Source organism: Hyla sarda, chromosome 1 (assembly GCF_029499605.1).
Source record: "Hyla sarda isolate aHylSar1 chromosome 1, aHylSar1.hap1, whole genome shotgun sequence".
NCBI classification, from domain to species: domain Eukaryota; kingdom Metazoa; phylum Chordata; class Amphibia; order Anura; family Hylidae; genus Hyla; species Hyla sarda.
This window is the reverse complement of record NC_079189.1, coordinates 446,288,968-446,577,325: the sequence shown is the minus strand read 5'-3', so window position 1 is coordinate 446,577,325 and position 288,358 is coordinate 446,288,968. Positions and strand designations below refer to the sequence as shown.

The 288,358-nt window shown below is 43.6% G+C and overlaps 1 protein-coding gene across 3 annotated transcripts; it reads left to right on the top strand.

Annotated features, from left to right (window-relative positions):
• Positions 1-112,670: 112,670 nt before the first annotated feature.
• SFSWAP (splicing factor SWAP) lies at positions 112,671-256,920 on the top strand. Of its 3 annotated transcripts, XM_056533197.1 has the most exons (19): positions 112,925-113,063; positions 120,535-120,671; positions 121,087-121,256; positions 121,748-121,888; positions 132,666-132,742; positions 134,643-134,868; positions 136,653-136,777; positions 140,035-140,167; positions 152,927-153,128; positions 156,272-156,403; positions 156,497-156,590; positions 193,065-193,218; positions 195,500-195,739; positions 204,308-204,495; positions 227,124-227,374; positions 233,422-233,556; positions 248,869-249,030; positions 254,125-254,197; positions 256,482-256,920. In XM_056533197.1, the coding sequence occupies exons 2-19, from the start codon at positions 120,616-120,618 to the stop codon at positions 256,545-256,547; spliced, it is 2,625 nt and encodes an 874-aa protein (XP_056389172.1). In that variant the 5' UTR covers positions 112,925-113,063; positions 120,535-120,615; the 3' UTR covers positions 256,548-256,920. The 3 variants fall into 3 exon arrangements, with proteins under 3 accessions (XP_056389163.1, XP_056389172.1, XP_056389179.1); XM_056533188.1 differs by lacking the exon at positions 120,535-120,671 and having other exon boundaries at positions 112,671-113,063; XM_056533204.1 differs by lacking the exon at positions 112,925-113,063 and having other exon boundaries at positions 119,510-120,671.
• Positions 256,921-288,358: the final 31,438 nt, after the last annotated feature.

Below are 288,358 nucleotides of genomic sequence, written 5' to 3'. Positions count from 1 at the left end.
GGGGAACTGTACTGCCAACCTAATGTGGGGGAACTGTACTGCCAACCTAATGTGCGGGGACTTATACTGCCAACCTAATGTGGGGGAACTATACTGCACCTAATGTGGCGGGACTTATACTGCACCTAATGTGGGGGGGACTATACTGCACCTAATGTGGGGGAACTATACTAACTGTGTGTATGTGTGCGTATATATACATATATGCACGCGCGCGGCGTGAGTTTGTGCTTTAGGGTGCACACCCTAATGCAATAGGCTGCGCACGCCTATGGTTTTAACCCCTTAAGGACCAAGGACGTACTGGTACGTCCTTGGTCCTGCTCCCCTGATATAACGCGGGGTTACACGGTAACCCCGCATCATATCACGGCGGGCCCGGCGTCATAGTGAAGCCGGGACCCGCCGCTAATAGCGCGCAGTGCCGATCGCGGCGCCGCGCGCTATTAACCCTTTATCCGCGAGCTCAGAGCTGAGCCGCGCGGCTAAAACCGAAAGTGAAAGCTGCCGGTTAACTCAGTGGGCTGTTCGGGGATAGCCGCGGCGAAATCGCGGCATCCCGAACAGCTTACAGGACAGCGGGAGGGCCCCTACCTGCTTCCTCACTGTCTGATCGCCAAATGACTGCTCAGTGCCTGATATTCAGGCATGAGCAGTCATGCGGCAGAATCGTCGATCACTGGTTTCCTATGAGAAACCAGTGATCAATGATGAAGATCAGTGTGTGCAGTGTTATAGGTCCCTATGGGAGCTATAACACTGCAAAAAAAAAGTGAAAAAAAAAGTGAATGAATATCATTTAACCCCTCCCCTATTAAAAGTTTGAATCACCCCCCTTTTCCCATAAAAAAAAAAAACACAGTGTAAATAAAAATAAACATATGTGGTATCACCGCGTGCGGAAATGTCCGAATTATAAAAATATATCATTAATTAAACCGCTCGGTCAATGGCGTGCGCGCAAAAAAATTCCAAAGTCCTAAATAGTGCATTTTTGGTCAATAATTCCTATCAAGGCAAAAATGGTACCGTTAAAAATTTCAGATCACGGCGCAAAAAATTAGCCCTCATACCGCCCCATACACGGAAAAATAAAAAAGTTATAGGGGTCAGAAGATGACAATTTTAAACGTATGAATTTTCCTGCATGTAGTTATGATTTTTTCCAGAAGTATGACAAAATCAAACCTATAAAAGTAGGGTATCATTTTAATCGTATGGACCTACAGAATAAAGATAAGGTGTCATTTTTACCGAAAAATGTACTACGTAGAAACGGAAGCCCCCAAAAGTTACAAAACGGCGTTTTTTTTTCAATTTTGTCGCACAATGATTTTTTTTTCCGTTTCACAGTAGATTTTTGGGCAAAATGACTGACGTCATTACAAAGTAGAATTGGTGGCGCAAAAATTAAGCCATCATATGGATTTTTAGGTGCAAAATTGAAAGAGTTATGATTTTTTAAAGGCAAGGAGCAAAAAACGAAAATGCAAAAACGGAAAAAAAAACGTTCCTTAAGGGGTTAAAGACATCAGCCATTTAAAGGGTTTATTCAGCATTAGATGAATATAGCTGCAATGTTTTTTTTTTTTTTTTTTTTTACCAGAAACAGGGGCACTCCTGCACTCACTTTGTATGTGATATTGCAATGTAGTTTTTAATTGAGTTGAATGGAGCTAAGCTGGAATACTGGACACAACTTGAGGACAAGGGAATTTTTTTTTGTGTAAATCATGTTTAACCCCTTTAATCCAGACATTAGCAAGACTTGCAATCTCAGCTGACCATTTGTTTTGAAATAAGGACAGTCGGACTGTCCGCTTATGTCTGCTGTCAGGAAAAGTGATGCATAAGCATCTTGGATAGAATCATACTCCCCCTTCATTGCCCCCCAGGAGACAAGCAATGTCAGAGACTTATATCCCACTCCTTACTGAAAGAAACAAGGATGCTCTGACAGTGCTCCAAGCATTCATGTTCAGTGGTAAAACTATTATTTTTTCATGAATGCTTTCTCATGCGTATCATTAGATTTGTAATACTGTATTCCCCCCCCCCCCCCCCCCCCCCTTCTCCCACATCATTTGCTGCCACTGTTGAAGACATGTAATTCACAGCCAGGTAACTTTTTAAATTTTTTTCTTTTTTTTTCTTTTTTTATCTAACATTCAAGCATATTAAAGAGTACCTTCCACCATCTCTACTGCTTTATATTATGCTGCTGGTATGTTGCCCTCTTTATTACCTGCCTGCTACAGTTTTTCTTTTTTCTTTTCGACCAGTATTTCCTTCATAATTCTCTTTCAAAGCCTACTCACTGCCTGTCATCTTTCTTTTGCTAAAGGGGGCGTTACCCAGCAAGTGTGACTTCAGATGAAGCCTGCGAGTAACACTTCCCTTCCATGGTGTCATGTTATGATTGGGTAACCCCCCCCCCCTCTCCTCTCAGCACACACAAAGGATCCTGTAGATCCCCCAAACTGTCTCAGGTACACTCTCAAGACACCTCAACATGAAGTAAGGGGCTGCCTGCCACAGGGGCTCCCCTCACACTGTGCCCCAATTTCCTGTGCCTTCACCGGGGGCCACCTGGACCCTGAGCTGCAGTGATGGGCAGGTGACTGACTAGCTGAGCAGAGCCCACTGCGTATCCACCCCCTGCTCTTACTCACTGCCAGCGGCATGTCCATCCCCTGCCCATTCTCACTGCCAGCAGCATGTCCATCCCCTGCCCGTTCTCACTGCCGGCAGCGTGTCCATCCCCTTCCTGCTCTCACTGCCGGCGGCACGAGCTTACAAATTCCTGTCGGCGTGTCCATTCACCCCCCCCCCCCCGTACTTACCGGTGATCAGTATAGGGGTCCCTGAACTCATCTCCTCTGACGGGAGAACTCCTTTCCTCTGGCGGGGGAGCGAGCAGTAAGCCAATCAGTAAGCCCAGCAGCACACAGCGCTAGCTCCCATCTGTATGATTGACAGGCAGGGAGCAGCGCTGTGCTAGTCACGTGTCTGAGATTTCGGACTCATGCCAGGCCAGAGTCCGAAATCTATAAGGCCGTTTTATGTAGGGAAACCCCTAGTGGTGGGTTTTTCAAACTAAAATAACACATGGAAATAAACATTTTTTTAATCACATACATTTAGGAAGTTGTTAGGGATATATTAATGTACAATATATAAAAACTTTTTTTGATGACAGGTACTCTTTAATCCAACTACATTAAACATTAATCTTCTATCCTCTATGGGCCCAGCAGCAGAAACTGCCATTGTTATGAACTGAGTGCAAGCAAGACATGTAAAAAGATTGCCTGTAAAGTACGTTAACCCATGGAAGTCAGTTTATACACTGACCAATTATTGTAACAGTTCTCTAATTTCTATGCCACCAAAACTGACCTGTTTACAATCAGAAGAAAAGATTAACAACAAGCGATTATCATTATACAGTATGTATTAACTATACGCATCAGAATTGTTACATAAAAAATTGCCGGACTGCTAGAAATAAAAACAATTGCTTGTTTACAACTCTAAGGCATTTTGGCAGACAGCAGAGAGAGTAAAATCAAACTAATGTGTAAGCCTCAGGGTAGTCTCAGTCAGAAATCCTCATGCCATTGTGTCTTCACCGGACACTGCCTCTGGCAGCCAGCATCACAGCTTGGGCATATGCTTCCCCAACAGCTCCAGGACGTGAACAGCAATTGGACAGCTCATTTTCTTGACAGAAACTGTTTATCCACAAGACTCACAGCTGCTCGAGACTTCATTTACTCTAGAAAGCAAGTGGGGAGTGTGAATGTTTATAAGACCACTGGCGTAAGCAGCATACAAACTGCTATGGCAGATCCATAATCTTGACATTACAAAATAAAGTCTTATTTATAAGCAGAAGATCGGAGGCTTGTCATTCTGAGAAGAGTTTTTTTTTTGTTCAACCTCGTAAATGAGCTCATTAAATGGTAAATAATGGTTTATAATAAACAATTCAGTGATCATTTCTTTATGTAATACTATAACTTATTATCTACTCACGTGAGGCATCAGCTCAGTTGGCTTCATTACTTAGGGATTAGAGTACTGGTCTTTTAAACCAGGGGTCATGTGCATTTGATCTATTGAATGATTGTCGCTTGTAGGGATGCTGCTTGTTGCATGAGATAGGCATAAGGCTTAAAATAAGATAAGGACAGGGACTATTCATAGTATTCAGAATATTAGGCAGACTAGATGGGCCAAATTGTTCTCATCTGCCAACACATTGTATGTTTCTATAAGACTTGTATATTTTTAAATATTTGAGATCCAAAACAATAAACATTTATGGTGTTGTCACACATGTCTGGTGATCTCGCTTAGTACTGAGCAGGCTTACTGACCACATATGATGGCAAAGTGCATCAGCTGTGGCATGGTCCGGTGCAAGATGTGTTCCTGTTTTCGGAGATCCCGAGTCCTATTTGAAACACTGGATTAATCTGAACTGTCCCCTTGAAATTAATGGGATCAGTTAAATGATTAGTTTTCATCTGGTGCTTTTTTGGAGGGAAACTGAGCCAGACATCTAGACATATGTGATAGCACCCTTAGGGTCTATTCACGTGGCAGATTTTCAACTTGCGGAATTCCCCCTCAAATTAAAGCCCATAGACTTCTATGGGATTTCACAGTCCCATCCACACTTCTAAATTTCCTCTTGCCGGCCGCCTCCCCTAAATCAATGGGAAAGTCTGCCTTTCCCCTCCATTCTTCACTGTATTCCACTTTTCTATCACCATGGGAGGAGCTCAGGTTAATCTAATCTACACTGTGCTACCCCACACCCCCACCCAAAGGAATAGAGCTTGCTCAATTACATCCTGCAGGCCCTTTGAGCCGCCCTGAATATGCAGGAATGGCTAAGAATATGGACCATAAAACACACATTAAAGGAGCAATTGGGGCCATACAAAACCTGTATAGCACCCTGACTTCCATCTACCTATCCTCTGAATTACCACAGCCGTGAAACCGCCCTGAAGGCCTCAGTGGCTTGCCCAATCCTAAAAAAATGTGTCCCGTAGTCTGAATTGGGAGCCCTTGTAGTGCTTCTCAAAGGCAAAACTAAACTGAAATAGCTGGAGCAGAGAGCCAGAGGTATGAACCAAAAATTTCTTATCCTCAACTAACTAACTAACTAACTAACTAACGCTACCAGAAAAACAACATCACCAACCATAAAAAATGGCGACAAATACGCATATAAACATATAATCACATTAGCCAGAAAATGTTGTCCTGCAACAGGCCCCCCGGCACCTTAACTGAGACCGCAATTAAATCTCCCCACCCTATGCCCCGAAAAGGTTCAAACAAAAAGCCATCCAGTATAAATTCACCTCATAGGGAGAAGTACACCTCAGACCAATGATTCCAGTAACGTGTATGACACTGGTTGTCTGCCAGTGTTGGGCGCGAATATTCGCATTTCAAATTTTTATCCCGAATTTATATTCGCTATATATATTCGAAATTACGAATGTTAACTTTTTTGCGCATATGCACATATTCGCATATGTGATTATTCGCATATTCCTCCTTTTCACTTGTGGGCCAATTAGAATGATTCAAATACACTCGTCAGAGGTTATCAACAACATCCCTAGCAACCAATAGTAAAGTTGCTTACCCCCACACTGTTTTCTTCCTCAAATATGCAAATATGCAAATATAATGAATACGCTAAATTTTAGAAAAATTCGATTTGACCGATTCGCAGAATTTTCCGAAAAAAATCAGTTCATTTCAAATTTATTTGCAGCAAATCGCTATTAGAAAGGGCTATTTCCAGGCTACAGAGAGCCTAAATAGGGGTGTAGAACACTTTACTTGCCGTAATACGCATGGGGAGTGTACTGGGTTTGTAAAATAATACTGTTATTTAGTTTGACATGCAGATTACAGGCATCGCTATTAGAATCACTGCCGCAGAGAGTCTAGATGTGGCAGCAGGGTCGGGAGACCATATGTGTTAAAATTGAAGAGATTTGTTTACTGTAATTTTTGTTTAATTTAATGTAATTTTAATTTATTAAAACATTTTTAAATCCTTATTTGAGAACCACTCTCGTGAGTATCGAGCTGGCGGTTCACTGCGTGACGAGCTACCACCTGTTCCAGCCCCTGCCTCTCAGCCCCCCCCCCCCTGTAATATATGACGATGACCATAGGGCCTCACAATTGAAAAGAATTTAAATTGAAGATTTTGAATAGATTCACAAGTTTAATGTGCCAGCAGCACAATGGAGAGATCACATAGCGGCACAATGACAGAGCCTGGTAATTGGAATGACACTTGTAACACTTGCCTCCAAAACGTGGAAGGGAAAACTGCCCCTGTAAGGCCCTACTCTCGCCCTAATTCCCTTCTTAGCAAGTGTTACTCGCCCTAAAAAGGGCAGCCCCACACAGGAACCTCTCCCTATTTCCACCTAAAAACCCTGGTAAATAGCAGGGTTTTTAGGTGGAAGTAGGGAGAGGTTCCTGTGCGGGGCTGCCCTTTTTAGGGCGAGTAACACTTGCCAAGAAGATTATTAATTATGCGAGTGTAGGGCCTTACAGGGGAAGTTTTTACCCCCACTGATTACAATGGACCATACGTTGTTCCCTTCCACCTTTTAGATGTCTTTGCATCACATCAATATTTGGTGGTGTAGGTGGCACATGGTGTTTTTTGCACACCTTTCCTTTTGTTTTATTTTTAAAAAAAATTGGGGTCCATAGATTTCAATACTTACTTGTGGTCTGATGCGGAGGAATTTCTGTAACTGTGGAGCAGTGCCTGAAATATTTTTAGCTGTATCCATATTTGTAAAGTGTTGGTGTGGCATACCGGTTAATCTACTCTGATGAATCAGGCATTGGTGGGTGGAAATTCTGGCTGATCCATGCCTGATTCATCTTGACAATCACCTCTTATCACCCCCATAACACCCCCCTGCAACTCTTATCACCCCCATAACACCCCCCCCTTGCACGTCTTATCACCCCCATAACACCCCCCTGCACCTCTTATGACCCCCATAACACCCCCCCTGCACCTCTTATCCCCCCCATAACACCCCCCTGCATCTCTTATCACCCACATAATTCCCCCTGCACCTCTTATCACCCCCATAACCCCCTGCATATCTTATCACCCCCATAACACCCCCCCCCACACCTTTTATCACCCCCATAACCCCCCTGCACCTATCATCACCCCCATAACACCCCCCTGCCCCTATCATCACCCCTATTACACCCCCTGCACCTCTTATCACCCCCATAAAACCCCCCTGCAACTCTTATCCCCCCCATAACCCCCCTGCACCTTTTATCACCCCCATAACACCCCCCTGCACCTTTTATCACCCCCATAACACCCCTCTGCACCTATCATCACCCCCATAACACCCCCCTGCACCTATCATCACCCCATTACACCCCCCTGCACCTCTTATCACCCCCATAACACCCCCCTGCAACTCTTATCACCCCCATAACCCCCCTGCACCTTTTATCACCCCCACAACACCCCCTGCACCTTTTATCACCCACATAACACCCCCCGCCCCCCCGTGACGTCTCAACTCCCATCAGCCCCTGACCTGTCCAGTGTAATGGGAAATTCTGTGTCTTGACAAGTTCTGTCTCCTCATCACCCCCATAACCCCCCTGCATCTCTTATCACCCCCATAATTCCCCCTGCACCTCTTATCACCCCCATAACCCCCCTGCATCTCTTATCACCCCCATAACCCCCCCCCCGCACCTTTTATCACCCCCATAACCCCTCCGCACATTTTATCACCCCCATAACACCCACCTGCACCTATCATTACCCCCATAACACCCCCCTGCACCTCTCATCAACCCCATAACCCACCTGCACCTCTTATCACCCCCATAAACCCCCCTGCACCTCTCATCACCCCCATAAACCCCCCTGCACCTCTCATCACCCCCATAAACCCCCCTGCACCTCTCATCACCCCCCTGCACCTCTTATTATCCCCATAACCTCCCCCTACACCTCTCATCACCCCCATAACCCCCCTGCACCTCTTGTGACCCCCATAACACCCCCCTGCATCTCTTATCACCCCCATAACACCCCCCTGAACCTTTTATCACCCCCATACACCACCCTGCACCTTTTATCACCCCCATAACACCCCCCCCCGCACCTATCATCATCCCCATAACGCCCCCTGCACCTTTTATCCCCCCATTACACCCCCCCTGCACCTCTTATCACCCCCATAACACCCCCCTGCAACTCTTATCACCCCCATAACACCCCCCTGAAACTCTTATCACCCCAATAACACCCCCCTGCATCTCTTATCACCCCCATAACACCCCCCTGCACCTTTCATCACCCCCATACACCCCCCTGCACCTTTTATCACCCCCATAACACCCCCCCGCACCTATCATCATCATCATCCCCATAACCCCCCCTGCACCTTTTATCCCCCCCATTACACCCCCCCCAGCAACTCTTATCACCCCCATAACACCCCCCCTGCACCTCTTATCACCCCCATAACACCCCCCTGCAACTCTTATCACCCCCATAACACCCCCCGCACCTTTTATCACCCCCATAACCCCCCCGCACCTTTTATCACCCCCATAACACCCACCTGCACCTATCATCACCCCCATAACACCCCCCTGCACCTATCATCACCCCTATTACACCCCCCTGCACCTCTTATCACCCCCATAACACCCCCTGCAACTCTTATCACCCCCATAACACCCCCCTTGCACCTCTTATCACCCCCATAACACCCCCCCTGCACCTCTTATCACCCCCATAACACCCCCCCTGCATCTCTTATCACCCCCATAATTCCCCCTGCACCTCTTATCACCCCCATAATCCCCCTGCATCTCTTATCACCCCCATAATTCCCCCTGCACCTTTTATCACCCCATAACACCCACCTGCACCTATCATCAGCCCCCATAACACCCCCCTGCACCTATCATCACCCCTATTACACCCCCTGCACCTCTTATCACCCCATAACACCCCCCTGCAACTCTTATCACCCCCATAACCCCCCCTTCTCCTTTTATCACCCCCATAACACCCCCCTGCACCTTTTATCACCCCCATAACACCCCCCGCACCTATCATCATCCCCATAACCCCCCCTGCACCTTTTATCCCCCCCATTACACCCCCTGCACCTCTTATCACCCCTATAACACCCCCCTGCAACTCTTATCACCCCCATAACACCCCCCTTGCACTTCTTATCACCCCCATAACACCCCCCTGCACCTCTTATCACCCCCATAACACCCCCTGCACCTCTTATCACCCCCATAACACCCCCCTGCATCTCTTATCACCCCCATAATTCCCCCTGCACCTCTTATCACCCCCATAACCTCCCTGCATCTCTTATCACCCCCATAACACCCCCGCACCTTTTATCACCCCCATAACCCCCCCCCGCACCTTTTATCACCCCCATAACACCCACCTGCACCTATCATTACCCCCATAACACCCCCCTGCACCTATCATCACCCCTATTACACCCCCCTGCACCTCTTATCACCCCCATAACACCCCCCTGCAACTCTTATCACCCCCATAACACCCCCCTTGCACCTCTTATCACCCCCATAACACCCCCCTGCATCTCTTATCACCCCCATAATTCCCCCTGCACCTCTTATCACCCCCATAATCCCCCTGCATCTCTTATCACCCCCATTACACCCCCCTCACCTATCATCACCCCCATAACACCCCCCTGCACCTATCATCACCCCCATTACACCCCCCTGCACCTCTTATCACCCCCATAACACCCCCCCTGCACCTTTTATCACCCCCATAACCCCCCCTGCACCTTTTATCACCCCCATAACACCCCCTGCACCTTTTATCACCCCACAACACCCCCCTGCACCTTTTATCACCCCCACAACACCCCCCCTGCACCTTTTATTACCCCAACAACACCCCCCCTGCACCTTTTATCACCCCCACAACCCCCCCCCCTGCACCTTTTATCACCCACATAACCCCCCCCCCCCCCCCCCCGCTCCCCGTGCTCTGCGTGCTTTACTTACCATGCCGGGGATCATTGTAGCGGCGTGAGGCTGCAGCTGCTCCGAGCGCTGGACGGTGCAGGGACAGGTCAGGTGATTGGAGTGGAAGTGCGTGTCTGCGTGGGGCACGTGACGTCTCTACTCCCATCAGCCCCTGACCTGTCCAGTGTAATGGGAAATTCTGTGTCTTGACAAGTTCTGTGTCCCGGTGAGCAGACCCACCCTCCCATCAACCAATCACAGTGCAATCACAGTGTCTGTGCCGGAAGCTCTGCTGATCGGGACACAGAACTTGTCAAGACACAGAATTTCTCATTAGACCGGCCCTACTATGATTCTTAAGGGGCCCGTGCCCCAGAAATAAATAATTTCATGTGCGGGCACCCCGGACTATGAGGCCCGGTCATAATTCTGGCGGGCACCAAGCGGTCAGTGAGTGACAGTTGCAGTCAGGGATGTCTGGGCCCCCCTGAAGCTCCGGGCCCCATACAGGGGTATGGGTTGTACCCCCCTGATGGCGGCCCTGATAAAGTTACTCGTCAGCGACTGTAGACTCAGGCTGCTGCTGATGGAGCAGGTACTGCTTCTGCCACCCCACCCCTCCTCAGCAGCCATGGCAGTGGAAAGTGAGCGCAGAGGGCCCCCCGAGTCAGACCTGCGAGAGTATGGACGATGGCACAGATATGCATTGGCCAACTGACCACATAGTCAGTTAATAGGATGTCTCTTTAGTAGGTCAGTTTGTCCTCTCTCAGTGGGTGTAAAAAAGAGCCCCCATTTTGTGCTGATAGCGAGGGTCTAACAAGGTGGAGAGCCAGAAGTCTGAATGGTGACAATTCAGCAGTCACTACACAAGCAAGTGAGCATGCATTGTGACATTCATGCAAGTGACTCGGTGGGACTCCCTGTCTCCATCTCCACTGCATATTGCCACGGTGTGCCTGGGTCCTCTGTCACATCTTCCTCATCACCCTATAGCTCCTCTGGCTGCTCCTGCTCCTCCTCTCCTGTCAGAAGAGTATAAAAAGCACCCTTTTCGCTATACATTGCCTGTGCTCCACTGTCCCCCTCCTCCTCTTCCAGTTCAGCCCCCACAGGGCTCATGTGGCCATGAGATGTAGGCGCCACATCTCAAGTGCCCTGACCAGCCATTGTTTCCACCATCTGTTGTAGGAAATGAAGCAGTGAAATGATGTTGTTCATCCCGTAATCCTGTTGACTGACTAATAATGCTTCCTCAAAAGGCCTGAGCAAACAACAGGTGTCACGTATGAGCTGAGCAGTCCAACACATGAAGGGTGGAATTCCAACAGGTGGAAATGTTGCATATCAGACTATGTTGAGGGATGCTGTTCTGACACTGCAACTCAAGGAGGGTGTGCTTTGCGGTGAAGTGCATGCAAAGTTTCCTTGCCTTTGTTAGGATGTCTTGCAATTGTGTGGAAAATGCTTGACAACCAGATTAAACACGTGTGCCATGCAGGGCGCATGGCTCAGCCTTCCCAGTCGCAGCGCAGTCAAGATGTTCTTCCCGTTGTCGGTCACCATGGTTCCCATTTCCAGTTTCCGCAGAGAAAACCATGATTGGATTTCTTAACAAATCCCTTTCAGCAGTTCCTCCAAGGCAAACCAGTTGAAAAACAGTGTGACACCGCCGTGCCTTGCACACATGGAATGCTGGAGCGGCACTGAGACTTGTCCGTGCAGTGGAGGCTGAGGACATGGCGGAGGATGAGGAGGCAGAGTCAGACATTGTCGCAGGACCAACGGATTGAGAGTGTGGACACGAAAGCGGCGTGACCTGGCCAATTTGCTGGTGTGGCTGTGCAGGAACTGCATTCACCCAGTGGGCCGTAAAGGACACCCAGTGGGCCGTAAAGGACATGTATTGTCCCTGATCGAAGTTACAGCTCCACACGTCAGCGCTGCTGTTCACTTTGGTACACACCAACAGGCTCATGGACTGACCCACCTTATGTTCCACATATTTGTGCAGGGCTGGTACTGCCTTTTTAGAAAATAAATTATGGTTTGGGGCTCTCCACCTTGGCTCGGCACAAGCCATCAGTTCTCTGAAAGGTGCTGAGTCCACCACTTGAAAAGGGAGTGCTACGCCGAGGGCTTCGGGTCCCCGCTCCTCCCCGGAGCGCTCGCAGCATCCTCGCATTTGCAGCGCCCCGGTCAGACCTGCTGACCGGGTGCGCTGCAATATCCCTCTCAGCCGGGATGCGATTCGCGATGCGGGAGGCGCCCGCTCGCGATGCGCATCCCGGCTCCCGTACCTGACTCGTTCCCCGTCTGTCTTGTCCCGGCGCACGCGGCCCCGCTCCTTAGGGCGCGCGCGCACCGGGTCTCTGCAATTTAAAGGGCCACTGCGCCACTGATTGGCGCAGCAGGCTTAATCAGTGTGTTCACCTGTGCACTCCCTACTTATACCTCACTTCCCCTGCACTCCCTCGCCGGATCTTGTTGCCATTGTGCCAGTGAAAGCGTTTCCTTGTGTGTTCCTAGCCTGTGTTCCAGACCTCCTGCCGTTGCCCCTGACTACGATCCTTGCTGCCTGCCCTGACCTTCTGCTACGTCCGACCTTGCTCTTGTCTAATCCCTTGTACCGTGCCTATCTTCAGCAGTCAGAGAGGTTGAGCCGTTGCTGGTGGATACGACCTTGTTGCTACCGCCGCTGCAAGACCATCCCGCTTTGCGGCGGGCTCTGGTGAATACCAGTAGCAACTTAGAACCGGTCCACCAACACGGTCCACGCCAATCCCTCTCTGGCACAGAGGATCCACCTCCAGCCAGCCGAATCGTGACAGTAGATCCGGCCATGGATCCCGCTGAAGTCCCACTGCCAGTTGTCGCCGACCTCACCACGGTGGTCGCCCAGCAGTCGCAACAGATAGCGCAACAAGGCCACCAGCTGTCTCAACTGACCGTGATGCTACAGCAGCTATTACCTCAGCTCCAGCAACCATCTCCTCCGCCAGTTCCTGCACCTCCTCCGCAGCAAGTGGCCGCTTCCGGCCTACGATTATCCTTGCCGGATAAATTTGATGGGGACTCTAAGTTTTGCCGTGGTTTTCTTTCGCAATGTTCCCTGCACTTGGAGATGATGTCGGACCAGTTTCCTACTGAAAGGTCTAAGTTGGCTTTCGTAGTCAGCCTTCTGTCTGGGAAAGCTCTGTCATGGGCCACACCGCTCTGGGACCGCAATGACCCTGTCACTGCCTCTGTACACTCCTTCTTCACGGAGATCCGAAGTGTCTTTGAGGAACCTGCCCGAGCCTCTTCTGCTGAGACTGCCCTGCTGAACCTGGTCCAGGGTAATTCTTCTGTTGGCGAGTACGCCATCCAATTCCGTACTCTTGCCTCCGAATTATCCTGGAATAATGAGGCCCTCTGCGCGACCTTTAAAAAAGGCCTATCCAGCAACATTAAAGATGTGCTGGCCGCACGAGAAATTCCTGCTAACCTGCATGAACTTATTCATCTTGCCACCCGCATTGACATGCGTTTTTCCGAAAGGCGTCAGGAGCTCCGCCAGGATATGGACTTTGTTCGCACGAGGCGGTTTCTCTCCTCGGCTCCTCTCTCCTCTGGTCCTCTGCAATCCGTTCCTGTGCCTCCCGCCGTGGAGGCTATGCAAGTTGACCGGTCTCGCTTGACACCTCCAGAGAGGACACGACGCCGCATGGAGAATCTATGCCTGTACTGTGCCGGTACCGAACACTTCTTGAAAGATTGTCCTATCCGTCCTCCCCGCCTGGAAAGACGTATGCTGACTCCGCACAAAGGGGAGACAATTCTTGATGTCAACTCTGCTTCTCCACGCCTTACTGTGCCTGTGCGGATATCTTCCTAGACCTTCTCCTTCTCTGCTATGGCCTTCTTGGATTCCGGATCTGCAGGAAATTTTATTTTGGCCTCTCTCATCAACAGGTTCAACATTCCGGTGACCAGTCTCGCCAGACCCCTCTACATCAATTCTGTTAACAACGAAAGATTGGACTGTACCGTGCGTTACCGCACGGAACCTCTCCTAATGTGCATCGGACCTCATCACCAAAAAATTGAATTTTTGGTCCTCTCCAACTGCACTTCTGAAATTCTTCTTGGATCTTCAACGCCATTCCCCAACCCTTGATTGGTCCACAGGAGAAATCAAGAACTGGGGTACTTCTTGTCACAAGGACTGTCTTAAACCGGTTCCCAGTACTCCTTGCCGTGACCCTGTGGTTCCCCCTGTATCCGGTCTTCCTAAGGCTTATATGGACTATGCTGACGTTTTTTGCAAAAAGCAAGCTGAGACTTTACCTCCTCACAGGCCTTATGACTGTCCTATTGACCTCCTCCCGGGTACTACTCCACCCCGGGGCAGAATCTATCCTCTGTCTGCTCCAGAGACTCTTGCCATGTCGGAGTACATCCAGGAGAATTTAAAAAAGGGGTTTATCCGCAAGTCCTCCTCCCCTGCCGGAGCTGGATTTTTTTTTGTGTCCAAAAAAGATGGCTCCCTACGTCCTTGCATTGATTACCGCGGACTTAATAAAATCACGGTAAAAAAACGCTACCCCTTACCTCTTATCTCGGAACTCTTTGATCGCTTACAAGGTGCCCACATCTTTACCAAACTGGACTTAAGAGGTGCTTATAATCTCATCCGCATCAGGGAGGGGGACGAATGGAAGACTGCATTTAACACCAGAGATGGACACTTTGAGTATCTGGTCAAGCCCTTTGGCCTTTGCAACGCCCCTGCCGTCTTCCAAGACTTTGTTAATGAAATTTTTCGTGATCTCTTATATTCCTGTGTTGTGGTTTATCTGGACGATATTCAGATTTTTTCTGCCAACTTAGAAGAACACCGCCAGCATGTCCGCATGATTCTTCAGAGACTTCGGGACAATCAACTTTATGCCAAAATGGAGAAATGTCTCTTTGAATGTCAATCTCTTCCTTTCCTAGGATACTTGGTCTCTGGCCAGGGACTACAAATGGACCCAGATAAACTCTCTGCCGTCTTAGATTGGCCACGCCCCTCCGGACTCCGTGCTATCCAACGTTTTTTGGGGTTCGCCAATTATTACAGACAGTTTATTCCACACTTTTCCACTATTGTGGCTCCTATCGTGGCTTTAACCAAGAAAAATGCCAATCCTAAGTCCTGGTCTCCCCAAGCGGAAGACGCATTTAAACATCTCAAGTCTGCCTTTTCTTCTGCTCCCGTGCTCTCCAGACCTGACCCAGCTAAACCCTTCCTATTGGAGGTAGATGCCTCCTCAGTGGGAGCTGGAGCGGTCCTTCTACAAAAAAATTCTTCCGGGCATGCTGTGACTTGTGGTTTTTTTTCTAGGACCTTCTCCCCGGCGGAGAGAAATTACTCCATCGGGGATCGAGAACTACTAGCCATTAAATTGGCGCTTGAGGAATGGAGGCACCTGCTGGAGGGATCAAAATTTCCAGTTATCATATACACTGATCACAAGAATCTCTCCTATCTCCAGTCTGCCCAACGACTGAACCCTCGCCAGGCCAGGTGGTCGTTATTCTTTGCCCGTTTTGACTTTGAAATTCATTTTCGCCCTGCTGACAAGAACATTAGGGCCGATGCCCTCTCTCGTTCTTCTGATGCCTCTGAAGTAGAGGTCTCTCCGCAACACATCATTCCTCCTGACTGTCTGATCTCCACTTCTCCAGCCTCCATCAGGCAAACTCCTCCAGGGAAGACCTTTGTTTCTCCACGCCAGCGTCTCGGGATTCTCAAATGGGGACACTCCTCCCACCTCGCAGGCCATGCGGGCATCAAAAAATCCTTGCAACTCATCTCTCGTTTTTATTGGTGGCCGACTCTGGAGACTGATGTTGTTGATTTTGTGCGGGCCTGTACTGTCTGTGCCCGGGATAAGACTCCTCGCCAGAAGCCTGCTGGCCTCCTTCATCCTCTGCCTGTCCCCGAACAGCCTTGGTCACAGATTGGTATGGACTTTATTATGGACTTACCCTCATCCCGTGGCAACACAGTTGTTTGGGTGGTCGTTGATCGATTTTCCAAGATGGCACATTTTATTCCTCTTCCTGGTCTTCCTTCAGCGCCTCAGTTGGCAAAGCAATTTTTTGTACACATTTTTCGCCTTCACGGTTTGCCCATGCATATCGTCTCGGATAGAGGCGTCCAATTCGTGTCTAAATTCTGGAGGGCCCTCTGTAAACAGCTCAAGATCAAATTAAACTTCTCTTCTTCTTATCATCCCCAATCCAATGGGCAAGTAGAAAGAATTAATCAGGTCCTGGGTGACTATTTACGGCATTTTGTTTCCTCCCACCAGGATGACTGGGCAGATCTTCTACCATGGGCCGAATTCTCATACAACTTCAGAGTCTCCGAATCTTTTGCTAAATCCCCATTTTTCGTGGTGTACGGCCGTCACCCTCTTCCCCCCCTCCCTACTCCCTTGCCCTCTGGTTTGCCCGCTGTGGATGAAGTCACCATATGGAAAGAGACCCAAAATTCTCTTTTACAGGCTTCATCCCGGATGAAAAGATTTGCCGATAAGAAAAGAAGAACTCCCCCCATTTTTGCTCCCGGAGACAAGGTATGGCTCTCCGCTAAATATGTCCGCTTTCGTGTCCCCAGTTACAAACTGGGACCACGCTATCTAGGCCCTTTCAAAGTCTTGTGCCAGATTAACCCTGTCTCTTACAAACTCCTTCTTCCTCCTTCTCTTCGTATTCCCAATGCCTTCCATGTCTCTCTCCTTAAACCACTCGTCATTAACCGCTTCTCTCCCAAACTTGTTTCCCCCACTCCTGTTTCCGGTTCTTCTGACGTCTTCTCCGTGAAGGAGATTCTGGCCTCCAAGACTGTCAGAAAGAAAAACATTTTTTGGGTGGATTGGGAAGGCTGTGGCCCAGAAGAGAGATCCTGGGAACCTGAGGACAACATTCTAGACAAAAGTCTTATCCTCAGGTTCTCAGGCTCCAAGAAGAGGGGGAGACCCAAGGGGGGGGGGTACTGTTACGCCGAGCGCTCCGGGTCCCCGCTCCTCCCCGGAGCGCTCGCAGCATCCTCGCATTTGCAGCGCCCCGGTCAGACCTGCTGACCGGGTGCGCTGCAATATCCCTCTCAGCCGGGATGCGATTCGCGATGCGGGAGGCGCCCGCTCGCGATGCGCATCCCGGCTCCCGTACCTGACTCGTTCGCCGTCTGTCTTGTCCTGGCGCGCGCGGCCCTGCTCCTTAGGGCGCACGCGCGCCGGGTCTCTGCAATTTAAAGGGCCACTGTGCCACTGATTGGCGCAGCAGGCTTAATCAGTGTGTTCACCTGTGCACTCCCTACTTATACCTCACTTCCCCTGCACTCCCTCGCCGGATCTTGTTGCCATTGTGCCAGTGAAAGCGTTTCCTTGTGTGTTCCTAGCCTGTGTTCCAGACCTCCTGCCGTTGCCCCTGACTACGATCCTTGCTGCCTGCCCTGACCTTCTGCTACGTCCGACCTTGCTCTTGTCTACTCCCTTGTACCGCGCCTATCTTCAGCAGTCAGAGAGGTTGAGCCGTTGCTGGTGGATACGACCTGGTTGCTACCGCCGCTGCAAGACCATCCCGCTTTGCGGCGGGCTCTGGTGAATACCAGTAGCAACTTAGAACCGGTCCACCAACACGGTCCACGCCAATCCCTCTCTGGCACAGAGGATCCACCTCCAGCCAGCCGAATCGTGACAGGGAGGGACTGCAGCACCAGCAACTTGGACAGGAGTACATTGAGCTTCTGTGCCGTTGGATGAGTGGGCGCATAATGCTGTCTCTTGGACATCGCTTCGCAGATGGATTGCTGCCGAACTTGAAGTAGGAGGAGCAGGAGCCTCTGGACCGACAGAAGATCGTTATGTCAGACAGCTCCCTTCAGCTGAGGTGATGGAGCCTTGGCTGGCTGAAACAGGGAGCGGTGTGCCACTGGGTGATGCAGCAGTTGCTGCAGCAGGCTGGACCACCACATCGGAGCCATAGTTCTCCCAGGCCGCATTATGGTGATGTTGCATATGTTGATGCAGGGCCATGGTGCCAACATTGGGACCCTGGCCACGCATTACCTTCTGCCGACAAATCTTGCATGTGGCCATGTTAACATCCTCCGGATACTTGATGAAAAACTGCCACAATGCAGAATAGCTTATTTTCCCCTCAACAGTCCGCACCGACTGACTGCTACTGCCGTCGACTCCAGAAACCCCTGTTCCACTAGCTCCCGGGAAGGTAGGCTGCCACAAAGCAGGTGGTCTACCCCGGGCATGTTTGCTTCCAGACTTCCCACTGCTGCCACCATGCTGACTTCCAACCGTGCTATCACCTTGCTGGCCCACCTTCTACCTCACAGGCAACTCTCTTCTCCTAATAATGATGAAGCCCCTTCTGCACCCGGCTCCCAAGTGCAATCGGCATCATCATCATCATCGAGTTGTGTCTGCACTTCACTGATGTCCTCCTCAGGTTCCTCAACAGTGTCTTTTTCAGGAGCCTGAATGCTGACAACACCACCTCCCAAGCCACTCTGGTCATCACTACTTGCCCGCCTAGTGGAGGCAGCGGCAGATGTCTCCTCCAATTCTTGGCTGGGCAGTATCTACTGACTGTCCTCTAGTAGATCGTCCTCACTAAATAGTGGAGCTGAACCCACAGCATACAATACTTCTGTGGAGGAGGGAACAGCATAGGACAGAGGGGATTGGAGGACAAGGACTGCTCCCGGCCATGCCAAATGAGGGTTGTGTCTGAGAAACCCACCGACTGTTGGCTGGTGGTGTCAGATGTCACTTGGGATGAAGTGGATGACCGAGTTAACAAATCAATGACGAACGATTGGTTGCTGGTTGACACACGACCGCTAACTGATACCAGGAGCTCAGGCCTCTCTCTGTGACTCCTACTGCCACACGCCCCTAGTCTGCTGCAACCTCCGCCTGCGACTGATGAATTTAGGCCTCTGCTCACCTCTCTGACTGCTGAAGATAGGCGAGGTACAAGGGAGTAGGCAGAAGCAAAGTCGGACGTAGCAGAAGGTCGGGGGCAGGCGGCAAGGTTCGTAGTCAGGGGAGATAGCAGAAGTTCTGGTACACAGGCTTTTAAACACACAAAACGCTTTCACTAGGCACAAGGGCAACAAGATCCGGCAGGGGAGTGCAAGGGAGGAGACTAGATATAGCCAGGGAACAGGTGGGAACCAATTAAGCTAATTGGGCCAGGCACCAATCATTGGTGCACTGGCCCTTTAAGTCTCAGGGAGCTGGCGCGCGCGCGCCCTAGAGAGCGGAGCCGCGCGCGCCAGCACATGACCGCAGGAGACGGGAACGGGTAAGTGACCTGGGATGCGATTCGCGAGCGGGCGCGTCCCGCTGTGCGAATCGCATCCCCAACGGCCATGACAGAGCAGCGCTCCCGGTCAGCGGGACTGACCGGGAAGCTGCAGGGAGAAAGACGCCGTGAGCGCTCCGGGGAGGAGCGGGGACCCGGAGCGCTAGGCGTAACAGTACCCCCCCCCCTTAGGTCTCCCCTTTTTTTTGTCCGGTGACTGCCTCCCCTGGGATGAGGACACCGGGAAGGAATGGATGGTTTCCTCAATGGCAGGCAGTACAGCAGGAGTAGGAATGGGGAGGGAGGGCAGAGGGCGAGACCTGGCACGGGGCAGTGTGACACCAGGACGAGGGCCATGAGGGGACACAGAGGTTTGCCTGATGGGACTAGGAGGGGGGGAGAGGCATTTCCTGTGGCAGGCAGAGTCCTTAATGACCTTAGGGGGAGCGGATACAGGAGGAACCACAGGGTCACGGCAGGGATTACTGGGAACCGGTTGAAGGCAGTCCTTGGAACAAGAGGGACCCCAACTCTTGATCTCCCCAGTGGACCAATCCAGGGTTGGGGAATGGTGTTGAAGCCAGGGTAGTCCAAGGAGAATTTCGGAAGTGCAATTAGGAAGGACAAAAAATTTAATTTCCTCGTGATGAGGTCCGATGCACATTAGGAGGGGCTCCGTGCGGTAACGCACGGTGCAATCCAACCTGGCTCCGTTGACCGCGGAAATGTGGAGTGGCTTGACAAGACGGGTCACCGGAATGCGGAATTTATTCACTAAGGACTCCCGAATAAAATTCCCAGAAGCTCCAGAGTCCAGGCAGGCCACGGCTGAGAGGGGAGAGCTGGCTGAAGTAGAAATCCGAACAGGCACCGTGAGACGTGGAGAAGCCGACTTAGCATCAAGAGACGCCACACCCACGAGAGCTGAGTGCGAGCGTGCGTTTCCCAGGCGTGGAGGACGGATTGGGCAATCCACCAAAAAATGTTCAGTACTGGCACAGTACAGACAAAGATTCTCCTCCTTACGGCGATTCCTCTCTTCCAGGGTCAGGCGAGACCGATCCACTTGCATGGCCTCCTCGGCGGGAGGCCTAGGCGCAGATTGCAGTGGAGACTGTGGGAGAGGTGTCCAGAGATCTAAGTCTTTTTCCTGGCGGAGCTCTTGATGCCTCTCAGAAAAACGCATGTCAATGCGAGTGGCTAGATGAATGAGTTCATGCAGGCTAGCAGGAGTCTCTCGTGCGGCCAGAACATCTTTAATGTTGCTGGATAGGCCTTTTTTAAAGGTCGCGCAGAGAGCCTCATTATTCCAGGATAGTTCAGAAGCAAGAGTACGGAATTGTATGGCGTACTCGCCAACGGAGGAATTACCCTGGACCAGGTTCAGCAGGGCAGTCTCAGCAGAAGAGGCTCGGGCAGGTTCCTCAAAGACACTTCGAATTTCCGAGAAGAAGGAGTGTACAGAGGCAGTGACGGGGTCATTGCGGTCCCAGAGCGGTGTGGCCCATGACAGGGCTTTTCCAGACAGAAGGCTGACTACGAAAGCCACCTTAGACCTTTCAGTAGGAAACTGGTCCGACATCATCTCCAAGTGCAGAGAACATTGCGAAAGGAAGCCACGGCAAAACTTAGAGTCCCCATTAAATTTGTCCGGCAAAGACAGGCGGAGGCTAGGAGTGGCCACTCGCTGCGGAAGGGGTGCAGGAGCTGGCGGAGGAGATGGTTGTTGCTGCTGTAGCTGAGACTGAACTTGCTGTAGCTGTGACTGTTGCTGCTGTTGCTGTGACTGGAGCTGCTGTAGCTGCGACTGGAGTTGCTGTGTCATGGTGGTCAAGTACGACAGCTGGTGCTCTTGTCGGGCGACCAATGTAGGGAGGTCGGCGGCAGCTGGCAGAGGAACTTCAGCGGGATCCATGGCCGGATCTACTGTCACGATGCCGGCTGGCAGGTAGTGGATCCTCTGTGCCAGAGAGGGATGGCGAGGACCGCGCTAGTGGACCGGTTCTAAGCCACTACAGGTTTTCACCAGAGCCCGCCGCAAAGCGGGATGGTCTTGCTGCGGCGGTAGTGACCAGGTCGTATCCACTAGCAACGGCTCACCTCTCTGACTGCTGAAGATAGGCGAGGTACAAGGGAGTAGGCAGAAGCAAAGTCGGACGTAGCAGAAGGTCGGGGGCAGGCGGCAAGGTTCGTAGTCAGGGGAGATAGCAGAAGTTCTGGTACACAGGCTTTTAAACACACAAAACGCTTTCACTAGGCACAAGGGCAACAAGATCCGGCAGGGGAGTGCAAGGGAGGAGACTAGATATAGCCAGGGAACAGGTGGGAACCAATTAAGCTAATTGGGCCAGGCACCAATCATTGGTGCACTGGCCCTTTAAGTCTCAGGGAGCTGGCGCGCGCGCGCCCTAGAGAGCGGAGCCGCGCGCGCCAGCACATGACCGCAGGAGACGGGAACGGGTAAGTGACCTGGGATGCGATTCGCGAGCGGGCGCGTCCCGCTGTGCGAATCGCATCCCCAACGGCCATGACAGAGCAGCGCTCCCGGTCAGCGGGACTGACCGGGAAGCTGCAGGGAGAAAGACGCCGTGAGCGCTCCGGGGAGGAGCGGGGACCCGGAGCGCTAGGCGTAACAGTATATGTTATACTTATTAGAGGAAAATATGCCCCAGCACACTGACACCTGAATTAGGAGTTAAATGCAGGTGTGTAGGTATTCCTGGCCTTTAACAGTAACAGGCCCTTATGAGTTTAACAGGAAAAAAACGTACACCGAATATTCATAACACAAGTGAAAAAATGGCCCACCTAAGTGATATATAATATATAACATACACAAGGAAATGGTAAGGCCCAATAGTGACCTACAAAGGAGGGGCATAAGGATACAGGTGAGTACCCAACTTCTAAAAAACAATAAAAATAAAGGATTACGCGTTTCGGGAGGAGCCCTCCCTTCCTCAGATCACCCTGATCTGAGGAAGGGAGGGTTCCTCCCGAAACGCGTAATCCTTTATTTATTTTTATTTTTTTTATAAATGGTCCTGCTGTGGATCTTTACTATAACCTGGACTTCATTATTGCTTCTTCCATAACCTGGACTCCATTATTTCTACCTCTATAAGTCGCAGTGCCGGGTTAAAGGTTTTATTTTTTTGCCGCTTTTTCCTATTCACACATGCACATGACGACCTGGGCCGGTTCCTGCAACCCACTGGCTTGACAGCGACTTAAGATTAATGGTACCCCACGCTGCTGGGGTTACATGCCTATTACTACTATCCTGAGGTGAGTGGCCATCTATAAGCCCTGTGGGGTCATCCTCTTCTCCCCCCACCTCTAACACATATTTTGGGGTAATACACGAGGCGCCGCCCGTCGGTCCTTTATGTGGGACCTAAACCAGATGTCATGCTCTGAACACTGAAGGGCCAAATGCCGAAGCAAAGCCAGAACAGAGCGGGAGGAAGACAGGCCCATTGATACAATAAACCACACTGATATTGTCAGTCCAAAAACAAACCTTTTGATCTTGGAGCCTAGGACCCCATAACTCTACTGTCACCACAGAGGAAAAAAGCTCCAACAGCATAAGGTTACAACAGAGCATCCCCCTCTCACCATAGTGGAGGCCAAGTCTCTGCGCTCCATTCACATCAGTAAACAGTGCTAACTCCAGATTATTGATCCCCAGTGCTTGCAAACAAGTTCGGCCATTGTAGTGGTGCAAACATTCATGCCATATCAATAGGTACGCTTTCAAGGAGCAAGTCCAGCGGATCCGAAGCTCCGGCCTATTGACACCCTTTGTAGTCAGTGAGAGACGCCTAGAAAAAACATTGCTCATGGCTCATCCTGCATGCAAAAAAAAAAAAAACTGCTTTATCAAAGGAGATGTAGGCTTCCTAAAGGGTCACTCCACTGGAAAAAAAAGTTTTTTTTAATCAACTAGTGCCAGAATGTTAAACAGATTTGTAAATGACTTCTATTTAAAAATCTTAACCCTTCCAGTACTTATCAGCTGCTGTATATTCCAGTGGAAGTTCTTTTCTTTTTTTAATTTCATTTCTATCTGACCACAGTGCTCTCTGCTGACACCTCTGTCCATTTTAGGAACTGTCCAGTGTAGGAGCAAATCCCCATAGCAAACCTATCCTGCTCTGGAGTTCCTAAAATGGACAGAGGTGTCAGCAGAGAGCACTGTGGTCAGACAGAGAAGAAATTAAAAAAGAAAAGAACTTCCTGTAGAGCATGCAGCAGCTGATAAGTGCTGGAAGAATTAAGAATTTTAAATAGAAGTAATTTACAAATCGGTTTAACTTTGTGGCACCAGCTGATTAAAACATTTTTTTCCAGGGGAGTACCCCTTTAAGGCTTCTGCCATAAATATGCCATTGTTGACCAACATGCCCTTCGGATATGACATATGGTGAATAAAGCTAAATTTACAACTCTTCTTCTTGGGGTCTTCCCACAGTTGGAAAAATGGGGAGAAGAATATATATATATATATATATATATATATATATATATATATATATATATATATTTTATTTTTGGTAATATTTAAATCCCATGTACACAGTAGTAGTATTATTGATCCATATGGAACAAATACACAGCAAAATGATTTGACCATATAATTCTACACCCACACAGTGCATCTGTGAGAAACATGAATACTCCACACAATGGTATTCATCAAGAAATCAAGGCTTGTGAACAATCTGCAAAATATAACACATTTATTGTATTGTTTAATCAGTCAGCAAATCAGCTTAATAGGGCTCTACCGCTCAATGTCAATCTTGTACTTTATGGACCAGCAGCATATGTATGGGGTTCTTCAAATAATAATAAAACTTAATTGACTTATTCTCTCCATGTGCAGTTATGAGTATCAGGCTAGTATTCCACTGAGGTTTTTGCATTGCATTTTTCTAGGCTTAAAACCGCCAGAAAAACTGCCACTGCCTTTTTTGGCCCCTTTGGTGTTTTTTATTTTTAATTTGTTGGGTACCAAAACAATAATTAAATAAATAAAAGGATGCAGTAGGGATGGAAAAAATTTATTTAATGAAATTAGTTTATTTTACAATGACATTTTAATAAATTTTTAATAACGTGTGTGTTTCACTTCTTTTTCTCTATTTTTTAAAAATTTTTAGGTAGTACTTCTACTCCCAGACTGTTCCATGACGGGAGTAGTAGTACCTGTACTAATAGAGATATCACCCGGGTGTTACTCCTGATACCCGAGGTGATCGTCCTTAATATGGCAGAGATGCGGAGCGGCTCTATACAGCGCTCGCATCTCTGCACTATATTCCGGGCCGTCCAGTGATGTGAATAGAAATTCACATCACTCATTCATTTTTTTCCGCCCAGAGTGGGGATTGGCCGGATGGTGGCAGCCAATCACCGCTCTCAGCGGGAAATATGAATGGAAAGTGGCCGGCCACAATACAGAGCAGAGATGCGAGCATAGGAGAAAGCCGCTCTGCCTCTCAGGGATGAAGGATGATCGCAGCGGGTGTCAGGAGTGACATACGCTGTGATCTGTCCTTAACTGCACAATCTGCTCCATGCTGGGAGCTATATTACCTGCATCAAAAGACAGATCGCAGCAAGTATCACTCCAGACACCCGCTGTGATCCTCCTGTTTAAAGTGTAGATGCGGCTGGCCGCTCTTCTATGGTCCCCTGCACTGACGTATATATACACCTATTCATATTTCCCACAGAAAGTTGTGAGTGGCTGGAACCATCTGGCCAATTACATCTCTCTGCAAGAAATATGAATAGGTGTATATATACGGCAGTGAAGGGACCATAGAAGAGCAGCCAGCCACATCTATACATTATACAGAAGGATCGCAGCAGACCCAGGGCAATCTGTCAATTAGTACAGGTACTACTACTCCCATCATGGAACAGTGTGTTCCATGCTGGGAGTAGTAGTACCACCTAAAAATGTTTAAAAAAAGAAAGGAAAAAAAGTGGAAAACACACACTACATTTTTATTATTGTAGGCTTCATTTTTAGTGTCCTGCCGGCATACATAAATTGATCCCTATTTAAAAATTTATAAAAATTTCATATAAAAAGATACATTTTGTGAAATACAATTTTTTCCATCACTACTGTATCTTTTTTTATTATAATTTTTTTATGGTACTCTACGAAATTTTCTTAAAAAAAGATATCTCCATCACTTAAAAAAAGGTATCTCCATCACTTTTTTGGATTGCTAAAGTCCAAAAAAGAATAAAACCGCCAGCAAAAATGGCAAAGTTAAAACGCACATGGCATTTTTCTTGCCGTTTTTTCACTCCCATAGACTTCTATGGGAGAAAAACGCCAAGATTTTTGCGATAAAAATACCAAACTAGGATTTTGAGGATGTTTTTAAAAACCCTCCTCTGAGCCCAAAATAGCTGAAAAATGCCCAAAGGATTAAAAAAAACACCAAACTGAAAACGCCAAGTGGATCTGGCATTTTGCAGTTCACTATTGACTTGCAGCTAACATCTGGCTGCATCGTTTTTTTCACAGAAAAAAAACGCTGTGCGGCAAAATGAGCGTTTTTATCTACATTTTCACCTGAAAAACAAAAGTGGAATTCTAGCCTCACCCTATCGCAGTCATAAAAGCAAGTACCTTTGCTAGGATGTATTTCATTCAATAGAGATGTAGTAGAAAAATGAATTAAATGTGAGCACTAAAAGCTATGTAGGTATATCCCATAACACTGCGTGTAGAGGGGTGCGTACGGCACTGCGGCTTCTATGGAACGGTAATGCTGTGCGTGGTTGGACTTAGCTGTGGTGAAGCTTGTGTGGTGCTCAGATTTGTAATGATGTCCAGTATATTCAGCAGATGAAAGATAATGTAGAAAAAATCGGCACTCACCAGGGCTTCAGTTCTTCATGCTTTATTGCATAAAAAGCATACTCACAGATAAAGGAAGGGAGACATACAGTGGGGGGAATCAGGACGACAAAGCTCAGTTTCGTACAAGGATTGTACTTCCCCCAGCCATCTCCTCCGGCCATCATATCCCATAACACTGTATACAAATTTTAGACTGTAAAGAAAATGATGATCAATGGGTCAGTTTTAGATGAGATGTTATTATAAATGGCTTGGGTAAGGACTTAGTAGACTAGATAAATTAAAACAGTTCTTAAGATGATGTGAACTTGGACTAGACAGTCTAAAAATGTGCTAGATATATAACAGTGCCTTGGACTGTTTGAAATTCTATTGTATCTTTAGGATTTGCTCCCACACTGCTTTTAAGCCTCATTTTGCACAGTTAATAGCTGAAAAGTGTAACAAAAACTATTGTAAGTAAAAAAAAACTGTTTGAATAAATTACATGAAAAAACTTTTAAACATAAAGCTAAAAAACTGTTTGCCAATATAGTTTTACTGTACTAGTACTTTACTGTCTAGTCTGTTTCCTTAAAGGGGCCATCACGCCCCCTCCCATAGACATGAATGGAGGGGGCATGGCATGATGTCACGTCCCCAGTCCCGAAAACCCGAAGGGTTTTTGAAACTGAATGCGGGTGCTGCAGGGAGATCGCGGGGGGTCCCAGCAGCGAGCCCCCCCCCCCCGCGATCAAACATCTTTAACCTAGGGGATAAAATGTTTTTGCCCCAAATACCCCTTTAATTATTAAGTGGCCTACAATAACCCATTTATTAGGTGGCCCCTAAGTGTTGCTATATAAATAGATAAAGTAAATAAATATACTAGTACTGAAACATGTTCCTTGCTGCATGTTGTATTTATTACTGGTGTTTATGCTTTAATAGAAATCTGTTAGCAAATAAATAAATTTTCTGCTATTAACTTTAAGTTTCCCTCAGCTATTTCTCTAATCTAATCGTAAGGAAATCTTCATTTTGCAAGTGGGTAACAACCGAAAGGATTTGTAATTCTTTGCATCGGCACTGGCAGGATCATACACAGAGCACAGCCTGTATTCTCTCAAGATATTGCTGATACTTGTCCAGACATTGCTGTAGGTCTGTGTCCTTTAGTGATCCTGGCAGTTTTCTTATATTGGACCTCAATTTCAATTTGGAGGAAACTCTGGTTTGGCTAGTAAGAGACAGTTTTCTTCCTTCGCATCATTTTTTTCTTTGCCTGAAAAATAAGTCTCCATACCACCGATCTCTTCAATGAGCCAGTTATTCCCCCTCCCCCATATGTACACTTCTTTATACATCATGCATATCAGAATGGACAGATGGGCCAGTTGGACCTTGAAGAAACCTTGGCTGCACACAGAAAAAAAGTCAGAGGCACAGACAAGTGCAAATTTCCAAGTACATCAATTGCCGTCTCTTTGATTATCCTGCCATGCTGGGGATTTAGTCAATAAGGCCAAATAATCATAGACATCCTTGGTGAGAATATACCGTACATGTATATTTTGTTATTCAAACAAAGCAAAATTCAGGCAAGAAGGAAATAAATCATACATAATATAAAGTTCAATACTTTCAATACTGAATGCTGCGTAAACATATTTCTGTCTCTGAAAGGTGCATAAGGAAGATTTATGAGAGTGTCTCAGGTGCAAACACTCTTTCCTTTTCTGCAGCTACAAAAATACCCTTATTTAAAGGGGTACTTTTCCCCTATACATGTTATCCCCTATGCAAAGGATAAGGGATAATATGTCTAATTGCGTGGAGTCTGGACGCGGGGACTCCACACGATCTCCGAGCCGGTGCTGTGGCGATACGGTCACAGAAACCTGGGGCTTCCATGATCTTGATGTCATGCCATGCCCCCTCCATTCATGTCTATGGGAGTGGGCGTTATGGCTAATACACAACCGTCACGCCTCCTCCCATAGACAAGAATGGAGGGGGCGTGGTGACTGTGTTCGCTCCATGCATAGGATGACTGGGGTGCTGAGGCAGAGATCGCAGGGGTCCCCAGAAGCTGGACCCCTGCAATCAGACATGTTATCCCCTATCCAAAGGATAACATGTAAAGCAGCGGAGTACCCCTTTAAGGACAATCCATTCCGTTTACAAGTCAATGTCTCAATCACAGATTACACATCATTCTTTCAATATTTAGTGCTGTTTTTATGACTCTCACCAGACATATATATGGACATTTATCAACGGGTTTAGTCAGGTTTTCTTTACTATAATTGTCGCAAAATTGTCGCAACTGCGACTACGCGATTTTTCGTGCGACATTTTGACTGGAAAGCGAGAAAAGCAAGTTTTCCAAAAACTAACTACGTAGTAATACTTTTAAAATGGACTACAGGTAGTCAGGTATTCATTAACTGCGACAGTCGCAACTGCGCAAAAAAAAGTCGCAACAGGGTTAAAAATTTACTAAATTTACTCCATCTCAAACATGTAGCAGAAAAAGCTACTACCAAAGTAAAAAAGGAAAAATTGCTTACGTGAAAGAAAATTATCAACAGGCTGAAACCAGTTGATAAATAAGTCACACATAAGCAAAAAAAAAGTAAGGAAAAAATTACTAAAAAAAAGAATACATAAGCAAACATTGATAAATGTCCCTCATAGATCCTTTAAAAAAACAATCGGTTTGGCACTGTGTTTGATGGATGGTCTGGCAATTTTATTGTGATCTTTGCCTCAATGTTCATTTTTAGCAGCATACAAAATTAGTGTTTCCTCAGCTTTTCCAGGTTGCAGTGCGACCTGAGACATTTCATCACTAGCCAGGTGATGAAAGGGAGTCTATCTGCTTCAATGGATGGAGCCACTACTGGGTAGGAAGGTCATCCTCCACAGGGCTGCAGGGAATTGTAGTTTCATGAACAGCAAGCATATGTCAGGTGTGCTGCAATGAGGGGACTGATGTGTGGAAGGGAGAAAAGTTAACTCACACTTACAAATAAGGGATCCTGGGACTAGTAGTTGGAAGGAGGGAAACTCCATCAGGAAATAACCATTTAACAAAAAGAAAGCAGCAGCATTATGGTGGCCTCTAAACACAGCCATTTAGACCCAAGTCTAGCACAGATCCTACCTAAGCATGTACATTACTGTCTGGCACGTAAGTACTAAAATCGTCTAATGGTGGATAACCCCTTTAACCTGCAAAAGGGACAGGATGTATGTAAACCTTGCCCAAAGGTCGGCAATTTAGCAGCACTCCTGGCACTTGTATCAGGTTGTCAGATTTGGCTAAAGATAGGGGTTTCACAGTATATATGAGATATGACATCAAACCATTCCAATTGGTGAATTTCAAATAAATGCATACATTATGAGTTTATAATTATAAATTCATGAATATTTAAATACCTTAAACTGTGAGATTAGCATATTCAACTATGAAAGAGCTAATCATTTTGAAGTTAAAAAGAAGATGCATATCTGGAGACACAGAATATTACCTTGTTAGTAAAGTCATAAAATATCAAAAAGAATAGATTACATGGGAAAGTAGTAAGCACATACCAAGAGACAAAAATAACACATAAGTAAATTGTTCATGTAAAGTAATGATGGTGCCTAATTTAAAAGACTACAAATCATATAATATAGTTTTTTTGCAAAATGTATTAGGAACTTTTAATAATATAAACACAGTAAAGTAAGTTAAAGGTACAGTGATAAAGGACAGAGTAAGGCTGCTACAGCATGGAGCACTTTTTTACGATAACCTCCCCGCTCTGATACGAGAATATTTTTTAACATTTTTAGGTATGTGGCATTGACAACCTATTTAAACTATATATCCAAGAAAGAGGAAAATATTTGGATATATTGTATTTTATTTATGTGCATGAGCACCACCAATACACCACCTAAAGTGAACAAGCACTTAGCCTACTGACTGCTTAAAGGACTGAATCAGTCATCCCAGAGCGGTGCCAGGTGGTTTCTTTCTAAGTCTATTTAAACTATACCTCACAAAATAAAATTCTACGGAAGACCAGCCTATAACGGCCAGTCTTAAAGGAATTCCTGCTGCTGATCCTTTCTGCAGATTTATTAAGAGGTGCTGATCCCTTAATGAAAATGCCACTGTGCAGCAGCTGGCTGTGTATAAGACATGATGTAAAAATAGAACAGTGACTCCAGCTCTGGAAGTGACCCTAAGGCTAGGTTCACACTACTGAATTTCCACCTGCAATTCCGCTTTGAAATTGCAGACAATCATTGGCCTGAGCGGTTTCCTTCCTTAGTCAGTGATTGTCTGTTTGGGCAGGTCCTGTGGGGTCAGGATGTTACATAACCTGGAATAAACAGAGAACAGAGGGGAATGGGAACATCAGCAGAGCAGCTGTAGGAGAGGAGGTAGGTATAGCATTTGTATCATTTTTACAAAACCCCAAGCCATGGAGCAAATTTTATTTTTGACTGTGAGCAGGAAGACATTGCTGGAAGAATATAAAGAAAGTTGTTTTACTTTGAAACCAAATGTGGACGGCAACTGTAGATACACAGAATGCAGCAACAGCAGTGAGTTACAACAGGTTACAAAGAGAATATAGAAAGAAAAATGAGGGATTCTTACCATCTTGTTCCATTTGCCTCTGTAACGCTCAAGTTTCTGAAGACAGGCACTCAGATGTACGTGGATCTGCTGGACCTGTGTGGCAGATAACTTGGACCGTACTAGGGAGCGGAGTTTAAGGTGCCACTGGTTTCCACCAGAGCCCGCTGCAAAGCGGGATGGACTTGCTGCGGCAGGCAGCACCCAGGTCGTTACCCTAGGCACGGCTCGACCACACAGGCAGCTGAGGAGATGCGAGGCACAGGAGGGATGAGGCAACTCATAGTCTGGATAGCAGGTCAGGGCAGGCGGCACAGTAGCGTAGTCAGGAGGTAGCAGGAGTTCAGTAGGCAGGCGGCAGAGGGGCAAGGTCAAGTCACAAGAGCAAGAGATCTGGTACACGGCAAGGCAATACAGTGGAACGCTTTCTCAAAGGCACAAGGCAACAAAGATCCGGCAGAGAACTGAGGAGGGTGGAGGAATTTATAAATAAGCCACAGGTGGATTACACCCCGTCGGCAGCAGAAGGTAAGGGGACCATGCGCTCACGGCCAGCGTGTGTGGCCGGAGCGCCTAGCGTTACAGTCTCCTTGAGTCATCTACTCTTGCCTTGACCTAGCATGAATTCTACACTGACATCCACCCACAGCTTACTTACACAGATTAGGTTAGCTTTTAGAGGAGTATTCCCTGTAATGCTGCCATAATCCTGCATGCTCAGTAGATATAATGCAGGCAAGCACTTGCTAAATCAATTGCCTTATTAGAAGGATGATCCACTTGTATTTGCTGATGTTAGTCTAATACTCACAGAAAACACTGTCAAACATTGACATGATGATATGTATACAGAACTAAATGTCCCTGTTCCCAAGAAGCTGAAAAGCCTGACATGGTTTATACTATGTATCACAAGACATGTACTAGACACAATGTCAATCATTTAAATACCAGGCTTTGAAATGTATTCTGTACAATGTACAGATTACAAAGTTTCTAAGCTTCTACACTATATGAAAAGTTATGTTTTTTTCCTAAATAAACCAAAACATTCTAAATCATGAGTCTTGAAGTGATGGGTCATATTGTTTATCTGTTGTTTTTCTTATTCTGGTGTGCGTAAGAACCCAAGGATAACTGCACTGAGAGCTTTTGTTTATTCTGATTACTGTGGTTACACCTAGCTCTCTGGGAGGGTCAGCTGATCTTGTTAGCTTTCACCTGTGTATTCCCTTTATAATACTGCAGTCTGCTTTTAGGCCTTGCCTGTGAAAGAGCTTGCTCAAGTAACTAGCGTTTATTATCTGTATTCCTGATCTTCTGCTATTTTTGACTTTCTGGCTGGGCTTCCTGACTCTCCTCTGTATTTGCAACTTGGCACCTTTGACAACTTCTGGTATTGACTCGGCTAGTAGATATTGACTCGTGTGTGTGTGTGTGTGCTAGATATTATTTATGTTAGTATTTGTGCTCCCTTACTGAATCCTGACCTGTGTCTGTATTGTAAGTTTATTTTGTTGACAGTGACTTCCATTACATATTAAGGGAGGAACTATCACCGTGGTTGTTGATCCACTATTTAGGGCAGATAGGCAAGTAGGCAGGGGTAGAGGGAGTGGATGAGATTAGTACTGCACTCCTTCCCAGCCCATGCGTGACAGTGAGCTAGTCAAACCAAGATTTAAAGGAGTTTCATCCACCAAAATTATTTTTAATGTAAGCAGATCACTCAGTGGGCACTCAATGGTGCATGTGTCTGGGAGGAATCATCCAGTGGTGCATGTGTCTGGGCAGAATGTTCAAACAGTAATAAAACATAAAGGACAGTGACCATTTTGCTGAATAGTCCATAGGTATCAAACAATGTAATGCAGTTCATCTCTTGTTTTTTGGCTCTTTACTACGATTATAAACAACATGAATACTAGGGAAATGACACATAATCCATCTGTTAATAAATACCTCCCGTGGTTATTCAAAAATAATGGCTGTTATTAAAAGACTTTAGTATGTATTATCTATTTTGTTCCTCCTACAAAGAAGAAATTCACAATCCTCCTTTCATTTATCGAAAGTGGTGTAATCACATTAGGGGCAAGTTAGTGCTGACAGATGTGGGCAGAAACAAAAACAAATCAACATTTTTTATTAAATTGGCAGTGTTAGATTTATAAACATTTTATATGTAGTACATCTTGGCAAAACATTAACCTTTCTAATATACTTCATAAGAAGATTTTATTTCCTTTTTATAGAAAAAATGGCTTATAAAAAAAATTACCCCATACCATCCAGAACTGGCTGCAGCAGATGCACAGACATGGACAAAGTCCAGTAAGTGAGGGCCAGACTAGCACTTTGCCGTGCTCACTCCTGATCAGACTGCAGCATGCAATAAAAGGGAGTAGGGGATTACAGAGCAGCCTTCAGTGATGGGCTGAAGAGACCCAGCACTCAAGGAAGAAGCTGAGTCATGCAGAGTGAGAACATGCCCCCACCCAAAGCACAGAATGACAAAGTAAATAAGCAACAGATGGAAGGTATTTGTGAGAATATATAGGTGCTAGACACATAAAAGTTATACGTGCAGCATGATCAGGATTAGGTACTGAGTAACATATAACTTTTTATGTTGGATATAACAGGTATGCTTTAACCCCTTAAGGACTCAGCCCATTTTGGCCTTAAGGCCCCCTCCAATTTAATTTTAACGTTTTTGTTTTTTCCTCCTCGCCTTCTAAAAATCATAACTCTTTTATATTTTCATCCACAGACTAGTATGAGGGCTTGTTTTTTGCATGACCAGTTGTCCTTTGTAATGACATCACTCATTATATCATAAAATGTATGGCGCAACCAAAAAACGCTATTTTAAATTTAAAAAAAAAAACGCAATTTTGCTAATTTTGGAAGGTTTCGTTTTCACGCTGTACAATTTACGATAAAAATGACATTTGTTCTTTATTCTGAGGGTCAATAAGATTAAAATGATACCCATTATTACAAACTTTTATATTATTGTTGTGCTTAAAAAAAATCACAAACTTTTTAACCAAATTAGTACGTTTATAATCCCTTTATTTTGATGACCTATAACTTTTTCATTTTTCCGTATAAGCGGCGGTATGAGGGCTAATTTTTTGCGCCATGATCTGTACGTTTTTTTATACCACATTTGCATATAAAAAACTTTTTTATAATTTTTTTTAATAAAATGTATTAAAAAAGTAGCAATTTTGGACTTATTTTTTTTTTTACGTTCACGACGTTCACCGTACGGGATCATTAACATTTTATTTTAATAGTTCGGACATTTACGCACGCGCCGATACCAAATATGTCTATTAAATTTCTTTTTTACGCTTTTTGGGGGTAAATAGGAAAAAACTGACGTTTTACTTTTTTATTGGGGGAGGGGATTTTTCACTTTTTTTTTTACTTTTAATTTTAAAATTTTTTACATTTTTTTTTTACACTTGAATAGTCCCCATAGGGGACTATTCATAGCAATACCATGATTGCTAATACTGATCTGTTCTATGTTAAAGTTATATAACTTTGTAATAGCACATACCCTGTTTCACCTTTTCTTCCAGGCAGAAAGTCCAGTAGTTCTTAGCACACATGATGACCAGTTTGCTGGGTTCGACGGACATTTTGGGCCCAACACAACACTTTGCAACATCACATTCCCTTCTCGAGAGCACAGAGAGCAGAGAGCACTTTAGTGTGCAGTGTGTGATCATCCCTGATTGGCTGAGGCTCACAAACCTTCCTCATTTATGTTTACTGCTTCTTTAACCATGTGTATACCCAAAAGAACACCACATAGAGTATATGATTCTACCAAAATACAAATGTTATTGTTGTTAAAATATAATTAACACTTATTAAAATATTACAGGCAGGAAATACCGCTATGCGGGGCGACAAAGTGCAAACACTACTTCAATCTTATGAACACAATAATAACTTAAACAACATAGAGACCACTTTTGATAAACACTGCTTACTAATTCACCATCGCCTATAACTTAAAGGAGTACTCCCCTGGGCCAACATTATTGGCTGAGGCTCACAAACCTTCCTCATTTATGTTTACTGCTTCTTTAACCATGTGTATACCCAAAAGAACACCACATAGAGTATATGATTCTACCAAAATACAAATTTTATTGATGTTAAAATATAATTAACACTTATTAAAATAATACAGGCAGGGAATACCACTATGCGGGGTGACAAAGTGCAAACCCTACTTCATTCTTATGCACACAATAATAACTTAAACAACATAGAGACCACTTTTGATAAACTCTGCTTACTAATTCACCACCGCCTATAACTTAAAGGAGTACTCCCCTGGAAAACATTTTTTTTTTTTTGTGCCAGAAAGTTAAACAGATTTGTAAATTACTTCTATTTAAAATCTTAATCTTTCCAGTACTTATCAGCTGCTGTATGCTCTACAGGAAGTTCTTTTCTTTTTAAATTTCCTTTCTGTCTGACCACAGAGCTCTCTGCCTACACCTCTGTCTATTTTAGGAACTGGCCGGAGCAGGATAGGTTTGCTATGGGGATTTGCTTGTGGGGATTTGCTCTGGACAGTTCCTAAAATGGACAGAGGTGTCAGCAGAGAGCACTGTGGTCAGACAGAAAGGAAATTCAAAAATAAAAAGAACTTCCTCTGTAGTATACAGCAGCTGATAAGTACTGGAAGGGTTAAGATTTTTAAATAGAAGTAATTTACAAATATGTTTAACTTTCTGGCACCAGTTAATAAAAAAAAATGTTTTCCAGTGGAGTACCCCTTTAAAGATATTGCCAATATAATGGCTCAATGCCTCATTTAATCCCAGTTATTAGCCAGTAAGTCTTAGCAGTAAGCTAATCAATATATGGTCCTCTATATAATATTATCATATATTCAGATACCATGCATAAAAAGTGTCTTACCCATATTAGGTCTACACAGTGGCGCCTCGCTACCCCTACAGCTGTTTCAGTTCCTTCCTCAAGGGGCATACTATTTGTTTATCCGGAGACCGTTTTTATACTGCAATTTCCAGCTAGTAACTTCCAGGACGCCGCTGTGACTTCCGCCTGCCTCAGATTGATCACATGGCGCGATGCTCATCACGTGAGATGCCAGAGAATCACGCCCCGACCCGTCCGCGTCATCGCAATACCATGTGACCTGCTCAGCTCTCTCAAGGCAGCCCCTCCCTACAGCTCCCATAGGAAACAAGCGCAGAGACTGAAGGTATGCGTATTTTTTGCAGCTGTATTTTTAAAGGCTGTATATGGGTGAAATGGGGGTATGAATTTTAAACATTTTAGCATTGATGCCTTGTGGAGTCATGAATCCATAGACTACAAAGTCAGGAGCTAATGGATCTAAAGCGTAGTCAGCAAGGCAGAATCAAAACCAACAGAGCTCGCAGTATAGCGGGATAGTAAAGTCAGTAAGCCAAGTGTCAGTATACAAAGGATAAAACAATCTAGGAGCTAGTGCAGAACCTAACACAAGCAAATACTGAACAGATCAGCTAGGATTTATATTTACCTGATAAGGGTGTGGATGCTGCGGCCAGATATAACTGGCTCTAAGTTGAAATCCCCTGATCAGCTCAAGTGTCACCACAGAAAGGCAGAAAACATCAGCACACTGGAACCAGATCGAATCATTACCAAGGATTTATGAGTTTTATCTGAGATAAAGGCATGTTTTTAGTTATTTGACAGGTACAGACACTATATTATGAATTACTCTAACTTTACAGCCCCTGTAGCATAGTCAAAGAAAAGCAATTCCTGGAATACCCCTTTATATGTAATCTACAAGTTCATGGAAGTACAGTGGTACCTCAAGTTACAATATTAATTGGTTCCAGAATGACCATTGTATGTAGAAACCATTGTATGTTGAGACCATAAAAAATAAGTAGATAACTAATGTAGATAAACCAAGACCTTACATATAAAAGCAAGAAAGATCTGCTGGAAGCTGTAAATCACTGTCTATGTAGACGACAGGAGCTTCTTTAGAGTCTGTACAGTACACACAATGTCCTAAAAAACGTAAAATGGAGCAGCCCTCACCTGGTGTCTAAAGCAGCAGCTAACTGTGGCCAAGGTAAAGAGTAGTACAGAACATGTAGTACAGTGGAGATCAAAAGTTTTGGTAAAAATTTGTATTAAAGGGGTACTCCTGCGCTTAGACATCTTATCCCCTATCCAAAGGATAGGGGATAAGATGCCTGATCGCGGGGTCCGCCGCTGGGGACCCCCATGATCTTGCACGCCGCACCCCGTTTAAAATCAGTCCTCAGAGCGTGTTCGCTCCGGGTCTGATTACTGTCGATCACGGGGCCGGAGCATTGTGGCGTCAAGGCTCCGCCCCGTGTGATGTCGCGCTCCGCCCTCTCAATGCAGGCCTATGGGAGGGGATGTGAAAGCTGTCACAACGCTCTGGCCCCGTGATCGACAGTAATCAGACCTGGAGCGAACACGCTCCGGGACTGATTTTAAACGGGGTGCGGCATGCAAGATCCTGGGGGTCCCCAGCGGCAGGAACCCCGCGATCAGGCATCTTATCCCCTATCCTTTGGATAGGGGATACAATGTCTAAGCACCGGAGTACCCCTTTAATGTGCATACAGAAGCCAAGGAAAGATGGAAAAATCTCCAAAAGGCATCAAATTACAGATTAGACATTCTTATAATATGTCAACAAAAGTTAGATTTTATTTCCATCATTTACACTTTCAAAATAACAGAAAAAAAAAATGGCGTCAGCAAAAGTTTGGGCACCCTGCAGAGTTAATATCTTGTACTGCCCCCTTTGGCAAGTATCACAGCTTGTAAACGCTTTTTGTAGCCAGAGCCAAGAGTCTTTCATTCCTTGTTTGAGGTATCTTTGCCCATTCTTCCTTACAAAAGTCTTCCAGTTCTTTGAGATTTCTGGGCTGTCTGTCATGCACTGCTCTTTAAAGCTCTATCCATAGACTTTCAATTATGTTGAGGTCAGGAGATTGGGAAGGCCATGGCAAAACCTTCAGTTTACTCCTCTTGATGTAATCCCCGTGGATTTCGAGGTGTGTTTAGGATCATCATCCATTTTTAGAAGCCATCCTCTCTTTAACTTTAGCTTTTTCACAGATGGCATCAAGTTAGCATCCAAAATTTGCTGAAATTTTATTGAATCCATGAAATGTTCCCTGTGCCGCTGCCAGCAAAACAACCCCAAAGCATGATTGATCCACACCCATGCTTAACAGTTGGACAGAGGTTCTTTTCATTAAATTCTGTTCCCCTTCTTCTCCAAACGTACCTTTGCTCATTCCAGCCAAAAAGTTACATTTTAACCTCATCGGTCCACAGAACATGTTTCCAAAATGCATCAGGCTTGTCCATATCTTCATTTGCAAAGTTCATACGCTGATTTTTGTGGTGAGGACGTAGAAGAGGTTTTCTTCTGATGAGTCTTCCATGAAGACCATATTTGTACAAGTATCTCTTTATAGTGGAATAGTGTACCACACCTCCAGTGTCTGCCAGATCTTTCTGGGTTTTGAATTGTTTTTCTCACAATCCTGCGAGCTGTTCTGTCTGATATTTTTCTTGGTCTTCCAGATCTTGCTTTAACTTCCACTGTTCCTGATGGCTGCCATTTCTTAATTACATTCCGAACAGAGGATATTGACATCAGAAAACGTTTTGCTATCTTCTTATAGACTTCTCCAACTTTGCGAGCGTCAACTATTTTCAGTTTCAGATTTCTAGACAACTGCTTAGAAGAACCCATGGTGCTGATTGTTGGGGCAAGGTCAGATGAGTCTGGGCATTTAAAACCTTTGAGATTGACATCACCTGGTCTTCCCAGATGATGATTGAGAACAATCCAATCCAATCTCCCCCAATATATCAGGGAATTACCTTATGAAGAATCCTGTAATATACTGTACATTAAGGGTATCACTTCCATCGGGGTAAAGCCACATACAGCAGAAACCATGCCCTCATGCACTAGGCAATGGCCACACAATTTACATTGTGCATACTTTGGTCAAAACAAAAGGGCTTGATTTTGGCAACATTCTGTCACAGTATATTCAAATTTGTTATTGGTGCTTTCCTGGTGCTGCTGTTTATAGTGCCTGTATTCTGTCAGTGGAAAAGATGAAAGGGCCGCAGCAGTACCTATGGTTTCTCCATTCATAGTATTTATTGGGCAACAATGGCTTCTCTGCCATATTAACTTTGTGACTCAAATTGCTCCAAATGAAAGCAATTGCTCATACTTCGATATGCTGGTCTAGCTGTAAAGTGACTCCAAGGTGGAACTTCACTTTGAATTATGTAAAGTGTCAAATATGGCAATTACGGTTTCCTTAACAGAACTGTTTTATCAACCAGGCGATTGTAATTTTGGCTCCTTTATAGAACATAGTTGTGTTGTTTGGCCATAAAAGAAAGCAGGGTTGTTTTGTGTATGTTCTGAAAAATAATTTCAAACCTAAGAGCAAAACAATGAAGTTGTTCTTGAGTAGTTAACACTAGGGGACATTGCGATCTCCATTAATTAGTTGGTGCATTAGTGACAAGCTTTTCATGTTCCAGAACCTTCCCAGCTGTGTTGACAAGCAATTAATATTTCTGTATGCCGTGTTTTAAAGCTAAAATGCAAATAACACTTGAGTTGAGCTCTTTGTAGTTTTTAACCATTCAGTGCTGGAAGGCGGTAACAAAATACTGGCAAGACATGATTGGGGAAGTCATTTCCATGCTTCGAAAATTAGCATTGCAGAAAGTTGTAATGCTAGTTTATTGATGTTGTACTTACTTTATGTTGACAGTTTATGAGAGTTACATGCAGTAAACTGGCATGGCACATTAGTCTCTATTCTCTAAACCCTGAGGATACATTTTAAAACTGCAAGGACAAGACTAACTAGATGAAGCAGGAAAGGCAATTAACTGGACAAATAATAATACCAGTGATTGAACAAGGTGCTTAGGCATCAAACATAAGGATTTAAAGCTGCACTGTCTCCATCACTTTGCTCCAACAATGCATTTGCTGATGGCTTAAATAGACCTATGACACTGCAGATATAGCAAGTAGAATGTAATAAATAAGTCAACTTAAAAAACTTGAGTATATCTCTTATTTACATTAGCAGAAAGGAACAGTTATTTTACACTCAGGTACAAGTAATTGAGGCCTATAAAACATCAAAGGGGAACTGAGGTACTTTACAACTAATCCCCAATCCACAGGATAGGGAATAAGTGTCTAATTGCAGGGGGTCGAAATGCTGGGACCCCCCTGCGATTTCCAAGCACAGAGATGTGTCAACCACTAGAGATGAGCACATTTTTTAAAAATTTGATTTGGCCAATTCGCAGAATTTTCCGAAAAAATTTGGTTCGGTCCGAATTTATTCTCGGTGATTCTGTATTAAAAATGGCTATTTCTGGCCTACAGAGAGCCTCAATAGGGGTGTAGAACCCTTTGCCGTTCTGTAACACACATAGTGCTGTGTTAGTGAAATAATACTGTTATTCAGTATGGCATGCAGATTAGAGGCGTCGCTATTAGAATCACTGTCGCAGAGTGGCACAATGACAGAACCTGGAGGTGGCATCAGTAGGTGGAGACAATATAGTGGCTGAATGACACAGTGTGGAGGTGGTGGCAGCATGAGGAGACCATATAGTGCCTAAATGATACAGCCTGGAGGTGGCGGCAGCATGAGGAGACCATATGGTGGCTGAATGACACAGCGTGGAGGTGATAACATCCTGAAGAGACCATAGGGCCTCATAATTAAAAAGATGCAAGATATTTTTTAACATTTAAATCGAAGATTTCAAATAGATGAACCTAAAAAGTTTTATTTAATGTGCCAGCAGCATGAGGAGACCACATGGCGGTACAGTGACACAGGCTGTAGTTGGTGGCAGCATGAGGAGACCATATAGTGGTTGAATGACACAGCCTGGTGTGGGCGAAAGCATGAGGAGACCATATAGGGCAGTGATTCCCAACCGGGGTGCCGCGGCCTACTGGGGTGTCGTGGGACTTTGCTGTCAAATGTATTAATTTATTTTTTTTATTTCCCGACCCGGCCTTCCCCAACGCCGCAGGGGGGAAGAAAGTTTGTGTGCGCTGTGTGCGCTTTTCTGCGGCCCAGTGAGTGCCCTGCCAGAGAGGGGAAGAACGCGGATGCTGCTGCACCGGGCCGGTGTAGTGATCCTCCTCACCCCGGGGGCGCAAAGAATGAGTTCTCTGCCAGAGCCCTGAGTCGGTGCCCTGCCGGAGAGGGGAAGAACGGGGAAGAAAAATGGCTTTCTTAACCCCTTAAGGACCAAAGCCCTTTTTCACCTTCAGGACCAGAAAGTTTTTTTGCAAATCTGATCACTGTCACTTTAAGCATTAATAACTCTGGAATGCTTTTACTTTTTATTCTGATTCCGAGACAGTTTTTTCATGACATATTCTACTTTATGTCAGTGGTAAATTTCTGTCAATACTTGCATCATTTCTTGATGAAAAATTACAAAATTTGATGAAAAATTTGAAAATGTTTCATTTTTGAAACTCTCTGCTTATAAGGAAAATAGAAATACCAAATAAATGTTATATTGATTCACATATACAATATGTTAACTTTATATTTTCATCATAAAGTTGACATGATGGAAGACATCAGAGGGCTTCAAAGTTCAGCAGCAATTTTATATTTTTTCTAAAAATTTTCAAAATCTGAATTTTTCAGGGATCAGTTCAGTTTTGAAGTGGATTTGAAGGGCCTTCATATTAGAAATAACCCATAAATGACCCCATTATAAAAACTGCACCCCTCAAAGTATTCAAAATGACATTCAGAAAGTGTGTTAACCCTTTAGTTGTTTCAAAGGACTAGCAGCAAAGTGAAGGAGAAATTTTACAAGGGGTAAAAGGAGAAAAGCCCCCCAAAATGTGTAACCCAATTTCTCTCGAGTAAGGAAATATCTCATATGTGTATGTAAAGTGTTCGGCGGGTGCAGTAGAGGGCTCAGAAGGGAAGGAGCGACAATGGGATTTTGGAGAGTGAGTTTTTCTGAAAAGGTTTTTGGGGGGCATGTCACATTTAGGAAGCCCCTATGGTGCCAGAACAGCAAAAAAACAACAACTTGGCATACTATTTTGGAAACTACACCCCTCAAAGAACGTAACAAGGGGTCCAGTGAGCCCTAACACCCCACAGGTGTTTGACGACTTTTCATTAAAGTCGGATGTGTAAATGATTTTTTTTTTCCACTAAAATTATGGTTTTCCCCCAAATTTAAAAGGGGTAATAGGAGAAAATGCCCCCCAAAATTTGTAACCCCATTTCTTTTGAGTATGGAAATACTCCATGTGTGGACGTCAAGTGCACTGCGGGCGAACTACAATGCTCAGAAGAGAAGAAGTAACATTTGGCTTTTGGAAATGTCCTATGTACATCCCCCTTCACCCAAGTCCACCCTCCTGTCATCAATGTCCACCTTGTCCACCCCCCTATCCATCCCTGTGACCCATGCTCACTCCCAGTCTACCCCCTGTCCCCCATGTTCAGCCCCCCCCCATCCACACCCCAGTCTACCCCTTGTCACCCATGTCCACCCCCCTATTCACCCCTCTGTCCCTGTGTCACCCCTCTTTTATCCCCCCTTGTAAACCTTGTCCACCCTCCTGTCATCCCTTTTTACTCCCACATCTCCCATGTCCACCCTCCTGTCATCCATGTCCACCTTGGCCACCCCCCTGTCACCCCTGTCCATCCCCCTGTCCACCCCCAATGACCACCCCTCTGACCACCCCCAGTCTACACCTCTGTCACCTATGTCCACCCCCCCTATTCACCCCTTCGTCCCTTTGTCACCCCAGTCCACCCCTCTCTGTCACTCCTGTCCACCCATCTTTTAAACTCTTGTCACCCTTGTCCATCACTCTGACCTCCTGTATCCCATGTCCACCTTCCTGTCATCCATGTCCACCTTGGCCATCCCCCTATCCACCCCTCTGTCACCCCCGTCCATCTCCGTGTCACCTATCTTCACCCCCCATTGTCCACCCCTCTGACCACACCATTGTCACCCATGTTCACCCCTCTGTCCCTTTGTCATCCCTGTCCACCCATTATCACCTTGTCACTCCTGTCCACCTCTGTCCCTCCGAAGCCCCCTGTCACCCATGTACACTCTTATACACCCCTTCTTCACCCATGTACACCCTTCTGCCACCCATGTACACCCCTCTACACCCATCTGTTAACCATGTACACCCCTCTGCCACCCATGTACACCATTCTGTCACCCATGTACACTCCTCTACACCCCTCTGCCACCCAAGTACACTCCTCTACACCCCTCTGCCACCCATGTACCCTCTTGTACACCCATCTGTCACTCCTCTACACCCCTCTGTCACCCATGTACACCCATCTGTTACCCATGTACACTCCTCTACACTCCTCTGCCACTCATGTACACTCCTACACCCCTCTGACACCCATGTACACTCCTCTACACCCCTCTGCCCCCCATGTACACTCCTCTACACCCCTCTGCCAGCCATTTACACCCCTCTGTTACCAATGTACACTCTTCTACACCACTCTGCCACCCATGTACACCCCTGTGTCACCATGTACACCCCTCTGCCACCCATGTACACTCCTTCACACCCTTCTGCCACCCATGTACACTCCTCTGCCACCCATGCACACTCCTCTACATCCCTCTGCCACCCATGTGCACTCTTCTACACCCATCTGTCACTCCTCTACACCCCTCTGTCACCCATGTACACTCCTTTACACCCCTCTGCCCCCATGTACACTTCAACACCCGTCTGCCACCCATGTACACCCCTCTGCCACCCATGTACACTCTTCTACACCCCTCTGTCACCCATGTACACCCCTTTGTTTCCTATCTACACTCCTCTTCACCCCTCAGCCACCAATGTACACTCCTATTGAATTTGTAGAATTACAAAAGGAGGGAAATACTGAAAAAATAATATTTGGTGTAATCTACAGACCCCCTAATATCACTGAAGAGATAGAAGGTCGGCTGTATAAACAAATAGAGAGGGCCGCCCGGGCAGGTACAGTGGTAATAATGGGAGATTTTAACTATCCAGATATAGATTGGGGCCGGGGGTTGGCTAAAACTACAAAGGGGAGAAAATTCCTAAATTTATTGCAGGATAATTTTATGGGCCAGTTTGTGGAGGACCCAACAAGAAGTGATGCCTTGTTGGATCTGATCATTTCCAACAACGCAGAGCTGGTTGGTAATGTAACTGTGAGGGAAAACCTTGGTAATAGCGACCACAATATAGTTACTTTTGACTTAAAATGTAGAAAACACGGGGAAAGCAAAAACATATAACTTTAAAAAGGCAAACTTCCCTGGGCTGAGATCTGCACTACAGGACATAGACTGGGGGGAGGTGTTGTCAAATACTGATACAGAAGGTAAATGGGACATCTTTAAATCAACTCTAAATAACTATACAGCTAAATATATACCAAAGGGGAACAAATATAAACGATTAAAACTAAATCCTGCATGGCTGACAATTAAAAGAGGTTAAAAGAGCAATAAACAACAAAAAAATAGCCTTCAAAAAATACAAATCTGATGGGTCAGCTATAACATTTAAACAGTACAAGGAGCTTAATAAAATCTGTAAAAATGTAATAAAAACAGCAAAAATTCAAAATGAGAGACAGGTGGCCGAAGAAAGCAAAACTAATCCTAAATATTTTTTTAGATATATAAATACAAAAAAACCAAGGACAGAGCATGTAGGACCCCTTAATAATGATAATGGGGAGGTTGTCACGGGCGATCAAGAGAAGGCGGAGCTACTGAATGGGTTCTTTAGTTCTGTATATACTATGGAAGAAGGAGCTGACATTGGTCAGGTCAGTGCTGGTAACACATCATATAATGTATTGAACTGGCTTAATGTAGAGATGGTACAAGGTAAGTTAAGTAAAGTAAATGTAAGCAAATCTCCAGGGCCGGATGGACTACACCCAAGAGTTCTTAGAGAGGTAGGTTCAGCAATATCTGTACCCTTGTTCATGATATTTAGAGATTCTCTGGTGTCTGGTATTGTGCCAAGGGACTGGCGCAAGGCTAATGTGGTACCAATCTTCAAGAAGGGCTCTAGGTCTTCGCCAGGCAATTATAGACTGGTAAGTCTAACGTGCATTGTGGGTAAATTGTTTGAAGGACTTATAAGGGATTACATACAGGAATACATAGGGGATAATAGTATTATAAGTGATAACCAGCATGGGTTTACTAAGGATAGAAGTTGTCAAACCAATCTAATTTGCTTTTATGAAGAGGTGAGTAGAAGCCTTGACAGAGGAATGGCTGTGGATATAGTGTTTCTGGATTTTGCCAAAGCGTTTGATACTGTCCCTCACAGACATCTGACAGGTAAGTTAAGGTCCTTGGGCTTGGAAACTTTAGTTTGTAACTGGATCGAACACTGGCTCATGGATCGTACCCAGAGAGTGGTGGTAAATGATTCGTACTCTGATTGGTCCCCGGTTATTAGTGGTGTACCCCAAGGTTCAGTACTGGGCCCGCTGCTGTTTAATTTATTTATCAATGATATAGAGGATGGTATTAACAGCTCTGTTTCTATCTTTGCAGATGACACCAAGCTTTGTAGCACGGTACAGTTTATAGAGGATGTGCATAAGTTACAAGATGACTTGGATAGACTAAGTGTCTGGGCATCCACTTGGCAAATGAGGTTCAATGTGGATAAATGTAAAGTTATGCATCTGGGTACTAATAACCTGCATGCGTCGTATGTCTTAGGGGGGATTAAACTGGCAGAGTCACTGGTAGAGAAGGATCTGGGTGTACTTGTAGATCACAGACTACAGAATAGCATGCAATGTCAGGCTGCTGCTTCCAAAGCCGGCAGGATATTGTCATGTATAAAAAGAGGCATGGACTCGAGGGGCAGGGACATAATACTCCCCCTTTATAAAGCATTGGTACGGCCTCACCTGGAATATGCTGTTCAGTTTTGGTCGCCTGTTCATAAAAGGGACACTGCGGAGTTGGAAAGGGTGCAGAGACGCGCGACTAAACTAATATGGGGCATGGAACATCTTAGCTATGAGGAGCGATTAAAGGAGTTACAATTGTTTAGTCTTGAGAAGAGACGTTTAAGGGGGGATATGATAAACGTATATAAGTATATAAATGGCCCATACAAAAAATATGGAGAAAAACTGTTCCAGGTTAAACCCCCCCAAAGGACGAGGGGGCACTCCCTCCGTCTGGAGAAGAAAAGGTTTAGTCTAAAGGGGCGGCACGCCTTCTTTACCGTGAGGACTGTGAATTTATGGAACGGTCTACCTCAGGAACTGGTCACAGCAGGAACAATTAACAGCTTTAAAGCAGGGTTAGATACATTCATGGAACAAAATAACATTAATGCTTATGCAGAATTATAAAACTACATCCCTTCCCCTTATCCCCTTACACCCTTCCCTTCAATTCCCTGGTTGGACTTGATGGACGTATGTCTTTTTTCAACCATACTAACTATGTAACTATGTAACTATACCCCTCTGCCACCCATGTACATTCCTCTACACCCCTCTGCCACCAATGTACACTCCTCTACACCCCTCTGTCAGCCCTGTACACCCCTCTATCACCCCCTACACCCATCTGTCACCCATGTACAGCCCTCTGTCACCCATGTACACTCCTCTACACACCTGTCTCCCATGTACACCTTTCTGCACCCCTCTGTTACCCCTTTACACCTATACGCCCCTGTACTCCTCACTTGTAAAAGGGGAATCTGGAGGCTAATGCTGGTGCGGAGCCTAATAGATTTGTTTTGCAGGTTTAACGGTGAAGAGATGTGGCTGGAAGAAATGGTCAGGATGGGCCGGTCCAGACGGATCAACGACGCTGATCGGAGAAGACGTCATTTGTGAGTTGCTGTGTAAAGCAACACTTTAAATCCCATACTCACTGATAAATAGATATTGGATATTGTGCATTGCAGCCTTTTTTCTTTTTTTTTTTTGCATGTCAACTTTGGTAGGGGTGCCCCGCAATTTTTTTTTCTGCTGGGTGCCCTGTGCCAACAATGGTTGGGAAACACTGATATAGTGGCTGAATGAAACAGCCTGGAGTTGGCGGCAGCATGAGGAGACCATTTAGTGGCTGAATGACACAGCATGGAGGTGGCAACAGCCTGACAAGACCATAGGGCCTCACAATTGAAAAGATTAAAGGGGTACTCCGGTGAAAACCTTTTTTTTTTATTTTTTTTTTAAATCAACTGGTGCCAGAAAGTTAAACAGATTTGTAAATTACTTCTATTAAAAAATCTTAATCCTTCCTGTACTTATTAGCTGCTGAATACTACAGTGGAAATTATTTTCCGTTTGAAACACAGAGCTGTCTTCTGACATCATGAGCACAGTGCTCTCTGATGACTAAGAGCACTAGCTCGAAATGCGTCGGAGTTTCACTCGTTTTTAGAGTGACATGTCACTTGCCGCTTATGTGGCAACCAGTTTTTAACATGTGAATTCAGGAAGAAAACAGACATGGCGCACATCTACAATCTTGTATAATGATCTGATTGCTTCTCAGCATAATATCAAAAACTAACAGGTTGTTAGTATACATTTTTGATCAAAAAGTACAAGCCCACTCGCCACGTCAAGGCCACCTATTCAGAGTGGGTCCCTAACGTCCCTAGCATAAAATGGTGTAGCACTGGGCGGCGACCACCACCGCCGCGACACCAGCGTCCACGGGGGGGGGAACGACCCACTGGCAGAGCGGCCCCAATGCCACTCAAACCAGTCTATGGGCCGCACCCGCCCGCAGACACAGCACCACGGCAGCAACGGATGCCGCCCAGCACCACACCAGTGTGAACAAGGTGTAATGGCTCACTTACCATGCTCTCCCAGTCAGACTGGGAGGCTACTAGGAATGAAATGGCCCTTATGTAGCTAATTACTACCTATATAGGGTTGGACTGGGGGGGTGGGGAAGAGTGCAGCACATGTTCAAACAAAAAAAAAAGGGAAGAAAGAAACCACAATGTGAATTCAGGTAGAAAACAGACATGGCGCACATCTACAATCTTGTATAATGATCTGATTGCTTCTCAGCATAATATCAAAAACTAACAGGTTGTTAGTATACATTTTTGATCAAAAAGTACGAGCCCACTCGCCACGTCAAGGCCACCTATTCAGAGTGGGTCCCTAACGTCCCTAGCATAAAATGGCATAGCACTGGGCGGCGACCACCACCGCCGCGACACCAGCGTCCACGGGGGGGGAACGACCCACTGGCAGAGCGGCCCCAATGCCACTCAAACCAGTCTATGGGCCGCACCCGCCCGCAGACACAGCACCACGGCAGCAACGGACGCCGCCCAGCACCACACCAGTGTGAACATTGACGTGACGTTAGGGACCCACTCTGAATAGGTGGCCTTGACGTGGCGAGTGGGCTTGTACTTTTTGATCAAAAATGTATACTAACAACCTGTTAGTTTTTGATATTGTGCTGAGAAGCAATCAGATCATTATACAAGATTGTAGATGTGCGCTATGTCTGTATTCTACTCGAATTCATATTGTGATTTCTATCCTTTCCTTTTTTTTTTTTTTTTTTTTTGTTAACATGTGCTGCACTCTTCCCCACCCCCTCAGCCCAAACCTATATAGGTAGTAATTAGCCACACTAGGGCCATTTCACTCCTAGCAGCCTCCCAGTCTGACTGGGAGAGCAAGGTAAGTGAGCCATTACACCTTGTTCACACTGGTGTGGTGCGGGGCGGCGTCCGTTGCTGCCGTGACGCTGTGTCTGCGGGCGGGTGCGGCCTTTTAACTGGTTTGAGAGGCACTGGGGCCGCTCTGCCAGTGGGTCGCTCCCCCCTGTGGGCACCTGTGTCGCGGCGGTGGTGGTCGCTGCCCGGTGCTACGCCATTTTATGCTAGGGACGTTAGGGACCCACTCTGAATAGGTGGCCTTGACGTGGCGAGTGGGCTTGTACTTTTTGATCAAAAATGTATACTAACAACCTGTTAGTTTTTGATATTGTGCTGAGAAACAATCAGATCATTATACAAGATTGTAGATGTGCGCTATGTCTGTATTCTACTCTAATTCATATTGTGATTTCTATCCTTTCCTTTTTTTTTTTGTTAACATGTGCTGCACTCTTCCCCACCCCCTCAGCCCAAACCTATATAGGTGGTAATTAGCCACACTAGGGCCATTTCACACCTAGCAGCCTCCCAGTCTGACTGGGAGAGCAAGATAAGTGAGCCATTACACCTTGTTCACACTGGTGTGGTGCGGGGCGGCGTCCGTTGCTGCCGTGGTGCTGTGTCTGCGGGCGGGTGCGGCCTATTGACTGGTTTAAGAGGCATTGGGGCCGCTCTGCCAGTGGGTCGCTCCCCCCCCCGTGGGCACCTGTGTCGCGGCGGTGGTGGTCGCCGCCCAGTGCTACACCATTTTATGCTAGGGACGTTAGGGACCCACTCTGAATAGGTGGCCTTGACGTGGCGAGTGGGCTTGTACTTTTTGATTAAAAATGTATACTAACAACCTGTTAGTTTTTGATATTGTGCTGAGAAGCAATCAGATCATTATACAAGATTGTAGATGTGTGCTATGTCTGTATTCTACTCAAATTCAGTTTTTAACATGTGTTGAATTAAACATTAAGTTTTACTCCATTTCCTGGGAGCTGGATCCTACCTACTTTCTACATCAATTACCACGAGGAGAGGCGGCTCCTTCATCCGTGCTTCCAGCACTCATGCAGCGGTGTCTATACGTGAACTATACTGTGGTGAGCTGATCTTTTTTCTCTTTTTTCTTTGAACAGTGCTCTCTGCTGACATCTCTGTCCATCTTAGGAACTGTCCAGAATAGGAGAAAATCCCCATAGCAAACATATGCTGTTCTGGACAGTTCCTAAAATGGACAGAGATGTCAGCAGAGAGCACGGTGCGCATGATGTCAGCAGACAGCTCTGTGTTTCAAAAAGAAAAGAATTTCCGCTGTAGTATTCAGCAGCTAATAAGTACAGGAAGGATTAAGATTTTTTAATAGAAATCATTTCCAAATCTGTTTAACTTTCTGGCACCAGTTGATTAAAAAAAATAAAATAAAATAAAAAAAAAAGGTTTTCACCGGAGTACCCTTTTAACCCCTTAAGGACGCAGGACGTAAATGTACGTCCTGGTGAGGTGGTACTTAACGCACCAGGACGTACATTTACGTCCTAAACATAACCGCGGGCATCGGAGCGATGCCCGTGTCATGCGCGGCTGATCCCGGCTGCTGATCGCAGCCAGGGACCCGCCGGCAATGGCCGACGCCCGCGATCTCGCGGGCGTCCGCCATTAACCCCTCAGGTGCCGGGATCAATACAGATCCCGGCATCTGCGGGAGTTCGCGATTAAAATGAACGATCGGATCGCCCGCAGCGCTGCTGCGGGGATCCGATCATTCATAACGCCGCACGGAGGTCCCCTCACCTTCCTCCGTGCGGCTCCCGGCATCTCCTGCTCTGGTCTGTGATCGAGCAGACCAGAGAAGGAGATGACCGATAATACTGATCTGTTCTATGTCCTATACATAGAACAGATCAGTATTAGCAATCATGGTATTGCTATGAATAGTCCCCTATGGGGACTATTCAAGTGTAAAAAAAAATGTAAAAAAATGTAAAAGTAAAAGTAAAAAAAAAGTGAAAAATCCCCTCCCCCAATAAAAAAGTAAAACGTCCGTTTTTTCCTATTTTACCCCCAAAAAGCGTAAAAAACATTTTTTATAGACATATTTGGTATCGCCGCGTGCGTAAATGTCCGAACTATTAAAATAAAATGTTAATGATCCCGTACGGTGAACGGCGTGAACGAAAAAAAATTAAAAAAGTCCAAAATTCCTACTTTTTTAATACATTTTATTAAAAAAAATATATAAAAAATGTATTAAAAGTTTTTTATATACAAATGTGGTATCAAAAAAAAGTACAGATCATGGCGCAAAAAATGAGCCCCCATACCGCCGCTTATACGGAAAAATAAAAAAGTTATAGGTCAAAATAAAGGGATTATAAACGTACTAATTTGGTTAAAAAGTTTGTGATTTTTTTTAAGCGCAACAATAATATAAAAGTATATAATAATGGGTATCATTTTAATCGTATTGACCCTCAGAATAAAGAACACATGTCATTTTTACCAGAAATTGTACGGCGTGAAAACAAAACCTTCCAAAATTAGCAAAATTGCGTTTTTCGTTTTAATTTCCCCACAAAAATAGTGTTTTTTGGTTGCGCCATACATTTTATGATATAATGAGTGATGTCATTACAAAGGACAACTGGTCGCGCAAAAAACAAGCCCTCATACTAGTCTGTGGATGAAAATATAAAAGAGTTATGATTTTTAGAAGGCGAGGAGGAAAAAATGAAAACGTAAAAATGAAATTGTCTGAGTCCTTAAGGCCAAAATGGGCTGAGTCCTTAAGGGGTTAAAGAGTCAGACCTGCAAGAGGACGGACGATAGGGCAAATAGGCATCAGCCAACTGACTACGTAGGATGTCTCTGTAGTAGGTCAGTTTGTCCTCCCTCTCAGTGGGTGTAAAAAAGGCCCCCATTTTGTGCTGGTAGCAAGGGTCCAATAAGCGGGTCATCCCGCTGCCAAATGGTGACAATTCGGCGGTCACTACACAAGCAAGTGAGCATGCATCGTGCCATTTGTGCAAGTGACTCGGAGGGACTCCCTGCCTCCATCTCCACTGCATACTGCCACGGTGTGTCTGGGAATCTCTTGCCTTCCTCATAACCCTCTATCTCCTCTGGCTGCTGATTGACAACCAGATTGAACACGTGTGCCATGCAGGGCACATGCCTCAGGCTTCCTTGTCACAGCACAGACAAGATGTTCTTTCCGTTGTTGGTCATCATGGTTCCTATTGCCAGTTTTGGTGGAATAAGCCATAATTTGATTTCTTGATGAATGACTTTTAGCAGTTCCTCCCCTGTGTGACTCCATTCACCAAGGCAAACCATGTGACGAACAGCGTGACACCGCCATGCCCTGCACACATGGTATGCTGGAGGGGCACTGAGACTTCTCCGTGCAGTGGAGGTTGAGCACACGGTGGAGGATACGGAGGCGGAGTTGCACACTGTCACAGGACCAACGGCCTGAGAGCGTGGAGGCGGAAGCGGCGTGACCTGTCCAAGTTGCTGTTGTGGCTGTGCAGGAACCACATTCACCCAGTGGGCCGTAAAGGACATGTATTGTCCCTGACTGTAGTTACAGCTCCACACGTCGGCACTGCCGTGCACTTTGGTACACACCGACAGGTTCAAGGACTGGCCCAGCTTTTGTTCCACAAAATTGTGCAGGGTTGGTACTGCCTTCTTCGCAAAGAAATGATGGCTTGGGACTCTCCACCTCTGCTGGGCACAAGCCATCAGTTTTCTCAAAGGTGCAGAGTCCACCACTTGAAAAGGGAGGGACTGCAGCACCAGCAACTTGGACAGGAGCACATTCAGCTTCTGGATGAGTGGGAGCATACTGTTGTCTCTTGGACATGGCTTTGCCTATGGATTGCTGGCGGAATGACTGACTCGAAGTAGGAGGTGCAGGAGCATCTGGAGTGACAGAAGATGGGTATGACACACAGCTCCCTTCGGCTGAGGTGGTGGTGCCTTGGCAGGCTAAAACAGGGAGTGGCGTGCCACTGGGTGATGCAGCAGGCTGGACCACCACATGAAAGTCACGGTTCTCCCAGGCTGCTTTATGGTGACGCTGCATATGTTGATGCAGGGCTGTTGTGCCAACATTGGGACCCTGGCCAAGCTTCACCTTCTGCCGACACATATTGCATGTAGACAATGAAGACAAAAAGAAAACCACATGAGGCACCTAGTGCGTTATCCCAGTATTTCAAAGTAGTATAAAGCTAGTATTATGCTTACCTGGAGCGCAATACATTTTTGCATGTCACCCAAACAGTGTGGGTACAGAGGTCTGATGGATTCCTGGGAGTGTTTCGATGCCGTAGGGGTGTGGAGACAGGACTTGATCCGTTCACAAGTGCAGCAGAAACAATCCAAAAGAATCCCTAGGTGCTACTTCTCCAAATGGAATCACACAAAGGAAAATATTATGCAAAATTGTTCTTTATTTACCAATGACACATTTTGGGTACATAACTCCTCCTCTTTTTTCCTTCACCTGACAGATTCTTGGTGGGCTTTTTAGTGTATAAATATCCCACTTATATGTTTTATGTCATGCCAATCTGAGGAATAGTGAATACCCAAAACACGTCATTGGTAAATAAAGAACAATTTTGCTTTATATCTTCCATTGTGTGATTCCATTTGGAGAAGTAGCACCTAGAGAGGGATTCTTTTTTATCATTTCTACATCTTGCATTTGGCCATGATAACTAGTGTTGCTCGCGAATATTTGCAATTCGAATATTATTCGCGAATATCGCATATTCGCGAATTCGCGAATTTCGCGAATATAGCGCTATATATTTGTAATTACGAATATTCGTTTTTTTTTTCGTTTTTTTTTTTTTTTCTTCACAGTACACATCACAGTGATCACCCCTCTCTGCTTCCACCTTGTGTGGTGTAAAGAAGGCTGTAATGCTACTGTGTGAGACTGGCGTGCGAAAATTCGCATATGCGAAACTTAGCATATGCTAATTTTCGCATATGCGTATTTTCGCATATGCTAATTTTGTGTATGCTAATATTCACATATGTTAATTTTCGCTTACGTGAATATTCGCATATGCGAAAATAAAACGAGAATATAACGAATATGCGAATATTCGCGAATATATGACGAATATTCGCCCATATATTCGCGAATATTCGCAAATTCGAATATGGCCTATGCTGCTCAACACTAATGATAACCTCCTCCATATGCTTGATGAAAAACTGCCACACCGATGATTTTCCCACCAACAGTCCGCACTGACTGATTGCTACTGCCGCCAACTCCAGGATCCCCTGTTCCACTACCTCCCAGTAAGGTAAGCTGCCGCGAAGCAGGTGGTCTCCCCCGGGCACGTTTGGCTCCAGACTTTAACCCCTTCCCTACCCAAGACATACATGTACATCATGGGTAGAGTGGGCGGACATGACTGGGGCCCGCAGGTCGAGTCCGCGTCATGACCAGGAGATGTCCGCTGATATTAGCAGCTGACATCTGCCGGTAATGACGGACTTCGGCGATTGCACCGAGGTCCGTCATTTAAATGGTTAAATACCGTGATCTATACAGATCACAGCATTTAAACTCTTGATGCCGCTATTCCCTGGTGTCTAGTGGTCCCATAACCCCCACCCTCCCTGCACAATGTATTCATGTGCGGGGAAGGGGGCATTGGATTGCTAGGGAAGCCAGAGGTCTTACCTGCTCCTCGGCATCTTCCCTGGCTCTGAGATTGCTTAGGGCTCACTTAGGCAGCCCTTAGCAATCAAGCACAGATTTCATAGATCAATGTAATGCATAGTTTCATGTTAATATCTTTAGCCAATTGGACGTGATGCTGGAACATACATACATACACACATACACACACACGTACATACACACATTGAGTTTTATATATATAGATTAAAAAGCCAAATCCTTTAAAAAAAAAAAAAAAAGGTACAGTTCATTAACACATTATCTGTCAATCCGTGTCTGCAGCTTATAGCATGCAGATGGGCTGACTGATTCCCTTTAAAGTAAATTAAGGGCATGCAATGTACGGCTCATCAGAACTAATCATTCATTTCTATCGAAACCCTTATTTTCATAGCATACAGCTTTCTTTTCTACAAAAATAGTAGGGAAGATTGATACATTTATTACAGATATTTTATATTTAAATGTTCTTTATACTACCCAGTAACATTTATAAACCATTTATTACAGCTTTACAAAAATAGTGGTGCTGACCTTGGCAGGGTTGACATTTTGTCACTTATAAAAGGTTCACATCCTTAGGATGCATGCTGATGGCAATGCTTTTCATGTGTCTGTTCTGTCACTTATCCCAATAATGAAAGCTCTGCCTGTGTCAATTCTAGCCAATGAAAATGTCTTTCATGCAGCTTTTCTAATCTTAAAACACAACCTGTGTTAAAATTAACAAAGAATTACACTGTGGTTCAGGTTACAGGGACTATTTTTTATGTAATGGTTGAGTACATGAGTGACACGAAGAAAGCCTATCAGGCTGCATTTGTGGGAGGGGCTTAGTATATTTAATCATCCGCTGACCCCTCCCTTGGGGCGTATGCCTGGTTGGCGAACGTGACGTTTGAGGAAGGCGGTTGTCCAGCGTGCAGACTTCCCACGGTAACCCGGTTTATCCGGCCTCCAGTCTTTACCATGTTCCCACCCACGCTCCGGGTCCCCCGGGGGTCTGACTGGTCCTCCCCGCCACACTCCGTCGCACTGGGTCTCGGATCGGAACACCCGGTCCCCGGTTTCCACTGTCCCGGACTCTCCTCCGCTCTCTCCGTGGCGGCCTTCGCCCCCCCCCCCCCCCCCTCAGTGGTTATCTCTGCTGGACCCGGCGATGCATGGGGTGGGGGTGCTCAGCCGCGGCCGGCCTGCTGGAGCGGCGGAGGAGATCCTGGCTTCTCCCTCCCTGTGGCCGAGCGGCGTGATCAGTTCCTCCCCGCTCATCGCAGCGGTGCCGCCGGTCCGCGTGGCGTGCGGGGGACGGGGCCCACTGCTGTCACGGTGTCCGACCAGTCTCTTACCTGGTTCCTGCGCCGGGTCTCCTCCTCCTTGCTACCCGTTGCTCCGGTCAGCTTGAGCGCCGCCCTTGCCGGGTGGCACGGTGCGGGGGAGCCCACGGCCCTCACGGTGCCCGGCCTGGCCTGGCCCGCGCGCCGGGCTCTCCTCCTCCTCGCTCCCAGTGGTTCCGGACAAGAGATGTTGTAAATACCAGGGCAGCCGGGTTCTAAACAACGTCCCCCGACACATGCAAGGCGGGCCGCATGTATGCAAAAGGGGGAAGAGTTTCTCGTGCAATTCCTTCCCCCCCAGTTTTCTCACCCCAGGTTTCCCTGCCAGACTCAGGGCCACCACGGACCACGCCAGTGGTGGCAAACGTTCACATAGCGTCCATGCCGCACAGCCGGTCACAACGTTTGGGCCATGTAGTTACTAGTAACATTCATACCGTACAGTCATTCAGCAATCATACCGTGCAGTCACTCGCAGCATTCCTACCGTACAGACGCTCACAGCATTCATACCGGGCAGTCACTTATAGCATTCACACCGTACAGTCACTCATAGCGTTTTCACACATACAGTCACTCATAGCTTTTTTAAACCGTGCAGTCACTTATAGCATTCACAACGTACAGTCACTCATAGCGTTTTCACACGTACAGTCACTCATAGCTTTTTACACCGTGCAGTCACTTATAACATTCACGCCGTGCAGTCACTTGTTGTTCACTGTGCAGTCACTTCTAGTTCGTACCGTGCAATCACTCACAGCGTCCATACCGTGCAGTCACTCACAGCGTCCATACCGTGCAATCACTCATAGCATCCAAGCCGCACGTTGCTACACGGCCTACGCTCATATCTTCGCTCCACACGTAACACATACACGGTACCTACACTCATTTGCATACTGCTTTCACGACATATGGCAGTTTCCATACTGCACGTAGGTCACGGTGCGCGTAGTCACTCATAGCGTTTCTTACCGTGCAGTCACTCATAGCATTTCATGCAGTCGTTCATAGTTACATAGTTACATAGTTAGTATGGTCGAAAAAAGACATATGTCCATCAAGTTCAACCAGGGAATTAAGGGGTAGGGGTGTGGCGCGATATTGGGGAAGGGATGGGATTTTATATTTCTTCATAAGCATTAATGTTATTTTGTTCCAGGAATGTATCTAATCCTGTTTTAAAGCTGTTAATTTTTCCTGCTGTGACCAGTTCCTGAGGTAGACTGTTCCATAAGTTCACAGTTCTCATGGTAAAGAAGGCGTGTCGCCCCTTGAGACTAAACTTTTTCTTCTCCAGACGGAGGGAGTGCCCCCTCGTCCTTTGGGGGGGTTTAACCTGGAACAGTTTTTCTCCATATTTTTTGTATGGGCCATTAATATACTTATATACGTTTATCATATCCCCCCTTAAACGTCTCTTCTCAAGACTAAACAATTGTAACTCCTTTAATCGCTCCTCCTAGCTAAGATGTTCCATGCCCCATATTAGTTTAGTCGCGCGTCTCTGCACCCTTTCCAGCTCTGCAGTGTCCCTTTTATGTACAGGCGACCAAAACTGAACAGCATATTCCAGGTGAGGCCGTACCAATGCTTTATAAAGGGGGAGTATTATGTCCCTGTCCCTTGAGTCCATGCCTCTTTTGATACATGACCATACAGTCACTCAATAAAAAATAAAAAAAGATGCGTATATATATATATATATATATATATAGTACATACATGCATTGTAGCATTATATGCAGGAGGTGCAGTTACAGTGTTGTTTACAGTACACAAGGTTATAGTGGTATGCAGTAGGTTACAGGGTTAGGCATAGTACATACGCTCGTGGAGTATTTGCAGTGGGTACGTTGTAGTATCATATACAGTACATACGCTCACAGTGTTATATTGCAGTGGGTAGTTAGTATTGTATACAGTCCATGCGCTCGTAGTGTTGTTGCAGTGGGTATAGTTAGTTCGTATACCAGTGTACACGCTATAGTATTATTTGTAAGGGTCAGTCATAGCTGCTGTATACAGTAAATATGCTCATAGTATCACATGCAGTAGGTACAGTCAGGATAGTTTGCAGTACATATGGGCAGTGTCATATGCAGGGGTACAGTCACACTGGTAGGGTGTACAGCACACACGCTCATAGTGTTATAAGCGGTAGGCACAGTTAGGTGGCACAGTGCTTATGCTCAGTGTCAGACGCAGTAGGTACAGTTAGGGTAGTTTGCAATACATATGCGCAGTGTCATATGCAGTGGGTACAGTCACACTGGTATGGTACACAGTGCATACGCTCATAGTGTTATAGGCGGTAGGCACAGTTAGGTGGCATACAGTGTTTATGCTCAGTGTCATATGCCGCAGCTACAGTTAGTGTTTTTGTTACAGCACGTATACTCATAGTGTCATATGCAGAACCCACAGTTAGTGTTGCATACAGTACATGCACCCATAGTGTCTCATGCAGCAGGTACAGTTACTGTTGTGTTCGTTGTGTCACACGCTACATGTACAGACATAGGGTCATACACTCAGACCTTGGGCACTGTTCGTGTGCTTGTCGTGGTCATATTGCACTTACGTGTGCCGTCCTTTCCATACATACGCAGGTCGCTGTCCAGAACATATGCTCTTAACCATTGTCGTATCTACCTTTATACTGTCTTACCATACTCGCGCTCATAGTTTGCACTGTTCATACACCCATGGAGTTACACGGAATATACTATACATATGTTCGTACCTTCATACTTTACAGATGCTCATAGATTGTTCTCTACAATCATTAATAGTTACACTGAATATACCTCGGTGCCAGTATACTTAACATATGTTTAAGCTAGCACTGAACATACGTTTGTAGCATTCCATGGTGCGTACGTTGCAGTTTGTGGTCAGCATTAATCTATTTAATCCATTCAGGCAACATCACGCGAGCGTCCATCACGTCCGAAGCGTTATTCAAAGACATGTCACGTCTACAGGTATGAGGTTTGAGTTAGATTGTCTTGTTACAGGCAAGATGATTACGCAAAGACCTGTAACATCTACAGGCACGAGGATACACAGGACCTATCTAAACTACACGTACGATAGGCAAGCAGACACCGATCATGTCTACAGGACACAATGCTTGTATTAAATACAGCAGGTACAGTTAGTGTTTTGTTTACAGCACATACACTCATAAGTGTCACATGCAGGAGCCACAGTTAGTGCTGCATACAGTACTTGCACTCATAGTGTTCTTAGGCAGCAGGTACAGTTTCTGTTGTGTATATTTCATGCGCACGTTGTGCTATATGCAATGTGTACAGACAGTGTTAGACACTCAGGCATTGGGCACTGTTCGTGTGCTTGTCATGGTCATATTGCACTCACGTGTGCCATCCTTTCCATACATACGCGGGTTGCTATCCAGAACATATGCTCATAACTGTGGTCGTATCTAAATTCATTCTGTTTTACCATACACATAGCTCGCACTGTTCATGTGCACGTTGTGCTATATGCAATGTGTACAGACAGTGTTAGACACTCAGACCTTGAGCACTGTTCGTGTGCTTGTCGTGGTCATATTGCACTCACGTGTGCCATCCTTTCCATACATACGCGGATTGCTATCCAGAACATATGCTCATTACTGTTGTTGTATCTAGCTTCATATTGGCATACCATACACAAAGTGCGCACTGTTCATACGCTCATTGTGTTACTGTTACGCCGAGCACTCCGGGTCCCTGCTCCTCCCCGGAGCGCTCGCGGCGTTCTTCTGTGTGCAGCGCCCCGGTCGGACCCGCTGACCTGGAGCGCTGCACTGTTATCACCGGCGGGGATGCGATCCGCGTAGCGGGACCGCCCGCAGGTTGCATCCCAATCACCTCACCTGCTCCTGCTGTTCTGTCCCGGGCTTTCTAGGGCGCGCGCGCGCCGGCTCTCTGAAATTTAAAGGGCCAGTGCACCATAAATTGGTGCCTGGCCTAATCATTACCTACACCTTCAATACATTTAAAAACCCACTTCGCCTTTCTGTCCTTGCCGGATCTTGTTGCCTTGTGCCCTGAGAAAGCGTTTCTGTGTTTTCCATAGCCTGTGTATCCAGACCCTTGCCCCTGACTACGAACCATTGCTGCCTGCCCAGACCTTCTGCCCTGACCTTCTTCCCTGTGTACCGCGCCTGACTCAGCTGTCAGTGAGGTTGAGTCGCTATCGGGTGGAACGACCTGGGGGTTACCTGCCGCTGCAAGTCCATCCCGCTTTGCGGCGGGCTCTGGTGAAAATCAGTAACCCCTTAGATTCCGTTCCCCTGGTACAGCCCACGCCATCACCTCACTAACACAGAGGATCCACCACCTGTGTCCTCTCCGCATTCCAGTCCGGATCCTGACAGTTACATGCAATGTGCACAGATAGTGTTAGACACTCAGGCCTTGAGCACTGTTCGTGGGTTTGTCATGGTCACTTTGTACTCACGTGTGCCGTCCTTTCCATACATACGTGGGTCGCTATCCAGAACATATGCTTATAACTGTTGTCGTATCTAGCTTCATACTGTCTTACCATACACATAGCTTGCACTGTTCATATGCTCGTTGTGTTATATGTAATGGGTACAGACAGTGTTAAATACTAAGGCCTGGAGCACTGTTCGTGTTCTTGTCGTGGTCATATTGCACTCACGTGTGCCGTCTTTTCATACATACGCGGGTCGCTATCCAGAATACATTCTCATAACTGTTGTCGTATCTAGCTTCGTACTGTTTTACCTTACACTTAGCTCGCATTGGTCATACGCTCATGGTTGCAGACGGGGTACACTACACATACGTTTGTGGCTTTCATACTGTGCAGATGGTCATAGCTGGTACGCTACAATAACCAATAGTTACACCGCACATACCCTGTGCCAGTGTATTTCGCATACGTTAAACTTGCACTGAAGGCATATCACGCAGGAACATCACTTTCAGGTCTTATCTAACTCAACACAATAGTCCTTTCTCTTTGACAGTAATGTCATGCTATCTTTCATCGGGTTCTGCCACTCTTCTCTGCCCTTGTCTCATAGTACCATCAAATCTCATCTTTCAGGTATCCAGCACTTCATTTCTTTATCTCTCCCGGACAGGCTTTCTTTCATTTAATCTCAGGCTGTCAAGGCTGCGCTCAGAGGGGTCTTGGCCCGTAGCTCCAGTATTCCGGCTCTCAGGAGGCCTATCAGTGGTGAACTGTTAGGTCATTGTCTGACGTGTTGGACGGTAACCCTTTCGGTTTGAGAGGAGCCTGATACTGAAGTCGGCAGTGTACCTAGCGTACTAAGGTTTCCTCCGACCGGGAGAATTCTCGTGTGCCAGGCGGGGTACGGCACGCTTACAGATAGCTCACTTAAGGTAGCAGGGTTCTTGGTTTGAGATTTCACTTTCTGTCACCATAACTTCCTGGTGGGGGCTGTGGTCAGGTTCTTCACTTCAAGCAACAAGTGGTGCCTGGTGGCGGTGTTGTCGCAACTGGAAAACTTTCTCCGCGACAAGCCTTCGGAGCCGCCACTGTTGCCTTTCGGTGCGGGGGGCTCTAACCACCTCTTTATTCATATCACATGTCCGCACATTGCTTCGTATATTAGGCCACAACCCTAGGAATAAACAGGACACTCATTTCGGATAGGAGCTGCGTCAGAAGTTGGGCAGATGGTGCTCTGACACATACACCCCTTATGTCCCAGATCCCTCGAGGGAGATGGCAGATGTGTTTCACTATTTGGCGTTATAATAAACATTACTCAAATTACCCTATATGGGGTTGTCTTTTTGCCCTCTAAAGGCGGACCCTCAGCGTGGTTTTCAGGCACACCACAACCGCTGTTCTAGGAGCAGGTAGATGTTAGTTACAGTGATATTAATCATGTTTCTTTCAGGTTTCCTTGGTGGCTGTTACGCCGAGCGCTCCGGGTCCCCGCTCCTCCCCGGAGCGCTCGCTACACTCTCCTCACTGCAGCGCTCCGGTCAGATCCACTGACCCGGGGCGCTGCGATACCGCCTCCAGCCGGGATGCGATTCGCGATGCGGGTAGCGCCCGCTCGCGATGCGCACCCCGGCTCCCGTACCTGACTCGCTCTCCGTCGGTCCTGTCCCGGCGCGCGCGGCCCCGCTCCCTAGGGCGCGCGCGTGCCGGGTCTTTGCGATTTAAAGGGCCACTGCGCCGCTGATTGGCGCAGTGGTTCCAATTAGTGTGTTCACCTGTGCACTTCCCTATATCACCTCACTTCCCCTGCACTTCCTTGCCGGATCTTGTTGCCATCGTGCCAGTGAAAGCGTTTCCTTGTGTGTTCCTAGCCTGTGTTCCAGACCTCCTGCCGTTGCCCCTGACTACGATCCTTGCTGCCTGCCCCGACCTTCTGCTACGTCCGACCTTGCTTCTGTCTACTCCCTTGTACCGCGCCTATCTTCAGCAGCCAGAGAGGTTGAGCCGTTGCTAGTGGATACGACCTGGTCACTACCGCCGCAGCAAGACCATCCCGCTTTGCGGCGGGCTCTGGTGAAAACCAGTAGTGACTTAGAACCGATCCACTAGCACGGTCCACGCCAATCCCTCTCTGGCACAGAGGATCCACCTCCTGCCAGCCGGCACCGTGACAGTAGATTCGGCCATGGATCCCGCTGAAGTTCCTCTGCCAGTTGTCGCTGACCTCACCACGGTGGTCGCCCAGCAGTCACAACAGATAGCGCAACAAGGCCAACAGCTGTCTCAACTGACCGTGATGCTACAGCAGCTACTACCACAGCTTCAGCAATCATCTCCTCCGCCAGCTCCTGCACCTCCTCCGCAGCGAGTGGCCGCTTCTGGTCTACGACTATCCTTGCCGGATAAATTTGATGGGGACTCTAAGTTTTGCCGTGGCTTTCTTTCCCAATGTTCCCTGCACTTGGAGATGATGTCGGACCAGTTCCCCACTGAAAGGTCTAAGGTGGCTTTCGTAGTCAGCCTTCTGTCTGGAAAAGCCCTGTCTTGGGCCACACCGCTCTGGGACCGCAATGACCCCGTCACTGCCTCTGTACACTCCTTCTTCTCGGAAATTCGAAGTGTCTTTGAGGAACCTGCCCGAGCCTCTTCTGCTGAGACTGCCCTGTTGAACCTGGTCCAGGGTAATTCTTCCGTTGGCGAGTATGCCGTACAATTCCGTACTCTTGCTTCAGAATTATCCTGGAATAATGAGGCCCTCTGCGCGACCTTTAAAAAAGGCCTATCCAGCAACATTAAAGATGTTCTGGCCGCACGAGAAATCCCTGCTAACCTACATGAACTCATTCACCTAGCCACTCGCATTGACATGCGTTTTTCCGAAAGGCGTCAGGAGCTCCGCCAGGATATGGACTCTGTTCGCACAAGGTGTTTTTTCTCCCCGGCTCCTCTCTCCTCTGGTCCCCTGCAATCTGTTCCTGTGCCTCCCGCCGTGGAGGCTATGCAGGTCGACCGGTCTCGCCTGACACCTCAAGAGAGGACACGACGCCGCATGGAGAATCTCTGCCTGTACTGTGCCAGTACCGAACACTTCCTGAAGGATTGTCCTATCCGTCCTCCCCGCCTGGAAAGACGTACGCTGACTCCGCACAAAGAGGAGACAGTCCTTGATGTCTACTCTGCTTCTCCACGTCTTACTGTGCCTGTGCGGATATCTGCCTCTGCCTTCTCCTTCTCTACTATGGCCTTCTTGGACTCCGGATCTGCAGGAAATTTTATTTTGGCCTCTCTCGTCAACAGGTTCAACATCCCGGTGACCAGTCTCGCCAGACCCCTCTACATAAATTGTGTAAACAATGAAAGATTGGACTGTACCATACGTTTCCGCACGGAGCCCCTTCTAATGTGCATCGGATCTCATCACGAGAAGATTGAACTTTTGGTCCTCCCCAATTGCACTTCCGAAATTCTCCTTGGACTTCCCTGGCTTCAACTTCATTCCCCAACCCTGGATTGGTCCACTGGGGAGATCAAGAGTTGGGGGCCCTCTTGTTCCAAGGACTGCCTAAAACCGGTTCCCAGTAACCCTTGCCGTGACTCTGTGGTTCCTCCTGTAACCGGTCTCCCTAAGGCCTATATGGACTTTGCGGATGTTTTTTGCAAAAAACAAGCTGAGACTCTACCTCCTCACAGGCCTTATGATTGTCCTATCGACCTCCTCCCGGGCACTACTCCACCCCGGGGCAGAATTTATCCTCTGTCCGCCCCAGAGACTCTTGCCATGTCTGAATACGTCCAGGAAAATTTAAAAAAGGGCTTTATCCGTAAATCCTCCTCTCCTGCCGGAGCCGGATTTTTCTTTGTGTCCAAAAAAGATGGCTCTCTACGTCCTTGCATTGACTACCGCGGTCTTAATAAAATCACGGTTAAGAACCGCTACCCCCTACCCCTCATCTCTGAACTCTTTGATCGCCTCCAAGGTGCCCACATCTTTACCAAACTGGACTTAAGAGGTGCTTATAATCTCATCCGCATCAGAGAGGGGGATGAATGGAAAACGGCATTTAACACTAGAGATGGACACTTTGAGTATCTGGTCATGCCCTTTGGCCTGTGCAACGCCCCTGCCGTCTTCCAAGACTTTGTTAATGAAATTTTTCGTGATCTCTTATACTCCTGTGTTGTTGTATATCTGGACGATATCCTGATTTTTTCTGCCAATCTAGAAGAACACCGCCAGCATGTCCGTATGGTTCTTCAGAGACTTCGTGACAATCAACTCTATGCCAAAATAGAGAAATGTCTGTTTGAATGCCAATCTCTTCCTTTCCTAGGATACTTGGTCTCTGGCCAGGGACTACAAATGGATCCAGACAAACTCTCTGCCGTCTTAGATTGGCCACGCCCCTCCGGACTCCGTGCTATCCAACGTTTTTTGGGGTTCGCCAATTATTACAGGCAATTTATTCCACATTTTTCTACCGTTGTGGCTCCTATCGTGGCTTTAACAAAAAAAAATGCCGATCCCAAGTCATGGCCTCCTCAAGCGGAAGACGCCTTTAAACGGCTCAAGTCTGCCTTTTCTTCGGCTCCTGTGCTCTCCAGACCTGACCCATCTAAACCCTTCCTATTGGAGGTTGATGCCTCCTCAGTGGGAGCTGGAGCTGTCCTTCTACAAAAAAATTCTTCCGGGCATGCTGTTACTTGTGGTTTTTTTTCTAGGACCTTCTCTCCGGCGGAGAGGAACTACTCCATCGGGGATCGAGAGCTTCTAGCCATTAAATTAGCACTTGAGGAATGGAGGCATCTGCTGGAGGGATCAAGATTTCCAGTTATTATTTACACCGATCACAAGAACCTCTCCTACCTCCAGTCTGCCCAACGGCTGAATCCTCGCCAGGCCAGGTGGTCTCTGTTCTTTGCCCGATTTAATTTTGAAATTCACTTTCGGCCTGCCGATAAGAACATTAGGGCCGATGCTCTCTCTCGTTCCTCGGATGCTTCTGAAGTTGAACTCTCTCCGCAACACATCATTCCTCCTGACTGCCTGATTTCCACTTCTCCAGCCTCCATCAGGCAAACTCCTCCAGGAAAGACCTTCGTTTCTCCACGCCAACGCCTCGGAATCCTCAAATGGGGTCACTCCTCCCATCTCGCAGGTCATGCAGGCATCAAGAAATCTGTGCAACTCATCTCTCGCTTCTATTGGTGGCCGACTCTGGAGACGGATGTTGTGGACTTTGTGCGAGCCTGTACTATCTGTGCCCGGGATAAGACTCCTCGCCAGAAGCCCGCTGGTTTTCTTCATCCTCTGCCTGTCCCCGAACAGCCTTGGTCTCTGATTGGTATGGATTTTATTACTGACTTACCCCCTTCCCGTGGCAACACTGTTATTTGGGTGGTCGTTGATCGATTCTCCAAAATGGCACATTTCATCCCTCTTCCTGGTCTTCCTTCAGCGCCTCAGTTGGCTAAACAATTTTTTGTACACATTTTTCGTCTTCACGGGTTGCCTACGCAGATTGTCTCGGATAGAGGCGTCCAATTCGTGTCTAAATTCTGGAGGGCTCTCTGTAAACAACTCAAGATTAAATTAAACTTTTCTTCTGCATATCATCCTCAATCCAATGGACAAGTAGAAAGAATTAACCAGGTCTTGGGTGATTATTTACGACATTTTGTTTCCTCCCGCAAGGATGACTGGGCAGATCTTCTACCATGGGCCGAATTCTCGTATAACTTCAGAGTCTCTGAATCTTCCTCCAAATCCCCATTTTTCGTGGTGTACGGCCGTCACCCTCTTCCCCCACTCCCTACCGCCTTGCCCTCTGGTCTGCCCGCTGTGGATGAAATTTCTCGTGATCTTTCCATCATATGGAGAGAGACCCAAAATTCTCTCTTACAGGCTTCATCACGCATGAAGAAGTTCGCGGATAAGAAAAGAAGAGCTCCTCCCATTTTTTCTCCTGGAGACAAGGTATGGCTCTCCGCTAAATATGTCCGCTTCCGTGTCCCTAGCTACAAGTTGGGACCACGCTATCTTGGTCCTTTCAAAATTTTGTGCCAGATTAATCCTGTCTCTTACAAACTTCTTCTTCCTCCTTCTCTTCGTATTCCTAATGCCTTTCACGTTTCTCTTCTTAAACCACTTATCATCAACCGTTTCTCTCCCAAATCTGTTCCCCCCACTCCTGTTTCCGGCTCCTCGGACATCTTCTCCGTCAAAGAGATTCTGGCATCCAAAAAGGTCAGAGGGAAAACTTTTTTTTTAGTTGATTGGGAGGGTTGTGGTCCAGAAGAGAGATCCTGGGAACCTGAGGACAATATCCTAGACAAAAGTCTGCTCCTCAGGTTCTCAGGCTCTAAGAAGAGGGGGAGACCCAAGGGGGGGGGTACTGTTACGCCGAGCGCTCCGGGTCCCCGCTCCTCCCCGGAGCGCTCGCTACACTCTCCTCACTGCAGCGCTCCGGTCAGATCCACTGACCCGGGGCGCTGCGATACCGCCTCCAGCCGGGATGCGATTCGCGATGCGGGTAGCGCCCGCTCGCGATGCGCACCCCGGCTCCCGTACCTGATTCGCTCTCCGTCGGTCCTGTCCCGGCGCGCGCGGCCCCGCTCCCTAGGGCGCGCGCGCGCCGGGTCTTTGCGATTTAAAGGGCCACTGCGCCGCTGATTGGCGCAGTGGTTCCAATTAGTGTGTTCACCTGTGCACTTCCCTATATCACCTCACTTCCCCTGCACTTCCTTGCCGGATCTTGTTGCCATCGTGCCAGTGAAAGCGTTTCCTTGTGTGTTCCTAGCCTGTGTTCCAGACCTCCTGCCGTTGCCCCTGACTACGATCCTTGCTGCCTGCCCCGACCTTCTGCTACGTCCGACCTTGCTTCTGTCTACTCCCTTGTACCGCGCCTATCTTCAGCAGCCAGAGAGGTTGAGCCGTTGCTAGTGGATACGACCTGGTCACTACCGCCGCAGCAAGACCATCCCGCTTTGCGGCGGGCTCTGGTGAAAACCAGTAGTGACTTAGAACCGATCCACTAGCACGGTCCACGCCAATCCCTCTCTGGCACAGAGGATCCACCTCCTGCCAGCCGGCACCGTGACAGTGGCAGGTTACAGGTAAGACTACATACAGTAATAAGTCCTGACCACAAGTAGAAAGCCTATCAGGCTGCATTTGTGGGAGGGGCTTAGTATATTTAATCACCGCTGACCCCTCCCTCGGGGTGTATGCTGGGTTGGCGAAACCCACCCGCCTCACCCTTTCTTTCTTTCGTCAATATACATAAGGGGATGCCCTCTAAAGGTGGACCCTCAGCGCGTTTTTCAGGCACACCACAACCGCTGTTCTAGGGGCAGGTAGATGTTAGTTACAGTTATATTAATCATGTTTCTTTCAGGTTTCCCTGGTGACGGGTTACAGGTAAGACTACGTACAGTAATAAGTCCTGACCACAAATGTCACGATGCCGGCTGGCAGGTAGTGGATCCTCTGTGCCAGAGAGGGATTGGCGTGGACCGTGCTAGTGGATCGGTTCTAAGTCACTACTGGTTTTCACCAGAGCCCGCCGCAAAGCGGGATGGTCTTGCTGCGGCGGTAGTGACCAGGTCGTATCCACTAGCAACGGCTCAACCTCTCTGACTGCTGAAGATAGGCGCGGTACAAGGGAGTAGACAGAAGCAAGGTCGGACGTAGCAGAAGGTCGGGGCAGGCAGCAAGGATCGTAGTCAGGGGCAACGGCAGGAGGTCTGGAACACAGGCTAGGAACATACAAGGAAACGCTTTCACTGGCACAATGGCAACAAGATCCGGCAAGGGAGTGCAAGGGAAGTGAGGTATAAGTAGGGAGTGCACAGGTGGAAACTAATCAAGGTAATTGGGAAGATTGGGCCAGGCACCATCATTGGTGCACTGGCCCTTTAAATCGCAGAGACCCGGCGCGCGCGCGCCCTAGGGAGCGGGGCCGCGCGCGCCGGGACAGGACCGACGGAGAGCGAGTCAGGTACGGGAGCCGGGGTGCGCATCGCGAGCGGGCGCAACCCGCATCGCGAATCGCATCCCGGCTGGAGGCAGTATCGCAGCGCACCCGGTCAGTGGATCTGACCGGGGCGCTGCGGGAGCGAGAGTGTAGTGAGCGCTCCGGGGAGGAGCAGGGACCCGGAGCGCTCGGCATAACAGTACCCCCCCCCCCCCTTGGGTCTCCCCCTCTTCTTGGAGCCTGAGAACCTGAGGACCAGACTTTTATCCAAGATATTGTCCTCAGGTTCCCAGGATCTCTCTTCAGGACCACAGCCCTCCCAGTCAACCAAAAAGAAGGTTTTTCCTCTGACCTTTTTGGAGGCCAGTATCTCCTTTACAGGAAAGATGTCAGAAGAACCGGAGACAGGAGTGGGAGAGATAAGTTTAGGAGAGAAACGGTTGATGATGAGTGGTTTAAGAAGAGAAACGTGAAAGGCATTAGGAATACGAAGAGAAGGAGGGAGAAGAAGTTTATAAGAGACAGGATTGATCTGGCGCAAAATTTTGAAAGGACCAAGATAGCGTGGTCCCAATTTGTAGCTGGGAACACGGAAGCGGACATATTTAGCGGAGAGCCATACCTTGTCTCCAGGAGAAAAAATGGGGGGAGCTCTTCTTTTCTTATCAGCAAACTTCTTCATGCGTGATGAAGCCTGTAAGAGAGAATTTTGGGTCTCTTTCCATATGGTGGAAAGATCACGAGAAATTTCATCCACAGCGGGCAAACCAGAGGGCAAGGGGGTAGGGAGGGGGGGAAGAGGGTGACGGCCGTACACCACGAAAAATGGGGATTTGGAGGAAGATTCAGAGACTCTGAAGTTATACGAGAATTCGGCCCATGGTAGAAGATCTGCCCAATCATCCTGGCGGGAGGAAACAAAATGTCGTAAATAATCACCCAAGACCTGGTTAATTCTTTCTACTTGTCCATTGGATTGAGGATGATATGCAGAAGAAAAGTTTAATTTAATCTTGAGTTGTTTACAGAGAGCCCTCCAGAATTTTGACACGAATTGGACGCCTCTATCCGAGACGATCTGCGTGGGCAACCCGTGAAGACGAAAAATGTGTACAAAAAATTGTTTAGCCAACTGAGGCGCTGAAGGAAGACCAGGAAGAGGGATGAAATGTGCCATTTTGGAGAATCGATCAACGACCACCCAAACAACAGTGTTGCCACGGGATGGGGGCAAGTCTGTAATAAAATCCATACCAATCAGAGACCAAGGCTGTTCGGGGACAGGCAGGGGATGAAGAAAACCAGCGGGCTTCTGGCGAGGAGTCTTATCCCGGGCACAGACAGTGCAGGCTCGCACAAAGTCCACGACATCCGTCTCCAGAGTCGGCCACCAATAGAAGCGAGAGATGAGTTGCACAGATTTCTTGATGCCCGCATGACCTGCGAGATGGGAGGAGTGACCCCATTTGAGGATTCCGAGGCGTTGGCGTGGAGAGACGAAGGTCTTTCCTGGAGGAGTTTGCCTGATGGAGGCTGGAGAAGTGGAAATCAGGCAGTCAGGAGGAATGATGTGTTGCGGAGAGAGTTCAACTTCCGAGGCATCCGAGGAACGGGAAAGAGCATCGGCCCTAATGTTCTTATCGGCAGGCCGAAAGTGAATTTCAAAATTAAATCGGGCAAAGAACAGAGACCACCTGGCCTGGCGAGGATTCAGCCGTTGGGCAGACTGGAGATAGGAGAGGTTCTTGTGATCGGTGTAAATAATAACTGGAAATCTTGATCCCTCCAGCAGATGCCTCCATTCCTCAAGTGCTAATTTAATGGCTAGAAGCTCTCGATCCCCGATGGAGTAGTTCCTCTCCGCCGGAGAGAAGGTCCTAGAAAAAAAACCACAAGTAACAGCATGCCCGGAAGAATTTTTTTGTAGAAGGACCGCTCCAGCTCCTACTGAGGAGGCATCAACCTCCAATAGGAAGGGTTTAGATGGGTCAGGTCTGGAGAGCACGGGAGCCGAAGAAAAGGCAGACTTGAGCTGTTTAAAGGCGTCTTCCGCTTGAGGAGGCCATGACTTGGGATTGGCATTTTTTTTGGTTAAAGCCACGATAGGAGCCACAACGGTAGAAAAATGTGGAATAAATTGCCTGTAATAATTGGCGAACCCCAAAAAACGTTGGATAGCACGGAGTCCGGAGGGGCGTGGCCAATCTAAGACGGCAGAGAGTTTGTCTGGATCCATTTGTAGTCCCTGGCCAGAGACCAAGTATCCTAGGAAAGGAAGAGATTGGCATTCAAACAGACATTTCTCTATCTTGCCATAAAGTTGATTGTCACGAAGTCTCTGAAGAACCATACGGACATGCTGGCGGTGTTCTTCTAGATTGGCAGAAAAAATCAGGATATCGTCCAGATATACAACAACACAGGAGTATAAGAGATCACGAAAAATTTCATTAACAAAGTCTTGGAAGACGGCAGGGGCGTTGCACAGGCCAAAGGGCATGACCAGATACTCAAAGTGTCCATCTCTAGTGTTAAATGCCGTTTTCCATTCATCCCCCTCTCTGATGCGGATGAGATTATAAGCACCTCTTAAGTCCAGTTTGGTAAAGATGTGAGCACCTTGGAGGCGATCAAAGAGTTCAGAGATGAGAGGTAGGGGGTAGCGGTTCTTTACCGTGATTTTATTAAGACCGCGGTAGTCGATGCAAGGACGTAGAGAGCCATCTTTTTTGGACACAAAGAAAAATCCGGCTCCGGCAGGAGAGGAGGATTTACGGATAAAGCCCTTTTTAAAATTTTCCTGGATGTACTCAGACATAGCAAGAGTCTCTGGGGCGGACAGAGGATAAATTCTGCCCCGGGGTGGAGTAGTGCCCGGGAGGAGGTCAATAGGACAATCATAAGGCCTGTGAGGAGGTAGAGTCTCAGCTTGTTTTTTGCAAAAAACATCCGCAAAGTCCATATAGGCCTTAGGGAGACCGGTTACAGGGGGAACCACAGAGTCACGGCAAGGGGTACTGGGAACCGGCAGTCCTTGAAACAAGAGGGCCCCCAACTCTTGATCTCCCCAGTGGACCAATCCAGGGTTGGGGAATGGAGTTGAAGCCAGGGTAGTCCAAGGAGAATTTCGGAAGTGCAATTGGGGAGGACCAAAAATTCAATTTTCTCGTGATGAGGTCCGATGCACATTAGAAGGGGCTCCGTGCGGAAACGTATGGTACAGTCCAATCTTTCATTGTTTACACAATTGATGTAGAGGGGTCTGGCGAGACTGGTCACCGGGATGTTGAACCTGTTGACGAGAGAGGCCAAAATAAAATTTCCTGCAGATCCGGAATCCAAGAAGGCCATAGTAGAGAAGGAGAAGGCAGAGGCAGATATCCGCACAGGCACAGTAAGACGTGGAGAAGCAGAGTTGACATCAAGGCCTGTCTCACCTTTGTGCGGAGTCAGCGTACGTCTTTCCAGGCGGGGAGGACGGATAGTACAATTCTTCAGGAAGTGTTCGGTACTGGCACAGTACAGGCAGAGATTCTCCATGCGGCGTCGTGTCCTCTCTTGAGGTGTCAGGCGAGACCGGTCGACCTGCATAGCCTCCACGGCGGGAGGCACAGGAACGGATTGCAGGGGACCAGAGGAGAGAGGAGCCGGGGAGAAAAAACGCCTCGTGCGAACAAAGTCCATATCCTGGCGGAGCTCCTGACGCCTTTCGGAAAAACGCATGTCAATGCGAGTGGCTAGATGAATGAGTTCATGTAGGTTAGCAGGGATTTCTCGTGCGGCCAGAACATCTTTAATGTTGCTGGATAGGCCTTTTTTAAAGGTCGCGCAGAGGGCCTCATTATTCCAGGATAGTTCTGAAGCAAGAGTACGGAATTGTACAGCGTACTCGCCAACGGAAGAATTACCCTGGACCAGGTTCAACAGGGCAGTCTCAGCAGAAGAGGCTCGGGCAGGTTCCTCAAAGACACTTCGAATTTCCGAGAAGAAGGAGTGTATAGAGGCAGTGACGGGGTCATTGCGGTCCCAGAGCGGTGTGGCCCATGACAGAGCTTTTCCAGACAGAAGGCTGACTACGAAAGCCACCTTAGACCTTTCAGTAGGAAACTGGTCCGACATCATCTCCAAGTGCAGGGAACATTGGGAAAGAAAGCCACGGCAGAATTTAGAGTCCCCATCAAATTTATCCGGCAAGGATAGTCGTAGACCAGAAGCGGCCACTCGCTGCGGAGGAGGTGCAGGAGCTGGCGGAGGAGATGATTGCTGAAGCTGTGGTAGTAGCTGCTGTAGCATCACGGTCAGTTGAGACAGCTGTTGGCCTTGTTGCGCTATCTGTTGTGACTGCTGGGCGACCACCGTGGTGAGGTCGGCGACAACTGGCAGAGGAACTTCAGCGGGATCCATGGCCGGATCTACTGTCACGATGCCGGCTGGCAGGTAGTGGATCCTCTGTGCCAGAGAGGGATTGGCGTGGACCGTGCTAGTGGATCGGTTCTAAGTCACTACAGGTTTTCACCAGAGCCCGCCGCAAAGCGGGATGGTCTTGCTGCGGCGGTAGTGACCAGGTCGTATCCACTAGCAACGGCTCAACCTCTCTGACTGCTGAAGATAGGCGCGGTACAAGGGAGTAGACAGAAGCAAGGTCGGACGTAGCAGAAGGTCGGGGCAGGCAGCAAGGATCGTAGTCAGGGGCAACGGCAGGAGGTCTGGAACACAGGCTAGGAACATACAAGGAAACGCTTTCACTGGCACAATGGCAACAAGATCCGGCAAGGGAGTGCAAGGGAAGTGAGGTATAAGTAGGGAGTGCACAGGTGGAAACTAATCAAGGTAATTGGGAAGATTGGGCCAGGCACCATCATTGGTGCACTGGCCCTTTAAATCGCAGAGACCCGGCGCGCGCGCGCCCTAGGGAGCGGGGCCGCGCGCGCCGGGACAGGACCGACGGAGAGCGAGTCAGGTACGGGAGCCGGGGTGCGCATCGCGAGCGGGCGCAACCCGCATCGCGAATCGCATCCCGGCTGGAGGCAGTATCGCAGCGCACCCGGTCAGTGGATCTGACCGGGGCGCTGCGGGAGCGAGAGTGTAGTGAGCGCTCCGGGGAGGAGCAGGGACCCGGAGCGCTCGGCATAACAACAAATTATTTGATATGAATCTAAGAGTCAAAAATTTTTCATCCAGTACCACCATTGATGTTCAAAAGGGTTAGACAACCCCTTGTTATACATCCTAATAGCATATAAATTCTTTGTGTTATACACGCCTCAGGGAAGCAAAATATATAATAATGTAAGTCATTCATCCCCCTTTTTGCACTGTAATGGAAATGATATATAGTCTTATTTATAATATCAAAGAAATGAACACATAAGAACACTGGCAAAATAAAATGCACAAATCATAGACAATGAAAACCTCATAAATTAATAGGAGAATAATATTCCTTATTATTAGTAAAATAAGGAATTTCCTCTCTAATTTTGTAATAAAAGTTTGGCCCATGTAAGGGAGTGTGTAGTATAAGTCTATTGTGTGGGGAAGACTGTAAACCTAGAGGACATCTGTACTCAGTGGCATACCTACGCTTTGACAAATCTGGCCCCCACCAGGGGAGGGCAAACCAAGGGGGAAGGGGGGGGGGGGTTGGCAAACTTTGGAATGGCACTGCGTACACATCAGGTACATGCCGGCAAAGGCACTTGCTTGCTAATGGGGATTCAGGACACTTGCAATGGATCCCCAGGTGAGTGAATGCTACGTAGCTACCTACCGAGCTAACTACCTAGGTACCTGGCTACCTATCTAGTGCTCAATGATATTATATGAGCAGCAATGTAAGGCATAGAAGTCCTGTGTACTATTGAGCAACAGGAGGAGGAAAAAGAGGTTAGAAGTAGCAATAGCAGAGGTAAACTTTCTCACTATGGTGTGGTTGCTGCAGGCTGGCTGTGTGTATATGAGAGACATTTTAGTTATGTTCTCCTTTCACAGTTTAAACCTTTTCAAGCAGCTGTCCTATTGTCCTAGTCTAGCAGATTAAAGGGGTACGCTGGGAAACTAAACTTATAGCCCATCCTTTCCCTCTCATCAACCTATTTAATTGTCTAAATATTATTCATTAGCTATATAGAGCAGTTTCTCCTCTTTGGTTGTCACTTGCATGCATGAAGTGAGGGAATTACATCATCCAGCCATTCACTCTGTCTCTGTACAAATCCCTTTCTGAAAGCAGCCCAACCCTCCTGAGACACACAGACCATGTGGTTTCTGTCCTGCACTGATGAGTCCTGCTCTCTTTAGTAGTGAGAACTGGGAGGTGTGTGCAGCCATTCAGATACCGAATCTCTCTCTGCTGCTCAGAGCAGGAGGGTGGGGGCTGGCAGAGCAGAGCTGCAATGATATCTGGGAGATGTAGGCAACAAAGGCCACAGGAGCCATGAATATCATCCAGGATGGTTTACAGCAAACATTTCCAGGAAGTAAAGTATGGTGGCTTTGGAGCATATATACAGTATAAATATATACAGTGATCCCCCGACCTACGATGGCCCTGACTTATGATAATTTCAACATACGATGGTCTCTCAGAGGCCATCGCATGTTGAAGGCAGCATCAACATACAATACTTTTGTATGTCGGGGCCATCACATAAACGGCTATTCGCCAGCACAGACTGCTTCAGCTGCCACCGGATAGCCGTTTATGGTGCCCAGTGTGGCCCGCTGACGATCACTTACATGTCCTCGGGGCTCCGACACGTCCTCTTCGGGATCCCCTGCATTGTTGGCGCTCTCCATCGTTGTCATCACGTCGCTGCGCACGTCATCCCGTCATCCATTAGGAGCGGCATGTGTAGCGACGTGATGACAGCAACAGAGAGCAGCGATGGAGAGCGAGGATGCCGGGGAAGCAGAGGCCTTGACGGTGCGTCGGGGACACCCGGGGACGCGGCGACAGCGATGTAGGGCGACATCCAGGGCAGCGGTGACGAGCGGTGATGGTCCGGAGCGGCGGGGACAGGTGAGTACAACTTCCTATACCAGTGGTCTTCAACCTGCGAGCCTCCAGATGTTGCAAAACTACAACTCCTAGCATGCCCGAACAGCCATTGGCTTTATATTGCACGGATCCCTCAACATACGATGGTTTCAACAAACGATGGTCCATTTGGAATGGTTTACCATCGTATGTTGAGGGACCACTGTATATGTGTGTGGTGTCCCAGTACAGGATCTTGTCCTGTTCCTGTCTTAAGTCCCCTCAGGAAGAGTCCCTGCAGTCCATAGGGCTCTCCTGCAGGGCTTCACCCCTTGCTTATCAGTTACACCTCATATAATGCATTATAAATGTATTGTACATATTGTTCAGTATGTATATAGGTAGTATAAATGTATAGGACCTTGCTAGGTCATGTAATATACTGTCATGGTTGTACAAATGTATAAGACCTTCCTGGGTCATGTGATACTGCCATGTGATGTATCAAGAGTTCCCTGGGTACAGGACCTACAGGCTTTGCAACCAATGGGCTTTAGTCCAGCCTCCTTAGTATATAAGGGGCTGTAGTCTCTAAATTCACTCTCTTATCTCCTGGCTTCAAAGCAAGCACAATCAGCATATACTACTCAATTCATCTCATCTAGGCATCTAGGCCAAAGCCTAAGGAACCAGCAGCCACTACAGAATGTGAGTTATCAAGCTCTATCTACAATATCTAGTGACTGCTATTCAACTCAAACATATAATTAGTAGCACAGTGGCCTGCATAAATCTCAATACTACAAGTCCCAGCAAACCTGTGAGGTATCCTGCATCCCGGTTGCCTCTAGAGAAACTGCATAATTGTAAAGACTGTTCCATAAGAAGTTTAAGTAAAAGTTCCAGTTATCTCATAATATCTGCTGTGGACATTACATTATTTTCCTGCCGTTTTTGTGCCGGGTGTCGGCAGGGCCTTCTACAGAAAACAACCACACACTGGCATCACGACAAATCAGGGGTTAACAACACCTTACCCCACAGGGTTAATACCACCAGACCCTGCAACACCATTGCTACACCCCAGCTCACTACACACACACACACATATATATATATATATATATATATATATATATATATATATATATACACACCCTATGTTCTAGTCTAGCAGGTTAACCCTTTACAAGCAGCTGTGTCTTGCTATTCTGTGCACTTCCCCCATACATGCTAGGCTGGTTTAAAATAGAACCAACTTTAGCTTGATTCTTCTGCCCTGACAAAATTTTGTAGGCCTTGGTTCCAAGAAGTCGAAATTACTTCATGTATTCATTGTCCGAGTGTCTTAGCATTTCCAGAGTGCTGGTGTAATTTTTTGTGTTTTTTGCATAAAGTCCCCTTAAAGTCATGCTTAAAGGGGTACTCCGCCCCTAGACGTCTTATCCCCTATCCAAAGGATAGTGGTAAGATGTCTGATCATGGGGGTCCTGCCGTTGGAACCCCCACGATCTCTCCTGCAATTCTGTCACGATCCTCCGGCCTCTGTATTGTGTATCATCAGGCACGGAGCGAAGTTAGCTCCATGCAGCAGATGACTAGGGGTGGAGTACCCCATTAAAGGGGTTTTTCAGGAATAGAATAACAGAGCTAAATTCTTCCAAAACTAGCACCACACCTTTCCTTAGGCTGTTTGTGGTATTGTATGGTACTTATCTTTATTCACTTCAATTAAACAGAGCTGCAATACCACACACAACCGGAGGACAGATATGGTGCTGTTTTTGAAGAAATTAGCTCTGTTTTTCTAATCCTGGATAATCCCTGAGGTAATTATGGGCAACATCCTGTCTCTGGAGCCCTAGCTCAGTTAAACCATATCCAAATTAATACTACCATACTACATTAATCTCAGCAAAAAATACTCGAAGGCCAGGTTCACACGCACGGAAACTCTCTGTTTGGGCATTCTGCACACTGTGGGCTGGGCATAACATACTGGCACTAAAACCACTCTAAAATGTTTTTGCGGATAGCAGAATCAGGATTTTTGCACCAGAAACATCTGGTGTGGAAATTCTGCTGTCTGCAAGGTGCAGCGGAATCTAATTGAAATCATTGGGACTCTGCTGCAGCAGAATTTCTGTGCTGAATTCTTATGTGTAATTCTGCATGGAAATTCTGCCTAAGGGTTTATTTACACATACAGTATTTTTAAATCTGCAGATTTGATGCTATGTTCAATCATTTAGTTTGCATTGTAATCAGCAGCAAAAATCTGCAGCTTTAAATTTTTCAGTGAAGGCTTTATAGTGACTCAACCTGGCTAGAATACTTCCTTAGGATGACCAATAAAGGGATATTTCAAGAACACACATCTGTTGCCCAATATAACTGTCATCAAAACTATTTAAATTATCGATATATAATTCTATTTCTGAAAGTAAATGCTTTTGCTTTTAGTAAAAGTCAAATCCCTCCCACCAAAAGTTCTGTAATGCAGCGCTACGTTCTCCATTTATCCTTTCTGATGTCTCTCCGTCGACCCAAGATTTTCAGAGGGAGCCTGTCTTTGCTTCAATGGGGGGAGTGACCGCAGGGTAAGAGGAAGATCATTCTGCAGTAAATTAACAGCTGGAGGCATCCTGGGCAGAAAACACTGGTCTATTGCATTGAAGGGATCACAAGTGTGTTTCAATGGGTGGGGTGGTTAATGTATGGGAGGGAGAAGAGTGAAATTTTATGGCAAAGGCATTAGCCAGCAGTGCACCTTTTTGGTTAGATATTAGAAACATTTCAAGACAAAGTCTTGCATACTTTGTTAACTATTGAAAGGGGGTAAAAGCATGAAAATTTTAGCTGTAGTCCACAAAACACATAATCCAGTGCTGCTGGCAAAACCTTAATAATTTGTGTGTTAATTCAATAATTGTATTCAATAATTCTGCAGAATAACTTGAAATAACTTTATATCTTATAACATACAGTGATAATGATGGGTAATATAAGCCACGAAGTACACACATGAGCTGAGATTTAGACTGCAGAAAAATATTACTTGTCATACCCTGCGGCACAACAAGAGCAATACTCTTGGCCTATGGCAGTAAATAAAGAGATGAGCACTGTAATATAAAAATTATAAAAGATTTTGTTCTCTTTTATCAAAGCCTGAAGCATGGTAATGCTTAGAGAAAACTTCCAGATTTTAACTCTGTAGAATGGTTATTTTTTTTTACTTAAGAATGGGGATTTAATACAATTTATTGTGTTTTTCTCTCTGGTTTTCATATTAAAACCGGATATCCAGGGACTCAAGAGAAATAGAAGGATTAACCATTCGTCTTATACATAAATAATTAAAGGGGTTATCCAGGAAAAAACTTTTTTTATAAATCAACTGGCTCCAGAAAGTTAAACAGATTTGTAAATTACTTCTATTAAAAAATATTAATCCTTTCAGTACTTATGAGCTTCTGAAGTTAAGGTTGTTCTTTTCTGTCTAAGTGCTCTCTGATGGCAAGTGTCTCGGAACCGCCCAGTTTAGAAGAGGTTTGCTATGGGAATTTGCTTCTAAACTGGGCGGATCCCGAGACACGTGTCATCAGAGAGGACTTAGACAGAAAAGAACAACCTTAACTTCAGAAGCTCATAAGTACTGAAAGGATTAAGATTTTGTAATAGAAGTCATTTACAAATCTGTTTAACTTTCTGGAGCCAAATGATATATAAAAAAAAAGTTTTTTCCTGGATAACCACTTTAAAGGTTTTTGATAATGCTCAGATTTCAGGTCAGATTCACTTCCTTATGATAGTAATTAAAGATTCAACATATTATGGAGCAATTAAAAAAAAAAAAAAAAACAGAAAATCAGTCATAGTACAGCCCTTATTTCCCTAATGTCCCAAGTTTGCTGGGGTGGTCTTGAATTTTTAGTGTCAGTCCCAGTGAATTGGGGAGTGTAATAAACCCTATGATTAAATTTCCAGAAAGACACTCAGGGATTCATATTAACTGATGACCTCCTGACCTTTTTAAAAACATCCTCCCATTCCTCATCAGTTATCCCACCTACATCCTCCTCCCACTTCTTTTTACATTTCAGTTTATCGGTATTCCCAATACTATTCACCACCTTTTTATACACTATCCCTAACAAATTCTTAACCTTCTGTCCTTTTACCCCCTTCAAAAACTCCACTATTTCCTGTGATTCTCCTTATCCCTCCACCATGCTTCTTTAACTTGAATATAACCAAATTTCTTCTCTTCCTCTAACCCAAACTCATTACAAATTTGTTTCCACCCCTTCAATTTCCCAGCTTCAATAAATGGTGTATCCTATCGATACCCTTCTCTCTCCAATTTATAAATTTCATGATTTTCAAAAATTCTTTCATGTGAATTTTATCCCATATTGGTGTAAACTCAAAACTCCCTTTTACACCCAAAAGTCTTCTAAAGTTTTGCCACCATAGATCTAGTGTTTGTATAATCAACTCTTTTCTAAACTATCTCTTCCCTAATTTCCCACACTCTAACACCTCCCAAATGTCTGTCCCTTTAATTCCTTTTTTTCTAAGAAACTCACTCAAAAATTCGCCTTCTTGTGTGATATATATTAATTGTGTTACTACATAGTAGTAATAAAAATTTGGAACACCCAGACCCCCTTTCTCCATTAAAGGGTGTAAATAACAACTCTTAAAGGGGTTATCCAGGAAAAAAAAATCTTAATCCTTTCACTTTTCTATCTAAGTGCTCTCTGATGACATGTGTCTCGGGAACTGCCCAGTTTAGAAGCAAATCCCCATAGCAAACCACTTCTAAACTGGGCGGTTCCCGATACACGTGTCATCAGAGAGCACTTAGACAGAAAAGAACAACTTTAACTTCAGAAGCTCATAATTACTGAAAGGATTAAGATTTTTTAATAGAATAATTTACAAATCTGTTTAACTTTCTGGAGCCAGTTGACATATAAAAAAAGTTTTTTCCTGGATAAACCCTTAAACCTAACTTTTCCCCACCCCATATGAACTCACTTATCTTCCTGTCTATCTCCTCAAAGAATTTGTTTCTAATCCCAGTTGGGGTCGCCCTGAAATAATGCAGCACTATTGGTAAGAGTACCATTTTTACCATGGCGATTTTATCAGCCATGTATAATTCTGGATTTTCCTAGTATCATGACGGAAAATTTAGATTATATGAAGACAGGAGGCGAGTATCATTTGCATTTCCTTCTTTAATTTTGCTCAATAGCAGAAAGAAAGATGTATTAACAATAACTTTAAAAGAAAAAGGGGTGTAATATCACCTAGCAACCATCTGCAACTCCCCCCCTTACACTCCACCAATCACATCCCAGACTGTCCCATAAAAGCTGCTTGCAACTCCGCCTCCCCCTCTTTCTTGATGACTCGCAGCACACGGAACAGTCTTAACCAGAAAACTCGTAGATCCAAACCTCCGGCATAACCAGAGGACACTTCATCCAGAGAATCTTCAGAAACCACTGAACAGAAACGTCTGCCGACATTCACTCCAACCGGGAGCTCACCAATGTGATGAGATCAACATATCTCCAACCAAAGACCCAGCGACACTTCAATAACCTGAAATAAGAAAAAACACGAAATAATAACAGGGTGGGAACACAGGGAGGGATGATACTCGCCTCCTGTCTTCATAAAATCTAAATTTTCTGTCATGATACTAGGAAAATCCTGAATTATATTTTAGACAGGAGGCTCATATCATTTGCAAGTTCAAAGCACAAAAGAACATAATCAAACTTAAGGTTCTATAACACAGACATAGAGACATGGCGTTCAGGTCTAAAGTAGAAATTCCTAAAAACCTCTTCCGACGACCAGTCAGCTGCCTTCAAAATGTCTGACAGCGAACCTCCCGTCTGAAAAGCCTTAGTAGACACTGCACTCCTTGTAGAGTGCGCTTTAAATACATCCTTATTTACACCTGCTAAGGACATGGTTTGTTTCACCCAATGCGCTAACGTAGGTGACGAGACTGGTAAATGTAAAAGAAATGAGAAGTTGCGCACACTGATCAGACCGCCAAGAGGCCGTCCTTTGTTCGTATGATTTCAAACAACGGACCACGCACAATTTCGGATGAGAGGTGAAACACGGATAAAAAACCATATGGAGATGAGTCTTAGTGCGTCGAAAAATCGAGAACTGGACACCCTGAGGAGTAAATTGCCTCCTGGAGATATCCAGAGCGTGCACGTCCGAAACGCATTTAATAGAAATCAAGCAACGCAACATAGTCAGTTTGTAAGACAATAATTTGATGGGCAAAACATCATTGTCCTCCCACGAGGAGAACATGCTCAGAACATGAGAGACATCCCAAGTGACGAGACGTAGGCGGTTTCTTAAAACGAATACCTCTCATAAGTCTACACACCAAGGGATGCTGCCCGCTGATAAACCATCTATGTACACATGATGAGCCGAGATGGCAGATCTATAAACGTTGATCGTACGATATGCTTTACCCTCATCAAACGCTTCAGACAAAAAATGTATTATGTCCACTACAGGTGCATGAATGGAATCCACACTCCGTTGTAAGCACCAATGAACCCAAAGGCCCCAGTCTGATCGGTAATCAGATCTGGTACCAGGTGCCAAAGCTTCTCGGATGAGGTCACTAGCCGATTGCGAAATACCACACCCAATTCGCGTCGGCCCGAAATCAACCACACTATCAGGGTAACACCTGGGTAACTGTTCGGCCAAAACCAACGGGTGAAGCTCCCCCGTCAGACCCCGCAGAAGAGCAGGGAACTGAGGACACAACCTGGCGTAATCTATGGCCATCCCCAGAATCTGAGGAAACCAAGCCTGGGTCGGCCACCACGGTGAGACCAACACCAGAGTAGCTCTTTGGGTCTCTGCTTGCCAAAGCAATTGCGGAATCATCGCGAATGGCGGGAAAGCGTACAGGGTAACCTGAGGCCACTGTTGAAGAAACACATCCGTAGCCAAGGCTCCCGGATCCAGCCTCCAACTGAAATATAGGTCTAATTGATGATTGAGACGAAATGCGAACAAGTCGATACTCAGATCTAATGTGAACAGAGGGGAGACACTTATCTGGGTCCTAGATGCTGCTACTGAGCAGAAAGAAAGAGGGGGAGGCGGAGTTGCAAGCAGCTTTTATGGGACAGTCTGGCATGTGACTGGTGGAGTGTAAAGGGGGGAGTTGCAGATGGTTGCTAGGTGATATTACACCCCTTTTTTCTTTTAAAGTTATTAATACATCTTTCTTTCTTCTATTGAGCAAAATTAAAGAAGGAAATGCAAATGATATGAGCCTCCTGTCTGAAATATAATCCTAGTTTACTCCATATCTGACATTTATTTACAATTCTTTCTTTCAACGTGTAGATGTTCAATTTTTCAAATTCTTGAATATTATGTGAGACAAATACTCCGAGATATTCAAAATTCTCATTTAACTTCAATATTTTAATATTACCTATTGGTCTATCTATGGCTTTATCCAATGGGAGGAGTGCGGATTTCTTCCAATTTATTCTAAACCCTGATTTCTTACTGAATTCTTCTACTTCCCTCATTACTCCTATACCACTGCTTTCTGGGTTGCAAACAAACAATACCTTGTCATCCACATATAAGAGGATTTTTTCCTCCCTTTCCTTCACTCCAAATCCTTCAAAGCTATCGGTGCTACGTATCTTTAAGGCCAACGGCTCTACAAACAACGCAAAGAGCAGAGGTGACAAAGGGAACCCCTGTCTTGTAACTCGACTAAGGTTAAAACTTGAAGATAATTCCCCATTAATTTGAATCCTAGCAGTAGGTTCACTATAAATTATTCGCACTCCTCTAATAAAGTTTTCCCCTAAACCAAACTCACCTAATACCTTAAACAGAAAGCTGCATTCCACCCTGTCAAAAGCCTTATTGGCATCCAGGGACAGGATGGAATGGGGCTCCCCACACTCCCTCTGTATATTCCAAAACAACCTTCTAACATTCCCAAACAAACACCTACCTTGAACAAATCCCTTCCCACACAATCTGATTAATTACCTTGGCCAACCTCATTTATCAGTACTGAGCAACGAGAAAGGCATCTATCTCCCTGCTGGCTTTCCCTCTTTTCGTTATTATAATAATAACCGCGTCAAGCATAGACAGGGACAACTTCCCCACTTTCAAGGATTCATGGAATACCTCTAAGAGGAAACACAACAGTGGATCTCCTAATCTCCTATACACTTTCCTGCCATTTTCTTGAGTGCTTCTTGCATTTCCGTTACTGTAATTTCTTCATTCAGTCCTTTCAACCATTCACTCCACACCTTTGGAATTTTTTCAAATACTCCTCTTTTTTGGCCTCGTCTTCCAAGTCTTCACTCTGATAAAGTTTACTATATTAATTTGTTGATATTTCCTCCATCTGCTGTTTCCCAAACACCATCCTACCCTGTTCATCTAAAATTCCTTTAATACTCATACTCTCCCATTGGTTTTTCACAATTCCAGCTAGCCATTTACTAGTTTTACCCCTTTCCATACATTTTTTGACCCTAAAATAGAAGTCTATGCTGTAAATTTTCCCTCAAAAATGCCTGATATTTTTTCCTGGATTTCGCTAATTTTTCGATTACCTTGGGATCTCTTACCTTACTTTAGGCTCGCTCGGCTTCCTCCACTTGTTTAATTAAGTTCTTCTCTTTTTCCTTCGCTTTTTTCTTTACTCTACTTATGTTTTTATACAAGCAACCCCTTAAAAAGGCTTCCAGAGTGTCCCATACAATCAGCAGACTGGCCGTATCTTTATTATTTTGTCAATATTCCAATAATTCCTCTTTTATTCCCCTTGTCACCTCTTCTTTCTCCAGCCAATGGGGATGAATGTTGAATTTCCTACCCTGGTTCTTTTTTTGCCCTATATGCTTAACCCAACCGCACAATACTGAGTGATCTGAAACTACCCCAGGTTCATATCTATTTTATTAATTTTGGTTAATGCATTGTCATTTGTCAACACCATGTCGATTCTAGAGGCTGTATTATGTGTCTTAATGAAACATGAAAAGGAAAAGGTATCTCTTTCTGGATTCATACATCTCCACACATCATTCAACCCTAGTTCTCTGCTATAATTAGCTAGCTCCGTTGACCTGCTACTTCTCTGAACCCTTCTTCTATCCCTTACATTATCCATTACACAGTTAAAATCTCGCTCCTGCGAGCCCTCATATGGGTCTGGGAATGGAAATATAAAAGAGTTATGAATTTTAGAAGGCGAAGAAGAAAAAACAAAAATGCAAAAATAAAATTGGCTGCGTCCTTAAGGTGAAAATGGGCCGAGTCCTTAAAGGGGTACTCCAGTGGAAAACTTTTTTTTTTAATTAACTCGTGCCAGAAAGTTAAACAGATTTGTAAATTACTTCTATTAAAAAATCTTTACCCTTCCAGTACTTATTAGCAGCTGTATGCTACACAGGAAATTATTTTCTTTTGTGAATTTATTTTTTGTCTTGTCCACAGTGCTCTCTGCTGACACCTCTGTCCGTGTCAGAAACTGTCCAGAGTAGCATATGTTTGCAATGGGGATTTTCTCCTGCTCTGGACAGTTCCTGATACGGGCATCAGGTGTCAGCAGAGAGCACTGTGAACAAGACAAAAAAGAAGTAGTATACAGCTGCTTAAAAGTACTGGAAGGGTAAAGATTTTTTCAATAGATGGCATTTACAAATCTGTTTAACTTTCTGGCACCAGTTGATATAAAAAAAAATGTTTTCCACCGGAGAACCCCTTTAAATACAATTATAACCACATTCTTAGGGGTTGAGGTAGGGGCTCTGTGTGGGCCCAATGTGTTCTTCCACACTACAGTCATGCTGAAACAGAAAAGGATCTTTTTCAAACTCCTCTTACAGTTAGAAGCATATTGTTGTCCAAAATGTCTCAGTATGCTGAAGCAATACAACTTCTTCTTACTGAAAGTAAGAGGCCTACGCCAGCCCCTGAAAACAACCCCATAGCATTATCCCACCTTGACTAAACTTTACAGTATATAACACTGGCAGTTTGCTCCTATCAGCTTAGTTTTTGTATTGGTGAGCACAGCCTCAGCGCGGTCAACGCTCTTTCTTGTTGACATGCAGTTTTGCTATTGTTGGCTAGAGTGTAAGCATACTCCCTTCTAGTTCCCTATGAAGCCAGTATCTTAACCTAAATCATTGCCCAGCAAATCTCTATCTAACACCAAGTATATTAGGCAGATTTACCAGCTACAACCTACCTTCAACCAAAAAGGGGATTTTAGTACGTACCTGCCAGACAGTAATGGACATGCTTAGGAAGGATCCATGCTTGTCTTGGGGATAACTGGCTATGTGGCAAGATAACCATAATGCTGAGGCAATCTTTTTATGAACTGGGTATTTCCCTCAAACTACAAGTTCTCTCTATGAATTACCATGCTTCAGGCCTACAAGTCCTAAGATTCCTTGTTTGTAAGTGTGAGGTCACTTTTCTCCCTCCCACACATCAGCCACCCGAACCATTAAAAATACATCTGTGACTCTTTTCATGCAATAGACTAGTGTTTTCTGATGAGGGTGCCTCCAGCTGTTGCAAAATTACAATTCTTGCAGAATGATCTCCCTCCCATCCAGTGGTCGATCCACCCATTGAAGAACACCTGACAAGTGATGTAATGTCTAGGGTCACACTGCAACCTGGGAAAACCTGAGATGACAGTAATTTTGTATTCTGTTAAAAATATACATTGGAGCAAATTGTGAGACCACCATACAACACAAGTACATACACCATATTATGAACACAGTCATATAAAATAAAAAAAAATCCTTGAATATCCCTTTAACCATTATGTAATATGATCAGGGAGGCATCTGATTGTCTACAAATTTATTCAGCCGCAGGACAAAAACCACAACATACAGCCATTACTATTAAGAACTTTGTTTGGCATGAAGAACAAGTAGTCCTGGAAGTGATGATATGTCCCCACAGTCCTGATATCAACATCATTGAGCCTGTTTGAAATAAATTAAGTAACAGAACAAGCCTACATCCACAGAAGATCTATGCTTATTCTCCAAGATGTTTAAGTGTATTTAGAAAAATTGTTGCTGTTTTGAAGGTAACGGGTGGTCACCCCAAATATTTTATAGATTTATATTTCTCTTCCCTTCATTCATTTAACATTTTGTTAATTGATAAAAATAAATCATTAACACTTAAAAAAAAAACAAAAAACAACACATTCTTGCATATCTTCCACACTGACCATAAATTTCCCTTAAAGCGCAACTGTCATGAAATCTTGGTGCAATAACCTGCACATAGCCTTTGTACTGTGTGCAGGTGGTGTGTATAGCAATGTTTTTACCTGATATTTGCAGGTTTTCATGATGCCAAAAAATGCTTTTAATCAAAGCAACTGACGGTCGGATAGGCGTGGTGCGAGGAACACAATGCCACCCCGCTGCCACGCCAACCCCCACGCCTACCCAGTATGTCAGCATTGGGACCACTGTGTGATTGACACACAGGTCCCAGCGCATGCGCCCTTCAGCTAATCTAACATGCGCGACACTGTGTGTCATCCAGCAAGCGCTCACTCCCCCAGCGAGCGCTCGCTCCCACCGCTGTCTTTCTCCTCAGTGTGCCTGTTCTAGTATTGAGAACTAACCTGATTGCGCGCTGCTCTGCGCAGGCGCACTGAGGAGGTGGAAGGCGGTGATCCCAATGCTGAAATACTGGGTAGGCCTGGGGGCGGGCTTGGCAGCGACGGAGCATCACGTACCTCGCACCACGCCTATCCGACCGTCAGTGGCTTTGATTAAAAGCATTTTTTGGGTGTCATGCAAATATCAGGTAAAAACATTGCTATACACACCACCTGCACACAGTACAAAGGCTATGTGCAGGTTATTGCACCAAGATTTCATGACAGTTGTGCTTCAATTCCCAGGATAGCTCTGGATTTTTATAATCTAGCTGACTTTTTGACTGCATTTTTTATTATAGTAAAGTTCACTGTTTAGCTCCATTTAATCAGGCTACACAGCATCCCAAATTTCTTGCACACATTCCTAAGAAAAAAGCGTGGAATAAGAGACATGTCACTTATTCTGGTTTGACACACACAATCCCCCAAAAATGTGCCATAGTTGTGAACTGTGGTACCTATGCTGGCATCACGGTGCAATGATTAAAGGGAAACTGTCAGGTACCTTAACTTCAATTATCTGCCCTCAGTACCTGGCAGTTCCAGGACTATCTTCGGACACAGTGCCCATAACTTTCCTGTGATGCTGCTTTTCCATAAAACATGGTAGCAGAGCTACATGGGAGTAAAGCCACAATGCATACTCCTTTTAGCCACTCTTGATTGACATCCTGAGTGCTGGCAACTTCATGCAAAGCTCAGGCCTCAGGGTGTCAATCAATTCACACATAAGTGAGAGAGCGCTGAAATAAAGTGATCGCTTCTTTTTAATCCCTTAAGGACAATGGACTTGAATTTCAGTTCAAGCAGCAGCCGCAGCTCAATGATTTAAAGTGGCCTGTGCTGCAGATCCTGAACAGGCTGCTGAGACAGTGGCTATTTGAAATCAGTGGTGGCACTAAATTTGCGGCCTATCATAGAGGGTGGGTCTACGGTGCTGGAGTGTGCGGGATTTGTAGGACCCACAGGCATAGCACCTAACAGCAGTCTTATTCCCACCTGTGGCATCACAATCCCAATGAAGGGCTCTATTACAAAGTAAAATGCCTTCATATGGGTTTGGGGATGGAAAAATAAAAGGCCTTTAGAAGGGGAGGGGAAAAAACAAAATTGCAAAAATAAACCTGGCTGTTTCCGGTCACTGTCCTTTCAACAAACTTTGCACAAATCAATTATCCTCCCTAAAAAAATATGGAATAGGCACTTGCAACTTATTGTAAGCCGCTTACTTGGCAATTGGTACAAAAGGCTATGAAGGCAATAAAAAAAACATAATACAAAGAAGAGAAAAAACATTTGTGTCCCAGTAGTACACTAGTGGGTTTACACAGCATATGTGTTTATGTTTAACATATACATTTTAAGAGGATAAAAATGTACACATAAATGGATGCTGAAAACAGGGGCTGCTTTATGCCATACAGCAGAATCCGTTTTGCCTAAACGCTGCAATTTTATTGTAGGGGCTTCAGAAAACTGGGGAAATTGCATTGATAAATATTTCCCGACATGAACAATAAATTCTGAAGAAGCTTTTACCATAAAAAAAATCGACTTTCAAATAATATTTTGGAATCCTTTATAAATCCACAAATAATTAATATTTAATAGGATCTGGTTAGTAGTTTGGGACCTATTTTCTGTTTACTTACATGTCTGTTTCCATTGGTTTGAATGGGAGGATGTTGAAAAGAACAATCTGTTTATTTTACAAGGACAAAACACATAAGCTACTTAGACGTAATTTTTGTTTAAATACCTATGGCCCATTAGATTTCTAGCATCCAATCCATCATCATTTGCAGGATGGGCTTTTATCTCCTTCAATTATCCATATAATGGATAGTAATTATAAATCCATCAGACCAGTGGACTCCAGTATTTGCTTTCTATAACTTCTTTGAATACAGACTAATGTTTTACCAGTCTCTTTGGTAAGATGTTTCTTTTTCCTCATTAGAAACTATATAGTTCCTCATGCACCAGTTAGTCTAACAGGTCTAGTGGAAGAGTCTAGGTTACATTGACATTAACAATCATCAAAGTGTACCTTTCCCAATATTAGCTCCAGTGATGTTATAAAAATGAAAAATGTTTACTATATTAACTTACAGGGGTAAAATGTTTTAATATTAACTGGTGCCAGAAAGTTAAACAGATTTGTAAATGACGTCCGTTATAAAATCTTAATCCTTCTAGTACTTGTTAGCTGCTGTATGCTCTAAAGAAAGCTATGTAGTTCTTTCCAGTTTCACCACTGTGCTCTCTGCTGCCACCTCTGTCCATGTCAGGAACTGAGCAGGAAAAGTTTGCTATAGGGATTTGCTCTTGCTCTTGACAGTTTCTGACATGAGCAGAGGTGGCAGCAAAGAGTTCTATGGTCAGACTGGAGAGAGCTACACAACTTCCTCTGGAGCAGACAGCAGCTGATAAGCACTGGAAGGCAAAAAATTTTCAAAGAGAAGTCATTTTCTAATCTGTTTAACTTTCTGGCACTATTTTAATTGAAAGCATTTGTTTTCCACTGGAGTACCATTTTAAATGAAGTAGAAATGGAGTACAGGATAACGCTCTACTCTAAGACTATAAGCAGGCCTGCAAATATTAAATATATCATAAAAGTAAAAGAACAGGAGATCGCACTCACCCATATGCGTCAGCTTCTTTACTTAATGTTCCATGAGCCCGATGTTATGGCAGGGAGTAGCGGTCAGCATTAAGCTGCTGAACGGCAGAGACGAGGCAGCGCTCCTTTCGGGGTCTTGCCCACTTTCTCAAACCTGCTGGATGTCATCTGAGTGTGCCGTTATACCTGGCGCCTTCTGTCATGTCAGAACAACTGTAGTTCATGAATACTTTAACGTGCACTAAATAACTAAGCAGAAAGAATACGTGTTATGTGACATCAAAACAAACACTAGTTCCGGACCGGAAGAAGCGTCATTTAGACGAGAAACAGTTCTGTTGTCTGCTATTCCTCCCCTGCACTCCCTCCCATCCTCCCCGCTGTATTCCTTGTCTAGCAGCTGAAGTTGTATATCGTATCAAGCCGGGACTTCAATAAAGAGACCAGCGTTATACAGCAAACCTCTGGGTGTGGTGAGTGCATTTCTCAAATCTATCTGACATAGTATCCTATATTTTAAATGGACATATAAGTAACATGTTACCAAGTATTATCAAAATATCTCCAGCTGTTTGGAAGTTATGCAGTAACATATATTTCCCATAGACTTGTATGGGACTTTAAACATAAACCCCGCCCCTGGCAAATGGGGGTGAGTAAGGGTTAAATCACCTATCCTATATTTGTTGTTGACATATAAGTAACATGTGTGCCAAGTTTCATGTTAATATCTTCAGCCATTTGGACGTTTTTGTGGAACATACACACATACATACATACATACATACACACACACGTTGAGTTTTATATATATATATATATATATATATATATATATATATATATATACTAGCTGAGTACCCGGCGTTGCCCAGTTTTTCCTTCCTAATCCTTGTTGGGAAGGAAAATAAACAAAGGAGGAAGCTTTTGATTTCATATCCAGTCCTCATATATTGTTGTCATATCTGTTACAGTGTGCGCTCCGGTCCCCGCTCCTGGACCGGAGCGCTCACTGCCCCTGTCCAGGTCCGCTACGTCCCTGCGCCTTCCGGTCAGACACGCTGACCGGGAGTGCAGAGTGATTCCCGACAGAGATGCGGTTAGCGTGGCGGGAGGTCCCCGCTCACGCGCCGCATCCTGACACTGTCCCCTACCTTCTCCGGCTCCCCGACTCCCCTCTGTGTCCCGACGCGCGCGGCTTCATGAAATTTAAAGGGCCAGCGCACCATTAATTGGTGCCTGGCCCAAAGTCCCCTATAAATGGTTCCTGCCCCTTCCTGCCCTTGCCGGATCATTGTTATTAAAGTGTTCCCTGCCTGTTGCCGACCCTTGCCCGTGACCTCCGCCTCTGAACCCGTGCTGCCTGCCTAGACCTGTTGCTAGTGACTACCGCTTCTGATCCTGTGCCTCCTGCACCTGACCTTTGCTACGTCTGACTACACTTCTGCCTGTTCCTCCTGTACCGCGCCTATCTCAGCAACCAGAGGGGTTGAGTCGCTATCTGGTGGAAGGACCTGGGGGCTACCTGCCGCAGCAAGACCATCCCGCTTTGCGGCGGGCTCTGGTGAAGACCAGTAGCTCCTTAGATTCCGTTCCCTGGGTACGGCCCACGCTATCACTCCTCTGGTCCAGTGGATCCACCTCCAGTCCTCTGTCTGGGCCGTTACAATATCCCAACCCCATATCCTGACCTCCTATCCTGTCCTCCTATCTCGACCTCCTATCCTGAGCTCCTGTCCCGACCTCCTATACCATCCTCCTATCCCGTCCACCTATCCCGACCTCCTATCCTGACCTCCTATCCCGTCCTCCTATCCCGACCTCCTATCTCGACCTCCTATCCCGTCCTCCTATCTCAACCTCCTATACCGTCCTCCTATCCCATCCTGACCTCCTATACTGTCCTCCTATCCCGACCTCCTATCCCGTCCTCCTATCCCATCCTCCTATCCCGACCTCCTATCCCGTCCTCCTATCCCGTCCTCCTATCTCAACCTCCTATCCCGACCTCCTATCCCGTCCTCCAATCTCGAGCTCCTATCCCGACCTCCTATCCCGACCTCCTAGCCTGTCCTCCTTTCCCATCCTCCTATCTCGACCTCCTATCCCTCCTCCTATCCCGACCTCCTATCCGTCCTCCTTTCCCGTCCTCATATCTCGACCTCCTATCTCGACCTCCTATCCCATCCTCCTTTCTTGACCTCCTATCCCGACCTCCTATCCAGACCTCCTATCCTGACCTACTTTCCCATCCTCATATCTTGACCTCCTATCTTGACCTCCTATCCCGACCTCATATCTAGTCCTCATATCCGGACCTCCTATCTTGAACTCCTATCCCGACCTCCCATCCCGTCCTCATATCCCGACCCGTAATATGTGTACCAGGTATTGAAATATCTCCAGCCATTTGGAAGTTAAATGGGGACATACATTTCCCATTGATTTGCAAGGGACTTTAAACAAAAACCCCGACCCTCACAAATGGGGGTAGTTAAGGGTTAAATTAACTATCATATAAGTAACATGTGACCTCCTGTCCCGACTTCCTGTCCCAACCTCCTATACCGACCTCCTATCCCGTCCTCCTTTCCCATCCTCCTATCCCATCCTCCTATCCCGACCTCCTATCCCATCTTCCTATCCCGTCCTCCTATCCTGTCCTCCTATCCCGACCTCCTATACCGACCTCCTATCCCGTCCTCCTATCCCGTCCTCCTATCCCGTCCTCCTATCCTGACCTCCTATCCCGACCTCCTATCCCGTCCTCCTTTCCCGTCCTCATATCTCGACCTCCTATCTCGAACTTCTATCCCATCCTCCTATCTCGACCTCCTATCCCAACCTCCTATCCCGACCTCCTTTCCCGTCCTCATATCTCGACCTCCTATCTGGACCTCCTATCCCATCCTCCTATCTCGACCTCCTATCCCAACCTCCTATCCAGATGTCCTATCCTGTCCTCACATCTCATCCTCCTATCCCGTCCTCCTATCCCGACCTCCTATCCCGACCTCCTATCCCGACCTCCTATCCTGTCCTCATATCCCGACCTCCCATCCTGTCCTCATATCCCGACCCGTAATATGTGTACCAGGTATTGAAATAGCTCCAGCCGTACGGAAATTATATGGGAACATACATTTCCCATTCATTTGCATGGGACTTTAAACAAAAACCCGACCCTCACAAATGGGGGTAGTTAAGGGTTAAATTAACTATCCTATATTTTAAGTGGACATATAAGTAACATGTGACCAAGTATTATCGAAATATCTCGAGCCGTTTGGAAGTTATGCAGTAACATATATTTCCCATAGACTTGCATGGGACTTTAAACATAAGCCCCGCCCCTGGCAAATGGGGGTGAGTAAGGGTTAAATCACCTATCCTATGTTTGTTGTTGACATATAAGTAACATGTGCGCCAAGTTTCATGTTAATATCTTTAGCCGTTTGAAAGTTTTTGTGGAACATACACACATACATACATACACACACACACATTGAGTTACGGTATATATACATAGATTGGGCTATAAAACGGTCTGCTTTTTTTCTTTTTCTCTTATGTTTGTAGTCACCTGTCAAAAGTCCTTGTCTTTGTACTTTGTCTACTTGACGAAGACTTTCATGTAGTAACTTCTTTGGATACCCTCTTATACTCAGCTGGGTTATTAGCTCTTCTGCTTTTTCTCTGAATACTTCATTACTACTATTTATTTTCTTCAGATATAACAGTTGACCATAGGGAATTGCTTCCTTTACGTGGCGGAGGTGGTAGCTGCCATAATGTAAGAACATGTTGGATGCCGTTGGTTTTTTAAAACTTTTTGTGAGCACCTCTTATTCTTTTTTAACCAGTTCCACAACCAGAAACTCTATTTTTTCATTATCGTACCTGGATGTAAATAACATATTCACGTTATTCTCCTCATTCAGGTACCTCACAAAATTGGAGAAGTCTTCTTTTGTCCCTCTCCATGCCATAAAGACATCATCCACATACCTTGCATAGAGGGATATGAATCTGGAAAAGGGATTTCTTTCATTAAAGATGATGTCCTGTTCCATGGCTGCTAGAAAGATGTTTGCAAAACTGCATGCCATTGGTGTACCCACTGCAGTGCCCGAGCATTGAATATACCAATCAGAGCCGAACTTGAAGCAGTTATTACTTAAAACCAGATCCAGAGCATCACACACAAAATTGTGTGAGAAACCTTCTAACTGTCTGTATCCCAGTTTTATGCGGTATAGTATACAGACTCTCTACATCAATGGTGGCAAATGCAACGTCCGGTTCCCAGGAGTGGCCTTCTATTAGATGCAGAAAAAAATTTGTATCTTAAGATACGATGGGAAATCCACCAGCATGGGGCGGAGCAACCAATCTAGATACTGGGACAATAGCTCTGTCATTTTCCCTATACCTGCTATGATGGGCCTCCCGGGGGGGCTGGGGGATTGCGGAGATTTATGGGCTTTTGGCACAAAGTACCATTGTGGCACTTTAGGATTCTGAGTGATTAATTTTTCCGCTCTTTTTTTGCATAACATCCCGGTTTCCATGCTTCTTCTCAGAGAACTTCTCAATTTATTAGTGATGCTATGTGTTGTATCTTGTTGCAGAGGTAAGTAGAAGTCTGTATTATTAAGTTGTCTTTCGGCTTCTTTAGTATAATAATCTGTTGACATTATCACAACATTGTTGCCTTTGTCAGATTTCTTGATAAATATGTCCTTTCTGGACTTTAGCCACTTCATCGCTCTCTTTTCCCTTTCGAATAGATTGCTCGGTGACTGAGTGTAGATCAATGCTCTTACTTCTTTTTGCACCAGCTTAGTGAATACATCCAGGCTGCTTCCAGCTTGAATTGGAGGTGAAAATGTGAACTGCGTCCCTCCCCTAAAAACTTTCACCTCCTGTGGATTATCATATGTTGGTTCAAAGTCCACTTCTCCAGGAGCAGATTCCTCCAGATTCACCAGAATGAACATTCTCAAAAGCTCTTTTTTGCATATAAGGTTCTGCAAAGAAGCCTTATGGCAGGGATGTGGAATTCCTATCGCCCGACGCCCGGGACATGCAGTTCTGGGCACCGGGCAGGTGCATTTTTCCGGCCCATAGCCCGGCTTCGGGCAAGCAGGGCTGAACCTGACTCGGCAGTCTGTATGGAGCGGCTCCCGACTCCTGCCCGCTCCGTACTCTGCAGCCCCCGCCGGAAAAAACTTGCGTCCTCTGAAGGCAGTGCAGGGGGAGGGGAGATGAGAAGCTGTGTACGTCATCTCTCCCCTGCTCTGCCGCCTTTCTGCCATGCAGACCTGCGGGGGGAGATGAGGGGGGCGTAGCTTCTTTCTCCCCGTGCAGACCTGCGTCCTCTGCCTTCGCTCCCCCCAGCTCTAGTTTCGGAAACCTTCGGAGAGCTGAGGGGAGGAGTGGACGCAAGTCTGCACGGGGCGCAAGTTTTCACCTCACACTGCCGCTGATAGCCAGCATGCGGCGCTCAGCAGTCTGTATGGAGCGTGCTCAGGACTTGTGCCTTCTCCATAATCTGCAGCCCCTGGCTGTTTACAGTAGCCGGGGCAGCCGCTAATAGCCAGCATGTGGTGGTCGCCACGGCTGGCTATTAACCCTTTAGATCGCTGCTGTTGAAGCTGGTGTCTAAAGGGACATGAGAATGGTGGGATAGTGGTGGGCTAGTGGGGTTGATGGCCCATCCGCAGCGTGATCGCAGGGGGGCGATCCACTATAGAGGTAGCCGGAGGACTTACCTCTGTTCCCTGCAGTCCCGTGGCTCTGTCTGTCACGATGCCGGCTGGCAGGTAGTGGATCCTCTGTGCCAGAGAGGGATGGAGAGGACCGCGCTAGTGGACCGGTTCTAAGCCACTACAGGTTTTCACCAGAGCCCGCCGCAAAGCGGGATGGTCTTGCTGCGGCGGTAGTGACCAGGTCGTATCCACTAGCAACGGCTTACCTCTCTGGCTGCTGAAGATGCTGAAGATAGGCGAGGTACAAGGGAGTAGGCAGAAGCAAGGTCGGACGTAGCAGAAGGTCGGGGGCAGGCGGCAAGGATCGTAGTCAGGGGCAATGGCAGGAGGTCAGGAACACGGACTAGGAACAGACAAGGGAACGCTTTCACTAGGCACTAAGGCAACAAGATCCGGCCAGGGAGTGCAGGGGAAGTGAGGTGATATAGGGAAGTGCACGAGTGAACACACTAATTGGAACCACTGCGCCAATCAGCGGCGCAGTGGCCCTTTAAATCGCAGAGACCCGGCGCGCGCGCGCCCTAGGGAGCGGGGCCGCGCGCGCCGGGACAGAACAGACGGAGAGCGAGTCAGGTAGGGGAGCCGGGGTGCGCATCGCGAGCGGGCGCTACCCGCATCGCGAATCGCATCCCGGCTGGCAGCGGAATCGCAGCGCCCCGGGTCAGAGGACGTGACCGGAGCGCTGCCGCAGGGAGAGTGAAGCGAGCGCTCCGGGGAGGAGCGGGGACCCGGAGCGCTCGGCGTAACAGTACCCCCCCCCTTGGGTCTCCCCCTCTTCTTGGGGCCAAAGAACCTGAGGAAAAAAAAGTCAATTTTTCCGTGATGAGGTCCGATGCACATTAGGAGGGGTTCTGTGCGGAAACGCATGAGACAGTCCAATCTTTTATTGTAAAAACAATAGATGTAGAGGGGTCTGGCGAGACTGGTCACAGGAACGTAGAACCTGTTGATGAGAGAGGCCAAAAAAAATTTTCCTGCAGATCCGGAATCCAAGAAGAGCATAGTAGAGAAGGAGAAGGTAGAGGCAGATATCCGCACAGGCACAGTAAGGCGTGGAGAAGCAGAGTTGACATCAAGAACTGTGTCACCTTTGTGCGGAGTCAGCGTACGTCTTTCCAGGCGGGGAGGACAGATAGGACAATCCTTCAGGAAGTGTTCGGTACCGGCATAGTACAGGCAAAGATTCTCCATGCGGCGTCGTGTCCTCTCTTGAGGTGTCAAGCGAGACCGGTCAACTTGCATAGCCTCCGCGGCGGGAAGCACAGGAACAGATTGCAGAGGACCAGAGGAGAGAGGAGCCGGGGAGAAAAAACGCTTCGTGCGAACAAAGTCCATATCCAGGCGGAGCTCCAGACGCCATCCGGAAGAACGCATGTCAATGCGAGTGGCAAGGTGAATGAGTTCATGTAGGTCAGCAGGAGTCTCTCGTGCGGCCAGAACATCTTTAATGTTGCTGGATAGGCCTTTTTTAAAGGTCGCGCAGAGAACCTCACTATTCCAGGACAACTCGTAAGCAAGAGCACGGAACTGAATGGCGTACTCGCCAACGGAAGAAACACCCTGGGCCAGGTTCAGCAGGGCAATCTCGGCTGAAGAAGCTCGGGCAGGTTCCTCAAAGACACTTCGAATTTCCGAGAAGAAGGAGTGTACAGAGGCAGTGACGGGGTCATTGCGGTCCCAGAGCGGTGCGGCCCATGACAGGGCTTTTCCAGACAGAAGGCAGACTACGAAAGCCACCTTAGACCTTTCAGTAGGAAACTGGTCCGACATCATCTCCAAGTGCTGGGAACATTGCGAAAGAAAGCCACGGCAATACTTAGAGTCCCCATTAAATTTGTCCGGCAAGGACAGGCAGAGGCTAGGAGTGGCCACTCGCTGCGGAGGAGGTGCAGGAGCTGGCGGAGGAGAAGATTGCTGGAGAAGTTGCGACTGAAGTTGGTGCGAAATGGTGGACATTTCCGACAGCTGACGGGTTAGAAGGGCGATCTGTCGGGCTTGCTGGGCGGCCACCGTGGTGAGGTCAGCGATAACTGACAGAGGAACTTCAGCGGGATCCATGGCCGGATCTACTGTCACGATGCCGGCTGGCAGGTAGTGGATCCTCTGTGCCAGAGAGGGATGGCGAGGACCGCGCCAGTGGACCGGTTCTAAGCCACTACAGGTTTTCACCAGAGCCCGCCGCAAAGCGGGATGGTCTTGCTGCGGCGGTAGTGACCAGGTCGTATCCACTAGCAACGGCTCACCTCTCTGGCTGCTGAAGATGCTGAAGATAGGCGAGGTACAAGGGAGTAGGCAGAAGCAAGGTCGGACGTAGCAGAAGGTCGGGGGCAGGCGGCAAGGATCGTAGTCAGGGGCAACGGCAGGAGGTCAGGAACACGGACTAGGAACAGACAAGGGAACGCTTTCACTAGGCACTAAGGCAACAAGATCCGGCCAGGGAGTGCAGGGGAAGTGAGGTGATATAGGGAAGTGCACAGGTGAACACACTAATTGGAACCACTGCGCCAATCAGCGGCGCAGTGGCCCTTTAAATCGCAGAGACCCGGCGCGCGCGCGCCCTAGGGAGCGGGGCCGCGCGCGCCGGGACAGAACAGACGGAGAGCGAGTCAGGTAGGGGAGCCGGGGTGCGCATCGCGAGCGGGCGCTACCCGCATCGCGAATCGCATCCCGGCTGGCAGCGGAATCGCAGCGCCCCGGGTCAGAGGACGTGACCGGAGCGCTGCCGCAGGGAGAGTGAAGCGAGCGCTCCGGGGAGGAGCGGGGACCCGGAGCGCTCGGCGTAACACTGTCATTGATAGAGCCTGGCTTGACTATCAATAGAACTGGTCTGTATGAAGAATCTAATGATTCCTCCTAAAAGTCTAAAAAAAAAAAAAAGTTTTCATAAAAAAGTTTAAAAGACAGACACACCTTAACCCCTTCCATGTTAAAAGTTCAAATCACCCCCTTTTCCTATATAAAACCATGCAAACATAATAAAAATAAACATATTTAGTATCGCTGCGTGCGTAATTGTACGACCTATTAAAATATAACATTATGTATTCTGTACGGTAAATTTAAAAAAAATACCAAACCACAGAATTGCAATTTTTATAATATCCCAGAAAAAAAAGTAAAAAAGCGATTAAAAAGTCAGATCAATACCAAAATGGTACTGATACAGAAAACAGATTATGGCGCAAAAAATGAGCTCTCATACAGCCTGGTATGCGGGGGGAAAAAAGGCTACAGGGGTCAAAAAATGGCAATTAAAAAAATTCGAAAAAGTTCAGATTTTGTTTTTAAATTAGTAAAACATGACATAAACTATACAAATCTGGTATTACTGTAATCAGGCCAGCTTAAAGTATGAAACTAACATGTTATCTCAACCACAAGGTAAATGGCATAGAAAAGAAAACCACCAAATCTGCAAAATTATCTTTTACTATTTCAATTTCACTTCACCGATTTTTTATATATATATATATATATATATATATATATATATATATATATATATATATATTTATTTTATTTATTTTTTTATTCAGAGAATGTTATTGAAAAATTAAAAGGTATCATTATAGTAGTTAGAAGCGAAAATTGGCCCGGACAAGTAGATCTTGCTCCATTTTTGTCCTGTGGACAAGTAGTTTTTTATAAAATTTCCACACCCCTGCTTACGGTCCTATGGCTGTGGGTAATTTGCCTTCAAAGACTTCTCTGGATGTGGAACTGGTTTGTTCATTATTAAAGAACTTTTTCAAATAGATTTTTCTTACTCCTTTATACAGTTCGCACTGGGTCAAATCTCTCAGGAATGCAGAAGTTTTGACCTCTAGACAGGAGACTAATGCAATCTTCATTCAGATCTACATTTGAGAGATTTAAGGGGTATTCCAGGCAAAAACTTTTTTTTATATATCAACTGGCTCCGGAAAGTTAAACAGATTTGTAAATTACTTCTATTAAAAAATCTTAATCCTTCCAATAGTTATTAGCTTCTGAAGTTGAGTTGCTGTTTTCTGTCTAACTGCTTTCTGATGACTCACATCCCAGGAGCTGTGCAGCTCCTATGGGGATATTTTCCCATCATGCACAGCTCCCGGGACATGACATCATCATTGAGCAGTTAGACAGAAAACCTCAGAAGCTAATAACTATTGGAAGGATTAAGATTTTTTAATAGAAGTAATTTACAAATCTGTTTAACTTTCCGGAGCCAGTTGATATATAAAAAAGTTTTTGCCTGGAATACCCCTTTAATTACTGAAAGGTTGTTTATTGGTCCCATGTCACTTGTTTGTGACGTGCTCCGTATTTCTATTTCCTGCCTTTGTTTCACCTTTGCATGTCCTCCTCCTAAAGGGACATGGCTTCTTACTAAAGGTTGTGTTGTATCGTTGATGGGGGCAGATTTTTCTGCAGAGCTTGTCATCGTATCTTAAAGGTACAAATTCTTTTCTGCATCTAGTAAAAGACCACACCTGGGAACCGGACGTTGCATTTGCCACCATTGATGTAGAGAGTTTGTATACTCGTATACCGCATAAAAGTGGGATACATGCAGTTAGAAGGATTCTCAAGTTAGCAGGCAAGACAGAAAGACATGCCAATTTTGTGTGTGATGCTCTTGATCTTGTTTCAGGTAATAACTGCTTCAAGTTTGGCTCTGATTGGTATATTCAATGCTCGGGCACTGCAGTGGGTACACCAATGGCATGCAGTTTTGCAAACATCTTTCTAGCAGCCATGGAACAGGACATCATCTTTAATGAAAGAAATCCCTTTTCCAGATTCATATCCCTCTATGCAAGGTATGTGGATGATGTCTTTATGACATGGAGAGGGACAAAAGAAGACTTCTCCAATTTTGTGAGGTACCTGAATGAGGAGAATAACGTGAATATGTTATTTACATCCAGGTACGATAATGAAAAAATAGAGTTTCTGGTTGTGGAACTGGTTAAAAAAGAATAAGAGGTGCTCACAAAAAGTTTTAAAAAACCAACGGCATCCAACATGTTCTTACATTATGGCAGCTACCACCTCCGCCACGTAAAGGAAGCAATTCCCTATGGTCAACTGTTATATCTGAAGAAAATAAATAGTAGTAATGAAGTATTCAGAGAAAAAGCAGAAGAGCTAATAACCCAGCTGAGTATAAGAGGGTATCCAAAGAAGTTACTACATGAACGTCTTCGTCAAGTAGACAAAGTACAAAGACAAGGACTTTTGACAGGTGACTACAAACATAAGAGAAAAAGAAAAAAAGCAGACCGTTTTATTTTTTGCTTCAAGTATAGCCCTATGTCTGATAAAATAAAAGAAACAATCTACAAATATTGGGATATAATAGCAGATGATGCAGATATACCTGCTGAAGGACAGAATAAACCCATTATTGCCTTCAGACGTAAGAAAAATCTTAAAAATGAACTAGTCAAAAGCGCCTTCAGTCCCCAAGTGACAATGAAGAACCCCAATTGGCTGAACAATATCCCAATTGCAGGAAACTTTCCGTGTGGCCATTGTACATATTGGGGGAGATTTATCAAAACCTGTGCAGAGGAAAACTTGCCCAGTTGCCCATAGCAACCAATCAGATCGCTTCTTTCATTTTTCACAGGCCTTCATAAAAGAAGAAGAAAAAAGAAGCAAGCTGATTGGTTGCTATGGGCAACTGGGCAAGTTTTCCTCTGCACAGGTTTTGATAAATCTCCCCCATTGTTCACAAACTACCAAGAACAGTTTTTTTCCGCATTGGAGGATGCAAAATAAAAATAAAAGAATTTATATGTTGCAGGTCCTAAATTGTAGTATACTGTCTCTACTGTACCTGTGGGCGCTTTTATATAGGTTCCATGATTTGATGTTTGTTTAACAGATTCCGGGAGCACTTGCGCTCTTTGACAACAGGCATCGGGGCCAGTAGACTCATTGTCCATATGAAAAGTGAACGTATGAATGATAGGAACGATTTGAAATTGATAGGACTGGAACGGATCACAGAAGGCAATGACAATGCAGGCAATGAGTTAATAGCCTGCGCAGGCGTGAAGCAGCTTGAATAGTGTGCACAAACGTGCTAGGCGGACTAGGCTTAAATGAAAGAAATGAGCTAAATGCCTTTCTGACTGTTCCCTGAACTAGTGTTTGCTTTGATGTCACATAACACGTATTCTTTTTGCTTATTTAGTGCATGTTAAAGTATTCACGAACGACAGGTGTTCTGATGTCACAAAAGGTGCCAGGTATAACGGCGTGCTCAGATGACGTCCAGCAGGTTTGAGAAGACCGCGAAAGGAGCGCTGCTTCGTCTCTGCTGTTCAGCGGCTTAATGCTGACCGCTACTCCCTGCCGTGACATTGGGCTCATGGAACATTAAAGAAACTGACACAAAGGGTGAGTGCGATCTCCTGTTCTTTTATTTTAATGTTACTGATCGTACTTAGTGATCCGCACCCCTGGCATCCACATAATTGTCCACGGATCTAATTGCTCAGAACCACGACCGCTCCTGTTAGTACCTACCGTTAATGCCGCAACAGTGCCAACCCTAGCTTTCTCAGCCTAATTAAATATATAATGTGGCTATAATTAGAAAGAACATTGTAGCCTTAGTTTAATGTGCCTTAGCGTTGTATGCAGTACAATTAAATCATACAAGTAGGTTGTGACAGAATTGAGTGTTGTATTTGCTGTGGCAGAGGTGATAAAATACTTTGGTTAACATACACTTATTTGATTCAGACGGTGTCAAGTGTGTGTGGTGGCAACCAGGTGAGGAATACAAAGACAAGTGTGTGTTGCCTACAGTCAAGCATGATGGTGGAATTGTCATGGTCTGGGATTGCATGAGTAATGCTGGCACTGGGGAGCTATTGAGCAATTAGCTAAAAAAAAAATATGTCACCACTCTACAACCATAATACTCAGATGTAACGTGTACCCGTTAGTTGGAATATTTAATCATTAGCCAATCAATAACCAATTTCAAATCCCTTCCAAAAGCCTTTCCCTGCTAGTTTATTATATAGAACGGTTAAAAAGATGCGATGCAACACCAGTCTTTGCTCAAAAAGACAAAATGCGGAGCAATTTAAATGGTACCTGTCATTTGTAATAAAAATGTATATGTTATAGATAAGCCTATTTGAATTACTTTTCTAATTTACTTCTTAATAAAACTTTATAACTTTATGTGTTAAAGAAGTACTCCGCTAGAATGTTTTATCAATCCATTGTGCTCAGGCTGAAAAACATAAAACAACAAACATTAACTCACCTTCCTCTGCTCCCCCGATGTGCCAATATGTGTCTTCTACAGCATTTTGGAGCCTGAGACATCACACTGTGATCAGCTTATTGCCGGCAGAAGCGATGCCTCGCCTCGGCCTGTGATACGCTGAGTGCAGTGTCATGTCATGGGCCCAGGCCCTGTCTTCTCCCTGCTGTCTGGACCTGTACATGACACTGCCCTCAGCATATCACTGGCCAAGGCGGGACATCGATGTAGGCTACGATAAGCTTATTGCATTGTGACGCATAGGCCTCCAAGATTTTAGTCTGTGGAGCTCACGGAGACAAAGCAGAAGATACAGAACAATATCAAGGCAGATAACACAATAATGATAAAAGACAGGCAGTGTTTAACATGATGGGGGGAAGATAACTGGGGGGATTACAAAATTTATCAAGATCATGACAAGTAGCCAAACAATATCTGTTAAAAGTATGTTCAGAAGCTCCCAAGGAGTAGCGCATTGCTGCTCCCTAAATCATTTTTTACTGACTTTGTAATACATTTTATGGTAAAATAAAGGGTATGAGTGAAAAAGTACAACTTGCCCTGCAAAAAATAAGCCCTCATATGACTGCAACTAGAAAAATAATAACATTATGTGTCTTTAACCTCTAGAGGACACAGGGTGTACAGGTACGCCCTGGACTTAGCGCATGTAAATGTAGGTCCTGTGTTCAGCTGCAGTAATGAAGCGAGTGCAGAAGCTGTGCTGGCATCATAGACCGTGGGTCCCAGCTGCTATCAGCAGTCAGAGACCCGCCGCTAATGGCAGAAATCAGCAATCGTGCTGATGTCCGCCATTAGCCCCTCAGATCTGTGGCGATTCCATTGGCTGATCTCATCGCCCGAGGCACAGCCGGGGGGATCAGATCAGTCAAGATGGCGGCCGGAGGTCTCCTTACCTTCCTCCAGCTGCCATCCTGGGGTCTTCTTCTCTGGTCTGCCATCGAGGAGACCTGAGAAGTAGATCGCAGACAATACTGATCAGTGATATGCATAGCACTGATCAGTATCTGCTATCTAAAGATTGCACAAAATAGTCCTCTGTGGGGACTAAAAAAGTGTAAAAAAAAAAAAAAAGAAAAGTTTTAATAAAAGCGAATAAGCCCTTCCATCAATAAAAAAAGTACAAAAAAACCCAAAAAACAACATACTTGGTATTGCCTCTTGTTGAAATGTCTGATCTATTAAAATATGATGTTAATGATCCCGAACAGTGAACAGCATAAACTGAACAAAATACCAAAGTCCAAAAAAAACATAGCTTTTTAATCACTTCATATACCATAGAAAAAAATTATAAAAAGTGATTAAAACATTCCATAAAAACATGAATGGTACCGATAAAAACTACAGATCACAGCACAAGAAATAAGACCTCATTCTTCCCTGTATATGGAAAAATAAAAAAGTTATAGGGGTCAGAAGAGGACATTTTTAAATATACTGATTTTGTTAACAAAAAAGTTTGTCTTCTCATTAAAGTAGTACAATAATATAAAAACTATATAAGTATAAAGCCTGATGGGCTGTATTTGTGCTAGGGGCGGAAGTAATTATCGCTCCCTGCACTTCCAGGTGGAGCTTATTGGGAACAGGTAGGGGCGTGTGTATATAACTTCCCCCTCTCCTACAGGGGCGGAGCACGTGTCGTTTGTGGATCAGGGATTGAATCGTGGTTGCTGCTGTCTCATTTCAGTGCAATTGATTTTGACATGGTTATGTAGGTAATCTGACACCTTTCAGATAGCATACAATCTTAATATGGCATTTCACACTTACGTATTTGAAAAAAAAAAGTGGTTTACAAAGACCTGTGACGTTTACAGGCACGACGATTTCACAAAGACCTGTCATGTCTACAGGCTCGATGGTTTCGCGGGGACCTGTGACGGGTTCAGGCACGATGGTGTCACAAAGACCTGTCAGGTCTGCAGGCATGATGGTTCACCTAAACACTGGTCACGTCTACAGGTACGTTGCTCACGCAGGGAGCTGTCATCTGCAATGGGTCATCACTTCCAAGTCCAGTTGGGTCAGTACAGTGGCTAGTTAGGTATGTCTGTTGTTACAGTCTCAATCAGGTAAGGTGCCTTTGTGAACCTTGTCAGGCGACATGACCCACATGGTCTATCAGGTAGATAGGTATTTCTTGTCATTTACCTGTCAGTTTAGTTTTTGCCTCTTAAATAGCAGGGGATTGGTGCTTGTCAGACCTGCCATGAAGTTAGCCTTTCCGTGTCCATTTAAAGTAATGTCACAAGTAGGGATGGTAATAGGTATAGTTCAGTTAGTATATTTGGCAGGGAATGTTATTCTCAGGTTGATTCTTTACAGATGGACGTTACTACCAGTTTCCAAGGTATGGTTACCACCTCTAGTAGTCACTAGTTGGTCAGGGCTACTCTTTCAGCACACTAGGTATAGTCTACTTCGGGTATGTGAAGATTGATGCTAGATGTAGGATGTGTTATTTCAGGAATTGAATTCATCCTAGCATGGTTGCTTTTTGCCCTCTATAGGCGTGCCCTCATTGCGCGGTTATGGCACAACTCAGACCGCTATGCTAGGGTAAGATCTTGTATAGGTATGTAGGCAATCTTTCCTGTCACTAGTACACGTATGGAGCCCCGAACACAAGTATAAAGCCTGATGGGCTGTATTTGTGCTAGGGGCGGAAGTAATTATCGCTCTCTGCACTTCCAGGTGGGGCTTATTGGGAACAGGTGGGGGCGTGTGTATATAACTTCCCCCTCTCCTACAGGGGCGGAGCACGTGTCGTTTGTGGAACCCTCCCAAATCTTATTCCTTCACTATAGTGCATGCCCTCTATAGGCGTGCCCTCATTGTGCGGTTATGGCACAACTCAGACCGCTATGCTAGGGTAAGATCTTGTATAGGTATGTAGGCAATCTTTCCTGTCACTAGTACACGTATGAAGCCCCGAACACAAATTATAGTTTAGAAAAACTATATAAATTATGTATTGTTTTAATCGCATTGAGCTACAGAATAAAGAGAACATACCATTGTTACCATAAAGTACACTGTGTAAAACAAAACCCCACAAAATTTGCAAAGTTGTGGTTTTCTCTTCAATTTTCCCCCACAAATAATACTTTTCTCGTTTTGCTGTACATTTTTTTTTCCAAAGTAGAAATTTATTGAAGTATTCAACACAAGGTACAAAAATAGTAAACTGCACAATACAGTAAATGTCGACACTGGATAGACAGCGAAGCCGACAAGGTACAAGCGGACAAGGCGTTAAAGGCAATCAGTGAAAGCAATCATGGCAACATTCCGGACCATATATCGCATAAGCACTCTAGCAAATAGGGACATTAAGTGTCCCATCAGGTCCAGATTCACCTATATTTCAAACTATAACAAACCAAGAATCAACATCACCATCAGTATAGCAGAGAACCAGTGAAGACAGAGGGGATACAAGATAGGCAAGGGGAGACTAAAGGGGGGAGGGTGAGAAAAAGAATAGAAAAGAAAAGGGAAGAAAGGGGGAAAAAAAGAAAAGAAGGGGGTCCGGGGGGGGGGGGGGGAGCCAAGAGAGGGAAACTTGGTAGCAGCAGACTTAGTGTAGGGTGTCATGGAGCCTTACCTGAACGGACGGAGCCACTCCACCAGTCCATGCAGCAGACGGCAACTGAAGCCGAGCTATTGTGGGGTTGGACAGGGGGAATTTAGCGTGCTAATGGGCTGATCCAGGTTGTCACTAATGAACTCCTGGGAATCAACATAGGATAGCAAAGGTGACCAAATCGCATGGAATTTATCGAACTGCCGGGCAGAGTCATCCCGGAGTTCTTCCATCTTGCAAGTGTAAGTGACTTCCTTCAACCATGAGGAGTAGGTCGGGGGAAGTGGAGATTTCCAAAGATGGGGTATTACTGCTCTAGCTGAGATGAGTAAATGGTGAGCTAAAGTGGCCGACAGCCGGGGGCATGCCGGAAAGAAGGGAGTATGGAAAGAAGGAGAGGTTAAGGGTCTTTGTCAATGGAGAGGGAAGTCAGTCTATTGACGGTGGACAACCTGCGACCAAAACGTACTCAGTGTCGGGCATGTCACCCAGATATGTCCCTTTCGAGCATCTGCACCTCCAGCATGCGTCGGAAACCTGTGGGAACATCTGAGCCAAAAGAGATGGTACTCTATACCATCGCCTGATGAGCTTAGAGTTAGTTTCCTGTGCCTTGCACGAGATATTAGATTTGTGGCAGTGTAGCAGGGCCCGAGACCACTCATCGTCCGGGACAGAGCACTGTAATTCCCTTTCCCACGATGCTCGGTAAGGTAAAGGGGTACCAGAGTTTTCTTCAATGATCAGAGCATAGAGGGTTCTGACCGCATGAGAAACAGGAGCGGAGGCCGAACAAAGAGTTTTGAAGGGGGTCAGTTGTCTGTGAAGGCGCAGGGAGACCTTGTCAGTATTATAAAAATGTAGGAGTTGGTTGTAACCTATGCAAGATGGAAGGCTGTATGTCACCTAATAGTTTGGGGAGGGACTTCAAGCCTGTGGGTGTCAGTACAGAGGCAAAAAGGACATAATCAGACTTCGTATGTGCCAGGAAAAAGACAGTGGTCAGAGCAGGCGGGAAGTGCACATTACCAAATAGGGGCAGCAGGAGGCCGTCTGGGAAGTAATAATGTGTGTTCTTCAGGTAGGTCTGATGTGCACGTAGAATAGAAAGTGTCACTGGCGGGAGACAGTCAACTGGGCGCAAGAGAACGGATGACCTTCCGGTCCACAGTGTAGACCTGACGTCCACCGCACAAGTATTCCTTTCAAAAGCGATCCCTTGCTTAGTGGACTGACTGTGGTAACAGTCTAGTATCCTAGCCAGTATCACCGCCGTGTAATACGAGACACAGTCCGGCAGTGCAAGTCCACCCGCTCTCTTGCGTAGGTAGAGAACAGCCCTCGCCAGCCGGGGGTACTTCGCATTCCAGACATAGTCATGGCAGGGGATACAGGCAAATAAATAAAGTAATCGGGGCAGGACGTTCATTTTAAAAATATTCACTCTACCAATCCATGAAAAGTTTTTTTTTATCCCATTTCGATAAGTCAGTTCTCAGGGCGCGTAACAGAGGGGGAAAATTTAAGTGAAATGTGTTAGTCAGATCTCTAGGGACAAGGACACCAAGGTATTTCAGGGATGATGTCTGCCATTTGAAGGGTTAAATGGATGCGATGTGGGTGACCAGCTGGGAGGGCAGCGTGATATTTAAGGCTTTGCTCTTGGAAGGGTTTAGTTTATAGTTGCTGTAGTCCGAATATTGCGTGATGGGGGAGAGTAGAGAAGGAAGGGTGGTGAGTGGGGAGGATAGAAAGAGAAGGACATCATCAGCAAACGCAGAGCATTTGCAACCGCACGAGGAGGAGGAAAGGCCCCTGATATCTGGATTCGAGCGTATTGCATTGAGCAGATGTTCCATGCAGAGAACATACAGGAGCGGTGACAGCGGGCATTCCTGCCTCGTGCCGTTGCAAATGCGGAAAGGAGCCGATAGTTGTCCGTTGATTCTGATTCTAGCCCGGGGGGAGGAGGAAAGGGCCAAAATTCTGGCAAGCATTTGGGGGCCCAAACCTATTTGTCTCAAAGTCGATCCCATAAGCTCCCAGTCCACCCGGTCAAAGGCCTTCTCCGCGTCTAGAGAGAGCAAGAACAGAGGAGAGTTTTGCAGGTGTGCACAGTGCACAGCAGAGAATGCACGTAGAGTATTATCTATCGCCTCTCTTCCGCGGATGAAGCCCACTTGATCCGGATGGATAAGGGAGTACATAAGTGGTGCCAACCTATTCGCCATTAATTTCGCAAATAGCTTTGTGTCGGTGTTGAGGAGCGAGATTGGCCTGTAATTAGAACACTGCAGGGGGTCCTTTCCTTCTTTTGGAATGACTGTTATGTATGCGTCAAGGAAAGCCTGGGGGATGGAGGAATCAGAGGATACGTCATTGAATGCAATCAGGAGCGTGGAGGCTAGGTCATCCCCGAGTGCCTTATAGAATTTAGCAGTATAGCCGTCAGGCCCCGGGCTTTTGCCAGCGGGTAAGGCCGATATCGCATGATGGAGTTCCTCAGGGGTGAACGGAGCCTCCGAGACCGACTCAGCAGAGAGGGTGGGTAATGCCGTTTCAGTCAAATAATCTTGCAAGGAAGGTCGGGTACGAGTGTGAGAGGTGAGGGCAGTAGGTTTAGGGAGATTATATAGTTCCATATAGTAAGTCCGAAAAACATTCAATATATCCGGTGTGGGGTGAGTAAGGGTGCCCGATTGGGATTGCTGTACATTTTATGTTAAAATGAAAGGTGTCCTTACAAAGTGCAATTGATCACACAAAAGAAAACAAGCCCTCAAAGGGGGGAAAAATAAAAAAGTTAAGACAAGGAGGAAAAAAGCGAAAACATAAAAATGGAAATTTCCTATGTCCTTATAGCCAAAATGGTCTGAGTACTTAAATGGGCATTTTCAGATCCAAAAACTTTTTATGTTCTTACTGATAAAAACTAAAGTCCTTTTGTAATATGGATGTTTAATATGATTTGAATATTTAATAAAGAAAATGGCTCCTGAAAATCCTCATACCTACTGGGACACTAAACAGTTATGCAGCAGCATCAGCTGGTCCATGAGTCATGGACAAGAGATGACTCATGGACAAGGATGCAGAAGCACCAATCATCTCCCACCACCACAAGGAAGGGACCCCCCCCCCTTCCCCTGAGAGGATTTCTAACACTGTGAGCCAATAAAAAGGGGTATTTTTAGTATAAATATGGGTGATAGAGGGATAAAAATGAAACGTACATGGTCAGGATTGGGTACTGAGTAACATTAAAGGTGAGAAGTAAGAAAATTCAGGGGGACCCTAAAAAAAAGCTTATGAGAAAAATCAACATCACACTGCAAAAATATTTTGTACTGGTATGCATTTAATAATGCCCTATACACTTTAAAGGGATCCTAGGAAGTCAAAATGTATTACCATCCTGGCTCTTCATAACTCCACTACCGGGGACCTGCATTATGGTGCCCCAAACATTGCACAGCCATTGGCCACTGCTTGCAAGCATTGCTTTAACCTGCATAAGGTACATGCCACAGTGACTTGTGAGTAGAAAAATGTTGGGCCAAGTCTTCCTTATCCTTGGAATAGAGCACACTCTAGTAATACACTTTTACATCCCAGGTTATCTTCTCTAAAGTGTACCTGTCACTTTAAACAGTGTTTACAATCGAAAGATTGTATGTACAAAAAATTTGAAAGACTGCATGTGGATTTTTTTCAAGTATTCATAAATGTGACTTAGCCCCTCCCCTAATAAAAGTTTAAATGACCCCCTTTTTCCTATTTTTTTTTAAATAAAATAACAAACATATGTGGTATCACCACGTGTGAAAATGTCCGAACTGACCGGTGAATGGTGTAAACATAAAAAAATACCAGAATTGTTGATTTTTGGTCACTTCATATATTAGAAAAAACTAATAAAAAAAACATCAAAAAAGTCTCATCTAAACAAAAATGGTATAAGTAAAAACTACAGATCACGGCACATAAAAATTTACCTTCAAAGAGCCCATATTTGAAAAAAAATTTAAGTTATAGGGGTCAGAAGAAAACAATTTTAAGCATTCTTATTTTCTTACAAAAATGCATAATTTTTTTAAAGTAGTATGGACCTACAGAATAAAGATACCATGTCAATATTACGGTGAAGTGCACTGCGTAGAAACTAAACCCTCCTAAAATTTGCTAGATTGCGTGCTTTCTTTTTTAGTTTGGCACAACAAATATTTTTGGTTTTTTTAGCTTCACTGTAGATTTTGTGGTAAAATGACAGATGTCATGACAAAGTACAATTTGTCCCTCATAAACAATTGGTCCATCATATGGGCCAGTAGGTGAAAAATTGAAGTCATGGCTATTAAAAGGCAAGGCGGAAAAATTGTAAACACAGAATTGAAAAATCGCTGCATCCTTATGGGGTTAAAAACATTTCGGCATGATATAAAGACATGTGGAATGTTTTATTCGGTCAGTCAGAGAGTTTACACCAATCACTAAGTGTAGGTTTACACTACTAAGGAAGTCATCAGTGCTCCCGTAAGTGCGATCACTGCCGAAAAAAAGATGTCAAGGACCCCACTGATTTCTATGGCCTCACGGCTCTGTCCGGACATATGCACTATTTTCTATGGATTAAAGGAGTAGTCTAGTGCAGGTTATTCCTCCTCTGTTGTTCCTGGGTTGAAAAAAAAATTTAAATAAACTTTCACTCACCTTCCTGCGTTCCCCGGAGCGCCGCTACAGCTGATAGGTCCTCCGGTCCCATCTTCTTCCTGTGCATGGATCATCACAGTGCACTCAGCTTTTCACAGGACAAGGCGAGACATTGCTGCGGCCAATGATAGGCTGAGCGCCACGTGACAATCCATGCACAGGAAGAAGACGGGACCGGAGGACCGATCAACCGTAGCGGCGCTCCGGGGGAACGCAGGAAGGTGAGTGAAAGTTTATTTACATTTTTTCCCTGCCCGGGCACAACAGAGGGGGAATAGTCTGCACTAGACTACTCTTTTAAAAAAAAACATGGCCAACTGCACTTTAGAAATAGCTCATATGTCTTGAATAAGTCACTCGGTGACTCCGTGCGGCCATAGAAGGCAATGAGATCCACTGTTTACAGTATACAACTCACTTTCAGTGGGATGTCAATGGACATGACTTATGGGTGCAGTAATGTGGCGTGATCTAGTCTAAGGCTAGGTTCACATAGCCGTACTCTCTCATCCCGCTATTCTCCCATCATTGCTGCTAAACGGACCATACTAAATACAGATGCATATTGATGCAAAGGTATACAATTTAAGTGGCATCCTTTTGCATCAGTCATTAATCCTTTTATATCCTTTATTGTCCGTTTTTATTTTTGTCTGTCTACTTCCTGGTTGCTCACACCTCTTCTGAGCATGCTCAAGAGTAATAAGGGATCAAAAACGGAACGACAATAAATGCTCATACGTTTCCCATTGACTCAAATGTTTAATTTATTGTATCCATTTCTCTTCCATTTTTATTTTTTTTTTTGACGGGGAAAAAAATACTACATGCATCGTCTTTTTTTCCTGTCAAATAAACGGAATAGAAACAAAACGGGTGCAAACGGATGACAATGGATTGTAAAAGAATCCTATTGACATAAATGGAATCCATTTCCAACCGTTTTCAAAAGGCTTTAAGAACAGGCATAAAATAACGGAGACAGATGTCAATGTGATGAGCCCTAAGATGAGAGAAGTGTGCAGCTGAGCGCTTCTCTTCTCGCTCTCTGTGTGCAGGACTGAGACGGTCCTATAGATTTACATTGAGGGTCACATGGCACAGATCTGGGAGAGAACACGCTTGGCGCACACTTCTTCTGGAATGTTCTAGCGATCTGTCTGAACACCCAAAAAGTACCCATTTAATATATCTATGTATAAAAACACTGGAAAAAACACATTTAAAACACTACAAAACACTGTATAAAACCCCAGCTACACCTGCAATTCTTCAGATTTTTCAGCCAATTCCAGGAGTGGATCCACAAAGAAAGGAGAGTACAAACCAGTGTTTCCAAACCAGTATGCCTCCAGCTGTTGCAAAACTACAACTCCCAGCATGCCCGGACAGCCTTAGGCTGTCCGGGCATGCTGGGAGTTGTTGTTTTGCAACAGCTGAAGGCACCCTGGTTAGAAAACACTTAGAATAGGAAGATTGTTACTTCTCCTGTACTTTGTACCCACTCCTGCCTCAGGCTCCAAAAAGACATTTAAAAAAAATGCCCTAAAGCTGATACACAGAAGCTGCCTGCAGAACAGATAGAACCTTTAGTTAACGTGAAGCACTTTCGCGCTTACTGAAAGAAAAAAAAAAGAAAAAAAAATGATAAGTTTGCTTTGCACTGGACACAACCTGGAGTAGATATGTCTGTATGTAATAGATTTACATATGCATTTATGTCTCCTACTGCAGAGCGCAGAGAAGCCGTGACGAGAATGACGAATCTGCCACTAGGCAGAAGCGGAAGTGCGCGGCTCTCCATCTTGTGCGGGCGCAGCAGTCACCGAGGCCTGTGCAGTTGTCCTTTAGGCCGAAAGCCTTGAGGGTCCCATCATGTTCTCCGGTACCGCACGGAAGAAGAGCAGCGGGAAGACGCCGGCGGCGGAGCTCCTGGTGTTCGGCTATGCCTGCAAGCTGTTCCGGGACGATGAGAAGGCCTCATACCACGAGCAGGGGCGGCAGCTCATCCCGTGGATGGGAGATAAAAACATTCTAATCGATAGGTCGGTTGGACGCTTATGACGATTGCATAACGTAACTAATCTGAACGGGATTGTGTTTACAGTGGCCGCTGTGACTCCTCCGCTGCTAGACTGGCCTGGGGAACCGCATGCTGTGTGAATGGCGCCCTGTCTGTCATACCGCACATAGCTGTGTGTAGACTGATGCCAGAGTGGGCTCTGTGCTGTGTACAGCCACACCATATCCCTCTGCATGTCCTTACATTGTAGACAGGTCTGCCAAAGAGATGTGCTGTGTCAGGCTTACATCTCCCATTATCTGTAATACAGTGGATGTGGACCCCATAGCTTATGTCCTACATACTCAGGGGATGTGGACCCCATAGCTTATCAATATGACCTATATACACAGTGGATGAGGACCCCATAGCTTATCAATATGTCCTATATACTCAGGGGATGTGGACCCCATAGCTTATCAATATGACCTATATACACAGTGGATGAGGACCCCATAAGCTTATCAATATGACCTATATACACAGTGGATGAGGACCCCATAAGCTTATCAATATGTCCTACATACACAGGGGATGTGGACCCCATAGCTTATCAGTATGTCCTATATACACAGTGGATGAGGACCCCATAAGCTTATCAATATGTCCTACATACACAGGGGATGTGGACCCCATAGCTTATCAATATGTCCTATATACAGAGTGGATGAGGACCCCATAGCTTATCAATATGTCCTATATACACAGTGGATGAGGACCCCATAGCTTATCAATATGTCCTATATACAGAGTGGATGAGGACCCCATAGCTTATCAATATATCCTATATACACAGGGGATGAGGACCCCATAAGCTTATTATGTCCTACATACTCAGGGGATGTGGACCCCATAGCTTATCAATATGACCTATATACACAGTGGATGAGGACCCAATAGCTTATGTCCTACATACTCAGGGGATGTGGACCCCATAGCTTATCAATATGACCTATATACACAGTGGATGAGGACCCAATAGCTTATCAATATATCCCATATACACAGTGGATGAGGACCCCATAAGCTTATGTCCTACATACTCAGGGGATGTGGACCCCATAGCTTATCAATATGACCTATATACACAGTGGATGAGGACCCAATATCTTATCAATATATCCTATATACACAGGGGATGTGGACCCCATAAGCTTATCAATATGACCTATATACACAGTGGATGAGGACCCCATAAGCTTATCAATATGTCCTACATACACAGGGGATGTGGACCCCATAGCTTATCAGTATGTCCTATATACACAGTGGATGAGGACCCCATAAGCTTATCAATATGTCCTACATACACAGGGGATGTGGACCCCATAGCTTATCAATATGTCCTATATACAGAGTGGATGAGGACCCCATAGCTTATCAATATGTCCTATATACACAGTGGATGAGGACCCCATAGCTTATCAATATGTCCTATATACAGAGTGGATGAGGACCCCATAGCTTATCAATATATCCTATATACACAGGGGATGAGGACCCCATAAGCTTATTATGTCCTACATACTCAGGGGATGTGGACCCCATAGCTTATCAATATGACCTATATACACAGTGGATGAGGACCCAATAGCTTATCAATATGTCCTATATACACAGTGGATGAGGACCCCATAGCTTATCAATATGTCCTATATACAGAGTGGATGAGGAACCCATAAACTTATCAATATGTCCTATATACTCAGGGGATGTGGACCCCATAGCTTATCAGTATGTCCTATATACACAGTGGATGAGGACCCCATAAGCTTATCAATATGTCCTATATACTCAGGGGATGTGGACCCCATAGCTTATCAGTATGTCCTATATACACAGTGGATGAGGACCCCATAAGCTTATCAATATGTCCTATATACTCAGGGGATGTGGACCCCATAGCTTATCAGTATGTCCTATATACACAGTGGATGAGGACCCCATAAGCTTATCAATATGTCCTACATACACAGGGGATGTGGACCCCATAGCTTATCAATATGTCCTATATACACAGTGGATGAGGACCCCATAGCTTATCAATGTCCTATATACACAGTGGATGAGGACCCCATAAGCTTATCAGTATGTCCTATATACACAGTGGATGAGGACGCCATAGCTTATCAGTATGTCCTATATACACAGTGGATGAGGACCCCATAGCTTATCAATATGTCCTATATACAGAGTGGATGAGGACCCCATAGCTTATCAATATGTCCTACATACTCAGGGGATGTGGACCCCATAAGCTTATTAATAGGACCTACATACACAGGGGATGTGGACCCCATAGCTTATCAATATGTCCTATATACAGAGTGGATGAGTACCCAATAGCTTATCAATATGACCTACATACACAGGGGATGAGGACCCCATAAGCTTATCAATATGACCTACATACACAGGGGATGTGGACCCCATAAGCTTATTAATAGGACCTACATACACAGGGGATGTGGACCCCATAAGCTTATTAATAGGACCTACATACACAGGGGATGTGGACCCCATAAGCTTATTAATGGGACCTACGTACACAGGAGATGTGGATCCCATAGCTTAACAATGTCATACATACATGGGATGAGGACCTCATAGTTTATCAGTATACCCTACATACACAGGTGATGAGGACCCCATAGCTTATCAGTATGTCCTATATACACAGGCGATGTAACCCCATAGCTTATGAATATGACCTACATACACAGGGGATGAGAACCCCATAGCTTATCATTATGTCCTATATACACAGGCGATGTAACCCCATGTCTTATTAATATGTTCTACATACACAAGGGATATAACCCAATAGCTTATCAATGTCATACATGTACAGTAGATTAGGACCCCATAGCTTATTATGACTTACATACAAAGGACCCCACAGCTTATAAATATGTCATACATACTCAGGGGACGGAATCCCATTGCTTATCAATACCCCCAGCAATCTTCTGCCCGGCACCCCGACACTTTCCATGCCCGGAGCGACCTCCGCCGACCTCCTACGTATCTCTGTGCTTGTGTATTTCGGGCACTCCCATAGAGATTCATGGAGGAGGCGTGTTGACCACTACTTAGTACCATGGTTGAAAGTAATCCGTACATGGAAAGAGCTGGGGTACTGGGCAGGAGATCGTGTGGGGTCCTGACGCTCGGATCGTCACACCTGGCTTTATCATTTGCTTTGAAGCTGAGCTGCAATACCACACTCAAACTCAGGTCATCAGTGGCACTGTTTATGTAAGAAATTGACTGTTTTTTTTTATATCCCGGATAACCCCTTGTAATCTGTAAAGGGTTAATGTAGGCTCCGCGACACCTATGTGTAATACTGTATACCCCCCATTGTCTCTTTATGCAGTATGTAGTGCTCCTTGTAAGCGTATGTATGTGCTTGAGGTGGGTGCAGGCCTTTCTACTAGTGAACTGGGTAGACAGCAGAGTACATTATAGGAGGAGTCTTGCTGTGAAACGGATTACTGACTTGTTGGGTGGGTAGGGTTAGATGTGTGTTCAGTGGGAGCCATGCCAAGTATCTCTGTAGTTTTCCAAAAATAAGCCTGAAGAAGGTGTAACTTATCTGCATCACATTGGCCACGACCAATAGGCTGTGCCTTGCAGCCCTTGTATCCAGATACTTATAACCCTGTGGATGACAGGTGTTCCATTGTGACCTGGCTATGCATTATACACAGCCATTGCATAGTGTGGCCTTGTCCCAAGAAATCTCATGAATCTGATATCCTGTTTAGTTATCTGCAATCATAAGCACCTTTATGAAATTTTACATCACAAGCATTAAAGGAGTTGTCTAGTAATTCTTTAGAAATTACCTACAGGCTAGGGCAGTGGTCGGCAAGCTGCGGCTCGCGAGCCACATGCGGCTCTTCACACACTTTAATGCGGCTCCATGGTGGAGCGGGAGATGTCAGCTGTCCCGCTCCACCACTCCGTCACCTTTCACACACGCTGCGGCTGCTCCGTTCTTGAAGTGTCAGTGACAGCCGCAGGGACGCCATCCACGGCAGGCCGGCGCGATGACATCACATTATTGTGGAAATCGCATCCCTGCGGCTGTTACTGACACTTCAAGAACGGAGTAGCCGCAGCCCGCAGCGTGTGAGAAAGGTGACGGGTGTGAGAAGGGGGGAAGCAAATAAGTGAGGGGCACATGTCAGGGGGCATTATAAGTGAGGGGCACATGTCAGGGGGCATTATAAGTGAGGGGCACATGTCAGGGGGCATTATAAGTGAGGGGCACATGTCAAGGGGGCATTATATTGTGAGGGGCACAGGACATGGGGTATTATATATAAGGGGCACATGTCAGGGGGGCATTATATATGAGGGGCACATGGCAGGGGGGCATTATATTTGGGGGCAAATGACAGGACCCCCTCTGTCATGTGCCATATATATATATATATATATATATATTGCACTCTGTCCTGTGCCCCTCAGATATAATGCCCCATGTCCTGTGCCCCTCGCATATAATTCACCCTGAGGGGCACATGACGGGGGCATTATATGTGAGGGGCACATGACGGGGGCATTATATGTGAGGGGCACATGTCAGGGGGGCATTATATCTGGAGCACAGGGCATGGGGTATTATATATAAGGGGCACATGTCAGGGGGGCATTATATGTGGGGGCAAAAGACAGGACCCCCCCCCTCGTCATGTGCCCATATAATGCCCCCCTGACATGTGCCCCTCACTTATAATGCCCACTGTCATGTGCCCCTCAATAAAAACTTATTGAAACTAAAAACAGTGTACCATCCTATGTATTTTCGGTTTTAAAAATGTGGCTCTCAAAATAAATTTCAATTGTGGTTTTGGCGAGATTTGGCTCAGTTAAATAAAAGGTTGCCCACCCTGGGCTAGGGTGACAACAGAAACCCCTGCCCACCCCTCAGGGTGCAGTGCTCCAGTGTCCCCTGCTGAAAATGCCCCAGTGACTTCCTGTACACCTGACACTGCTGCCAATCACTGACCATGTATTGGGGACCTTCTGGTTATCCCATAAATGGCAGTTGTATAGGGACAGAAGGCTCAGACATGCTGAATTTCATCTGATGGATAGGACAGTGTATGATATATAGACTCGGGAGGGTTATATTTTGGAGAAGTGAACAGTTATTTCCTGTATGTTCTCTTCAGTCTTCATGTTTCCCATCTCATTAGATATAATTTGCTGGATCGGTCATTGATGTGCTTGCGTAGACTAACCTCTGAAGCTGTGTAGCCATTTCAGTTGAAATGTAACGTGATACTCAGGGAAACCTCTTTTATCTATATTTGGTTACAATATTGTTGCCAAACCTGATAGCTGAAGTTGTTTTCCATTGATGCCATGAAAAGTTTTTTGTTTGGGAAACACTAGGATGGTTTTGTAGCATTACCTTAAGCCAATCTACAGTTGCCCCACTTTCTTTGTACATGAAGCTAAAAGTCCATGTCTGTGACCTAGATTTATGAACAATGTCTGATTTGCCCATAACAACCAATCACAGCTCAGCTTTCACTTTACCAGAGCGTGTTAAGATAAGAAAGCTGAGCTGTGATTGGTTGTTTTGCACAAATCAGACCTAGTTGAATCAGGACCATTGTGGGATTCCCTACCAGTCTGGCATTGACAGTACAGTGGCGGAATAGCAGGAACTTTTGAATGGTCCAGTGATAAAAGAAAGGAGTACCTGCGGAAGTCTGACTTTTGGAAATAAGCAGGCTTACTTGGCACTGGCTACCATTTATAGCTTAGAACATCCAGATGTAGGTTTCCTTTAACCTTTTCCATGCAGGACTCTTCACTATATTGAGCTCAATATTGCACTGCTTTTATTTTCAGTATTGTGTAGAAGGAAGCTCTTCGTCGATGGATTCTCCCATTGTCCTGGGAATGGCACCAGTTTTTGTCTTTAGTGGGTTGGAGGGAGTTCTAATAATGAAATCTTTTTCCTATGAAAATGTCTTTTACTCTTTGCTAGGGATCGACCGATATAGATTTTTTAAGGGCCGATACCGATATGTTAATTTTGAGGCCGATAATTTATACCGATATTCCAGTATGTTATCGGCTATTACCCCCCCCCCCCACCCCCCGGTCCCACAGAGGCCGCTGCAGAACAATGATTTAAAACGGGCGCTTTAAATCAATGAACTGCAGCGGCTTTTGCTGGGCAAGAGACCGCCGCCACCCGTTACTCTCCCTCTGCCTGTCCTCGGGTTCTCCCTAGTCCAGCCACCGCCGCTGCCCCATTGCCTCCCCCATCCCTGGTTTTATAATTACCTGTTCCCAGGGTCCGCGCTACTTCTGGCTCCAGCGGCGTCCTGAGCTGTCACTGTGCGCACTGACGGTGGCCTTGCGTTGAGGACGTCGCAGAAGCCTGAAGTAGCACGGACCCTGGGAACAGGTAATTATAAAACTGGCGATGGTGGAGGCAATAGGGCGGCGGCCTCGGGGTGGGGCCTTATCGGCATATCGGCAAGGTAATTGCCGATACCAATAATGTCAAAAATCGTGAATATCGGCCGATAATATCAGCCAAACCAATAATCGGTCGATCCCTACTCTTTGCCTTAAAGGAGAGAAATTTACTGCAGTTGCTTTACTGTAGTTTTTTTTTCTTCATTTGAAAAAGATTTGGGGTGCTTTATTAAAGAATACGTCTATTACTTAAAGTGTGCCATTTATTTATGTTCATCTTAACTAAAGGCAGATGTTTCCTAGTGGGTCAAGTCTATGTTATAGACCTGGATTCAGAGAATGCAAAAATCCTAAGAGCAGCTTCAGTGTCTGAGCTGGCATGCAGCTTACCTCTTCAGGTTAACAGATGTCTGTCGCAGGCTGAGTATACAGGGAATACTTACTAGATGTGCAAGAAGCTCTAAGGATTTTTCAAGAGCATGTCTGCTATTTAATACACAGAGGTTAGCACTAACTGGATTGTGTATAGAATAGTTCCACTGACTGTGATGGAAATGATTGCCTAGTTTGGCTATATCTACTGGATTTAAATGGTGAACTTAAATAAAAGGGCACTTTAAATGTATTTGTTACATGGTATAAGCACTATTAAGTGGCAGAACCTGCTTAATAGTTCTGTGGCATGTTTTAGTGACTGCACTAAAGCAAGCCTCCAATTGAGCTGATCACCTTGTAAGTTAAGGAGGCTTTTTATTCACTATTGTGTCGACTCCACATAAGATATTCTTGATCTTTCTTGAGCGGCTTCATTTATGTTCTGTGCCTAGTTACTTACACATTTTCAGATGTGTATTCACGACGCTGTCATGTTGGTAGACTATCTACATCAAAAATGCTTTGTTGGTTTCTATATTTTTCGAAGCCTCCTTAAACTACATATGTATGTTCTGTTGCCATGTATGTGTGTCTCTCTACTACATAACAAGAACTTATTTCCTCAGCCATTTGGCTAAGGGTCGAGCCTAGCCATGATTTTACCACCAAGAGATCCACACTTCTGCGGTGAAGATTTCTGCTGAGAGATGCGGACTAGCAGAAAGAAGCGAGAAAATGTCCAGCCTTTGAGTCTTACGGATAGGTATTTATGTGTTCGGGTTCGTGTGAATGTAAATTAGAAGTCTCCAGATTCCCCCCCAAAACAAATAAGTAAAAAGTTTTATTACATAAAACATTTTATTACATAAATGGTTGGCAAATGATACGGTAAGAGCTATGTATAGACTGCCAGCTAGGCATTCTGATCTGTTTTAAAAGAAGCCAGACCTCTACAAGTTAGACATACTAAGTTTTACATTGATAGAGCAATCTACACAATGTACAGCTGAATGTCCAGACTTTAAAGAGTTAAATTGGAGAAATGTATGTTTGCAGAATAATTGAGAGACCTACGTTGTAGGTCACCTTTATGGCAGGGCAGATTAGACAGGTAAGTTCTTCTACTGAAGTGTTAAAGTTTAAGGTAGGTTGTAGTGACCATGTCCTTCATGTTGCAGGTATGATGGACGTGGTCACCTGCATGACCTCTCTGAATATGACGCAGAGCACAACTCGTGGAATAGAAACTATAATTTATCAGAGGAGGAGGCTCGAATAGAAGCTTTATGTGATGAAGAGAGGTATTTAGCGTTGCATACGGACTTACTTGAAATGGAAGCAAGGCAAGGTACATAAACACTCCCTAACCCGTCCTGTAAAATAACGCCAACCTTTTCTTTTGAGTTAAATGATACCATATATAAACTTGACTGGAATCTTGATGATTTTATACTCACTCTTTCTGATATTATCTATTTGACAGTACCCATTGGAATGGAAAACAGCTCTCTGAATATGGACCGCAGGATAGTTTTATTTGTAGAGACTTTCCCCAGCTTATCTATTCACTGGAATATTTTCACTTTTTACTAAATTATTTTAGGGGGAAAAAAAAGCAACAAGTCGCAGACAAATCTTCAGAAACCTGAACTTTGTCATGCACATGTGCTATCATATACTCTTTGCCAGGAAAAGTAGTTTTTCCTTTTATTTTTTTATTTTTTTTCTCCCTGATCATTAATGTTATACATACCTGTTGGCATGGGACACTGAAGCATGTATTACTGTATATTAGTTATGTCTATTATTATTAATATATGTTGTATATTTTCCTTCAAGAGGAAGAATACAAGCGGCTAAGTGAGGCCCTGGCGGAGGATGGCATGTACAATTCTGTGGGTTTCCAATACAAAAGTGATTATTATGATCCTTCACAACCCACTGAGGAGGAGGATCCACAAAAAGACAAAGATGACAAAGGTACTAAAGAATGAGTGTCTTAATGTAATAATGTCATCTCAATCCATTAAAGGGATATGCCATCTTAAATTATCCTCTATTTACAGGATAGGGGATAGCATGCTGATCAGTCATTCTGACTGCTGGAACCCCCAAGGAATCAGCAGGATAGGGCATAACTATTTATGAAAGGGGGGGATTTCCAGCTAACCCATAATAATTTCACCCAGCCAACCCAGATACTTTCGATCCCTGGGTTCTCTCCACTTGGTCCCCTACAAGGGAGGAGAAGGCTTCCATTATTCCTTACTAAGACATGCACAGCAGCTGAACATGTACTGCATGAAGCTGAGCACACTCACAGATCTCATTGTTGTGCGCCCCTGTAGCAAATGTTTGTTAAAGGTTTTCAGCTTAAGATATCAATTAGCCATCCTTGTAAACTGATTTTATGTTATAAACTTCAATTAAAATGTTATATTTTGTGTCATGAAGAGGATGTATGTGTAATCAGTAAGATTAGTGCTCTGTTCCATGGTTGGGAGTCCAAGTGCAAAACTAGTTACAAAAAAAACTAAAACTTTATCTGATATTGCATTGCATTTATGTAGGTGTCACCACTTTGGAGCCTAATTTTGGTGCAAGATATCTTCAAAGCTTGAAGGGGTACCCCTATGGAAAACATTTTTTTTAATCAACTGGGGCCAGAAAGTTAATCTGTTTAACTATCTGGCACCAATGGATTTAAACAATTTTTTTCCCACATATTTAAAGGGGTTGTACGGGATTAGAAAAACACTGCTTCTTTCTTGCAAAAACAGTAGCACTCCTCCTGTGCCTGGTATTGCAGATTGGCTCCATTGAAGTGAAGGGGACTGAAGTCCAGTAGTACACACAACTTGTGGGCAACCTGTGGACCTGTGCTGTTTTTGAAAAAAAAAGCAGCATTTTTTCAATATAAGAAACCCCTTAAGTGCAAACTTTACAGCTTTCAATAGAGTATTCTGATCTTGTCAAGCAGTGGTATGTTGGATATGCTGTCATTTTATGATTGGTAGAGGGTCCTACCAATCATATATACAATGCTAATAGGGTTTCCATTCCCCGTTCCATTTTGTGTAACTTTCTGAAACATGACATGTTTTGGTAAATTTCCTTTCTTTTTTCTGTATTGTACACACAATCTTAATAAAACACTTTAGAAATTATAAGGTGATTCAGCTTTTTATGTAGAATAGTTCTAAACTCTGTAATGCTTTCTAAGGGTGAACATTCCCTTTTAAGCTAATGAGTTTCGGTCAAATTAAACATTAAAGGGGTACTCCCCTGGAAGTAATCACCTGGTTCCAGCATTTTATACAGATTTGCAAATTACTTCTGTTTACAAATCTTAATCCTTCCAGTACTTATCAGCTGCTGTATGCTCCACAGGAATTTCTTTTCTTTTTGAATTCCTTTTCTGTCTGACCACAGTGCTCTCTGCTGACACCTCTGTCCATTTTAGGAACTGTCCAGAGCAGGATAGGTTTGCTATGGGGGTTTGCTCCTACTCTGGACAGTTCCTAAAATGGACAGAGGTGTCAGCAGAGAGAGGTCTATGGTCAGACAGAAAGGAAAAAAAAAAAAAAAAACAGAACTACCTCTGGAGCATACAGCAGCTAAGTACTGGAATGATTAACATTTTGTTAATAGAAGTAACTTACAAATCTGTTTTAACTTTGACACCAGTTGATTAAAAATAATATATAAAGAAAAAAAATAATCATTCCAGTGGAGTACCCCTTTAAGCTGATCGGTCAACTTTATATCCTGCTCTGAGCTCCAGACATGGACAGATAGCTGTTTGAAAGGTAAAGCACATGAAAGCTGTTTCTGAGCTGATGGCTGTTAAAGTGGTAAAATGATGTGATATATAGGCAGTGCTAAGTTTAACATGATTGCCTCATCCCTGTCTTGCTTGTTTGATCTACACTGGAGATCAAAGTTAGAGAACAACACACAATTTCCTAAATGTCAAGGTCATAAGGGGAGATTTATCAAAACCTGTCCAGAGGAAAAGTTGCTAAGTTGCCCATAGCAACCAATCAGATCCCTACCTTCATTTTGCAGAGGCCTTGTTAAAAATGAAAGAAGTGATCTGGTTGGTTGCTATGGGCAACTCAGCAACTTTTCCTCTGGACAGGTTTTGATAAATCTCCCCCATAGTGTAGTCCTATGTGAATATATCCTAACATGAGTAAAATAGCAGTATTTTAAGCTTATTTCATAAATTGAATTTATTCTAAAGCACAGAATAAAAATGTAAATGAGAGAATTCAAAAAGAACACTGATCAAAATTAGAGAACACTTTCAGATTCCTGCAAGTTATTGGTGTTAATCCTGCAACTGGTGCTAATTTCCTTAATGATCTGCAAACCCTATTTAACTGGCAGCCTAACATTCCAGTTTCACTGACTTTGTAAAAATGGTGTGCCGTCCCAAAATGACTGAAACCCTTCAGCAGCAGGTTGTCCAGATAAAGGCCAAAGGGGTTACCCTATCAGCAATAGCAAGAGAAGTTGGTCGTTCCAAGTCTGTGATTTCTAGAATCTTGCATCTATACAACATCACAAACTCATTCAAGTCCCCAAGAAGGCTGGTTGCCCTCGAAAGACAAATGCAAGAGAGGATAGGATAATGCGGAAAATCTCCATGGGTTTCAACACTGAAGCTGGAATTGCTCACCAGTTCAGCACTGAACAGGGTAACGATCTGTCTCGTCATACAGTGTCTCGATGTTTAACCCCTTAAAGGGGTACTCCGCCCCTAGACATCTTATCCCCTATTCAAAAGATGTCAGATCGCCGGGGTCCCGCTGCTGGGGACCCCCGGGATCACCGCTGCGGCACCCCGCTATCATTATTGCACACAGCGAGTTCGCTCTGTGCGTAATGACGAACGATACAGGGGACGGAGCAGCGTGACGTCGGCTCCGCCCCTCGTGACATTACGGCCTGCCCTCTTAAGGCAAGTCTATGGCAGGGGATGTGACGACCGCCACGCCCCCTCCCATAGACTTGTATTGAGGGGGGCGGGCCGTGACGTCACGATGCTCCAGCCCCTGTATTGCCCGTCATTATGCGCAGAAGAAACAAAATCTACGAGGAGAAAAAAAAAATCTACGAGGAAACAAAAAAAATCATTGTGCGACAAAATTGAAAAGAAAAAGCCCACCATTTTGTAATTTTTGGGGGCTTCCGTTTCTATGCAGTAAATTTTTCTGTAAAAATTACACCTTATGTTTATTCTGTAGGTCCATACAGTTAAAATGATACCCTACTTATATAGGTTTGATTTTGTATTGAAAAAAATCATAACTACATGCACGAAAATTAATACATTTAAAAATGTCCTCTTCTGACCCCTGATCCGCATATGGGGATGTGAGGGCTCTTTCTTTGTGCTGTGATCTGAAGTTTTTATTGATACCATTTTTGTTTTGATCAGACTTTTTGATCAGACTTTTTGATCGCTTTTTTATAAATTTTTTAATGGTTTAAAAAGTGACCAAAAATACGCTATTTTGGACTTTGGAATTTCTTTTGCGTACGCCATTGACTGCGGTTTAATTAACAATATATTTTTTATAGGTCGAACATATACGCACACGGCGATACCACATGTTTATTTTTATTTATAGTTTTTTCTTTTTTTTTTTTATGGGAAAAGGGGGGCTATTTATATGAGGGAAGGGGTTAAATCACATTTATTAACACTTTATTTTCATTTATTTATTTATTTTTTTGCAATTTTATAGCCCCTATAGGGGACTATAACATTTCACACACTGATTTCTTAAACTGATCTCTGCCATGCAATAGCATGGCATTGATCAGTGTTATCGCCGCTCGATTGCTCCTGCCTGAATCTCAGGCACAGAGCAGTCATTCGACGAACTGACACGCAGGAGGCAGGTAGGGATTCTCCTCACGTCCTGTAAGCTGTTCAGGACACACTGATTTCATCTCGATTGTTCCGAACAGCACCACTGAGCTGATGGGAAGCTTTCACTTTCACTTCAAACGCAGCAATCAACTTTGATCGCCGCATCTGAAGGGTTAATACTCGGCATCACCGCGATCAGTGATGTCCGGTATTAGCCATGGGTCCCAGCCGTTGATGGCCGCCAGTACCGACCTGATATGTGACGCTGCGGGAGTCGGCGCAGTATGTAAATATACGTCCTGCGTCGTTAAGGAGTTAAGAGCTTTTGGACTGAAGGCCCACTCTGCAGTGACCAAAGCCTCTCATTAGCAGAAAGAATCAAAAGGCTAGATTTGCTGACTAGTATGTTGCGTGGACAGAGAAGTGCTCCAGAGTTCATTTTAGTGATGAAAGTAAGTGTAATTTATTTGGGTCTGATGGGAGACAAGTTAGTCGACAAACTGGGGAAAGACTGAACCCAAAGTGAGTAAATAAGTCAGTGAAAGGTGGAGGAGGAAGTGTCATGGTTTGGGGAATGTTTTCTGCAGCAGGAGTTGGACCTCTCATACAGCTACATGGCAGAGTGAATGCAAGTGTGTATCAGAACCTTCAACAAAACATGGTTCCTTGGGTTCATCCCTCAATCAGCAGCAATTTTCATTCAGGACAATGCCCCCTGTCACACAGCAAAACGGGTAAAGCAGTTTCTTGAAACTGAAACAATGAAACGGCCAGCCCAGAGTCCTCATCTAAACCCAATAGAAAACCTCTGGAAAATCCTTGGTGACAAAGTTATGGGCAAGAAAACCACAACAGTCACAGAACTGAGACTGGAAGAAGAGTGGAGCACAATCACACCAGAGCAGTGTGAGAGACTAGTGATGTCCTGTGGGGGGCGCTGATGTGCTTGTCATTCAAAGCAAAGGCCTGTACACTTCCTACTGATTGGTGACTGTTGGTACCTTCTGAAAATTGACTTACAAGCTTTCTCTGTGCTACAGTCATTGCTGTTCTCTAATTATGATCGTCACATTTTTGAAACATAAGGATTTTATGTTGATATATTTTGGTTCTTTTATAAAACCCATGTTCTAATGGCATGGTGTACCCCTTACAAAAAATCCTTCAAATGATGATCAAATGTAGATGACATTATTTCTGAAATCGTGTTCATAAATTGTTCTCTAATTTTGATTTCCAGTGTACATGGATAGATAAGTGCTGAAAGCCAACCCCTGTATATCAATCATGCAGGACAGGACGTGCTGCAGCCCAGCATTGCCTCTATGACACTTGAGCTTAGAAAAACATCATTTTATTACTTTAGCGCCATGTCTGCAGTTCTGAGCATGACACAAAGCTTACAGATTTCTTTCAAGAAATGTAACACTTTTTTAATCTTGCCATAGAAATAATTAATGTCCTTTAGCTGTATAATGCTTTTTATAAATGGGTTGAACGATTCTTTTCATCTCGCCTTATTAGTATTCATTGGGAACAATTGTTGTATTGACCCTGGGTAAATACATTTTTTTTCTCTGGTCTCGTAGGTTTTTTTTTTTCTTCCTCTTTTCGCAGAGATTTGATATTGAAAATTGTCCTAATGTAATCCATTTTTATTTATTTTTTAAGTAATAAGGCAGAGAGAGGAAAATAATTGAAGGGATTGCCAATTTTTCTTATGGTTGAATCAGTAGCGGTTCATTCTGCCTCTTCAAACCACATTATTCATATCAACAAATACTTTTCCAATTTGATTTTGACATTTACAGAGGACTGTAAACAATGCACTTTTTTTTCCACTCCTAAACCTGCAACATTTCCTAATAACGGTTTTAACGGCTGCAATCTCCATTGCCTCCTGTAAAGGCCTGCTTCTCCTATCACATCTCATTGGAAATGTCACGTCTTTGTACTGCAGTCACTTTCACTGTCCAATTAGTCATTGTTAAGAACAAAACAAATTCTGCCTCAGATGACATCCTGAGCGGTTTACTCCGCTGTGTATGCTAATGTCTCTGGTGCTCAGGATTTCTTCTAGGCGAGTGGGAACGGGGGCATTTCTAGGAAGTACTTTTAGGATTGGTTCTTTCTGCTTCTGCTCTTTTTTAGCACTGTAGATAATGTGCTGTATCTATGTATATCAGTGTTTCTCAACCAGGGTGCCTCCAGGTGTTTCAAAACTACAACTCCCAGTATGCCTGGACAGCCTTCGGCTGTCCAGGCATTCTGGGAGTTGTAGTTTTGCAACACCCTGGAGGCAACCTGGTTTTGATACACTGCTTTATACAGTCACTAATTTGTATAATAGTAATAATAATGCTTTTTATAAGCATTTTAGGGGAAACGAATCAACAAGAGATGAGCAAACTTACAGTAAATTCGATTCGTCACGAACTTCTCGGCTCGGCAGTTGAGGACTTTTCCTGCATAAATTAGTTCAGCTTTCAGGTGCTCTGGTGGGCTGGAAAAGGTGGATACAGTCCTAGGAAAGAGTCTCCTAGGACTGTATCCACCTTTTCCAGCCCACGGGAGCACCTGAAAGCTGAACTAATTTATGCAGGATAAATCGTCAACAAATCGTCAGTTGATATATATCAAAAAGTTTTTGCCTGGAATACCCCTAAGTACACAACTTTAGTTAAAGTGGTGTAAGAAGAGTGCTGAGCCTTCCAAGTGAGCTGTTTAGAGGGGCCTATGCTACTACTCAATAGCTCCATGCTTTTATACTACAGACTATAATGGCAAAGTGTTTTCCTAAAAGTGATCTGGATGTCCCTCTACCTCAAGTGCTGCAGAGGCGTTGTTACATTCCACAACGCGTGAGCAAGGCAGATTGGTCTGTTTAGGTGGGGATTCTGAGCTGGAGGCAACATCTGATGGATAGGGATAAGTTTAGTTCCCTTTAAATGTTGTTGCTGCTGCTATTTAATCCTTTTTCAAACCTTCACTGTGGGCAGCCATTTTGGAGACAGAGATATCCTTGTACTGTGGAGCAGCTTTTATGTACTTTCTGGCAGTTAGAATGAGCCACTTGGCATGGAAATCTCAGATTTTACCGTTTTTCTGACTGTGAATATGTTACAAACATGAATACAGAACCTCATCTGTGAGCATAGTAGAGGTATCCTACCTTATCTAGTCTTATCTGGGGATGGGATTCCATAATCTATTGCCAGGGTGTATTATACAGACACGTCAGCCCCCCTGCTCTGGCAAAAGTTTATGGTATCCCATCCTTAGAACCAGCTATAATCACATGATGGCCATCGCCGAATGCATGTTCACTTGATAGCGGTTTTTCCCCGCTTTCTAAAAGCTGTAACTTTCATTTTGCATCTACAGAGCCAGATCTGCAGAGCTTTTTGCAGAACCAATTGTGCTTTCTAATTACATTTTATTTTACCATAAAATGTAAAGCGAAACAGAAGAAATATTTTGAACTTACTGTAAAATTGACTGGGAAGTTTTCATGGAGGCAAGATGTTTTAAAAAAAAAAAAAAAAAAATTCACCAAACCTATTTTTTATTAATGGAATGAGATTTCTGTGTACACACTGACTGCTAAGCCTTTTGTACCTGCCTGATGTAATCCTGTATTAGAAATGACTGGGAAAATGTAATTTTTCCTTCAGGCAGTCATCTTTGTTTTATTAGAACAGCATCAGACAACAGTCCCAGCATCATCTCTTTGGCCAGTGCAGACGATTGGCGATTCTTCACTGAACATCACTTTCATGTAATCCTTTATGCTCCATGATTACTTCTGTGTAGCCTACGGTAGCCTTCTTTTCTTATGTTTAGGTGTTAGTTCATTTGTTTGGCTTTTCTATGTGTAAATCCGAATTTGTTCATCCATTGAATCCTATTTCCACCAACTTTGTGACCTCTTCCTTTGTCTAACTTTTTGTATTTTCCTTTTTAAAATCTTATCATAAATGCCCAGGGGAAGTGCTCTAAAATAAAACCTTTGTTTGCTTAAAATTACACCACAATCAAGTGACCCATAAAAGTCCAATTAAATCATGAAACATATTGTACCAAATATTATGGCCCAACGTGTTTCCGCTGCAATCCACAGCTTCCTCAGGGGAATAGCAATGGTACATACAATACACTGGTTATTATATTGTGTGTAACCATAGTAGTATTGTGCCCAATAGGTTAGTACAGAGTTATGTTTAGACTAACTGCCTTAGTACATTTTTCATGGCAGAAAGATATACAGGTGTGTGTATGAAAGTCATTATGTGAAATACGATACAGAGTACAATACCGGACCAATATGTTTCTGGTTTCTTTTTCTTTTACAGGGCTCACCAGAAACATATTGGTGGGCTTATATACCTCGCCTGTGAAAGAAGTAACTTCTATAGCTAGCGTTATGTTATATCCTACTCTGTTGTTCTGACAGTTTTCTGGATTAACCCTTCGCTTTCTGAGGTGGCATCTCTCTGTTTCTCTTGGTTCTGATTTCGGCTTGTTGACTCTGATTTATCTGTTGGTTTGTTTGTCTCGCTCTGTATTGTTAGTGTGTTTTTTACATTTTGTATTTTTCACAATTCCCTGACCTGTGACTGAGTATTTTGTAGTTTATCTTGACTGGACATCCCAGCACGTAGAGAGGGAGAGTCTTAGTGGTTGTGGATCCGTCATTTAGGGCGGATACGCATTATAAGAGGGACGGGCTTCCCCTTAGTGCTTCACTTCACTTTTGCTCTGCCCATGCGTGACATTTAATAGAAAATAGTTCATTTTGTGTTTGAGGCATGCTTTATAAAGATACCTGTTTTATTTATTCAAGAATTGATTTATAAACATTGTGTAACTAGCCATTCTATAGGGGTTGTATGCAGCAAAGCAAACCGGAAATGCATAATATCTGCTTATAGAGACTAGGTGACAGATGTGAAAACTGTATGGTCACCTAGTCTATTTCATAACATCCAATCAGATTGCTTCTCTTATTTTTCCAATGCCATCTTGAAAATGAAAGCAATCTGGTTTCTATGGGCAACTGCTCCATTTTTTTGAATTTTTTTTATTTTTTGCACAAGCTTTCATAAATCTCCCCTATTGTTATTGGGAAGTGAACTATTTCTTTTAAACATAATCTGTAAGACTGCTTTGTGACTTCATTTCTTTTTTCTGTGTATGTGTATATTTTAGAATCCTGAATTTTAATGTCTAAAAGGCTGAGAGCACTTTTCAACAGTCTCCTTCCTATCACAGGCATTATTACAGCGAAAGGTGACACCAATATATAAATTCACACAGGATCGGCCATTTACAATATTAGATGGTCAGAGCTCAGCTTCCCCCCCCCCCTCCCCCCTCTTTCTGCACAATGAGCTCTGCACTGGTAACACACACTGCCTTGAAAACTTTCATAGAAGTCAATAACATCAACTCTATTCTATTGTTTCCTATTTCCATAGGGGTTGCTGTAAAGTATATTTCTATGGCCACATTCACCACAAACATAGTCAATATTGACTATGTTTAGGTACCTTTTGCAAGTGTGTGTGTGTTTGGCCTCAGACTCAAGTGTGGCAAGTGCATTTCCACGTGTGTGTCCCCCAATCTACAGTTGTGGCATCAACACATATGTTTGTTGTACTTAAAGGGGTATTCCGGGTTTAGACATTGTATCCCCTATCCAAAGTATAGTGGATAAGATGTCTGATTGCCTGGACCCCCGCGATATCCTTGCAGCACCCGCATTATGTGCGAAGCTGTGTCTCCAGGCTCGGAAACCGTACGTTTTCAGGACTGGAGACGTGACTTAATGCTATGCCCCCTTGTGTCGTCATGTCCCCTCCCTTCAGGTCTATGGGAGGGGGCGTAACGTCACGTCTCTAGTCCCGAAAACTTCAGGTTTCCGAGACGCAGCTCTGCGCATAATGCGGGTGCTGCAGGGAGATCGCGGGGGGTCCCAGCGGCAGGCCCCCCGCGATCATACAAATAGGGGATAAAATGTCTAAAGCCGGAATACCCCTTTAACAAATGTAATTTGACCTCCGGTACCAACTCCTATTCCAGCCTGTGTCCTGGACTCTCCTGTTTTGTGGATCTGAAGGAATTACCTCTTCGGTCTTGCCTGGTAGTGAGTGGGATGCTAGTCTTTTATTGACTTTACAAACTGCATTGTGTTCCCTATTACTTCCATACAGTAGAACTGCACAGGCCAATTTCTGTATGAATATCCCCCTGCAATGATGGATGGGAACCATTGCAGTCATTACAACCGCAATGCAAATTTCTGTAATTTTCAGAATTGTCAGTGATACATCTTGAAAGGGTGAGGGAATATAAAGTATGGAAACTCAAGTAGATCTTTGTGAGTTTTTAAGCCATGTTCTTTAGAACATGTTAGCTAAATAAGGTCAATGTCTGTAACACACTTGTTTTTTATTTTTTTTTATAAAAAGCTCTGAATGTGATATTTGAATAGTTTGGACAATAGTTTTAATAGTTTTGAATAGTTTGGATAGATGAAAAGATCAATGGGCTTCCTGTGGGTTTGCCAATGTGTATGTTGGAATGACTTTTACTGGTATCTTGATGTATACAAGTGACTTACAACTCAAACCTAGTGTGATCCCAGCCATATGACACATAAAAGATGCAGAAGACAGTCTAAAATCACTTGTGACTGTTTTAATAAAATATCCACAGTGCAATATAAATCTGTTAAGGTGTCCATATCATTTATAACATGATTTAGTAATAGTGTGTGTGTGTGTGTGTGTATATGTATATAGAGAGAGAGAGAGAGAGAGCTAAATACCTTTTGACTTATTCTTTTTTTAATTTAACTTTTTAACTTTTTAGATTCAAGTGATGTTGAAGATAATGAAGAACCTTTTATTGCACCTGAAGGGTTAAATGTTCCATCTGATGTTGAACTGGTAAGCAGAGAGTTATAGATTTTCTTTTTTTGGCAGTAGTAATACCCCTATATCTCTGAGCACACCAGTATTGCAATAATCTATATTATGTGTGTCTTACAAGAATATAACAGTATTACATATTAACTTATTCCAAGAAAATGTTTGACACCCCTCTTATTTTCTGTTGCAATTACCACCAGATTGCAATTATGGAAAACTGATTAAATAAAGTCTGTCTGTTGTGCTATTCTGTCTAGGTAAAAAAAAAAAAAAAAAAAAAAGCATGTTAAAGTCCATTAGAATCCAAAGCCCTGACACACATGTAAAAAACTGTATTTTTTGAGCCCCTTGTGGTCAGTGTAAATGTCTGGTGGTCAGTACATTATTTAGCATCTGTCACTCTTTGGGGGTCTATTAGCCTGAAATTCAGTAAGATAAGTGTGTATTACAATGCTATGTCATTTGTACCAGAAAATGCATTTAAAATGTACCTGTCACCAAATAATCTTTTCTAAACTAACTCAGGCTATGTTCCCTAACTACTCCTAACACTCCTCCTACCCTTAAAAAAGTCAGAGCTTTAAAGGGGAACTCCGGTGGAAAGAAGTGGAAAACAAACGTTTTTAAATTAACTGGAGCCAGAAAGTTAAACAGATTTATCAATTACTTCTATTTCAAAATCTGAAGCCTTCCAGTACTTATCAGCTGCTGTATACTACAGAGAAAATTGTGGAATTCTTTCCAGTCGGACAACAGTGCTCTCTTCTGACACCTCTGTCCATGTCAGGAACTGCCCAGATTAGAATCATATCCCCATAGCAAACCTCTCCTGCTATGGACAGAGGTGTCAGCAGAGAGCACTGTGGTCAGACTGGAAAGAACACAAATTTTTCTTTAGTATATCTGTAGTATACAGCAGCTGAGAAGTACTGTAAGGGTTAAGATTTTTAAATAGAAGTAATTTACAACATTACATTTTTTTTCAATCGAAATTCCCCTTTAAAAAGTTCTGTATCATACCTTTTTATTCTTGCTCACAAAGTGCAGGAGAAAGTGGGCGTTTCCTAGCAGACATGACATCACTGAAGCCTGCTGGGGGACCACTTCCGCCCTCACATGCTTGCAGTGCTGTGATGAATAGAAGACCTCAGGCTCTGTGCAGCTTTCAGTGAGGCTCTGTGCAGCTTTCAGTGAGGCTCTGCAGCTTTCAGTGAGGCTCTGTGCAGCTTTCAGTGAGGCTCTGTGCAGCTTTCAGTGAGGCTCTGTGCAGCTTTCAGTGAGGCTCTGTGCAGCTTTCAGTGAGGCTCTGTGCAGCTTTCAGTGAGGCTCTGTGCAGCTTTCAGTGAGGCTCTGTGCAGCTTTCAGTGAGGCTCTGTGCAGCTTTCAGTGAGGCTCTGTGCAGCTTTCAGTGAGGCTCTGTGCAGCTTTCAGTGAGGCTCTGTGCAGCTTTCAGTGAGGCTCTGTGCAGCTTTCAGTGAGGCTCTGTGCAGCTTTCAGTGAGGCTCTGTGCAGCTTTCAGTGAGGCTCTGTGCAGCTTTCAGTGAGGCTCTGTGCAGCTTTCAGTGAGGCTCTGTGCAGCTTTCAGTGAGGCTCTGTGGCAGAGAAGCACTTCCTGAGTTGGGTCTCCTGCCAAGACGGGGGGAGATTAAACTCACTGTATAAATTTTTGCAGGAAACAGAACAGTACCACCTAGTGGCCGTTTTTTATATTACGTGTTAAGCATATTTATGTTGATAATTTTGAAAGCAAGTGAATGAGAAAAGTGTCTGTTAATTACACAAGGAACAATATATTAAAAGTTTTATTTGGTGACAGGTACTCTTTAAGAAAATGTTTGGAACCTTTGAAAATTTCAGTGACTTTGTAAAATTTTGTTTTATGTGATTCAGAAATAATTTTAGTTTTTTCTTTTATCAGCCACCCACTGCAAAAATGCACGCTATTATAGAACGCACAGCAAATTTTGTCTGCAAGCAGGGTACTCAGTTTGAGATCATGTTGAAAGCCAAACAAGCCCGAAACTCCCAGTTCGACTTTTTACGTTTTGATCACTACCTCAATCCTTATTACAAGCACATCCAGAAAGCCATGAAGGAGGGACGCTATATCTCACATACAGAGAAACAGAATGAGGCGCAAAAAAGTATGAACTATTTTTAATTTGATTTCTTTAATGCTTAAACGTCTTATGCTCTTTAGAGAAACCTCCTTCATCAAAGTATTCCCAGACCATGTTGCTTAGTTTTTCTTCAGATCACTTAAAGGGGTTATCCAGGCACTTAAAACAGTTTCTAATATGGCTGTGGCCCCCTCCCATAGACTTGCATTGAGGGGGCGGGCGTGACGTCACACAGGGCGGAGTCGTGACGTCACGATCTTCCGTTCCTGTGGTCGGGACCCAGACCCTCCAGTGCTTCCGGAGCAGAAACAGGTGGGTGCCGCATGCTATATTGCGGGGGTCCCCAGCGATCAGACATCTTATCCCCTATCCTTTGGATAGGGGATAAGATGTCTAGGGGTGGAGTACCCCTTTAAAGAGAAAAAATTAAAAACTACTTCCCTACCTCTGTCTCCCACAGTTAACGTGGTGATATCGTTTGGACAGATTTGTCTCAGCACTGACTGCCTTCTCACTGACTGAAGCGTGACTCTGGTGCAGTCACAGTCAGTGGTTAAGCTGAGCAGGCTGTCATTGCTGAGTAAGTAGGTAGGAAGCAGCAGGACAATGGTGGGTCAAGGGAAGTCTGAACTAAGCAGAGCCTGAGATGAATAACACCTTCTAAGAATAAAGGTGCAGGATGTGCAGAGTTTATACATGCTGCTTATGCCAGAAGAAACCTAAAAACTCTGAAATGTGTATATTTTACTTCACCTCTTCTACTATACAGACAGAGCTAGGATTTAAAACTTTTCTTGTTGCTTTGAATCCCTTATTACTGCTGCACCTTGAATATTGCAGCTTTTATCCTGGTTTAGATACAGAAATTTCAGAAATAAAATTTATGTCCTTGGTAGTTTAAAGGGTAAAGAAGAAGAAAATAAAAATTAAAAAGAATAGCATTTTTTTCCCCTCAAAAATTAAAGGGGTATTCCAGGCAAAAACTTTTTTTATATATATCAACTGGCTCCGGAAAGTTAAACAGATTTGTAAATTACTTCTATTAAAAAATCTTAATCCTTCCAATAGTTATTAGCTTCTGAAGTTGAGTTGCTGTTTTCTGTCTAACTGCTTTCTGATGACTCACGTCCCAGGAGCTGTGCAGGATGGGATATTTTCCCATCATGCACAGCTCCCGGGACGTGACATCATCATTGAGCAGTTAGAAAGAAAACCTCAGAAGCTAATAACTATTGGAAGGATTAAGATTTTTTAATAGAAGTAATTTACAAATCTGTTTAACTTTCCGGAGCCAGTTGATATATATAAAAAAAAGTTTTTGCCTGGAATACCCCTTTAATCATTCTTAGGCTGGCTTCCCACAGTGTTTTGTGTTATCTAGAATAGAATAGAGTAATCGGCACTAACGTTACCAGCAAAAATACATATACAACCTCCCCCTCTTGCAGTTGCCATCTGGGCTCTCCCAGGCTCTGCCACTCACCACTGTTTAATGGTTTCTTTGACTGTCACTTACAAAAGTGGCTCACTGAATTGCTAAGCAGACCGTTCCTGTGGGGTGCACAGGAACCAGGAAGTAGCGGTGAGTAGCAGGGACTGGGAGCGTAAAAACAGCTGTGGGGGATTGGGGCAGGTAAATATGACTTTTTATTTTTGTCACACTGAGCCAGTTGTTGTTTTTGGACAGCGCCTTTAATTTTAAAAGCTGTGCTTTTAAACAATTTTAAACAAGATTATCTAGTAAGAAAAATACTATATAGACAGTTTGCTTTGTTGTGCGTAATAGGGATTTTGTTAAATTCTTTTAGAATCTTTGGCCAATGCAAACAACAACAGCAGTGATGATGATGACGACGATGACGAAGATAGTGATTACCTACACCCCAGTCTTTTTGCCTCGAAGCGTTGCAGTAGACTGGAAGAGATTACCAAGGTACGTGAGTGCCATGCTTCTTTTACTAGTTTATTTTCAAGACTTGCTTGTATGACTTTACTTTTCTGGATTGGAGCAATAAGAGAGGCTATCCAGGATGTCTTTTGGGTGTGTGTGGTATTGCAGCCCAGTTCCATTGAATTGAATGGAGCCAAGTTGTAATACCACATACAACCTTATGACAGGTATGGTGCTGTTTTTTAACCCCTTAAGGGACGCAGCCCATTTTCACCTCTAGCCCTTTTTTGCAATTCTGACCACTGTCACTTTAAACATTAATAACTCTGGAATGCTTTTAGTTATCATTCTGATTCCAAGATTGTTTTTTCGTGACATATTCTACTTTAACATATTGGTAACATTTTTTGGTAACTTGCATCCTTTCTTGGTGAAAAATCCCCAAATTTTATGAAAAAAATGAAAATTTTGCATTTTTCTAACTTTGAAGCTTTCTGCTTGTAAGGAAAATGGATATTCAAAATAATTTTTTTTATTCACATATACAATATGTCTACTTTATGATTGCATCCTAAAATTGACGTGTTTTTACTTTTGGAAGACACCAGAGGGCTTCAAAGTTCAGCAGCAATTTTCCAATTTTTCACAAAATTTTCAAACTCACTATTTTTCAGTGACCAGTTCAGTTTTGAAGTGGATTTGAAGGGTCTTCATATTAGAAATACCCCACAAATGACCCCATTATAAAAACTGCACCCCCAAAGTATTCAGTCAGTGTTTTAACCCTTTAGGTGTTTCACAGGAATAGCAACAAAGTGAAGGAGAAAATTCAAAATCTTCATTTTTTACACTCGCATGTTCTTGTAGACCCAATTTTTTAATTTTTGCAAGTGGTAAAAGGAGAAAACTTTTCCTTGTATTTGTAGCCCAATTTCTCTCGTAAGCACATACCTTATATGTCTATGTAAAGTGTTCGGCGGGCACAGTAGAGGACTCAGAAGGGAAGGAGCGACAAGGGGATTTTGGAGAGAACATTTTTCTGAAATGGTTTTTGGGGGGCATGTCACCTTTAGGAAGCCCCTAGGGTGTAAAAAAAAAAAAAAAAACACATCGCATACCATTTTGGAAACTAGACCCCTCGGGGAATGTAACATGGGATAAAGTGAGCCTTTATACCCCACAGATGTTTCACGACTTTTGCAAATGTAAAAAAAAAATTTTTTTTACCTACAATGCTTGTTTTCCCAAAAATGTTACATTTTTTAAAAGGGTAATAGCAGAAAATACCCCCCAAAATTTGAAGCCCAATTTCTCCCGATTGCCAAAGTGCTCTGCTGGCGCACTACAGGTCTCAGAAGAGAAGGAGTCACATTTGGCTTTTTGGAAGCAAATTTTGCTCTGGGGGCATGCCGCATTTAGGAAGCCCCCATGGTGCCAGGACAGCAAAAAAAAAAAACACATGGCATACCATTTTGCAAACTAGACCCCTCGGGGAACGTAACAAGGGGTTAAGTGAACCTTTATGCCCCAGAGGTGTTTCACGACTTGCATATGTAAAACATTTTTTTATTTTTTTACCTAAAATGCTTGTTTTCCCAAAAATTTTACATTTTTTAAAAGGGTAAAAGCAGAAAATACCCCCCAAAATTTGTAACACAATTTCTCCCGAGTACGGCGATACCCCATATGTGACCCTAAACTGTTGCCTTGAAATACGACAGGGCTCCAAAATGAGAGCGCTATGCGCATTTGAGGCCTAAATTAGGGACTTGCATAGGCGTGGACATAGGGGAATTCTACGCCAGTGATTCCCAAACAGGGGGCCTCCAGCTGTTGTAAAACTCCCAGCATGCCTGGACAGTCAGTGGCTATCTGGTAATACTGGGAGTAGTTGTTTTGCAACAGCTGGAGGCTCTGTTTTGGAAACAGTGGTGTACCAGACGTTTTCATTTTTATTGGTGAGGGGGGCTGTGTAGGGTTATGTGTATATGTAGTGTTTTTTACTTTTTATCTTGTGTTAGTGTAGTGTTTTTAGGGTACAGTCGCACGGGCGGGGGTTCACAGTAGTTTCTCGCTAGCAGTTTGAGCTACGGCAGAAAATTTGCTGCAGCTCAAACTTGCAGCCGGATACTTACTGTAAACCTCCGCCCATCTGAGTGTACCCTGTACATTCACATTGGGGGAGGGGGAACATCCAGCTGTTGCAAAACTACAACTCCCAGCATGCGCTGACAGACTGTACATGCTGAGAGTTTTAGTTTTGCAACAGCTGTAGGCACACTGGTTATGTATCACTGAGTTTGTGACCTAACTCAGTATTTCACAACCAGTGTGCCTCCAGCTGTTGCAAAACTACAACTCTCAGCAGTCTCCGACAGCCAATGGGCATGCTGGGAGTTGTAGTTATGAAACCAGCAGATGCACCACTACAACTCCCAGCATGCACTTTAGCTGTTTTTGCAAGCTGGTAGTTATACAACAGCTGAAGGTACACTTTTCCATAGAAAAAATGTGCCTCCAGCCGTTGCAAAACTATAAGTCCCAGCGTTCCCATAAGGGAATGCTGGGAGTTGTGGTGGTCTGTCTCCTGCTGTTTCATAACTACAGCTCCCAGCATGCCCTTTTTGCATGCTGGGAGCTGTTGCAGGCTGTCACTCAGCTCCAACTGCTGATCCACGCCGCCGCTGCAGGTCAGTCCCTCGCCGCCGCTGCTCCTGGGGCCCCGATCCCAACAGGGATGCCGGGGATCGGGGTCCCCATCTGCCGGGGTCCTCTTCCCGCACCTGCTCACGTCCTCCGGAAGACGAATCAGGGCGATCGTGAGGTGGCACCAGTGCCACCTCACCCCTGCTGGCTATGGCTGGCCTGTAATTCCGGGTCACCGGAGACCCGATTGACCCGGAATCCGCCGCAGATCGCTGGGCTGAATTGTCCAGCGATCTGCGACCATCGCCGACATGGGGGGGTCATCATGACCTCCCTGGGCGATATGCCGCGATGCCTGCTGAACGATTTCAGCAGGCATCCGGCTCTGGTCCCCAACCGGCTAGCGGTAGGGACCGGATTTCCCACGGGCGTATGGATACGCCCTGTGTCCTTAAGGACTCGGAATGCAGGGCGTATCCATACGCCCTGTGTCCTGAAGAGGTTAAAGAAATCGGCTCTGTTTTTTTCTATTCCTGGTTAACCTTTTTAACGCTGTGTGCAGTGAGCAGCTTTGTGGCATCTGACTCTTACAATATTGTATTTAATTTTTTTCTCTTGATATTTTAAAATCCTTTACTGTCTTATTTTTACAGCCCCTAAAAGTGATCGATCCTGACCACCCACTTGCAGCTCTTGTCAGGAAGGCACAGAATGAGAAGATGGCCTCTCAGCAGGCTGTGAATGTTGCACCTGCTCCCACAGTTGAAACAAAAAGCACAACAGACAGTAAGTGAGATGTTTAGTCTATTTCTAGTCTTTGGAAACCTCTTTTTATATCTGCTGTTTGGGGGAGTGTTGGGGGTTGTCGTTTTCTTTTCTCATTTTATCTGGCCCATATCAGTGATGTATTCTGTTTGTTTGCAATCTATATATATATATATATATATATATATATATATATATATATATATATATATATATATATATATATATCTCTCAATGGGGGACATGTATCATTATTTGTGTATGGTAGAAGCAGTTTACCCCTTTTCCCGAATCCTAAATTATGTGCAGAAGCGCTAAATTTATCAATCAAGCGCAAGGAGCTTCATAAATTGCGGGTAAATATAGTAATCTCCTAAATCCACTCTTTGGAAAATAGAATCAATGATTTAGAGCATCTTGCTACGTTAAGTCCAAGATGGCTTATATTTGCGCAAAAATAAACAGCTCTTGCGGCAAAATTTTTGGTGTAAAGGAAAAGTATGCAATTAATAAATCCATGTGTACTATAGATGTCACTCCAAGGTACCCTGATTCAGCCACATCTGGAGGACATGCTCTGCCAAAACATGCGCAAAAAAATACAGACAAAACAGGGGTAAAATCTTTGATACATGTCCTCCAATGTGTGTATGTTCCTGCATCACTTCCAAACGGCTGAAGATATTTCGATAAAACTTGGTACACATGTTACTTATATGTAAACTACAAACATAGGATAGGTAAATTAACCCTTTCCCACCCCCATTTGCGAGGGTCGAGGTTTTTGTATTAAAGTCCCATACAAGTCTATGGGAAATGTATGTTACTGCTTAACTTCCACACACCTGGAGATATTTTGATGAAACTTAGTACACATGTTACTTTTGTGTCAAAAAAAATATTTGATAGTTAAATTAACCCTAACCTACCCCCTTATGTGAAGGATGGGATTTTTTTCTCTAGTCCCATGCAAGTATATAGGACTTCCAGTACTTTACTCCACGAGCTCCACATCTCCTGGTGAGTGCATCTGTCCTGCCACACCCCATCTCACAAACCACACCCACCATTTAACCCACACCCCTTTTATTTTCTTCCCTTTTTGTGCATTGGTCTGGCTTACAAGTCATGCCCTCTTCCACAAAACCACGCCTCCTTCTATTTTCGGCCTACAATCTCTTCATCACAACTCTGCCCCACCTGAGGTCGGGGATAGGAGGAGAAGTACTTACTCCTATGTTGCTTTTCCTCCCCCACATGGATTAGGTAGGAAAAACCTGGCAACGCCGGGTACTCAGCTAGTACTATCGAAACAAAAGATTTCTTTGGTAAGGTAGTAAAGTTGGCAATGAGGAAAATGCATATTGTTGAAAAAAATTAATCTTCAGAAGCATCAAAGCCAAATATTGTGGTATATTGGGAGTGTTGCATCTGACAATTGGGTCGGTTGCCAGATATGGTTGCCGTGAGCCTTGCTCATAAAATTGTTTGCTTTCATAACCGTAAAGCGCTTATCTAGGGTAAGAAAAATATAGCTGCTCATCAGTTGGACAGTAGTCAGGCAGCTAACTCTCCTGCCTCTTATACAAGTGTCAGTCACCAGGGTCATTCATTTTTTTTCACTTTCAGTTCAGCGTTTTATGCATCTGTATGTATATTTCTTTTCTCAGTAACTTCATCCTGTGATTTAACGGTGATTAAAAGGGAACTTGCCATCAGATTTTACGATTTATGGTAAAATCTTCTTTCTCACCTTCCCCTGGAGACATTCCTGCTGGCAGGGATAGTGGGGTTATGATGTTTGAAAAGTGTCCCCAGTCGACCACGCAAGTAGACATTGCCCGTGTCATTGCCCTGCTGCTTAGGAAGCAGAACAGGGATTTAGGTCTATAAATCACGATGAGGAGTACAGCTCTATGCCGAGGGGACTATTTACATGACCGGTGGGGACACTTTTTAAACACCATATCCTCACTATCCCTGCCAGCTGGAAGGCCTCCTGAGGATGGTGAGAGAACATTTTACCATATGTAACACGTTGCCACACATTACATATGGTAAAATCTGATGACCGGTTCCCTTTTAAAAGGAGTATTCACACAATGTAAAGTTATACCCTAGCCATAGGATAGAGGAATACCTAGGTGATTGGTGGAAGTCCCACTGATTCCCAGAAGGGGGAGAAATGTCACTGGTGCCATAAAGTATGTATTTTAATACTGTTAAAAACAGATCAGACAGGATTTCTGCCCCCATTATGTACTAAAAATAAAATAAAAATATATGATCAGAAAATAGAAAACAGAATGTTCTGTAGCTGGCTCTAATCGCTAAAAAAAGATCTAGGAAATACATTATTCCCTTTTTAAATGTGTTTCATTCAGAGAACTCAAAGAAACCACATGCTGTTTGTTACTGAAGACAGACAACTGCTCTGTAAAGAACCATGGCCAGAGTCTTTGAGCATGGACCTGCACTTTTATATATGGCAGAGAAAGTGGACGTCCTGCCTTTTAACCATTTCTGGAGCCTCTTACCTCCCAAAAGTGTTGCACTTCTGTCGCTGCACTGCTTGCACTTTCAGTAGCTCTCATCATCCCAAAGCGCACACAATGTTACTAGCTAGGGTGCCTGGCATGCTGCTCTGACTCTCTGTAAGCCAGGTTCACTAGCCATGTCGTTACTGCAAGCCCAGCCTGTTTTGCTACAGATGTGATTTTGCGCACATCAGTTGGAGCGAGGATGTGGCAGCCAATAGCTGGCAGTCGGCAGTAACATTAGACCTGTATTCTTCAGCAATGGAATGGGCAGAACAAACCAATGGGGCAAAGAAAAAAGGGCCAGGAACGATGCAAGGGGCATCACAAACATCTTAATAATTTAGGCTTTTTATTTCCCCCCTTCATACGTAGCCAGATAACTGTATTAGCTGCTAAGAGCTGCAGACAGTGTAGAATAGCTGTGAGGGTAGAAAAACAAAATGTACCTTTCTTCGAGTTCGTGTGGTTTGCCAAACATATAAATTTAACTTTTTATTTCTCAGCGTCAAAGAGGTGGGGCTAGCTGCTAAGGTCCTCCAAGCTCCTCCTTAATAAATATTTTTTTTGAGTCCTGTAAGTCAGTCAAAGAGGGGTTTGGAGGTGTACCAGAGTGTGGCACTTAAGCAGCTAAAACTCTGCCTCCTTGGCGTTTGACTGAGATTTAAGGAGTTTTTTTTATATATTTTTGCCAGTTTGCTTTTTATATCCTCACAACTATCCATTGGTGTCTGCAACTTCTAGCAGTAAATATAGGGGACGGATTCCCTTTAACGCCATAGATTTGGGTTTGATCATAAACCAGGTAGCTGGATGTTGCAAAACATGCCTTAAAATGCAGGAAGAACATTAGACATTTAACCCCTTCATGACCCAGCCCATTTTCACCTTCATGACCTGGGCATTTTTTGAAAATCTGATCACTGTCACTTTAAACATTAATAACTTTGGAATGCTTTTACTTATCATTCTGATTCCGAGATTGTTTTTTCGTGACATATTCTACTTTATTTTATCGGTAAAATTTCACTGATATTTGTATCCTTTCTTGGTAAAAAATCTAAAAATTTCATGAAAATTTTGAAAATTTTGCATTTTTCGAACTTTGAAAGTCTCTGCTTGAAAGGAAAATGGATATTCCAAATAAATTACATATTGATTCACATATAAAATATGTCTACTTTGTGTTTGCATTAAAAAATTGACAAGTTTTTACTTTTGGAAGACATCAGAGGGCTTCAAAGTTCCGCAGCAATTTTCCAATTTTTCTCAAGATTTTCAAAATCTTAATTTTTCAGGGCCCAGTTCAGGTTGGAAGTGGATTTTAAGGATCTTCATATTAGAAATACCCCATAAATGACCCCATTATAAAAACTGCACCCCCCAAAGTATTCAAAATGACATTCAGTAAGTGTTTTAACCCTTTAGGTGTTTCACAGGAATAGCAGCAAAGTGAAGGAGAAAATTCTAAATCTTCATTTTTTACACTCGCATTTTCTTGTAGACCCAATTTTTTTATTTTTACAAGGGGTAAAAGGAGAGAAATCACCCTAAAATTTGTAACCCAATTTCTCTCGAGTAAGGAAATACCTCATATGCGTATGTAAAGTGTTCGGCGGGCGCAGTAGAGGGCTCAGAAGGGAAGGAGCGACAATGGGATTTTGGAGAGTGAGTTTTTCTGAAAGGGTTTTTGGGGGGCATGTCCCATTTAGGAAGCCCCTATGGTGCCAGAACAGTGGACCCCCCCACATGTGACCCCATTTTGGAAACTATACCCCTCATGGAATGTAATAAGGGGTGCAGTGAGCATTTACACCCCACTGGCGTTTGACAGATATTTGAAACGGTGGACTGTGCAAATCAAAAATTTTATTTTTCATTTTCACAGACCACTGTTCCAAAAATCTGTCATACGCCAGTGGGGTGTAAATGCTCACTGCACCCCTTATTACATTCCGTGAGGGGTGTAGTTTCCAAAATGGGGTCACATATGGATATTTATTGTTTTGCGTTTGTCAGAACTGCTGTAACAATCAGCCACCCCTGTGCAAATCGCCTCAAATGCACATGGTGCACTCTCCCTTCTGGGCCTTGTTGTGCGCCCCCAGAGCACTTTGCGCCCACATATGGGGTATCTCCGTAGTCGGGAGAAATTGCGTTACAAATTTAGAGGGTCTTTTTTCCCTTTTACCTCTTGTGAAAATGAAAAGTATAGGGCAACACCAGCATGTCAGTGTAAAAAATTTATTTTTTTACACTAACATGCTGGTGTAGACCCCAACTTCACCTTTTCATAAGGGGTTAAAGAAGAAAATACCCCCCAAAATTTGTAAGGCAATTTCTCCCGAGTACGGCGATACCCCATATGTGTCCCAAAACTGTTGCCCTGAAATACGACAGGGCTCCAAAGTGAGAGAGCGCCATGCGCATTTGAGGCCTGAATTAGGGATTTGCATAGGGGTGGACATAGGGGTATTCTACGCCAGTGATTCCCAAACAGGGTGCCTCCAGCTGTTGCAAAACTCCCAACATGCCTGGACAGTCAATGGCTGTCCGGCAATACTGGGAGTTATTATTTTGCAACAGCTGGAGGCTCAGTTTTGGAAACAGTAGCGTACCAGACGTTTTTCATTTTTTGGGGGGAGGGGGGCTGTGTAGGGGTATGTGTATATGTAGTGTTTTTTACTTTTTATTTTAGGTTAGTGTCAGTGTAGTGTAGTGTTTTTAGGGTACAGTCACATGGGCAGAGGTTCACAGCAAGTTTGCCGCTGGAAGTTTGAGCTGCAGCGCAAAATTTGCGCCATCTCAAACTTGCAGCACTCACTGTAAACCTCCGCTCATGTGAGTGTACCCTGTACATTCACATTGGGGGGAGGGGGCAAACATCCAGCTGTTGCAAACTCCGAGCATGCCCTTTGGCTGTCCGTGCATGCTGGGAGTTGTAGTTTTGCAACAGCTGGAGGAACACTGGTTTGGAAACACTAAGTTAAGTAATAAACTTTCAAGTGTTTTGCAACCAAACTTAGTGTTTCCAAACCAGTGTGCCTCCAGCTGTTGCAAAACTACAACTCCCAGCATGCATGGTCTGTCAGTGCATGCTGGGAGTTATAGTTTTGCAACAATTGCAACAGCTGGAGGCACTGAGGTAGGAAACGGACAATGTTTCCCAACTAGTGTGCCTCCAGTTGTTGCAAAACTACAACTCCCAGCATGCCCAGACTGCCAAGGCATGCTGGAAGTTGTAGTTCGGCAATATCTGAAGGATCAGATGTTGCCGAACTACAACTTCCAGCATGCCTGGGCAGTCTGGGCATGCTGGGAGTTGTAGTTTTGCAACATCTGGAGGTCCACAGTTTGGAGACCACTGTATAATGGTCTCCAATCTGTGCTCTTCCAGATGTTAGAGAACTACAACTCCCAGCATGCCTGGACAGACTGAGCATGCTGAGATTTGTAGTTTTGCAACATCTGGAAGAGCACAGATTGGAGACCATTATACAGTGGTCTCCAAACTGTGGACCTCCAGATGTTGCAAAACTACAACTCCCAGCATGCCCAGAAAGCCAAAGGCTGTCTGGGCATGCTGGGAGTTGCAGTTTTGAAACTCTCAGAGGCAGCAGTGAGATCGCTTTACGGCGATCTCACTGCTGCCAATGAAGATGCTGCACTGCTGCCGGAAACTCACCTCCGGGACGCAGCGCAGCCAGGACCGCACGGAGGGCGTCGGGACCGCACGGAGGACGCCGGGACCGCTCGGGACACCGCTCCGACGGGTAAGTGATGCCGGGGGACGGGACAGGGACACTTAGCAGAGCGGTGTGTGTCCCGATCCCCGTGATCGGGACTCACACACCGCGCTGCTAAGTATTCTGATAGCGAAACGCTGCTATCAGCTAGTCAGATTTGACCAGCTGATAGCAGCGATCGCTGGGGGGGGTGGGGGACGAAACCCCCCGTGGTCGCACGGTAAGATGGCTGGCTATCAGTGATAGCCACCATCTTTCCGGGCGCTGCGGGATGCCGCGAGTAGCGGCAGTAATGTCCATGACGTACCTGTATGTCATGGGTCGGGAACACCTTGCCACCCATGACGTACAGGTATGTCATAGGTCGGGAAGGGGTTAAAGGGGTACTCCGGTGAAAACCTTTTTTCTTTTAAATCAACTGGTGGCAGAAAGTTAAACATATTTGTAAATTACTTCTATTAAAAAATCTTAATCCTTCCTGTACTTATTAGCTGCTGAATACTACAGAGGAAATTCTTTTCTTTTTGGAACGCTCTCTGATGACATCACGAGCACAGTTCTCTCTGCTGACGTTATTATAATAATAACGCTTTATTTATTGTTGTCCTTAGTGGGATTTGAACCCAAGTCTCCAGCACTGCAGCAGTGCTAACCACTGAGCCACCATGCTATGCATCTGCTATGCACCTGCTATGTATGGTTGCTAAAATGGACAGAGATGTCAGCAGAGAGCACTGTGTTCGTGATGTCATCAGTGTTCCAAAAAGAAAGGAATTTCCTCTGTAGCATTCAGCAGCAAAAAAGTACTGGAAGGATTAAGATTTTTTTAATAGAAGTAATTTACAAATATGTTTAACTTTCTGCCACCAGTTGATTTAAAAGAAAAAAGGTTTTCACCGGAGTACCCCTTTAAGTCACAATAGGGAATTGATCCTGTGAAGAAACCTGAATGAGTTGTCAAAGGTTGTCAAATGAAAGTACCTGAATTAATAAACACACTGTTAAATCCAGTGCCCATGGTGACTTGTCATTTAACCACTGCAGCCAATTACTGACTTCAGCATGTGACCACTTAGGCCAGTGATTGGCTGTACATGACATTATCACTGCAGACCAAGTAAATGGAGACCACCAGAACATTGGCACGGGAGCTGTGATGGAATGGGCGGTTGGTTCTTTCCTGCTGCCACTTTCACTTTTCCTTTTTACCTATAGTTTTGCTCATGGTAAAATGGATAGATGACAGAAAAGTTCCTGCTTATTCCGGTGCCTTTATCCATACTTTCTTGGGTGAAATGTGTTACTGGTAATACTTTGCTTTCCTTTGTGAATTTTCATTTTAGCCTCCCTTGTCCTGTGCAGGTTAATATTGCTTTACTGCTGCACTACACAGGTGGTAATGATGTATTCTTTCAGATATGCATGGAACAAACGCCTATTACGACTGAGTGACACACAATGTCTGAATGTCACAGTGTTTCTATTGGTTATCTGTATAGTGTGAGCTGCTCACGAATAGACGTAATGGTATAGATGACTTTGTAATCTCCCCCTGCTTGCTGCAGTGGCTATTAGTCTTTTCTGAGCAGCACCCACCCTAATCCTTTTTATTTGGCCAGTAATGTCACACTTGCAGTCTCCTGCTTCCTCTTAATAGTTTTTCACCAGGCGAAATAATAAATGGCCATTTCCCAGACATCTTATTTGTGTTTCTGTCGCGTAGAGACTGCTTTTACTTAGATTTTTATTATGCCTCGGCACTGGAAGGAGTCATACAGATGTCTGACTGTAATGAATAGTACAGATTTTACTGGATTTTACAGATTTTACGCTACATGCTTAAGCTATACATCTGCATCATTGTAAAAGCAGTTTTGCTCTTTTCTTTTGTTAGACAATACTATTCATCCGAATGAATATCATGTAAATAGTCTGTGGCATTTACAGCTGTACCAAGATGATTTTCTACTCCAGCTCTAAATGAAATGCCAATAACTGATACACACAGAAAGCTACATGCAGGATAAAGCCGATTCCGGAGAAATAAGAATTGGTGAAAGCTCTTGAAATGGTGTTTGCCATGGATGTACAGCTTGCCGTTCAATTGGATGCAAGATTCTGATTGATCATTGTTTTATTATTTAGTCACATACATACAGAACTACTATCAGTTTGTTGTTGTATACTTGCAGTCTTTGTGGGTTCATGCATTATATAACAGTGGTGCAGTAAGGCGCCACACAAACTACACACATTTTCTATTAACTACCATAGGCAGTTACTAATGCCCCTTCTTGCCACTCACTACTAGGATAAAAAAAATCCCACAAGCTTTATTTAAATATTAGCAAAATAACTTATTGAACTTAAACACACACTATTAAAGGGGTACTCTGCTGCTCAGTGTCTGGAACAAACTGTTCCGAACGCTGGAGCCAGTGCCGGGAGCTCGTGACTTCATAGCCCTGCCCCCTCTTGATGTCTTGCCCTGCCCCATTAATGCAAGTCTATAGGAGGGGGCGTGGTGGTTGTCACGCCCCCTCCCATAAACTTGCATTGAGGGGGAGGGGCGTAACATCATTAGGGGTGGGGCTATGATGTCATGAGCTCCCAGCTCCAGTGTTCAGAACAGTTTGTTCCAGACACTGAGCAGTAGAGTACCCCTTTAAATCTATCTTATGTGTGCCCTTTGTCTCTCAAGCAGCTTACTGTATACATGCCATCCGGCCAGTTTTGCACATCAGTCATATGGATTAGCTGCAGCCTAATCCTAAACTCCAAATGACATACACATTGTTTTAAAATGTTAGATCTGTGCCCCCCTCGACATGTTTCGTCACGCCTCGTGTCTTTGTCTAGAGGTAGCGGGCAACTCATAAACACAATATAATATACCACATCTAAAACTTCAGGGAAAATTTGACCTTAAAGCTACACCTGGGACATTTTTTTTTGTACCCGCGGGAGAGAAAGAAACAGTGTATACCTTTTGATATTATGTCACCTAATAGCACCTATAGCTCCAAATATTTTGACTAGATGGGATAAGAACATAATGAGCCTCTGTGTATCTAAAGCCTATCTGTCACAAGGAGCGGTACAGCAATAATGCTTGTTTCACCCATGTCTGTACACGGCTATACACATGGAGGTATGTGCATAGCATAGTAGGGTGTAGGGATGTCCCGATACCATTTTTAATTTATTTATTTTTAAGACCATGTACGAGTACCAATACTTGAAATTTTTAAGTACTCGCTGATACCAATTGCCGATAGTTTTTTCAGTGTCACGTGACGTTTTTTTTATTATTTTTTTCTTTATTGGGAAAAAGAGGTGATTTTATTTTTTTATTGGAAGAGAAGGGCTTTTTTTTTTTTATATAAAAAAATATTTTTTATTTCAACTTTTTGAAAAGGGGTTATTCTACTTTTTACTAGGGAAGGGGTTAATTCACATGTATAGTTATTTATTACGCATTTTTTCACAAATCTGTAGATTGCATACACTAATCAATGCTATGCCATAGCATATCATTGATCAGTGTGCTCCCTTACTACTGCCTGTCATGGCTGGCTGCAGTAAAGGAGCGATGATCAGATGGCACGGAGCACGGTAAGGAACCTTAACTACTTTACCTAGTTTATCGTTCTTTATGGAATATCAGTTCATATATAGAAATTCAGTATGTTGATGTAAAATGATGGAATTTAAATGTTACTTTGCCAAGCCCGTCAGAAGGTGAGGACTTTCCAGGTAGGCTTCAGAAGTTTTATCAAATTAATTTTTTTGTATATACACGGCCTCAGCGGAAATCTGCTAAGACACATTGGATTATTTTCTTTTGTGATGTCGAATATGTCACACTCTGTAAAACTAGTGTTTTTACTGTCTCAACAGTTATTGAAAAGTTTTATTTGCACATCACAGCCATTTTTTCCCCCAAATGTACCTTAAGCTAGAAGCTTCAGATGGGAATAGCTTTTAGCTCATGTTAGTAGTAATTGATTAAACTGTCCCAGTTTGAGGAAATTTATATTGCATTACCATATGTAGAGCTTAGGAAAATATAGTCAATAGTTTACAGCATTGGGATATTTTCATTGGGCATTCGCAGTGCCTATTTATTATTCATAGATGTTGGGAAAGCTCACAGTATATACGGTAAATGCATTCGTGGACTCCTGTTACCCAATAGGGTCTAAGAGTTTGTTCTGTTAAGGTAGTATACACCAGGGTTTTCTGTATGGAGAAGTACAGAGAGCTGCACTATTCCTTAGAGCAGAATGCAGTAATAATGTAAAATACATTTTAAACATCCTTAGTACTATTATTTTACAGTGTTCCTGCACTCCCACCCTTCATTGTACATATTCAATAGCTCAAATTTCCCAGGAGTGAAATGAATCAATATATTATAAATAAACCCAACAAACAAAGGAGACTAAATCTCTATGAATCAATAGTTTGCAGAGATGTTAAACAGTGTTTCTGCACAAAGAAAGAAAAAAAATGCAGATGCAATACAGTGCACTGCACACTCTTTAAGAAAGTGACATAAAATACATACCAAGAGTATAGGGGGAGAGTTTTCAAAACCTGTCCAGAGGAAAAGTTGCTGAGTTACCCATAGCAACCAATCAGATTGCTTCTTTCATTTTTCAGAGGCCTTTTCAAAAATGAAAGAAGCCATCTGGTTGCTATGGGCAACTCAGCAACTTTCCTCTGGATAGGTTTTGATAAATCTCCCCCATAGTCTTTATTAATACACATGCAAAAAATATACAGACAAAAATGTGCTGATACCCAAACAACATCCTACAACATCCTACAAAACAGATTCCAAATCCCTGTATATTGGATTGGAATCTGTGGATAGGGAAGTCTAGCGGAATTGTACCTTTTTTATGTGGATTAGATTTATGATAATCCTTGACTTGTTGCTTTATTAAGCGGGATACAGCAGCATCTGGCATATAAGGGTTATTTTCTGCCTATACTACTTTATTTCACTACAGGACAGGTTGCCCCTGTTCCTGCAACCTCCATGCACAGTAGCTACTTCCCCATCTCACACCCTTGTGGTTAAAGGACAACTGCAGTGGTAAACATTTCTATATGCCCGTGCCCGGGCCTCAAAAATAAACAAAATAAACTCGTACATACCTTCCTACGAGCCCCCGTTGGTCCGGCACAGGCCTCACGGTCTGGCAGTGCTGACATCATTCCACTTCCTGGGGATGGGGACGCCACAGAGCTGTCGGCGTATCACTGGTCGTAGCGCTGTCCCGCCCCAGTCGGTGATAGCCCACTGTCATGTAAGAAGCCGCCCAGAACTCCTTACATGACAGTGGGCTCAGCCTATCACAGGCCGGGGCGGGACATCGCTACGACCGGTGATACGCCGACGGCTCTGCGGCGTCCCCGTCCCCAGGAAGTGGAATGACGTCAGCACTGCCGGACCGTGAGGCCTGTGCCGGACCAACGGGGGCTCGTAGGAAGGTATATACGAGTTTATTTTGTTTTGTTTTTGAGGCACGGGCATATAGAAATGTTTACCACTACAGTTGTCCTTTAAGAGGAATTAGGCGGTATAATCTGTATCGTGTGAGCGGCTATCTTTAAGAGGCGCTATTAGCCCGTGGGATCCCATTCAATGGTCCATTAAACACCTGGTTAATACAGTGCAGCTTTTCCGGTCTCCTTTTTTACTTTTCTGACAGATCTCATGTTATAGGCTGCAGGCATGCAATGACATCCATCATTGTTTGTGTCCTGCAGGAAGAGAAGCTTTCTGCCTCTAGTGGCCTCAGGTAGTGTTACTAGAAGTCAGGAGCCCTACACATTTCAGTTCCTAGGACGTGCGAGACACCTGTGGGAATGTTAAGCCAAGGTTGTTCTTGCGTGTTCTGTAGCCATTTTTCCCACCAAAATGCTACTGTTCCCCTGGCGGATTCTCATGGCACTCCGGTTGGGAACCACTGAAGGGGGGCCCTGACAAAATTTTATTGTGGACCTTATACGGACGAAGGGCCGGATGTTCCCCCACTCCTGCTGTATCCAAAATATCAAATTTTTTGCTTTTGTGTTAGATTCCATTCAAGGAACCAGTCTGTGGAACTCCAAAGCATACCATTAGGAATTGATGGCAGTCAGATGAAACAAATCTTTGTATTTTTTTTAGTAAGGAAAATGTAAAATTAATCTCAAAACCTACAGCTAGGATTGGATAGGGATAGTGATTACTGTAAATTATGTCTAATGTGATCATCATTCTCCTCTTATTTCCGTAAGAATTACTAAAATGATGATACATTAATTCTGCACCAGTTCTGTCTCACCTATTCAGCATACCAAATGGGGCTATTTATAGCTACTGTAGTCCTTTGCACTTATTTTGATTCAATTCTCTGAATTATTTGCTCAATGGCAAGTTTTTAATTCTATTTTATTAAATGACCATTTCTAATTTTTCTTTTTCTTTTTTATTTCTGTAGCTTCTGTGACTTCTACATATTACAATTATTACATGTTGCCAGATGGAACTTACTGTCTTGCACCTCCACCGTCAGGCGTGGATTCTAATGCTTACAACTCATTGCCAGCAGAAGATGTTGCTACTACGTCACAGTCCAGCATCTCCCCATCTCTAAATAATGGTGAAACAAACAGAATATCCCAAGAAATGTCTGCACCAAGGTAATGTTAGGACACCGTGGAAGGAATTTTGCTTAAATGTGTTAGTTTGTGATTTCCTATATACTTTTGCAGTCATCCTGTTTATTAGGACTTAGGCTAGGCTTACATCTGTGTCAATGACTCCGTCTGGGGGCTTAATCACAGATTCAGTTAAGCAACTGCAAATTAAGTCTACCAATTCACTTCATGAACCAAATACAGCAGTAGCATGTACAGGGCTACCTTTTCAGTGGGAGGAAGAGAGTGCAAGACTATCTCGAATGTATACCCATTATATGAATATACAACTATATGTCTAGTAATTTATGTACCATATATATCTCTACAATAATAGTGATAATGATGGGAACCTCCAAATTCATGAAAAAATATATATAGCCAATGTAGACTCCTATTGCATATATACACCAAAAAAAATTGGAGCTACTCATAAAATATTAAACAGTGACAATGGCCCTGATTTACTATTGTAAACCCTACATGTTTTGTTGGCTTGTGTGCGAGATTCTGGCGCATTGCACTAGAAATTCTGTCTGCGCCGGAATTTGCATCAGAATTCTGTCTGCGCCAGAAACGAAAAACCCAACCAGCTCTCCATTTTACTGAGAGAACCCGAAAAAGGGGTGTGGTCTCAGAAAAGTGGATTTCAGCTGAGGTAAACCCTACAGATCAGAGCATGTACTAGAAATACTGTGATATAGGATACCTTCCCAGCAGAAATATCAAAATAAATGGGGGAATATGAAACCCATGGGAAGTGCTTTTTTAAGACGTAACTTTTAATAGATATCTCAATAAATACACCAGTAGTGTGACCCATAGGATTAAATATGTATACCAATAATGAAATGCCCAACGCATTTCCACTGCATACAGCAGCTTCCTCAGGGTGAAAGCATTGCCACAATTGATTATCAACAGTATAGTGGATAAGATAATCAAATATGCATAGCATCAGTCGGGTCACGACAGGTAACTTTCGGACTATGAGCATATTGGCTCTGCAAAAACAATGACTCTGTAAATATTGCTTCTGTTCTTTTGTTACAGGTTACCTACAGGAAACGGGCCAGTCCGGTACTTTCTTTGTATTATGTTTTTCACACCCCTATCTTCAACAATGCGCTATGAGGGACATATATGATGGCTTATGCTTGTACCTGCTTGTCCATGTTTAATGGTGCACATCTGCAACCTAGGGCATTTAGATGTTGGAGATAGTGATAGATGACCCGACTGATGCTATGCATATTTGATTATCTTATCCACTATACTGTTGATGATCAATTGTGCCAATGCTTTCCCCCTGAGGAAGCTGCTGTATGCAGTGTAAACACGTGTGGAATTTCATTATTGGTACAATTGGTACACATATGTAATCCTATTTTATTGGGTCACACTACTGGTGTATTTAAAAGTTACGTCTTAAAAAAGCACTTCCTATGGGCTTTATATTCCCCCATTTATTTTGAGATCAGAGCATGTGTAAAAAAAAAAAAAAAAAAAATAAAGTAGGGAAACCTTAGTAAATACTGAGGAAAAAGAATTTTAGGGAATTAAAACCCAGAGAGAAACCTACTCTCCACTCTTAGGAAATCAGGGCCAATGTCTTTATTAGAATTACAACATACATATAAAAATTACATTAAAAAAGAGGAAATAGGCACCAGAAAATGGGCGCATACCCGGGACTAATGTATATAGCAGCAATGCAAATACTATACGGGTCTGATGGCGATATATAACAATTTAGCTAATATTTGAATATATTTGTGTTTGTGTATATTAATGGAGAACTTCCCCACCACCTGTATAAAAGACTTCCAGGTTTGGAAGGTATATTCGGGTATCAGACAGGAAGTCCCGGCTGTCTTAATAGGGAGAATAATGCTGTGCTGTTTTTCCTGTCAAAATTCCAGCCCTTCAAGTAGCAAGCAAGTCAGTATGGTTGGTTGGACATTGGTCATATCCATTGCTTGATGTACCTGGCAGTACTTCTTAAAAGAAAACCATGACATAAGTGTGAGCACAGCCTGCAAGGAATGCAAGTTTTCTATTGAGAGACTGTAATATAACTTTATTGATGTTGGACATAAGCAGGTTAAAACAAATGTTCTACTTGAAACAAAGCAAAAACAAATATATTTTTCTCTAGTTTGTCCTTCTTTTAGTATTTGAAGATTTGACTTGCCTTTTTGGAGGCTCTTGCTGTTCTTCTATCAGGGCGGAATGCAATCTATTCATAGTCATTTTAATTACATTTCCCATTTTCCCCTTTTTAAATGAGATTTTCAGTGTCTATAGCACATCAAGTAGGTTACTATGACTTAATTCCACTTTTTCTGCTGACCAGATAGTGTGCTGACTGAACTGAAGTTCTATTCAGTAGCACATACAGAAGGGCCCTTCTCTGCCATTGTGCACTCCCCATCATACACAGTTACATTTTATTAGTTTTTGGAGTGAATGCAGACCTTGATTGAAATACAGTCTGTTTCCTCTACCTCTTATTCAGCATAGATAGATTGTATTCTATTTAAGTAGATCAAGCTGGCAGAACATGTTAGATGCTGACTGTAACAGAAAATATTTAATTCAGCTTTAAAAGCAATAAGTCGTATGCAGGGGTGGACTGACCACTCATGAGGCCCTCGGGCAATAGAGGATCATGGGGCCCACCATGCACCACCTACCCACGTGTAAGCCCCACCCACGTACAATATAATTGGTAATACGGGCCTGTGCTGAGGAAAAGTTGACCAGTTACCCATAGCAACCAATCAAATTGCTGCTTCTATTTATCAGAGGCCTTTTTAAAAATGAAAGAAGTGATCTGGTTGCTATGGGCAACTGGTTGACTTTTCTTCTGCACAAGTTTTGATGAATCTCCCCATGAGTTTGAATTTGTTTAATTCTGAACAGAGCCGCATCCTCAGTTATAAGTGGGTGTTCACACTTATGCAACCAGGTTATAGTGTGTGATTTTTTTTTTTGTTCTTGTATTTTCTTTCCTCCTCAAAGATTTGTTTGTTTATTGAATTGTTCATTCTTTAAAAGTATAAGAGCTTTGCATTTTTAAAAGGGTGTGTAGATTTTTATGTCCACTATAATCTTGCTTTATCCAGCTTTGTTCTTTTTTTCAGCCCATTGGCCCCAGTGGTTGCCATTATTCCTCCACCACCTGATATTCAACCAGTCATTGATAAACTAGCACAGTATGTGGCTCGTAATGGACTTAAATTTGAAACCAGTGTCCGGGCAAAGAATGACTCAAGGTTAGTAATATGTTCTGATGTTTGTGTGACATTGGACAGTGTCTGTATTGTGGAGCTTTGCTAAACCTTTTCTCTTTTTTTCTTTTTTCTTAGGTTTGATTTTCTTCAGCCTTGGCATCAATATAATCCTTACTATGAATTTAAGAAGAACTTTTTCATGCAAAAAGAAGGCACTTTAATTTCTCAGGTATGGACAGTCAAAAATAAATGACATCTGATTTTTATTGTCTAATATACGGTTGTATACCCTTGGAGAATTGGTAATGAATGTAGTATTTGTAAAGCAAACATGAGTGAACAGGCAAAACACATTTCTTTTCTTTCTGATGCAACGCATATTCAACTGTAGTATATAACAAAATGGCACAATCCTAAAATAAAACATGGCAAACATGACCGCTGTTCAACAGCATGGGGGCAGATTTATCAAAACCTGTGCAGAGGAAATGTTGCCCAGTTGCCCATAGCAACCAATCAGATCACTTCTTTCATTTTTAACAAGGCCTCTGCAAAATGAAAGAAGTGATCTGATTGGTTGCTATGGGCAACTGGACAACGTTTCCTCTGCACAGGTTTTGATAAATCTCCCCCATGGTCTGTTTTAATAGTTGTCTGAGGCCCCGTATTCTTGCAGGTGGTAGAGCTGCCTATTCATCTTGGCAAAATGCCTTCAGGTCATACAAGTCTTTGGTCATCTTGCATGAAGTGCCTATTTGAGATCTCCCCAATATAGCTCGATGATTTTAACCCCTTAACGTCCACGGACGTATATTTACGTCCGTGCCCGGCTCCCGGAATGTGAAGTGGGCTCAGAAGCTGAGCGTGCTACGTATCTGCACGGTCCTGGTTGCTATCAGCAACCAGGATCCGTGGCGAATACCGGACATCGGGCTGATGTCCGGTATCAACCCTTTAGACGCCGCAATCAAAGTTGATTGCGTCGTCTAAAATGGGAGAAATCAATGCTTATTAACTCAGCAAAGCTGTACGGGACTGTCGCGGTGAAATTGCTGTCCGATCGTCGTTTGGGTGCTCCAAGCACCAAAAAGTGTAAAAACAGTAAAAAGAAGTGAATAAATGTTATTTAACCCCTTCCTAAATAAGTTTGAATCACCCCCCTTTTTCCATTAAAAAATGTGAACAAAAATAAACATGTGGTATCGCCGCGTGCGTAAATGTCCAAACTATAAACATATAATGTTAATTAAACCTCACATTCAATGGCGTACACGTAAGAATATTCCATAGTCCAAAATTGCAAATTTTTGGTCACTTTGTATACCCTAAAAAAATGTGATCAAAACAATCATGGTAATAATAAAAAATTTATAAGGAAAAACCTATATAAATCGGGTATCACTGTAAGCGTATGGACCTACAGAATAAACATATGGTGTCATTTTTACAAAATTATAAAATTGCAGGCTTTTTTCCCCAATCTTGCCCCGCAATTTTTTTTTTCCTGAGTGCTCCGTAAATTGTGGTGAAATGATTGATGTCATTAGAACAATTGGTGGAACAAAAAAATGCCCTCATATGAGTCTGTAGGTGCAAAATTGTAAGTGTTATGATTTTTAGAAGGTGATGAGGAAAAAACGAAAGTGCAAAAAACGGAAAAACCCTGCGTCGTTAAGGTCCGGAGACTGATGGTCGCTCCTGAACATTCACCTTTTTCCTCTGTAACCATCAGAGGGTCATCTTGGCCTTCTGCTTAGGGTCATTGCATTCTTTTGTAGGAAAGCTGTGCATGGGAAGCTTTTTGACAGTATTTTCTGATAACATGCTGCATTAAAGGGGTGAAAACCTTTTTTCTTTTAAATCAACTGGTGGCAGAAAGTTAAACATATTTGTAAATTACTTCTATAAAAAAAATCTTAATCTTTCCAGTACTTATTAGCTGCTGAATGCTACAGAGGAAATTCCTTTCTTTTTGGAACACTGATGACATCATGAGCACAGTGCTCTCTGCTGACATCTCTGTCCATTTTAGCAACCATGCATAGAAGCTTTATGCTAAGGGCAGCATGGTGGCTCAGTGGTTAGCACTGCTGCCTTGCAGTGCTGGGGACTTGGGTTCAAATCCCACTAAGGACAACAATAAATAAAGCGTTATTATTATTATTATTATAATAATGTCAGCAGAGAGAACTGTGCTCGTGATGTCATCAGAGAGCATTCCAAAAAGAAAAGAATTTCCTCTGTAGTATTCAGTAGCTAATAAGTACAGGAAGGATTAAGATTTTTTAATAGAAGTAATTTACAAATATGTTTAACTTTCTGCCACCAGTTGATTTAAAAGAAAAAAGGTTTTCACCGGAGTACCCCTTTAATCTTGCCATTAATTTTCACATTGTAACTGGGCTTTTTTGTGGCATTAGCGCAGTAAAAGCTTCTTTCACGTAGTAGTTTAGAACAATTCTTCTGGCACTTGTGGCCAACTCCTTTCTTGGTTTTACCTGATCTTGACTTGGCTTCAGGAAATAACCATATTTTCGTTTCTTAACGGAAAAAAACGAAAAAAAAATTGGCATTTTCAGGGCTTTGGACATTTTTTTTTATATCCTTTCCCATCTTTTCCCACCTTTTCCTTCCCATTACTTTGTTACACAGGTCTTTTGCACTAGCCTTCTCATTGCATCCATGTGAGAGCTAACAAACTCATTAACTATTTGTACACAATTTTAAAAGCCACAGGTTTGGGTAATTAACCTCTTAATAAGGCCAAACATTGATGGGTATGTGAACATTTTTGATGATGTTTTGAGTGATTTAAAAAGGAGCCAGATAACTAGGTAATAATAATTGGCTTCATATGATCATTATGGTGAGAATATGATGTATAATCACTATGGCTCTGTAAGTAGTTTCCTGGATGGGGAGCTATACTACTCACCTAGTTCCGCTGATTTGGATGTAGTCATGCCCCCTCTGCGTAATTGACGGACCTAGTCACCGTTTTGCTTCCTAAGCCGACAGAGCAGAGTGACTCATGCCGCACCTGGCCTGTCAGTCACACTGAGTGGGTGAGACTACAACCGAAGCAGCAGAACTAGGCAAGGATATCTCCCCCCGCCAAGGGGACTACGTATGGTGCTGAAGGGTGACACTTTCAAACATCATATCCTGTACATCCCTGCCAGCAGGAACATCTCCCGGGGATGTTGAGGATAAAGCTTCTCCTATACACTGGGGATCAAAAGTTTGGGCACCCCAGGTAAAAATTTGTATTAATGTGCATAAAGAAGCCAAGGAAAGATGGACAAATCTCCAAAAGGCATCAAATTACAGATTAGACATTCTTATAATATGTCAACAAAAGTTAGATTTTATTTCCATCATAAACTTTCAAAATAACAGAAAACAAAAAAATGACGTCTGCAAAAGTTTGGGCACCCTCCAGAATTTATAGCATGCACTGCCCCCTTTGCAAAGTGGAGACCTGCCAGTGTCATGGATTGTTCTCAATCATCATCTGGGAAGACCAGGTGATGTCAATCTCAAAGGTTTTAAATGCCCAGACTCATCTGATCTTGCCCCAACAATCAGCACCATGGGTTCTTCTAAGCAGTTGGCTAGAAATCTGAAACTGAAAATAGTTGATGCTCACAAAGCTGGAGAAGGCTATAAGAAGATAGCAAAACATTTTCAGATGTCAATATCCTCTGTTCGGAATGTAATTAAGAAATGGCAGTCATCAGGAACAGTGGAAGTTAAAGCAAGATCTGGAAGACCAAGAAAAATATCAGACAGAACAGCTTGCAGGATTGTGAGGGAAACAATTCAAAACCCATGTTTTACTGCACAATCCCTCCAGAAAGATCTGTCAGACACTGGAGTTGTGGTACACTATTCCACTATAAAGAGATACTTGTACAAAAATGGTCTTCATGGAAGAGTCATCAGAGGAAAAACCTCTTCTACGTCCTCACCACAAAAATCAGCGTTTGAACTTTGAAAATGAACATATAGACAAGCCTGATACGTTTTGGAAATAAATTCTTTGGACCGATTAGGTTAAAATTGAACTTTTTGGCCGGAATGAGCAAAGGTGCGTTTGGAGAAGAAGGGGAACAGAATTTAATGAAAAGAACCTCTGTCCAACTGTTAAGCATAGGGGTGGATCAATCATGCTTTGGGGTTGTATTGCAGCCAGTGACACAGGGAACATCTCGTGAGTAGAAGGAAAAATTGATTCAATAAAATTTCAGCCAATTTTGGATGCTAACTTGATGCAATCTGTGAAAAAGCTGAAGTTAAAGAGAGGATGGCTTCTACAAATGGATAATGATCCTAAACACACCTCAAAATCCACGGGGGATTACATCAAGAGGCGTAAACTGAAGGTTTTGCCATGGCCTTCACAATCTCCTGACCTCAACATAATTGAAAATCTATGGATAGACCATAAAGGGGTACTCCTCCCCTAGACATCTTATCCCCTATCCAAAGGATAGGGGATAAGATGTCAGATCGCCGCAGCCCGCTGCTGGGGATCCCCGCTGCGGCACTGCGCTATCATTACAGCACAGAGCGAGTTTGCTCTGTGCGTAATGACGGACGATACAGGGGACGGAGCCGCGTGACGTCATGGCTCCGCCCCCTCGTGACATCACGGCCCGTCCCCTTAATGGAAGTCTATTTCAGGGGGCGTGACAACCGCCGCGCCCCCTCCCATAGACTTGTATTGAAAGGGGCGGGCTGTGACGTAACAATGCTCCGGCCCCTGTATTGCGCGTCATTACGTGCAGAGCGAACTCGCTCTGTGCTGTAATGATAGCGCAGTGCCGCAGCGGGGATCCCGGGGCTCCCCAGCAGCGGGACCGCGGCGATCTGACATCTTATCCCCTATCCTTTGGATAGGGAATAAGATGTCTAGGGGCGGAGTACCCCTTTAAAAGAGCAGAGCGTAACAGACAGCCCAGAAATCTCAAAGAACTGGAAGACTTTTGTAAGGAAGAATGGGCAAAGATACCTCAAACAAGAATTGAAAGACTCTTGACTGACTACAAAAAGCGTTTACAAGCTGTGATACTTGCCAAAGGGGGCAGTACAAGGCATTAACTCTGCAGGGTGCCTAAACTTTTGCATTTTTTTTGTTTTCTGTTATTTTGAAAGTGTAAATGATGGAAATAAAATCTAACTTTTGTTGACATATTATAAGAATGTCTAATCTGTAATTTGATGCCTTTTGGAGATTATTCCATCTTGGCTTCTTTATGCACATTAATGCAAATTTTTAACTGGGGTGCCCAAACTTTTGAGCCCCACTGTATGTAATGCATTGCTGCCACACATTATATATGGTAAAATCTGATGACAGGTTCCCTTTAACCTCTTAAGGATTCAGGGAGTACCTGTACGATCAAGCCGTGGCCCCGCGTTATAGATCGGGAGCGGACACATGACGTTCCAGTACGTCATGTGTCCTTAAGGGGTTAAACGTATAAATTTTCCTGCATGTAGTTATGTTTTTTTTTTCAGAAGTGCGACAAAATCAAACCTAGATAAGTAGGGGATCATTTTAACCGTATGGACCTACAGAATAAAGATAAGGTGTAATTTTGACCAAAAAATGCACTGCGTAGAAACAGAAGCCCCCAAAAGTTACAAAATGAAATTTTTTCTTCTATTTTGTGGCACAATTATTTTTTTTTCCGTCTCGCCGTGGATTTTTTGGTATAATGACTCACTGCAAAGTAGAATTGGTGCAAAAAATACGCCATCATATGGATTTTTAGGTGCAAAATTGAAAGCGTTATGATTTTTAAAACGCTGAGTCCTTAAGTTAAATAATAGTTTTTGTATTTTGCATGATCTGTCATGTTTCTAAATCAGTACCAAAATTGTAAAAATTTTTTGCCAGTGTATGTAAACTTTTGATTAAAAGTATTAGTTTTTTAGAGGAATAAGAAGTAAAAAATCGGAAAAAGCAATTGCTACATAAATGGGCAGAGAATATTTGATTATAAAAAAGTAATGGCTGAATAGTTCTTTTATGAAGCCCCTTGTGAAGACTTGTACTTTTTATGGAAGGAAACCTGCTTTTCATCCTAGGATTTTGGAATTAGCAATCTTCCTATAATGCAATATGATAAAATATAAATTGCCGTCACTGAGGTTATGTGAATCAGCATCTTTCACTTTTACATTGGCTGTGCTTGAGCTAATTTTTGCAACAGATCGTTTAGTTTAATTTCCAGAATTGATATTTATTTAAATTGGCCATTGAAAGAAAGGCCTTTCCCAACCCTTTCACTCCTAGCTGAGTGCGTTGCATAGCATATAGATATATAAACTGATGTGTTTATTTCTCAAATACTACATATTAACTATTCATGTCAATTTTACCAAAACATTTTTTTAAACATTTACCCTGCCTTATTTTTACAGAAGTATGAAGTACCATATTTTTCGCCCTATAGGACGAACCGGCGTATAAGACGCACCCAATTTATAGGTGCAAAATCTAAAAAAAATAAAGATTTTGAACCCAATAGTGGTCTTCAACCTGCGGACCTCCACATGTTGGCTGTCCGGGCATGCTGGGAGTTGTAGTTGTGCAACATCTGGAGGTCCGCAGATTGAAGACCACTGCATAGGAGGTAATACTCGCGTATCCCCGCCGCTCCGGACCCGTCACCACTGCCCTGGATGTTGCACAATCGCCGTGTCCCTGACGTCTCTGCTGCCGGCCGGGTATCCTCGCTCTCCGTCGCCGCCATCACGTTGTTACGCACGCCGACGCACGTACGCGACGACGTGATGACGAGAAAGGAGAGCGCCGGCCATACAGGGGATCCCTGAATGGAGAAGACACCGAGGAGGCAGGTAAGGTCCCCCCCCGGTGTCCTGTAAGCACTAACCCGGCTATTCAGTCAGGCTGTTCGGGACCGCCGCGGTGAAATCGCAGAGGTCCAGAACAGCCCGACTAAACAGTCGGGTTAGTGTCACTTTCCCTTCAGACGCGGCGGTCAGCTTTGATCGCCGCGTCTGAAGGGTTAATACAGGGCATCACCGCGATCGGTGAGGTCCTGTATTAGCCGCGGGTCCAGGCCGTTGATGGCCGCAGGGACCGCCACGATAGGGGTGTATTCGCCGTATAAGACGCACGCAAAGTTAATTAGACATAAACTAGTCAGTAAATGGGTAACAATAGTTGACATGAGGTTCTCCATGACTAAAACTTTGATGCCCTCTCCTTTTGGGAAAGCCACCAGTGCTTGATTGTTAGGGGTCCAGCTTCTGGGACCCATGTAGATCAGCAAAATTAGCCAAAGGTACATTCATATCATTGTGCTGGTACAATGGGATTCAGTTAAACATTGTTTTCCCTGAGCCTCAGCTACAGCATGGGCGAAGATAAGCTGCTATAATGTCTCCCTTGTACAGAATATGTAGGGAAGCATCAGCAGCTTGTTGGCCTTCTACAGCAGTAATGAGCAATACAGCTCTGAGACGATAAAACCTACTATATGATACAGCTATGTATTTGTCTCTTCAGCAGCTCACTCATGTTCTGTCCATAGACTACTTTGGTCAGTATTTAACTTAAAGGAGAAGTATCATGTAAAAAAAAAAAGTATCCCCTGTCCAAAGGACACCCCCTCTATATAGAATATGGGAGAGCTGAATATTGCCGAACGGCTCGCCCGTAGAGCTATATGGAGGGGGCGGGGGTTGTGACGTGCCACTGTATAGGAGAGCCTGGGGTCCTCAGCGCTCGCACCACCCATTGGCCATCTTGTGTCTTAGTGCATTTTCTCACACTTTCTTCTGAGACTGACTTTAGCTGCAAATTGAAAGTGAATGACCAGTACGTAAGGTAGGTGAAGGTGAAATTGCAATTTTTTTTCTGATGCAAACCCTATTCAAATGAATAGAACAGTGGCAAACCTTGGCAACAGATCTGCTGTGTGTGAATTTACCTTTTGGTTATGCATTGGCCAGTTTTCCTCAGAGATGAGGGCTGCAGCAAAGGCATCTCTGCCAGCCAGTATCCTGTTATGTACTGTTCAAGGGCAAGTACCTCAACACTGCAGTCTACAGAGAAGTTCTGCCATTAAACATCCCTGGTCATGTTGCAAAGCTTGTTGAAGTCAAACCTTGACATACAGAACAGTTACTGCCAATAGGTGACACTAGAGAGAGTTTTCTTTCTTCTAGAAGGGAGCTTATTTGCATAGTCTTTCCCCGTTGAGCTGGTTATAATTAGATGCGTAACTAATGGGTTGAAGAGAATCCTGCATCTTTTGAGTTCAAGACCTGAATCTATTTAGTTCAACTTTTTTATTTTTTATTTTTTTTACATTTACAATTCGCAGTTGACCCAGGAAAGCAAAAACAACCTTGAACGGCAAAGACTAATTTGCCATAAAGGGGGAAATTCCTGCCCAGCACTGTCAGTCATACAGATATCAGGATTAACATATTAAATTACTGGTACTGATATTTTAGAAATGTCTGTCCAGTTTTTAAATGAGTCTATGCCTCGTGGCAATACCAATATCTCAACATCAGAAAACATAAGTCTTTAATAATCCCATACCATGAGTGGGGTTTAGTTTAACAATGTTTTTCTTCCATACACCTTATTAATGCAGTGGAAGTTTTAATCTCTAAGGCTGCATTCTTACTTCGTTTTTACATTACGGGTGCCGGATCCGGCTGGGGGAGGAGCAAACCGGGCTCTCCCGTACCCCAGCCAGACCAGTGCTGAACTCCATTTACTTTAACCCCTTAAGGACGCAGGACGTTTTTTTTATAGACATATTTGGTATCGCCGCGTGCGTAAATGTCCAAACTATTAAAATGTTAATGATCCCGTACAGTGAACGGCGTGAACGAAAAAAAAAAAAAAATAAATTCCTACTTTTTTAATACATTTTATTTTAAAAAATGTGGTATAAAAAAAAATGTGGTATAAAAAAAAAGTACAGATCATGGCGCAAAAAATGAGCCCCCATACCGCCGCTTATACGGAAAAATTTAAGTTAGAGGTCATCAAAATAAAGGGGTTATAAACGTACTAATTTGGTTAAAAAGTTTGTGATTTTTTTTAAGCGCAACAATAATAGAAAAGTACGTAATAATGGGTATCATTTTAATCGTATTGACCCTCAGAATAAAGAACACACGTCATTTTTACCATAAATTGTACGGCGTGAAAACGAAACCTTCCAAAATTAGCAAAATTGCGTTTTTCGTTTTAATTTCCCCACAAAAAGTATTTTTTGGTTGCGCCATACATTTTATGATATGAGTTATGTCATTACAAAGGACAACTGGTGGCGCAAAAAACAAGCCCTCATGCTAGTCTGTGGATGAAAATATAAAAGAGTTATGATTTTTAGAAGGCGAGGAGGAAAAAATGAAAACGTAAAAATTAAATTGTCTGAGTCCTTAAGGCCAAAATGGGCTGAGTCCTTAAGGGGTTAATGAGCCGACCGGAGTCAAACGTGACTGGACCTAAAACTGTAGAATACTACGGTTTTAGGTCCTGTCAGGAAACCGCATACGGGTCAAAAATGAGCCGACCGGAGTCACCGTCTGACTCCGGTTGGCTCATTAAAGTAAATGGAGTTCAGCGCTGGTCCGGCTGGGGTATGGGAGAGCCCGGTTTTCCCCTTCCCCAGCCGGATCCGGCACCCACAATGTAAAAACAAAGTGTGAATGCAACCTTAGAAATGTTTTTAAGAACTGGTGCACAAAAAACTGCTTTAAGAATAAGGCATAAGATTATAATCTATCCAGTGGATTATTATTGTTAGTGGGTATCTGAGTGCTGTGACCCCCACTGACTGGGGGTTGTTTTGTCCTCAAAATGGATGACGCTGTAGGACACGCTCTCGGCTGCTCCATTAATTTACTCCCCGTCTTCTGCAGTCCTATAACAAGTGTATGGAGTGCTGGCCAGTGATGTAGGCTGCTGCTCTTTTCTCATGGTGCACAGGGGTCCCCCATTCTCATGGATCATGAAGGCCCCATTGACTGGATCCCTACCTATAAGATAATCACCTGTCCTGTGTATAACAGATTAGTATTAATGACTGCACCAGTAGTAAAATACCACCTTGTGAGCAATGCCCTTTGTGATGAAAGGAAATGTCTTGTTTGCTTTGGATGTAGCGAATTGATAATAGTTGCTTTAATTTAGGTATGATCAGTAATGGCATCTAAACCATTTTAACCCCTTCATGATGGGATATTTCCACTGCCAACTGTTATTTCATGAGTTAGTGACCTAATCGGAATGGAACCTGTTACCTGATTACATTGATGGTGTGGTAGGTATTGACCAGTCTGATTCCCGACAACTGCTGCCTAGTGTTTGCTGTAATATACAGCTGAGCCTGCTTAATTTCACCCCATTGCACTTTCACCGTACGTGTGAAACTTGCAAACTTGGTTAAACTTGCAAATCCTTTATACTCAGAACAGACAATTGATCTGCAGTGCTTTCTATTTAAAGACGGACTTTCACCTCTCCTGACCGGTCTATTATAATAAAAGCTCTGCGATTCCTCCTAGAAATGAATAAATAAGCTAACAGGTTGTTGCCATTCCCTTTGTCTATGGCAGTGTTTCCCAACCAGGGTGCCTCCAGCTGTTGCAAAACTACAACTCCCAGCATGCCCAGACATGCTGAGAGTTGTAGTTTTGTAACAGCTGGAGTCACCCTGGTTGGGAAACACTGGTCTATAGGGTGTGACCCTATATTGCCTGACTGTTATCATTGTTCAGAATGTGTCACACTATGCAGCCGTGCCCCAAACTGGTAACTTTTAGTTGTCACTTTATTCATGGACCTTTAGAATGAATAGTACAGCACAAAGTTAAAAAAAGAATACCCAGAATTGTCATTTCAAATGGCATACAGCCATTTACTAAAACCAGCCCGACCGTTCCTCTTTAAAGCCGAGGTTTGCCTTTATACTATTAATAGCCATGTCACCAAAGCACTTAAGAAATAGTTCTAAACCCAATTGTCAGTAAATGGTGCATTCTGAAGTTTTTCACACCCTTTCACTTTTCTCATATTTCGTTATGTTGTAGACTTGTGCCAATACAGGAGACAGTTAGTGGACAGCCATTTTTAGGCCTCTCCAGAGATGTTTGAATAGGTTCAAGCCAGGTTTCTGACTGACCCATTTGAGGACATACGCAAAGTTGTCTTAAAGCCACTCCTCAGTTGCCTTGGCTGTGTGCTTAGGGTCATTGTTGAAAGGTAGACTTGAGGTCCAGAGTGCTCTGGATAGGCTTTTCATTAGGAATATATCTGTACTTTGGTCAGTCTTGAGGGAAAGCTAAATGGAGCAGTTTCCCTCCCCCAGTCATTGAAAGAATTCCCCTACAGCATGAAGCTGCCACCATTCTTCACTATAGAGCTGGTATTGGGCATGTGATAAGCAGCCTCTGGTTTCCTTCAGACATGACTCTTAGAGTTGATCCCAAAAGTTCAATCTTGGTTTCATCAAACCAGAACATTTTAGTTTTTTTTCTCTGCCATCTTTGGAACCCATTTGGTTCCTGGCCACTTTAAAGTGGTACTCCGCTGCTCAGCGTTTGGAACAAACTGTTCTGAACGCTGGAGCCGGCGCTGGGAGCTCGTGACATCATAGCACCGCCCCTTATGATGTCACGCCCCACCCCCTCAATGCAAGTCTATGGGAGGGGGTGTGACAACCGTCATGCCCCCTCCCATAGACTTACGTTGAGGGGGTGGGGCATCATGAGGGGGCAGGACTATGATGAGCTCCCGGCTCCAGCGTTTGCTGCTCAGCGTTTGGAAACAGTTCCGGAGTACCCCTTTAAGTAATCTGGGGAGAGGGGCCTTGGTAATAAATTTGGTGTGGAGGCCAGTTCTGGTTGTTCCAAACTTCAAGGAATTCTGCAGGCCACTGTGCTCTTAGCAAAGGGCCTGAGTAATTATGTCCATGCATTTTTTGTTTTTTCTTTTTAATAAATATGCTAAATATTTTAATTTGGTTTTCATTCTCCTTATGGAGTATTGAGTGCAAGATTATGGGGAAACTAATTATTTTTTTTTTATACACAAGGATGCATAACGACGTGAAAAAAGTGAGTTTCTGAATGCATTGTATTCTAGTATCCCTTTTACCCTGATAGTGTCATCCCGCCACAACACCAGACTCAATTTACAATATATTGCACTACAGTACAGTCTTCTGCTCATCATCCAAACACCAGATCTACTAAGAATCAGACTATTGTAATGGCAGATGCAGTAATATACAGTCATGGCCATAAATGTTGGCACCCCTGGAATTGTTCAAGAAAAGTATTTCTCACAGAACACATGTTTTGCTATACACAGGTTTATTCCCTTTGTTTGTATTGTAACTAAACAAGAAAAGCAAATTGAACATAATGTCACACCAAACTCCAAAAATGGGCTGGACAAAATTATTGGCGCACTTGCCTTAATATTTGGTTGCACACCCTTTGGAAAACATAACTGAAATCATTTGCTTCCTATAACCATCAATAAGCTTCTTACAGCTCTCAGACGGAATGCTGGACCACTCTTCCTTTGCAAACTGCTCCAGGTCTCTCTTATTGGAAGGGCACCTTTTCCCAACAGCAATTTTAAGGTCTCTCCACAGGTGTTCAATGGGATTTAGATCTGGACTCATTGCTGCCACTTCAGAACTCTCCAGCGCTTTGTTGCCATCTATTTCTGGGTGCTTTTTTGATGTATGTTTGGGGTCATTGTCCTGCTGGAAGACCCAAGATATCGGATGCAAACCCAGCTTTCTGACACTGGGCTGTACAGTGCGACCCAAAATCCGTTGGTAATCAACATTCAAGGCACCCAGTGCCAGAGGCAGCAGAACAACCCCAAAACATCATTGAACCTCCACCAAATTTCACTGTAGGTACTGTGTTCTTTTCTTTGTAGAAAACCTTTTTTTTTTTTTCCAGCAAAGTCGTTGAAGCTATGAAGTTGTAAAGCTCTTGGTCTCATCTGTCCACAAGATGTTTTCCCAGAAGGATTTTGGCTTACTCAAGTTCATTTTGGCAAAATTTAGTCCTTGCTTTTTATGTCTGTCAGCAGTGGGGGGTACTCCTGTGTCTCCTGCCATAGCGTTTTGTTTCATTTAAATGTCAATGGATAGTTCGTGCTGACAGATGTTCCCTGAGCCTGCAGGATAGCTTGAATATCTTTGGAACTTGTTTGGGGCTGCTTATCCACCATCCGAACTATCCTGTGTTGACACCTTTTGAACAATTTTTATCTTCCGTCCACAACCAGAAAGATTAGCCATGGGTTGCAAACTTCTTGATGATGTTGCGCAAATCTAGATCTCTGGAGATGGACTTGAGAACCAAAATTGTGGAAAAATATCAACAATCTCAAAGTTACAAGTCCTCATATAGTTCTCTTCTCCTCTCTGTTGTCCATGCTTAGTGTGGCACACAGAGTCACACAATGTAAAGACTAAGTGAACTTCTCTCCTTTTTATCTGCTTTCAGGTGTGATTTTTATATTGCCCACACCTGTTACTTGTCCCAGGTGAGTTTAAAGAAGCATCACATACTTAAAACAATCTTATTTTTCCACAATTTTGAAAAGGGGCCAATAATTTTGTCCAGCCCATTTTTTGGAGTTTGGTGTGACATTATGTTAAATTGGCTTTTTTCCTCCCTTTTTTGGTTTAGTTCCAATACACATAAAGGGAATAAACATGTGTATAGCAAAACATGTGTTACTGCAATCTTTTTCTGTGAGAAATACTGCATTTTCTTGAAAAATTTCAGGGATGCCAACATTCACGGCCATGACTGTAGAGTAAACATTTGTTCAGTAAACATTTCTGCATGTACCCTTCCAGGTTAAATGTTGACTTCCTATGTGGGTCAGTAAACCTTGCCGTTATTTACATCTAACTGGAGCTGATGCGTAAAACCTTGTTATATAAGGCTTGAGTTTATTTGTGCGTATAAAATAAAGATTTTGGCTCTCAATGATCAACAGGACATAAAGATGAAATGTTTAAAATTGTGACTCTTAAATACTGATATTACACAGATTAAACAAATGTATTACTGAACCTGGTAAGGCTGGGTTCACACTACGTTTTTGCCATACTGTTTTCAATCTGTTTTTCCTAAAGAAAACCGTATGGCAAAAAAACGGATGGAGCAGTATGGAAAATAGTAAGCCGTATGCGTTTTTAAACAGTATACTCTTTTTAAAAGTGCATACAGTTCCGTCAGTTTTTATTTAAAAAAAAACATACGTTTTTGAAAATGTTGTCCATTTTTAATGGGAGGGGTCTTGGGTGGGGTCTTTAGGATTCAAATGCGCATGTGCAAAGTAAAAACGTATATGTTTTTCCCGTATGGAACCGTATACATGTGCATTTCCCATTGACGTCCATGTTAAAAAAAAAAAAAAAATGTATGCAGTTGCACCACGGTTTTGACTCCGGTTTAAAAACCGTACTGCAACCGCATACTTTTTTTTTTTTAACATGGACGTCAATGGGAAAAGCACATGTGTACAGTTCCATACGGGAAAAACGAATACGTTTTTACTTTGCACATGCGCATTTGAATCCTAAAGTCCCCACCCAAGACCCCTCCCATTAAAAATGGACAACATTTTCAAAAACGTATGTTTTTTTTTTAAATAAAAACTGACGGAACTGTATGCACTTTTAAAAAGAGTATACTGTTTAAAAACGCATACGGTTTACTTTTTTCCATACTGTTCCATCCGTTTTTTTGCCATACGGTTTTCTTTAGAAAAACGTATTGAAAACAGTATGGCAAAAACTTAGTGTGAACCCAGCCTAAGCCACAGGGCCCTTATGGCTCACTTAGAATAGCGCATGATAAAATTATGCATAAAATTATGTATAAAAAGTTAGAATAAAAGTTATGTATACTTCAGTCACAACCTATAAATATAAAATAAAATAATGCTTGCTCAATAAAAATTATAGCTACCGTATATACTAGAGTATAAGCAGAGTTTTTCAGCACGATTTTTCGTGCTGAAAACACCCCCCCTCGGCTTATACTCGAGTGTACTCTCTGTCCTCAGTTGTCTTCAACCTGCGGACCTCCAGATGTTTCAAAACTACAACTCCCAGTATGCCCGGAGTAGTAGTAGTAGTTTTGAAACATCTGGAGGTCTGCAGGTTGAAGACCACTGCGGCCTTCGTCATCATCCAGTCTCCCCCCCCCCCCCCCCCTTTTGTTTTGTACTCTCCTCCCCTCGGTGGGAAGAAAGGGTGAGCTGGTCTGGGCCATCTGTGCAGCAGGGACTGTCTGGTGGGGAGGGATAGTTGTTCCGGGCTGTCCGTCCATCCATCTTCACCGCGGGGGGGGGGGGGCCCTCTTCTCCACGTTTCGGCCCCAGGAATAGTGACGTTGCCTTGACGACTATGCACAGGGACATTCATGCGCAAGGCGACATCACTATTGCGGGCCCGGAGCGCACCCCCCCCCCCCCCCCCCCCCCCCCCCCCCCCGGTGAAGATGGACAGCCCAGAACGACTATCCTCCCCACCGGACAGTCCCTGCTGCACAGATGGCCCAGACCAGCTCCCCCTTCCTCACCGCCGAGGGGAGGCGAGTACAAAACTAAAGGGGGTGGTGAGGTCTGGATGATGACAAAGGCCGCAGTGGTCTTCAACCTGCGGACCTCCAGATGTTTCAAAACTACAACTCCCACCATGCCGGACAGCCATCGGCATGCTGGGAGTTGTAGTTTTGAACATCTGGAGGTCTGCAGGTTGAAGACCACTGTTCAGACATTGACAGGCGGTGATGATGAAGGGGGGCGGGGTGTGGGATGATGATAGATGGTGATGATGAAGGGGGGTGTGGGATGACGACAGGGGAATGATGACAGGGTAATGATGAAGGGAGGGGGGATGACAGGGGGATGTTGAAGTGGGGGGGGATGATGTATTTCCCTCCCTAGGCTTATAGTCGAGTCAATAACGTTTCCTGGGTTTTTGGGGAGAGATTAGGGGCCTCGGCTTATATTCGGGTCAGCTTATACTTGAATATATACGATAGGTAAAAATTAGGAAGACCACAAGCAATAGTTTGCTAGTATAAATGTCCTTGTATGACCGTAATTGTATCATCCCATACTGCATTTTAAACTTTCACCATTCATGAACTGTGATAGGCAGACAGTTAATGTTTCTAGCAGTAATTATGTAAAAAAAAAAAATCCTTCTTTGCCATTCTTAGATCAAGCACCTCTTAGCGTTCTTAGAAGAGTTTATATGGAGTATTTGATATCTCGCTGAAATAAAGCAATTATATGGCAACACAGACAGTTCTCAAGAAGTTATTATCAATTGGAAATTTTTCTGGTGTCCTGTAGGGTAAAAAGAAATTCAGATACTGTATGCACTGCTGTAGGAACAAACTGCTTTATGGCCGGTTACACAGCACTGTGAAAAGACCACCTATGTATAAAATCGCCATATCCCATCCTTAGAATGTTCTCTGATGCAGAGGAAAGCGTAAAGAACAATTCCAACTTTTGCCTCAACAGTATTGAACATCGTTGCAGAGAATGCTCGCACACACTGTCTGCTTGATGGACAGATACTGCTTCCAGTAGCCACGCCCAATGCTTAAGCGAAACAGGGCCACAAGGGCCCTGTGCCTTACTGGGTTTAGCAGTATTTTAAATTTTTGCAATATTAGTGATCAATAAATCATATTATACATTTGATCTTTTATGTCCAGTTGAACTTTGAACACCGAACACCACTTTTCTTTTTCTTTATTGTGACCCCTAGGGTATTGGTGCCAGATTGACTAGCTCTGTCTGCAGGTGACCATATTTCGTGATTCTTCCCTCATTTTTTTTTTCTCTCTCGCCTTTGTGCCCTTCTTGTCCTCAGTGTACAGAGCCCTGCTTGTCATGCCCACACATTTTGTCCCAGCCGGGACACACAGAATATTATACTTGTCTTAAATGGGCTGTTAAAAAAAATAAAATAAAAAAAAAAGGTGCCTTTCAGCATTCCAAGTATTAACATTAATAAATAAATTACTAATAATGCAATTTATTACTTCAGAGTTTTTTCAAGAGCTGTGGAATCCAATTCTCAGACAACGGGACAAGTTTATTTTTGGGGACACGCCCGTCCTCACACATCAGAAGTGTTAGGGGTGTCCAAAAATCTCACTGAAGTGGCAGAATAAATGCATCCCATAACTTGTAACCCAGTTTTAATTTTGCATTGTTTAACATGCTTTGCAAGCGTGGCTCTGCTGCCTTGTTATCCCGCCATAATCATAAACATTTCAGGCCGTGGCTTTTAAATTCTACTGTCAGAAAATTTATGCAAACCCTTAAAAATGTCAGTGGTACTTTGTTTACTCTTTTAATCTTCCAGTCAGCTGTCTAGTAACAGTCTTTATTATGTTGTCCTGGCATGATTGGTTATACAGAAATCCTGTTAATGAGAAAAGTGTAATTGGATGTGAAGCCGACTAGTTAAAATGTCCTGGACTTCCTTTGTGTTATGATGAATAACTTCACTGATACATGCACCCCGTCAACTTGTTTAGACAGCAATGTGACTTCATGGTACAATTTTTTTTAGAAAGTATTAAATACTGTGGGGCACATAAAATATATAATACAGTTTTTAAAAAAAAAATTTATGTACAGCATGATATAAATTTGGTGGAACACATCACTAGTATTTCATCAAACTAAATAGTTTAAAGGAAAACTCACATATTTTCTCCCGCACTATCCACATGTGCTGGTGGATAGTGCGGGAGACGCTGATTAACCCCTTAAGGACACAGCCCATTTTCACCTCTAGGACGCAGCCCTTTTTTGCACATCTGACCACTGTCACTTTAAACATTAATAACTCTGGAATGCTTTTACTTATCAATCTGATTCCGAGATTGTTTTTTCGTGACATATTCTACTTTAACATAGTGGTAAATTTTTGTGGTAACTTGCATCCTTTCTTGGTGAAAAATCCCAAAATTTGATGAAAAAATTGAAATTTTGCATTTTTCTAACTTTGAAGCTCTCTGTTTGTAAGGAAAATTGATATTCCAAATATTATTATTTTTGGATTCACATATACAATATGTCTACTTTATATTTTAATCATAAAATTGACATGTTTTACTTTTGGAAGACACCAGAGGGCTTCAAAGTTCAGCAGCAATTTTACAATTTTTCACAAAATTTTCAAACTCGCTATTTTTCATGGACCAGTTCAGGTTTGAAGTGGATTTGAAGGTTCTTCATATTAGAAATACCCCATAAATGACCCCATTACAAAAACTGCACCCCCCCAAAGTATTCAAAATGACATTCAGTAAGTGTTTTTAACCCTTTAGGTGTTTCACGGTAAAAGCAGCAAAGTGAAGGAGAAAATTCAAAATCTTCATTTTTTACACTTGCATGTTCTTGTAGACCCAATTTTTGAATTTTTACAAGGGGTAAAAGGATAAATTTATACTTGAATTTGTAGCCCAATTTCTCTCGAGTAAGCACATACCTCATATGTCTATGTAAATTGTTCGGCGGGCGCAGTAGAGGGCTCAGAAGCGAAGGAGCGACAAGGGGATTTTGGAGAGTACGTTTTTCTGAAATGGTTTTTTGGGGGCATGTTGCATTTAGGAAGCCCCTATGGTGCCAAAACAGCAAATAAAAAAACATGGCATACCATTTTGGAAACTAGACCCCTTGAGGAACGTAAAAAGGAATTAAGTGAGCCTTAATACCCCACAGGTGTTTCATGACTTTTGCATATGTTAAAAAAAAAAAAAAAATTTCACTAAAATGTGTGTTTCCCCCCAAATTTCACATTTTTGCAAGGGTTAATAGCAGAAAATACCCCCCAAAATTTGTAACCCCATCTCTTCTGAGTATGGAGGTACCCCATAAGTTGACCTGAAGTGCATTACGGGCGAACTACAATGCTCAGAAGAGAAGGAGTCATATTTGGCTTTTGAGAGCAAATTTTGCTCGGGGGGCATGTCGCATTTAGGAAGCCCCTATGGTGCCAGGACAGCAAAAAAAAACGACATGGCATACCATTTTGGAAACTAGACTCCTTGAGGAATGTAACAAGGGATAAAGTGAACCTTAATACCCCACAGGTGTTTCACGACTTTTGCATATGTAAAAAAAATAATTTTTTTTTTACCAAAAATGCTTGGTTTAGCAAAAATTTAACATTTTAAAAAAGGTATAGCAGAAAATACCCCCCCAACATTTGAAGCCCAATTTCTCCCGATTCAGAAGACACCCAATATGGGGATGAAAAGTGCTCTGCTGGCGCACTACAGGTCTCAGAAGAGAAGGAGTCTCATTTGGCTTTTTGGAAGCAAATTTTGCTCTGGGGGCATGCCGCATTTAGGAAGCACCTATGGTGCCAGGACAGAAAAAAAAAAACACATGGCATACCATTTTGGAAACTAGACCCCTTGGGGAACGTAACAAGGGGTAAAGTGAACCTTAATACCCCACAGGTGTTTCACGACTTTTGCATATGTAAAAAAAAAAATATTTTTTTTACACTAAAATGCTTGTTTTCCCCAAATTTTACATTTTTACAAGGGATAATAGCAGAAAATACCCCCCAAAATTTGTAACCCCATCTCTTCTGAGTATGGAAATACCCAATAAGTGGACGTGAAGTGCACTGGGGGCGAACTACAATGCTCAGAAGAGAAGGAGCATCATTGAGCTTTTGGAGAGAGAATTTGGCCATGTGCATTTCCAAAGCCCCCCGTGGTGCCAGAACAGTGGACCCCCCACATGTGACCCCATTTTTAAAACTACACCCCTCACGGAAGGTAATAAGGGGTGCAGGGAGAATTTACACCCCACTGGCATTTGACGTATCTTTGGAACAGTGGGCTGTGTAAATTAAAAATTTTATTTTTCATTTTCACAGACCCCTGTTTCAAAGATCTGTCAGACACCTGTGGGGTGTAAATGCTCACTGTACCCCTTGTTACATTCCGTGAGGGGTGTAGTTTCCAAAATGGGGTCACATGTGGGTATTTATTGTTTTGCACTTATGTCAGAACCACTGTAAAATCAGCCACCCCTGTGCAAATCACCAATTTAGACCTCAAATTTACATGGTGCACTCTCCCTTCTGAGCCTTGTTGTGCGTCCCCAGAACACTTTGCGCCCACATATGGGGTATCTCCGTCCTCAGGAGAAAATGCGTTACAAACTTTGGAGGCTTTTTTTCTTTTACCGCTTGTGAAATTTTAAAGTATGGGGCAACACCAGTATGTTAGTGTACAAAAATGTTTTTTTTTTTACACTAACATGCTGGTGTAGACCCCAACTTTACCTTTTCATAAGGGGTAAAAGGAGAAAAAGCCCCCCAAAATTTGTTAGGCAATTTCTCCCGAGTACGGCGATACCCCATATGTGGCCCTAAACTGTTGCCTTGAAATACGCCAGGGCTCCAAAGTGAGAGCGCCATGTGCATTTGAGGCCCAAATTAGGGATTTGCATAGGGGTGGACATAGGGGTATTCTAAGCCAGTGATTCCCAAACAGGGTGCCTCCAGCTGTTGCTAAACTCCCAGCATGCTTGGACAGTCAATGGCTGTCCGGAAATGCTGGGAGTTTTTGTTTTGCAACAGCTGGAGGTTCCGTTTTGGAAACACTGCTGTAGGATACGTTTTTCATTTTTATTGGGGGGGAAGGGGTGGTGGTGGGGGGGGGGGGGGGCAGTGTACGTGTGTATATGTAGTGTTTTACTCTTTATTTTATGTTAGTGTAGTGTAGTGTTTTTAGGTTACATTCACACTGACGGCGGATTACACTGAGTCTCCCGCTAGGAGTTTGAGCTGCGGCTGCTGCAGCTCAAACCTGAAGCAGGGAATTCACTGTAATCCGCCGCCAGTGTGAATGTAACCTGTACATTCACATGGGAGGGGGGGGGGGCAAAACTACAACTCCCAGCATGCACTGACAGAACGTGCATGCTGGGAGTTGTAGTTTTGCAACAGCTGGAGGCACACTGGAAAATACTGAGTTGGGTAATAGAACCTATTACCTAACTCGGTATTTCCCAACCAGTGTGCCTCCAGCTGTTGCAGAACTACAACTCTCAGCATGTACTGATTGCCAAAGAGAATGCTGGGAGATGTAGTTATGCAACAGCTGGATGCACGCAAGTACAACTCCCAGCATGCCGAGACAGCCATTTGCTGTTCCTGAATGCTGGGAGTTGTAGTTTTGCAAGATTTAGAGGGGTTCAGGCTGGAGATCACTGACAGTGGTCTCTAAACTGTGGCCCTCCAGATGTTGCAAAACTACAAATCTCAGCATGCTAAGACAGCAAACTGCTGTCTGAGCATGCTGGGAGTTGTAGTTTTGTAATATCTGGAGGGCTACAGTTTAGAGACCACTGTCAGTGATCTCTAGCCTGAACCCCTCTAAATCTTGCAAAACTACAACTCCCAGCATGCCAACACAGCAAACAGCTGTCAAGGCATGGTGGGAGTTGTAGTTTTGCAACATCTGGAGGGCGACAGTTTAGAGACCACTCTCTAAACTGTCGCCCTGCAGATGTTGCTAGGCAACAGACTCTGCACACGCGGCGTCATACTTACCTCCACCGCCGCCGTGATCACAGCCGCCGCCGCCGCCGGGTAAGTGATCGCCGCCGCCGCCGCTACTGCACGGTTCCCCCCGCTGTGCCCGGACACCGATGGGCGGGCATAGCGCGGGGAACCGAACTTTAACCCCCCCGCCCCCAGTCTTCTATTGGTCGGCCGCTCCGCCGATCAATAGCAGGGATAGGAGGGGTGGCACCCCTGCCACCTCACTCCTATCTCTTCAAGGGGGATCGAGGGTGTCTTGGACACCCCCGATCCCCCTTATTTTATCGCGGCGCCGCGATTGATGGGCAGGGGGAGAGCGCTCCCCCTGCAAACACTATAGATGCCGTGATCAGACTGATGATTGACAGCTGAGTCCCACCCGCGATCTCCTGCGCTGCCCGCGGCAGAGCAGGAGATCGCTTGGACGTATGCATACGTCCATTTGCGCGAACGTGTAATTCGCCTGGACGTATGCATACGTCCAATAGCGGGAAGGGGTTAAAACGAGCCCTACCTTGGTCTGATCCGCGCCGCTGTTCGCCCGCATTTGTAGTTTTAATCTCTGTGTATATCCGGCTGTAAATGGCAAAGGCAGTGCTTCTGCAGGCTAACGGACACATATTCATCCCTCCCTCTGGTTAGGAGCGGCGAAGAGAGGGAGAGCAGGAGGGAGGAATATTCATGAGCGGCGCTGACGTCAGTGTCAGTTAGCCCGCAGAAGCACCGCCTCTGCCATTTACAGCCGGATATACACAGAGATTAAAACTACAAGTGCGGGCGAACGGCGGCGCGGATCAGACCAAGGTAGGGCTCGTTTTAATCAGTGTCTCCCGTACTATCCACCAATACCGGTGGATAGTGCGGGAGAAAATACGCGACAGTTTTCCTTTAAGTTTACATCAGTGGTCTCAAACTGTGGCCCTTCTAATGTTGCACACTGCAACTCCCAGCATGCCCGGACAACCGTTGGCTCATACAGCTCTATGGGACAGTTGAGTATGCATGAATGCTGCATCTCTGTCTCTCCCTTAGGGATACATGGAGGGGGCTTTTCGGCTGCAGTGTCATACAGCGGCTGACACATCTCCTGCATGGCAGAGCTGGGGCCCCGTACATTTGACTCCTGCGTTAGGGATACGTGTCTAGGGCTGCAGATCTCCTTTAACCCCAAAACTAGCTTTAAACTTTAATATGTGTGAACATATTCGACTCTGCTTTAAAAATGCTAAGTTTTTCTATTTTGACAAAGTGTTGAGCGTAGCACATTGGTTCTTTGTGGCCTAAATCCATAATACATTCGTCCAAACAGCATAGACGGGCGCATCTACAACAATAAACTTGTCCTGTTGTCTGAGAATTGGATTCCATAGCTCTTGAAAAAACTCTGAAGTAATAAATTGAATTAGTAATTTTATTTATTAATGTTAATACTTGGAATGCTGAAATGCACATTTTTTAACAGAATTTTATACTTGTCTTAAATGGGCTGTGTGTCGTGTCCTGGCTGGGACAAAATACAGGAAGTGTGGGCATGACAAGCAGGGCTCTGTGCGGTGAGGACAAGCAGGGCTCTGTGCGGTGAGGACAAGCAGGGCTCTGTGCGGTGAGGCGCTATGACATGCCCCTGGCTAACACATCAGGCTGATTGACAAGCCAGGAACCTGCACAGAGACACACAAGCAATAGCTGAAGAGACAAGACAGCATTTTTTCACTCAAAAATTTTCACATTTTTTTAACCATTGTGTATTACAAATATACATATGGCATTATCTGCATTACATAAGTTTTTTTTTTTTTCCCCCAATTGGCTGTTATGCTTTAAGAAAGTCATTCAGTTGACCAAAACGTTTCTGGGACCAGGTACTGGTTCATGCCATGGCATTTCAAACAAATGGGCTTTAAAAAAATATAGTCCAACAAGGCTCCAAATGTAACTCGCACTTGGTGAATTTTTCCAGATTGTTAAGGAGTCTCCTGAATTGGGAAGATCTTCCAGACTTCTAGCAGAGCTGGAAAGTGTCCTGCTGATAGGGCAGCTGTCCCCCAGCAGTGGCTCGGAAGCTACATGTGACTTGCACCTCCATGCTGTGTGGCTGGCCATAAGAGTCTTGAATTATTACCATATGCACTGAAAGTTGACATTATTGCAGACATATCCTGACCACTGAGTAGTTTGGATAGTCTAATACTAGTGTCAAATTAACCATTTAAATACTTTAATGGTAAATTGAATATAAGGCTTCTGCTTCATATGGATTTGTTTTGTTGATTTATAGTAGACACTGTAAAGTATGAATGCAGTGAGCCACTGGAGAGTGGTGGCAATAACTAACCATATTATCAATTATTTTTCGCTTTTACTTTTAGAATTGGTCGGGTTCACATCTATTAATTCTCTCTAGATTGAGCCTTACAAACAGATGTGTATGATATAGCAGCAGTCATTCAACCAGTAACAACCTGTTTCTGGTTATACTGGTATACAATACAAACTATATAGTTGTAGATGAAAGCCTTAAAATGAGCAGTTAGTGCTTATGCATGGCGAGCACACACTTAGAACACATCCACAATAAAATGTGTAGTTTGTAAGTCTCCTCATTTATGTGAACTAACATTATACTGCAGTAGTTTGCATGTCGAATCTGTAGGACCACAGTTAGGTACTTTTAGGGGGTCAGGGGTTCCGTCCTTATAAATGTAGAAAAGTGGACAATCAAAAAGATAATACGAAAATTGTTTAAAGTTTAAAAGATTTGTCTTATTTCCCCAATTTTGTAACTCCCATTGTCAATGGAAGTTACAAATATTGTGTAGCTTCCCCTCTGGCTGCTTTTGGCTCTCCGACCATCACTGGCTGCTGAAAACAGGCTGGAGGAGAGGGAAAAAGCTGACTGAGATGAGACAACCCCTTTTTAAGCTTTTTTTATTTATTTTTTTATTTCAAGAATTCTTGGCCACGTTTTTATCTTAAAATAATCTTAAAATCTTGCCACAAGGCCTAATATTACACTGAAACTGCCTCTTTTGTACAGATGACCTTTCAGCAGTCTCCTCCTTGTCATTACAGACGGAGTACAGTGAACGGTGGCCTCAGTAGATACATGAGACAATAGATGTTGATCACAACTTGGCCTTCCCCTCAATATGGAATGGTATCTGCAAAAGTCAGAGCATGCCCATAAACCTTTTTCCATTCATGTCGGTCGCACAGCTCCTGTCTATTGCGTCTATGTTCAGGGGGCTTGCATATCTCTAAATGCTGTTAAAAGCAGCTCAAGCAAGAAGGATGTCCCCATATTAAAACAAAACATTTAATTAAAAAAACTACAGTGAGAACATAGAAACAGATAAGAAAAAGAAAATATTTCGGTCATTGGCTCCGAGTAAAAAATAAAATCAGTGTATCTTAATTTTGCATTCAGTTTTTTTTTTTTAAATCCACTGGTGCCAGAATGTTAAACAGATTTGTAAATCCTTCCAGTACTTATCAGCTGCTGTATGCTCCAGAGTAAGTTCTTTTCTTTTTGAATTTCCTTTATGCCTGACCACAGTGCTCTCTGCTGACACCTCTGTACATGTCATAGTCTGTCCGGAGCAGGAGCAAATGCCCATAGCAAACCTATCCTGCTATGGACAGAGGTGTCAACCGAGAGCACTGTGGTCAGACAGAAAAGGAGTTCAAAAAGAAAAGAGCTTCCTCTGTAGTGAAGTACTGGAAGGATTAAGAATTTTAAATAGAAGTAATTTACAAATCTGTTAACTTTCTGGCACCAGTTGATTAAAAAAAAATATATATAAATTGTTTTCCACCGAAGTACCCTTTAAACGACGGTCTACTTTATACTTTATTTGATTCACTGCAATCTTAATAGTCCCATAGATTCACACAATGGCACAGGGTTATTAACCCCTTAACGACAATTGACGTAAATGTACATCACTGTGCCGTGGTACTTAATGCACCATGACGAAAATTTACGCTCTGCCATGACTGCAAGCACCGTACCGGTGTTCATGTCATGCACGGCAGGTCCCAGTTGCGATCGCCAATTTTCCCACATAAAAAAAATTTTTTTGGGTTGTGCCGTTCATTTTATGGTAAAATAAGTGATGTCATTACAAAGTAAAATTGGTGATGCAAAAACAAGCCCTCAAATGGGTCTGTGGATGGAAATATGAGAGTTATAATTTTTAGAAGGCGAGGAGGAAAAACGAAAAAGCAAAAATAAAATTGACCTGGTCTTAAGGCCAAAATGGGCCTGGTCCTAAAGGGGTTAAAGGCTAACTCCAGTACAGAATATTTTATCCCCTGTCCACAGGATAAAGGATAAGTGTCTGATTGCAAGGATGGGCAACTACTGGGACCCCCAACAACATCCTGCCTGGTGCCCCAGCTCTCCTTGTGCACAGTGATCTCTGCTCCTTGCAAGGAGACTGTCAACCACCACCACCACCACACAAAGCTGTGATCAACACACCCTTCCGTGCATCTCTGCAAGAGAGCTGGAGGTACACAAGCGCTGTATCTCTGGCTCTCCCATAGAGATGCAAGGAAAGGCCGTGTCGACCATGCCTGCTCCAACCAAGACGTGAGCCACTATTTTGAACACAAATGTTCAGAACACAGGGCGCATAAGAGAAAAAGTATGTCCAGCCTATAACACATGGGCAGCACACTGGGTCAGTTGTTATCACTGTTGCCTTGCAGCACCTGGGTTAAAGGGGTTATCCACCATAAGGTGATTTTAGTACATACCTGGCAGACAGTAATGGACATGCTTAGGAAGGATCTGTGCTTGTCTTGGGGCCAAATGGCTATGTTGTGAGATAACCATAACACTGGCTAGCTTTTTGTAAACTGGTATTTCCTGTGTGTTTTCTCTTTGACTACAAATCCCATCATTTTCCTCCCACCCATTGAAACATAAATGAGCTGCATCCATTCAAAAGACCTGTGGTTTTCAATCAGGGTGCCTACAGCTGTTGCATTAGTTGCAGATTGATCTCTCTCCCACCAAGCGATCCCTCCACCCATTGAAGCAGACAGGCTCCCTGTCATCAGCTGACTAGTGAGTCAGGTCTCGGCCGCATTGCAAGCTGGGAAAAATCTGAGACAACAGTCATTCTGTATGCTGTTAAAAATAAATATTGGGGTGAAAATCACAGAAGAATTGTGAGAAAACCGTCACACACAGGTACAGACACTATATTATGAACTACACTAACTTTACAACCCCTGTAGCATAGTCAAATAAAAAAAAATCCTGGAATACCCCTTTAAGTCAAACCAAAGACATCTAAATGGAGTTAGTATGTTCTCCTAGTGACTGCATGGGTTTTCTCTGGATACTCCAGAAAAAATACTGATCAGTATATTTGGGATTTAGATTGTGAGCCGTTGTGGGGATAGGGGCTGATGTGGTTGATGACCTTCTCTCTGTCCTGGCCTACAGAATATCTTGGTTCTATATAAACAAAGTCTTATGGTTGCAGGTTTTATTTATTTTCTACGTGCCTTATTATGTGCACCTGCACTAAGGAATTGTAAGTTGTATTTATGGCTGATAATAAAAAGAAAAATCATTTCATTTATAATACAATGTCTGGAAGATCACAGCATTTGTTGAAATAGTTGATCAAAGCTTTGTTGCAAAAACATAGGTCTACGTTATGCTGTGTAAATTATCCGTAGTGACAACAAAGGTGAGGATATTTACTACTTTGACACACCAGCCCTGCTTGGCTTGCTGGCGAGCATTAGACATTTTTCGCAGGATAAACTCCTTTTTTCCAGTACAGTAGCTTTTGAACATATGCATTTGTTCTGTTCTCAATGTTGGGTTATACTGCTGAGTCTTTTGTCTGAAACTGGTCAAGAGGAAGCTTATTTTACGCTATGGCTAGTCTGAAGTCATTAAGGCTGTGCAATAAAGTATTTTGAAAGGAGTTTAAAGTTTTATTTTTATTTAATTTTTTTTTAAAGATTTTGTCCTTATCCTTTCTGGTAAGAAATTCGACTGTAATTGTTCATCATATTTTCTTATCCGGCTCCATTGGGGGACACAGGAACCGTGGGTATATCTTTTTTGAAGCTAGACCTTAATAAAAATGTCTGCCCCTCCTGGCAGGATATACCCTCCCCACTGACTCTGAGTTAATCAGTTTTAGCTTAGTGCAGTATAGGCAGATGCAGGTCTTGAGCTCTCCAGACCTGGTCGTCTTTTAATTATTTTGTAGTGTAATTAGAGTTACTTTTTTTTCCCTCCTTTTTTATTATTTTTTCTAGGTTGGAGCGACAAGAGCATGGTTCTGCCAGGTCCCCCATTTGCGAGGAAAGGGCACGGTCCATAAAATATGCACCGTTAACCCTTTCTCGCCACCGAGATGTAAGGGATGTACCCCAGGTCCCATCTTGGCCCTTCTCACCCTGCTTTTTGCAGCCTGGTATGATGCAGGTGGTACCAGTCTGGTTGAAGACTTCAGAGGTGAGTATAATGGGACATCTTCTGGGTCAGTATCCCTATCCCCTCTCCTCTGTCTCCAACCCCCCTTGGGCTGCTGGGGATTCCTTATTTTATATTATTTATTTTTACTTCTGGGGGAGGGAGCCTTATTGGGAGCCCAGTCTCCCCACTTATACTTCATTCAGACTGCCGAGATTCCTCTCCGGAGTCTGCCCAGCGCCCCTCATTATTCTGGTATGACAGTCTTGCTGACTGTTGCACGGGCTGGCTCTCTGTTCAGCCGCTGTGTTTGTATGCGCACGTGGTCCCTGTTCCGGCCACTGCCGCTGCCCATTTATTTATTTATTTTTTACTTCAGAGACCGCAGCCGGTCTTTGTATTATTCCGGCTGCGCGTATGTCCGGGAGCGAGGGCCGCAACCGGCGGGCATATGGAAATTTAGTCCTGCTTCTCTGCGGTTAGCTCCGCCCCCTATTTTCGCACGTCATGTGCCTATCCAATCCCCTGCTAGCGCGGGTGGTCAGTGTTGGCCGCAGGGGGTCACAGGTGGTCTCCCTCTGGGTCCCTCTACATACGGAAGGCTATGCACTCCTGGGGGGGGGGGGGCGGGGGGGGGGTGCTGATCCCTTGATCCCTCACGGTCACAAGATTTCTCTGCAGCTGTTCCTGCACTCTGCCGCTGCTCCTGCATGCAGCTTCTGGAACAAGGGCTCTCCTTTTCAGGGACCTCCACCTCTTCAAGGGACCCTCCCTGCACTGCGGCTCTGCTGCTTCAGGACACAGGAACTTGGGTGAGCTTGTTCCTTGTTTCTCTGGGTTGGCTGACTTATCTGTTCCTTCCATGTCCGATTCCCAGCTCTGAACCCCCTTCCAGATGGGCGGTCGCTGCCTTAGTCACTTACTATGCTTGCTGAGTCCACCTGTTCTGCCTGCTCCGCTTCATGTTCCAACCCACCCGTGCCTTCCGCCCAGTATGGCTCCCTTGAGTGTGTGCTCTCTGACCATCACCTGGTTTGGTGTCTCTCTCTCTCTTTCTCTCTTTCTCTCTCTCTCTTTCTCTCTCTCTCTTTCTCTCTCTCTCTCTCTTTCTCTCTCTCTCTCTTTCTCTCTCTCTCTCTTTCTCTCTCTCTCTCTTTCTCTCTCTCTCTTTCTCTCTCTCTTTCTCTCTTTCTCTCTCTTTCTCTCTCTTTCCTCCCCCCCCCCCCCCCCTCAGAAGTGCTTCCAAGGGTCTAAACCGCTTAAGGCTGTTTCCATTTACCCAAGGCGTTTCATTCGGGGCTCCTCCAGATGATCTGACTAACTTAGCTTTCCAGATTTCCAATGCTGGTGATTATCTTTGCTCATCGTCCTTGGAATCCAGACGCTGTGCAGCCTTTGCTTCTGGTAACTTGGTAACTATCTGCCGTTCCATGTGGCTGAAGGCCTGCAATGCTGACACGGCCTCCAAGAAATCCCTCACCGAGATGCCCTTTTTGGCAAACACCTGGATGAAATCTCCGAGGCTACAGGTGGTAAGAGCTCTCTGCTCCCTCAGAATAAGGTGCATCGCTCCGATTCTCACCGTAAGTCCTCTGTTACAGTCCTTTCGGTGCTTTGGCTCAGGCCGCCAGGACAAATCAGCGTCCTCGCAGTCTCGGAAGGCCCCTGCCTTCAAAGCGCGCCCCTCCTGGAAGCAGGACAGCCGCTCTGGATGTTTCTCCGCCACATCAGGTCCTCGCAAGCCTACCTCTGCCTGAAGAGGCGCCCCCACCTGAGCCTTCCCCTCGGGTGGGCGGTCACCTGTCCTCTTTCGGGACGTTTGGTTGGCGCAGGTCCAGGATTCCTGGGTTCAGGACGTTGTTTCAGATGGCTACCAAATCGAGTTTCTTTTCCCCAGGATCGTTTTTTCCAGTCCTGGCCTCCCCGCTCTCTGGCCCTGGCTGCAGCCTTTCAGTCTGCTCTCCACACCCGCATTGTGCTGGTTCTGCCCCAGGAACGTTTTTTGGGCTTCTATTTGAATCTGTTAGTCGTACCCAAAAAAAGGGGAAGGGTTCGTCCGAATCTCGATCTGAAGCTCCCCAATCAGCATTTGCGCATGCGGCACTTCCGAATGGAATCTCTCCGTTCTGTTGTTGTGTCCATGGACCATGGCGAATTCCTGTATTCGGTGGAAATCCGGGATGCATACCTTCACATCCATATTTTTCTGTGGTTTGCCGTTCCTGCCGGTCCTTTTCAGTTTGTGGCCCTACCCTTCGGGCTGGCCACTGCCCCCAGGAACTTTATCAAGGTCCTGGCGGCAGTGATTGCCATCCTCTACTCACAGGGGGTGTCAGTGCTTCCTTATCTGGACGACCTGTTGATCAAAGCTCTGTCCTTGGCCCAAAATCGGGAGAGTCTCCATAACACTCTTCAAACCCTGACCAGTTTCGGGTGGTTGATCAACCGGGAAAAATCCAACCTTTCTCTCTCCCAGTCTCTGGTTTTCCTGGAGTTCGATTCGACACCAAAAAGGCTCTGGTTCTACTTCCACCGGACAAGCTGAGTGCTTTTCTATCCGGGATCCGCCTATTGCGCTGCCCGGAGTCTGTGTCCATCCGTTCGTGCATGGAAGTGTTTTGGGCAGGAAAGTGGTGGCCTTGGAAGCTGTCCCCTTTGCTCAGTTCCGGTGCCGCCCTCTTCAGTGGGCCATCCTGTCTCTGTGGGACAAATCTCCTCGGTCCCTCCACCGCCGGATTCGTCAGACCCAACGGCTCGCTGGTCGTTCCTTTAGTGGCACCGCTCTCCACTCCTTCAGGAGGGATGCTCGTTTCTCCCGCGGTTGCCAGGTCTTAATGACAGATGTGAGCCTCCTCTCCTTCACTGGGAGTTGTTTCTCCGGGGCCGTCCGGTTCGGATTCAAACAGACAACGCCACGGCCGTTGCTTATATCAATCACCAGGGGGACACTTGCAGCCTCGCTGCAATGGCAGAGGTGTCAACCATTCTTGTCTGGGCGAAACGCCAGGTTCCCTCCATATCAATGATCCACATTCTGTGGGTGGACAATTGGGATGCAGGTTTTCTAAGTCACTCCTCACCTGACCCCGAGGAGTGGTCTCTCCACCCGGAAGTGTTCACAGCAATTTGCAAATGTTGGGGGTCCTCAGACGTGGACCTTTTTTGCGTCCCGCTTAAACTGGCAGGGTTCTGCAATCCTCTGGCTGTGGACGTGTTGGTTGTTCCCTGGTCACAGTTCGCCCTTCCTTACCTTTTCCCTCCGCTACCCCTACTGCCCAGGGTGATGAGGAAGTGGAAGGTATTTCAGCAATTCTAGTGACGCCGGATTGGCCCCAAAGCTCTTGGTTCATCTCGTGGCGGACGTTACCATGCGGCTCCCGACCCGACCTTCTCTTTCAAGGTCCTCTCTGCCATCCCAATTCACTGCCGCTGCGTTTGACGGCGTGGCAGTTAAAACAGTGGTGCTGAGGGCTCATGGTTTCTCTCTCCGGGTCATTCGCACAATGCTTCGGGCGCTTAAACGTCCTCTGCCAGGATTTATCACAGGACCTGGCTTGCCTATTTTGGGTGGTGCAATGCCTGTTCCCTCTCCCTCCGTTGTTTTTTTTTTTTTTTTTTTCCTTGCCAAACCTACTATCTTTTCTGTAGTCGGGGCTGGAAAAGCATTTGGCACTTAGTTCGCTCAAGGGGCAGGTGTCAGCGCTTTCCACTCTTTTTCAGTGCCCCCTGGCTTCTGATCCTCATATTCGCATCTTCCTTCAGGGTGTGGGACACAAGACTTCTCCTTACAGATCTCCCTCTCCTCCCTGGGATCTGAATTTCGTTCTCAGCGATTTGCAAGTCGCCCCATTTGAACCCCTTCGGGAGATCTCTCTCCGATTCCTTTCTTGGAAGGTGTCCTTTCTCACTGCCATGACTTCCATTCGGCGGGTGTAGGAATTGGTGGCTCTATCCTGATGATTTCTCCCCCTTCTGGTCCTCCTCCAGGACAAGGCTGTGCTTCGGCCGGTACCTTCTTTTCTGCCGAAGGTGGGCTCCTCTTTTCATCTGAATGAGGATATCGTCCTTCCCTCCTTCTGTCCAGCTCCGTCCCACCCTAAGGAGCGTGCTCTCCACAATTTGGTCGTGGTTAGAGCTCTGCATCTTCACCTCTCGGCCACTTCTTCCTTTTGGCGGTCTGATTCGCTGTTCGTCATTCCCGAAGGCTGGCACAAGGCGCTTCCAGCTTCTAAGGCGACCATTCTCCATTGGATCCAGTCTGCCATATCGGAGGCCTATCGTTGTAAGAGAGAGGCTCCTCCTTTCCGGGTTACGGCTCACTCCGCTTGCTCTGTTGGGGCCTCTTGGGCGGTATTCAATAGGGCTTCGGCCCTGCAGGTGTGTAAAGCGACCACTTGGTCGTCCGTACAGAAATTAAACAAGTTCTACCAGGTGCACTCTTCTGCATCTGCTGACACCGGTTTTGGGCGTAAAGTGTTGCAGGCGGCGGTGGCATTGCCATCTGCTTGATTCTCTGGCTGGGTTCTGTTTTCCCACCCCTGTGTCCCCCAATGGAGCCGAAGGAGAAAATAATATATATTTTTTTTTTTCCTCTTTTTATACTTTCTGTAAAATCTTTCTTGGAGGATCCATTGGGGGATACAGCACCCACCTGTTGTTTAATAGTTTGTTGCCCTAAGAGTCGATTTTCTGTCTGTGGGCTGATTCGGTTGTTTTTTGTCTGGGCCTTCTTCGGAGACTCTGTAGTTATTTGTTGGTTTCCTCCTCCTGCTTTGGGATTAAACTGATAAGCTCAGAGTCAGTGGGTGGGGTATATCCTGCCAGTACGGTCAGACTTATTTTTTAAATTAAGGCCTAGTGGCAGCAAGATATACCCACGGTTCCTGTGTCCCCCAATGTATCCTCCAAGAAAGAGATTTTACAGTAAGTGTAAGAAATCTCCTTTTTGTTCTGTTACTGTTCATTCTAATACCGATTTTCAATCATAAATCTAAATATCATATAAAATTTTAGTTACCAATCAAATTCACAGCTAGCAATTATTGTAAAACACAAGATAAATATTACCCCTAACCATCCTTTCCCTCCCCTCGCTAGGGCAAGAAGCGGCATATGTATCTATTTATTTTCGTTACTTATTTAGCGCCACCATATGCTGCAGTACAATGTAAAGACTTCCCTAATGGAGCTTGCAATAGAATTTTCTTTATGTATTTAATGTATATTATTTTGTTTAATATATATGCTTATTTAATAAATGAGTGAATGAATTAATGTGTTTTGCAAGTCACATTCAACTATAGGGTCACATTTAACAAATTAGAAAATGAAAAACAATAAAGATGAAAAAGGGAAAAAAATGACTTTAGTTGAATTGATATTTTTTTCAGTTACTTTTTTTAGTCATCTCAAATCTATCACTTTTTGGTTGTAATTCATTGGTGGCTTACGTTTAACCCCTTATGGACCAAGCCCATTTTGACCTTATCCTCCTCGCCTTCTAAAAATTGTAACTCTCTTATATTTTCATCCACAGACTAGTATGAGGGCTTGTTTTTTGCGCGACCAGCTGTCCTTTGTAATGAAATCACTAATTTTACCATAAACTGTAAAAATACTATTTGTTTGGGGAAATTAAAATCAATATATCAATATGATTTAAAATTATACCCATGATTACATACTTTACTTTTATTGTTGCGCTTAAAAAAAGCTAACTTTTTAACCAAATTAGTAGGTTATAAATCCCACTATTTTTACAACCTATAACTTTCATTTTTCTATATAAGCGGTGGTATGAGGGCTCATTTTTTGAGCCGTGGTCTGTACTTTTTATTGATACCACATTTGTCTATATAACTTTTATACAGTTTTTAAATTTTTTTAAATTAAAATGTGACAAAAAAGCAGCAATTTTGGACTTTAAAAAAAAAAAAATTATTTACGTTCACGCCGTTCACCGTACAGGATCATTAACATTATTTTATTGTTTTGGACATTTACGCATGCAGTGATAACACATTTTTATAATTATTTTTTTTATTTTTTTACACTTTTTGGGGGTAAAATGGGGAAAAAGGGACATTTTACATTTTTATTGGGGGAGGGGATTTTTCACAATTTAATTTTTTATTTTTTTTTCCATTTTAAAAGTCCCTATAGGGGACTACTTATAGCAATCAGTTGATTGCTAATACTGTTCAGTGCTATGCATAGGGCATAGCACTGATCAGTGTTATCAGCTATCTTCTGCTCTGGTCTGCTCGATCTTACACCAGAGCAGAAGAAGCTGGGGAAGCAGGTGAGAGGATCTCCGTCCACCATGTTAGCTGATCTGATCCCTGCGGCTATGTAGCCGCGCTGCTACAGATGCCACAGATCTGTATTGATCATGGCATCTGAGGGCTTAATGACAAACATCCGCGCGATCTCGGATGTCTGCCATTACCGGTGGGTCCCTTGCTGCTATCAGCAACCAGGACCTGCCGCACATGACTCGATCATCACTCTGATGCTCGGGGTCATGTAGAGGACGTCCTGGTGCGCTAAGTACCGCCACACCAGGACGTACATTTACGTCCGTGGTCGTTAAGGGGTTAAATTATATAAACTGGCTCCAGAAAGTTACAGATTTGTATATGACTTCTATAAAAAAAAAAAAAACTTAATCCTTCCAGTACTTATCAGCTGCTGAAGTTGTTATAGGTGGTCAAGTTGGTGAGATTTTTTTAAGCGGTACAAAAATAGAAAAGTATCTAGCCATGGGTATCATTTAAATCATATTGACGCATAGAATAAAGAACACATGTCATTTTTATTAAAGTGTACAGTGTGAAAACGAAACCCTCCAAAATGTGCAAAATTGTGGTTTTCATTTACCGTATATCCCGGCGTATAAGACGACTTTTTAACCCCGAATTTTCTTCTGAAAAGTCGGGGGTCGTCTTATACGCCGGGTACTGAGGTCCGGGATAGGAAAACTTCTGATTATCTGCCCAGGCCGTCTCCCGTGTGTGGCTACAGGCGGGGGCCGGCCAGAGCAGGTAAAAACTAATACTGTATACTAAAAACCAGGGGGCCTCCAGCTGTTGTAAAACTACAACTCCCAGCATGCCTGGACAGCCTTTGCCGTGCTGGGAGTTGTAGTTTTACAACAGCTGGAGGCCCCGTGGTTTTTAGTATACAGTATTCGTTTTTACCTGCTCTGGCCGGCCCCCGCCTGCAGCCACACACGGGAGCCGGCCCAGGCAGATAATCATAGGTATTCCTATGCCGGACATCCCTGTGTCCCGAAAAATCTTTTCGGGACATAAGGATGTCCGCCGGTCACTTACCATTCCCCGGCGGCGCGTGTCCTCCTGCGATCCTCCTTCGGTCCTCCTTCGGTCCGGTCCTCCGTCTCTATGGTTGTACGCACGGGACGTCAGTGACGTCATGTGCCTACAACCATAGAGGCAGAGGAGCGCAGGACCAGGAGGACGCGTGCCGACCGGGGCCTGGTGAGCGACCGGCCGTGCTATCTTAAGTGATCCGGTCACCGCTCCCCGGTCCCGGCACCTACTGCTATGGTCCATAGGCCATAGCAGTAGATGGTGACCCGGGCCTGAGGAGCGGTGATCGGAACACTGTGGGGGCAGACCAGTACAGACATACAGCCTGCAGCCATACACTGTATATGGCTGGAAGCTGTATGTCTGTTGGAGGGAGCTGCCAATCTAATGTGGGGGGAGCTGCCTACAAATGTGGGGGGAGCTGCCTACAAATGTGTGGGGGGAGCTGCCTACAAATGTGTGGGGGGAGCTGCCTACAAATGTGTGGGGGGAGCTGCCTACAAATGTGTGGGGGGAGCTGCCTACAAATGTGTGGGGGGAGCTGCCTACAAATGTGTGGGGGGAGCTGCCTACAAATGTGTGGGGGGAGCTGCCTACAAATGTGTGGGGGGAGCTGCCTACAAATGTGTGGGGGGGAGCTGCCTACAAATGTGTGTGGGGAGCTGCCTACAAATGTGTGTGGGGAGCTGCCTACAATTGTATGGGGGGGTAGGGAGCTGCCTACATATGGGGGTAGGGAGCTGGCGGCCTACAAATGTGGGGGGAGCTGGCAACCTAATGTGGGGGGAACTACAAGGTACCGTACATCGCGGTAAGAGGGGTAGTCTTATATGTCGAGTATATCTCAAACTCTATATTTTAACTGTAAAAGTTGGGGGTCGTCTTATACGCCAAGTCGTCTTATACACCGGCATATACGGTAAATGTCCTCCCTAAACAAAATAATTTGGGTTAACCATAATTTATTTTTTTTGGTAAAATGAGAGGTTTCATTACAAAGTACAATTGATCACACACAAAACAAGCCCTTACATGGGTCTGTAGATGGAAATATAAAAGTTATTGATTTTAGAAAAACGTAAAAATTAAATTGGCCTGGTCCTTAAGGTCAAAAAGGGCTTGGTCCTTAAGGGGTGAATTCCTCCAGCTGGAGGATTTTGATCTTGTGGTTATATGAATAGCATAGAAAACCAAAAGAATAAAAGCACATTTGATACAATGCCACATGCCCTTTTTTGCTTATTTTAACTTCATACTTTGTATTTATAAAACAGTCTTCTACAATGTCAGAAGCTAACTGCGTATCCTTAGACGACACTGTGATATCTAGTAATACTGCTGCGAAAGATGGAAGCAGTGTTGATTCCAGTGATGCCCAAATGGATGGCGCCCTCAGTAAGCCTGCCAATGATGGGAAGCTCATGAAAGGTATTTTCAGACTGTCATATATATAGAATGTACAGATGCTGCTTGTAGGCCTGGGCGGTATACCGGTTCATACCGAATTTTTTGGGCTGCACGATATGAATTTTCCCCCATACCGCAATACCGGTTTGGCCCCTCCCCCTCGGGAATGTATTATCAGCCCAGCGCAGCGCTGTTCCCACATCGGGGGAACTAATTCTATGTTACCCGCCAGCACTGTTCTGCCCCCCCAATTAATTATCAGCCCAGCGGGGTACTACTCACATATGTCAAGCACTGCCCTCCTCCTCTTTTATACGGGCCGACACCTTTGTTGTGGGCACTGGAACTCTATACTGTACGCCAGTGGTCTCCAACCTGCAGACCTCCAGATGTTGCAAAACTACAACTCCCAGCATGCCAGGACAACCAACGGCTGTCCGGGCATGCTGGGAGTTGTAGTTTTGCAACAGCTGGAGGTCTGCAGGTTGGAGACCACTGCTGTACGCTGTATACCTATGCCCTGGCTGCAAAAGATACAGAAAATAAACTGTAACTCACCTACTTCGGCCACACGCTGGGAACGGGAACGTCGGACAGCCGTCCGCCTATCACCGGCCGGAGCGATGTCCCGCCCCGGCCAGTGATGGCCTGAGCCCACTGTCATGTAAGAAGCTCTGGCCGGCTTCTTACATGACAGTGCGCTCAGCCTGTCACTGGCCGGGGCGGGACATTGCTGCGGCCGGGGATAGGCTGATGGCTGTCCGACGTTACAGTCCCCAGCGTAAGGCCGACGTATCTTTTCTGTATCTTTCTGTATCTTTTGCAGCCTGGGCATAGGTATACAGCGTACAGCAGTGGTCTCCAACCTGCGGACCTCCAGCTGTTGCAAAACTACAACTCCCAGCATGCCCGGACAGCCGTTGGCTGTCCGGGCATGCTGGGAGTTGTAGTTTTGCAACAATTGGAGGTCCGCAGGTTGGAGACCACTGGCGTACAGGGAGTTCAATTGCCGGCTGCCCCCAACAAAGAGGAGGCTGATCATTAATTGGGGGGAGCAGAACAGTGCTGGCGGGTCACATGATTTGGGGGGGGGGGGGGGGGGTGTGGAAAGCCGAACACCGCACGTGTGTCACATGATTGGGGCGGGGGGGGGGGGGTTGAAAATACCGTTATATACCGTGGAACCGCTGTAAGTTAAAAAAAATATACTGTGATACACATATTTGGTCATACCGCCCAGCCCTAGCTGCTTGTGTTCTATCCTTACGTGAATAGATAAAGCTTTGTAATGTTGGAGAAAAGTGAGCTTTTCCAATTATAATTTTGTATTGCCAAATTTTTAAAATCAACATTACATAACAAAGCTTTTACACTAAACAGTGGGCTGACCGCCCTCAACATTTACTCCAGACTGTAGGCTTATTTATAGGGGTACTCCACTGCTAGACATCTTATCCCCTATCCAAAAGATAAGATGTCTGATTGCGGGGTCCGGCAGTGATCTCGTGCAGACACCTGGCATGATGACTATCACGCCTCCTCCCATAGACATGAATGGAGGGTGGTGTGGCGTGACATCACAACCACTTCTTCCTCAACCCAGTGTTCTTAGCATGATTATCAAAACGCTGGATGTCTGCCTTGAAATCGTGGGGTCCCAGTGGCCGGACCTTATCACCTATCCTTTGGATAGGGGATAAAATGTCTAGCAATGGAGTACCCCTTTAATGATCAATGTATTTCCAGAAAACTTTGCTGTCTGTTATGGCTATGCAGAGAAGCACTCTGTAGACTGTTGTACATTAAATGAGACCTTTCAGCAAGAAAACGGGTGTAAATAAGCCCATGGCTAGATAGGGATAAATGTGGATTTACATGTTAACAAGAAGGCTTATATTTTGGCACTGGAAATGACAAAGGAGACTATAAAAAAAAAAAAAGTGTACCTAGTATGATTATGCTTAGCCCTAGCTAGCCAGGGGCTGTTTACATCAATTTTCCTGTCAGCTTTGAAGTGTAACTATCATTTTGAGATGGCCTAGGCATAGGTCAGAAGTTTAAATTGGTGGGGGTCCATGTGCTGAGACTTCCACCAGTGGCTAAAGCAGAAGCTCTGAGCTTAGTGCTGTCCCTTTTGTTAGGCTCTCCTCAGAAAGCGGTGTGTGCGGTATATGGATTCATGGAAAGTTTCCTAAACTTATCTGTGAATGTGTACACCACTTGCTCTGCTCTCTAAGGCGAAAAGAAGGGAAAGGGGTTTTTTGTGTTTAGTTGATCGGTGATCTTATCTTTTTTTCTTCAGTTTCCTTTGCTCCAATAAGCTTTGCAATAAGGGTTAAGGAAACTGACCTTTTGCCTCTCGAGAAAAACAGAGTGAAATTGGATGATGACAGTGAGGAGGAGGAGGATGGCGTAAGCAAAGATGGCCAGCAAAGCAAGACCAGTGGCTGTTCTAATAGTAGCCAATTAGTTCATGCTGGGAGCTCTGCTGTGGAGGAGAAGAGACCGCAGTTAACTCCAGAGGAATTGGAAGCTAAACAAGGTATGCATTTTCCCTCGTAGGAAAAGGTAATGTTTGTTGCATTGTGTATTTTTTCACATGTTTCTCATGCAAAGTTTTATGGACACTTATTCCACATCTCTAGAGAAGATTTCTACTGTGTGTAACCTTTTTTTATGTAACTGTATGTAACCTCCGAGCGGAATTCAGTTTTTAAATCCCGCTCGGAAATTCTGGTGCAGCAGACAATGGGATTCCCATTAACAGATTTATAAATTACTTCTATTAAAAAATCTTAATCCTTCCAGTACTTATCAGCTGCTGTATGCTCCACAGGAAGTTATTTTCTTTAATTGCTTTTCTGTCTGACCACAGTGCTGTCTGCTGACACCTCTGTCCATTTTAGGAACTGTCCAGAGTAGGAGCAAATCCCCATAGCAAACCTATCCTGCTCTGGACAATTCATGACATAGACAGAGGTGTCAGCAGAGAGCACTGTGGTTAGACTTGAAAGGAAATTCAAAAAGAGAAGAACTTCCTGTGGATCATACAACAGCTAAGTACTGGAAGGATTAAGATTTTTAAATAGAAGTAATTTACAAATCTGTTTAACTTTCTGGCACCAGTTGATTTAAAAAAAATGTTTTTCCAGTTGCATACCCCTTTAACCCCTTAAGGACACATGACGTACTGGAACGTCATGTGTCCGCGTCATAGCGGGTTGGGCCCGGCCTCTAACAACGGCCGGGACCCGTGGCTAATAGCGCGCGGCATTGATCGCGCTGCCGCGCGCTATTAACCCTTTAGACGCGGCGTTCAAAGTTGAACTGAAACCATGCCGGTTAGCTCAGTGGGATGTTCGGGATAGCCGCGGTGAAATTGCGGCATCCCGAACAGCTTACAGGACAGCAGGAGGGTCCCTACCTGCCTCCTCGCTGTCCGATCGCCGAATGACTGCTCAGTGCCTAAGATCCAGACATGAGCAGTCAAGCGGCAGAATCATCGATCACTGGTTTCTTATGAGAAACCAGTGATCAATGTAAAAGATCAGTGTGTGCAGTGTTATAGGTCCCTATGGGTGCTATAACACTGCAAAAAAAAGTGAATAAATATCATTTAACCCCTATTAGTAGTCCCTATTAAAAGTTTGAATTTTAAACGTATAAATTTTCTCGCATGAAGTTATGATTTTTTCCAGAAGTACGACAAAATCAAGCCTATATAAGTAGGGTATCATTTTAACCATACGGACCTACAGAATAAATATCAGGTGTCATTTACCGAAAAATGTACTACATAGAAACGGAAGCCCCCAAAAGTTACAAAATGGCTTTTTTTTTTTTTTAATTTTGTCTCACAATAATTTTTTTTTCCGTTTCACCGTAGATTTTTGGGTAAAATGACTGACGTCATTACAAAGTAGAATTGGTGGCGCAAAGAGCCATCATATGGATTTTTAGGTGCAAAATTGAAAGAGTTGGGATTTTTTAAAGGCAAGGAGCAAAAAACGAAATTGCAAAAACGGAAAAACCCCTGGTCCTTAAGGGGTTAAGAAAGGGGAACTATGTCTGACCAGATCTGCAGCACCAGTAGCCATGTCATTGGTGAAATCCTGTATCACTGAAGTGCATGCACTCATTGCCTGTCCATTAACGCTTCTCTACAGTGCAGTGTTACATGTACTGTACTGATTTTTTACCTGTACCAGAATTAGCTGTATCCTTTGAACCAGGAGAGAGGGCCCCTCAAATTTTTTTTCCTGGTACACTGTTCTGTAGAGTACCTTTTAAGGACACTCTTGTTATCTACATTAAGTGATTTTAAACCTTTATCTGTATCAATTATCTGCTTATCTATCTTTAATCTTATTTATGTCTATTTTGGGCTGACACTTTTCGGTGTGTGTGTATGTATATGTATATATGTATATGTATATATGTATATATGTATATGTGTATATGTGTATATGTGTATATATATATATATATATATGTATATATATATATATATATATATACACACACACACACACACACATATACACACTTTTGGGTGTGTGTGTGTGTATATAATTGTTTTTTTTTTTTTTTTTAGCCTTATGGTCTCAAGATGTAATAGCTTCAACTTACATTTTATTCCAGAATGACCACTGTAAGTTGTTGGACCATTGTACAGTTGAGTTGTTAGTAATGACAGTCACACTTTAATGGGTTTATCCAGCGCTCTCCCACCCCTCTGTGGTGAATTAACAGAACTGTTTATATGTGAATGTCGTTTTCTGTTTGTTTTCAGCCAAGCACATCCCAAATTTTTGGTTTATTTCTGTGCATCCGTGGAGTTCCCTCGCCTCAGTCCTAGTGCACTGTGACATCTGGCCCGCGCATTTCAGGGTAACACCCTTTTTAATGTTCCTCTTCCTATTAACCCTCTCTTGTGAGCAGAGAAATCTCATGTACTGTTGGCTCACAGTGAGTTTTGCGCATGCACCACATACTGATGTACCTTCACAGCTGTGGCTATCTTTGTGGTGCATGCACGATTGTCCATTCATGTCAACAGTATGCCTGCTCTTGAGCAACATTTAACAGGGATAGTATTAAAGGGTGTTAACCTAGAAGATGCAGGCATGATGTCACAGTGCACTAGGGTGAAGGGAATGCGCTGAATGTACTAAGCCACTTAGTTTACTTCACATTTTTAAACACAACGGAGGCACAGATTACAACACGGTAAAGTCCATTGTAATCTGCATCACCTGCACTGTGAGCCTGTACCAGCAGGTTAGTGTGGGTGATGCTGATGACAGATTCTCTTTAAAAATGATGTTATGGCTAATAAAATGCAAGGCTTTTAAGAGAATCAGAGGATTTTTTGCATAAAATAAAAAGCTACATGCACCTGAATTTTTTTTTTCCTAGGGTAAATTTTTCAACGTACAGAATCTGCTGCATATTATCTTCAGCTGCATATTATCTTCAGCTGATTTTGCTACCTAAAAAGTCAATGGGTAGCAAAATCGTCAGCAGAAAATAAGATATTTTAGACTTACCGTAAAAACTCTCGGAGAACCAATGGGTGGGTGCTGTGTCCCACAATAGAAGCTCAGAGAAAGAGATTTTACAGTAAGTCTAAATAAACCTACTTTTCTCGAGCGCTTCATTGGGGGACACAGGACCATGGGATGTCCTAAAGTAGTCCCTGGGGTGGGAAAAACCAGCATTCCAGCCAGAAAAAACTCAGACAGACTGAACTGCCGCCAGCAAGACCCTGCGGCCCAGGCCTGCATCGGAGGAGGCACCGCCTTGCAAACCTGCAGAGCCGAAGCACCGTGGCTGACCCCCCAGGAAGCCCCCATCGTGCGGGTCTAGTGAGCAGTCACTCCAAAGGGGGGCACCTGACCCTTGCAACGATACGCCTACACAGCGGGAGATAATGGCCTTGGAAGACGGGAGCCCCTTGCGTCTACAATCAGGAAGAGTGAAGAGTCACACCTCCGGAAGGAGGAAGTGACTGACAAATAGGTCCAAACCGCCCGAACCAAGTCCAGCTTGTGAAGTCGGCGTTCCCACGGATGAGAAGGGGACAAGCAGAAAGAAGACAACACAATCTCCTCGTTCAAGTGAAATGATGTCACAACCTTGGGTTGAAAGAAGGGTACCGGCCGAAGGACCACCTTGTCTTGGTGAAGCACCAGAAAAGGGGAACAGCAAGAGAGGGCAGCCAACTTGGACACACGGCAAATGGACGTGATGACGACTAGGAAGGCCACCTTCCAGGAACCTTCACTTTTCTATACAGGTACCCACTATCTATATAAATGATAAAATGCCAAGTATATGTCATCTCAGCTATAAGTCTACCTAAAATACGGTATGTATATACCTTCAAGGGTCTTATTCAATATATCTTACATCCTTTTCCATCACTTACATCAACATCTTATACTATCATCACTCTATTTTCAGAGATATCTATATCCCTATGGACTGCCTGCATAAAGTGATGAACAAATGCATATGATTCCTCCCAATGAGGAGAGAACTCTGAAACACATACCTCCATGCTGTATATCTAGCTTTACACTAACGTGGGAGAAGATAGAGAGAGAGGCACTTACCTTTTGTGTACCCCCACTTCTCTAACTTGAATTCCCTGATGAGTTATGCCGCAGAGTAACGGACACAGCGAAACGCGTTGGATGATAATTATTTTATTGTTTTCATCAATTGGTCTTTATTACATGTATACTAATTGTGTTGTATGCACCTGACTCACGCAGTGATATCTGGAGGTACTGTCTAACAGATATCTGCCATAGCGCATCATTCCCCATACCTACCTCTATCCCATCCTTAAGCTATATGGTGAGATAGGAGGATCCGGATCTGGCTCTCTATAGGAAGGCCTCCCTGCATTAATAGGTAGGGGGTCTGTTGAATAGCAGGGTCAGCTACTTAGGCAAATAGAAGTGGACCATTATCTAGGATAACCACTACCACTTACTGTTTTTCTATTATAAATTGTTTATTTTCATTTTACTGTATCCTTAATAAAAGCTATGTCTTATGAAATCTGTGGACCTCCTATTACACCTTCCAGGAAAGGAAGCAAAGGGAAACCTGCCCAAGAGGCTCAAAAGGAGTGCCCTGCAGAGCATCCAAAATGAGGTCCCAATTGTGGTGGGGGACCGGAACGGAGGGCCCTCGTGAGCAAAAGCCCTGCAAAAAAGTGCACACTTGAAGGTCGTCAGCAAGGGGCGTTGGAAGAGAACAGAGAGTGCCGAAACCTGTCCCTTGATGGAACTGAGGGCAAGGCGCATTTCCAGGCCAGATTTCAAAAAGGCCAAGAGATTCGGCTAGGAAAAAGAGGTGGGGGGGGGGAGAGAGAACGAGCCTCACACAACGGAAATATGCCCGCCATGTACGGGGGGTATATCCTGGCGGACGAGGGTGTCCGGGCATGGAGCATGGTCCGGATCACATGGGTAGAGAATTCCACAAACCCTCAAAACCACGGTTTCAACCACCACGCCGTCAAACACAGCAGAAGTGAATTGGGGTGGCAGAGAGGACCTTGAGAGAGAAGGTTGGGACGATCCGGAAGACTGAAGGGAACTTCTGCCACGATACCGACCACGACTGTGTACCACACACAACGAGGCCAATCCGGAGCCACCAGAATCGCTGAGACGCCCTCCGCCTTAAGCTTCCAGATGACCCTGGGAAGAAGTGGAAGCGGAGGGAAGAGGTAGGGGAGAGTGAAGGGGTCCAAGGGACCACAAGAGCATCCACTGCCAGGGGATCCTGCGGCCTGGAGACGAAGCGAGGGACTTTAGTCCCGAAAGAACACACCCCCCAAGCCGAAGAGACTCGCATCCGTGGTCAGAACATGCCAATGGAGAGGCAGGAAGGAGTGGCCCGTCCGAGGAGACCTAAGCCACCGAAGGAGGCAGCGGCAAACGCTAAACGGAAACGCACCACGGATCCTGTGGTGGAGAGATAAGGGGGATTTGTCCCACTGAGAGAGGATGGCATACTGGAGAGGGCGGTACCAATATTGGGCTAAGGGAACTCCCTCCATGGGAGCCAACATCCTGCCCAGAACAGACATACAGGTACGGACAGGGACAGAGCCACCACTGCCTTCGTGGAAACTCGGAGCACAGTTGCCGGCCTGAAGGGCAGGGCGACAAACTGAAAATGACCCGCAGGAACCACAAACCTGAGAAAATGCTGGTGGTCCGGGAAGATAGGAATTTGCAAGTAGGCGTCCCGTATATCTAAGGAAGAGAGGAACTCCCACGGATCCATGGAGAAGACAACTGACCGCAGGGATTCCATCCGGAAATGTCGCAGCAGCCTGTGACCGTTTAGAAGCTTCAAGTCAAGAATGGGCCGGACAGTGCCGCCCTTCTTGGGAAATACGAAAAGATTGGAGTAGAACCCTGAAAAACGTTCCCAAGGAGAGACCAGCACGATCACTCACTGGGAACTCTTGCCCCGGAAGCCTCAGAGATGATTTCATCTAGGCACTTGCCAAAGAGATGAGGCCCCAGAAAGAGAAGCTCAGTAAGGGAATGCTTAGAGGCTCATCCGCATTCCAAATCTTAAGCCATATGGAGTGCCGAAAAACCGCTAGATTGCCCCCAGCGAGCTGACTCCAAGGAGGCCGAGTAGAGGTAGTCCCCTGCATTAGCGATTTGCTGAGCTAGGTCTGCCAAATCTCTGGGGAATGCACACGCTAAAATCCCCTGGCACAGTTCACCGGCCCAAAAGCCTTAATAAGAGACCAATGCGGGGGGGGGGGGGGGGGGGGGGGGGCAGGTCCATGCTGGTTCAGAAGTAGGAGGGGGTATGGGGGTGGTGACTGACCCCTGCAGCGTGCAAAAAACTATCTTGTCAGAGCCCAAACCCCCCAGAGCACGTGCTATAGCCTCATTGATGGGGTAGGGAGGGGGGAGGACAGAAGCAGCCCCCTACAGCGTGCGCTTCCATATGACGGGCTACAGGAGCGCACGCTGAGGAGAGAGGCCGGGGGCAGAAGAGGAGAGGAGTGCGCATGATCCTGGCACGCGATACGGCGCCTAAGAAAAGGGGGCAGAGCTATAGTTAGGCCCAAGCCACGGGCTCAATTAAAAAGCCGTCCGCATTCACATGTACAGTATCCTGCACATATGAGGCGCAAGATTTAAAGTTGCAGATTTCAATGTAAACTAAATGACTAACAGCTTCACATGCTGCGTATCAAATATGTGAATACACCCTGTCATTTCCTTCTAAGAAAACCCCTATTCATACTTCCTATTCACTTAGGAAGTATGACGTGTCCACACGTCATCATTAAGAATAAATTGTAACAATATGTTGAGAGAAAACGTTTAGATGATTTGGCAATGACTGGGTGCAGTGTACAATATTACATGTTTGTCTTCCTTGTCTTTACAAGCCCGTTCAGATTGTGCATCCTGACTGGTGAAGTGTGAGCGCTTGAATCTCAAACTTGAATTAGCGTGTAGCATGTCAGGACGTGTCCCAGATGTTCAGAAAAGTTTATTTGTATGCAAATGTGATGTTCTCCCAAATATACAATTTCTCTCACGTAGCTCGGATGAACATTTTCTGTCTTTAGTACGATTAGTAGAATAACCAAATTTCCAGGAGCCCCGCTTTCTGCAAAAAAGGAAAGTAAAAATTACAAATATTCTATTCTACACCTTTAAAGGGGTACTCTGCCGCACACATCTTATCCCCTATCCAAAGGACCCCCGCGATCTCCGGGCCAACAGCAGCGGTGTGCGGGACATGGAAGCTTGCAGCTTCTGCGTTCACTACGCCCCCCTTCATTCATGTCTATTGGAGGGGGCGTGACGGCTAGTACAGAGCCATCCCACCTCCTCCCATAGACTTGAATGGAGGGGTTGTTGTGGCCTCTATTGCCAGTCATCAGGCACGGAGCGAAGTTCACTCCGTGACCTGAATGAAACTGGTACGGGCCTGGAGATTGCGGGGGTCCAGTGATCTAACACTTTATCCCCTATCCTTTTGGATTTATATAATTAAAAAAATTCATAATGGGGAGAAAGGGGGATTGTGTTTAAAATTTTTTTAATTTATGTATATTAGGGATCGACCGATATAGATTTTTTTTTTAGGGCCGATAGCCGATAACTTATACCGATATTCTGGTATAAGTAATCAGCTAATTCAGCATCCCCCGACCCAACCCCCACTTCTCTCCTCCTGCCGATCCTTAGTCCAACCACCGCACCGCCCTGGCCAGAGACCGCCGCTCCCCCATCCCCGGTTTTATGATGACCTGTTCCCGGGTTCCGTGCTATTTCTGGCTCCAGTGGCGTCCTGAGCTGTCACTGTGCGCACTGATGGTGACGTTGCGTTGAAGAAGTCACTCGTCATTGCGCAACTCACAGCATAACGCAGGACGCATCAGGAACCAGAAGTAGCGCGGGCCGCGGGAACAGGTAATTATAAAATTGGGGATGGGGGAGGCAATGGGGCAGCGGCGGTGGTCTCTGGCCGAGGGGGGGGGGGGCGGCGGGAAATTATCGGCAAGGTAAATGCCGATACTGATAACGTCCAAAATCGTGAATATCGTCCGATAATATCGGCCAAACCGATAATCGGTTGATCCCTAATTTATATTTACTTTATTTATTGATTTTATTTTTTCACATCGCAGCATAGATATGTCAGTCTGTCTGAGACCAATCACAGCTCAGTTTTTATTAATGAGCTCTGGTAAAATGAAAGCTGAGCTGTGATTGGTTGTGCAAATCAGACAGATTGCAAATAGTCTAGTCCAGATTTACCAAAGTTTTTTTTTTTTTTGCTTTGATTGTAGTGGAACAAGCAAATTTTAATTTGGTTGCAAAAACATACATAACCTTTTGGGTAGGGCTGCACACAGCGCATATGTAGTCTATTTCATGCTATGAGAAATCTACCAGACATAGAGACATCAATGATTACAGCGATTATTTGTCAGTCGTGAAAATCACTTGCCCTCGTGTATAGAGGAAATAACCATATGTCTTACAAGTTTTTCATTTTTTAAATGAGGCCATAAGTATAAAATGTTGTTTTTGTCTTTCAGCAAAGCAAAGGCTTGAGGATAGGCTGGCAGCAGCTGCTAGGGAAAAACTGGCACAGGCAGCAAAGGAATCAAAAGAGAAACAACTGCAAGCAGAACGCAAACGGAAAGCTGCACTTTTCCTGCAGACACTAAAGAATCCACTGGAAATGGAGATGGGAAGAATGGAAGACAGTACCTTTAATTCAGAGGTTGGTTGACCTTGATGATTTTTTGTCAATTGAAAAAAAACAAAGTAACGGAGCTATTCAAAATATTGTGAATTATCAATTAATAACTTAAGGAATTATCTTATTAAGCATAAAGTTAAAAATACATGATTAAAACAGGAGGAAATCGACAAGACAGGCGGCATACCTGGGACATAGATAGATAGATATATCTATCTATGTATAAAATAATCTCTCTCTCGGGCATAAATAAAGTGCTAGCACTGAGAGAGGTGGTGTTTGTGACTGCTGGGTAAATAGAACTACTACAAGCTCAAGTCTTATCAAAGAGACAAGGAGCAGATGTGCAAGTGTTATATAACAGTAAGTTTAAAGGTGAAGACTTCAGAGCAATGAACAATAATCAAGATGGATACATATCACAGTGCAATAGAAGTACTAGAAGTCCCAGGATGCTGCCATCCCTACACGTTTTGGTCTGCTGAACTTCGGGGGTCGTAGGGGTGGCGGGACGTGTAGGAGCGGCGGCATCCTGGGACTTATAGTACTTCTATTGTACTATGATATGTATCCATCTTGATTATTGTTCATTGCTCTGAAGTCTTCACCTTTAAACTTCCTGTTATATTGCACTTTTCAATCTGCTCTGTCTCTTTGATAAGACTTGAGCTATTTATACAGCAGTCACAAACACAATCTCTTTGTGCTAGCATGTTCTGCACTTTATTTATGCCCATATATATATATATATATATATATATATATATATATATATATATCTCTATATATCACTTTATGCTTAATAAAGATTCATTATTAATTTGCAATATTTTAAGTAGCTCAGTTTTATCAATTTTGGGGTCTATTATTTAGGCTTATTTTACTAGTTATTTTACTAGTTTACTATGTTTTGTCTAGTCTATAATTTTCCTGACTGGCTGGATCAAACAGATATCTTGGATTCAGTGCCTAGGAAGGGATTGCGACTATCAGCTGAACCAATTTCATTGTGATCTATCTCTCCAACTTCTTGTGCTGTCCTGGGCTGAAATTATGTTATTAAAAAAAAGTCCCTTTGGTTTTAACTAGAGATGAGCGAACTTACAGTAAATTCGATTCGTCACAAACTTCTCGGCTCGGCGGTTGCTGACTTTTCCTGCATAAATTAGATCATCTTTCAGATGCTCCGGTGGGCTGGAAAAGGTGGATACAGTCCTAGGAGACTCTTTCCTAGGACTGTATCCACCTTTTCCAGCCCACCGGAAAGCTGAACTAATTTATGCAGGAAAAGTCAGCAACCGCCGAGCCGAGAAGTTTGTGACGAATCAAATTTACTGTAAGTTTGCTCATCTCTAGTTTTAACATGCAGGTGGGACCAGGGAAGAACTTTCGGTTTGTGGTTTTTACCATTAATTTGAACTTGTGGCTTTTCTGTGCATCTACAGCAAAATCTGTAATGATGGAATTTGCTTGTAAACGTTTTCTTTTCTCCTGAACACACAACACGTTTATTAACTTTTCCAAGGAAATAGACATCATGTTGGTTTAATGATCCATAATACCGGCTAATTTCCAGGATTGTTAATGTCAGGATTGTAAATATGGGAAGCTTTTAACTCCTTAAGGACCCTTGACGTACTCTTAAGTCATGACACCCTGGTACTTAAGGACCCATGACGTCATGGAGAATTCCGGCCCCCGCCGCGTAGCGGGCGAGGATCGGACCGGGATGCCTGCTGAAATCATTCAGCAAGCATTCTGTGCAAATGCCCAGGGGTGTCATCAGTATACACGTTAGAGATGAGCGAAGTTACAGTACTTCGATTCTGCATAAACCTCGTGGCTTGGCGGTTGCTGATTTTAGCCTGCATAAATGAGTTCAGCTTTCAGGTGCTCCGATGGGCTGGAAAAGGGGGATACAGTCCTAGGAAAGAGTCTTCTAGGACTGTATCCACCTTTTCCAGCCCAGCGGAGCACCTGAAAGCTGAACTAATTTATGCAGGCTAAAATCAGCAACCGTCGAGCCTCGAAGTTCGTGCAGAATTGAACTGCAGAATGTAACTTTGCTAATCTCTAATACATGTGGTTATTATAAAGAACTGCAGGAGGCAACACACGATTTTAGGAGGAATAACAGCCCCCGTGTGATGTCACGCTCCGCCCATCAATGCAAGCCTATGGGAGGGGGCATGATAGCTTTCACGCTTCTCCCCTAGACTTGCATTGAGGGGCGGAGCGTAACGTCACACGGGAGCGAAGGGGTGACGTCACACGCCGTCGGCCCTGTGGTTGCCGCTAATCAGACCCAGAGCGAACACGCTCCAGGGACTGATTACAAACTGGTTGCCGTGTGCAAGATCACGGGGGGTCCCCAGCGGCGGGACTCCTGCGATCAGGCACCTTATCCCCTTTAATTTTCTTCAAAAACTTCAGGGGTGCCAACATTTACAGCCATGACTGTGTGTGTGTGTGTGTGTATATGTACATATGTACACACACATATATATATATATATATATATATATATATATAAATATATATAAATATATATATATAATATATATAAATATATATATATATAATATATATATATATATAATATATATATATATATATAATATATATATATATATATATAATATATATATATATATATAATATATATATATATATATAATATATATATAATATATATATATATAATATATAGGCATATACTGGTATCGGTATCAGGGCAATACTAACCATTTGCTTGGTAACGGGGATTCGTTTAATGTCCCCGATACCTGCTGCCGCTCCACTGCCCCGTCCTCCCATCCGCATCGTGGCGTTCCATGGAAGAGCATGTGACACACACGTCACTCCACCTCCTCCACTGCACCCAGCGTAAAGCTGCGGAGGAAGCAGAGTGACGTGTATGTCACATGCTCCTCCATTGGATGCCATGATGCGAACGGGAGAATGGGGCTGTGGAGCGGCATCACCTGAAAGAGGACAGCCGCCGGTGAGCTGTCTACAAGGGTGGGGGCTGCGGTCTACAGGGGGGCTGTTACTAATGTGTAAAGGGGGGCCCTGCTGTGTAAAGGGGGGCCCTGCTGTGTAAAGGAGGGGGCGGGCCTGCGGAGGGGGCGGGCCTGCGGGGGGGGGGGGGCTGCTATCTAAAGGGGGGGCCCTGCTGTCTAAAGGGGGGTGGTGGTTGCGGTCTTGAAGGGGTGTCTGTTGTCTAACCCGGCCGGGGGGGGGGGGGGAACTGCTGCCTAAAAGGTGGGCTGCGGGGGCTGCTTTCTAAAGTGGGCCCTGCTGTCTAAAGGGGGTGGGCCTGCTGTTTACAAGGGGGGCTGCTACTAATGTCTGCAAGGGGATGCTATCTACTATTTTAGGCAATCTTACAGCAGAGTCACCAACTTGAATTTATAGGTAGATAGTGCAGGTGACCCGGTTTCTACCGCTGCTCACCATGTGAACATCAGCGCAATCGCTCCGGAGACATCGGTCTCGCCGCAAATGCAAATTTCCTGTTCTGCCTAATGGAGAAGAGATAAATCTTGGCTCATACTACAGCAGCCGCCTCCATTGTACACAACAAGGAACCCACATATAAGCATGGTAAGCAGCGCCAGAAACCGGGTCACTCTGGTGTCAGATTCTCTTTAGAATAAAAGTACTCGTACTTTGTATCGGCGAGTACTAGAATTAAAGTATCTGTACCTGTACTCTGTCTTAAAAAAATGGTATTGAGGCATCCCGAATATATATATATATATATATATATATATATATATATATATATATATATTAAATTTGAGTAGCCGTATTACTCCAGTGATGCAGGGTAATACAAGGTATTACAAGATACTGCAACATTTTTTTATTTGCATATATATATATATATATATATATATATATATATATATATATATAATATAATCTTTTTTTTTTTTTAGGCAGAGCAGAGGCTGCACTCCAACAGGGAAAAATGACATTTGGGTGCTATAGACGGGGGTCCCATTTCCAGGGCCAGAGAAGAGTCACCGTATCACCCATGAATGAGGTGAATGAAAGTAGCTTTATTTCAACACAGACTGGCGATGTTTCTTTGAGAAAGGTCATAATGGTGTGACCGAAACTTCGCCAGTCTGTGTTGAAATAAAGCTACTTTCATTCACTCCTCCTGGTGTGCTACAGTGATTCTTCTGTTCTGTATCTGATATATATTACTTGCATAATTATATATTATACAATATTTTCTTTTTCTTTAACCCCTTCCTGACCTATGACATACCTGTACGTCATGAGTGGAAAGGTGTTCCCGACCCATGACGTACCAGGTACATCATGAACACTTTTGCCGCTATCCCGCAGCACCCGGTAAGATGGTGGCTATCACTGATAGCCAGCCATCTTACCATGCGACCACGGGGGGGTTTCATCTGTGGACCTCCAGATGTTGCAAAACTACAACTCCCAGCATACCAGACTGCCCAAGCATGCTGGAAGTTGTAGTTCGGCAACATCTGATCCTTCAGATATTGCCGAACTACAACTTCCAGCATGCCTGGGCAGTCTGGGCATGCTGGGAGTTGTAGTTTTGCAACAACTGGAGGCACACTGGTTTGGAAACACTAAGTTAAGTAATAAACTTTCAAGTGTTTTGCAACCAGTGTGCCTTCAGCTGCTAGATAACTACAACCCCCAGCATGCGCGGACAGCCAAAGGGCATGCTTGGAGTTGTAGCAGTATGCCTCTAGCTGTTGCATAACTACAAGTCCCAGCATGCCCTTCTGCTGTAACTGCATGCTGAGATTTGTAGTTTTGCAACAGCTGAAGGCACACTGGTTGCGAAACACCAGTATGTTATCTAACTCCGCGTTTCGCAACCAGTGTGCCTCCAGCTGTTGCAAAACTACAACTCCCAGCATGCACGGACAGCCAAAGGGCATGCTCGGAGTTGTAGTTTTGCAACAGCTGGATGTTTGCCCCCCCTTCCCCCCCAATGTGAATGTACAGGGTACACTCACATGGGCGGAGGTTTACAGTGAGTGCTGCAAGTTTGAGATGGCGCAAATTTAGCGCTGCAGCTCAAGCTCCCAGCGGCAAACTCACTGTAATCCCCCGCCCGTGTGACTGTACCCTAAAAACACTACACTACACTTACACTAACCTAAAATAAAAAGTAAAAACACTACATATACATATACCCCCTACACAGCCCCCCTCCCCATCCCAATAAAAATGAAAAACGTCTGGTACCCTACTGTTTCCAAAACGGAGCCTCCAGCTGTTGCAAAACAACTCCCAGTATTGCCGGACAGCCATTGACTGTCCAGGCATGCTGGAAGTTTTGCAACAGCTGGAGGCACCCTGTTTGGGAATCACTGGCATAGAATACCCCTGTGTCCACCCCTATGCAAATCCCTTATTTAGGCCTCAAATGCGCATGGCGCTCTCTCACTTTGGAGCCCTGTCGTATTTCAGGGCAACAGTTTTGGGACACATATGGGGTATCTCCGTACTCGGGAGAAATTGCCTTACAAATTTTGGGGGGCTTTTTCTTCTTTAACCCCTATGAAAAGGTGAAGTTGGGGTCTACACCAGCATGTTAGTGTATAAAAATAAACATTTTTACACTGACATGCTGGTGTTGCCCTATACTTTTCATTTTCACAAGAGGTAAAAGGGAAAAAAGACCATCAAAATTTGTAATGCAATTTCTCCCGAGTACGGAGATACCCCAGATGTTGGCGCAAAGTGCTCTGGGGGCGCACAACAAAGCCCAGAAGGGAGAGTGCACCATGTACATTTGAGGTGATTTGCACAGGGGTGGCTGATTGTTACAGCAGTTCTGACATAAACATAAAACAATAAATATCCATATGGGACCCCATTTTGGAAACCACACCCCTCATGGAATTTAATAAGGGGTGCAGTGAGAATTTACACCCCACTGGTGTATGACAAATTTTTGGAACAGTGGTCTGTGAAAATAAAAAATAGTTTTTAATTTGCACAGTCCAAATATCTGTCAAACGCCAGTGGGGTGTAAATGCTTACTGTATCCCTTATTAAATTCCATGAGGGGTGTAATTTCCAAAATAGGGTCACATGTGGGCGTCCACTGTTCTGGCACCATAGGGGCTTTCTAAATGTGACATGCCCCCCAAAAACCCTTTCAGAAAAACTCGCTCTCCAAAATCCCATTTTCGCTCCTTCCCTTCTGAACCCTCTATTGCGCCCGCCGAACACTTTACATAGACATATGAGATATTTACTTACTTGAGAGAAATTGGGTTACAAATTTTAGGAAGATTTCTCTCCTTTTACCCCTTGTGAAAATTCAAAAATTGGGTCTACAAGAACATGCGAGTGTAAAAAATGAAGATTTTGAATTTTCTCCTTCACTTTGCTGCTATTCCTGTGAAACACCTAAAGGGTTAAAACACTTACTGAATGTCATTTTGAATACTTTGGGGGGTGCAGTTTTTATAATGGGGTAATTTATATGGTATTTCTAATATGAAGACCCTTAAAATCCACTTCCAACCTGAACTGGTCCCTGAAAAAGTACGATTTTGAAAATCTTGAGAAAAATTGGAAAATTGCTGCTGAACTTTGAAGCCCTCTGGTGTCTTCCAAAAGTAAAAACATGTCAACTTTATGATGCAAACATAAAGTAGACATATTGTATTTGTGAATCAATATATAATTTATTTGGAATATCCATATTCCTCACAAGCAGAGAGTTTCAAAGTTAGAAAAATGCGAAATTTTCATGAAATTTTAAGATTTTTTACCAAGAAAGGATGCAAATATCAGTGAAATTTTACCAATAACATAAAGTAGAATATGTCACGAAAAAACATTCTCGGAATCAGAATGATAACTAAAAGCATTCCAAAGTTATTAATGTTTAAAGTGACAGTGGTCAGATGTGCAAAAAATGGCCCGGGTCCTGAAGGTGAAAATGGGCTGGGTCATGAAGGGGTTAATTTGTAAAACTCACTATTGTTGATAAATCCTTTGTCCTGCCTGACCGTGCACACAGCAGAGACCTTTCTGTTAATATGGCTATGATGGTTTATTATAAAATGTTAGGCAGTAAATAGATTATGCACATGCTCATTTAGGGTAATCAAAGTACATGCTCATTCCATTTAATTAATCTCTGCTAATAATGTTCATGATTTGATTAGCACCAATCAAAGTGGAAGCCCAACCCCCTCTACAACCAGCAGCCTGAAAGGGGATAATGGTGTGTTCTAATTGCACAATGAAATTGTCTTATTCTTACTGGCTGAACATATGACAGAAGCAACATTCGGAGTCACCAAGAACAATTGGGCGATTGTCATAATGTACTGACAATCTTCTTGTACAAAAGAAAAAGGGTTTTTTCTTTCCAATGCACACGATCTAAATAATAGAAACTTTATTTTGCAACAATGCAGCACTACTGAGCCTGTCCGTTATGTAGATTGTACCAGTGTCCCAGACTTGATCAAAGTCTATCCAGATAAGACTGCTTTCACACTATAAAAAGTCATCTGTTACAAACGTCTGTTAGAAAAGCCATGTTAAACGGCCGTTAAACAATACCATTCAAGTCTATGGTATTTTTTTGTTGGTATCTGTTAGGAACATTATAGTCCGTCATGAATAACGGACGTTAGTTGTGACAGAAGAAATAACGGCATATGTGCTAATTTTTCTTCCGTCACAAGAAACGGGTAAATTAACGGTCGTTATTTTTAACATTGAAGTCTATGGCTGACGGATGAGCCTTTGTCATCCGTTTTCACCTGGTTTATAATATCCGTTATTACTTCTGAGCATGCTTAGAAGAGGTGACATCAGCAAACTGTATATAGATGCGCTGTGGGGGGCAGATAACGCTATATGTCTGCCCCCCAGCGTATCTATATACATATACCCCTGCAGCGCTATGAATGAAAAGTATTTCTATTAGTAGCGCATAGTGCCAGCAGACGTCTGCTGGCACTATGTGCTGCTATAATAGAAATACATACATACATATATATATATATATGTGTGTGTGTTTGTCTAAGATAGATATATATATATATATATATATATATATATATATATATATATATATATATATATAATATGTGTATGTATATAAATGCACCGGTGGGGGATATATATGTATAAATGTGCCGGTGGGGGTCATATCTTATGCACTGCAGGAAGCATATTATAAATGCGCTGGGGGGCGAGATGTATAGGCTAAATGTCTGCCCCCCCTGCAGCGCTAAATATCTTGCCCCCCACAGCGCTTTTAATATACATATGGCCCCTGCTTCTCACAATGTTCATTTTTAAATCTCCCGCAGAGAGCCCTGAATGGCTCCTCAGTACCGGCCATTCAAGGCTCCCCGCAGGGGATTCAAAAATACACCATACATCGCAGGGTTGTGGAGCTTGCCACCCGCTCCCCTGCTTAATAACTTCTGAGACCCGGTGCGATCAATCCTTCAGCCCCTGTACTACAACCCCCATCATGGAACAGACTCGGTTCCATGATGGGGGTAGTAGTACAAACACTAATGGAGTCCTCCCAACCACCGGCAGACTTGCGCAGCCGGGGAACTACTACTCCCATCATGATAGAAGTCTGTTCCATGATGGGAGTAGTAGTAGTCCCGGCTGTGGGAGTCTGTAGGCAGAGGTGTTACGGCCATACAGGAGGGATGTTATAACGGGTCTTAACGGATGAATATTTATTCAGCCATTAGCACCCATTATTTCAGCCGTTATTATACCTCCGTTTTTACACAGAAAATTGATGTTTAATAACTGATGAATACTCGGTGTGAAAGCAGCCTAAAAGTACAATAACGCAGCGGTCTGTGTCTTCATGGTAACAGACTACAAACAAACTCTGTAGTCTGATTTTGCAGTCATGATTCCAACCATGCTAACCAAATGAATGTTAGTGATAGATAAGGAACTATTGGAGAGGCAGTATGACTGCAGGATCAGACTGCACAAGCAAGTCTCTACAGGCAATATAGTAAAACAGTAACAGTTCTTTTAAAGACTGTATTAAAGCAAACCTGTGAGCAGGAAAACAGGTTTAAATAAGCCCATGGCTATGTAAGACTAATCATCCAGATTCAGAAAATATATATATATATATATATATATATATATATATATATATATATATATATTTTTTTTTATAGCTATAGTCCTATATAGCCAAGTTATAAGAATTATTGCTATAGCATTTTTTGCTATTTTTCTCTTTGCTAAGCAAAGAGGTTAAACTTTCAAGATGTGTGTTGACTGTTATGCAAGCTGTTTGTAGATATGTTTTTAAGCTGTGTTCCTGTCACTGATCTTGCAAGAACAGCAGAAATACAGCACAAGATCAAAATGACTTAAAGGGTAGCTCCCACCATCCTATTTTTTATTTTTTTTCCTGCCTGGTAGTGTGCTCACTACCAGGCAGACTTCCCCAGCAGGCACCATGTCACTGATGCCTGCTGGGTGGGACTTCCGCCCTTAGTTCATCTACACAGGGTGCCTCCTGCTGTTTCACCACTACAACTCCCAGCTTGCCCTGACATCTATTGGCTGTCAGGGCATGCTGGGACTTGTAGTATTGAAACAGCTGAAGGCACCCTGTGTAGATAAACTACCCTGTTTCCCTGAAAATACACCCTACTCCGAAAATAAGCCCTAGCTGGAGTATCAGGGTGGGCTGCAATATAAGCCCTACCCCGAAAATAAGACCTGGGCCAGGGGTGCTCAACTGGCGGCCCGCGGTCCAGATCCGGACCGTGGCCGCCAGTAATGCGGACCGGAACGCTCTCCCCTCCCCCTTTGGCTGGTCCCTTGGCAAGTTAAATGAGCCGGGGCAGGGACGCTGTTGCTTTAAAACGTCCGCGCATATGCACGCCTGATGTCACGGACATGTCCCTGCCCCGGCTGCTAAGCAGCAGAAGGAGATCCCGCCGCCGAGAGCTGGAGCTTCAGTTGCGGACGCTATGAAGGTGGGGTAGTGCTGGCTTCCGCTGGGGATGAAATGTGTAGTTTATTATGGCAGAGGGGTGGGGGCACTGTAGGAGTGTGGAGGACGACGGGGGAAGGGGAGGATGGGGGAGCTGTAGCAGTGTGGAGGATGGGGGGTTGTGGGAGGATGGGGGGCTGTAGCAGTGTGGAAGATGGGGGGGGGGTGCGGCATCCTCCACACTGCTACAGACTCCCACAGCCCCCCATAAATAAATAAGCCCTACCCTGAAAATAAGCCCTAGTGTGTTTTTTGTTACTAAAATTAATATAAGACCCGGTCTTATTTTCGGAGAAACACGGTATTAGTTAGTTACAAGCGGCGCTACGGCGCTAGCCCGTTCCCTCCGTCAAATCCTCCCCCCGCGTACCCCGTTTCCTCATTACACTTACAGTTACTGCAGAGTCCAGCAGCGGGCATGCAGGGACAGCGGCGGCGGCGATGTGCGGGAGGAGTGGCCTCCCAGCCAGTGGCCGGGGAGCCAATGCGCTCCCTCCCGCCTGTCTGATTGACAGGCAGGGAGCGAGTGCAGCATAACTGAAAAAGGACTGATTGCCAGGCCAAAATCAGTCCTTTTTCAGGCGTGACGTTACCCAGGCTGCAGCCGGCCACTAGGAGGGTGACCCCTAGTGGCCGGTTTTTAAATGTAAATTAAGCCATTTTAATGAAAAAAAAATAATAAAAGTATATTAGAGAGATGTTGTAGTACATTAGTACTACAACGTATCAAAAATAAAGTTGGTGACAGTGCCCATTTAAATATGCATCGTATAGAGCAAATTGTCATGATTCCAAGGCAGACTCCTCTACAGTGAAGGCCCACTCAGCAAATTGCAGAAAGAGGTGGGACACTGCAGCCATAATTGGCTAAGTCGACCGTCATTGCAGAGATGAGTCAGTTTTGAAAGTAGCAAGCAGAGCATAAAGCGAGGGACTGGAAGATGTCAGAGGTAGCCCCAAGGGTGTGAGGTATGAGAGGGTTTTTTTATTTTATTTATTTATTTATTTTTGTGTACCCAGCTAAATAAAAAAAACTTTAGTATCCCAAATACCCCTTTTTTATATGACACTCATAGACTTCCATAGCGTTATTCTGTATTCTGCTTAATCGGGAGGTTTCTCCTAATTCGTACAGAATCCAGGAGAAAGATAAAAGCATGCATGCTTTGTGGAAATACTCTCCTTTTAAAAAGTCTGCCACCATACAGCGGCACAGTGTGTCTAAAGCTCTGTAGTATGCAGGGGTGTGGAATTTTTATAAAAAAAACTACTTGTCCACGGGACTAAAATGGAGCAAAATCTACTTGTCCCTCATGATGATCCACTTGTCCGGGCCAATTTCTGCTTTTACGCTCTCGTTTTTTCCTCCTCGCCCTATAATAGCCATAACTACCTACTATAATGACACCTTTTAATTTTTCAATAACATATTCTCTGAACCAAAAAATATATATATATATTTGGGGACGTGAAATTGAAATAGTAAAAGATAATTTAGCAGATTTGGTGGTTTTCTTTTCTGCGCCATTTACCTTGGGGTTGAGGTAACATGTTAGTTTTATACTTTAGGCGCCTGATTACAGCAATACCAGATTTGTATCGTTTACGTCATGTTTTACTAATTCTGAACATTTTCAAATTTTTTTAATTGCCATTTTTTAACCCCTGTAGCTTGATTTTTTTCCCGCATACCAGGCTGTATGAGGGCTCATGTTTTGCGCCATAATCTGTTTTTTGTATCGGTACCATTTTGGTATTGATCTGACTTTTTAATCGCTTTTTAACTTTTTTTTCTGGGATATTATAAAAATTGCAAATCTGTGGTTTGGTATTTTTTTACATTTACCGTACGGGATACATAATGTTATATTTTAATAGGTTGTACAATTACACACGAAGCGATACCAAATATGTTTATTTTTATTATGTTTACGTGTTTTTATATAGGAAAAGGGGGTGATTTGAACTTTTAACATGGAAGGGGTTAATGCAGCGGTCTTGAAACTGTGGCCCTCCAGATGTTGCAAAACTACAACTCCCAGCATGCCCGGACAGCAAACGGCTGTCCTGGCATGCTGGGAATTGTAGTTTTGTAACATCTGGAGGGGCACAGTTTGAAGACCACTAGGTTAATGTGTCTTTCAAACTTTTATTAAAACTTTTTAATTTTTTTTACACTTTATTAGACTTATGAGGAATCATTAGATTCCTCAGACAGATGAATAGATTCTATTGAACTATATTAATCTGTGTGCTCTGTGATCCATTGATAGAGCCTAGTCCAGCCAGGATCTATCAATGACCGAGCCGGGACAGGAGGAAGCAGAGGTAAGTCCTCCGGCTACCTCCATAGTGGATCGCCCCCCTGCGATCGCGCTGCGGGGGGCGGGGGGATCCACCCCACTAGCCCAAAAGGGAGCATTCACATGTCCCTTTAGACACCGCTGTCAGCTTTGACAGCGGCGATCTAAAGGGTTAATAGCCAGCCGCGGCGATCGCCGCATGCTGACTATTAGCGGCGGCCCCCGGCTACTGAAAAGCAGAGTATGGAGCGGGCAGGAATCCCGAGCCCGCTCCATACTCCCGTGAGCGCCGCAAGCATCTCCCCGTGCAGAGGCGCCTCCTCCCCTCAGCTCTCCGAAGCTACAGCTGGGGGGAGTGAAGGCAGAGGACACAGGTCTGCACGGGGAGCAAGAAGCCACGCCCCCTCATCTCCCCCCGCACGTCTGCAGAGCAGGGGAGAGAAGACATACACAGCTTCTCATCTCCCCTGCTCTGCTTCCGAGGACACAGGTTGCAGAGTATGGAGCGGGCAGGAGTCGGGAGCCCGCTCCATACAGACTGCAGATCGCCACCGCACTTGTCAGGTCCGGCCCTGCTTGCCCGAAGCCGGGCTAAGGGCCGGACAAATTCACCTGCCCGGCGCCCAAAACTGCTAGTCCCGGGCGTCGGGCGATAGGAATTCCACATCCCTGGTATGGGACCAGGGTCCAAATAGCCTATTTCCTTCTAGAAGGCTATAAAGCAGTTTTCTGGTCATTGAGAATTCTTTTGGTAAAATTGCAGGAGAAACAGCCAAAATGCAGTAAAGCGTTTGGAAATTGCAGTTGGCGTACGTTCTTATGCGGATTTGATGCGCAGGATTTTCTTTTAATGTAAACTAAATGACTGAGCACAGGTTCTAATCTGCCGTTACAAATCCTGCGCATCAAATCTGCACAGGATCCTGTATGTGTGAATGTACCCTTCAAATTCAACATGCACACACAGTCCAAAGACTTCATAAAACACTTCAATTTTAATTATAGGTCAAATCAATAGAAAAGGATTGCCTAACACATAATAAAGGAAACTGTTTATTGTATACATTTGGCAGGATACATAAAACCAGGTAAATGGGGGGGGGGGAAATTATGTATTTCAAGCGCTCTTGGCGCCATTCGTCGTACTAAAGAAATGTAAAAAAAACTCCTAACAGTAACCAATGGAATTATTCACACGTGATACAGCCAACTGATTAGGTCACCAAACTTAAACCCCTTACAATGAGGAACCTGTAGCTAGCTATCCTCACATTTAGATAAAGAATAGTTACATACAAAAACTACACATCAGAAAATGAATTTCTGTACATCAATATAAAATGAATGCATTATATCTTTACACAAGAATAAACATACATTCCAATGGATCAATGAATAACATAGGTTTCCAAGTAAGTTTTAAATCATAGGGCAAAAATAATTTAAGTGAACACAGAAGGTAAACAGAGGAATATATGTAACTGCATGTAGCAAATATCACATAACATAAAATATGATGTCAAACATGTGATGTATTCCAGGCACTGTGCAAGGTCTTAGTCAAAGATTATTAATGAAATATGGCATCCTACCATATGTTAAGACCCCATTGCATATTGGTACCCATCTAGAAGACCTTCCGACTAAGACGTTTTCTGGAATGATCCCTTCCTCTAGTGGGGTGAATAACTTGTTCTATGCCATACATTTGCAGCATAGACCTAAGCACAATGCCTGGAAACAGAGGAAACAAATTGTGTATTAAAATAGGCTAAAACAAGGGTTTTCTGAACAAATCCTTCAGGTCAAATCCCTTTCATGGCAGTATTTCTCTACAAAACACATCTTGAATAAGAAAACAAATCAAAATTGCATGTTGTGTGAACCCACCTCAACCCACTTTTGAGTCGGAGTTGATCCGGTTAAACACCAGCAGCTTAATTAGATGACCATGCTCAGTGATCAAACACCATACCCAAAGCCAGATTATTTATGGGAAATGTAGGCAACCTAATTAATTTCAGTGATTTACATCCAATAAGGAGCCTAACCTTTGCCTTCCACATCAGTTAAACAGGTAAGCATCAGACATACACAAGAACCTATTCTGTACTATATAAGCAAAATAAAATAATTCCTGGACTGCTACTTAAAATGGATTTAATTGTTACTGCTGATCCCTTGATTCTCCTTTCTTTCATTTTTTTTTTTCTGTCATCTCCAGAATTTCTTTTTTTTTTTTTCCCTTCATAATTGCTTTATCTTAATGAATACAAGGAGAGCAGCATAATACATTGGGACTGTAGCCTGCTATTCAGCTGAGACAAAGCTTCATGCTGTTTGTGTTGTGCAATTTGCTCATCAATTAGGTCCTGGCAAGAAAAAGCACTTTGCACAATAGTAAATTGTGAACTAGAAAGGGCAAACTTGGCAAAGGTAATAGCTTTTCTTTTAGTTATTTTTAAGAAGTCTGTTGTAGGGCTCACTCTTTCGTTTTCTTTGTACCAGAGTCATGCCCGTGCTAGTGAGTTGTTCCAAGTCCTCCTATAATACTTAGAAAACAAATATGTCGGTGGAAAGCTCTTACAGTATTAGTGTATAACAAGTTACTGTATGTGTCTATCTTTTATGATCCTGTAACTACAAGGACATGAGCTTTGGGTAGCATCCATGTGTTCAAGTAAATGGACACATCCAAGATAAAGCCAATGGTCAGGTACGGGCACCACCTACTAGAAAAAAAGAGAACGGAAGAGTGCAGGTTCACATGAAACAATACAATGGACTAGAACAAGAAAAAAGACCTCATGTGTGAAGAAAACACATCCCAAGATTTTTATTTTTTATAAAACTTTTTTTTATTTAACTTTATTAAATGTCACATGCACAAATACAGAGAGAGATATATCTACAGATCTGTACTGATCCAGAGCAAGCAGACAGTCCTAAATGGCTACGTGAATGAATACACCTAAAAATGTATAACCCAATAGGGTATACAAACCAACATGTTAGACCTCAATACTCCCCATAACCCCTACTCACTCTGTAAATGTCCCCACAGTGCAATAAAAGTTGCACATGTATGTGTGTATGTATATATCTCACACACATCTCAGTCGTTAAGCCATAAGAATGCAAGTCTCACAGAGCCCAGAAGAGCACAGCTCACTAAAAGGGGTATTTTGGTGGAAAACAATGTTTTTTTTTTTTGTTTTTTATCAGCTGGTGCCAGAAAATTAAACAGATTTGTAAATTACTTCTATTTCAAAATCTTATCAACTGCTATATACTACAGAGGACGTTCTTTTTGAATTTCAAAAAGAAAAGGAGAATTTCTCTGCTGACACCTCTGTCCATGTCAGGAACTGTCCAGAGCAGGAGAGGTTTGCTATGGGGAATTGTTCCTGCTCTGGACAGTTCCTGACGTGGACAGAGGTGTCAGCAGAGAGCACTGTGGTCAGACAGAAAATAATTAAAAAAAGAAAAGAAGTTCCTCTGTAGTATACAGCAGCTAAGTACTTTGGAAGGATTAAGATTTTTTAATCAAAGAAATTTATATATCTGTTAACTTTCTGCCACCAGTTGATGTGAAAAAAAATGTTTTCCACCAGAGTACCCCTTTAACTATAGTCATAGTTAGATGAGAAGACTGCTTTTCTACACCTGTATAATGCTCTTAACATTAGGATGACCAGCTGTAGCCATAAGACTTGTTCTTACAAATTCAGGTTTGTAAATATTATTTAAGCTTAACATATATTTTTTTTACTTGCCAGCCCTCCTCATTTTATGTAAACTTGCTGTCCACACATTGTACCTTCCCCTTTTTCTGCATATTTCACAGGTTTGTGCCAGATTTATGAATACTGTAAAACTATTATTTAGTTTAGTTGATTATGTAAACCTAACAAGTCTCCAATGAATAACATTTCCAAAAGTTTTAAAATGCGTAATAAAATATTTGTGCTTTTTTTTCTCCATTTTTATATACTACAACAATAAAACAAGATATAAATCTTTAGATTGCACTCAGCCGGAGCAAAAGGCTGTTCATGTTGTCTCTTAATGTGGCCTATAACAGGTTTACAATAATTAGCTTGGTTTTGGCAAGTGTGTAAGTTCATAAAGAGTTTTCGTGTCCTCGGCTGCCTCATCACAATCATTGATACAAAAGCAATTAGAAACGCCTGCGACAACCCTCTAAAACATACTCTGCCTACTATTGATTTTGTGTATGCAGCTAGGAAAAAACTGATGGATGAGGTGGAAAGCAAGCCAATTCTTACGGGAAAAGCAACTTAAAACTCCATTTTAAGTGTTTTGACTTTGAGATACTAGCGTTTATTCAGGCAAATATATTCACATGTGCATTGTGTATTGTTTTTAAATTGCTGCAAAGATTTTATGGATCTGTGTTACTGTTTGGGGCAAGTTTTAAATTGTTCTGAAAAGAAACCTAAAGATATTTTTATTAATTTTTTGAATTTATTACTCTGCTATGCTGTGAGTGTTTGGCTTGTTTATTAAAGTGTACCTCTCACTAACAAAAACTTTTTATATAATGTAGATAATACCATTACATGTATATTTGTAATATACATTGGTTAAATGGGCACTCTAATTAAAACAAATTTTTGCAATTGCACGCTTCATGGTAAATAAAAATCTTTCTAATATACCTTTATATATATTTATATATATATATATATATATATATATATATATATATATATATATATATATATAATGTTTTCAAAGTTTTGTGTTCAAAAAAAGCTTTTCTTTTGCACAGACTTTGGACTCCTGCTGGCCTGGCAGAAGTCAAAACTCTAAGAAAATGCTGAGAGGGGTGTGTGCAGCCTTATTCAATCAGAGCTCATCTCACACACTGAACTGCTCTGGGCTGCATGTAGCAGAGTAAGAGTACGTTCACACAAGCGGATCCACAGCGTATATTACGCTGCAGACCTGCCGCTGAAGGACCCTTACAGGGTGCCTTTAGATGTGCCTGCTCGGAGCGGCAATCCGCCGCTACAAGCAGACACTGCCACGATGTGCGAGTTGCTGCGCATGCACGGTGTACTCACATATATCACGGCCGCTCCCCCTGCTCCCTGAGCTAGGCTGAGAGCAGCTGCTATGTGCGAGTATACTGCGCATGTGTGCGGTGACTCTCACATCACAGTGTGTCTGCTTGTAGCAGCAGATTGCCCCTCCAAGCAGGCACCTGTACAGGCAGCATACAGTGGTCCTTCCGCGGCGGATACGCAGAACAATTCGCACTGAGGATCCGCTCATGTGAACGTACCCTAAGGGAGGAAGTTCTCCCCATTATGGCTTCAGATGATGTCATAGCCTGCTGGGGAACGCCCCTTCCCAGTCTGTGAATCAGACTGAGCAGAAAATACAGAGCAATATCAATGTAGAAAACTAACAAATAAAAATAAAGGCAGGGGGTGGTTTATCATGATGGGGGCAGTGAACTGGGAGGTATTATCTACATTATATAAAAATTCTTCAACGACAGGTACACTTTAAAGCTGTACTCCAGTAGGGGATGTGTCTGATCGGGGGGGGGGGATCCCCCACAATCGCCTGCCCAGCACCCTGGCACTCCTTATGCACGAAGCGGCCTCACATACGCGCATGGATTACTTTTGACCACGGCACCATGGCCATGGCATTCACATGGCGGAATTTCTGAGCAGAATCCGCCATAAAAAATTCCACTTGGAAATTGCGCTGCAGCCCATTGATCGATGGGATTTTGTAGCATTGTGCACACGCCGGAACCTTCGCGGCAGATATCATGATTCTGCCATCTGCAGAAACAATTAACAGGTTCATTGTTTCTGTGGATTGTGCTCGGAAACGCATTATTGTCTATGAAGACTGCACATTTCTAAAGGGGGTCCTAGTGCCAGCAAAACAAGCAAATGTGCAGACTATCAACACATTTTCCACTATGTGAACATAGCCTGACACAGTAATTTACAATTACTTAGAAACCATATCAGGAGAGGTATCCCTCTTTACCCAGAATCCATAGTTGTGTGGTCTCCATGCAGTCAGTTATAATAAAAATTGCACCTATTAATCCCAGTTTTTTGTGTATTGTGTAGTGGTGTTTTTTGTTTGTTTACCACATTGTAAAATCGTAAGTAGTAACAATTCTATATTTCAAGTTTTATTTGTCTAATTCATTTCATTGAAATATAATTTAGGACTTGCTGATCTAAGAAGTAAAATTATTAATCACATGCCATATGCTAATTAGATGTTAAACCCCTCCTCCTTGCTCTTGAGTGGCTAATCTAGCAGTCTCCTCTGCCATAGAAAGCAGGGGAGTGCCATAACCTTCACTAAGGGCAAGGCGGAGGATTTGGGGAGGTGAAAAAGTGTCTGGTTTCTGGGCACTAAAACCAGTCAGACCCTCGGCATCTAGTTAGCATATGGCACTGAGGGATTAAAATGTCATTTTTACAGTTTACGGTGTTATTTATATACAAAAAATGACCCCTTTCTGTTCCTGAAAAACATGTTCTTTTTGGGCCAAAATCTTTATACCAAATCACCGTTGTGGAACAAATGAAACTATAAAATACTTATAAATAATTATATTTCAGTAATTTCATAAAAGACTAAGGGTGTAGTTTTTAATTAGACAGAGTTTAAATTCTTCATTCATGAGCTTTGGGAATAGCCTTCTGTCCTGCTGAGCAGTTGCTTATTACCATAGCATTTAATTATGCACATTTTCATTACAGATTAGAAAAGCACTTAGGTTATGCTTTAGCAGTGCATAGAGCTTTGGCGTCCATTCACATTGGGGGGTAATTCATCATTGTAGGTGTAGATGAAGCATTTTTTACATATTTTTGTGTGCTGCTCATGTGTAGGTGCACCACATTTATTTAATGGTCGTAGGCATCTGATACATTTTGTGCAGGTATACATTGCTTAAATTTCTCTGGTTTATTTATTCTTTGCGCAAAATTTAGCAACTTTTTTTATAAATTTTTTTTATCCCGCCGTGCAAAAATGTGCAACTTTTCTACACATACACCAAAAAGCAAAACTAGGTTTGAGCTTGTGTACTTTTTGCGACTTTTTGGAGGTGTTTGCACAAAAAGTGGTGACTTTTTCAAAAACTCTCAATTGATAAATTCATTACCACAGCAAAAGACTAACCATAACAGCTGGTCTGAACATACTTTAAAAAAGAATAGTCACTGGTATTGGTCAGGTCTATGAATAGGATAGTACTTAGATGCATGAAGGAGTAGGCTATGTTCACAAGTTAGAATGTCCGCACAGAAAATTTCCGTGCGGACATGTGGACTTCGCAGAAAGAATTGAGATATAAGAAAGATTCCTATTGATAATACTGCAATTGTGCTGCAACAGTACAAGCTCGACCAGCAAGCTGAAATCATAGGGTTATTTGTCTGTGAAACAGCAGAGGGTGGGAACGAGAAAATAACATAAACTGAGCACAAGAAGGTGGAGACTCGCTTCAGTAGGGAAGGAGAACAGACTGGAGTACATGGCAGCATTCCAGTTTGAGAGAAAATGTAGTTGTACATGTATAGAATGAAGGATTAGTTTTTGACTGGTGCTGTGTGTAATGACCTTGCTGCCTTTTTGGAGTTTCTCATCTGAACCCCCGGCTACCCCTTTTCTTAGTACTAGCATGTTTTTTAATCTCTCTAGATTACAGCCTGCATGTACAATACAGGACCAGACAGTGTAGTACCTCAAATCTGTATTCAGCTGCTCAAAAGATAGGCTTCGGTTAAAGGGAATCTCTCAGTAGCAGCTTCCTCACCATCCTTGGGAGATCTTTCCACCTGCAGGGATGGGATATGATGATACAAGGTTAGAAAGTCTCCCCTGCCTGCCCTCTAAGTAATCCCCTGTGTGGGGGGCAATACTCGCCTAGTCTAATCTTCTGACTGTAATCACTATCCCTCAACGTGATAGACAAACCCGGTCATGGTCCGCTTTGTCGCTCTGCTCCATCTGTATAGGGAGCAGAGCGGTGACGTGGGCGGTCAGTCCCACTGAATGGGCGTAATTACACCCGGATATGATCGGACTAGGTGAGTATAGCTCCCTGCATAGGGGACTAACGGTGGGGAACACTTTAAAGCATCATATCCTCACTATCCCTGCTGGCAGGAATGTTTCCCTGGGATAGTGAGGAAGAAGATTTTACCATATATAACACGTTGCCACTCTCTGTTTTCAGGTTGCGTGATAGGGAACCACGGGACACCCGCTGGCCATTAGCCACCAGCCCTTCCTGACGAAGCTGGGGTGCCAGCGAAACGTTGGAGGCGCTGGCTAATGCACGGAGTTTTTAATTAGCAGCCACTAACAACTCCCTAAAAACAGATCATCATATCAAAAGATGATGATCGCTGTGCAATCATTCTGTTATTAATTGCAGTTACTACTATAACATTACAATGGGAGCTGGTCTGAGGCTGTGATTTTAAATAATCAGTGGTGTAAATCACACCGTAAGGAAAATCACACATTCACTATTTAGTTTAATATTTTAATAGGACAAATAAAAGTTTAATTTTAGGAGGTACTTAGTTTAAGGGTTCCCCTTAGGGGGTTTCCCCTAAAATAGTTGTGATGATATTGCAGCTTGGCTCCCAAAATGAAACTGTGCTAATACAACACACAAACTAAGGACATGAGTGGTGCTGTTTTTAACCCGCTTAAGGACTCAGGGTTTTTCCGTTTTTGCACTTTAGTTTTTTCCTCCTTACCTTTTAAAAATCATAACCCTTTCAATTTTCCACCTAAAAATCCATATTATGGCTTATTTTTTGCGTCGCCAATTCTACTTTGCAGTGACATTAGTCATTTTACCCAAAAATGCACGGCGAAACGGAAAAAAAATCATTGTGCGACAAAATCGAAAAAAAAACGCCATTTTGTAATTTTGGGGGGCTTCCGTTTCTACGCAGTGCATATTTCGGTAAAAATTACACCTTATCATTATTCTGTTGGTCCATACGGTTAAAATGATACCCTACTTATATAGGTTTGATTTTGTCGCACTTCTGGAAAAAATCATAACTACATGGAGGAACATTTATAACTTTTAAAAATTTCATCTTCTGACCCCTATAACTTTTTTATTTTTCCACGTACAGGGCGGTATGAGGACTCCTTTTTTGCGCCGTGATCTGAAATTTTTATCGGTATGATTTTTGTTTTGATCGGACTTTTTGATCACTTTTTATTCATATTTTTTTAATGGTATAAAAAGTGGCCAAAATACGCCTTTTTGGACTTTGGAATTTTTTTGCACGTACGCCATTGACCGTGCGGTTTAATTAATGATATATTTTTATAGTTCGGACATTTACGCACGCGGCGATACCACATATGTTTATTTCATTTTTTTTTTACACTGTTTTATTTTTTCTATGGGAAAAGGGGGGTGATTCAAACTTTTATTAGGGAAGGGGTTAAATGACCTTTATTAACACTTTTTTTTAAACATTTTTTTGCAGTGTTATAGGTCCCATAGGGACCTATAACACTGCACACACTGATCTCCTATGTTGATCACTGGCGTGTATTAACACGCCTGTGATCAGCATTATCGGCGCTTGACTGCTCCTGCCTGGATCTCAGCCACGGAGCAGTCATTCGTCGATCGGACACCGAGGAGGCAGGTAAGGGCCCTCCCGGTGTCCGATCAGCTGTTCTGGATGCCGCGATTTCACCGCGGCGGTCCCGAACAGCCCGACTGAGCAGCTGGGTCACTTTCAGTTTCACTTTAGAAGCGGCGGTCAGCTTTGACCGCCGCTTCTAAAGGGTTAATACCGCACATCGCCGCGATCGGCGATGTGTGGTATTAGCCGCGGGTCCCGGCCGTTGATTAGCGCCGGGACCGAAGCGATATGATGCAGGATCGCGGCGCGATCCCGCTTCATATCACGGGAGCCAGCGCAGGACGTAAATATACGTCCTGCGTCGTTACGGGGTTAAAGGGGGGGGGGGAGAATCTAGGTTTTTCTAAATCGCGATCAGTGTTTTCCAAGCAGTGTGTCTCCAGCTGCTGCAAAACTACAACTCCCAGCATTGGCTGTCCGGGCATGCTTAGAGTTGTAGTTTTGCAACAGCAAAGGTTGAAAAAACAAAGTTAAAGATAAACCTTTTAAGTCCAGTAACATGGAGAAATGTTTGTTCTGTAACAGGTTGGGATTTCCTATCAAATATTCATAACAAGGTAAATGGAATACATTATTGCTCACTGTAACAGATCCTTTTGTCTATTTTAGGATGTAAACACCATGGATTGTGATTTTCTCCCAGAGGATGTCATTGTACCCACAACAGAGTACCCCGTCACAGCGAGGTCCCCAATTCGTGAATTCCCACGTGATGAAAAGGAGAAAAAGAAGAAGAAAAAGAAGAAACGATCCAGGTCAAGATCTCGATCTCCAAGAATGCACTATGAATCCAAATCACGATCTCATTCAAAACTGAAGCATTCTCTTCCCACAGCTTACAGAACCGTTAGGCGATCTAGGTGTGTTAATGGTGTTTGTATACTAATGTATTTTATGGGTGGCTAAATTTTTTTATCATTTTTTTTTAATCAAATTATTTAATCCACTGCCCCTTTAATGGTAAGATGTCCGCTGAAGATATTTACACTTCTGTTAGGCCGGGTTCCGGGTCTAAGTATCTCCAGCTGGAAAATTTCTGGCCGGAGATTCAAAGTGCGCGACAATGCCATCCCAATTTCCGCCAGAACATTGAGCAAATTATTTTGACTGCCATTAGGTACTGAGATGAGATCCTAGGACACCTTGTGAGACCATATGCTGGTGCAGTTGGCCCTGGGTTCCTCCTAATGCAAGACAATGCTAGACCTCATGTGGCTGGAGTGTGTCAGCAGTTCCTGCATGAGGAAGGCATTGATGCTATGGACTGGCCCACCCGTTCCCCAGACTTGAATCCGATTGAGCATATCTGGGACATCATGTCTCGCTCCATCCACCAACGCCAACGACTGTCCAGGAGTTGGCGGATGCTTTAGTCCAGGTCTGTGAGGACATCCCTCAGGAGATCATCCGCCACCTCATCAGGAGCATGCCCAGGCATTGTAGGGAGGTCATACGGACACGCGGAGGCCACTCACACTTACTGAGCCTCATTTTGACTTGTTTTAAGGACGTTACATCAAAGTTGGATCAGCCTGTATTGTGGTTTTCCACTTTGATTTTGAGTGTGACTCTATATCCAGACCTCCATGGGTTGATAAATTTGATTTCCATTGATAATTTTTGTGTGATTTTGTTGTCAGCACATTCACCTATGTAGAGACGAAAGTATTTCATACGATTATTTCATTCATTCAGATCTAGGATGCGTTATCTTAGTGTTCCCTTTATTTTTTGAGCAGTGTATTATTCTGACATAGGGATTCCCTACCTTTAAAAATCGTAAGGAAGTTGTTCCTTTCATTCTGTACTACTTTCACATGTCAGTCTCTACTTACTTTTTTTTTTTTTCAATCTAATGTTGCTTTTATTTGACTGTAACTAAAATGCTTTTCATCCAAGCAAGGTTAGTAATTACATGTACGCCGCCTACACAGCCTTTATGGTGTAATAAATGAAAAAAACCTTGCTTTAGATAAAATGCATGCAGAATGTACTACATTGCCACTTGGCTTTTACACAATAGCTATGATGTTATGACAGACTTCCAAAGTGTGGAAATTAGTCTGAAAGCGAGTGTCTGACTGGCATTGGTTTACAGTTTCCTGGCCCTTAGGTACTGTACTTTTTTTTTTATTTTGAAGGTTGATCTGTAATGATATGCAAATGCAATAATGAGAACTGCCTTACATTCAGGCATTCCTCTGTGAAGACAACTTTTTTTATTTTAATTTTTTTGCAGCATTTTTAACTTTTAACTTGGCGGGACTTCCCGCACCAGGACGTACATTTACGTACTGTGTATGACCGCGAGCATCGGAAGGGTGCTCGCGTCATACACGGCAGGTTCCGGCTGCTAGCAGCAGCCGGGGACCCGCCGGTAATGGCTGACATCCGCGATCAACCCCTCCGATGCCGTGATCAATACAGATCACGGCATTGCGGCACTTTGATTGGATGATCGGATCGCCCGCAGCGCTGCCGCATGACAGCCCTCACCTGGCTCCGGCCGTCTCCCGGGGTCTTCTGCTCTGGTCTGTGATCGAGCAGACCAGAGCAGAAGATCACCGATAATACTGAGCAGTGCTGTGTCCTATGCATAGCACTGAACAGTATTAGCAATCAAACGATTGCTATAGATAGTCCCCTATGGGGACATAAAAAGTGTAAAAAAAAATTTTTTTTTAAAGTGAAAAATGTAAAAATTAAAAGTAAAAAAAAGTGAAAAATCCCCTCCCCCAATAAAAATGAAAATTGTCAGTTTTTCCCATTTTACCCCCAAAAAGCGTAATTTTTTTTTAATAAACATATTTGGAATTGCCGTGTGCGTAAATGTCCGAACTATCAAAATATAATGTTAATGATGCCGTACGGTGAATGGCGTAAACGTAAAAAATTTTAAAAGTTCACAAATCCTGCTTTTTTGTCACATTTTATTCAAAAAAAAATTAATAAAAAAAATGATCTAAAAGTTTTATATATGCAAATGTGGTATCTAAAAAAAAAAGTACACATGACGGCTCAAAAAATGAGCCTTCATACCGCCGCTTATATGGAAAAATGAAAGTTATAGGTGGTCAAAATAGGGCGACTTTAGATTACTGATTTTGTACAAAAAGTTTTTAGTTTTTTTTTTAAGCAGTACAAAAATATAAAAGTATCTAGCCATGGGTATCATTTTAATGGTATTAACCCACAGAATAAAGAACACGTCATTTTTACCGTAAAGTGTACAGTGTGAAATCAAAACCCTCCAAAATGTGCAAAATTTTGGTTTTCATTTAAATTTCCTCCCTAAAAATTTTTTTTGGGGGGTTCGCCGTACATTTTATGGTAAAATGAGAGGTTTCATTACAAAGTACAATTGGTCACGCAAAAAACAAGCCCTTATATGGGTCTGTACAGGGAAATATAAAGGAGTTATGGATTTTAGGTGAGGAGGAAAAAACGAAAACGCAAAAATAAAATTGGCCTGGTCCTTGAGGTGAAAATGGGCTTGGTCATTAAGGGGTTAACCATTCATATGATTTGTAAATCAGAGATAAGAATTTATGATCAGAATGTTACACAGCAGCTATATACTTTTCTGTCAAAAGGATAGCGCTGCAGAGGATCTAAAGGAGTATAGGCATTCTCCTACCATTTAATATTTCTGACATGAGGAGTTGTCTCACATCTTTAGTAAGATCTATATGGGGCATAGGCAGCCTACAGAACTACATGATGTTTTGTCAGCATATTGGATGTAAGAGCAGCATGGGAGATGTAGTCCAAAGGTCGCCTATGCCTGATCTATATCTTTATGTATGTGTCTTTGTATATGTATGTTCAAGCATTGGTTACACTTTGTACACATGTTTTCATAGTGTCCAAAAAAAATCTATATAGAACAGTTTATAAACATCCCAATACTGTCCAGAGTAAAATAGCAGCGCTTGGACAGTTAAATGGGTATTCCAGGAAAAAATTTTATTTTTATATATATATATATATAATCTCAACTGGCTTCAGAAGGTTAAACAGATTTGTAAATTACTTCTATTAAAATTTTTTAATCCTTTCAATAATTATCAGCTGCTGAAGTTGAGTTGTTGTGTTCTGTCTGGCAACAATGTTCTCTGCTGACATCTCTGCTTGTCTCGGGAACTGCACAGAGTAGAATAGGTTTGCTATGGGGATTTGCTTCTAAACTGGGCGGTTCCTGAGACACGTGTCATCAGAGAGCACTTAGACAGAAAAGAACAACTCAACTTCATCAGCTCATAAGTACTGAAAGGATTAAGATTTTTTTTTAACAGAAGTAATTTACAAATCTGTTTAGCTTTGTGGAGCCAGTTGATATATAAAACAAATTTTTTCCTGGATAACCCCTTTAAATCATATTTAACCATTTTACCATGACGTTGGGCTGGTGTCAGAATGTTTAAAACTTCCAGGCAATCTCCACAACCCGAGACTAACTCGATCAGGAGATGTACTGGAAATCCCATATAGGATGCCCTGATACTGACAATCTCCGCAGTCTCCACATCAGTGTGAGGGCATGGCAGTGCTACTGCAGGGAGGGCAAGCAGCCTATTACTGGGGCTTTAGGAGACTGGAAAAGCTGAGTAGCTGAATACCTGGCAAAGCTGGGTACTTGGCTAGTTTCATATATATAAATATATATGCAAATCATAAAATGTTGCAGTATCTTGTAATACCTTTTTTATTGGACTGACAGCATTTTGTAGAGACAAGCTTTCGGGATTCCTCCCTTTATCAAGTCCAAAGCAAATCTAAGCTCACAAGTAGAAGACACAGGTTACATCTCACAAATATGCAGTGGTTAAGACAATAGATGTGGAGAATTCACACTAAGATGGGTCATAAATTGTCCTGTTATGGGAACATAGACTACATAGATAAGGATTTATCAAAATTTCTTATATCCTGTACTGTACTGTATTCTCTTATATACTGTACTGTATTCTCTTATATCCTGTACTGTACTGGATTCTCTTATATCCTGTACTGTACTGTATTCTCTTATATCCTGTACTGTACTGGATTCTCTTATATCCTGTACTGTACTGGATTCTCTTATATCCTGTGCTGTACTGGATTCTCTTATATCCTGTACTGGATTCTCTTATATCCTGTACTGTACTGGATTCTCTTATATCCTGTGCTGTACTGGATTCTCTTATATCCTGTACTGTACTGGATTCTCTTATATCCTGTACTGTACTGGATTCTCTTATGTCCTGGACTGTACTGGATTCTCTTATATCCTGTACTGTACTGGATTCTCTTATGTCCTGTACTGTACTGGATTCTCTTATATCCTGTGCTGTACTGGATTCTCTTATATCCTGTACTGTACTGGATTCTCTTATGTCCTGGACTGTACTGGATTCTCTTATGTCCTGTACTGTACTGGATTCTCTTATATCCTGTGCTGTACTGGATTCTCTTATATCCTGTACTGTACTGGATTCTCTTATATCCTGTGCTGTACTGGATTCTCTTATATCCTGTACTGGATTCTCTTATATCCTGTACTGTACTGGATTCTCTTATATCCTGTGCTGTACTGGATTCTCTTATATCCTGTACTGTACTGGATTCTCTTATATCCTGTACTGTACTGGATTCTCTTATGTCCTGTACTGTACTGGATTCTCTTATGTCCTGTACTGTACTGGATTCTCTTATGTCCTGGACTGTACTGGATTCTCTTATGTCCTGGACTGTACTGGATTCTCTTATGTCCTGGACTGTACTGGATTCTCTTATGTCCTGGACTGTACTGGATTCTCTTATGTCCTGGACTGTACTGGATTCTCTTATGTCCTGGACTGTACTGGATTCTCTTATGTCCTGGACTGTACTGGATTCTCTTATGTCCTGGACTGTACTGGATTCTCTTATGTCCTGGACTGTACTGGATTCTCTTATGTCCTGTACTGTACTGGATTCTCTTATGTCCTGTACTGTACTGGATTCTCTTATGTCCTGTACTGTACTGGATTCTCTTATGTCCTGTACTGTACTGGATTCTCTTTTACATCTCACTATGTTCTGCTTAATTCCCAATCTCTCCCCTGCTCCCCCCTCCCTCCCCCTTTTTCTCATCCTTATCTATGTAGTCTATGTTCCAATAGCAGGACAATTTATGGCCCATCTTAGTGTGAATTCTCCACATCTATTGTCTTAACCCCTGCATATTTGTGAGATGTAACCTGTGTCTTCTACTTGTGAGCTTAGATTTGCTTTGGACTTAATAAAGGGAGGAATCCCGAAAGCTTGTCTCTACAAAATGCTGTTAGTCCAATAAAAAAGGTATTACAAGATACTGCAACATTTTATGATTTGCATCTGCAACACTGGACTAATATGGCTACTCAAATTTACTATATATATATATCACATCACTGGTCCTGTATTGGAAGCAATCAAACACATTCATGAGACGAAAACCACCTTCGGAGTCTTATTGTGATATTCATCTTTTGGTCCTGTTCTGTTTTTTTTTTTCCCCCAGCTGTTTGCTGAAAACCCCAGGGTTGTAATATGGCCACATTTAGTGTTCATATTACAGCCACCATATCCAGACCTCTAACTTTTCTAAACACATCGTAGATCTCATCTTGGGTTCTAGGAGTTTTCTTGTCCCTCTTTTTATTTTCTTTACTCTGTCATCTCCAACTAAAAGAAAATCATAGTACAAAGTGTATTTCAGTAGTCAAACCTTGATTTTTTATTTTTTTCTATTGAAAATAAAATGACCTTTAACAAATGTATGGGAAAATTATAATCCAATGTATGAAATTATAAGCCTCTGCTGATGTTTAATTCATGAGGATTAAGCTACTGTGTGTTAGGACATCATTTTCAGTAAACACTGTTTAATTATTATTTGTTTTAGATCACGTTCAAGATCGCCCAGAAAACCACCTCAGTCTACAGAAAGAAGAAGAGAGGAAGAAAGGGAGAGGGATTTCCAATGTTCTTACCGTGTTGGACACAACCCAGGAAACAGCAGGAAACGCTCTCGGTCACGGTATGAAAATATTGAAAGATGCACATTAGACAGATGTGACTGTGTTGTCAGGTTCTTAGTAAGACAAACAATGGGGCATTGTCACATCTTATAATTTTATTCCTGCAGTCTAAGCACTTTGTAGACAATGATCAAGAGAACAATTGGTAAAAAAAATATTTTTAGGGCTCCTTGATGCCACTAACAAATCTTTGCCGCTATGGTGTATTGTCAGCTGTAGGGACAAGCGAATGACATCAGAAAATGCTTTTTTTTTTTTTTTTTTTTTTTTTTATATTTGTTAAACATATTTTTTGAGAATTTATGGTGTGTTTTTGTTTTTTAATTTTCCATTCTACTATCTATATTTTAAATGATCCTGAAATCTTTTCATTCTGGCTACTAGGCCAAACACTAAGCTGAAATTTCCTGAATTCTCCTTATCACAGACAGTAGGTACAGCGAATGGTAGATATGACAAAAGATGATGCTCACAGCTCAGCGCGCCCCCCCCCCCCCCTTAGAAAGACATCTGAAAGGTCACAGAAATGTTTCCCATTCATGTAAATGGGACAGCTCCTGTCTATTGTTGTCCATGTCTATAGGACTTAAAGACAAACTGACAGACAGTTCATCTGCACTAGACCCAGTATACTGGGTTATAGTACGGGTGAACCTCTTTAAAGTGATGGGTCACTCACTTTGGGAGTTCGGGAGGAGCAGAGTTATGTTGGTAAATACCTTCACTTCTAATGCGCCCCAGCGTGCACTGAAAGCCAGCTGGCTGGCTCCCCTGCCTAATCTATATTCTGCCCGCGGCCCATCCTGGCTTCATTGTTCAAATTGTTCACTCTAGCATCATGAAGACGTGAGAGCCGTCAGGGGAGGCTCACCTTCCCCCTCCAGCTCTCACGTCCTAGCACAATTTTAAAAATGTGCGGGTTGGGGGCAGAATATGGATGAGACGGGAGCCCAACCAGCTGGTTTCCCGCCTCCAATGCCTTCTGGGGTGCATTAGGAATAAAGGTATTTACCAACGTAACTCTGCACCTCCCAAACGGATATGAGTGACCCATCATTTTAAAAGCTGTTTGGGTTTAGGGCTGGTAACCTATCTGTACGTCTCTCTTTAATGTTAAGCAGACCTGTAAATGCCGTTAAAAACCGCTCATGCAAAATGGCAGCCCACATAATATTGTACAAAAAATAAAAAAATATTGATATGCATGTGACACGTTCCCTTTAAGAGCAGAGTCACACATACAGCATCCACAGAGAATTTCACTCTCCTTTTCGTGAAGTTGCTGAAGACTTGTGCGAGCCTACAGGCATTAAACAAATATTTTTAAAAAAGCTAAAATATCTTTATTTGAAAATTACAAAATATCCTATTACACATAAACAATATAAAATATATAAACATTTAGAATCAAGAGTCTCCAATATAGAGATACTCCTATGGGTCAATCCCCAAATTTCTCCAGACGCGTTTCCCCGTATATCAGATAGAACTACGGTTCATCAGGGGTTTTCTAACAGTAGTGTAGTGGAGATACAAAAATGTGCTATCTTATTCCATTCTAAATGGAGACATAGCACATCAAGCACATAATAGCACATAGCAGACAAGAACAGGACTATACACCGCACAATATTGGTAATGTTCTTTCACAATGTGAGTTTTCAGCAGGAAATCTGCCGACCTTTGAAGATTGATGAATATCCTCAAACTGTGGTCCTTCAGATAGATCAATGGTACTGTCTCCACTACACATGGTTACTGTTAATGACCACTTGTGTCTTCTGATCCTTAGATGGAGGCCACCTTCTAAGGATTGGAAGACGGAAGTGGTCATTAACAGTAGCCATGTATAGTGGAGACATGGCTGCTATCTAGTGGCGGGGCAGAGTTGATACTGGTGGCAACCTTTGGGAGTTATCATTACCCGTGGCACATATAGGCTCTCTTATCTTTCAAGCTATCCGGTAGACGGACTTAAGGGGCGTTGTTGTCCTTCTCTCTTATCTTTCATGTTGTCTGACATATTGACTGAAGTGGCATAATTGTAACTGATAAGAGAACTATTAGAGTTTCCAGTAGAGGTAGCAGTAATCAATAGCTTTATGTGGTCCACTAAGGGAGGATACAACTGGAGAGTAATCTTATAAGCAGTGGGGGGTATTATGAGATGGATAATGTTATCATACCTGTTTTTCATTTTCCATTTGACAACGTTGATGTACCATTGATCTATCTGAAGAAATAAGGACCACAGTTTGAGGATATTCATCAATCTTCAAAGGTCTGCCTGATGATATTTTACTGCTGGAAACTCGCATTGTGAAAGAACATTACTAATGTTTTGTGTTGTATTGTCCTGTTATTACCTGCTATGTGCTATTTAAGTGCTTGATGTGCTATGTCTCTATATAAAATGGAATAAGCTACCACATTTTTGTATCTCCACTACACTACTGTTAGAAAACCCCTGATGAACCGTAGTTCTATCTGATGGGGAAACGCTTTGAGAGAAATTTAAGGATTGACCCATATCTCTATATTGGAGACTCTTGATTCTAAATGTTTACGGATTTTATAGTGTTTATGTGTAATAGGATATTTTGTCTATTTTTTTGTTTGTTGGTTTAGAAATTAGCTAAAGTGGATATGTTAGTCCAGCTTAATCGGTGATTGGTGATTCAATCTACATCCAGGGTGCCCATGCCCGAGACTTGCAAAAAAAAGCTTTTTGCATATTAGAGTTTGCAAGAACAGGGTCTGTTGTGACAGTGAGAGGAGTTTTTAATGAAAATTTGGTAAATATGCTCTGCATAGGAAAAGCAAATCAAGGCCACTGGGTATTTGTCATGGAAAACGTCCAAGCTACCCAAATACTTTGGAAGAGACTGTGAACAAGATTTGAGCCGTTAACATGTATCTTACTCATTTGAAAGCAATACAGATTACATAATGTTCAGCAATTTAAACTAGTCAACAAACAGAAATGCTGAGACTTTAGCTTTGACCTATAGGGCCGATTGGAAAAGAAGTAATTATCTGACAGGCTGGTGTTAGATAAGACCCTTCACCTCAATGGCAAGGTCAATTGTCAACATTTGGGAAAAAAAAAAACTGTGCCCTTATCCAGCACAAGACTTGCCCAAAAGCTGTACAATAAGCAGGGGCAAAATGTACACTTTTTTTTGCCAGGGATACGGTCACTAGTCGCCCCTTCCTGGACAAAAAATTACTTATGCCACAGATAGAGGAAGATCTGCCAAATATTGCTATTAGCAATGGTGTACTTCCACATTTCCAAATAATTCTTAAGGTACCTAAATTAAAATGTACCAGAAACAACCAGATTCCCCAATGTTGCACTGGCCCTTATGATCACCACCCTGTGAATTCTTTCTGTGGGGCTACAGGAAGACCTCAGTGTATTCTCTATCCCTGGTACGGCAACCCTTGTCCAGAGTCTAGTGACTATAACCTGTAATATCCAGGCCCCATTTTCAACTCTTTTAGCATGATCTCTTCCTCTCTCACAGACATCCATAGTCTCTTACAGTAAAGAACCCCAGTCTCTGCTGGTGTAGAAACCTTATTTCCAAACTTATGTTGGCGATATTCTTTTTAGACATGCATAGTTTGCTGACAAATGGGATAGGTGGATGCAAGGGGTCCAATGGGCCTTCCTAAATCTTTGAACCTCATTGGAATAGTAATAAAATTGCGTATATCTCTGCACTGACAATGACTATAGAGATTAAAATGTGGCTTGCCTAGAATTCTTATCACTAGCTCTATCTAGCCATGGCCTTTTTTTACACCCCTATTTTTCTGCTGACAGGTTTGCTTTTAAAGAAAATGGTGAAAATGAATGTGATTGCTGTAAGTAATTGCTAAAGAGAAAGATGACAGGTCTTTTAAGTAGTTTTTATGACACGGTGCATTACAATAAAATAGCCATTCCTCAGCCTTTATACATATTTCTTTTTCTTTCATCCATTTTTTGAAAACTTCAAGTCCAATGTATCACAAATTCTGGGATGCCTTTCCAGCAGTGAGTAACAGCGCCTTTGTCACTGCCGATGCCGCCTCCTCTCAGGGATGAGATGTAATGATATCTTAGCTTTTTGTTATTTTTTTATAATGTATTATTGACTGGACAACAATGAATGTTTCTTTCAATGCTTTTTATTTTCAGTTAATTTAACTTGAAATTTTTTTTTTGTACGCTTAAACAGACAAGATGCTACCCTTCTTTGTGCAAGTTTTATGGTTGTTTTTGTCATTATCTGAGAGCATCAGCCACAGATGTTGTAATGATTAGTGTCTACAGACATGGTGATCTTGCTGTGCTTTGTAGTACTTTTCCATAGCTTCGGAGCCAGCAAAGTTGAGTCTCACACTGAGGCTGCAAGAAGAGCTTTGTGCGATTTCCTTCAGCACTTGAGTACTGTCCAGATTCCTAGTGCTTTTGTGTACTTTAACTTAATAATGCTGAAGGCAATAGATGTGAGCTTGTGCTTTATGTATATGCACAGGTAGATATAGCCACCTGATTAGTTTTATGGCATTATGGTGAGACTTTCCATCCTTTACAGGATAATAAAGATCAGCAGCGGATATACTGAGGATGATACTCTGACATATACTTCATACTGGTCCAGTAAAGCTCCTTTAGTCTAGCATTAAAGGGGTTCTCCAGTGCTTAGACATCTTGGGGGGCATTTATCAATGTCTTTAGTCATGTTTTTCTGCGAAGTTTGTCGCATAATTGTTGCAGTTGCGCCTGTGCGATTTTTCCGTGTGACTTTTTTTTACAGACAGCGAGAAAAGCACATTTTCTTTCCCGCTTTTTTTTTTTTTTGTAGAAAAAAGAAATTGACTTGCAGTGGTCAGAAATTTATGAAGTGCGACAGTCGCAAAAAAGTTGCATTGCATGAAAAAACCTACTAAATTTACTCCAGCTCAGACATGGAGCAGAAAAAGCCACTACCAAAGCAAAAAAAAATAATTGCTTATGTGAAAGAAATGTATCAACAGGCTAAAACCAGTTGATAAATACGTTGCACATAAGCAAAAAAAATTGTAAGAAAAAAATTACTAAAAAAAGGAATACATAAGCAAACATTGATAAATGTCCCCCCTTATCCCCTATCCAAAGGATAGGGGATAAGATGCCTGATCGCGGGAGTCCCGCCGCTGGGGACCCCCGTGATCATGCACGCGGCACCCCATTTGTAATCAGTCCCCGGAGCGTGTTCGCTCCGGGACTGATTGCCGGCGATTACAGGGCGGGCGGCGTGTGACGTCATGCCTCCGCCCCGTGTGACGTCACGCTCCGCCCCTCAATGCAAGCCTACGGGAGGGGTCGTGATAGCTGTCACGCCCCCTCCCATAGGCTTGCATTGAGAGGCGGAGCGTGATGTCAAACGGGGGCGGAGGCGTGACGTCACACGCAGCCGGCCGTGTGGTCGCCGGTAATCAGACCCGGAGCGAACACGCTCCGGGGACTGATTACAAACGGGGTGCCGCGTGCAAGATCCTGGTGGTCCCCAGCGGCAGGACTCCCGCAATCAGGCATCTTATCCCCTATCCTTTGGATAGGGGATAAGATGTGTAAGCACCGGAGTACCCCTTTAAAGTGACCTCCATATCATATATACCTTTTACCATGCAAATATGCCCCACGTAGTTTCACTAAGTCTTTGTACCTAAAATCTTTCTATTGGCTACAAATTCCTTTACCTATCCTATGCATTTCCAGTTTTCTCCAATGTCATAGTGCCTGTATTTTGTGAGGATTGCACCAGTCAGGAGTAGAAAACCCATGTCAGCAGTTTCTTGGTTATATGTTACCTTTTTGTTTCAAATATGGCAGCAAGATGGGTTTTCCATTACTGAAGGACAACCAGACCCCATAGCGATGCCTTTAGGATACCTAGCACCTGACCCCTCTGGTACACAGGCGTGTGCAGCACCTCCTGATCTCATTGTTCATCTATGTAGCCACCACATGACATCCTATGAGTGTTCCTGCATTATCCTCCCAGTTTAATGCTCCTTAGCAATACAGCGCTTGATATCATAAGAAAGATTACATTTATATTTTATCTAACAATTAAGATACCTTTGTGAGACGCTCTTCTTCGCGCTCTTCCTGCTCTCGCAATGATTCACTATCATACTGTGTAATAAGTGAGACAAATTAGAGCAATTTGCTCCTAGATATTCTCCTATTCTCTAAGGGTCATTTCTGAAGTCGGCTCTTAACATTTGTCCTGTTGAATGATGATGCTGTTCACATTTTTTTAGAACATGGGGCTTCTGTAGATTTAGATGTTAATACCCAATCTCTAATTTGTAGCTTTTCAGATTCCAGCCGGTACATAGATTTTTGCCATCATTTCTGTTGTACATGCTTGGTTTTAGAAGGATTTAGGATTGCATAACTTCTTGTCTAGTTAAAATGAATAGAAGCCTGTGTAAAAGTTTAATGAGAATTTTGCATTTGTTGTGTAGCAGGAACCACTGCTCAGACAGATAAAGATGAATATGTCCCTTATACAATATGTATTTTGCAACAAATTATCAAATCTGTTCATTATTTTACTGGCTTCTGCAGGAACTTGGCACGTAACAAGTGCTCTGCTGCCATAATAATCTGTACAACTCACCAAGGCGGGTTAGGAGAATAAAGAGGGTAACAATATCAGTCTGTCCCCGTCACTTTCCAGAGCCTACAGTGCAATAATCCTATATCCGTGTGACACCTTAGAATCATCATGGCGCCTCTGTGTTCTGCCTTTTACATTTCTCAGTTCTGCCCACCCAGAGAGTGCCATTTAAAGGGGAGTTTTCCCTACCACAATGCTGTCCAATTTAACTAAGGCATATGGAGGTAGCACTCCGGCTCACTCACCGCGGGACAGCCATAGCACGGATTAATGTAGGACAGCAACCAGGTTAGGCAAAATGTTCTAAAAACCTTGGGGCTTTATTCCCAGCTGACTGGCACACCTAGAACCACAAGGTGGACGGAAATGACGCGTTTCAGGTGCACACGCACCCTTAAGGGTGCGTGTGCACCTGAAACGCGTCATTTCCGTCCACCTTGTGTTCCTAGGTGTGTCAGTCAGCTGGGAATAAAGCCCCAAGGTTTTTAGAACATTTTGCCGAGCTGGATGTCGTCTTGTTTTGTTTTATGTAACTATATTGTAAATGGGCAGAAAGGCATTTTTGCATCATTATTTTGCATTAATATTTTTGCTTTAATTAAATGAAATGGTCTACTAGAAATATGACAACTTAAATATGTCTCAGCTTATCTTGAATTGTTTCCAGCCAAATAATGGATTGCCTAACAATGATCATCACACACATCATTCTCCCTACTATGTCTTGCAGTCATGCCCAGCTTCTCTCGCACTACTGTAGTCTCTCATGCAGTTTTTTTTTTATTTATTTTTTTTAGCCAAAGCCATATATAAATACTGCATTGAAATAGCCTTATTTCCTATTCTTTTTTTTTTTTAATCCATGTTGCTCACTTTTCTTCCCGCTCTGTGTCTTTGCGAGTGAGACAGTCCCATAGACTTACATTATGGGACCATCTCTGCCACGTGACATGGAGCTAAGAGAGTGTGCGCTATGCCTGCTTTCTTTCCAGCTCATTCTACTGATCAGTCAGGGTCTGCACACTCAATCAAATAGCATTTAGTTTGTTTTTTTGTTTTTATATTGGCAATACCCATTCAAGCATAATTTTGTAGTGAACTATTAGACCTTTAGTATGATGCTTATGATTTCAATTTAAGTTTACACTGAGCTTATTTATGCTTCATCTGTTTTTGTTTACTTGTTATAAACAATGTTTTTTTTTTTTTGTTTTTTTTCCTTTTTTTTGAACATATTTTGCTAAAATGGTTGCATGAGCTTAGAAAAACATTTTCTGGGAAAAAATTATTTTCTAATTCATACAGAAATGTGCAGCAGCATCACTCTCTTAGGCTGCTTTCACACTATAAAAATTCATCTGTAATGAACGTCCGTCATAAAAATCTTGGAAATCAGCCGTGAAATATCCCTAACGGCCTTTAGAAAAACCCATAGACTATAATGGGATTTTCTAATAGCTGTTTTAACCAGTTATCGCCCGTTATTAATAACGGCCGTTATTTTGTGATGGGCGATAGTAACAGGTGAAACAGTGCATGCACTATTTCTTCCGTTCATTCGCCCGTCACAAAATAAACAGCCGTTAGCGATAACGGGTTAAAACGGCTGTTAGAAAAATCCCATAGACTATATAATGGGATTTTCTAAAGGCCGATTTTCAAGATTTTTATGACGGACGTTCATTACGGATTAAGTTTTATAGTGTGAAAGCAGCCTTACAAATAGCCTGTGTGTATGTGACATCCGTTCTTACCATAAGGAATTTTATTAGACCTATAGCGCTGCCTCTTATGGGACATCTATGATGGTAGCTCATCCACTGCTTGTGAACCAGCTGCAGTATTTCTGTGCAGGCACTTCCTGGGAGAGAGCACAGACTTGTTCCTTGTTTTCATGTGCACAGTGTGACCCTGAGTGAACAAGGGTTGCCCTCATGCTGGATCCCTTACCTCTTCCATGCTTTGACCTTTGTGATCTATATAGAGAACAGGGAATTAATTCGCTATGCAGCTGCTGTGCTTTGTTGTACGATCTGTTTTGCAGAATACTTTTTTTTTCTTCTCAGCATTTTTTCATCTGGTTTCGGAGCCCAGGATGCTAGCTACTGCAGCTCTCAGGTTGCCTGTAAATCTCTTTAGTTTGCCCATTTTACTGTGCGTTCAGATTGTAATGAAGAATCTCTTGTTTTAAAAAAAAAAAATGTCTTTGCATTGGCTGTCACATGAACGAAGAGTGATTTCCAATGTAATACGTTTCATATACGGAACTTAAGTGAAGACAATGTTTTTATAATATGCTGTGTCCAGACCCCAAATATTAGAGGTCTGACAGTACATACTAATGTGACGGAAGGTGTTGTAAATAAATTTGTCACGTCTGGGCAAATAAATCAAAGTGGAACAACAGATGGTGTCACTGAATCAGTTTTGAGGTCTTTTATGTGTTAAAGGGGTACTCTGGCCCGAATACATCTTATCCAAAGGATAGGGGATAAGATGTCTGATCGTGGGGGTCCTGCTGCTGGGGACCTTCACAGCCTGCCATTCAACACCCACCTTTTGCGAGCTCTCCGCAGTGCTGGAGGCTGAGTGTGCAGCTTGACTACCAAGGGGCCGGAGTATTGTGACATCTCAACTCCGCCCCGTGTGATGTCACGCCCCGCCCCTTCAATGCAAGTCTATGGGAGGGGGTATGACGGCCGACAGAGAGCTCGCAGAGAGACCCCCACAATCAGACATCTTATCCCCTATCCTTTGGATATTAGGGCCGGAGTACCCCTTTAATGCCTCCGAAGTTGTCAGCAAGTCTAAAATACAGAAAGGTGACTGACCACTTTTATTAGGTTGTTGGTTTTTGTTGTTGTTTTACTACTAAGAACGTGGCTATATGGTTCCTTAGATAAACAGGATTTGTCATGTTTTTCTTAGTACTTGATGCTATTTTAGAAATGTTCTGATCACTGCGGGCATTAGGTAGTGATCCTGAGAATGCAAATGCCAAGGGAGCAGGATCGCATCTTTGCAACATTGTTTGAAGGCAAAAAAAAAGCGAAGGGATTTATATTCATGGTATATCAGTAAAACAATGCAGCTTATGTAATCTACATCGTTGTGTAGTAGTATATAAAGCATTGTTTTTTGTATACGGTAAATAGTTGGAGACATAACTGACTTCCTCCATTAGTTGTCATGTAGGTTACCATGATATTAACCTGTAATATCCTTGTCCCACATATAAAGTGCTGAGCTGAAAGTGTTGTTCGTAGTCTGCAGAAACGGTCTACCGCTCACTATTGTAGGCAATTATAGTCTATTTTGTCATTGCACATGAAATACAATATACACAATGTTTCAGCTGTTTAAACATGTTCAGATAAAATGAAGTAGCTCTGCAATACTGTGTTGGTTCAATAGAATACCCCCACAGGGAAACCAAATGGTCTTTAGATGCTTATCGGATAACAGCTAATAGACTAGCTAAAAAAAAAACCTGACTGCAGTGCCTGCTAATTTATTTTTGAAGGCAGCAAAAGTATTTTCTTACAGCGTCTGTTCACACACTGCAGATCTGCAACCTATTTTAAATACATGGAGTTGTTTTAGTGTGAAAATACTGCAGATGTACAGCACATCTGCAGCTTGTGGCTATGTACCCTGAAAATATCCACATGGAGTAGTGTTGCAGACATTGCTTGTATAGTGGACGGCACTGTTATTAATCTTGATATGAGCGTGCGGCCCTGCACTGTCCCCATTGACTGCAGTGCAGTCCGTTCACAATTCTCCTGAAAGAATGAACATGTTTACACTGTGCAGCAGAATTCCAATGGCAGCAATAGGAAAGGGCTGCAAGCAGTAAGAAAATAATTGCTACCTCTCATTTTATGTACCTCCCCCCTTTTTTTTTTTTTTTTTTTTTTTTTTTTAGCGCTGACTTTTAGGGCTGTTTTCGTACTTTATACTATTAAAGTAAATAGTAGCTGATGGGGGACTTTTTTAATGTGAATTCTGCTTTTTGATGAGGACAAGAGTTGGTTTCTAGGGATGTAATTTCTGTAAAACAACCCGTCTTTTCATTTGAGTTTCCAGCTTGGTTAGTGGGTATTCACTAGATTGGCACCTGTGCCAGCTGCGGATCAACAGGACATCATCATGGTAGAAGTCACGATGCAGTATGCCCTTTTTAGATTATTTATTATTATTTCACACGAGCTACATGAATTACAACATGAGAGGATTGACCTGAATACCAGTCGTGTAGCACAGTGGTCTCCAACCTGCAGACCTCCAGATGTTGCAAAACTACAACTCCCAGCATGGCCGGACAGCCAACGGCTGTCCGGGCATGCTGGGAATTGTAGTTTTGCAACATCTGGAGGTCCGCAGGTTGAAGAGCACTGGTGTAGGAGATCCTTCACAGGATGGTCCAATCTCTTAGATTTACATATTTGTGCTGCTGTTCTGCTGAACAGAACAGTAAAAGTAGTGCTGCACTTTTGGATGACAGACTGTTGATATTTTAGGGTACAAAACCATAAATGTGCATCAGGGGACCATATAAGTCATTGTCTTCATTCATTACATCTCATGGCTCGAGTTAAGTTGCTATCTATGACTGTTCCCTTTACAGAAAGATAGAGGTAAGATTTAAACGTCCTTCAGAACTACATATCATTTGAGAGCAGCAACAACTTGTGCAGACAGTCTGCAAATGTGAACCAAGAAAATGTCATAAACACAGCGCAGTAGATAGCTTTATTTCAACATTACATTCACAGGCAAAGTGTCAGATGAAAGCAAGGCAGAGCCTAAATTTATTATTTACATAGTTAAAGTGGTCTCCACTTTAACAGTATCAAGTTTTATAGCCATATCCGGTTAGGCAAAGAGAACCACAAAGACAATCTATATGTAGCCTGGATTGGTATAGATCTTGCTGAGGTAGAGAGTAAGTTTTGGCCTTGTTGTACAGGGCCATTCACAGTCTAGCATCATCACAGTAATATGGAAGCATATTATGACCATGTGTCTGGGCCTGATCATGGGGTCATAAATCCTTCTAATGCTGTATGTTCAGGCTTGCAAGCCCACTGTATGGCCAAGAGACTTGGCTTTAATATAGGCAAAATCATCTACACTTGTGTGAAACTTGCCTATATTTACACTGGTACAACTGGAAAAAAAACATTGATTTCAATGGGAGACACGGTACAATGTTGAAAATGAAGAAACGGGTAACAATTTTTCTCGACCTTCCACTTTAAAAACTTTGAAATCAATGGATCAATGGGAGCTTCATGACACGGCCATGCGTGCTGATCAGAGAAAACAGGTGCTGCATTGCACATAATACACATACCCCAAGGCGGCTTTACTGACTGCAGATTGTAGGGCTAGAAAGATCGCCTGTACAGTGTTCATTTGACAGATATAAGGTGAGGTTTTCGGCCACTAGATGTACTCAATACTTTCATTCACCTAGAGCAAGCAGAACATTTAAAAAGTAGTAATGCATTCTCTAATATATTCGTGTGTGTGTGTGTGTGTGTGTGTGTGTGTGTGTGTGTGTGTATGTATATGTATATATATATATGTATATGTGTATTTATGGGCTAGTTGAAAAATGCTTCAATGCCTCATACAATCAATGAGATTAAAGGGGTACTCCTGTGGAAAACATTTTTTTTTTTATCAACTGATGCCAGAAGGTTAAACAGATTTGTAAATTACTCCACAAGAACTTCTTTTCTGTCTGATCACAGTGCTCTCTGCTGACACCTCTGTCTGTGTCAGAAACTGTTCAGAGCAGGAGAAAATCCCCATAGCAAACCTTTCCTGCTCCAGGCAGTTCCTGACCTAGACAGAAGTGTCAGTAGAGAGCACCGTGGTCAAACTGGAAAGAAATTAAAAAAGAAAAGAACTTCCTCTGTAGTATACAGCAGCGAAGTACTGGAAGGAACAAGTTTTTTAAAGGGTAGCTCCCACCATCCTATTTTTTTTTTCTGTCCCTGCCTATTGCCCATCTATCCCTAACCCCCTCCCTGCTTTAATTATTATTTTTTTTAACTATATTAAGGTCTTTTTGTGTGCCTGGTAGTGTGCTCACTACCAGGCAGACTTCCCCAGCAGGCAGACGTCACTGATGCCTGCTGGGGCCGACACTTCTGCCCTTAGTTCATCTATACAGTGTTCCTCCAGCTGTTTCACCACTACAACTCCCAGCTTGCCCTGACATCTATTGGCTGTCAGGGCATGCTAGGAGTTGTAGTGGGGAAACAGCTGGAGGCACCTTTGTTGAAAACAATAAGTTAGGGCCATGGGCGCGGCGCTACCCTATTCCCTCCGGCGCTAAACCCCCCCCCCCCCCCCCATGTTGAATCCCCGCAACCCCTGTGTTGAAACCCCAAGCCCCGCTCTCCCCGCAACCCCCGTGTTCAAACCCTGATCCCCATACATACAAACTGCAGAGTCCAGCAGCATCAGTGGCATGGTGTGGGAGGAGTGGCCGGCATCTGAGGCCAGGGAGCCAATGCGCTCGCTCCCTGCCTGTCTGATTGACAGGCAGGGAGCGAGCACAGGCTGAATGAAAAAGGACCGATGCCCGGCCAGCATCAGTCCAAATTCATGCGTGATGTCATGCCAGCCTGCAGCCGGCCACTAGGAGGGAGACCCCTAGTGGCAGGTTTTCAAACGTTAATTTAAACATTTTAATAAAAAAAAAAAAAAAAAAAAAAGTATATTAGAGATATGTTGTAGTACATATGTACTAGTACAACATATAAAAAAAAAAAAGTTGATGTCAGTGCCCATTTAAATATAAATAATTTACAAATCTGGTTAACTTTCTGGCACCAGTTGATTTAACAAAAAAATATTTCCTCTGGAGTACCCCTTTAAGTTATATGAAACAAACAAAAAACAAAATACCTCTAGGTCTGCCTCTGATTCTTTAGCCAGTCAGAAATAAATCCTAAGCCAGAGACACTATTGTATACTTCTCTGCCATTCCGCATATTTAGGATACAGCTGGCTCCATTTTTATGCTCCTATCTAGGCACCATCCCATCTAAAATGTTTACATTTAATTATTGATGGGCAGATGTGCCCGAAAGACGCTCCATTTCTTCCCGCTTTTACAGTGTGTAATCTGCCGTTAATATGATCCAACAAACTAGAGGTTGTTTGTTTTTGGCATGTAAAACCTTCAATAAATTTCCTACATGCACTGCATAAAAAAGCACTGTAAAATGACTTAATTTATTTCTCCTGAAAACATGATAAATGAAATCTCCCTTGCGAACCACATCTCCATGTGTTAAATAGCTACTGACTAGGCCATCCAGCAGAACACTATTAAACACAGTTTGAGCTGCTTTTCCCAGTGGTTTAGCAGTTTTATGTTCTTACGATCAGCAGTGCTCCAGTACCTAAACTTGTGTAGGTGTGAGTATAATCTAAACTAAGGCAGGCACATGAAACATGAACACTAAGCTGAATCTGCTCTTGGCTCAGAAGACGGGTTGTTGGTGGTTTGAAAAATACATCTGATTCTCTAGACTGCACAACCAATACCCCTCCCCCAGGTATCTGCCCCGCTCCATCATTTTGAATACATTGAAGGTCATAATTTCTTTGATGTATAGTTTAAAGTGTAGCTCCCACCTAGTAATATATAATCTAGTATGTCCCTACCTATTAGTAATCTAGCCGTAACCCCCTACCTGGCTTTAAAAAAAACTTTTAAATCGCCTTAATATAGCAGATTTAGTGCTTCCGCCCTCAGATCGTCTATGCAGTGCTCCTGTCGGGAGCGCGCATAGATGATCTGCCAATAGCACTGCAGATCAGACTTGCCCATCCGGAGGATCAGAGCGGCAATGAGTGCTCGCGCTGCCTCCGGACAGGGTAACGGGGGGGGGGGGGGGGGGCCGTGCGCGAGGCCAGCCCCAGCTATCAGCGTGCTCGCTCTTGCCTGTTTGATTGACAGGCGGGAGCGAGCACACCAGTGCCTGAATTTCGACTCATTGCCAGGCTGAAATGAGTCGAAATTCAGTGATGTCACTGCTGAATGCATTCGGCCACTAGGAGGGCGACCCCTAGTAGAAGTATATTAGAGATATGTTGTAGTACTTAAGTACTACAACATATCAATTTTTTTACTTCATGACAGTGCCCATTTAATTTTTGTGAACATAATTTGAATAATTAATGCTTTGTGGCTGTAATTGTTGGATGTATAATAGCTTTTAAGTAGTTTGGTTTACTGCATAATTTCTGGAAGATCTATGTTGGACCATGGTTACTAACAGAAATATTAGTCAGCCGTTCAGAGTTTGCCTGTGACCTGACATATTATAAGGTAAAGATTACGGGGGACAAGACTGATGCACACACTAGGAACCAGATTAGGAATACACCTGCAAAATGAATGGTGGTGGGTTGTCTTTATTTCTTTTTCATTTCCTCAAGAAATAAGCGATGACGTGTATTAGCTAATTCCTTCAGTCTAAAAATGACATTTTACTAAATGACTTATTTTACACACACTATATATAAATAATGTGTGTGTGTGTGCTTCATATCAGTTTCACTTATTAGGTATGGATATGTATTATATTTATAGCCTACAATATTGTGTTCTTGCAGGAGCCCACATGGAAATGGGAGGAATAGACACCCCAGATCAGAATCAAAGTCCAAACAAAGATCTCGTTCCCGTTCACCCAGCAGACAAGAAGCACAGGGTTCAGTACACTCGACCAGTATCTATCCTGTGGAGAGCAGAGGATTTAGTCAAGAGCGTTACAGGTAACTTAGTTCATGTGCCCATTTTCTTCATTTGTTGACTTCCTCACCAACAGTGGTGCATTCGTGTTTCTTTAAAAAGTCTGTCATTTCCCACCATTAGCCATAGTATTTGAAATATGCTAATATTTTACCTTATTTACGGAGTAGCAATGTAGAGAAGACATTTGAAAGGATATATTTCAGTGTTGCCGTCAACACTTAAACATTACTGCATGCACTTCCTCTATTTCAATCACTTTTAAGTTGGTAAACATGCTATTAAAAGGACCCTGTCAATTTCAAACTCTAGTCCAGTCTGCATGAAGCTATATATAGATATATATATATTGCTCAAAAAAAATAAAGGGAACACTTAAACAACACAATGTAACTCCAAGTCAATGACACTTCTGTGAAATCACACTGTCCACTCAGGAAGCAACAATGAATTTCACATGCTGTTGTGCAAATGGAACAGACAACAGGTGGAAATTAGCAAAACACCCCCCAATAAAGGAGTGGTTCTGCAGGTGGTGACCACAGACCACTTCTCAGTTCCCATGCTTCCTAGCTGATGTTTTGGTCACTTTTGAAGGCTGACGGGGCTTTCACTCTAGTGGTAGCATGAGATGGAGTCTACAACCCACACAAGTGGCTCAGGTAGTGCAGCTTATCCAGGATGACACATCAATGCGAGCTGTGGTATGAAGGTTTGCTGAATCTGTCAGCGTAGTGTCAAGAGCATGGAGGCGCTACCAGAAGACAGGCCAGTACATCAGGAGACATGGAGGAAGCCGTAGGAGGGCTACAACCCAGCAGCAGGACCTCTACCTCTGCCTTTGTGCAAGGAGGAGCACTGCCAGAGCCCTGCAAAATGATTTCCAGCAGGCCACAAATGTGCATGTGTCCACTCAAACGGTCAGGAACAGACTCCATGAGGGTGGTATGAGGGCCCGATGTCCACAGGTGGGGGTTGTGCTTACAGCCCAACACCGAGCAGAATGTTTGGCAATTGCCAGAGAACACCAAGATTGGCAAATTTGCCACAGGCGCCCTGTGCTCTTCTCAGATGAAAGCAGGTTCACACTAAGCACATGTTACAGACGTGACAGAGTCTGGAGATGCCGTGGAGAACGTTCTGCTGCCTGCAACATCCTCCAGCATGACTGGTTTGCTGGTGGGTCAGTAATAGTGTGGGGTGGCATTTCGTTGGGGGGGGCCACACAGCCCTCCATATGCTTGCCAGAGGGTAGCCTGACTGCCATTAGGTACTGAGATGAGATCTTCAGACCCCTTGTGAGACCATATTCTGGTGCGGTTGGCCCTGGGTTCCTGCTAATGCAAGACAATGATAGCCTTCATGTGGCTGGAGTGTGTCAGCAATTCCTTCAAGAGAAAGGCATTGATGCTATGGACTAGCTGGCCCGTTCCCCAGACCTGAATCCGATTGGGCACATCTGGGACATCATGTCTCGCTCCAACCACCAACGCCACCTTGCACCACAGAATGTTCAGGAGTTGGCGGATGCTTTAGTCCAGGTGTGGGAGGAGATCCCTCAGGAGACCATCCACCACCTCATCAGTAGCATGCCCAGGTATTGTAGGGAGGTTATACGGGCACGTGGAGGCCACACACACTACTGAGCATCATTTTGACTTGTTTTAAGGACATTACATCAAAGTTGGATCAGCCTGTAGTGTGGTTTTCTACTTTGATTTTGAGTGTGACTCCATATCCAGACCTCCATGGGTTGATAAATTTGATTTCCATTGATAATTTTTGTGTGATTTTGTTGTCAGCACATTCAACTATGTTGAGACGAAAGTATTTCAATGATTAGTTCATTCATTCAGATCTAGGATGTGTTATCTTAGTGTTCCCTTTATTTTTTTGAGCAGTGTATAAATATCTCAGAAGCAGCATATCCAGAGTGTTCAATCAGTAGCAGGTGCACACAGGTATAGGATCATGGTAAATCAATACAGAGCAAGATTTCTTAGATAAATGCAGCACATATATATCTCTGCCCATTCTATGCTAGGTAGTAAAGTGGGCAGTCCTGTTCAGTGATTGACAGCTCTTTTTATATGTACTCATTACAGGTTGTCAATCACCCACTTGACTCTCCCAGAACAAGCAGAGATTTATATGAATAATTGACTAGTTAATCTAGAACAGGGACCTCAAACTCAAATTATTCGGGGGCCACTGGAGGTAGCAGCTGGGTGAGGCTGGGCCGCATGCACCCATTACATATAATGCCCTCATCATACGCCCCTCATCATCCACCAGCAACACCCTCCACCAGCAGTAGCACCCCTATCATCCACCAGCAACCCCCCCATTCCCCCTACCCTGTGTGGTAATAGCATGAGCTGAGAGGTTATGGGGGTGCTACTTCTGGGGGTTCCCCCACATTAGGTGAGCGGCAGGTTCCCCACCTTAGGTAGGCGGCAGGTTCCCCGCCTTAGGTAGGCGGCAGGTTCCCCGCCTTAGGTAGGCGGCAGGTTCCCCGCCTTAGGTAGGCGGCAGGTTCCCCGCCTTAGGTAGGCGGCAGGTTCCCCGCCTTAGGTAGGCGGCAGGTTCCCCGCCTTAGGTAGGCGGCAGGTTCCCCGCCTTAGGTAGGCGGCAGGTTCCCCGCCTTAGGTAGGCGGCAGGTTCCCCGCCTTAGGTAGGCGGCAGGTTCCCCGCCTTAGGTAGGCGGCAGGTTCCCCGCCTTAGGTAGGCGGCAGGTTCCCCGCCTTAGGTAGGCGGCAGGTTCCCCGCCTTAGGTAGGCGGCAGGTTCCCCGCCTTAGGTAGGCGGCAGGTTCCCCGCCTTAGGTAGGCGGCAGGTTCCCCGCCTTAGGTAGGCGGCAGGTTCCCCGCCTTAGGTAGGCGGCAGGTTCCCCGCCTTAGGTAGGCGGCAGGTTCCCCGCCTTAGGTAGGCGGCAGGTTCCCCGCCTTAGGTAGGCGGCAGGTTCCCCGCCTTAGGTAGGCGGCAGGTTCCCCGCCTTAGGTAGGCGGCAGGTTCCCCGCCTTAGGTAGGCGGCAGGTTCCCCGCCTTAGGTAGGCGGCAGGTTCCCCGCCTTAGGTAGGCGGCAGGTTCCCCGCCTTAGGTAGGCGGCAGGTTCCCCGCCTTAGGTAGGCGGCAGGTTCCCCGCCTTAGGTAGGCGGCAGGTTCCCCGCCTTAGGTAGGCGGCAGGTTCCCCGCCTTAGGTAGGCGGCAGGTTCCCCGCCTTAGGTAGGCGGCAGGTTCCCCGCCTTAGGTAGGCGGCAGGTTCCCCGCCTTAGGTAGGCGGCAGGTTCCCCGCCTTAGGTAGGCGGCAGGTTCCCCGCCTTAGGTAGGCGGCAGGTTCCCCGCCTTAGGTAGGCGGCAGGTTCCCCGCCTTAGGTAGGCGGCAGGTTCCCCGCCTTAGGTAGGCGGCAGGTTCCCCGCCTTAGGTAGGCGGCAGGTTCCCCGCCTTAGGTAGGCGGCAGGTTCCCCGCCTTAGGTAGGCGGCAGGTTCCCCGCCTTAGGTAGGCGGCAGGTTCCCCGCCTTAGGTAGGCGGCAGGTTCCCCGCCTTAGGTAGGCGGCAGGTTCCCCGCCTTAGGTAGGCGGCAGGTTCCCCGCCTTAGGTAGGCGGCAGGTTCCCCGCCTTAGGTAGGCAGCATTGTCGATTACTCCCCTTCCCCCCGACTCACACACAGACACCCACACATGCACACACACATAGACAGACAGACACACACATGCACACACACATATGCGCACACACACACACACACACAGACAGACACACATACACACACACACATGCACACCCACATAGACAGACAGACATGCACACCCACATAGACAGACAGACACGCACACATATGCACATAGACACACACACATGCACACACACATAGATAGACAGACACACATGCACACAGACAGAGACACACATACACACACACATGCACACCCACATAGACAGACACACACACACGCATGCAGACACACACACAAGCATACAGACACACTCACACATGCACACACAGACAGGCAGACACACACACACATATGCGCACACACACACACACACACATGCACACACATAGACAGACACACACACACATGCAGACACACACACACACAAGCATACAGACACCCACACACAAGCATACAGACATCCACACATGCACACACAGGCAGACACACACATGCACACAGACACCCACACATGCACACACAGGCAGACACACACACAAGCAGACACCCACACATGCACACACACACAAGCAGACACCCACACATGCACACACACACACACAAGCAGACACCCACACATGCGCACACACACACACACACACACACATAGACAGACAGATACACACACATAGACAGACCCGCACACACATGCACACACACCCACACTTGCGCACACACACACACACACACATGCAGACAGACACCCACACATGCGCACACACACATGCAGACAGACACCCAGACATGCGTGCGCACACACACACACAGACACACACATGCACACACACAGACAGACACACACCCACTCACATAGACAACCTTACCTGTCCTGCACTGCGTTTCTCCTCTCTGGAGTAGTGAAGAAAACTGTGTCTTGAAGCGTTCTGTGTCCCGAATAGCTGAGGAAAGTGCTGAGACACTGTGATTGGTTGATGGGGGGGGGGCGTGTGCAGGCACTGCTCAGGACACAGAACTGCTTCAAGACACAGTTTTCTTCACTACATACCTGGCGCGGGCCACAAACTTTCGTTCCGCGGGCCGCAAATGGCCCGCGGGACGGGAGTTTGAGACCCCTGATCTAGAATGTTTCCAACTAAACTGTATCTGTTTAGCTCCTGTCCTATAAAATGCTGACTACAATATTGGTATGTAAGTATGTTTGCCTTTCAGAAGCACAGAAATGTTGCGTAGATAGTATAGTCACCCATCTGTCCTAGAAACATTTATGACTTTGAAATAGCTGAATAGAATTTTTAACTGATTGAAGAATATGAGCCAGGGAATTACTGGTGATTTTTAGTCTTACAGCTAAATGCTTCCACCATATGTTTTGAATTATTAATCTAAATGGCTGATCTAAATAATGTGAAGTAATGTAATAATGCCTTTTGTGTTTGCAGGGAAAGGTCCCAGGACAAAGATGGACACATTGCGTCAGAAATTGTATCCTCTGTACAAACCAAAATAACTCAGGTAATTTATGACGAATGCACTTGACTCCAATTCATACATAGTATCTTCAATTTGGCATCGGTGAACATTCTGTTAACCTCCATTAATACTTTCTACTAATGTGAGAGCTCTTTAAGTGGAACATAATTCCTCCGTATATTGTGAACAGCGCAGCTTGCGACAAAGAAAATCTCATCTTTAGCAGATGTTTTCTAGGCAAAGGATACGGTGAGCATTTAAGAAAATTTTTCTAATCTAGAGTCATCCATGCAGAGCACCAGCAAAGAAAGGGTTACCCTCCCCGGTTCAGCTTTCACTTGTTGGTAATGAGCGGTAATTGCTGTGTGAAATCTCTTTAATTATCCGGATCTACTAAGCTGCCTCTCCATTGTTGGGTTCACCAGAACAAATCAGAACCCTAATTGGTAATGTCAGCGCAGGCCATAGGTTAAATGAAAGGAGTAATTACACATCAGCCAGCCGTGCCGAGATCCGCCGCTATACGAGGCTGCACTGATCAAACACTAAGTGAACATGCTCCCACTTATTAGTACAATGGGGACAAACTCTTTAAAATATGCAATAAGAGCCTGCTGAGCATAATCTTGTGTGATTCTCAGCTGTTTTAGTGATTGACATGTATTCACAAATGTCTCTGGATTGCCAATTGGTGGAGGGAATCTTGTAGGCAAGACTATGCTCCCTGTGAAAAAATGGGATGCTAATTATATGTACTCCTGGAGTAAGTACGCGGTCTCTGCTGTACTACCTTTTACAGGTAACTTCCTTGTAAGTGTCAGACCATTAGAAAAATGTAGACTTGTCCTAATAACAGAGGCACTGTAGTGAGGAGACCCCCAGGAATGTGTTATCAGAAAATGATTTGTTTAAATCAAGTTTTTATGGTAATGCTTTTTCTAATTTACTATTTTTATTATCAATATCTTAAAATTCTGAAATCTTGCAGTTTTCATTTTGGCCAAGAAGCCTTAAACTAAGCGGAGACTACCTGTTTTGTCTATGATAAGGAGGAAGCTGGTAGAAAGTGATCAGTATAGCATTACAATGAAAGGTGACACCAGTAGATAAAGAAAACAATAGAAACTCAGCCGCCCCTCCCTTATAGAATGACCATTGCACAAGTCGCAGAGCATGCTTACCTATCCCAGACACAATGGACATCTCCAGGCCCTATTCTTTGTCTGTGGCTTGCTGCAAAACATATCACGAAATGTTGTTTAAAACAGCAAAGGCAGATTTGCTGCCCTCATAGTAATATATTAAAAAATAAAATATAAACATTACTGTACAATCATAAAATAGAAACAGATTAGAAAAACAGAACATGTTTCATTATCTGACTCGAATAACACATTCACCTAGCGTCATGGTCATTAAAAACAAGTATTGAGATATCACTCCCCGGCCAGCTAAGAGATTTGTATATGTCTTTAAATAGAAGTCTTAAGAAAATAGTTCATGTTCATCTTCTAACCACCTGTAGTTCTGGTGCTAGTGCATCACAATACCTGCCAGATTCTGTAGGTGCTAAATGCCAACCACTGACCTCTCTAAGAGGTCATGTATCAATATGACATATCACAACTTCAGACTTTGGCAACTGAGACTGGATGATGACCAAAGGTCGATGGCACTGGAAATGTAAGGGATTAGAAGGTGGGTGGGAGACATTTTCCTAAAATTCTGTTATATATAGATAGGTAACAGTACATTTTTATCAAGCCCAGATATCCCCTTTTAAGATATTTTATTTGAAGTTATTTTGCTTTGTTTACAATGTGGGTGTATATTTTGTTATAGTTCTATTATTTACTGAATGACTCTTTTAGCTCAGGTTTGAGGTTTTAGTTCTAATGTCTATGTCATGAATGATTTAGCATTGTTTGTATATTACTCTCCATTATGCGCTTATGTCAGATAATTCTCTAACAAAGGTTTTTATGCTTATGGTGGTGCATGTGCTGCCTCTTTTACAGATTTTTCCTGGCATTCATTCAAAAACATAAAGAACAAGCTGGCAGACACAATATAACAAATGTAATAACCTAAAATAGAACACAATGCAAAGTAGCTGCCTGGGTCATTTGACACCCGGATTATGCAGTTAAATTATATTAGCAGTTTAAGTAGAAGTGTAAAACATTGTTTGTCAATTGCTGCATGGGGAATTGTTCAGACTGATTGTTTCAAGTAATGCACCGTGTACATCTGTACGGAAATGTCCTTTCTGTAGTTCACTGATGCGATTCAAGTAATGCTTAATATTTGTTTGTTTTCTTTCCAGGATCTAATGGCTAAAGTAAGAGCAATGTTGGCAGCATCAAAAAACATGCGCACGGGTGCTTCCTGATAGAGTGCATTGTAAAGGAAACAATACCCTATGTCACAGATAGAGATCCGAGATGATCGGTTTTCCATTGCTGTATGCTGTAATTCCACATGATTTCTGTGTGAAATCAGACTTACAAATGGTCAATTTTTCATTGACCTTTTTTTCCATGAATTTGTTGCTGAATTACATTTCCCAAGATGCTCAGAGATCTTACATTTACATCATTGACTGTCTAATTGACTAGACATCCAGTGGTGCTTCCTAGGACATGTACATCAGCAACAATTGTAGTTTTGAAGAATACTCTACAAACTGACCAGCAGCCGACCTTATGTAAATTTGTATATATTACATTTGTGTATTAAAGTGCTACAAAATAGAACTAAGTGTTTGGTTTTTCCTAAAGAAAAAAGCTTATTTGTCTCTTTTTTTTTAATTATGATCTTCATGAACCCATATTAATTTGAAGGATACTTATCATTTTTAAAAACATTTGACATGTCATAATATGTCAAAAGTTTAAATCGGTGGGTTCTTGTTGCAAAGACCCCCAACTGGCTGCTTAGTTTGCTTCCATTCCTGTTTAAGCACAATGTCTTGTTTCAGAGGGCCAAGCAATGTGTGACCAGATTTGTAAAAGGTCTTAAACTTTCTATGAATCTATGCATTGCACGCCTACATTTCTGTGGAAAGCCGAAGTAGGAAGTTTGGGTCACAGCACAGCAGTTTCTGATCCTTTGTTCTAGTGATCAGTGGGTGTCTCAGCACATGGACCATCACTGATGAAAACTTATGACGTAACAAGTTTTTAAAAATGTTCCTTTTCCCTTTAAGATGCTCATAAATGTTTCTGAAAATACCCTCATTGCTACTGTTTGTCATCCATTTTAAAATGACAATTTGATTCAGTACTTAAATTACATAAAATGGACAGTAGTGGAGACTATACACAAGACACTGAAGGGATCCAGGACACTAGGTATATATAGTAAGATGACATAAAATCACAAAAACTTTGCATATAATACCAACATAGCCACTGCATTAAGGCCCTATATAGAATGTATACACACTGATAACTATGATAAAATGCAAGTGCAATGCCTAAGTACATGACTAAAATGTCAGTGAACTATTAAGATCACCCTCCCTAAAGGAGGGGTGTTCTATCACTGGAGCAAATTGGGCATACCAAACACAATGCTGCTATTTGAAAAAACAAGTGTGTATACCGAGGTCCGGATTCCACTGTTCCCTGACATGTACGTTTAGTTCCTTCGTTGTAGTAATATGTATTTGTGCAGGTCAAAACCAAGACAGTTGAACCTCATTTTATCAAAACCCTCTAAAGGAAAAATGTTGCCCCTAGACACCAATCAGAGCTCCACTTTCATCTTTTTAACTGCCCCAGCAAAATTGGTTCTGATTGGTTGCTCTTGCCAACAGTTTAGATAAAAGGCCCCAATTGTTTAAAACAACAGTAATGGCAGTCTCCATGGAGCCGGAAGCCACCATCCTCCATCACACTCAGCTGCCGGAAGCAGCGTCATCTGATAGAGGAGAGGCAGGCAAACGGCATACGGAGACCCGGAGCATGCGCATACACACTGTCACTTCACTCTCCTTCTCTGTAAGTCTCCCTCTTCCTCCATCCGGCAGCCTGATAGTGTATAGTGTGTGACAGACAAGTCTCGACAGTAAGAGAGTGGAGGGAGAAGGCAAAATGTCATCACTCCATACTCCCCTCCTTCTCATTCACTGCCAAGACTATACGATATCAGGCTGTCAGAGGGAGACTGCGAGAGCAGTAGGAGTGAAGAGCTAGTGTGGAAGGTCAGGGAGGAAGGTTTCTGGCATGTAGAAATCTGAACATTGTACATTATTTTTTGAATTTTTTTTTTTTTTATAATATATACTGTTAACATTATGGTAAGAAAAACTTTGTGAATGCGCCATGCAGCATATATAGCAGGTTCATTGTTAACATTCCATTAGCGTTGTCATGCTTTTTACATCACACTTCCAGTAAACTTCTACTTATGCCTTTCAGCCCTGACCCTTCCCAACCATTGTGCAGTTTTGAAATAAAATTGCTTGTGACGTTTTGTGTGAATCCTGGGTGCAGGTTTGAGGAATTATACTGCAATTTCAGACACTTAGTTTTTGAATTTAATCTCACTGTCAGGCTAGAAATGCATATTCCGAAAATGAGAAACTTCTTACTATACTAGTGTGATTATATACAAGTGATTCTTATGCATTAACTAGAAACTGCTTCACAGGTGCGTGGGAGATCTGACAAAAAGTCCTCTGTATTTATAGCATGAAATACATTGGGGGAACATCTATAAAAATAAAAAAAAACGGAGTACATTTTAGCAGGCATGTGTCATATTTACTGAAACCGCATACATTTATCAAAACCGCTGCATTGGGGTACACCACTTGCCATGCACTGCAATGAAGCTTCTTAAGATTTTAACACCTTAGGTACTGGCAAGCCTTTAAAGATGCTCTTTCAGTACAAAACAGAATGGACAGAATGTTAATCTTTCACTGCATTTGTCATATCTAAGTTATATAGAGATACTAGCTGAGTACCTGATGTTGCCCGGATTTTCATTCCTAACCCTTGTTGTGGAGGAAAATCTACTTTTGACTTTATATCCCATCCTCATATATTGTTGTGATATCCCGTCCTCCTATCCTGTCCTCCTATCCCGACCTCCTATCCCGACCTGCAGTATGTGTACCAGGTATTGAAATATCTCCAGCCGTACGGAAGTTATGTGGGAACATACATTCCCCATTGATTTGCATTGGACTTTAAACAAAAACCCCGACCCTCACAAATGGGGGTAGTTAAGAGCGAAATTAACTATCCTATATTTTAAGTGGACATATAAGTAGCATGTGACCAAGTATTATCGAAATATCTCCATCGGTTTGGAAGTTATGCAGTAACATATATTTCTCATAGACTTGTATGGGACAAAAACCCCGACCCTGGCAAATGGGGGGTGAGTAAGGGTTAAGTTACCTGTCCTATGTTTGTTGTGGACATATTAATAACGTGTGCCAAGTTTCATGTTAATATCTTTAGCCGTTTGGACGTGATGCTGGAACATACACACACATTGTGTGTGTATATATATATATATATATATGTATATATATATATAATATATATACTCAATCTTGAATCTCCGTTACACCTGAAGAGGTGTCCTCTCCCCGAGGAAAGTACTGACCCCGTTTATAGATAGAGATATATATATATAAAGGGGGGGCACTGTTTTAACACAATGGCGGGAATTCAAAATTGAATGGACTTTTTTTTTTTTGTCAAAACTGTAAAAAAAAAAAAAAAAAAGTGCAGCACACATTTTAAGAATTTTGCCTTGTGTGGCCCATGTTCAGCATTGTTTTTTTGTTTTTAAATTGTAATCATATATATATATATATATATATATATATATATATATATATATATATATATATAATAAAACACAACTCGTGTCTGTATGTGTGTGTGAATGTTCCAGCATCACAACAAACATAGGATAGGTAATTTAACCCTTACTCACCCCCATTTGCCAAGGTCGGGGTTTTTGTTTAAAGTCCCATACAAGTCTATGGGAAATATGTTACTGCATAACTTCCAAACGGCTGGAGATATTTCGATAATACCTGGTACACATATTACTTATGTCACATAAAAATATATGATAGTTAAATTAACCCTTACCTACACCCTTATATAAAAGATGGGTTTTTGTTTCAAGTCCCATGCAAGTGTATGGGACTTCCAGTACCTTACTCCACAAGCTCCGCTCTGCATCTCCTGGTGAATGTGTCAGTCTGACTTGCAAGCCACACCCTGTCTCACAAAGACACATCCACTTTTTAAGCCCCACCCCTTTTATTATCTACCCTTTTTGTGCATTGGTCTGGCTTGCAAATCACACCCAGTTCCACAAAAACGTAAATCACTTGTCGAGGAAAACTGGTGTATAAATGCCCTTAATGATAATTTGGTAGACAACCAACACTCTCAAAATCATTGATTAGGCCTAAGTAATAAAATATAAATCTTTATTGAAAACATAAATACATATAGACATACAAGAATACACTGACAATACAGAATTATGTCTCTTGATCCGACAATGTGCACAGATCACGGATCAGGAAGGGACGGGGGTGTAGGATACAGGTGAACCCCTACTTCTTGGAAGGCCCTACCTAGTCTAAACCCTTGCCCTCACTGAACAATAAGTGTGGACGGGGTTAGGAAGATATTAATATTTCATTAGAAATACATTAAAATTAAATGAAATACATTTATTGAGGCATCTCGTGCTCCCTTTCCAACGCGTTTCTCCCTTAGCAAATGACTAGGGTTCATCAGGGAATGGAGGAGAAAACAGTACAACAAGATAAAAAATATATAATGCCAATGATGTAGTCAAAATATGATAAAGATAAATATAATTATATTTATAAAGCACAGTTGAGTGAGTCAAAACTGCTTAAGATGACAATCCAACGTATGAGCTGAGTTCATTCAATATAATTGATACATGTCGAATGATGCGTCCCCTATATTATATATATGACGCCGGCCTATTCCAGAGTACAGCCAAATTGAGGTGGATATAACTGTGGAAACAGAATAACATATATCTATAAACACCATCATGGTTGCTAATGGAGTTCAAAAACACTATATTGATATATTGATCTTATACCTCTGTGTTAACCCCATGTATTAGCCGCAAACATGGCACATCAAGAGTAGTGAAGTAGTCCCAGAACTTTCAGCAGGACTATATAGATACACTTTAGATGACCTCCAAGAACTGTAAAAGTATATGATAATCAAATTAGCATACCCAGTTAAATTCATAGTACCTATAAAATTGATGCACTATAGTAGACCAACGATAATGAATATCAATAAATTCAATAAAAAATTCCAATATTAGGGTTTAGATGACCAAAGGGACTAGAAGTATGGAAGCCAATATACATCATTCAGCGTTTATCATAATAGACTCATAAAGCAGATAAACAATCAAAAGAACATACCAGGTAAAATTCAAGACCAGGACTCCCACTTAGAAATCAATGCACTCCTAGACCTACAATCAGTCCATCATGATCAATACAATAGCGGTTCCCTTTTTCTATATGGCGGTTGCTGTGGTAAATGATGAGGAATAGGATTAGCATTAACCCCAGAATGCAAACACTGATATGATAGTGTGCAATGGAATGTGCAAAAACCTAGTCCAGTATAATATGAACTGAACAACCTAATATAAATAACATGTTAAATAATAAAGAAAAAAGGGTATACAAAAGATCTCACCGCAATAATAGGTGTGTCAAAGATGTGACAACAATAGAGGGAAAAAGAAGGGACGATAAAGTTCCCAATCTTCGGCTCAATGGCCTTCCTACAGATATAAGGGGAGCAAAAATGCGCTAAGTCAAAATGCCAGTACATTTCTAGCACAACAAATCGAAATTAGTAGCCAGTAAAGTACTTACCCTGGTTTGGCAGTTCAGACGCGTGGACCCACGATAACGTGTGTGTCTAATCCGAGTCCCGCGTCTGTTTTTAACTGCCCACATCGGAAATTGCAGGGCGGGGTTAGGCGCATCCCGTGTTTCCGGCCTGTGGAACGCATATGCGTATCAACTACCCGGCTGATGCCAAAACGCTGATGCACCAGGGAGAGCTTCCGCTCAGAGACACACAAATGCGCTCCAACCAACAATAGGATGGAACACACATGCGTGCCACCAAAACCTGACAGCCGCGCCAATAGGTAGGCGCCCACAGATTAACACCCATTGTGTCAGCCAGACAGATAACTGACGACACACAGCTTATGTATCCGCAGTGATCAAGGAGATGAATAAAAATGGGAAACTAAAAAGGTCTTGAAAAAAATTATTACCAGAAAGTCTATAGACTCAGCTCCCATGATGTACAATGTATCTAAACTTCACCCAAAAAAGCCCTATATTAATAAAGATAAGTACAATGTGGGTACAAATAGGTAAAATTCTAATAAGGCTGTAGTCACAACACCAAGAAAAATATAATAAACAAAACATATTTTTTAATAGATTGTCAAAAAAGGCTATATGGAGGATCTAGATGAAAAATCCTCAACGAGTAAAATAGGATTATAGAGGGGGCCTGATAGTAAATGCCCAACCCTCAAATATTCAAGAAGTAAGAGTGAACGGAAATAATACACTATGTTCTAAATGAATGGGCAAAATGATATATGCTCATTTAAGCCATGTGGAGTCACCGTATGAAGACGGTAGATCCATCTGGCTTCTGTTTGTAGCAGCCTCTTGTCAAAGTCTCCCCCCCCTAACATCATCTTTAAGTACCTCTATCACCTAGAAAGTGATGTCAAAGGGGTCTACCGAATGGATTTGGTTCATGTGAAGTGACACCGGTTTCTCCTTCTTATGTTTGATGTCACCAATATGTTCAAGGATCCGGCGCCTAAGTTCCCTTTTGGTCTTTCCAACATAACCCAAAGGGCAGGGACAGCTGGCTAAATAGATGACCCGGCTAGTCTTGCAGTTGGCATAGTCATAACACTTATATATTCTTTGATCCTCATATCGTTGAAAGTTCTTAGATACCCGAATATATCTGCATGCTTTGCATGCTCCACATCTATAGGTCCTGCAAATCTTGCGGTCCAGCCAGGTGCCGGCTGGTCTTGGGGGGGGGGTGTACAAGCTATGTACCAGATGGTCCCCCAAGTTCTTGCCCCTTCTATACGTAATCATCGGGCGATCTTCAATCAATGAGCCAACTACTGGGTCTGTTCTTAAAATAGACCAGTGATTAGAGATTATACTACGAATCTCCTTTGCGGCTGCGTGAAAGTACCCACTATACGAATAGGAGGGGATCTTTGATCCTGGTCCTTGGGTTTAGATTGAAGTAAAGTGGCCCTGTCTAGGTCTTTGGTCTGGAGATAGGCCTGTTTCAAAATCCTATCCGGGTAGCCCCTATGTTTAAATCTCATACGTAGCTCATTGGCTTCAGTATGAAAAGTAACAGGTGAGGAACAATTTCTTTTAACCCGTAGGTACTGGCCCTTCGGTATCCCTATCTTGAGGGCATAGGGATGATGGCTTTTCCAGTTTAAGAGATTGTTCCCCGCCGTTGGTTTCCGATAGTCGTCTCCAGCAATCCTAATTCCCCTCGTTTGAGAAGAACATCCAAAAACACCAAAGTATCCCTATGGATCTCAAAAGTGAATTTAAGTCCAATGGGATTCTGATTTAGTGTAGTGACAAAAGCCTCAAAGTCCAATTGTGAGCCTGTCCAAATGACCGCCACATCGTCGATGTAGCGGCCCCAAAACGCAATATGTTGGTGAAACTCAAAACTGTCCTCCCAAAAACTTCCTCCCACCAGCCCAGGAGCAGATTGGCATAAGTGGGCGCCACTGGGCTGCCCATGGCCGTGCCCCTGAACTGGTGGAAAAAAACGGGAGTTAAAAATAAAATAATTACGAGTGAGGACAAATTCCAGTAATGTCAGAATAAATTGATTGTGTGGACCAAAGTGTATACTCCGACTACATAGGAAGTGGGCTACTGCTTTGATCCCAAAATCGTGGGGGATTGAGCTATATAAAGCTTCAACATCGATCGAACATAGGAAGCTGTTTTGATCAAGAGTAATGTCTTGGACCTTCAATAATAGGTCCATCGTGTCTCGTAGGTATGATGGAAGACTAGTTACAAATGGGCGTAGGACCTCGTCCAAATAGATGCCCACATTCTGGGTCAAATTTCCAATACCCGATGCAATCGGTCTGCATTTAAGCGGGTCCAGGCCCTTATGGACCTTAGGCAGCCCATAAAAAGTGGAGATCCGAGGGGCTTTCGGGAGCAAAAAATCAAACTCCTTACCATCAATAAGGGACTCTTTTCTAGCTTGTGATAATATACTGTTTAGTTCTTGTTGAAAAACCAGAGTAGGGTCTTTCTCCAAAATTCGATAGGTAGACCTATCGCCTAACCCCGCCCTGCAATTTCCAGTCTGGGCAGTTAAAAACAGACGCGGGACTCTGATTAGACACACACGTTATCGTGGGTCCACGCGTCTGAACTGCCAAACCAGGGTAAGTACTTTACTGGCTACTAATTTCTATTTGTTGTGCTAGAAATGTACTGGCATTTTGACTTAGCGCATTTTTGCTCCCCTTATATCGGTAGGAAGGCCATTGAGCCGAAGATTGGGAACTTTATCGTCCCTTCTTTTTCCCTCTATTGTTGTCACATCTTTGACACGCCTATTATTGCGGTGAGATCTTTTGTATACCCTTTTTTCTTTATTATTTAACATATATTATTTATATTAGGTTGTTCAGTTCATATTATACTGGACTAGGTTTTTGCACACTCTATCATATCCGTGTTTGCATTTTGGGGTTAATGCTAATCCTATTCCTTATCATTTACCACAGCAACCATCATCATTTACCACAGCAACCGCCATATAGAAAAAGGGAACCGCTATTGTATTGATCATGATGGACTGATTGTAGGTCTAGGAGTGCATTGATTTCTAAGTGGGAGTCCTGGTCTTGAATTTTACCTGATATGTTCTTTTGATTGTTTATCTGCTTTATGAGTCTATTATGATAAACGCTGAATGATGTATATTGGCTTCCATACTTCTAGTCCCTTTGGTCATCTAAACCCTAATATTGGAATTTTTTATTGAATTTATTGATATTGATTGATAATCGTTGGTCTACTATAGTGCATCAATTTTATAGGTACTATGAATTGAACTGGGTATGCTAATTTGATTATCATATACTTTTTACAGTTCTTGGAGGTCATCTAAAGTGTATCTATATAGTCCTGCTGAAACAGTTCTGGGACTACTTCACTACTCTTGATGTGCCATGTAATACCATGTAATGCCATGTAATACATGGGGTTAACACAGAGGTATAAGATCAATATATCAATATAGTGTTTTTGAACTCCATTAGCAACCATGATGGTGTTTATAGATATGTTATTCTGTTTCCACAGTTATATCCAGCTGTACTCTGGAATAGGCCGGCGTCATATATATAATATAGGGGACGCATCATTCGACATGTATCAATTATATTGAATGAACTCAGCTCATACGTTGGATTGTCATCTTAAGCAGTTTTGACTCACTCAACTGTGCTTTATAAATATAATTATATTTATCTTTATCATATTTTGACTACATCATTGGCATTATATATTTTTTATCTTGTTGTACTGTTTTCTCCTCCATTCCCTGATGAACCCTAGTCATTTGCTAAGGGAGAAACGCGTTGGAAAGGGAGCACGAGATGCCTCAATAAATGTATTTCATTTAATTTTAATGTATTTCTAATGAAATATTAATATCTTCCTAACCCCGTCCACACTTATTGTTCAGTGAGGGCAAGGGTTTAGACTAGGTAGGGTCTTCCAAGAAGTAGGGGTTAACCTGTATCCTACACCCCGTCCCTTCCTGATCCGTGATCTGTGCACATTGTCGGATCAAGAGACATAATTCTGTATTGTCAGTGTATTCTTGTATGTCTATATGTATTTATGTTTTCAATAAAGATTTATATTTTATTACTTAGGCCTAATCAATGATTTTGAGAGTGTTGGCCAGTTCCACAAAGCCACGTCCCCTTCTATTTTAACCTTACAATATCTTCATTACAAATCAGTCTCACCTGAGGATGGGACATAAGGATGGGATATGAGGTTGAGATAGGAGGAGGGGATATGAAGTCAAAAGCTTCCTCCTTTGTTGGTTTTCCTCCACAAAAAGGATTAGGAAGGAAAAACCGAGCAACACCGGGTATTCGGTTCATAATGGTCAAATCAGCTGCTAAATGCCTGAAAATAGCGCGGTTTTCACTCTGTTGTGTGTAAGGGAGCATCCACATCACGATTTTGCTATATGGTTCTCAGATATGGTTTTGTGTTTGAAAATCATATACATTTACTTACCATACACTTACCATACACAACTGGATACAATTTGTTGTGTACATTTGTGTACATTGCTGTGCACAAAACTGCAGTGAACTACAGTTTTTTGTCTGGTTTCGTATCCTTTTATAAAAACCGTATTCGATTTTTATAACCTTGTAGCCAATGGAAACCATATTGAGCATACAACTGCCTACAGTTTTGTCAGTTTTTGAGGGATAGGTTTTCCAATACAAAAACTGATTCAAAACAGTATGACAAAATTGTGATGTGAATGGAGCCTTATTCAGTTTGCAGTATCGAAATAAAGCTCCTTTGATCTCCATAGCAGCTATGCAAAGTGCGCGCTGAAGCGCTAAAGCATGCACTAGGTACGGCTGCTATGGAGACAACAGGAGCCTACAGAGTTATGAGCAGTGCGGGCTCAGTGAAAATAGCATTTTTTCAGGTATTTAGCAGCCAATAGTGACAGTAGTGCGGCACTACTGTAATTTTTTCATAAAACTTTGGATTTCCACATCAGAATTGATGATTTTTGGTCACTTCATATACCAGAAAAAGTGAATAAAAAGTTATCAAAAACACCCATTACAACATAGCACAAACAAATGGGCCCTTGAAGAGGTACTCTGGTGGAATTTTTTTTTTTTTTTTTAAATCAACTGGGTCTAGAAAGTTTAACAGATTTGTAAATTACTTCTATTAAAAAAATGTTATCCTTCCAGTACTTCTCAGCTGCTGTATGCTCCATAGAAAGTTGTGAAGTTCTTTTCAGTCTGACCACAGTGCTCTCTGCTGACACCTCTGTCCATGTCTGGAACTGTCTAGAGTAGGAGAGATTTGTTATGGGGATTTGCTCCTACTCTGGACAGTTCCTCACACTGTGTTCAGACTGAAAAGAACTTCACAACTTCCTATGGAGCATACAGCAGTTAAGTACTAGAAGGATTAAGATTTTTTAATAGAATTTACAAATCTGTATAACTTTCTGGCACCAGTTTATTTTGAAAAAAATGTTTTCCATCAAAGTACCCCTTTAAAAAGCCCTGTATATGCAAAAAAATAAACGCGTAATAGGAGTCAGAAGAGGACCATTTTAACCCCTTAAGGACCAAGGACGTACTGGTATGTCCTGAGTCCTTTCCCTTTCTATAACGCGGGGCCACATCGTCATACGAGTCGGGCCCGGCCTCTAACAACGGTCGGGACCCGTGGCTAATAGCGCACGGCAGTGATCGCGGTGACGTGCGCTATTAACCCTTTAGATGCGGCGTTCAAAGTTGAACGCTGCGTCTAAAGTGAAACCATGCCGGTTAGCTCAGGGAGCTGTTCTGGATCGCCGTGGCGAAATCGCGGCATCCCGAACAGCTGCTAGACACGAGGAGGGTCTCCTACCTTGCCTCCTGGTGTCCGATCGCCGAATGACTGCTCAGTGCCTGAGATCTAGGCATGAGCAGTCAAGCGGCAGAATCATCGATCACTGGTTTCCTATGAGAAACCAGTGATCAATGTAAAAGATCAGTGTGTGCAGTGTTATAGGTCCATATGGGAGCTATAATACTGCAAAAAAAAGGGGGGGGGAAGTGAATAAAGATCATTTAACACCTCTCCTATTAAAAGTTTAAATAAAAATAAACATACGTGGTATCGTCGCGTGCGGTAATGTCAGATTTATAAAAATATATCGTTAATTAAACCGCACGGTCAATGGCGTACGCGCAAAAAAATTCCAAAGTCCAAAATAGTGTATTTTTGGTTACTTTTTATATCATGAATAAATTTTCCTGCATGTAGTTATGATTTTTTTCAGAAGTACGACAAAATCAAACCGATATAAGTAGGGTATCATTTTAATCGTATGGACCTACAGAATAAAGATAATGTGTCATTTTTACCGAAAAATTTACTACATAGAAACAGAAGCCCCCAAAAGTTACAAAATGGTGGGTTTTTTTTTTTTCAATTTTGTCTCACAATGATTTTTTATTTCCGTTTCGCCGTAGATTTTTGGGTAAAATGACTGATGTCACTGCAAAGTAGAATTGGTGGCGCAAAAAATAAGACATAATATGGATTTTTAGGAGGTAAGGAGGAAAAAACTAAAGTGCAAAAACGGAAAACCCCCTGGTCCTTAAGGGGTTAAAGGGGTACTCCGGTGGAAAACTTTCAGTAGTTATTAGATGCTGAATACTACAGAGGAAATTATTTTCTTTTTAGAACACAGTGCTCTCTGCTGAAATCATGACCACAGTGCTCTCTGCTGACATCTCTGTCCATTTTAGAGCAGCATATGTTTGCTATGGGGATTTTTCCTACTCTGGACAGTTCCTAAAATGGACAGAGATGTCAGCAGAGAGCACTGTGCTTGTGATTCAGCAGAGAGCTCTGTGTTCCAAAAAGAAAAAAATGTCCTCTGTAGTATTCAGCAGCTAATAAGTACTGGAAGGATTAAGATTATTTAATAGAAGTAATTTACAAATCTGTTTAATTTTCTGGCACCAGTTGATTTAAAAAAAAAAAGTTTTCCACCGGAGTACCCCTTTAACCTCTTAAGGACCCAGGGCGTATGGATACGCCCTCACACCCTGGGCCTTAAGGACCCAGGGCGTATCCATACGCCCTGGCATCTTCCGGTCCCTGCCGCGCGCCGGGCAGAGATCGGAACCGGATGCCTGCTGAAAAGCTTCAGCAGGCATCCAGGGCAAACACCGAGGGGGGCCATGTAGGCCCCCCATGTCGGCGCTCGCCGCAAATCGCAGGGGAAATCGCCCCTGCGATCTGCGGCGATACCGGGCTGATCGGGTCTCTGGGACCCGACCGCCCGGTAATTTTGCATGATCACGGCTGTCACAGACAGCCAGGACCATGCTAAAGTATAGGAGCGAGGTGGCAAGCCTGCCACCTCCTCCTATCCACTGTGATTCTTAGGTTAGTTAACCGACCAATCGCAGGGGGGGGGGGGGCGGTTACTTCCTCCCGCCCTGCCCGGCCCCTTGAAGTCCCGAGATGACGGGAGGAAGACTGGAGGACGCGACGGGGGACGGGGGAGTGCTGGGGCCCGGCCCCAGTACTTACCTCGTCCCTGAAGACCCGGATCCTGGCGATGAAGACGGCGATGGCGACAGGTGAGTGGATCTTCAGCCGCGGTCGGGCCCTTTACAGCAATGCATATGTAAATGCTCACTGTACCCCTTATGTTCCTCAAGGGGTCTAGTTTCCAAAATTGTATGCCATGTGGGGGTTATTTTGCTGTCCTGGCACCATAGGGGCTTCCTAATTGCAACATGCCCCCCGAGCAAAATTTGCTCACAAAAAGCCAAATATGACTCCTTCTCTTCTGAGTATTGTAGTTCGCCCATAGTACACTTCAGGTCAACTTATGGGGTACCTCCATACTCAGAAGAGATGGGGTTTCAAATTTTGGGGGATATTTTTTGCTATTAACCCTTGCAAAAATGTGAAATTTGGGGGGAAACACACATTTTAGTGAAATTTTATTTTTTTACATATGCAAAAGTCGTGAAACACATGTGGGGTATTAAGGCTCACTTAATTCCTGGTTACGTTCCTCAAGGAGTCTTGTTTCCAAAATGGTATGGCATGTTTTTTTTTTTTGTTTTTGTTTTTTTTTTTTTTTTTTTTTTTTTTTTTTGCTGTTCTGGCACCATAGGGGCTTCCTAAATGCAACATGCCCCCCAAAAACCATTTCAGAAAAACGTACTCGACAAAATCCCCTTGTCGCTCCTTCGCTTCTGAGCCCTCTACTGCGCCCGCCGAACACTTTACATAGACATATGAGGTATGTGCTTACTCGAGAGAAATTGGGCTACAAATATAAGTCTATATTTTCTCCTTTTACCCCTTGTAACAAAATTCAAAAATTGGGTCTACAAGAACATGCGAGTGTAAAAAATGAAGATTGTGAATTCTCTCCTTCACTTTCCTGCTATTCCTGTGAAACACCTGAAGGGTTAAAAGGCTGACCGAATATCATTTTGAATACTTTGGGGGGTGTAGTTTTTATAATGGGGTATTTCTAATATGAAGACCCTTCAAATCCACTTCAAACCTGAACTGGTCCCTGAAAAAGTGAGTTTGGAAATTTTGTGAAAAATTGGAAAATTGCTGCTGAACTTTGAAGCCCTCTGGTGTCTTCCAAAAGTAAAAACTTCTCAATTTTATGATGCAAACATAAAGTAGACATATTGCATATGTGAATTAAAAAAAAATATTTTGAATATCCATTTTCCTTACAAGCAGAGAGCTTCAAAGTTAGAAAAATGCAAAATTTTCAAATTTTTCATAAAATTTTGGGATTTTTCACCAAGAAAGGATGCAAGTTACCAAATGTTAAAGTAGAATATGTCACGAAAAAACAATCTCGGAATCAGAATGATAACTAAAAGCATTCCAGAGTTATTAATGTTTAAAGTGACAGTGGTCAGATGTGCAAAAAATGGCCGGGTCCTAAGGTGTAAAATGGCTGGGTCCTTAAGAGGTTAAGCATACAAATTTTCTTACAACTTTTTTTTTTTTTTTGTTAAGTAGTAAAATAAAACAAAACCTATATAAATTGAGTATCTTATAATCCTATTGACCTACACAATAAAGATAAAACATAATTTAAACCGTAAAGTGCACTGTATAGAAACAAAACACCCCACCTTCCCTTGTAGGGGGAAAATGAAGACTTATGGCTGTTTTTATCTTGACCAGTCCCATTTTTCAAATCTGGCATGTGTCTTTTTAAGTGGTAATAACTCTGACATGCTTTTACTGAGCGACGGAATCCTGAATGTTTTTTTCGTGACATATTGTAATTTGTTAGCGGTTAATTTTTTTTTTTTTTATACATGCAGCGTTTTTTGTGAAAAACTCCAAAAGTGTTAAAAGTTGGAAAATTTATTTTTTTTTTTAAATCATTTTTTGGCATTCTGTTTAGTAAAAATTATGATCTCTTCATACTCACAGTATGACATTTTGCAACTTTTAACAATATTTTGGTACGATTATGGCGATACCTAATTGATATTGCTTTTTATGTTTTTTTTTTTCCTTTTAACAACAACATCCTCTTCCCTTTTTTTGTGTTGCAATCCTCTGACATCCATAATTTTTTTCATCCTTTGTCCAAGCGCATTGTGTGGGGGCTTAGTTTCTGAAGGATCAGCTTTACTTTTTATTGGTACCATTTATACTATACATGCTATATTTTGATAAGTTTTATTCCATTTTTTGCACTACAATTAGCAATTATAAACTTATCGTTTTATAGTATGTCATTACGAACATGGCAACACCTATTATGTATAGGAGTTTTTTGTGATCATACAGGACTTTATTGGAAAAGGGACATATATTTAATTTTCTTTTTACATTTTATTTATTTATTACCTATACCTGTACTGCAGAATAGCATAACAGTCAGTCTCACACTTACATTCAGCCTGTGAGATCCAGCCTATGGCTGGCCCTCACAGCCTTCCATACTCTGCAGACATGAGGCCATCAGCTGGCCTCCTTCTGTCATGACAACCATCAGGTCCCCATGATTGAATTGCTGGGTCGGTGATTAGTATCCTGTTTAACCCCCTCCACCTGTCGATCCTTTAGATGCTGCAGTCAATACTGACCACGGCATCTATTTGGTTAACACTGCCGAGACTGTCGCAATCTCAGTCAAGGCAGCTGCCATGGCTGTGATTGACAGCCAGGTCCTGCCGCTTATCTCCTGCTGCACGTCGCACAGAGCAGGAGATCATCAGGATATGTACATAGTTAAATTGCGGGAACATACATTCAGATAAGATCTATGCATGTGTAATATATCGGAAAGGAGTTAAAAGGTGAGGAGTAGAGATGAGCGAATTTACAGTAAATTCGTTTCGTCGCGAACTTCTCGGCTCGGCAGTTGATGACTTATCCTGCATAAATTAGTTCAGCTTTCAGGTGCTCCCGTGGGCTGGAAAAGGTGGATACAGTCCTAGGAGACTCTTTCCTAGGACTGTATCCACCTTTTCCAGCCCACCGGAGCACCTGAAAGCTGAACTAATTTATGCAGGATAAGTCATCAACTGCTGAGCCGAGAAGTTCGCGACGAATCGAATTTACTGTAAATTCGCTCATCTCTAGTGAGGAGGAAAAAAAATGTAAAGCAAAAATTTTAAAAATCTGGTGCAGTCTTAGACTGCCTAAAGTAAAACATACTGGTTAGATTATTGCAGCATGTTCCCGACCATTGCAAATCAGGGGAAAACCTGATGGATATGAATGAAGGTTAGTACCTGCTGTGGTTAATAACTTCCCTTTGTTTTTACATGTACCACTTAAGCGTAGCTTTTTTTTTTTTTTTTTTTTTTTTTTTTTTAAGGCAATAAGTGGGTTAAAAAAGAAAAACGAGAAGCAGAATCTTTCCTATTTATTTTTCCTCCCTTTATTCCATTCCTGGCATTGGCTTTAAAACTGCAAGCGTGATACAACCTAAAGGCTGTCCTTATTATAAAGAGTGGCCCAGATTTACTATTGTACAGGGTGGGCCATTTATATGGATACACCTTAATAAAATGGGAATGGTTGGTGATATTAACTTCCTGTTTGTGGCACATTAGTATATGTGAGGGGGGAAACTTTTTTCAAGATGGGTGGCGACCATGGTGGCCATTTTGAATCCAACTTTTGTTTTTTCAATAGGATGAGGGTCATGTGACAATCAAACTTATTGGGAATTTCACAAGAAAGACAATGATGTGCTTGATTTTAATGTAACTTTCTGACCACATATAAAATTTGTTCAATGTGCTGCCCATTGTGTTGGATTGTCAATGCAACCCTCTTCTCCCACTCTTCACACACTGATAGCAACACTGCAGGAGAAATGCTAGCACAGGCTTCCAGTATCCGTAGTTTCAGGTGCTGCACATCTCGTATCTTCACAACATAGACAATTGCCTTCAGATGACCCCAAAGATAAAAGTCTAAAGGGGTCAGATCGGGAGACCTTGGGGGCCATTCAACTGGCCCACGACGACCAATCCACTTTCCAGGAAACTGTTCATCTAGGAATGCTCGGACCCGACACCCATAATGTGGTGGTGCACGATCTTGCTGGAAAAACTCAGGAAACATGCCAGCTTCAGAACATAAAGAGGGAAACACATCATCATGTAGCAATTTTGCATATCCAGTGGCCTTGAGGTTTCCATTGATGAAGAATGGCCCCACTATCTTTGTACCCCATATACCACACCATACCATCAATTTTTGTGTTCCAACAGTCTTGGAGGGATCTATCCAATGTGGGTTAGTGTGAGACCAATAGCCGTGGTTTTGTTTGTTAACTTCACCATTTGCATAAAAGTTTGCCTCATCACTGAACACACTCTTCTGCGTAAACTGAGGGTCCTGTTTCAATTTTTGTTTTGCCCATTCTGCAGCACCTGAAACTACGGATACTGGAAGCCTATGCTAGCATTTCTCCTGCGGTGCTACTATCAGTGTGTGAACAGTGGAAGAAGAGGGTTGCATTGACAATCCAACCAATGGGAAGCACATTGAACACATTTTATAAGTGGTCAGAAACTTGTAAATAACTCATGAAAGAATAAAGTTACGTTAAAACCAAGCACATCATTGTTTTTCTTGTGAAATCCCCAATAAGTTTGATGTGTCACATGACCCTCTTCCTATTGAAAAAACAAAAGTTGAATTCAAAATGGCCATCATGGTCGCCACCCATCTTGAAAAGTTTCATCCCTCACATATACTAATGTGCCACAAACAGGAAGTTAATATCACCAACCATTCCTATTTTATTAAGGTGTATCCATATAAATGGCCCACCCTGTAAAATGCACCAGGATTACTATGAGTTTTAGACCCTTTTGTAGCTTCTCTGACAAATCGTGTCTTAGGCAAAAAAAAAAAAAAAAAGAAACAATGGGGGGGGGGGGGGGGGGTGATGTGACAATATTCTGACACAGTTTAAAACTAGACAAACTTAGAATGCAACAGATTTATGAATCAAACAGCCAGAGTCACTTTGGTGCATTCTTATACTTTTTAAGATTACACTTAGATTAGTCAGTTTTAGAAAATATGGGCCAGTATGTACCAAAGAACACATATCGTATTTATCGGGGTATAGCACGCACCGACCTATAACACGCACCCTCATTTTACCAAGGATATTTGGGTAAAAAAAGTTTTTTACCCAAATATCCTTGGTAAAATAAGGGTGCGTGTGTGTGCATGTGTATACCCCGATACACTGTTTCTGACCCCGCAGAAGCCCCCAGGAAAGGCAGGGGAGAGAGGCCGTCGCTACCCAATTCTCTCCCCTTGCCTTTCCTGGGGTCTAGAGCCCTGCTGCCGCCGCTTCTCTCCCCCTGGCTATCAGTGGCGCTGCCCCATTGCCGGCGCCGCTGCCCCATTGCCTCCCCCATCCCCGGTTTTATAATTACCTGTTGCCGGGTCGGGTCCACGCTGCCTCTGGCTCCGGTGTGGCGTCTCCTGTGTCGTTGCTATGCGCTGCGAGGAGCAATGACGAGTGACGTCTTCAACGCGACATCACTCGTCATTGCGTAGCGCAACGCATAGCAACGACGCAGGAGACCCCACACCGGAGCCAGAAGCAGCGCGGACCCGACCCCGGCAACAGGTAATTATAAAACCGGGGATGGGGGAGGCAATGGGGCCGTGGCGCCAATAGCCAGGGGGAGAGAAGTGGCAGCAACAGGGCTCTAGACCCCAGGAAAGGCAGGGGGAGAGAAGTGGGCAGCGACGGCCTCTCTCCCCCTGCCTTTCCTGGGGGCTTCTGCGGGGTCTGAAAACCCGGGGATGGGGGAGGCAATGGGGCAGCGGCGCCGGTAGTCTCTGGACCCCAGGATAGGCAGGGGCAGAGAATCGGGCAGCGACGGCAGGTCTCTGGACCTGCAAAAGCTGCTGCAGTTCATTGATTTAAAGCGCCCGCTTTAAATCATTGAACTGCAGCGGCTTATAGGCGTTTAACACGCAGATAGACTTTAGGCAAAAAATTGTAGCCTAAAAAATGCGTGTTATACGCTGATAAATACAGTAGTTAGAAGTATCTAATATATCTGTGTGTTGTTGAGTAAAACACTTTTTTTATATTCACACACACACACACACACATTTATATATATATATATATATATATATATATATATATAAAAGTCCAAAGTGAATACAGCACCAAGCAGCTGAGGACTCAAGCTTGTAGAAGGAGTGAGACTTTATTTGCTATCCACGTGCACATGGATAGCAAATAAAGTCTCACTCCATCTACAAGCTTGAGTCCTCAGCTGCTTGGTGCTGTATCCACTTTGGACTTTTGTATGCTTTTCCGAGTTGGCATTCTCGGATGATTACTTGCACACGCTGATTGGATTGGTGCTGTCTCTCCTCTTCACTATATATATATATATATATATATATATATATATATATATATATATACACACAGACAGATGATGTCGGGAGAAGCAGCACAACTAGAAGTTGCTCAGGTGCCGGGTGCCAGCTGGTATAGGCTCTGGTCCTGAGACTTGAAGTAAACATCCAAAAATGAGAAACTCCAGCGGCACACCAATATAGTGAAATGTGAAGTTTATTCACCCAAAGTCTTGCAACGTTTCGGCCGTCCAATTACTGCCTTTCTCAAGCATGAGGCATGTGATACAAACAGGAAGTTAAATAGTGACTCAATAGTGGTATCAACCAATCACAGTGGTATCAACAATAGTGACTCAGTAGTGGTATCAACCAATCACAGTGGTATCCACAATATTTACATAGTTGTAAGGGTGTAATCCGTTTACAGTGAATACAAGTCCGTACATACACAATAGATGCATAAACACTGTTTTACATACATATCAGCAGTGTCGTGAACATATATAAGTGCTAGCACCACTGTGATTGGTTGATACCACTATTGAGTCACTATTTAACTTCCTGTTTGTATCACATGCCTCATGCTTGAGAAAGCAGTAATTGGACGGCCGAAACGTCGCAAGACTTTGGGTGAATAAACTTCACATTTGTTTTTCACTATATTGGTGTTCTGCTGGAGTTTCTCATTTATATATATATATATATATATATATATGTATATATTTAGTTATACATACCTTTAAAACAAGTAAATACAAGCTTCTATCTTGTAATTTTTTTTTCTAGTTATGTCGTCCATTTTGGTCTAGAAGCTTAATAATGATCTATCTGTTGATTTTATATTGACATCAAGTCCTTGAGGACAGCTATGCAGTAAACTTTTTAATTTGTCTTATAAATATGCCAAAGTGCTGTTATTTTCATGCCGGCTGCTCTACCACGATGCACATCATAATGCAAAGTGCTTGGTCGTGGGCCAGTCAGAGTTGCTTGGATTTATTTAGCTACTCTGCGATATGCCTCTTTTTTTTTTAAATTTTTTTTGCTTCTTTGAGCCACAGGATTTATGGGGACAAGAGGGGAAAAGTCTTATTCCATAAAAGCACCTAGTCCTGTGACAATAAAGATGCCTAAGTGGACTTTGCTTTAAGCTCTTTTGAGTTTTGGCAACAGAAGAAGCGTTACGCACCAGAACTGTAATTTGATTAAAAAGCTCTAATTTAATCATGATCTGTAGGATACTCTGTGCTCATCTGTCTGCTCATAGAGAGCTTTGTGAGTATCAGAGATGAGTTCATCACCAGGGCTTATTCTGTCAGTGTGAAGAGCCCACGTATCCCAGCCTCAGGATCTCTGGAACATGTCAGAAGTAGAAGATTGGGCCTTTATCACTTCTGTGTTACTGACATGCCAGGCATACTACTGAATGCATTGTTGCAGATGTCCTGGTGCAGCTGCTTATTGCTCTGTTATGTTACCAAAATCAAGGCCAATATCTTCTACAAGTTGATATTCATATGAAGAAAAGAAACTCACCATAGTCCATCTTCTGGCTTTTATTGCAGCATATAATACTCACAAATACATAAAGGGAGAGGGAAGGAGCAGGGGGTACAAAGGCAACAAGCTCCGTTTCGCACTTAACAAGTGCTTCTTCCGGCCACATAACCTTCTTTGTGACTACATTACAGATATAAAGGTAAGTGAGACAGGTAACCAATCACTAGTGATACACCCTCACATGTGATGTCTGACGTCTCGGATGGGTATTCTCTGAACTTAGAAGCATATTGCAAGATCTGTTCTCTCGTTTTAACCCTAGAGGGCCCGTCGCATTGGTTTGAATGATCCAATGTGTTTCATTTTTCAGAAGTGTTATGTCAATTCTTTCTCCTGCCTTGGCTTCCACTCTTTTGAGTCCCACAAATCGTAGGCCTTCTGGGTTATTGTCATGCTTTTCCTTCATGTGGGACAGTAAACAAGGGACACAAAAGTGTTCCCTAATGCACATAAATAACTGTTGCGTCGTTTTTCCCACATAGAAGAAATCGCATGGACAGAACAGTGCATAAAGTATATTTTTAGATCGACAAGTAATAAAATAGTTTACTGTATGAAAGATTGGAACGATTTGTAAATTTCTGGTTGCCATATTGTATTTACAAAAATTGCAGTTCCTGCAGCTAAAATTGCCTTGTGGTGTGAGGTCACCTAGCCATGTTGTTTTCTGAATTCTTTGTTCTCTCTTTCTTAGATTGTTCCCTATCATTCTATTTTTTCTGTATGTAATTAAAGGTTTTCTGATTGCTATGTCTTTCAAATCTTCGTCTGCTTCTATCACATACCAGTTGCGTATAATAGCTGTTTCTTTTATGCGATTCATGGATGAGTTTTCGAATACAAAAGTGAATTGTTTCTCTTGTATATTTTTAGGTTTAGATTGTAGCAAATCATGTCTCTTTTTCATGTTAGCCCTTTGTCTACTTTTTTTGATCAATGATTCTGGGTATGCTCTCTCTTTTAATCTGATCTCTAATTCATGGGCCTGCGTGTGGTATGATTCTTCAGTAGTGTTTGTTCCTTTTTAATCTAATGAATTGCCCGTACAGTATACCTTTTTTGACTGTCTGCTGGTGTGAACTATTTTAGTGGAGTAGAGTCAGGGTCCCGGTCTCCTGCCTATACCATTGCTCTGAATATTTAAATGTGTTAATGGCAAATACAAAATGAAGTCCTTCTATCACGAAATTGATAAGCTGTGTTGATACCGCTGTATGATGTAGAAACTCCTTTACAGCCTGTACACCCGCGTCATGGGGGATTCGGGTGTACAGGCTGACTACGTCTACTGAGCATAATTTGAAGTTACTTTCCCATTGAATATCTTTAACTAAATTAAGCAAATGACTCATGTCCTTAATGTAGGAAGGGATGAGTTCTGCACATTTTCTTACAAATAGATAAAGGAATGGGACTAACCAGGACGGGGCCTCCTCTCTCCAAGGGCCCTATAGCAGCCGCATGAGCTGCCACTATGTATGCCCTTGCCTAAGGCTATGTTCTCATGGGATTTCCAGAATTCACAATACATAGAAAAATCCACCCCATAATCTGTACAAGTTGGTTCAGATGTGTATTTAAAAAAATTTGATGGTGTAAAATAAAACTTTAAAAAAGTATACTTAATTTACTTAGCATCCCTCTGCCAAGATTTCCCTTGCCCCCTGCTGTCTTCTGGCTCCATTTCCATTAGATCTGAAGATAGCTTTCGTGTGAACACCACCAAACTACAGATCCAACTATGCTTATATTGATCTGCATTAATTGAGAATTTGGAAGCATACCTACCTGTGGTTATTAAGAACTTGGAAGTATATGTATCTGCAGTTATTGGGAATTTGGAAGGATACCTACCTGCGGTTATTGAGAATTTGGAAGCATACCCACCTGCGGTTATTGAGAATTTGGAAGAATACCTACCTGCGGTTATTGAGAACTTGGAAGCACACCTACCTGTGGTTATTAATTGAGAACTTGGAAGCATACCTACCTGCGGTTATTGAGAACTTGGAAACATATCTACCTGCGGTTATTGAGAACTTGGAAGCACACCTACCTGCGGTTATTAATTGAGAACTTTTAAGCACACCTACCTGCGGTTATTAATTGTTTATTTGATTATTTTGGAATCAAAGGAGTCAAATGGCCAATATATTTTTAATATTGTTCAGATAAAAAGATTTAGCAGTGTAAATCTGTGGTCATTTCTCTTATGAATGTGTAGTATTCTAGTGTGCATGTCAGTGATTTTTACTAGAATGAAAAATGACTTCATCTGAGAAGTGACACAGAGAGCACTTGATAGTGCAACAAATCTTGCCAGAAAGAAAATGTGCCTCTCCTTTTATTGCGCCCAGAAAATGCATTGGATTTAAAGGTCTCAATCCTTCACTTTCATTCCATTCATTCTGTCTCCAAATTACCTTCAGGCCTGACCAATAGCATTCGCCTGTCAATGCAATACCATTAAGCCCTGCAGCACCGTCCACCCGTGTTCACTTTAATAGGCCTATTACCTTCAAGGCAAAGCCACACTAACATTTTATTTTATTTTTATTTTGTGATTTTATTAGCAAATGAAAAATGCATGGATGTTCTTGTGTTTTTCTTACTATCCACATAAATAATCTCATCCACTTATGCTTTTCTGTATAATAATAAAAAAATAAACTAAAGTGAAAATATGATGAAAATGGTTACAATATTGTTTTGCTTGTTATGTAGTAATATTCTAATATTCAGACTCGAAATATACATGCGGTTTTGATGCAATTTTATTATTTTTGTTTAGCTAAAACCAGACGTGGATTCAGCAGGAAAAAGAGGGCGTAGTCCTTCCTATATATAATTTTTTTTATATTTTATTTTATTTGAAATGTTAAATAAAAGTAAGAATTGAACAATATATCCAAATAAAATAAATATAGTGCATTATTTTACAAAGCATGAAATCCTAAAGCTATCTATACATGTTATAATGAGATATTCTTACAACCAGCCATCAATATCTCCCTGTGGTTTATGCATCTAGTCCAATATGTTATGTTCATATTATATTATGGCACGGAAGTGATAAAAATAAGAAGTACATCTTGTGACGAGTTTGAGAGGATCTGCTGAAACAAATTACTAAGAAAGGCTCCTTGACCAGGCGGGGCCCTTTTTTTTATAACACAAGTCAACACAAGCGACATTTACATACCATATTTTTTGCTGTATAAGACGCACTTTTTCTTCCCCAAAACTGGGGGGGGGGGGGGGGAAAGTTGGTGCGTCTTATACGGCGAATACCTGCGGCCATCAACGACCGGGACCCGCGGCTAATACAGGACATCACCGATCGAGGTGATGCCCTGTATTAACCCTTCAAACGCGGCCATCAAAGCTGACCGCCGCGTTTGAAGCGAAAAATAACACTAACCGGCTGCTCAGTCGGGCTGTTCGGGACCGCCGCAGTGAAATCGCGGCATCCCGAACAGCTTACAGGACACCGGGAGGGGCCTTACCTGCCTCCTCGGTGTCTGCTCCGTGCCGGGATCCCCTGCATGGCCGGCGCTCTACTTCGACTCTCCTTCATCCCGTTATCCAATAGGAACAGCGTGCGTAGCGACGTGATGACGGCGACGGAGAGCGTGGATCCCGGGGAAGAAGACGTCCGGAGCCTCAGGGACACACGGGGACGCGGTAACAGCGATGGAGCGACATCTAGGGCAGCGGTGACAGGTCCGGAGCGGTGAGTATTACCTCCTATACCAGTGGTCTTCAACCTGCGGACCCCCAGATGTTGCAAAACTACAACTCCCAGCATGCCCGGACAGCCGTTGGCTGTCCTGGCATGCTGGGAGTTGTAGTTTTGCAACATCTGGAGGTCCGCAGGATGAAGATCACTGTTGGGTTCAGAATCTTTTTTTTCTAGATTTTGGACCTTTAAAATAGGGTGTGTCTTATATGCCGGTGCGTCCTATAGGGCAAAAAAAATACGGTAGTATCTTACTTGATTCTTTATTAGAAGGCCCAGACTGAAGGATCGGTAATTTTGCCAATTCTTCTTGCACATATGAGGCCAGGGTATGTGTGCGTGTACAGATTGAAGGATAAAAATACACCAGACAACATTCACATGGTAAAATGAGGACCTACCTCTGAGTCTCACCAGAAATTGCTTTCTAAGTTTCTCATTGTTTTTGGAATTTATACTTTTATTTTCTTGTCTGAATATTACCTGTTTATATAAGTAATTTGTCTTAATCATATGTATCACATCATCAATTTTTGGGGGGAACCTTGGATTTCCACTAGCACACGGAGTACAATATGCGGTGCGGTGTGCGCAACGTAACTGGATGATCTTCAGTACTTATAGTAGTAGAACCAATTCTTCGTGTAGTTGTGCAAAAGTGGAACAAAACAATTTTATTAAATTGGTGACACCAAATTTTCCTAGGCTTGGGCACTTCCTGAAGATGTGTGACAGTGATCCAGGCATTTCACATCCTCTCTCACATGAGTGGTTGTCATAGATTGTAGCCAGCTTTACAGCAGCATAATACCTTCGCTAATATTTCCATTCCTTTTGTATCCACATCTGACTTTGGCTTTAAAACTTCCACAAAACTGCATCCTTAGTTTCACCTTAAAGCACCTAATTTGTTAAGAATACCAGGGCTATGTAGATATCATTGGGCAAACATGTTCCTAATGCATGCACACAGTGCCGTTTGTGTGTTCAGATAATTCTTATTCTTTGAGGACACTGTTACCTGATTTCATTACATTAAAATCATAAAGAAAAGAAGCCATGTTGTATGTATAGGAGATGTCTTCAGTTCCATCTTATTCAGTGTGTGTGTGCGCGGGCATTCAGTCTGTTTCTGTCCAAAGGTTTTTTTTTTTGTTTTGTTTTTTTACTAATTAAAACCATATACTGATACTGTATTATTTACTTTACTATTAAAGTTTATTTCCTCACTGTGGACTTTTTTTCTGTTCTTGTTTATGGGGCAGCCATCTTTCTTGAGCTGCTTTTAACATCATTTAAAAGGGCATCTGACCACCACACTAACCTGATTACAGAGGTTAAAGAGGCACTGTCATTGTTAAACACTTTTCATATATTGCAGGATTCATTATAATATGACATTTCACAATATACACCTGTTAAATTTTTTTTTAATTTTCACCTGAAATTCAAGCTCAAAATAGCCACCACTAGGGGTCGCCTGTATTTTAGCCAGACAGACTAGTCTAGATTTTACAGCATACTGGATACTGGCCGTAAAGCATACCGGTAACCAATATAGGAGATTTCTATTGTGTATACAAAACTACAGATAAAGGATGTGTGGACATGCTGGGAGCTGTAGTTTTACAACAGCTGGAGGCAACACTGCTCTAACACAGTTATTTACAAACATTGCAGCTTCAGTTGTTACTAAACTACAACTCCCAGCATGCTGAAATAGTCAAAGCTTTCTCAGACTCCTGAATGACAAAGAAGTTGATCAGACATTCAAGAGTCTGTGAAAGATGAATGACACACATAGTGACAGCTATGCTGATTAGCATCCAGCTTTACTTGGAGAAGATAAAACAGATAGAACATGTGTTCATAAAAATGCTGTACTTTTATCTAAAAAATCCTTGCACTAATTTTATAAAGATTACATAGATACAAAGATACATTTTATCCTGTTCTGAATTCACCATAATGTCTTCTGATTACTGCAGGCAAGCTCCAAGTATCTTCCTCTGACACAGCATAAAACCAGAGAGGAAAGGGTTACAGAGTAGAGAGTACTGATTGGCTGACTGCCCAGGCTTGCTCCTGTGAGGGAGACAGACTGACACGCCCCCTCCAGCCTGCACAATGAAAAAGTAACTAACCAGCAGATAAATGCTTATATCTGTGGATATATAGGTCCGAGACACATAAAAAGTATATGCACATGATCGGGATTGGGTCCTGAGTCACATATCACTTTTTCTTTTTATTTATTTTTTTATTTTTTTTGCTCTATGACAGGTACGCTTTAAGACGAGGTTCACACTGCAGAATCTCCAGACAGAAAAATTCCGTCCAGAGTGTCCGAGTGAAGCCAGCATCGACTGACCCATTACCAGCAATAAGATTTTGCTTCACAGGAATTTCTGACTGAAATTCCTAAGTGGAATTCTGGTTGAAAATGCTATTGTATGAACCTAGCCTTATAGTGCATGTGAGCCCTAAGAAAGGCTGTTTACTGTTTATTAACATTGGTCAAGCCATTCCGCAGTAATCCTTGCTTTTTATAATGAGCTAATTTTGCACAACAGAGGCATTCCTTTCCCCATCCTCTGTGTGCTGTATCTTCTCCCGTCTTGAAATTTATCAGGCTTCATTTATTACCCACAAGACTTCAGTGTGAAGAGTGTCAGCGGCCCCTACGCTCTGCATCTAGAGTGGAGCCGTCAACTGAGCAATAAGTGAAGCCAGATAAATATTCAAGACGGAGGAGGGATTGCTAGCAAAGCAGACCTCCTCTGTTCCGCATATATTAGTATATGCACATATTAGCAAATCTGTGGAATTTCTGGACTGTTATCAATAGGGTAAACAGCACTTTATTCAGAATCATCCACTCTATTAATTGTATTTCTCCATATAAACCTTACAAAACAATAGTCTGGAGTTGACATAGTGACTTACATGGGAGAGTTTTCTAGGCTTGCTCTGTGACCTGTGTAGAGGTCATTGTCCAGAAGGAGGAGTGTCAGGACTCGGCAGGCTGGAGGTGGATCCTCTGTGCCAGAGAGGGATTGGTGTGGACCGTGTCGGTGGACCGGTTCTAAGGTGCTACTGGTTTTCACCAGAGCCCGCCGCAAAGCGGGATGGTCTTGCAGCGGCGGTAGCAACCAGGTCGTATCCACCGGCAACGGCTCAACCTCTCTGACTGCTGAGATAGGCGCGGTACAAGGGATTAGACAAGAGCAGGATCGGATGTAGCAGAAGGTCAGGGGGCAACGGCAAGAGGTCTGGAACACAGGCTAGGGATACACAAGGAACGCTTTCACTGGCACAATGGCAACAAGATCCGGCAAGGAAGTGCAGGGGAAGTGAGGTAATATAGGGAAGTGCACAGGTGAACATACTAATTAAAACCCATGCGCCAATCAGTGGTGCACCGGCCCTTTAAATCGCAAAGAACCGGCTCGCCCGTGCCCTAGGGAACGGGGCCGCGCGCGCCGAGACAGCACAGACGGGGAGCGAGTCTGGTAAGCGTGTCGGGATGCGCATCGCGAGCGGGCGCGTCCTGCATCGCGAATCGCATCCCGGCTAGGGACATTATCGCAGCGCACCTGGTCAGCGGGTCTGACCGGGGCGCTGCGAGTAGGAGAACGCTGTGAGCGCTCCGGGGAGGAGCGGGGACCCGGAGCGCTCGGCGTAACAAGGAGTAGAGAAGCTGTGTCCATCAGCTATTGGGAATAGAGGATCCTATGTTATTTTATATATAAGCGTCAGTTTTCATCTTGCCTGTGATGATAAAGAGGAGGCTGATGTAACATGATTTCTATAGACTTGAAAACTTTATTTAGTCATCTGGAAAAGAGACTACCACTAAAAGCTAAAAAAAACAATATGCAACAGTATGTAAGGTGGATTTCCTTTAAGGGTAGGCTCAAGTGTCATATTTTGCTGTTTATTTGCTGCTGTATTTTCCTACCAATTGAAGTCAATTGGTAGCAAAATACACAGCTGATTTTGCTACTCATTGACTTCAATAGGTAGTAAAATACACAGTAGCAAATACGCAGAAAAATACCACATGTGTGACCCTACCCTAAAACCGGAGTTTCTCGTTGCAGTGGCACCACTCACACCAGTCTCAGCAAAGATATCTCTGTGGGGTAGTATTGTATGGTTATAGCTAGCACACTGTCACTGGAATTTGGGCTTGCACGTCCAGTAGCTAGAACAAACACTTTTATCACTGGCTGCACTTTGAATTTCTGGATGGAAATTCCAAAGTGTGAACCGGCCTATATAACCAAGAGTAGATGAGTATTACTTAAAGGGGTGCTGGAAAACATTTATTTTTAAATCAACTGATGCCAGAAAGTTAAACAGATTTGTAAATTACTTCTATTAAAAAATATTAATCCTTCCAGTACTTGTCAGCTATTTTATGGTCCACAGGAAGTTCTTTTCTTATTGAATTTCCATTCTGTCTGACCACAGTGCTCTCTGCTGACACCTCTGTCCATGTCAGGAACTGTCCAGAGTAGAAGCAAATCCCTATAGCAAACCTATCCTGCTCTGGACAGTTTCTAAAATGGACAGAGGTGTCAGCAGAGAGCACTGTGGTCAGACAGAAAGGAAATTCAAACAGAAAAGAAATTCCTGTGGAGCATACAGCAGCTGTGGAAGTAGTGGAAGGATTAAGATTTTTTAATAGAAGTAATTTACAAATCTGTATAACTTTCTGGTACTAGTTGATTTAAAAATAAATGTTTTCCAGCGGAGTACCTCTGTAAGTGCAATCACTTACATGTCATAGATCCAGATACAAGGCAATGAAGATAAAGTCTCTTTGTGTAAACGACACATAAGTATAGTGCTTATAGAATAAATGTACTACGTGTCTCTTCAGCGGATACCTAATAGTATACATCTGAGTTTCACCAAAATTCCCTCTTGATCATTTAGGTTTTTGGTATTTTTGTATTAATGTGACTATTTAGAACCTTTGTGAAAGGCGTTTTATGTGGATTTTACATAAAAGGTCATTTTCAGCTAGTCTTTTTAATGTCAGTGATAAAATATATGTAGCACATCATATTACGTATCACCGCAGGAAGTACTAGAACTAGAGGCTGCTCTGGAAGTAGGTTCCTGATACATCATGATACACAAAATCTATTATTACAATCATATTTATCCACCTGCTTCCATCACAAACTTAGGAAAAAATGGGCAAATTTTAGACAAATATGGAGTAGTTTGAGTCAAACAAGACAGTTTTGGTTTCAGCCAGATTGATAAATCTGGGCCAATTATTTGTTAACTGAGTGCTATCTCTATTATAAGTTGTATCCAGTCCCAGCAGGGCAGTTAACTATAAATACAGCTATTCTCACTCCATGTATGCTTTTCACGTAGAGTCTTCTTCTGGGACCCAATTTCTCAATAACCACTTGGAATTACTTATTATACACAGTAAGTTTCATGCACAGCATTTGAATCTAAAAGCAAAAGGATGACTTAGAGCAGTGTGAATGAAAGCTTTATGTTTGGACCCTTTTCTTGCAGCCTTTCTAAAGACTGCTATTATAACTAATATATTGAATCAATATAATTATTATTATGTAAATCTGTATTGCCAGTAATGCTGATTAGTGACCACACAGTGTCTGCTCTCTCTCTAGCCAGAACGAATGCAGGCTTGAGGTGAATGGATTCGCCACTGTAAAGATCTGTATTGTCAGTAAAGGTGATTAGTGCGGGCACACAGTTTCTGCTCTTTCAGAAAAATGTCCGGGAAATGCTCGTCTTCGGCAATGGCTGCTGAATATATAGGGCCGTGACATCACAGGGCTGGCTGATGATAGGCTGCATGCCGTCATGTGATTCAGTGTGATCCCACCTACCCGCATTCCCTCCTTCCCAGACTTCCTTGCCCCATGTGCTCACACATGTAGCCACCATTTTAGCCCCCCGGCCTCCCCAAAATGTGAAAGAAGCGATTCGTTACCATGAAGTGCAAGAAAATTCGGATTTGTTCAGCATCAAATTTTTCATGAAATTCGGATTGAATTTGACTTCGTCAGCTTCGATTTCCCCCATCTCTACTTATTATTATTATTTTTTTCATTATTATTATAAAGTAAGAAACATTATTTACACAAATACATAAAGGTTCACACAGAAGATGTTTTTGGACTAGTCATGATATACAAACCTTAAAGGCAACTTGTGACTCCATTAAAGGGCTGTAAACCACATTCAGCCAAGTCAGGAACATCCACCCCCTATAACTTTTCAAACGGCTTTATTGAAAGCTGGCATTTTTCCATATAATTTATTTAGTTGAAATATATTTGAATTTGGTACAATAAAATAAAAAACCTGAAAGCAAATATACAGTCATGGCCGTAAATGTTGGCACCCCTGAAATTTTTCAAGAAAATTAAGTAACACATGTTTTGCTATACACATGTTTATTCCCTTTGTGTGTACTGGGACTAAACCAAAAAAGGGAGGAAAAAACCCAAATTGGACATAATGTCACACCAAACTCCAAAAATGGGCTGGACAAAATTATTGGCACCCTTTCAAAATTGTGGAAAAATAAGATTGTTTCAAGCATGTGATGCTCCTTTAAACTCACCTGGGGCAAGTAACAGGTGTGGGCAATATAAAAATCACACCTGAAAGCAGATAAAAAGGAGAGAAGTTCACTTAGACTTTGCATTGTGTGTCTGTGCCACACTTAGCATGGATAACAGAAAGAGGAGAAGAGAACTGTCTGAGGACTGTGAACCAAAATTGTGGAAAAAATATCAACAATATCAAGGTTACTAGTCCATCTTCAGAGATCTAGATTTGCCTCTGTCCACAGTACGCAACATTATCAAGAAGTTTGCAACCCATGGCACTATAGCTAATATCCCTGGGCATGGACGGAAGAGAAAAATTTATGAAAGGTGTCAATGCAGGATAGTCCGGATGGTGGATAAGAAGCCCCAAACAAGTTCCAAAGATATTCAAGCTGTCCTGCAGGCTCAGGGAGCATTAGTGTCAGCGCAAACTATCCGTCGACATCTAAATGAAATGAAACACTATG

Bases quoted from the DNA above. Each gene is read 5' to 3' on its own strand.
- SFSWAP (XM_056533188.1), top strand. From the start codon at position 112,894: ATGTTCTCCGGTACCGCACGGAAGAAGAGCAGCGGGAAGACGCCGGCG. The intron at 153,129-156,271 runs GTAATGTTAGGA...TCTTTTTTTCAG, and splicing joins CAAGAAATGTCTGCACCAAG to CCCATTGGCCCCAGTGGTTG. The intron at 204,496-227,123 runs GTTGGTTGACCT...TGTCTATTTTAG, and splicing joins ACAGTACCTTTAATTCAGAG to GATGTAAACACCATGGATTG.